The sequence below is a fragment of the Chaetodon auriga genome, chromosome 15, assembly GCF_051107435.1.
Source record: "Chaetodon auriga isolate fChaAug3 chromosome 15, fChaAug3.hap1, whole genome shotgun sequence".
NCBI classification, from domain to species: domain Eukaryota; kingdom Metazoa; phylum Chordata; class Actinopteri; order Chaetodontiformes; family Chaetodontidae; genus Chaetodon; species Chaetodon auriga.
Genome location: NC_135088.1, coordinates 3,715,683 through 3,949,101, shown reverse-complemented (window position 1 = coordinate 3,949,101; position 233,419 = coordinate 3,715,683). Strand labels below are relative to the sequence as shown.

At 44.2% G+C, this 233,419-nt stretch overlaps 6 protein-coding genes across 9 annotated transcripts; 5 read left to right on the top strand and 1 right to left on the bottom strand.

Annotated features, from left to right (window-relative positions):
* Positions 1–3,747: 3,747 nt before the first annotated feature.
* LOC143333229 (ubiquitin carboxyl-terminal hydrolase 2-like) lies at positions 3,748–14,029 on the top strand. The gene is made up of 12 exons (XM_076751227.1): positions 3,748–4,090; positions 8,483–8,530; positions 8,631–8,754; positions 10,085–10,196; positions 10,300–10,410; positions 10,855–10,919; positions 11,012–11,115; positions 11,227–11,307; positions 11,409–11,487; positions 12,667–12,774; positions 12,861–12,981; positions 13,240–14,029. The coding sequence occupies exons 1-12, from the start codon at positions 3,905–3,907 to the stop codon at positions 13,343–13,345; spliced, it is 1,245 nt and encodes a 414-aa protein (XP_076607342.1). The 5' UTR covers positions 3,748–3,904; the 3' UTR covers positions 13,346–14,029.
* Positions 14,030–30,468: 16,439 nt separating this feature from the next.
* On the top strand, positions 30,469–57,046 carry tlcd3a (TLC domain containing 3A). The gene is made up of 5 exons (XM_076750043.1): positions 30,469–30,777; positions 37,769–37,855; positions 40,524–40,743; positions 47,361–47,456; positions 49,328–57,046. The coding sequence occupies exons 1-5, from the start codon at positions 30,656–30,658 to the stop codon at positions 49,631–49,633; spliced, it is 831 nt and encodes a 276-aa protein (XP_076606158.1). The 5' UTR covers positions 30,469–30,655; the 3' UTR covers positions 49,634–57,046.
* Positions 57,047–58,703: 1,657 nt separating this feature from the next.
* Positions 58,704–67,576, top strand: LOC143332941 (uncharacterized). Its single transcript, XM_076750817.1, has 14 exons — positions 58,704–59,078; positions 59,218–60,119; positions 63,708–63,777; positions 63,860–63,994; positions 64,262–64,411; positions 64,515–64,673; positions 64,851–65,066; positions 65,175–65,312; positions 65,409–65,471; positions 65,609–65,666; positions 65,760–65,885; positions 65,989–66,103; positions 66,747–66,898; positions 66,999–67,576. Exons 2-14 carry the CDS (start codon positions 59,592–59,594, stop codon positions 67,123–67,125), a joined length of 2,037 nt encoding a protein of 678 aa, XP_076606932.1. The 5' UTR covers positions 58,704–59,078; positions 59,218–59,591; the 3' UTR covers positions 67,126–67,576.
* Positions 67,577–68,800: 1,224 nt separating this feature from the next.
* LOC143332975 (adapter molecule crk-like) lies at positions 68,801–78,244 on the top strand. 2 transcript variants are annotated; one of them, XR_013078246.1, is made up of 4 exons: positions 68,832–69,318; positions 71,131–71,732; positions 73,856–75,972; positions 76,007–78,244. XR_013078246.1 is itself a non-coding variant. In XM_076750868.1 (3 exons), the coding sequence occupies exons 1-3, from the start codon at positions 69,099–69,101 to the stop codon at positions 73,988–73,990; spliced, it is 957 nt and encodes a 318-aa protein (XP_076606983.1). In that variant the 5' UTR covers positions 68,801–69,098; the 3' UTR covers positions 73,991–78,244. The 2 variants fall into 2 exon arrangements, 1 of the variants encoding a protein (XP_076606983.1); XM_076750868.1 differs by having other exon boundaries at positions 68,801–69,318; positions 73,856–78,244.
* Positions 78,245–78,947: 703 nt separating this feature from the next.
* LOC143332536 (14-3-3 protein epsilon) lies at positions 78,948–92,680 on the top strand. The gene is made up of 6 exons (XM_076750109.1): positions 78,948–79,145; positions 84,825–85,024; positions 86,352–86,458; positions 87,769–87,975; positions 88,766–88,902; positions 91,539–92,680. The coding sequence occupies exons 1-6, from the start codon at positions 79,082–79,084 to the stop codon at positions 91,595–91,597; spliced, it is 774 nt and encodes a 257-aa protein (XP_076606224.1). The 5' UTR covers positions 78,948–79,081; the 3' UTR covers positions 91,598–92,680.
* A 3,321-nt stretch (positions 92,681–96,001) lies between these two features.
* Positions 96,002–187,709, bottom strand: gria4b (glutamate receptor, ionotropic, AMPA 4b). Of its 3 annotated transcripts, none has more exons than XM_076749924.1 (16): positions 187,304–187,709; positions 182,801–182,959; positions 144,107–144,346; positions 137,026–137,210; positions 134,276–134,329; positions 133,406–133,564; positions 129,707–129,874; positions 129,150–129,254; positions 127,528–127,638; positions 121,328–121,534; positions 117,719–118,092; positions 106,992–107,190; positions 106,039–106,286; positions 103,466–103,580; positions 100,577–100,714; positions 96,002–97,969 (listed from the first exon to the last, which is right to left on the bottom strand). In XM_076749924.1, the coding sequence occupies exons 1-16, from the start codon at positions 187,392–187,394 to the stop codon at positions 97,805–97,807; spliced, it is 2,718 nt and encodes a 905-aa protein (XP_076606039.1). In that variant the 5' UTR covers positions 187,395–187,709; the 3' UTR covers positions 96,002–97,804. The 3 variants fall into 3 exon arrangements, with proteins under 3 accessions (XP_076606039.1, XP_076606038.1, XP_076606040.1); XM_076749923.1 differs by lacking the exon at positions 103,466–103,580 and adding an exon at positions 102,673–102,787 and having other exon boundaries at positions 96,528–97,969; positions 187,304–187,679; XM_076749925.1 differs by lacking the exons at positions 96,002–97,969; positions 100,577–100,714; positions 103,466–103,580; ... (2 more) ...; positions 117,719–118,092; positions 121,328–121,534 and adding an exon at positions 126,293–126,414 and having other exon boundaries at positions 187,304–187,679.
* Positions 187,710–233,419: the final 45,710 nt, after the last annotated feature.

The window sequence follows — 233,419 nt, the reverse complement described above, 5'->3', positions numbered from 1 at the left end:
GACAGAAAGTAGGCTGGGCCGCGTTGATCAAACAGGCTGGACAGAAAATACACGATTACTGCTAATACTATGGTTACTGCGGTTACTCCTTTGCGAGTCTTCTGGCCTCATTAGGGACATGTAGGTGCACAGCTACAGTCTGCAGAGCTAAACACTCCAAAACATTGTGCAACAAATTTGACGACAGTGATGAGAAATCAGAACACAACGAGATCAGTGCAGCAAGAACGAAGCTGCAATCACAACTGTAGCATCGTGGCTAGCTTTGTTAGCAGCATGCTAATCATAAAAACGCTAAATTCTACCAAGTCACATGTTTTATTTTATTTTCTACTTTTAAAAGGAACAAATTAACAATAATTAACAACACCTGACAGAGGCTTTGCCCTGTTCTGATACAACACCTGCAGTAATACAAGAGTTTAGGCTAACAAACAACACACAGCTTGAGTTTTCAAGGCAACAACGTTCTCACACAACCAGTTAGCAATGTTGCTATCCCACACACACACACACACACACACACACACAGGGATCAACTCAGCCGTCCTCCAGAAGTTTCTATCACACTCGCTCCTAATCAGAGATGCTGTTATCAGCAGCAGTTTACAGCAGATTATGAAACCTCATTATGAAACTCGGCGAAACACAAAATCCAAAGTGGCTGCAGAGGACAAGCCGACTGAGTAAACACTGAAAATAAATTGTCATGATAAGATTTCACCGAATGTGTGAATGAATGTAGTGAAACACATTTAAAAAAATCTCCTGTTAGCAGCAGGTGTGAACGTGGTGTTGATACTGAAGACATGCTTACATGATGGGATGCTTTTGATCCTCCAGATAAAAACCTTCTCGGTCACGTTCTGTCTGCGCAGCGTTAGTTTTGATTATTTACATGTTCTTCAAGTGATCGGTCAGTATTGAAAACACTCTTCAAGGCTTCCCTTGGCCTGGTTTTCCTCCTTTGTGATTAACGTTGATCATGTTGTGTATCTATGGTTACAGAAGTTTATGGGTGTGTGTGTGTGTGGGGGTGTGTGTGTGTGTGTGTGTGTGTGTGTGTGTATCAGACGTTCTTTTATTTATCCGTTGATCGTTATCAGTTATTACGCCCACTAAACATTCGTTTCACTAAACAATTGTTGTAAAGGTTGTTTTCCTGCTGCCATCATTTCAGTTTTAAAGCTATTAAATGAGACATCTGTGTTTTCTAAAGCCAGAAAAGTGCAGAAAATTGGAATAATGGTCTGTCAGAACAAAGGCACCCAAACACTATTAAGAGTTGTAGGAAATGTACACAGAGCCGACAGGAGTAAAAGTAAAAGAGAGGCTACACAAGCGCTAACCCCACAGTCAGCTAGCCTTAGACAGCTACCATCTTGGCTAGCTTGGTTAGCATTATGCTAATCATGAAAATGCTAAATTCTGCCAAATCACGAATCATCAGTGACAAAACAGCCGCAGTAAAAGGAGCACAAAGGAAACAGGTAAAAGATGTGTGTTGGTCCTGCCACACGTGGATTTTTAGGCTAGTTTATCACATCAAAAGATCATCAGCAGCTAAGTTTACGTGATGTTTATTCATCTACATCTGGAACTTTTGGCTCTCCTCTAATTTTTTTTAACTTGCAATCAAATGAATTATTAATGCAAAACGGAGCGGGCAAAGATGGACACCCAGCACTCCCCCAGATGTTGAATTATTGTAAATATCCCCTGCGGGACAGTTTGCACTAAATGCAAAGAATCTCCTTTTAAAACACACAGAATATCTAACAAAACACATCTTCTCAATAAAACGGCAATACTTATGCATTCGAGTACATAGAAATGATGACGTTAATCGCTGTTCTGTTTGTCATGTTGCTGGTATTTGTGCATGATCCACTTGTCTTTGTGAAGGCAGTGACTCACTGTGCAGTTCATAGAAAAGGATTACCTGGGTTTGCTCAAACATGAATGCTTCTCCAGGTATTCCCTCACACCTGGGGGTGGAGGAGCAAAGTGGAAGTGACTGAAGGGATCGTCTTTGTTTCAGCGGAGAGTCAGTGTGAGTTCTGTCACAGTCATTTTCTCCGTCACTGACAACAACACCGACCTGAAAACTGTGTGTCAGATCATTTTTACTGCATGTATGTTCTCTTGTTATATAAGACGGCTTTCAGGGCTGATCATTAACAACAGTTCTTATCAGGGTGTGCAGCACATTGCTCTTATCTTAATCATATCAAGATTTATCCGTCCTAATTCAGCGAGTCTATAAATTTAGCTAAATGTCTTATTGTTTAGGTGAAAGCTTTATTGATATCATTTGTTAATGATTCATTTAAGTTTGTCTTCAGAACAGAGTTAAAACAAAAGGCCATGGAGGTCATTTACTGCCTGTCGTTATTATATTGATGTCAGCTGCATTGTGTGTGTTTTAATCTTTACTGATGTCGACATTACTGATGTTGGACATTTTCAAATCACACATCCTGGTTTTTAGTATTTTCTGTGAAAACATACAAACCTCGTCCTAATTTCCTGCATATTTTGGATCCAGTGTGGCTTCATGAGGGTCAAAATTATTACAGATTAGGAAAGTTTAAGCTGTGTCCAAAATAAAGCTCTTTCATCATGTGAAGACGAAGTAAGTTTGATAATAATATCAATATCTGAACAGCTCTCGTCCACACTTCAGTCCATCCTCCTCCAGGACCTTTGGTGTTGTTCAGCGCCATATTGTGTGTTGTCACCCCTCACCACATACATGGGTATAAAACCTGATTCATTAGCTGAGCGTGCTGCGGTACGTGACGTGAAAGCAATGTTCTCAGCCGTTTTAATGTTCTCTGTTATGGCTTAAAGATTAAAGGAAATGTAGAAGGTTCAAGGACCTTTACAAGGCAGCTATCAAGCTTCTTATCAGACTATCAGACCATTTCTGTGTCAAGTCAGAGCCACAGTCCAAAGACCAAAGTCAAGGTCAGCATGTCTCTGTGCTCGTTCTGAGGCTCTGAAAGTCCCGTAAAGCTGATGAGAGCTTTTACTTTCTGCCAGCAAACAAATCTTTTTCTGTAGTAATTCAGAAAAAATACAGTTTTAAAATTTCCTGTGCAGTAAAAGTGCAAACTGCAAAGGCTCACCTTGTTCTTTGCGCCATCTTGTTGAAAGTTGGGTGGGATTATAAAAAACACACCAATGATTACAATCACACGGTCCCTCAAAGAGCTTCTGATTCTCCATAATCGGCACATGTGCTGACTGAAGAGGTGAGTAAACTCAATGTTTTGGAGCTCTTTCAGTCTTTAGTTGCCCTTCTGGGTAATATTTTTTAAATATTGTGACAAAAAATATTCACTACATTATGTATTTAGTCTGAAAGGGCGATTATATCCAAGACTTTGTCACTGGAAACAACCAGAGACATTTCAAACCTTCAGTAAAAGTACCTCAAACCTAGTAAATAACTAATAGACTCATAGATTAAGTTACACGGCAGTATCTAAAGTTACCGGCTGTAACATTAAAGTGATAAACACATTCATCTAGAAATGATTATAATCCAATAAACATTTGTTATTCTGAAATGATCCATTCTGCTTAATGAGTACTTTTACTTTTGTCATGTTGCTTTTTCACAGCTTCTTTAAAGCACCAAGAGCAAAACTTCCCATAGTTGTTATATTTCCTACAGGCTTTGAAGGCAGCGTCCGTGCTGGCAGGGTGGGAGGGGACGTTCAGAGCACGCAGTAAAAATCCGACACGCGCCACCTCTTCGTGCTTTTTCAGCAGAGGAAGGTTACGTGCAGGTGCTGGACAGAGAGACTGACAGTCTGCAGGTGAACCAGTATCGACGGATTCTCACCTGATCACTGGACCATCGGGGGGATTTCACTGAGTCCCTCAGCCGCACTGGATGAAGCTTCGGACAGCCATCAGCAGCGCCAACATGCCGTCTCTGCGACACTCCTACACGGTGACAGTGCCGGAGCAACCGGCAGCTTTACCCTTAGAGGACTCCGAGCTGCGGCGGAAGGGTTCGGCGGTGTCCGGGTCCAAGCTGGTGTCCACATTCATGGGTCTGATCATCAACCAGGCCAAGGTGAGTCCACCGCCTCTGCAGCTCTGCTCTGTCTCACCTGTCCAGCACCGTTTTCACACAGAATGTCTTTTTGTGTTAAAGTACTAATACCTCACTGTGAAAATACTCTGTTACATGTAAAAGTCCTGCATTTAAAATCATACGTTAAAGTACAAAATATTAGCATATAAATATTCTTAATAAGTAAAAATAGGCTCATTATGCAAAAAGCCTTACAGCTGATAAAGGTGGGGCCAAGTTTGATTTCTTTATGTACTGCTGAGTAACTGAACCTATAATATATCATCATTTATTATGTGCTTTTATGTTTGCAGTAATAATCTCAATCTGTGAAGTAACCAAAGCTGCCAAATAAATGTAGCAGAGTAAAAAGTACAGAATACTCATATAATTACCTTAACATTGTACTTAAGTCCAGTACTTGAGTAAATGTACTTACATTCCATCAGAGGCCCTTTGTAAGTTCACATGTACTTGCATGTATTAAACTGTGTTTTTAGGGGGGCAAACATTAATAATATTAAATCACATTAATGGAATTTGGATGTTTTACTTTCAGAAAGGAGAAAAAAACTTCTTACACTTGTTTCAAAATGACATCAAAGATGTATTTCACACAAATACATTACAAACTTGGGTGACAGCTGTGCATGTTTCTGTTTTAAAGTTTGTTCAGTGCTCATGTTAGGTTTGAGGCCTGACGATCAAATATATATTTAACAACAACATGTCAGAACATCATGACGATACGCAGGTAAAAACAGACACCATGAGTCAGGCCATTGCGTTTATGCATGAAAATGTACCAAGAAGCAATCTTTAGATGTCTTCTCAGCATCTTATTCAGCTTTGACACCGTCTGGAAAGCCACAGAGAGCTTTGTGGAGGTCCAGGTCGGACCTTCAGCCTCTTATCAGGCCTGAAGTGGAGGTCTGAGCTGTAAACACACAGAAAAAAAGCAAGCAGGATCACAACACGGCTGCACAGTTCGAGTGTGACGTGAGTTGCATAATAGGAAAGGGCTCTGCTGATAAGGAATGTTCAGGCCTTGACGTTTGCATTGTGCGTTTTGTTAACACACAGCTGCCCACACAGGTTTGTGTCCATGCGGGTTTGAAGTGTGGATGAAGTAACCAGCTGCACTTCAAGGCTGCACTCAAGTCCATGTTGATACTGAAGGGGTGTTATTAGTGGACATCAGCGTCAGCACAGACAGAAATATCTACACAACCACTGGACAGGTTGCCATGAAATTTGGTAAAGACATTCATGGTGCCCAGAGGATTAGTCCTCATGACTTTGGTGCTCCTGTATTTTCCATTTGGCACCTCATCAGGCCATTTTTCTGGATTAATCAGTTTGGTATAAAAATGCCCTTAACAATAAGCCCAAAGTGGCGTCATCAAATATATTCAGTTTCCCGTCACATAAGACAAATAAAAGCAGCAGCTCCTCACAGATGAGATGCCAGGATCAGGGAAATTTGGCATTTATGCTTGAAAAATGACTTCAATGATTCAACAGCAGATCATCTGCGGCTCTGCCAATCAGCCTTCGTCAGTTTGTCCAATGTTTATTTTATGGCCAAATATCTGCAAACTGACCTTCCCATCAGCCTCGGCTGCACTGTGTTTTAATTAGCAAATGTTAGCATGCTAACATGCTAAACTAAGATGGTGAACAAGGTTAGCTTCAGAAAGAAAACAGCTTCCTAACATTTTGAACATGTTAGCATGCCGACATTAGCATTCATCTTAAGGCCTCACAGAGCTGTTAGCATGGCGGCCTTTGTCCTCTCTCCTCATGTAACTTTACTCACAGTGCATTTTGCATGAGCCAGTATTATTTACTCCACTTGGTGAGAGTACTAGTATTTCTACTTGAGTGTTCAGAGACCTTTCCCGGCCCTGCTGGCTGTAGCAGGGGTTTAGAGTTTATGCTGCTGAAGGAGGGGAGTGGCATAGCCGGCACCTCGTGTGTGCAGGACAAGAATCACATGTGATACGGCCTTAACCAGGAATGCATAGCTGCATTCAGGACATTACGTTCTCCAGCTCCGTCCTTCTCTCAGAAGTCAGGCCAGCCTTCTTGTTGTTGTTCAGAGCACCTGAACGCAGCACTTCCCCGTTTTTTGGACGAGTCTTTTAAATCACAAGCCGCCTGCTGAGCGTGGCGCCGGTCAGGATTCTCAGCAGTGCAGCAGATTGGGCCTCGCACCATATGGTCACCTTCAAATACTGCAGAGAAGAAGAGAAACACAAAGGGGAGAAGGAAAGCAGATTTCAGCCAAGAGGGCAGCTGGTAGCTTATATTGTCACAGGCCTATTTTCAGAGTTGGAAAGCTTTTGCAACATGAGGCACTAAACCTGACAGTCTTGATCGAGATAACAGCGCATTAGGACATGCAGTACCCACCAACATGTTCATATTTAATCAAGATGTCTTAATGTGAAGGGTCAGCAAATCGTTATCAACACCGTTTCTGCTCAGCTCTGCGCTCCAAGCCACACCTCGTATCACCGCGTCCGGCCACTGTAACGCAGGTAGAAACTGAGGCCGTGGAGTACAGGCAGCTGCTCAGTGTACAGTTGGTGTGCGTCCATGTTTGTGTCCTCATGGAAGCTTCGGTGTGTCGCTGCCTCGGTGCTGTAACTCCCACGTGCAGATCCTCGTCTGTCAGCAGAGGCGTCGATGCGTGACGGTGCCGACTCGCTCCGAGTCATCGTGTTACACTGTTACTATGCTCCCTCATTCAGGATGAGCCGCAGGTCAATGTGTCACCTGTTACTACTCAAATACTGGCATCGCTACAGGAAAAACAGCTCAGGAAGTATTTACCTGTCTGCCACCGTTACTCAACTTGACGCTCGGGGATGATCCTGATTAGGCCGGTGAAATTTAGACTGAGTTTTTTCTGCTTTGTTCTCACTTTCTGCAGTGCAAAGGCCTAAAACTCAGACCTGCCTCGTAGACTCAACCTGAACCCAGCTGGTTCAGGCCGATATCCAAACTGCTGCTGGGTGCATCATATGGAGAGAGACACATTTTCTTCTTGAATTACTCTTGAAAAAAACCCAAAACACATGCACACCTGAAGCTTTAGACGACAAAATGGCCCAAACCTGATGTTGGACCATGTTAAAGCAGCCCAGGAAGCATTTTTAACGATCTGCAGGTCAGAAGATGCTAAACTTAGTTTAAAGTGAAATATTTTTAGATTATCTGTGTTATAACAGCATTTAAGTGACTGTGTTTTCAGTGTGAAGTCGTTCCAATGGCGTGTTTCACTACATTTGGATCATGTTTACACATCTTTTCAAAGGCTTGATTCATGACTTTGTTGGCCTGAATGTTGTAAAAGCGAGCTGCTTGTGTCTCGATCTTAAAGTACCACCATCAGCAGACCTGTGGTGGCTTTCAGAACCCTGCATCTGTCTGACCCACAGTACCGGACGGTGGCACCAGACATGTCAAAAAACTGAACCAGCTGGTCCTCAGCTCGAGCAGTGATGTGAAACTCCTCACGTAAACTCGAGTCCACGTCGTGTCCTGCAGCTTCGCGGTAGAGCTTGTCTCTCGGGTCTGCATCACATGCTCGTGTGATGTCACCGCGGTGGCTGGTGGCTCGTCAGTGCAGGACAAGTCAGGACACTGTGTGCTGTTTGAACAAGGCGTGGAACAGTAGCTGACATCCACAGCACAGAGCTGCCAACAATGTGACCGTCTGATGCTACGCACTGAGTGAAAGCCATGCGGGCCGTCCAGGCTTATTCACACTTGAGGAATGTCACAGGGCTGCTATCACACAGAGAGTCATCACACTGACGCCATGCACAGGCTCATCTGTTGGGCTGCACTGACCAAGGAAACAGTAAATATCCATCACCTGCACTTTAGTTCATATGAACACCTCTAGACAATTGTGTCTCTGTAGCATCAGTTCATCTTAACGTATTAAATTCATATGATAATACACACATGACAGCAGCCCAGAGGAGCGTCAGCCTCTATAATTCATTTATGGTTTCAGGTTGGACTTTAAATGTGTTAAATTCACGTGATAAGTTTTGTTCAGAGGGACTCAAACACGGCTCGGCTCAAACATATGAAAATGATTAATGTCCTCACATTGACTCAATCATGAGCTGAAGAAAGAGGACTTCAAAAACTAAGCTGTAGCCCAACTCGACCCCGTTAATGACCCACAGTTGCACATATCGTGAAGACATTTTAGATCTTTCTTATTATTTGCTCCAATTTGGGGCCCAATGACCAAGTTTGCAGTATTGTTGTTGCAGCATTTGTGGTATAAATAAAGCGGTTCTTTCTCACGCTTTATCTGTTCAACTCATGCACAAGTGAACTAAATCTCCTCCCTTTCTGTTTGACTAGAACAAGAGTCCTCAAGGCCTGGTGGGACTGAGGAACCTGGGCAACACTGTGAGTGCCTCTACGTCACTTTGTGGTCTAATGCACAACACTGTGACCTCCATCTATCTGGATCTGCACTGTTGTGATTTTTGCTCTTTGTGGTTTCCAGTGTTTCATGAACTCAATCCTGCAGTGTCTGAGTAACACTCCCGAGCTGAGAGATTACTGCCTGAGAAACGTCCATCGCACAGACCTCAACAACAACTGCAGGACTAGCGCCGCCCTCATGGAAGGTAGACCAAGACTCCAGATCACGAGCAACACCGTAGACCTGTAGTGGTCAATGTTGGGTCACTTTATGGCTCAACAGTAGGTCACATATTGTCAGTGTTTATACACTTTAAACTACAACAACAGCTTTATATCACCCAAAACATCACTCTCATTGCACTCAGTCATTTATTTTCCCGACATTTATTTGAAGGATGTCTTTTCTGTCACTGCCTTCATGATCATTCTGTGTCCCTTCTTTCCTCATTTCCTCGCTGGAACACACTTTTTATTACTGCTATTCAGTGGGTTTAATTTCCATCTGATGTTATTCATTCACCTTATAAAAGATTGTGCTATGTGTTTTATAGCCCCCACAGCACCACAACAGGGTGTTTTTTCTAGGGCAGCTTCGGGCTGTGACCCAGATTATCAGCACAGTGAGGTTAAACCTGCAGGAAGACGTTCTGGGTTTGGCTGAAATAGGCTCAGTTAATCAATCCGGTGGTGAATCTGTGTCCGTTGGGTGATTGGGAGGCTCTGTTATGCTTGTTTGCTTCAGAGGTTCACGTTGGTAGAGTGCGCACACAAGGCCCAAACGCTGTCTGACTTCTTGACTCAAATAGCTGACAGCCATTATATTAAAGGAATAAGAGAGTTTTTAGACCCTCGATGCTTCTATTTTCATCTCTGGTTTCATCTTATTTTTACTATTATTATCAAATGGGTTTTATTCTCCATCATTAATTTTCTATCCGTGTTTTTATGCACATCCTGTCTTTTTATATGAAGCACTTTGAGCTGCGATTCTTTTATGAAAAATGCTCTTCAAATACATTTTATTATTATTTTGTTCTTATTGTTAGTGTCCTTTGTATCATGGTTTGCATAAATGCAAAATGTTCTCAAGTTCCACTTAGTAGCTGTTCCAGATCTTTCACCACATCGAGATAATAACTCCTCATCAGATCATGGAAACGACCCAGGCGTTATCACATGACCTACTTTGGACAAAGGTCATTATGTCACAGTCGTACGATTACACCTGAGCCAGTCCGATTCGTCGGTGTAGACCTTTAGGTGCAGTTAAAACTGGACTTCGAGCTGAGATTTGTCACACATGCCGATGATGAAGCCATTATTGACCTTTGATTACTTTATTATAAAAATCCAGGCGCTCAGGCAAGCGTAGAAGGCAGATTACTCTAGAAATGATGTCTGTGACTCTGAAAAATCCCCAAGAGGATCCAGTCTGTCGTCATTTTATCAGTAAAGGTTCAAGTGGAGGACTTTAAAATTAGCCTTCTTTAAATTTTCTCTTGTTGTTTCTCTTCCCTTCGCCTGCTGCCTCAGAGTTTGCAAAGCTGACTCAGAACCTGTGGACTTCGGTGAGCATTGAGGCCATCAGTCCCTCAGATTTCAAGAGCCAGATCCAGAGATATGCCCCCAAATTTGTGGGCTGCAAGTAAGTTTTCCCTCCTGCTTGTAAGCCACTTCATTCGGACTGGTTCAGAAATTACAGATGATTTGAGTAAATAAAATGAAGTACTAAGTTTGTGTCTCTGCAGTCAACAGGACGCCCAGGAGTTTCTGCGCTTCTTATTGGACGGTCTCCATAATGAGGTGAACAGAGTGACAGTCCGCCCTAAGGTGTCCATCGAGGACTTTGACCACCTCTCGTAAGTCCAGCACCACCAGCACCACCAGCACCACCAGCACCACCCATCACCTCTGCTCCTAATAAGTCACTCATAACCTGCTCTGTCACTGACACCTCGCACTGCCAAAATAAACTCTGCTGCGTGCCTGATTGGGCTGCAGTGCTCGAAAACATGGAAATAAACTGTGTACTTATTTCTAATTACTATGTAATTAATTACCTGCAAGCTTTTATAGTTGTATGTGCCCGTTTCTTCACATTTGAAGAGCTGATACCCAAATATGTTCAATGACAATAGAAGAGGAAGAAAGCACTTCATTGATTCGCTGACCTGGGCTTGAACCGGCCACCCTCGGATCTTTACAGCGTCTTAAAGTGGCAGAAAAGAGACACACACTTCAGTTTCATTCAATAAGACGTACGCTGGTTTGACTTGAGCTCTGCTGTTTGCTTTCATTCACAGGGATGATGAGAAAGGAAAGCGGATGTGGAATATGTACCTGGAGAGAGAAGACAGCAAAGTAGTTGGTAAGAGATTGACCATGACGGGCTGCATAACGACCTGAAACCGTCCTTGAGTTGTCCTCTGAAGTGTGACCGTCCACCTCTTGGTTCTGTAGATCTGTTTGTTGGACAGCTGAAGAGCTCTGTGACCTGCACCGTCTGTGGCTTCCGCTCCACCGTGTTTGATCCATTCTGGGATCTGTCCATACCTGTTGCACAGGTCAGACCACACGCACACACCTCAGAAAGGTTTATTTTGTAAAATAGTGTTGGAAAATAATAATAGTGTGAAGGAGGTTTCCTGTAGCTGTTTTCTGCTCTGTCTCCACAGAAGAGCTCGGGCGAAGTGACCCTCAAAGACTGCTTGAGACTCTTTACAAAAGAGGACGTGCTGGACGGAGAGGAGAGGCCGGTAAGAAGCCTCACACTGCGCGCCGTCCTCCACGTCTTTGTAAAGATGAAATATGAACTATACAGCAGCGTCTCACTGCCCGCTCTGTGTTTCCCTCTCAGACATGCAACAAATGCAAAGCCAGAAGGAAATGCACCAAAAGATTCAGCATCCAGAAGTTCCCTCAGATCCTCGTGCTTCGTATCCTTTCCTCTCAGAGTGTGATGGCAGACCTCCTGCTAGCATATTAGCGTACGCTAAGTCACTGATACACCAGAAATATGGATGATGTTGGTGTTGCTCAGTAAGCCAGTGTCCACTCCATTGCAGAAGCTGTACACATCTGATTTTTAATGCATATTATGGTGCACACGATGTGAGGACGTCTTCAGACAGAATCTGCTCTCATCAACCTCGATTCCAGCAGCAGCAGCTTTCTTCAGCAATAAAACTCTTATAAACCTATTGTACACTTCCTGCCCGGCACCAGATGGCAGGTAGAGACAGTTAAGCTTGGTTTAGGCTTCTGCGTCGCGGCGACGCCGTACCTACGCCGTCGACGCAGACCCCTACGCGGACCCTACGCCGTAGCCTGACGCGCACCTCCAAAGAATCCTGACTACGCGTCGCGTCGACGCGTAGTGACGTGAACGTCGAGGACTGTGATTGGTCCGTTCAGAACGTAATTTTCGGTTCAGTCGCAGCCCTATGGTCGCAGCACAACAACACCGCCATTTTCAAAGTTTCTGTGGTGAGAGCTACAAGAAAAACTGGACCAAGCCGAAGAAAGAATTATCGAGGAGGTACGCAAGTACGACCACCTCTACAACTGCTCTTCGCGGCAGCAAGAGCCCCCGAAACCATACAAAGACACAGCCGCACCCCCCTAGCGGCTTGGCGGTGAATTGCGGAGCAACGCGTTCCGTCGACGCAGAACTACGAATGCTCAGCGGCGACGCCGAAGCCTAAACCAAGCTTTAGCGATGAGCTTATGAGAAAAGGAACATAAAGGAGCTGAAGAGCCAGATGTTTCACTCAGGAGTCGATATTGGACTCAGATCCACCGGGTGTTCAGAAACGGGACTTCTATAGTCTAAAGTGTCTTCATGTTTGCTGGATGAGCAAAAATTCAACAATGACTTGTTCTGCTGCCCCCAAGTGGCCGAATGAAGCAATACAGCTTTAAATGCAAATTTCTTTATGAAACACATTTAAAAACAGATTAAAAGAAAGTGCTGTGGAGTAAATGTGACTAAATAATTCATTTATTTCCTCTGAAATAGAACATACATAGGACATAGAAATGCTGACAGTCTGACTGACAGTGGCGTGATGTTGTTTTGAACCTGTGTCGGCTCCTTGACTCCTCTCTCCTCTCAGACCTGAAGCGTTTCTCCGACTCAAACACTCGAGCCAGCAAACTCTCCACTTTCATCAACTTCCCCCTCAAAGAGCTGGACCTGCGGGAGTTTGCCTCCGAGAGCAGCGGTAAGCCTCAGCCGAGGACGACCCGCTGGATCTGATGAGCAAGGCCTGCGCTGGTGTTGACTCACAGTGTTTGTCTGTCCATGCAGAGCGTGCTGTGTATAACCTGTATGCAGTGTCCAACCACTCTGGAAACGCTTTGGGGGGCCATTACACCGCCTACTGCAGGAACCCGGCGCTGGGGGAGTGGTACAGCTACAACGACTCCAGGTACCATCATATTATCGTCGTGTTATCAGACTGGCAGAAAGCTATCAACTGCTCCTGCTGTTAGATGGAAATGACCTCATTCTGTATAAAGGTGCATCAGCTTGATGGCAAATTAAATGTGCTGATTGCATGTAAGCATGCAGGGCTGGGAGTGAGCACTGTGTGTCGTAATCTCTGTGGCCATATTTAATCAAAGAATTCGAGTCCTCTGTGGCGTTCAGTGTGATAAGTCCAGTGTGTCCTGTGTCGTCTGTGCAGGGTGAGCCCAGTGTCCTCCAGCCAAGTTCGCAGCAGCAACGCCTACGTCCTCTTCTACGAACTGGCCCCCTCCTCAAACAGCAAATATCAGACGTGCCGGCTGTAGAGGCTGCAGAGGGGTGATAAGCTGCCCCAGACTGCGCCTAAAAATGGAGTCAGACACTGTCTGCCGTGAGAGAGCTCCACCTGGTGGAGAGAGTGCTGCCATTACAGACTGTGAGCACAAAGACGAGTGGCTGTGAAAGGACACCCTGGGAGCGTCCTCTCGGTGTGTTTTTGAGGGGGAAGCGTGCTTGTGGAAGCACATTTGTGCTTCATGATCACAAGCTGAGCTCAGAAGTTCAGAAGTTGGTTGGAAGTCTCCAGAAGACGTTTTACAGCTGTGCCTCGACCTGACTCCAAACCCACTCGAGTGGATTCTTTATGCACTTTGAACCTGGAATATTAACCTGAAGGAGCCTTGAAAAATGCCTCACACACCAACTGCAAGATCTAGTTTATTGTATTTAACATAATGCCAGTAACTGAAAGTGCATACTGTATATGTCATTAACAAGGCCTTATGGGAATCCTCCCATGGAGATGGATGTTTTATGTCAAAGCACATTTTATTTTTGTACAGTATTTATGCACAGCACGGTGAATGTAACTGTACTGTGGGAACTCCAGACAAACCAAAGCAGCTGTGTAAAAATGCATCAACAATTCTTCTTCCAGCAATAATGTTGCTGACTTTGCATCTTAAGTCAGTTCAGATTCTATGAATGATTAAAATTCAATGTTAACTTGAGCTGCCACACGTGTCTCATTTCCATTTAACTCTTTTTAGCCGGCTGATTGAAGGTGAGGAACAGCTCAGGAGGGTCAGAGCAGTAATACATTTAATATTTTATATTTTGTTCACTGTCCAGTTAAACAGATTAAAGCGGCACCACACAGGGGCAGCAAACACAACCTCGGACATACTGTCACCTCATAAAAGACACGACAGCGGGAGCGTATGCTAAAAATTGATTTTCAGACTTTGACTGCTGTGCAGCTCTTTTTTGCATGTCTGTTTAAACCGGGTGTTTTACAGGTAAAGACGAGGCCACACTGATATTTTTAGCATCACTGAACAGGACTGTTTCCAGTAACACAAGTCAAAATATATTGAACGGCCACATGTGTTAATGTTAATGAAACTGATGGCTTATATTCATCAGAGAAAGCTGATCAGATAGAAAATAAGGCTAACGTGTTAAACTGCAGATTTTTTCTTTTTGAGGCTGATAACTGGGAAATATGATGACAGACATTCAAAGCTTCATTTGAAAACATCAACAGAAGCTTTGAAAGTGAAAAAAAAAACTGTGAATCAAAGCTTTTCACCTCTGTGGATGGACTGGAAGACTGAAACAACGAGCAAAAAGAGGCTAAATAAAGCCGAGGGAAACTGTAGCTGGGTGATTTTAATCCACTATCAATTAGTGCAGCGTTAGGTTGTAGCACTTGTAAGGCTTATTAAGGAATGTGGCAAACCCTGTTATTGATTTATTATTAGATAAAGATATGCAACCTGTGGATAATGTGATGAAGTAACAGCAGCTTCATAAAGGGACATAAAGCTGCTAACTGTGTAATAATAGTATTGACTGCCTTAACGGGTTTATTCATGCAGGATTAACAACACAAAAAAGGTAAAAATGTGTCTTTTCCCTTGTTAAGTGTGTTTCTGTACGACACACCAAGCAGAGGTCAGCGAGTGCGTCTGTGAACTTTCAGGTTAAATGAGCAGATTATGGTCAGATTGGATTTATGTTAGAAACACCTTTGACCCATTTAAAACAAGGCAGCCCAACAGTTTCACACTGCGGCCACCAGAGGGAGCTGTGTGCAGTGGTCAGGAGGTGTGTGTGTGTGTGTGTGTGTGTGTGTGTGTGTGGACCAGAGCTCATGTTTGTAAAAGCTGCTGTTTTATGGTCAGCAGCTCGACATGAATCCTCATCATCAGACAAACTGAGTGTCAGATACGTATTGTGTTGAACGAGCAGGATGATTTTCAGGTCAGACAGGAAACTCTCTCATGTCAGGTAGAAAACATCGAGATGCTCCCTGAAGTTTCAAAAGTGGCAACACGGGTTCTGTACATCCCATCAAACCAGTGCAGCAGTCAAACCCAGAGCCAAAGGTTTACTGGGAACACCACTCCCAGCATCCCTCTCTCCTGCCTCTGATTATCACTGAGCCTCTGAGCTTGTTAATGCCAGAGGGAAAAGACATGTGTGTGTGTGTGTGTGTGTGTGTGTGTGTGTGTGTGTGTGTGTGTATGTGTGTGTGTGTGTGTGTGTGTGTGTGTGTGTGTGTGTGTATGTGATTAGGTTTCCGGGGCTTAGACAGATGATCTGTTGGTGAGGAGGCCATTTTGACAGGAGTGGGGCCGATTGTTGTAACTGTGACACTCACTGAGTCGCCGTCGGCCCGCGGAGGGTTTACAGTCAGGGGGATCGGAGTCGCGTATGACAGCACATATGGCTGCTGTTTATCAGCTTATTATAAACCAAACCATCATCCAATCAGTTAAAGCAATTTAAAAATATGGTGCACTTTCACTGTGGATTTTTCTGCTGGCATACTGAGACTAAGACTCATAATAATCTCACTGTTTTCTTTTGATATCTCTCGATTATCAGTTTTCACTAATGTTTTTAGCTAGCGTCAGTGCTAACGAATAAACGCTTAATCTCAACAACTATCGGTTGGACTGCAAGGAACGTCTGTCCAAACGTTCCCAGACGATGAATCCTGCAGAAATGTGTGATCCACTGACTTCTCCTACAGCGCCACCGTGAGGTCGACATTTGTAATTTTAGGTAAAATGTCTCCTATACTTCTAAGATCCCCATTCTTCTTCTTCTTAATAATAATAATAATAATAATATACTTAGTATGTTGACAGTACACGCTTTTGGAGTTTCTGTAGAAGAAATGAAAGTACCTGTACCGTATTTCACCAACAGGAAATGATCAGACATACAGTAATAGACATAGACATTAAGATTTAAAAGCTTCAAAGAGCAAGAAAAGGTTTTTTATTTGATTTTTTTAGCTGAAAACTGTAGGACCAATGTCCAGAACTGTATGAGAGAGGAGTCAATGTAATTTTAACCGGACGATAGAACAAAGTATTATTGCCATCAGAATATTTTCATGTCTTAAAACGTGTGTTTGGGACAAAAGATGTGTTAAGATAAAAAAAAGACAGAGGAGACACGGATGGGGCCCATTCATTGTCTTGGCTGTATGGACACAATTAGAAATATGAATATATGGAATCATATAAAATGAGTTTCGGTGTGATTTTCATGTCTTTTTCATCCTTGCAGATTCACCCTGCCAGAACCGTCCCCTCCCCCAGCGTCCACACAGTTCCTCTGGCTCTCATGCGCACCATATGGGCGATCACACTGCTCGGGGTATTAACAGCCATTTGCCTGCATGGGAGCAGTGTTGTTTTCTGTCGCTGGTCGTGTTGACACTGCCATGGCTAATGACCGTACCATAAAACCGGGAGACCTCAGGAGGGCTGAAGTCCACGTTAAAGTGCAATCAAGACATTATGGGAGTTCGACCTGATGCTCATCTCTCTGGATGGCACAGCACTAATATTTGTCTTTGGTGGATGTTATGTAATGCAGACTCATATATTTGCATGATGTTGTTAAGCAACTTTAGCGTCATAGAGGTTTATCAACTGTCAGTAATGCAATTTAAGTAACCTGGTTTGACTCCTGGCTCTGTATTTTTTAATACCCAAACCACTGCCATTTTTTTCCCATCAGAGGCAGAAAAGGGCCAGTCATTCTGTATTTGAAATAGAGTTAATGACTGAAGTGATGAATGATCCTCTGCTAACTATTGATTTGGATCTCAGTGCAGCTTTTCGGTGCATAGATCATTGACAGGACATCCAGGACATAGACAGATATACTCCTGGACTGACTCTCGCACGGTTTAAGTCTTACTTATATGAAAGAACATGGTTTGTCTCCTTTAATCACACAATGTGAAACATGGAGTTCCTCAGGGCTCTGCTCTTGATCCTCTGCTTTTCTCTCTAAAATCCTGATAAAGCTGAGACCAGCTTCCTCTGCTGATGTCTTACTCTGTTGAGGCCTTTAAAATCCAAAGGCCTTGTACATGCTACCATTATCCTTCCAGTGGGTTGGTCTCAGTCTCAAAGGATCTTTGAATTCTCATACTCATAGTTGACATTTTGCAATGCGGATGAGAAAACTGTAAACTTTATGACTTCATCTATTTCATCTCTATAACTGTTTGTTTTCCCACAAGCATAAAAACGTTGAACCTGTGTTACTCTCTCTCCTTGTTTCCTGCCTAGTTTCTCCTCCTTGTCCTCTCCTTTCACTGTGCTGGACCAGCATCTGTCCTGGTTCCAGATGTTGAGGGTCTGGATCTTCGTCCTCCAGGACATTCAGCATGTCCTTTGGTCTCTCTCTCTCTCTCTCTCCCTCTGTGTGTCTTCCTCCCTCCTATCTGTTTGACTGGTGTGCTTGATCTTTGCCTCCTCTGTGTTTGTTTAATCTGGCCTATTTCCTGGTGGGGAGGTCATGTGGTTCAGGTCTTATCTGGTCAGCTGCATGTAGAAGTTGATTTGCTTTCTCCCGGATCCATATTTTATTTTAACTCTGCGACATAAATCTATCCGTCTGTCAGTCCTAGGATCCCTCCTCTGTTGCTCTGATCAATAAAATTGTTAATTGCCTTCAGTTACCACAAACTACAGCAGTTAATCAGTGTTTTTTGTACCAGCATGTTGAACCCAAAACAGACAATTGGACTCTTTATTACAAGTTATATTTTACCCAGTCCTGCCCCGTGGTTTATATCAGCTGTCACAAACTCCAGTCTCTCAAAAATTGATTATTTCAAGTTATAGTTCACCGGTCCCATAAATAAGCTGTTGCATGTTGAATATTAACTCAGCATCGAACGTTCGGCATAGCTACTTCTGTTTTCTCACTGATGCTAATTACTTTAAGCTCCACAAATGACTGTGACGGGAGACCTGGCTCAGCTCTAAGCGGAGATTTAGCTTCTTATATCTCATTAGTTTGATTTTACAACTTCAGGTACACCAGGTTTATCTGTCCTGACACAACTGTTTTCATTAGCAACGCTGGGATAAACTCACGATACACTACCTGTTCAGAACTTAGATTATTGAGCAAGCTAGTTTGAGTTTAGCTAAAGCTAGCGGGGACCAGCACAGAGCCAAAAGGAGAACGAATGGACCCTTTCAGGTGGGCAGCTAATTCATGTTACTGTTTTTGTTTTTGCTAGTAGCATGTTTGACTCACAGCCATGCTGTTAGCAAAAGCAAAATGGCTGTGTCACTTTCTGGGCTCCGATCAGTTGCCAGGAAACCAGTGGAGGCTCCAGGAAGTCACTGGTCTCAGTCAACAAATGTTCCAGCACAAAGTGGCAGCAAACATTTTTACACTTATTTTTTATTTTTTTTTGTACAGATTAAACAAAAAACATATAATGTGAGCTGGGAGCTTTAGCGGTGCTGCTAGGCCGTCGGCTTTTTTCAGTCTTTGTGCTAAGCTAAGCTAACAGGCTGCTTTCTTAGCCTTTAAGACTTAAAGGTGCATTCCTCGTCTTTTGGTTAGCCCTCGTCCTCCGTCTCCACTCCCTGCACCAAGATAACGTCCAGGACCACAATGAACCCTGATGTTGGCCCTCAAAGGTAAGACAAGCCCACCTCCCAATGTGTTGCAGTGATGAAGAATACTGGAATCAGTGACTGTTATGTGCTTTAGCTGATGGTAGTCTTTACTCAAACAGTAATAACATTACTGTAAAACATTAGTCTACTCAGTAGGTCATGACAAGCACAGGAAGTCGCTATTTTGGCCTAAAAGAGGCCTAAAGCGCTGCCTGGAGAATACAGTGCACAGGTAAGAAGCAATTACGCTTTAATCAATAAAAATACGACATAAATACGACTTGAGCAGATACATTATCATGAAGAGGAGCTACGAGCGTTAACTGTGAGACGCTTTTGATTTAACAGGAATGACCTTTAGCATTCAGGCTTTAGCATCATTTATGCTTATCTTATGAAAGAAGGAACAAAGCGCATTAATTAACATGAGCACTTGTAAAGTAAATTAGCTGATCTTCAGCTGCCGTCCCTGGCAGGTCGATGGCATATAAAACACATTAAAAGAAAATATACAAACGTACATAAGCACAGATAAAAAGTGAAATAATCACATAACTACGACAGCAGTGAATTAAAGCGACGAGCTGAGACCAGTTTGTCTTAAATTTAATGGAAAGTTTCAGTATCACATGGTGCAACCACTAATGACGCCGCTACCTCACCTCTTTTCCTCTTATGATACTGTAACTTCATTTCACTCATAAAACGAACAAACAGCTCAGTTTACAGGAAAGTTAATCAACACCTGGACTTCACCCACATATCCTGAGCTACCGGTAAATTCTAAAGATGCAGTAACACATGACAGAAGTCAGTAAAGGGAAAAGGTTGTTTATTAAATGTACACAGTGGTTTCAAAGCCGGTTGTCTCAGTGAAAAACAGACTCTGGGTTCAAAAGCCCAGTTCAAGATAATAATATATAATATATTAGTATGGAATATAATAAACAATCAACTAAAATTACTCTGCTTAAAAATAAAGTCTGTGTTAAGTTACAAAATTGTTTTCTGACACACACACACACACACACACACACACCCCATAGACTTCTACTGTTAAAAAAACCCTACTTATTATGAAATCTGGCTCATTATTGTTAAACCGAATCTACGCTACATATTTGTGATTTACACTCCTGGTGATTACATTCAACCCACGAGATGCTGAGTCTCCATTTCAAACTAAAAGCACTGTGTTTTATCTGATAATAAGTAAAAACATGAAAATATTGTAATATATTTTCGACCACCATGTTTTTTGATCAACTAAAGATTGCTTCCTCACCTACAGCCAATCAAACAGCAAAGTAGTCAAATTGACCTTTATGTCTTCCTCTTGGCCCATGACGTTACCCTCATATATACATATACATATATTGTTTTATTCTGATTGAATCCTTTCAGACAACGCAGCCGGACTCCTTCATTGTCCGGTTAACAGGGTCAGGATTTAATCTGCGTGACTCGAGGATGTTGTTCGAGCTCAGAATCCAGAACCTTTCATATCCCTGTTTGGTGATAACTGGTCTCAGATCCTCCCAGTGTACTTCAGTGCACCAAAGACACCACCACCTGAAGAAAAGGAGATGCATTTAAGGTTCCTCACGGGTGCAGTTTGGACCACTGTTACTGTGTGTTTCTCTTGGTAGGTTGATATCAGGTCAAATTCTTGTCAACAGGATGCTACCATATGTTATTTAGGAAAAGGAAAGAGGTGTTACGTAAAGGGTGTGCTTTTATTGTACTCACCAAGAGCAGCCACCCCAGCAATAGAGCCGATGGTAATGCCGGCTATTTCGCCTGCTGAAAACTGTGGCTCACTCTCCTCCTCAGACGGTGCGGTAGTGGCGTCTGGTTGTGCAGATGCAGTAGAGCCAGTTCCAGCAGATGTGGTGCCTGTGTCTGGTTGTGCAGATGCAGTAGAGCCAGTTCCAGCAGATGTGGTGCCTGTGTCTGGTTGTGCAGATGCAGTAGAGCCAGTTCCAGCAGATGTGGTGCCTGTGCCTGGTTGTGCAGATGCAGTAGAGCCAGTTCCAGAGGATGTGTCTGGAGGTGCCGTAGTTGATGTTACTCCAGACAGGGCTGTTGTGTCAGTCAGAGAGAAACAAGGAAAATGATTGAAGGAGAAGCGTTAAAATGTTTCACATACAGTATGATTAAAAATGTTTATCGACATTTCATTATATTTAGATCTAGATTCCACAAATGCAGGTAACAACTGCACACAAGCCCTGACTTCATCTCATCTTTTTTTTTTTTTTTGATGAACTCTTACTACAAGACTTTCAGTGCTTTCATCTATAAAATGTGTAAATGTTTTCTGCGAGTTCAGATGAAGTCTTTTAGTTCCTCATAATCAACAGTATTTATGGAGCAAATTTAGTGATAAAGACCAAATCTAATCTCCTAATCTTTGACCCAATCGCTTCATTAAAAAAACTCAACGTGACGACGACGAACCCTTTTAACAAATACTATCAACATTTATGACTCCGAACCTGTGACTTCCATCTGTCTGCGAAATGGACAGCACTCCTTCGAAATAATCATCATCGTGCCATCAAACGGAAGGTTAGCTAATGGTTAAGCTTAATGAAGCACAACATCTTAAAGTTAAAGGTTTGTGTTGCTTAGGCCAATAAAACATTCATGGTAAGGCTTCAACTTTTCATAAATTTGTACAATTTCATATTGAAACTACAAAGTTCTTCGTTATAATGTTCTGTAGGAAAAATAAAAGATAAAGGGACATGTCCAATTTTATTCCACCTAACCTCCACACATTTATTTGCCATTTCCTCTTCACAGTTTATTGCACCGCACACACTTTGGCTTCAGGACGTCAGGGTGATTTTTGAGGAAAAACCCTCAGTTGATAGTTTTCAATTCAATTCAATATTCCTTCATTTGTCCCGCGAGGGGAAATTCCAGATTACAGCAGCATCAGCAGAGCAGATTAATATAAGAAGTGCATGCAAATTAGAAACAACATCAGTATATATACAAAAGAGTGAGAATTTTAAATAAAAATAACAAGAAAGAAATTATAAAAAATTGTAAGAAATTTTTTGGGACTTGTTTTTAGAAATGTCATGTGTGCTTCCTTAAGATGACCAGTTTTTAGTTGTCTGGTATCATTTCCAATTAGAGGCAACATTGTACAAAATAATTTGGTCTCACTACTAATGTTTTGTTAATTATTTATAAGCACTGTTTGTCATTAACATGAACAAATGCTTTATTAATGTCTTCTTGTCTTCCACACATTGTTAGAAAGTGAGCAATCCATTAGGATTTACTAATGGATAAACACCAGCAGATAGGATTTTTAACAGCTTGGGAACAAATCTGTTCTAAATAAAGGCGTATAGCTGATTAGGAATCTTTTAAACAGGCTGTGGATGAACATGGATATCGTTTTTTTACCTATGCCAAGAAGGCAAAGAGTCAGCACAGGAAGATTCACTTTCATTGTCCTGGAGTGAAAAGTGAAAAACAGGAGAAAACCTTGGCGGATGCACTTTGGTTGGCGAGCTGAGCCTGCGCGAAACAGAAAAGCACAAACATACAGAGTCGATTAGTCTCTGTACGGGCAGACATGCAGAACGTTCTGGTTTCTTTCAATAAGGTGTGACTTCATTGAACTTCCCAGAAAACATTAGTTAAACCCACTTCTGCACATTGTCACGTCAAAAAAAACAAACTTGCTAACAAATAAAGAAAATAATAACAATAAATATACAGCAAAAAAGTACAGAACACTGAATCTGGTGTTATTATGGTTATATCTGAGGACAGATTCCTTGGACTTACAGCCATTTCTCATAAAAGATGTTTAATGTACATGATTATCCAAAGGTACGAAGATTACCTGCTCGTGAGATTTACCTTTGCTGCCAGATTATCTCTAACAGATTTGAGAAAATGTCACTCACCTGAGAAGCTGTCAGTGATGATCTGCTTTCCCCGAAGTCCTGAGAATACTCTCAAACACCTGCTTTTATGACTCCTTTATCACAAAATCCCATCATCTCCAGCCCTCCCATGTTTATGGGCATGCGTGTTGACGTTGTAATACATCACCACGGTTCACCCATGAACACAATGCATGTATTGATTTAAAAGGTTTATTAATGCTTACCACCGGGCTAAATTTGGGTTTTATGGCGCACTAACTGCTACACACCCAGTAGACATTGGTCAGGGAGTACATCTCTCTTTCTCTGATGCATGAGAGCAAGTGGAGGTAGGAGTGTGGGCTGCCTGATGGGAGGCTGGCTCCACTTCTTCAGCACCATCTTTAACAGGAAGAGAAATAATCAAAACCTAATGAAAAACCAATCCTGATGAAGCGTACCCTAACATCAAAACAGAGAGAAAAATGGCTGTCACACTTCTCAAACAGCTGAGTTTACCTTGACCTGACTGGAGCCTGTTGAGCCTGAATTATGACTCAGAAGCAAAAGCAGAAGTAGCATGATATTATTTTATGTAAAGTTGGGGTGGATGTTTGGCTCAGCAACAGTCAGTCAGGACAGTCAGTGTTAGATTCATTTAACAGCGAGCGCAGTCTTCGTGCAGCCCTCCCCAAAAAGCTTTTGAGCCTTAACCGAATCAAACCTTTACCAAAGAGGCAACGTGTCAGAACACAGTTCTCCATGTACCCCCCCCCCCCCCACCAAAAATGTATAAGAATACATGCAAGGCCTGAATTTACATAAACAAAGTGAACAGCTGCCAATTTTAACAAGTGAGCAACAAAACTCAGGTAATCAGTCCAGGTGATGGAGGCAGTCTGGTGTGTTCCCACGTGAGCTGAACTCTGATAATATCCTTGATGAATTAACTTTGAGCCCATTAGCAAACGTTTTCATGTGGTGAGATATGGTTTACCTTTTCCTTTGTGGCTCAGGTGTTGATTTTATCACAGCGCAGGTTGCATCAAGCATAATTATGATGCATTATTTCCTGATTTGGGGCTTAAAGCTTTTTTAGATGTCTCTGATGACCATGAACTATGCTTTGTTGTTTTATAGCTAACGATTCATTGCTGAATTTGCCAGTGAGCAATTACTTATCAGGGGAGGTCTGTAAATGTTTCATTTGACTACATGATGTTCCCATAACTTTAGCTATTATCAGTCCTGTCAACTATTGTCAGGCAGAAATAAAGGTTGTGGATTTCAACAATATTTATTTTACCTATTCTCAGTATTTTCAACCTTTCACCCTTTTTTTTGATTTTCTGTGGTGAGCATTTTGATTTGACTCGCCATGAGCCCTGTAAAATATGCCATGGTCGTCTCTGGACACTATTTGGAGACCAACAGTGAATAGACGAGAATGTTGGTCTGATGACATGATGGCCCATCTTCCTTTATAGTATCTTTGGGCGATTCCAGGAAGGCCCACAACGCAGAAACTGCACTGCCAGCAAAACCAGTTCAACGTGCAGGACGGTCGTCAGAGCGACTTTTGATTGAAGAGCTTTCCTGGAGTTTTGTTCACCCAAAAAGTTTTACGAAATGCATTTCATTTCAGGAAATAATGACTCGTTGAAATCTTTTTAATCAGGTGTGAATTAAAAAAGCACAAATGAAAGGAAATTCATTTATTTGAGCTCTCGTGTTAGCAAACATTTTCTGAGCAGTAGCATTCAATTATTGTATCTAAACTGACTAATTCAGCCTCTTGAGGCTCATAAAAGTCTCAAAGGGAGTTTTCTCAAAACCTGGACAAGTGAAACCAAAATGATCCGTTTGTGAATGTGTGTTTTATTTTAGCTAAACTGACACTTTCAACTCAGGCGAGTATTCAAATCACTCGTCAGCATCTGGTCAACCAAACTGCAAGTGGGTCTGGACCAGAGCAGTAGTCACATACTGTCACATTATTTCCAGCACTGTTTACTTGTTCTGTGCTTTGCTGGCATCTGTTGATATTTATTAGTGCCATGCACACGTGTTTTCAGCACGTGATTATGCACATGTTCGCAGCTGTAGGGATATATCTAATGGTTAAAAAATTAACAGAATACTAATGAGTAATAATGAATCTGACAATCATTAAAAAACTATAAGCGCGACAGACAGACACGGGCAGATGGCAGATGGCAGATGTTGGGACAGCAGAGCCTGCGTGGCCTTACTGTGGGCACAGAAAACTCACAGAGAAACCCTCATAGGAGCTAAACTGCTGTGGACCCCGCATGGGCTAACCCACGTGTGGCATTACTGTCGGTTTACCCACAGTAAACCCACATCTACCCACATGTTTGTTGTTGATTCTTTCAGGTGTCAATGCTGGAGAATAGCACAATCATGTCAGGAGAGGGAAGAAATGCTTCACATTAAAATCCATTCAAACGGCCAGCATCATGTACAGAAAAAAAATAACAAATAAAATACAAATGAAACTAATACAACAGTTTTAAACGGGGCCCAAATAACGAACGGCTCGACGAACTGGATCTTCACTCAGAAAAACCACCTCATGATGATCTGTCACGATGGGATTGATTTTTAATCGTTGAGTCAAACCATTAAGTGCTTCATAGGCTATTAGTAGAATTTTTAAGTTGTTATTGTATTGCACTGGGAGTCACTGAAGTGATTTAAGTACTGAAGTAATACCGTCAGCTGTCTGACTTGAGCTGAAGCCTAATGATTGTTTTCTTCCAGCAAAAGAGCTTTAACATAGTCTAACCTATGTGAAATAAACGCACCAGCTGCTTGGATCCATGAATCTTTTTAAGACGTACTTGTCGCGTTATTTAAATGTGCTCTTCAGTTCGGTTGACTTTACGATCTTGTTTACACAACTGAGATTACCTGATAAGGTGGAAATGTCACCGGTGTGTCATCAGAATAGAAATGATAAACGCAAAGTCGCAAAGCAGAAGCATAAACGAAACAAAAACAAATGTCCAAGGATTGACCCTTGTGGGACCCCTGACACACGTTTTGTTTCAGCAGATTTACCAGCAAATTCATCTCATACTGAGCTGGTCAGAGTGAGCTGGTCAGCATTCGAATGAAACCTGATCAGAGCATCCAGACTGTGATCAGGTTTAGGCAAACAAAGCAGTTTGGTTAAGGTTAGAAAAGACGGTGACTGCTGCTCATTTTTCTGTATTAAAACAGACCACGGTCTTTCCCTCATCAAGCCGGTGCCTGAACAGAACCATGAAAATGCTGTGGTCACTGTAGTGGATGGTGCATTCAGGCAGAAGACAAATGAAATACTTTAACAGTAAACATATGTTGAGTATCAGTAGTTCTGCCACTTGACAAACTTGACAACTTAAAAAATGATCTGCTGTTTCTAATTAGTTAAATATGAATGTAATTTCTAGAAGACTCACAAAACATCAGAGACTGATGAGTTGGAAAGTAACAAAGTATCAATTGCTTGTTTTATTTTCTTATTTAGTTGAAGAATTGTACTTAAGTACAGCTTGAGGTGCTTGTCCTTTGCCTGAGTTTTTCCTTTTCATGTATCAGACCTCTTCCGGCTGTAATGATTAGGATCAAGGCGTGTTTTGGATCACTGCTTTCAATAACAATAGATACTTTGCTCTGGTGATAAAATCCATTAGCAGCAACATAGCTGTCATTGCATTTTGTCTAATTGTGTTAAACATGACACTTGTGGGACAAGTCGAACTGAAAAAATGCTGATACCAAGAGGTGCAGGGGTGCAGTTTATTCAGCTTTTGACCCAAATACTTGATTAAGTTTGACTGTATGCAGTTTCATTCACCCACATTGTATTTGAATTACTTCTCCGTCACAGTAACTGTAGCCATGGTCATGTGGTGACTAAAACTGACATCACATTGGGCTTTTACAGGTTTATTACAGGTTGTGAGATGGCATTAGGTTTTATGTAAGTGTTTGATACTCTCTTTTATGATCAAGAGTGCAGAATCCACCATGCATGCAGACATATGTATCCAGGCCACTTTGCTAAAGCTTTTTACCAACTGACTCAATAATACTAATTTCAATATATATAGACAATATATATAGATGAATATGGACAAATCAGCAGCTTAGCACATAGCACGGTGTAGTCTGAATTTGGGTTACAATCTGGCCTGTGCAGTGTGGGTACAGTCTAACAGTTGGATGAATGAATGGGGTCATTCAGGACTGAAAGAGGTAAAATCGTTTCTTTTTCAGAGTATACCACACCTTCAAAAACCAATAAAAGTAGTTAAAGACAGTTAACTAGAACAAGGTGTGCGTGAAAGACTTAAATTACCCATGATGCAAAAAGAAACTGAACCCTGGCTCATATAAAATGGAACAGCAGTCCGGCCTGATTCCATGTTTCTTTACTCTTTAGATGATTGCTGAATTATCTTTGCACTTTGGATTTTCTGTCTCAGCTACCAGATATATGGCTGCCCTATATATCTGCCCTATATGTTACTGGAAATCATAGTGTTCCTTATTCCACTCACAGAGGAGCGAAGCACTCTAAACACATCTCAGATAAACTGATTCATGCCTTCATGTAAGTTGATTCAATTACTGTAACGTGCTATTTACTGGCCTCCAGAAACAACCCACTGAGAGCTCGTTCAAAACTCTGCAGCTCCACTAATAACCAGATCCAAGAGGATAGAGCACATTAGTCCAGTTTTAGCTGCTCTGCACTGACTTCCTGTAAGATTCAGGATTGATTTTAAGGTTTTGTCAAAGCTCTGGAACAAACTACCAACAGATATCAGAGAAGCAGCCTGCTAAATATTTTTAAAAGAAAGCTAAAAACTGATCACGTTAGCCTTTAACTAGCTTTGGCTTCCTGATGACAGGCCTGAAACAGCTACTCACTGCTGCTCTTCTTTATAAATGTTGTATTTTACCTTTATTTCCATCCTTATTCTGTGTTTTTTTTTAGTTAGTTTAGTTAATTCGTTTTCTATCCATGTTTTTATGTTCATTCTACGTCTCTTTATGAGAAACATTTGTGCTGCATTTCTTATATGATAGGTTCTACAGAAAAAAATGATGATGATTTAATGATGATTAACTAAGATCAGGCCTTTACACTTTTATCAGCCAAATCTTTTGAGTCTTGATCTGCCATCAGAACAGCCTGAAACAGTCTGTGGTCATGGTCGTGTCTGTGGACTCACTGACAGAATTCGCTCTTCTGTGCATTAAAGGATGAGTCACAGCAGTAGTAAAGAAACACGAAATATTCAGGAAAATTCCACTGATATGGATCCTGGAATTTGGTCCTGTTAATGACAGCTTATCAGAGGCAGCAGACGCACTTGTCCATATAGTGATTGTCATCTGTGAGTCATGGAAAATTGCAGCACGTCAAACTAGACCGAGATTTCTCTGATGTGAAACTTAAGTTTAGAAGAAGAAAACCTCAGTAATAAAGGCCCAGCCAACATGTCTTCACTTCACTGGTGCTGCCCGTGTTCATCGTGGAAACACGTTTTGGAGTCGTAGTTTATAATAAAACAGTTTAGTCACTGGGAATACGTCTAGTTTTGTTTGACTTCACAATTTAATTTCATTACGCGTAAATTTACTTTGTATGAGACGAAGGTTTGACATTGGAGTTTTGGACTGTTTGTCAGGCAAAAGAGTCAATTTGAAGACGTCAAACAAAGCTGTGACAGACATTTCTCACAATTTTCTGACCATGAAAAGCAGAAATTAACTGAGAAACCAAGAAAACACTTCAGATGGAGGGTGTAAGCACGTGATTGTTTGGTGACACGTAAACTCTCAAAACTTCTTTTGCCCTAAAATGGCAAAGAAAAAGATTTCTGTATCTTTAAGAGGGACCATGAACATGAAGCTTTGATGCCTTTGTCATTTTGGTCTTTATTGTGTTGACATTCTGCATACGTGCTACAGTATAGCATGAGTATAGTGTAGAATAATACAGTAAAGTAGAAAACCAGTATAATATAGTAGATACTAAATATAGTATAATATGTAACAGAATATATCGACATTACAATGTAAAAGAATTTGCTAAAATTACAGATTCTGATGTTTTTCTTGGGACGACGATCTCAAATGTTTCTATGTCTGACGTAAAGTGTCAGTTTAATCCGTATAATGACTAAACCATGAATGGCTTTCCATGTAATACACTTAATAGGTCTAATGTATATTAGCAATTTGGAAAATAACACTATTTTTAGACCATGCAAAAATGTCACACTGAGAATTGCACAGAAACCTGTGAAAGTATAAATTCAGCACCACTTTTTCATTTCACCAAATAACAGCAAACTTTATTTCTCTGTGCTCAGTGACATGATTCACGCAGGCAGTTTAAAATCTACTCTTCAGAGCAGGAGAACGCAGTAAACCTCATGTCCTGTCACAGCTATGAAGGATTATTTGGATCACGGTGAACCTTGATGCCAGACTCTCTTTAACAAGTGGCCATCAGACACTCCACAACAAAGCCAGTGAAGGCCGGGTCAGTTGACTTTACAGAGAGCTTTTACCTGACAGCTGATAGCACCACCTGATGGCTGATAGTCTCATTTAGCATGGATGAACTACAGATACAGAGGTGTTGATTCAACTCCATTTAGCCTCTTTTAGCAGCTAAAGAGGCAGATATTTTTCTCTTTGTTAAACCACAACGACTGCAAATAAATGTAGGTCTGTGTCTGCTGGACGTGGAAACAGGTAAATGCTTCCTGACACATCACCTGTAGGAACTTTATAAGGTGACAGTATCTCCATATTGTGTTTACAGCATGTTGTGCTGCCCCAAAGTGGCCATGAATGAATGAAAGACTACTAACTTGCAGCAGAGGCGACATTGTGGTGTTGCTTCTTTTACTCAGAGTAACTGAGTACATTAACTCAAGTACTGTACATAAGTGCAATTTTGAAGTAATCTTCTGACCCCTCAGTTTTGTCTTGTGGCCCTTTGGAGTATTCTTACCATGACTGTGAGACAGGTGGAGAAAGTATTCACAAAAACACAGCAATAATTAGAGAAAAGTCCAAAAAACACAAGTTAATCATGAAAATACCATGTTACAAGTAAAAGTCCTGCATTTAAAAAGTCACTAAAGCAAAGTTATAATCATGAAAATGTACTTAAAATACTGTGAAAGTACTGTCAAAAAGTGAAAGTACTGTCAAATAATTGAAGCAAAAGTACAATACTCACAAGTTAAGGACAAGTACCTCAAGTAGAGTACTTGATTAACTGTACTTAGTTACATTACGTACCGCTGCTGTTTATGTCCAGAAATAGTTTAACCAGAAAAGCATCACTTGGAATCACAATAACACAAATAGTTGTCCATCTGTTAAGTGAGCGGAGTAAAGTTTGGCCTTCAAAATAAAAGCGTATATTGCGTCTTTTGATTCTACCGCCTCTGCTTTGCGAAGCCTTTCACCGGAAGTTCTGCCCTCCTTCCGGCGCTGGAGCAGCGCTTTTATTTTGACATTCGCCCTACAAAGCTCGGTGTATTTCCTTGAATTTAACTCGGCAGTGGTGCTGCTGCTGAGCCTCAGCAGTGTATGTGTGAGCGTGTGTGTGTGGATGGCGGACTGTTCCCGGTGAAAAACACCGACCCCCGGCTTCACGAAAATGCCTCACCACCGCGTGTAAGCAGGCGAAACTCGCGGAGGGAGAGAGTCAGGTCCCCGGGCAGGTTTAGAGGAAAATTAAGGCAGGATGTTGCAAGTTTTAGCTTGTGGCGCCGTAGTTTTCCCCGGTCTCTTCTTCGCCTTCAGGAGGATCCTGCCGTGTGTGTTCAAACACTGGAGCGATGCCGACGTGGTGCTGGTCAGCGAGAGGTAAACCAGCTTCAATTCATCACTTTTCACGATTTAACCTGACAAATAGCACCTGGCTCCGAGCCTCGGTTGACCTCACGGTGTTAGCTCTAAGCTAGTAACGGTTATTTGCTCGTTCAGTTAGCTTAAAGTGCCGTTTTTTAATGTATCGCGATGACTGTTATTTACGTCGCATTAGCAATATGTTTGTTTTCTGTAATTGGTATTTTACGGTTTTAAGTTTATCATTACAAAATGGCTGCTGTAATCCCCAAAGAGTCTTTACAAGGGTGATTTAGAGCTATCACAGCAAAACTATGGGCCCCTGTAGAAATATAGAAACCCTGTAAGTCAGTGAAGCCTCAGTGAACCAAAGCGTAGTGCACTTCATAGACGTTCAGTCGTACTTGTGTATGAACATGATCTGCCTTTGAAAGACACCGTTATAATACTAACATGCATGTTGTCACGATGGTCCACATCCAGTAGTTTGGTCTGGGACATCATTAAAACCTTGCATCCACCAGGGGCCTTGTAACTGGTCCACACAGGAAGTGGCATGTTTGTTGGACGTGAACGAAGCAGAAGCTGATCTTGATCCATGTGCTCTTTTACATTCATGAGCAAACAAATCATAGCATTAGGTCTGCAGCCTCCCCCTCTGTGCCTCAACATCTCAGGGGTACTGAGCTGCGAAGTAGTAATAATTAATATAGTTTGTGCATGTGTGTGACGTGCCCTCATGTGCACAGTTCAGTCCAGTGCTCATTTATACGCTGTCACTCTTGCTAATCCTCCTCTGAGCTCCGGTCAGGGCCGACTGCTGAGTTAGCTATGCCCTGGAAAACACTGAACTCTACTCCTGAATGCAGCTTCCACCGCTTTACTAATGCTCATCTAACGGATAATGTTGTTCTCTCAAGCGTCCACGCCTCGGGGGATGTCACACTAAACCAGTCTTTACAGTTCTACTGTATCTGCTCTGCCACGCAGGTCACAAGCTTGGATCGTGTTAGCGCCTTTGATTTTAGTGGAACAGTTTCAGCAGATTCACCAGATTTCACGTTATTGAAGTCCCCGTGTAGCTGTTGAAATGTCCTGTATCTAATAAGAGACTGTGTGATTTTTCTTTCCTGTATGTTATTCTATTTAATCACTGAAAGCTTGCAGTATTTGGGGTTGAAGAGATGAGGATGTGGTGTGACTCTTACATAATGCTGGAGGACAGAATAAAACAACATTAAGCTGAGAAACTAGAAAGGGTCAAGCTCCTAAAACAGTGGATCCTACAATTCCCACAATGCAGTGCAATAGCATCCCTCATTAATCCCTCTTTGCATGGTGTAACACAGGCTTTCTGTTCGGAATTTGACCGCCACAAACAGCCAATGTACCAACTGAACATTAGCTGTAAGATAGCCAGCAATGAGTGTGTGTGTGTGTGTGTGTGTGTGTGTGTGTGTGTGTGTGTGTGTGTTCAGCCCAGCTCAACCCAGCCCGTAACTGACATCTGATTTCAGAAGTCAGCAGGAAGTCCACTTCTCTCTGTCTCCATTTTCCTCTCGTCTCTGCATGTTCATGCAGCAGATAAATAAAGAGCCGGATTAGCGTCACTGTTTTGCTCGACTGAAATATTTTAACTGAGCACAGGTTTTGTCTTTGCATCCATTCGTTGAATTTGCTTTAAAAGCCACATTCACAGGCCGAGTAGTGTGATGAGTGAACTTTTCTACGTGTGTAAAATTAGTGGAATGCGTCCTTTTCCAAGCTGCTCAAAGGCTGCATTTGTTTTTACAGCCATGATGTTTAAAGTAATACTGGTTAAACAGGATGCATGCAAAACCCCTTGCTTGCTTGTTAAACTGCAAGTGTATTCAAACGAGCAAGGCTTTCTTATCTCATCTGCTGCCTCGACGCTGTGTTCACTTCATATTGGATTAATCATAATGAGGGACATGCACAGGATTTTCTCCACGGCTCCTGTTGTTTCTGTTTGGAGTTTATCATCAGCTGAGGTTGATATTGTGGCCCATGTCAGCGCTGTGACCTTTAATGGAGTGAAATTCATTAGTATTACAAACAACAAATTGTTGATAAGAAGTGAGAATAATCCTCAGTCAGCACAGAAAAAGATAATCCACACACAGACTGCAACCAAAGCATTTTTCTCCATATTTGCATCTAGTTTGACATCACTGAGAAGTATGGTGAGCCGTGAGGCTGTAAAGCTCAAAACAGAATTGTTAAAAGGATTAAAAAAGCGAGAGCTTTGCTGTTCTCAGATACAAAAATCTAGATTTTGGCATGAGGGTGGCGATAAAGGAAAGGCCATGTTAGTGTTTATCATCTGTAAGGCTGCAGCTAGCAATTATTTGCATTACTGACTAATCTGTTTAAAAAAAGTTCAGTTTAATATCAGATAAAATAAAAGCAGCAAATTCTCTAAATTAAGAAGCTGTGACTGCACAACAGTTGGCCTTTGTGCTTCCAAAGTGTCCTAAACCATTAATCGAATATCAGAGTCGATTAATTTTTGACTAATTGTGTCAGCTGAAATCATCCAGTGGCTGTTTTCGGACATCCCAGACTAGTGTCAGCCTAAGATGCCCTTTGCACTTCCCCACTTCCCTTTATGTGTCCTGTGTGTCTGGAAGAGAGAGAAGTGGGTAATAAGAGTCAGCAGTGACGACCGTCATGACTGAAAGATGAATACTAGCACTGGCCACATTACTTGGTTGGCATGTGATCCTTAAGAAGCACCAATAATGCGAATATGAAATCAACAAAAAGGATCAGGTGTGGCCTTAACCTACTTCAAAGGAAAACACTTGACTTCCAAGAGATTATAATGCTCAGCATCACCCGGCACACGCTAAGCTTTAGAGTCTCGTGGCTACAGTTACCATATGCCTTTAAAGTTGTACACAGCAGTGCTCTTAATGGAAGGACTTTCAGATGGTTAAGAACTGCTTTCTGCCTTTCTGTATGCACTTCCTCTTCCCCTGTTTACTTGTATGGTGAGTCTCAAATGACCACCATCCAAACAACCATAGCTCTTATGAATATTACTGCAAGAACACAGTAAATTAGCTGTTAATTCTTCACTGTAACTCAGTAAATGTATGTGATGTGCACTAAGTATCAGTGTACAAAGTAGTATCAGTACACCTGAGGCTGTGGTGCAATGACACCATAATCTAAAGCATTAAATATTCACACAGAGTGGAATCAATGCTTTAAACAGTTTGTTTCTCAGAGGTAATATTTATCTTATCGCTGCTCTGAGCTGCATGAAGGAAGTGTGTTTTAATTGATTTAAAAGGATTGATTCCTTTCTAAAATATGTGGATTTTTCTTTCTATACTGACGTTTTTTTGCCTTATCATCATCATAAGGCAAGAGGCCAAAGTTCACCCACCGTTAAGGCTGCAACTAATGATCAGTTAAGATTACAAAATGTGAAAAAAGCTGATCAGAATTTCTCTAAATTTATAATGATATAAAGCAGATTTAGAAAGTTGTCCCATTTTGGGAAGCTTGAACCAGTTAGCATTTAAACAATTAATTGATTAACAAAACTACCAAGATAGTTTTCTGTTGATTGTCTGATTAACTGTTTATTTACAGCCACCAAAGTTTAAGGAACAGTACACTTAAGGATGTAGCTGCATCCATCTGTGCCATTGATGGGTGGAGAGAGAGAGAGCTCCTTCTTGCCATGAAATGCACTTTACCCTGTTTGCTCTTTTTGCCTCTGCTGTCACTTTTTCTTTTGCTCTGCTGCAGCACCAGTGGAACCACAAATTACGTAGCCCATTTGCTGGAGGAGCAAAAAAACAGCCCACCTCTCCTGACTGTCAGACACTGTGTGCGACCGAACATGAAAGAGCAAGTGGTCCGTGTAGAAGCAAACCGTCAGTAGGAAGACTTAGCGGTAGTGAAAGGGAAGCTGAGGTTGTTCGCCGGCCTGACACAGCAGGAAAAGAAAAGACAACATTGCCGAACAAGGCAGCGAGGCATTCTTCCCTTTTCCCCCTCCACACGCTCCTCACCCCGCCAACCTTTCACCAGCAGAGAGAAAGGGGGTTATTGCCGGACACACAATGAATGTGCTGTGTAAAATCTGGGTCTTGTGATCGAGTATGCGACCATACAGCCCTAGAAGGCAGCGAGGCGTGGGGGCAAAATGTGCCTGTGGGGGTAGGTAGTGTTTGTAGGCAAAGCAGGGAGAGAGAGAGAGGTCTTTTCCAGCTCAGGCCTGTCATTTGGTAGTTGCCGGTCATGTGGCCTTCGTCGCCTTGCCGATGCCAGTGTCATGGCCGCATTCCCATGGAGATTGGTGTGAGGTGGCAGCAGGTTTAAGCAGGAAACCACACAAATGCACTCTTTGTTTCTCAGCCTTGCCATTTGTAACCAACGCACTATAACTTGCTAAAAAAGAGAAAGAAGGCAGTCTTTCTTGGCCTTGTACAACTAGTCATTATTTACAACACGACTCAAAGCTGTTCTTGGGCCGGGGGAATTCACAGGTCCCCTCGCTTCCTACATACTGGGACTTGACCTGAGTCGCACTGGGTCCAAATGACATGCACTCTAATCTCTTCTGGTCAGGGTCCATTTATATTGGTTGAGTTTTGTGGCAATAGGTCCAATACCAGCGGGGATCCATGAGGATTTGCTGTCAGCTCCCATCATGTGGTGCATCATTGTCCTTACAGGGCAAAGATGTATTTTCTGAGGCAGGCAGGTGTTTGTGTTGTCCAGCTGTTTGTGTGGACAGTATTCAGGATCTAAGTATCAGATCTATTTCAGATCTTAAGGTCCCTTTTCAAATGGGACAAAAGGTTTGGAACCTCACGTGACAAACAGCTTACTGATCCTGACAGTGGAGGGGCAAGAAATGTAGAATTTGTCCTGAGGGTGGTCCTGGAAGAACTACCATGTGGCCGGTGAAATCGGAACATGCTCAGTGAATTTCAAGGCAATCTGTTGTGAGATATCATTTGTGCACTGTTGAACAAAGTAACTTGAACTGTAGCAGAGATTGAGCAGATTTTGATTACTACTTGTGTGACAATTTAAGGAAATTTGGTTATTCGTTTTCTAGATATTAGGGACAAGTGTCTGTCGAAGGTAAATTAGATTAGATACTTGTGACTTCTGACTTTAAACCCCATGATTCCTTCTACAATCCCCCTTTTTTGATCTAGAAAAGGGTAGTACAAGGAGTGTGGCACTATGGGGGTATTTATGCAAACATGATTTATTTCTGGTGGTAAAAATTGATAGTCCTCATCTGTTAAGTCCTGTCACAGTGCAGGATTAATCCTAAACAAGGCCTACAAAGCACAAGACAATGTATAAAATGAGAATTAGTTTTTCCTCTAGCCCACACAAGCCTCTCATCTGTAATGAGCAAGGCCTGAGTACTTGTCGCACTACATGCAATTTCACAAGGTAACCTGTGTTTGCCTCCATTCATTGCTGTAGGTGGTGATGAGTAGGTGGTGATGTAAACCAACCAGCATTTAAACGCAGTGGTGTGTTAAAGGGGCGACTGTCTCTTATGGCTGCTGTGAGTGTCGGGGAATGAATTACATGTTTTCTGATTTCAAAGCAGCTTACTGTCACTGCTGCCAAGTTGGAGAAGAGCCAGAGAGAGAGCTTGTTCTGAGCAAAAGCAGCCATTCATAGTTTGAACAAATTGGTGATGTAATCCAACGGCCTGTTTAAAATGGCCAAAAAGCAACTCTGTTGAACCAGTAGAGAAGAAAAATCTGCATCTCTAGCTCTATACTGGACATTCATCGAGTTTTTTTCAGTACAGCTACACAGCATCAGTCAGTAAGGTCATAAATTCATTACTTGTGAGTACATTCTTAAGGTGCGACGCCTGTGAATGTTGTGTATGCCTTACGCCACCTCGCACAGTGACACTTCAAATAGAGATGTACCAAGTTCTCCTATGTCACAGGTCTGTTTATAGACCAGGAAAGTCGAGGCCAAGCAGTGCTAATCCCATGATGGTGCACTCAACTTGTAGGTCTGACTGCTGGAGTCGTTCACCTGAAGGAACTCTTTTTGAAACCTTGACCTAGATTAATCAGGTTCTACCCTGCTATCAATCACATGGATTTTACAACAAATCTAATATCATTTCTTGGTTCGACCAATTTGGCAGGTTTGCCAAGTGATCTGACTTTCATTTAAAGGTCCAGTGTGTAAAATTTAGGCGGATTTGTTGGCAGAAATGGAACATAATATTCATGTTTTCATTAGTGTAAAATCACCTGAAAGTAAGAATTGTCGTGTTTTTGTTACCTTAGAATGAGCTCTTTATATCTACACAGGGAGCAGGTCTGCCATGTTTCTACAGTAGCCCAGAACGGATAAACCAAACACTTGGACTTGAGATGGCCTTTAACGTTTTTACATAGAAGTGAAGGCCATCATAGCCGCTAACTCCTACACACTGGTCCCTTAATATTAAATATCTGTTAGTTCATGTGGCTAATCTCTTACTCTTTGTACATTTCACTGAATTGTTATTCAACCAACAACTGTCCCCATGGATTCAGTATCCTTCAGTGGACTGGAGGTCGGAGAAAAAACACAAAATTTATTTTCCAGTGAATGTCATAACGTATAGATCAAGCTTTGTCCAATACAGGAATCCCCAACATTTACTGTCATGGGAAGGCGCAAAGCTACGGGTACATCCTGCGTTTTGTTTGTTTTCGAGGTTGAAAGGGAAGACGTGTAGACCAACAGTTTGTTGCAGTGCTAGGCTTCATCCTCTGAGAGTCGTGAATGCCTGAACAAAATTTCACGGTAATCCATCCAGCAGTTGTTGAGCTGTTTCATTTAAGGCCAAAGTGGTGGACTGACAGAGCAGCTATGGCTAGCACTGAGTCTGTCGCCGTCCAGATGTGATCAGTGAATGTCTTGGCTCAGTCACTTCATATGACCTTTCTCTCTTAATGTTTTTTTCATGTGTCTCTCTCTTCCTCAGACTGGTGTCCTCCATCCACGCCATCATGGCAACCACGGCAGGAGTCATCGTCGTGTCATCATGCCGGGGCAACATCATTAACGACAGGTTAGATTTTATGTCATTAATCCTGTTCATGAAACGGTGGCTGCTAGTGGTTACCCCTACACCTCTGACTCGCCTGATTTCTAGCTGGTGTTAGCATAGCATTAGCCTCTCCATGCTGTTTAGGAAAGTGTGACGCTAAGCTAATGCTAGGCATAATAATCCCACAGAGTCAGCGGCCAGACCCGGGCAGGCCCAGTTTCAGGCCGCTAATCTCCACCTCCCCTCCCCTCCACCCACAGGGCTTAATCCTCCACAGCGCTGCTCAGTTCTGCTGCCCTGTGACGTGCACAAGGCCTGGAGCTTATCAGACACATGCTCCACAGTCAGACCCATGAATACTCTAATACTCCATCACAATCTGTCACTTCTTTTAGCCTTCATTGCTGCAGTTGCAGTAACTTCACCAAGGTTTTGCAGAGCCGTGTTTTGTGCAGCTCCATCCTGATGGGTTGTGTGTTAGCATGAAGAATATTATTCCCCACGCTAACACATTTGATCACTGAACAGCCAAACTGATCAACATCCAGGGTCATAAAAAGCTGATGTAATCCTTCGAAGGAAAATTCTGGTTTATTACAACGGGGGCTTTTTTTATAGCAGAAATGTTTTTTTAAGGGATCCTTTAAATAAATTTTTTTAATTGTGAACAAAGATGTGCACCGAGCCAACGTTTTCCTGGTGAAAACTAAACTTTGACATCGTTTCAAAACTGCCTCAAACACACTGTCTCTTTGGCATGTCCGTGATGCAGTTCTTTCTTTCTTGCCAGCCGAGATACTGTAGGCTGATGTATCTATGATGAGCTAGTATTGGCTTGATCGATTCATCAGTCGAACCCTGACAATCACTTTTGGTTTCACTTTCAAATCAAGAGGTTTAGATAACTTAGACTGTTGGTTTATTTAAAACCTGTCTGATTGTCAGCTTGAGGTTCTCGCCTCATTGGCTTTGGTGAATATGTAATTTAAGGCAAAGGCATATTTATTTATATAGCACAATTATACCCTAAGGCAACCAGACGTACTTTACAGAGCACAGATCCAAAAGTACAAGAAAGAAATGATAAATCAATCAAAAGTGCACAGAAGGAAGACGATGAAATAAATCACAAATGAATTTGATTTAAAAGTAAAGGAATTAAAAGCAGTGGTAAACACGTTGGTCTTTAGCTTGGATCTGAAAGTAGTTAGCATCATCTCAAGTCTCATTTCTATTTTAGCAAACAGAAGTGACGCCTAAAGCTATAAAAACAAGCCCAAAGCCTTAATAGACTGGAATTATCCCTTCAAGGATGTAACCTCACATAACCTTCAGAAATACTCCACCTGCTCTACGTTCTTATGTTTTACAGAACGGCTCATTAGCGTTCAGTTTAGTTAAAATATTATTCCTGCTTCGACTCCTCTGGACAACTTTGAGCTCGTCCTGAAACAGTTGTGTGATCAGTTTAAAGGTGCAGCACAGAACAAGTGTACAGCACGTACCTGTATATGGGGAAGATCAGAGTGTTTCAGTGCTTACTAAAATAGTTTCTGTGTGTTTTCCATTGCCCTCAACACAACACGTCCAACACTGCAGAATGGACTCGTGCAGCCTTCGTTCTACCCTGATCTGCTTGTTGTGCCTTTCTGCCCCTAATCTCCATTCACTGACCTTAAGAGCTAAAGAACCCAGTCAGAGGTCAGAGGTCAGTAGCTCAGCTCTGCCCTGCAGCTTTACTCCAGTCTGTCCACATAATTAACCATCACCGTAATCGGCGCTCATTACTGCCGCAGCCGTCCAAGTTGTTTGTTATACTTTGCTTACATAAGCCTGCCTTAAAGCCTTTGCATGCTTATGTTAGAGAAGAGAGGCTTGTAGGTGAAATGAGTGTCTGTGTGTTTACTTCTACTGAAACTAAAGGTCAGTCAGTTCACCGTTAACTGCTGCCGAACACTGTGACAATTCTTCGTCATCAACCCTCACTCATCATCGACTGTGAGCTATTTGGCCCGTTTACCTTCATGTAACACTGATGGTGTTTATTCTCGCTCTGTCATTGTGGTTAAAATGAGAAGCAATGTTTTTATGCCTCCACGCCGGCGGCCTTATGGTTTGGGGTTGACCTTACGTAGGTCTGATTTCTCAGGGAATTTCTTCAAATTTGGCACAAATGTTCACTTGGACTCAAGGATGAACTGATGAGACTCAAGAATTCATTTGCTAATTATGACAAAATTTCACATAAATGTCTAATAGGATAAAATGATGAAGTGATAACATTTTGTATCCAAAGGTCAAAGTTCAGCTTCACTGTGACATTGTGATGTCGTGCAGAAACACTTTTCTGGCCATAATTCAGCACCATACCTCAGGAACAGACGGCAGACTGTGACCATATTTCACATTTGCTCAGATATTGTTCCTTGAAAGTCGTCACTGCGTGTATTAACTATAATTTGACCGTGAAACCATGTTGTTCGTCACAGACGTTCGTTTCATTCACGTCGATGTCCTGCCCCACTCTTATTGTTCAGTTTGTCACGTGGAGTAACTCACACTTGTTATTCGTGGACACTCCTGATGAGGATTTGATAGAGTTGCTTTGATGCAATGAATCTCTTCGCTAATGCAAACACGGTGAAATCGTTGTACATTATAATTAACATGATTGTTTTGTCTTCCTCAGGCACTGGCTGGCCACTTACTTTGTCATCTGGTACGGCGTGCCTTACATGACGTACGACATCTTCGCCATGTATCTCAGTCACTACTACCGCTTCCGCGTCAAAGGCCACGAGGACTACAAGCAGCATTCGCTGAGGACCGTGAACTCCTTCGTCCGCAGAGAGTTCCTGCTGGTGTTGCATCACATCGCCCTGCTCACCATCCTGCTACCTGTCACACTGGTGAGGAGGGCGGGGGGAGGGCGGGAGGGACTGACGCAGCAGTTACGAGGCTTTGTTGTTAATAGTCAAGGCCAGTAATTAAAAAACAAGGTAATGCAGGCGCCGCTGGTAGCAATGGATCACCGTCCTGCAGAGCCGGTGCTAAAACCATTAGCATCACAGATCACTATCTTTGTTTACACAACTGGCATGAATCTCAACATGTGACACCGGTTTTACAACATTTTATAGTTTAATATAGCTACTGTAAAATTAATATGTTTGAGTTGGAGTTTTTTAAAGCTGCTATAAAGCTTATTACTTCTGCATGCGCTGCGTGTTGTACGTGTCCAAAATGATTTTGATGATAGCAAGTGAAACATTTTAATTATTTGCATGATTTTAGAGCTGAAATCAATAGTTGACTAATCAATTACAGTTACTAAACTGATCTCCATTTTAATAATGATTGATTAAGCAGTTTTTCATGCAAAAGTAAGAAAAAATAACTTGTTCCAGCTTCTGAAATTTGAGTTTTTGCTGTTCTTTCACTTTTCCATGAGTTGAATATCTTTGGGTCAGGACCAAACAAGGAATTTTTATATGTCGTCTTTGGGAAATTACAATAGTTTTGTAGAGTTTATATTGTGTTTTCCACCTTTCGGGCAGTTATTGATCTCTGTTCATCTTCTATAGGCACAAAAATCAACTTGAAGAAAGTTGAAGGTCTCTTCTGATAAGTGAAGTCGTGTTCTTTTAGTACTGTCCACTGCCAGTAAAGCGTTCAGCGTGAGCTGTAATGTGCTGCACTGTTTTCAAATCAATCGTTGCTATAAGCTGCATCGCCTTGCATTGATTACTTAAGTGGCAGCTAAAAACTAGACCTGATGCTCATTGTCATGGATTACCTATCAAGTGATTCTCATGTCTCTGCCAGTCAAGTTTCAACCTGTACTGATATAAAAGAAAGACAGTTTCAATTAAAATGCTATACTTTGGAAGGTGGTTAGCAGTATGTCAAATGCACATATGAAGTACTTTAGTGTGTAAACATACTAATCCACCTGCTCCTCAAAACATCTATTGTCTCACTGTGGTATGTATTTAACTGTTTGCTGGCCACAGCCAGATTGTCTCAGTAACAGTGAGACACATGGTTTGAAGCTGCTTGTATCTTATTTATTGTAGTAATTAGAGATCTTCAGTACGTGTTCGGACTCGTCTTTAACACTGAACCGTCAAACTGAACTCAGTGTAATGAATCATCATTGTCGCTGAGCGAGTCAGTGGCTTTTTGAACCGGTGGTTGAAAGCATCATTATCATGTCAGCTGGGATTCACAGTGTGCTGCTTCCTGTTTAGAAGCTTGAAAGGCCACAAAAGCCACAGAAACAATCATGATGGGATAACTGGGCTATTAAAATTTAAACAGTGTTTGTACAGACCTACATTGTAATGAAGTGTACAAGAGCAGTTTGAGCCTGCAGCAGACTGAACTTAATACTGAACTGCAGAAGAATCGGCGCTAATGCTGAAGTTCACGGTCTGTTGTATGGACTGAGGTCAGTTTGAACAGCGAGGCCATCACTTCTCTTAGAAAAGTCAATAAACTACACAGTCGACGACTATCTTGATAGTAAGTTGTTGTGGTTTAATGGTACACAGAAGTCACAGTTCAGGCCTGGATTAGGAGTCAAGTTTGGAATAACAAGGTGAAAAAAACAAATGCTGAAGGATTTATTTCATTTATTATGAAAAGACAGTTGTACAAGTATACAAGCCTGACAAAATCCTCTGGCTGGGGACTGAGGTGAATTATGTTCATTATGGAAATAACAACATTTCAAACATTTCTGTAAGGCCGTAGGTCACAACAGGCCATAAAACTGAAAAGCATCTCCCCTGCCATGACATTGAAAATAGAAAATAAAAATCAAACTTGTGCATGAGGAGAGGTGTATAGTTTAGTTCGACCTTGGCCGTATTCAAACATTGAAAGCACCCGTGAATTTATGTATTGCACTGTATCAAGCCATAAAGTTAGCACGTTCTCGTGCCTTACAGTGGTGGAGCAACACCGACACAACAGTTCATTTAAGGCACACAGATGGGTCTTAAATGAACTTTGGTTCTGCATTACGTGCATCAATCTACATTCCGTGTAGTTTATGTGTGGCTGGTGCAACCTGCACCTTGACCCGTTACAGCCCTGTGACTTGATACCATAATCTGTCCTTTCTATTATGATGGAACGTCCTTTAAGACAGACTTTAGACTGTCAAAGGTTAATGAAATCACGATGTGACTCCTGAAGGTGGGGTGAAGGCGTCTGTATATACTTAAACAGCGTTTGAAGCCTGGCTGATCATACCAGCTTCATGCAGCCATTGGCCAGGTGTGCAGAGGTGCGAGGAAAGGCTCACAAAGATTGTCTGAAAGCATGCTCCATTACCTCTGTTTGAGCGATTAATCGTGTCCAGCTCCTCTCGAGGACAGAAGACTGATGAGCCAGTATGCATTTTATGACCAAATGCCAGTTCTTAAAAACTGAAGCATCAGTCAAACTCTAACCATGAAGTTCTCAGGTTTGTGTGGGACGATGAAAAACTTGGTTCAGTTTGGTCAATTCAAAGGAGTAACGAGTGTTCAGGCTTTGAGGGAGTAAATGGCAGGAAAGGACAGAGAACAGTGAGCCAGCAATTACTAATTAGTTCCTTTGAACAAACGACAGCGAATGATTCTTAATGGTTTTCTTTACATCCTTGAATTGTATGTTTTGTAAATGGAGAGATGCAATAAGAATGCACAGGAAGAGAGGCTGAAAGGTGCAGGTTGTTTTCTGCTGGGACACGAGATCTCAGTGTACATGAAAGAGTGAAAGCACGGAAAGAAATGTTTGAATGGGTGAATATTCAGTCAGATGTTAAACGAGGGCAAGAGAGGAAGCAGGAAATGAAAGAGGAGTGGACCACGATGACTTTCAGAGCAGTTATGACCAGCAAAGTCAAAGTCAGCAAAACTACTGAAGTGACAAACCTCAGTTCACTGCTAACACAGTTTGAGCAGTAAAGTGAATTCCCTCAAAATTATGCCGATCTGTTGATTATTTCCTTGATTAATCGATTATTTAGTCTATAAATTAACAGAAAATGGTGAAAAATATCAGTCAGTGTTCCCCAAAGCCCAAACTGACGTCCTGAAACCCAAACATACTCAGTTTACCGTCACAGAGGAGTGAGGAAACCAGAAAATATTTGCATTTAAGTTGCTGATAATTTTGCTGCAGCTCTGTTCAGGAGTTTGTTCCAGGCTGCTGGTCGAGCTTTTAGAGTTCACAGAAGCTTGGTACGTAGCCACTGTCTTTTCCAGGTAGTATCCCAGGTTAGCAGGCCAGGTGCAGTGGAAACCCGGCCCTTTGTTTGCAGTGGCAGTCAGTTGCAATATGAGATCACATTACCTTACATTATTCAGCTCCAGCTGCAGTCATCCTCTCTTTTCTCTAAACTCACCAGTCCTCCCTCTGTTCCTCCTCTTCTCTTCCCACACTCATCAGCTTTATGCCACTCTGGCTTGCCTGGCTAATACATGATTTGGCAGAGTTATCCAGCAAGTCATTAAAAGACACTGACGTTCAGGACGAGGAAAAGACCGAATGTTTAACTGTAGATGACGCAGATTAATTGATTATTTTTAACAACAGACTTTTTCTCTCACAAGGCCTTCTGACATGTCACAGTAGGGAAGTCATAGCTCTAAATAAAAACATTAATTGATAATCCCATTATCAGTTTAGATGTGCCAGTTTAAAGGTCCAAGTGTTGCACTTGCATGCTCACTCACTAGCCAAATCTATAAGGCTAATCTTAAGTGTATTTACAGCTACAAACAAGCTAAACTGGATGAGCTACATGGACAAATGCACTTAGTTAAAGCTAACGCTCTTCTGCAAAGTTTGCGTAGCCAAGAAGCAGCTTTCAACAACCTCATTCTGACAGAAACAGTGTCATACAGGCAGGTTTGTGGTGAGCGAGCTAACAGCTAAGGAGCTAAAACCTCTTTCAGATTATTGTGGGACCTGGTAACCAACAACATGAAATCACTGAGCTGCAAAGCCACAACCTGCTACTGAGAGCGGCTCTGTTCAGAGCTAAGCCTTTCAAAGACTCGGTTCAGAACTAAGACTTCAGCTCAAGCCGGTTCAGGGGGCCAGGGGGCCAAGGTCACCCTAAGGCCACCCTAATACACCTGCTGGCCCTCCCAAGTGAGCAGTCCCCTCCCACCCCACACCTGAAACATTTCTGTGTGCCACTGAGTGTGGCCCTCGAAGGTTCCCCACCTCTGACATACATGATAATAAACTGTATCAATATTAAAAAGTACATGATAATTATATGGTAAGTTGGCAAATGAGCCTGAAGTTTTAATTTCAGTTGAGCGTCTACCAACCCCCAAATTATGATCACTGTGCCTGCTATGATTTACTTTTATTGAGTCATGCTTGGACGCCAACTCAGTTTTTCAACTGTAAATTTGAACAAGTTATAGCTCTGGTTTCAGATCAGTACTCTGTACTGGCAGATACCACGAGGTACATATCAGAATCGGTACCAGGATAGAAAAAGGTGTATCAGTACATCCTCAGTCACAATGTTTGGACATGACCCAGCAAATGTGATTATGGCCAAGAATGTGTTCACAAGGTTTTTGGGCTTTAGAGAAAGACTGAGGCGCTCAGAGTTGGGATGGGTTGAGCGTCAGATCAGGATGTCTTTGGAGTCCTCCTTCTGTGGGCATTCTGGTCAAGTCAAACGAGGAGGGGACCTCGACACACTGACCTGGGAACGCCTCAGAATACCCCACATCGGGAGAACTGGGATATGACTGCAGTGGAGCTCTGTTGTAATTGGTTTGCTGTCACCTGCTCAACCTGCTCGTTATGCTGCAGCTCTATGTTTAGACAGGGTTTTAATAATGGTGCAATGTGTTGCATCAACACCTCGTCAAGATTACTGGGTTTTTCCAGGTGGACAGTGTGTGAAGTGTGAGGTTGATTTTATGTTCATGTCAACATTTTAGCCACTAGCTAACCACCGTACTCATGTTGTAAATGCATCTAAATTTAAAAACTATGCCTATTGTTCTCAGAGGCTGCAGACAAACAACAAGATTGAGCAGTGCATGAGAAGAGTGTGTCATGTCTCACAACTCAGGCCAGTTTAAAAAGGATGTAGAGACGTTTTCTATCAGGAATATCTCGCATCATAATTAAGTATGAAAACTGCCAAAGTGGCCATTTTTAAGAAGCCTTGTGTGGCAAACATAAGCCGCATTCAAGTCAACAGTTTTTCAGCATTGACAGGTAAAATACGTGCAGAGTACAGTTTAAATTACGCCTCTTCCAGAATCTAAAACATATGTCGACAAAGGTAACACATGGCAGGTGGGGGTGGGGTGAGGTAGCCAGGTAGTTCATTAGGCGTGGTGTAAAGTTCCTCTCTGTGGTCTCAGTCATGCTTTCATGGGCAGATGGCAAGGCCACGTCTGGAGCCGCTCATGCTTTATTCATCATCAGCGCACAGCAAGCTAGGCTACCAGACAGAGCCTGTCTTTTGTCTGGAGTCTCTTTATCCATCTAGCCTGACTCACCTATTCTAGGATGGCATCTCTAACTGCGCAGCACTGTGCCGCTGGTCAATATTTGAAAGCTTCATTCATTACTTATGTACAGGACATCTCTGGCCCAGTCCACCCCTCGCTGCCATCTTACCATCTTGAAGTTGTGGTAAAATAAGACATCAGCCTTTGTGGTTTTGGGACTGTAAAAAAAAACCTCGAGAGTTTCACACATGATTGAGTTTGGTGTTGATGAAGATTGTTCTTATGGATCTTGATACTCTGAAGTGCACTTCTGGACTGGACACCTCATACTGATGATAAAGGGTTTTCCAAATTAAAGGTTCACCAAAACTGAGGCCAAGCAGTGCAGCTTTCTGTTGCCTGTGTTTGAAAAACGCAACTGGAGCCTTTTTTGTGAACTGGTCTCTTGTTTGTTGGAGTTTTCAGGCGATCCTCCTCAACTCTTGAAGTTGGGAAATATCACACGACATTGTGTGAGAGACCCTAACATCTTATATTTCATATCACAGTCCAAATCATGTAGCATTAACTACTCGTACCAAACTTGTACATATGTAGATCTTGAAACTAGTGAAAGGGAGCTTTGATTTAGTTTTCTTTACTGTAGAGTAAGTTTTAGGTTTCACAGAGGACCAACAACCACGTGAGTCATGTCATGACCTTGTGTGAGTTTCAATGGAGAGTTTTAGCGTCACATGGTGGATGAAGCACTGTTTCAGAGGGCTTTGCACCATGAGATGTTCGATAGGATTGTTATTTGCTCAAACTGAGAGGTAAACATCTGTTTGATAGTTTGGCTAACAGCGTCTTGAGTCCAAATGTATCCGAGTAAACTTTTCCAACCTGGCGTGTTGAAACCTGATATTTTCCCACGTCTTCTGAAGCCTCTCTGAGCACTTTTCCAGCAAGACTGTCCCAGAAATTGTCCTTGAATGTCAGCTGTGTGTTTTCCCTTCCTTGTGTTTGTTTTCTCACTCTGTTTGTGCTCCGGTTGTCCACAGTTCTTCAGAAGGGACCAGGGGGATTTCTTCATCGGCTGTTTGTTTCTAACAGAGCTCAGCACACCCTTCGTCTCCCTGGGGAAGATACTTATTCAGGTGAGACGGCATGAACATGTGCATTCACCAGGCACGAACTGGGAAGTCGTTCATCTGCCAGGGACCATATGCTGTCACTTTTTATCTACAATTCCCAAAGCCAAAGGTTTTGGGACACTGAGTAAACATCACACGACTGGCCACCATTAGTTTGTCAGACAGGTCAACTACCATACAGCGTAGTTCAGCAATCATTTACTAAACAAGCAGCGATTGTCCAAGGCCTGTCAAGGTTTGCATTTCTACGAAAGCTGACATATCAGAGTCCTGCTATAGCTGGCAGCCAAACTCATTATCTTTCATAGCACTACATTCGCCAGTCTCATCTTAAATTTTTCTTTATCGTGCTTACAGGACTGACTGACTCTACGCTGCAATACAAGAGCAGTGTTGTTTCTCTATGTCCATGTTGTCCACACCATCAGCTGGTGAGGATGTTTACCGTTTGCCTCGGAAATACAGCTTCAGCCTTAGTCTTGTTATGTCATGGACTGTATGTAACCATCAAGTGCACATTTAAGTCAACAAGACACATTAAAAAGTCAACTGGAGACTGCATTTTAAACTGGAGCTAGCATTAACTTAATTAACCAGCTAGCTTCAGATGATAAAATCTGCATTTTTAGCTGACTAGCAGGCTGGAAATGAGCAGCTGCTGTCTGATCTGTCAACTCGTCTGAAGTCAGAGACTGATTGTTTCAAAAATGACTAAGAAGTGTTCAAACTGCCAACTTTCTCACTGTAAACTGTGCACCAATGGAAAGCTTTACAGGTGTGTGAGCCTGCCTTGTTTCCATGCATGCTGGCAATATTGTGTGTGTTTTCTGGGCCCACTGTGCTGTATTTGTTGTTGCAATCAAAATGGAAATTTGCAGCAGAAAACCAAATACTGGTAATGTGTCGTGAAGATCAACCTGTGCAAAATATACCATCTCAAAGTGGGAATATGTGCAAAGCAAGAGCTTGTTTTCGGGTCTGACATGATACTTTCATGGTAGAAACTAAAGCTTTGTAAGTGAAACCATCAAAGCAAATGATAGGAATACATCAGTGGTACGTCACATGTGACGTGACCTGAAGTCCTGTAGAACAGTGCTGTGACTCTCCCTGGGAAACAGAAAGTCATTCATCCTGTTTCTTTCACAGTTCCTGTTCAGGTGCAGTGTTTGCATCATCAAAAACCCGAGCATCTCCATTTCATTTGGATGTAGCTTGTCACTGTACCATCAATAATTAAGGTGCATCGCTCACCAGAAAAGAAAAACCTTCAGTCAGTCAGAAGTATTCAGCTCAGAAGCTACGCCACTGCTCGCCCTCCGCCCGTTAACCCGTCCACAGCAGTCCGTGCAGAGGGCATTTCATCCTGCTGTACACTCTGACAAGCACATGTGCTGTGCAGTCAGAGGCTGAAAAGCCATAATCTAAGGATAAAAGGGTCTCACTGTGTGTCCCAGTGAAGTCAGTGGACCGTGGGATTTCAGGTCTTTGCTGACATCTGGTGTCAGCAGAGAAAAGAGCAAAGCAAAGCTCCTCTGCTGGTCTGTCTTTAGAGACGCTGCCCTCCTTTGGACCAGATCAGCACTACCAGAACAGCATTCCTATTGATTCCTGTTGTGTCGACCAGGGCCCCACCCAGACTTTTACACCAACGATAAGAAGAAAATCATAGAATCACATATGAAGATGAAGCTGAACATGCTAACATTAGCATGCTAACATGCTGAAAGGTGTGTGCGTGTGGTTCTGGGCCTCTTTGCAGCTCCTCGTTCGTTAACACAGAGAAACAGATCTGGAGCTTGATCAGAACTTCTTTTTTATTTCACCGTGTCTTGAAGCTCCTTTAAAATCCTCTTTCTTGTCTCCTCCTCCAGCTCAGCCTCCAGGACTGCTGGCTGCACAAGGTCAACGGCTGCATGGTACTGCTCACCTTCTTCATGTGCCGCATCACCCTCTTCCCCTACATGTACTGGGTGTACGGTCAACACTACGGCATCCCGCTCTACAGCGTGCCCTTCCACCTGCCGCTGTCCGCCAACCTGGGCAGCCTGTGCATCCTGGCGCCGCAGCTCTACTGGTTCGTCCTGCTTTGCCGAAAGGGCTACCGCCTGTACCGGCGCAGCCGCACGCCCGACCCGTCTCCTGCGGCCGCTGTCACTGACAATTCTAAGGACGATTGATATCCAGTTCACGATTGCTCGCTCAAGCCGCACACTCAGCTACTAATGCAACTACTCCTGCAAGGGCACTAGTTTGACTTAACACATTTCAAACCCCACCATTGTACTGTAGTACACCAGGACTGCCTGCTCTCGTCCCACAACTCCTGGGCATTTTCCGAACACTTTAACTCCTCTGTTACAAATCTGCTGCCTAAGTGGACCTCTCCACTGATCCAATTCTACTACTGAAGTTTGATGATTTGGGTTTGTTTTTTTTGGAATTGGCTCTTGCCTGGATCTCGTTGAAGTGCTACACTGCGTCTGTTAACATTTACAACACTGAAGAAAGATGTTTGCTTCACCGGGAGAAAAACATGGAGGAGAAGCACCAGTGAGTGAAGACGAGCCTCCGTGGAGAGACATTATCTTATCTCTGACTCCTACTGTGTTTACAGCCTCTGCTGATTGGAAAGGTCTGTTACAGCGTGTGTGTGTGAGAGTAGCTGTCGCGACAGGTTGTATTTATTTTAATGGCTTCGCTGTAATGTGTCCAATCTATTCACTAATCACACTGACAAGAGGGATTAGGAATATTGGTGGGTGGTATGCAAATCCAGGCAGTATTAGCAGGAATAACTGTGAGGAATACACGTCACCTCATCCACATGTGAGAGCTAAAAACAGCTACGTTTTCTAAAATCCTGTAAATGTGATAGTTTCTGACTTCTCAGCCCCGTTCATGTGTTTGTAGTTTCCCGCGCAGCATGTCATCATGGCATCGGTTCGGGTGAAGCTCTGTATGCGTGCTGCGCCCCCACGGAGTAACGCTGCACTCGTGTTCTTGGGAAGCTGCGTTTTAACAAAGTTCAGCATTTTCAGGAATTTAGTTTGGCAATATCATCCAGTGTCGGAGTTGGAGAGCGGCGGCACCAACATGGGATTACCTCAGTTGTGGGAACCTTTTACTTTTTATGAAATGCATGGCATGAAACATCTCCATGCTGGATTTTTTTTTTAAATTTTAGCCTGATGCTACAAAGCTCAAAGAATCCCCTTCAGAAAAATGCAGAGCAGACTGCTCTCAGTGTCTCAATGATGATATAAAGCCATGATAGGATGAAATGTGGCCTTTGTCACAGGATACAGTGCATCTGGACTCACTTACAAAGTGCAAAGACAGAAGAAGTTCAGCTGTTGAATCTCTTCTAGCTCTGCAGCGTTTGCGTATGTGAGCTTTTAACCCACTTTCACAGAGCAGACGCTCCGTTAAGTTTCCTTCTGCTGACAGATTCATCCTCTGAACCCACGGTCCCCCTTTAGAAACACCATGATGCTAAGAGCAGAGCGGATGCAGGGCAGCTGGGGGACGTCACAGTCTGTGAGGGTCACTCGTGGTCAGACGTCGAGGCTGTCTGTGAGGAGGACGCGTGACGCCTCACGTGGGACAAACTCAGGGCCAAGGTCAGAGCAATAAGGTGAGCAGTGGCTCTTCAGGGCAAACTGAAACAGAGGGTCGAAATTTCTGAGCCGCAAAACATCAAGGCTGCGAGGGGGCGTATCTTTAGAGGAGGTGACATCCAGGAAGTGTTTTATATGCACGTGTGTGTACGCTGTCACACACGCCTGTATATACTTCATGTTTTTAGAGATTTACATCGTTTTAGTTTCATCACCAAGAAAGTAGTTTTAAAGCTTGAATCTATATTTAGACTTTGCAGTTAGACCTGAGAGGACCATTTTTTATCATGCAGAGCGATCATTGTTTGTTTGGACTCACAGTTGCATGAAGACGTTTATCTTAAAGACATTTATGAGAGAAAATTAACGCTTTTATTTCTTCATATCGAAGACGAAACAGAGGATATTATTTTGGTAAGAGTGAGGCTTCATCTGCCGTCTACACCCGGAGGTTAATTCAGCTCCTTGGATAATATTCTTGCTCGTTCGAGCTTTATAGTGAATTACAGATTAAATATGCATCAATGGCCTTTTTTTTTTATTTACATCCTGCAAATTCAATCTATGCAAAAGAGGCTGCTGCGGCGCATGTGTCCACACTGATGTCAGCTCATGTCACACGCCTCACCGCTGTGTTCATCCACATGTTTTGGGACCATTCATTTATTTCTACTGTGTTCTCCTCTGGGACTCACACCACAAACGCACCATCTCACCTCCCATTTCAAGTTGGAAATTCTTCGCCGGTCTTCCAAATTTACCTCACTGGTGTATTGATGAATTCAAGTTCAGAGTGTAATGATCATTTTTAACACTTTTCCAAGTTTACAGCTGCAGAGTTTGACAGTTTGAACAAGTCTGAATCAGTTTGAATGAAACTCACTCGCCTGATCCTCAGCTTTGTTTGGCTAACCGGCATGTTTGGTTTGGAATCCAGAATGTTTCCACGCGTTTCTTCCTCTGATGGTTTTGTGTCACGATTTCTTTCATTTCGCTAACAGTCACCATTCCAGACCGACTCAGGCCGCAGAGGCAGAGTGGGATGACGTGAGCGACGGTGTGTTTTGGTGCTCGTGATTCCACTTTTCGCTCACGTGAGGACGTTTGTGTCATTTCTTCTTTCAGAAGTTTCACAGACTTGTTTTTTGTCTGGTTTACTGACGGGATCAAAGTCATTTCTGTGAATTCTCGAATCGTTACAGATAAAACATCGAGGTTTTTACTTGTTTCAGGCTGCTTTAACACGTGGCCGCCCCGGCCTGTAGTGGGCTCTGTCGTGTCACCTGTTCCGGGGTCTCGCCGTCAGTTTCTGCGCTCGGTTGGTCGGAACAGTGCAGGGGACAGGTGATGAGCGTTCTCATTGGCTGAGGAGCAGCGTGAGGGCGAGGCAGTCAGGAGCGCTGAATGATGGGCTTGTTGGTCGGGTTTGGCTGCGGCCCAGCAGAGTGCAGGCCTCTTTGGTCCACTGCTGACCAGGCCTCTCCTTCTGGAAGCATCCCAGACTGTCTCACTCTTTAACTGTCCTGCCCTGTCCTCTCAGCCTCCTCCATCCACTTGTCTCCGGATATGTGGAGCTATAAATGAAGCAGTGGTTTCCTCTGGCCTCCTCTGACCCGCCGGGGGCTGAGCGATATGTTTCGGTCATGTCGTCCATCTTTGTCCACAGCCACTGGTTTGAGCTCATCTGCTCTGCGGTGACAGGAAGTTGCAGAGAGCGTTGCGTCAGCCCTCCCTCCTCTCTGCTGCCATCTGTCGTCAGGATTATCTGCTTGTCCACTCAGCAGTTTACATCCAGGACCAGCTGGGATTAGGAGCGCCAGGCGGGCATGTCCTGTGTCGCCTCCTGCCTTCACGTACATACATATCTCCGTTTGCAGCCGCCACTAAATACACTGAAAAAACTGGCAGTTTTAATGCTTTGGGATCAGTTTAATCTGGTGTTTTTAAAAAATGGTGCAGATTAGATTAACAGTCGTTAGAGACGACATTTATGCCGTCATGACACCCAACTTTTCCTTAACGCTGAAGTCGAGCCTGTTTGTGTCACTTCTTATTTGTTCAGAAACTCCGCTTCGTGCAGGTCCACCTGACAGAAACTCACATTTGACAGATAGTTATAGAAATATCTGTCACATTTGACAGATAAGAGTCACGAGAACTGTTGAAATTCAACCATTAAGATTTTAACAGCGGTCTCTTGGCTTAGCTCTGAAATCATGGAATAAACATAGAAAACATGACATTCCTCAGTAGATCATAGTCATCATTCTTTTGATTGCGGTATGAATTGGTCTGACCTGAAGCCCAGAGGCCGCCGCACCGACCCGACGACACTGTCCAGCCCTCGTTAGGTTCACAGCCAAGGGAAGACAAGCCACATTATTTCCATCTCGAGCATCTGGATCACTGTCTCATGCAGTCATGTTGCACATAAACAGCATCTGATCCAAAACCTGCCAGCGCTGACAGGTTGAAGGCACGCAGAGTACACGTATCTTAACAGGTGATAGATTCTTAATGTAGAAAGTCTTAAATTCATCCTCTTTGCTCAGGGTTTGATGAAGTTATGTGTGTGTGTATAGAGGTTTATTGTAAGAAGGTGAAACTGTGAGACTGAAGATGATCACATCTAGAACGGTATGCTGTTTCTTTTCTAGATGATGCTTTTCCTTAGATTTTTCTTCTATTTATGCTTTCAGACATGGCGTGTGAGACGTGAGCTTCTAAGGGTTGGTAAACCAAAGACTGTCTGGCACTTCAGTTAATCTCACTGTCGTGATAAGAAGCGAGATCCATTTGATTTTCACTCTTTTAGACGTGCTGTGGACGCCGTGACCCACTTCTCATTTAAAAACAAACTGCCCTCCAGTCTTATCCTCTTTCTCTGAGTCCCAGAGAGTCACCGACACGTTGGCTTTGTGATGGATGTTTCCTCTGAGGATGTAGTGGAAGAAATACAGATTTAGTAGCTGTTAATGTTGATTCTAGATTTAAATCTCCTGTTTGGGACGTTTTACTCTGTAATTTTAGCGCATTGGTTGTGAAACTACATAATCATACTGATAAACCTTTTGCTTTACCCATAACACATCAGAAAAACCCATAAAAATATGCTTTGTATTCCTTGTACTTGTATGTAAGGTTAGAATTGTTTGACTCTTGTTAAATGGGAACATGGACACCAGAATAACACCATGCTAACACTGTTAGCATAGGCCTACACTATCTGGGGCAATAGTTTTGTTATTGACAACACTATTCTGAGTGACAGTTCACTACATGCTAACACTTTAGCATCATGTTTATGTTGAGTGGGGGCAGAGGCCATGCTAACATTTCGTCTTACATTGTTGAATCATATCAAGCTGGAAGCTAAAGCTTAAGCGTCAGTGAGCTTTTTGCTAATGCTATTGTGAGTCAGACTTCACTCCATGCTAACATTTCACTTGCAGACATGCTAACATTTTATCTTTTGAGTGCTTGCAAGCCCATGCTAACACTTAATATCACACACTTATCCATGAGTCCATGCAAATGCTTTATCTTCCACTGTTTAGGTATAATAAGCTTACACATATCTCACGCTAGGCTTAATGCTAACATTTTAGCACAATTGTTGCATCTTGCTAACTTATTTTTTATTAAGAATACTCCGCTTGCTAACACTTTAGCACATAGTTTTATATCTTTACTGGTTGCAGACATGCTAACACATTATCTTTTGAGTGCTAACAAGCACCATACTAATGCTTAATATCACACAGTTACAAATCCATGCAAATGCTTGATCTTACACTGTTAAGATCAAGTTAGCATAAACTCCAGGATAACAATTTATGTTAGCACTTAATATCACACACACACACGTATCAAACACTAAGTGATAGTCAGCACAATGCTAATACGTTAGCATAGACCTAGCCTGCACCACATCGAGGCTCCTGTCACTGTTCTTTCAGTGTTACTGGAAACCAGTGGCATTCTCTGAGGCTAGCTTCTGTTCTTTAAAGCTAAATTCATTCAGTTCTGCTCCCATGAGATCTAGACAGCCCTCCTGTGTCAGATGTTGGATGCTAACACCTTATCAGAAAGGCTTTAAGAACAGATGAGGAAATGATAAACGAGACAGGATGTTCTTTATGGCTTCGAGTTGTTGTCAGTAATACTGAGCTGTAAGTGAAGAACACTACTTTGATCACGTTTCAGTCTAAAATGATGATATATCACCTGGAGGGGCTGCAAAGCGCACAATAATCAGCTGTGGTACTTTGGTGTCTGTGTTCCCATCTTTCCGAATGCTAACAGTATGAAGCTAACTCATATGCAGGTCATATTCATTTTCTGTGGATTGTTGACGTGAATGGGAACGATAACTCGCATGTGGGATCTCTTTGGCCCCAATGACACTTTCTGTGTGAGTTTGCTGCTTTGTATTCGCACATCGATTCAGGGTCGGCCCCTCTTTCCTGGGGAGTCCAGGATTTGGGCTGGGGGTGGGTGTCAGTCATTCCCGCTGACTTTCCAGACAGTGGGTTGTGATGAAGGCTGAATAAAGGTTTTAAAGTAAAGGTTGCGTTCACGTCATGTTGGATGTAAAGGAGAGCTGAAGGGCGGAGTAACTTTGACACGACGCCACATCAGCTGGGACGACTCAGTGATCCACTAAAAGACCAAAGACAATTTGACACGGCGACCCACAGAGTCACAGATCACCTTCTCATGCACAACCGTGAAGACAAAGACGTGACCGAATCTGACGTCAGTGATGATGTGGGCGCTCGCCGTCCGGTGGAACAGTGAAGTCGGTCCCTGAACCTCATTTCCCGTTAAATGTGTACGCAAAGCTATGATTGGCCGGGGTCCGTGGCGTGGTCTGCTTGCCTGAACAAAAGGCATCAATAACCTGATCCCTCATGCGTTTGTTTACACAGATGATCAGTGAGAATCACAGAATATAAGATCATCTGAAGTGATGTCTTTAAACCACCATCATCAGTTTTGTTGTTTCTTTCCTCTGACGTGATGTGAACGCACCTTTAGGTTCTGAAACGATCAGATTTGGGATGAGTTTGAAAAAACTGCATGCTGGGACTGATTTTTGATCTGTGGACAGTGAACCAAATTTGGTCTCCAGTGCCTTGTGAAAAATCTATTTGTGATACCCACAAAACTCGGTATGAAAGAGCTAAGTCGGCAGGCAGTGTTTACAGGTTGTGGCTGTATTTATCGTGTTTATCATCATCGTCATCTTATCCTGAAGAAGGTTTCAGTCATTTTGGTGTTCACAGCAATCATCCAGAAACGTCTTATTGTTTTAAAATTATCTTTCATATTTCAACTGGTTGAAGCTGTTTGAAGCAAATTGCTATGCATTTACCGCTGGAATGAGAATAAAAGTTGTCCTTTGATTCTGTTGAAGTTAAGGCCTTTATATTGATGCTTTGTAGTATTTCATATTCTGCAGCATTTAATCTATATTTTAAAATTATCAAGCGAAGCCCATAATGTTGTCTGTCTGAACGGATGTTCATCATTGGAGGCTGAAGCCCTTTACGAGTAGATTTATTGTAGTTTTGAATTTGTTTGCTGTGTTTCTGTTGTTTTAGACCTTTCATCTGTCAGTTTGGAGGATGTGTATGTTTTGCAGATTTTGGAGTTTAATCTTGACCTGCTGTTCATATCACTCACTGTTCTGCTTATGGGTGTGTAACTGACTTAAATGCAGCACCTTCACAACCTTTAACACTTCCTGCCCCACATTATTTTTGATAGCGTTCTAATTTTTCATACATATATATCAGATTTGATGCATCTGTCCTTTTTTGTAGCCTGACCTTTTTGAGAAAATCTGAGAAGAGACTGGATTGTTCTACGAAATAGCTTAAAGGTGTTGATTGAGGAATTATGTACTGTAGCTGCAACTTGTGAATTCAGAGCACCCCTTTAAAATTCAATAAATTTGATTTGATAGACTGTTTTGAACAAGTCTCTGTTTTGTTTTCCTTGTCTTGTTATCTGTAGAAGACAGTTTTGGGGGGGTTTTTGGCTTAAAATCTTCAATATTTCTCTGTAACATTAAATATTCATGTTTCACTTTCATGTAGCCTGATACTGTGTTACTGTTAGCTGATGGTGTTTTGCTGTTTTGGTTCACTCTCTCTGCTCTCACAGCATTGTTTGACCACTTTCTTTGGCAAAAAGTTCCAAAAAACTGCTGAACACTACTTGCCAAGCACCAGAGACACAAAGTTAGCAACTAGCTGGTGGACATAGTGGAACATTTAGCTGCTAAAGAGCTAAAATAAGTAAATATTGGAGAGTAAATATGTTCATCATGGGGGCAGAAACCGGACTCTCTCTCTAACTGCTGTGATGTAAATAACTAACTGATTGCTAATGAGGTCACATATCAACTTATAGATGATGTTGCGCTGCCCCCAAGTGGCCATTCAAGTCAGTCGTTGCAGGTTTAAAGGAATAGTATGAAATTTTAGGAACTGTTCATTTGTTTTCTTGCTGAGAGTTAAATGAGAAGATGGATGTACTCACTCTCATGTCTGCAGAATATGAAGCTCCTGCCAACAGATGTTATCCTAGCTTAGCATACTGACTGGAAACAGGCAGAAACAGCTAGCCTGGCTGGATCTGAGGCTAACAAAGTCCAGAAGGCACCAGAAATACATGAATGAATCACAGATGTGGGAAACCATTCAGAGACAGAACCTCAATTATGGTTTAATAATCCCAAGATATTGATCATGACAGGACAAATCGGATCTTGCAGGCTGATTATTTGCTGCAGTCATCACATAAATGTTAAGCATTGACAGAGGTCATAATCCTTTCCTTCATTTAAACCCAGGGCTCACATGCAGCTCCTCTCTTTGTTTCAGCACGTTCAGTGGCTTTGCTCGTCACGGTGCCTTCAGGTGATCCTTCAGCTGTAATGTGAAGTCATGGCCACTTAGAGGCGCTGCTGGCTCGATCTGACGTCTGAGGCCGAGCTGCTCGGCTGCTGGACTGAAGACTGTGTGAAAGACCTGTGTGGTGATGTCCTGAAGATCATCTGTGTATCTCTAACTGAAAGTCAGTGTAGGTGGGAAAAATCCAGCCTCTTCTTCATCAGCCTCTATAATAAGATGAAGAGCAATCAATGTCCCTCATGACAGGTGGCTGAGGAATTCTTTATGTTATTGGTTTATACATTCATCCATTTTTTATATATTTGTTTATTCTGAGATTGCCAACATGATGAGAAACCAAACGGAGGGAAGTCTTCAGTACTGGAAAATACTTTTTTTTTTTAGGTGTTTGGGCGAAATGTACGAACGGCCAAGAGACCTTAAGAAACCATGCAAATGGACAAAAAACAAGAAAAATGAAGACATGTCACTTAAAGACAGGAAACGCTGTGGGATGCTGGTGATCTAGTGCAACATCTAGTGGCTGGAAATCTCACATATAGACCTTTTAAGTAACAGCAAAGAGCATCCAAGAACATCAGGGGCCTTTTGGTTTTCAGATGGTTTTTAAAATCTCCAAATGACAGGACCTAAAATCATGACCTTGATGTGTTTGATCTCAACACTGGAGTGAATTTTTAGAGTAACTAAAATATTATCTTCCCTCCCGTGTTACTGATCAGGTCTTCCTCGTGTTTCAGTGAACTTGGCACTCGCTTTGAATAAAGCACAGAACGTCTTGATATCGACTCCCAACAAAGTGCAGTCACAGTGCAGAACCACAGTTTAACAAGCAGCAAAGAGAGACAAGAACATCTGAATAATCCTGGACCCTCCTCCCCATTTCATCTTTTCCCGCCCCTTTATGTCCCAAAATACAGAGGCGAACCTGTTGCCCCTAAGCTTAGCAGACACAGATAGCTCAGATAACACACTGTGCTGGGACAGCAGGGCTCGACATCCAGGAAACACATAGTCGACGCGCCACCAAAGAGGAAGACGGAACAACATCGCCTGCCACTTCAGCCCGATCCCTTTGAAAGGTTAGTTTGATCATTCCTCAGCTCTTGCATGCACGGAGAACCTGATCTGCCCGTCCAGTGCGTAATCTCTTTTCCCAAGATGACATTGTGCGTGAGTTTTCCGTGGCTTATAAATAACTATTACTCTTACTTTGACCAGATGAGAGGAGAGCACAAGAGAACGGGCACATTGAGAGAAGTCCTCCATGGAGCTTGATGGACTTCAGTGAGTTGCTGCCCAGGAGGGAATCTTCATGCAACCAGAGTCATCCTCTAAAATCCTTTTTGCATCTTCATCTTTGCTGGAAACGTGGTATGGGACAGCTCAGATATCTTTGAAGGTTTTCAGAAGGAAGGAATTAGTAGAAAAATCATTTGGTGACGAACTCAAACCCTTGATGTCATTTTAAGGAACCAGAGATTGAACTGGACAAGACAAGAAAGATAGAAGGTTTGGTTCCTGAGCTCCACACTGACCACCCCATTACTCATTCAACTTGAATTCCAGGGGTGGTGAGGGTCTCTAAAGAAGCCATGGATGTAGCCACAGAGAGCGTTCAGGAGGCGATGGTAAACCAGGCTCTGGTTCAGTTCCAGGCCACATTACAAGCTGCCGTCAGAGAGGTGCACGTGGACGTAAGCGCTTTCAAGCAGCGCATAGAGCAGAGGATCGAGGAGCTGTGCATTTCTAATGGACCCTTGGCCGGAGCTGTGACCAGGCTGCAGGAGGAGAACCTGCAACTAAGGGCGAAGTTGGAGGCCCTCAGCCGCCTGGTGGAGGGTCTCGCCGGGGTGAAGATCGAGAAGAGTCCTGCTGAAGTGAAGGGGAAGAACGTGGAGGAAAGTATAGAGAATGGACATGCACAGATACTGTCCAAGACCCAGGAAGACCAGAGAGGTCTGGTTAACTGTGGAAGATCAGAGAACATCCAGTCAAGTCAGTCCACTTCCACAAACCCTGATCCATCAGCATCAAGTGGAGGATCCGGCCATGCTGCTGCCACTCCCAGCAACACCCCAGCTCCACCTCCATGGAGAGCAAAGAGACATGCTGAGATTAACGTGAGTCCTCGTTCTGTCTTTCTACACATGCAGTTTACAGAATACGAATATTAAACCAAGAGGGATACCAACATTTGTCTTTGGTAGAATTCATCTATGTATGGATGGACAAGAGATGTAGGGTGCTGAGAAGCTGTACGCAAATCAGAATGGGTCACCAAAAAAATGATGCACCTGGTTTCAGCTGTGAAGGACTTCCCTCTAATTTCTGTTGGACTGGACAGAAACGTAAATAATGGGAAGATACTCATACAGTAAATATGCAGAGTAACAAGTCAGTATTATGCACCACTTAACTTGAGGATGCACAAAATTACTAATACAAATCTAGATCCCCAATATCAAGAGACACCAACTCATTATCTTCAGTTATCTTCTGTGTTGTCATTGATTCAGACTTCAGCTGTTCAGAGTTGTTCAGTGCTTGATCCCAACTTGTTAATTACTCAGAATTTTGGGAATCCAGGCCCTCAAGTTGGGTCAGGGTCCTTGCTGCAGTGGCCCGGGTTCGGTTCTGGTCTGGGGGCCTTTGCTGCATGTCACACCCTGTCTCCTGCCTTTCCCGTTACTCTTCAGCTGTTGCTATCAAATAAAGCAGAAGTGCTAAAAAAAAAAAACCTTTAAAAGGATATAAGGAAAGGGTAAACAGTAGAAAAATACTTCACTGCACGTATCTGATCAACCTTTAAATGCAGTTTCAGATTATTCCACCTTGCGTTGTGGCACATATTTAAAATAGCGTAAACTTTATTGCTGGACGTCCCTGCGATCTGTGCTGGCAGCCACACATTGTAATGGCCCCAAGTGAGATGCAGATGTATTTTTCACGTTGTTCGGATGTCAGCCTGAAAATAACCTCATGGTACTGCACATCTTGTATAGAACCCTTCCCAGCCGAGGAACCTCAGCAGCTCTATCTTTGTTTGTTTGGAGGAGGGGACTGTTGAGTCTTTGGCTCGGAACAGGCTCACCTGACTCTGTGGGTCATTTAGGTGTGGTTCACTGCATGATCCTTCCAAACGTCACTGCATCATCCACCCAGGAACCACCCTGTTCACTGGAACACTGCCGTACATCCAAACCATCAAAGATGCTTACGAACTGAGCTGAAGGGCCACCCAACTAGACTTTTAAGGTTCTGCAGTTGGTTTGTCCAATGTGTGTTTCTACACCTACACCTTTCTACGTCAGCTGCCATCAGTATTATCAGATGTTGTCATATGATTTCAGTTGCAGACCAAAGAAAAGAACATCTAGCATCATTAACCCTGATTATTCAAGTCCTTACATTACAGGGATTGTATCTGTACATTGACTGAAATTAATTTACGAACAGCTCCACCACCTCACTCACATTCTTACACACTGACAGCCTCCCCTCCCCCCAACTCAGCCCTCCTCTCATGACCCTCTTTTATAACAGCAGGTCCTCCAAAGGGCACATGTATTTTGGGGTCTGTGATTGGGTCTGACCTGCAGCTCTTTGGCTCTATGTCAACAGCGCTGCAGCTTCCGTCCTTACCTTAAACACACACTGTCTGCACACATGTCTGACAGGCACAGATGCAAGTCTAATGATCCTAATTAATAATCAATATCTGCTCTGCTAATAAAGTCCTGAAAGTGTAAGTCAGGGATGTAGAGAGTTACACTATGTACCTCTAACAGTGCCTACAGTACACCTATTGTGTAGTTTTATGACGTAACTCACACTCACACTCTGCAGGCAGATATATAAATAAACCTCGGTCCCTTAATCGCTCAGGAATCTTGCTTCCCAGCCAATCCGAGTCTCAGATCTCCAAATGGAAAGTTGAATTGCTTCTACGTCCCTGTCAGTAATACCCCCAGTCCACACGCTGAGAGGACAACCAGCTGTCCTGTCGAAACACACACCCTGCCTGCATTCCTGTCCGCTGAGATCACCTGGTCTCTCTCCACCTGTCGCACCACTCTGACGTACCACAGTTCAGCCCCTGCACCCAGATAGCCCTCTGATTCGTCACTTAATGCTCCATCATTTCCAAAGTTGACATCATCTTCCCTCAATATTTCTAAAAACTTCTAAAATGTAAAATCTGTTTTTGCATCCAAACTCTGCTTTTAGTTCTGTTTGGGCTCAACCAGCTCCTGAGAAACATCTGGCTCTAGCTGCTAAATGCTCCGTCATGTTCACCACCTAGTCGCTAGCTTTGTTTGTGCTAGCGTACAGTTGGTTTCGGATCTTTTGGATTGGAAATGAGATTGATGAGAACGGTGAGATTGAACCAAACCGTGAAGATCGCGGAAGATCACATCAACACGTTTTAGGCCAACACGTTGCCATGCTACGTCCAGGTGTGTTAGCTTGTCTCATCCAGTTACCTGGTTGGACGATGCAGTGTGTATCTTCTTCATGAACTGAATGGATTTTTAAATCTGAAAAGTGAAAACTGTGAGAACGTTTTAAGTAGCATAAAGTGTTATTTCCTCGTGGCCCCATAACGATCAGAATCATCCTCAGTGGTGCTAAAAATAATTTGGTGTTCATTTCTGGATTAATGGACGTCACCGTGTTTGTATGTTTGTGTGTTTCTAAGACACAGCCATGGTGATGTGGAGGTAAACCCAGCCGGGGGTGGAGGGGATAAGCAGGGTCAGACGGTGGAGCTACCGTGGAGCCCACAGATCACTGTGGTGTTAATCTCCCTGCCGACGACGAGCTGATGGACGGGCTGAAACGGTTCTGTCACGTGGATGCCAGACCGCTGCCTGTCTCTGGAAAGCAGAAAGCTCGGGGGGGGGGCAGACCGCCCAAGCTCCAGGCTGATATACTTAGGTGCTATTTGAACTGTTGAGGCTAACTCACTGGTTTCCAAAGCATCCATTTGGGCCTATATTGGGATGTAAGAAGAGTGGAGCGGAAACTCTTGCAAAGTGGCCGATTGCAAAATCTAAAATAGCCTCTCAGTGGGAACATGGGTTTGTTGGCTACAGCTGTCATTAGAGAAGATGTTTTCAGCTGTTAGCACGCGCACCCACACACACACACACACACACACACACACACACACACACAGATTTATCACAGATGAAAAAAGCCGAAAAATTAATTTTAGCTCTGCAGCGAGCAGCAGTCTGAAAGACAAAAGAACCGTCCTTGTTTGTTGTGAGCAAACGAGTATTGAACCTAGTTTGTTTCAGAGACACAGGCACAATCAGCTGCATGTCTTAAATAATCACCTAAACACTGAACTGTTCCCACAATGCACCTCTTTAAAAGTGAAAGCCCAGCCAGGAAGCATCAGAACCGCCACACAGAGCATCCTGGATCAATATGAACAGTAGCTCTGATTGATTATAATTCAAGGATTTTAACTTGCATGAATATGTAAACATATATGTACATATTCTTCTTCTTCTTCTTCTTCTTCTTCGTCTTCTTCTTCTTCTTCTTAGGTTAATCATATTGTTGCCTTGTCACATCGGCCCTCCATTACCTTGCTGTGTTCCTTTGAGGCTGTGAACGACCCTGCCGGTGTGGATGTCTTTTATTCGTGAAAGCTCGCTCACAGTGTGTGTTTTGTCCTTCTTGTCTTTCCTGAACAGGGCGCTGATGCAAAGGGAGAGAAAACTGTTTTCCATGTTGCCACAACGGCACAAGAGAATGGAAACTCAGGTATGCAGATGATCTGAGAGCGTCCTCACAGGTGACCTGACAGGCTGAACTCACCTTTGGCTGTTTGGTTATGTCTCCTCAGAGAGCTCATCGGTGGACTCCGTCCAGACTGAAGCTGTTTGTCAGTCCCACTGGCCCCTCACCTCCACCATGAAACCAGGCCCAGAGTCCTCTGCCAGAACTCCTCAGCCTGTCGTGGAAACCCCCGACACGCCCGGTCAGTTTTATTAAAACAGTTTTACTTTTGATGGCTTTATTAGTTTGACGCTCCACATGAGGACAATACGGCAGCAACTGATTGTAAACTTCCAAAGAGACGCTTCAGCACCATAAAATCAAGGGAGATTAGATTCCTTTATTACATATAATCCTAATTATTGTGTTTTGGGTTGAATCAACACATAAAAATAGTGATTGTTGATCCTCTGCCTTCACCGTCAATGACCGTTTTATTGATTAAACGAATGATCTTTTTGTCCTCCAGACCAGGATGGATCAGGTCTTCTGACCAGACCCCATCAGCCCCTCACCGCAGTGACAAAAGTGAGCTCTGAAGCTGCAGCTGCTCCCGCGTCAGCGCCCAAAGCAGCAAAAGAAACTCCGGTGAAATCAGCCGAGTCTCCTGATGAGTGTGGTGAGTGGATCTTTTTCTGCCTCCTCCTTCGTTCAGGTCGACAATCCGTCTACCTGGAGACTCGAACGCCGTTCATTCCACTTTGACGTCACTCTTTATTCAGATGAACTGCAGCCCCATCGGCCCGTCACTGCCATGATGACCAAACCCGGTCCAGAAGGTCTGAGTGCCACCAAAGCTGCCCAGCCTCCAGCAGCGGGTCCTAAAGCAGCCGCAACAGACGCTCCAACAGCAGAAGCAGGAGAATATCCCTTTTTACGAGGTCAGACACAAAGAAATGTTATTTTAACTTCGTTAAGTAACTGTTTTTCACATGCAAGTTCAGCTTTTCCTCACTTATATTTGCGTTATTTCATATTTCAGCTGCAAATTTTCAGCAGCCTTAAAGTTTTCATGAGAAGTTTGATTCTTTCCGGTTGTTCCGCCTTCACCTGTGCAGGTGTATCTGCAGCGAAGGAGCCGAGGTCTCAGGTGTCTCAGGAGCAGTCAGGCTCTGTATCCCAGGCTTTGGCTCATCTTCCTCTCACAGCTGTGACCAGAAACTGCTCTGAGACTTCTGCTGCACCCAAATCTGATCCGAGTCCTGCACCTGCACCGAATCCGTCCACGTCAGAGTCCCCGACAGTAAAGAGAGCAGAATACCCGTTCAGACGCGGTGAGCTCAACGCACGGTCTTATGTCTTAAATATACTAAAGGATCATCACAGTCAGACACCGTGAAGGTGTTGGAACATGAGCTTCATGTCGTTCTTCTCGTCATTAGAAGCCGCTCAGCCAAAGCCACACCTGCCTCTGTCGGCCATGACCACATGCAGCACTGAGTCTTCATCACCTGCAGCTCCGAGTCTGTCAGCATCACAAGAACCTGCAGTGAAACCCGGAGAGTATCCCTTTAAACGGGGTCAGTTCAGCCTGTCTCTCTGTTCCTCTTCACACGTTTTTAAAGATTTTTCTTAATTTTCTGCTTCTCAACATTCTCCACTTTGTCTCATTTCAGTCCCGGTTCTGAAGACTCCGAGTCCCAGTCTGAAGAGAAGTGTGAGCTTTCCTCAGCCTGCAGGTAACACAGACTAAAGCCTCATCAGGCCTGTTTGAGCAGATCAAATGAAACCTCCCTGGTCTGTAAGCACAAAGTGATTTTTCTTTTTATCTCTTTTTAAATCTCCTTTCATGTTTCTTCTTTTTCTGTTCCTACAGAAAAACTACTTCCCTCCAAATCAATCATCAAATCTGGTTTCTCACCAAGTTTGGACAAGTAAGACGGGTGTTCTGCAGCATGCAGCGAACTCACAGCTGACCTTTAGCAGCTCTGGTCCAAACGGCTTTCTATCTGTTGTTTTCTCTGCAGGAAGGTGAACAAAGCCGGCGGCGTCGAGTTTAAGCAGGATGTGATGAAATCACAAACGCTTCCACGCTCCAACGGCGCTCAGGCCAAGCGCGCCCTCTTTGAGAGGATGAACTCAGAGCCCACAAAGTGAGCGCACTTAAAATGTTTTCCATGTCGTCTTAATCCGTAACTTCAGCCCCAGATATCAGTGACACGCGGTCACACAGTGAGTTATGTTTCTCATGATTAGACCAAAGGACTCAAAGCTGAAGCTGAAGCGCTCGCAGAGTTTCGGGGTGTCGAGTGCCAGTGGAATAAAACAGATCCTGTTGGAGTGGTGCCGCTCAAAAACCATCGGCTATCAGGTACGATCAAACATTCTTTAATCAATGAAGTGATGTTATGTAACAGATGACGGACATTCTTTGACGTTCTTGTTCTGGAAGATGTATTTTTAGTGATTCAGTCGTCCGTTTAGTTGCTGTTTTATGGTTTTTGATCGTCTCACATAGTCGTCAGCAGCTTGTTGATGCTCAAATTCCCATTTTTTCTGGCACTAACGTGTGAAACAGCAGCTTTTCTAACCGTCCTGGAGCTTCTGATCACATCACACCATCATCAGCAGCAGATGTCCAGCTGTCACTGTCGAAATAGAGATTTTAACTTTTTCACTTCCACAACTGAGCAAACATAAAAGCATAGAACAGCTGTACTGAGCAGCTGCTGACGTCTTGAGCACGGACAGCCTGCAGCGGCTGCAGGAGGAAGCTCTGTGGTTATTTCTTTAGTCGCTTTTAAGAGTTTATTTTTCCAACAAGGCCTGAAAGGTCATTTCATCTACTGAACCAAGTTCACACCTGACAGTTCAGTGTTTGAAATACAGTTACTGACCAAAGAAAACACAAAAAGAGGCTTTGCTCTCATGCTGTAGATGACAGATCAATGAGGGAAACTAAATTTAAAAGCACATGAAGGATGTAACGGGAACTGTCATCACGTCTCTCTCAGAACATCGACATCCAGAACTTCTCGTCCAGCTGGAGTGACGGCTTGGCTTTCTGCGCTCTCGTCCATTCGTTCTTCCCTCTGGACTTTGACTACAACTCGCTGGACTCTGCAAACCGCAGACACAACCTGCAGCTGGCCTTCACCACCGCAGAGTAAGCCGGCTCCAGTGAGCAGACTGTGACTTTGGCTGAATGTGTAGTTAGAAATGCACTTCCTTTTCTGTTCCTTTCATCATTACCTTTTATGCTTCAGGGAGCAGGCCGACTGCCTCCGTCTGATCGAGGTGGAGGACATGTTGGAGATGGGGGACAAGCCAGACCCCATGTGTGTGTTTACATACGTTCAGTCCCTCTACAACCACCTGAAGAAGTTTGAGTAACTGTGCATCAGAGTGGACGGCAAAGCCTCCGTGAGACGAGTGAGCGAGTGAACTGATGGAGCCATGAACCAGACGAGCAAACCAATAGGAAACTGCTGCTGATCCAATCACAGACAAGCAGCTTTAAACTGTTTGTGTTATTGACCAGTGTCTCTGAGGAGTCCCAGCGTGCTGACACTGACTCTGAACATGCAGTTTCTCAGGTCGTGGGCTCAGATGTGTTTGGCTATGATGTTGCTGTGTTTAACAAAGGCAGGCTGTTTTTTTTCTGTCGCTCTTAAATCAATTAGAACGCTGTAATCACAGATGGAAGAATGAGCTGTCAGTTTAAGAATGATGACAGTCTGTAACAGCTGCTGTTGGTCAATCAGTGTTTGGAGAGATGACCACAGAGTTATGAACCAGCACAGAAAAGCTCCAGAGTCCTGCCTGAGTCCTTCATGTGGCAAAATAAAGCGATTTTCTAATATTTTTCATTGTTGGTGTGAATGTTTTACATTGTTGAGGTGAATTACAGAGCAGAGACAAATAAGGTCAATAGACTTATTTAAGTTAAGATATATTTAAGATTCAACAGATTATTTTTACACTTTAGTATTGGTACTCTTACTTGAGTAAAGGATGTGCATACTTCCACCGCTGCAAACTACTCTTGTCAAGAATAAACTTTAATGTTTGGCGTCTGTCGTTACTCCGCAAACATCTGTCTGACTAAATCTACTGGAAACTTCAACGAGAGATGCTGACATGTTTATGCAATGATGTGATTCTAAATATGAAGACGAAGAGGATGGTGTGGTGAACCAGGCCGTTCATCATCCACGAGCAACCCACAACCTGTCAGCGAAGTTATTAGAAGTATTCAAGAGTCCAAATCACTGACACACTGATACAGTAAAGAGAGGCTGTGATGGATGGATGGTTGGATGGTTGGACAGACAGTTTGATGGATGGATGGGTGGATGGATATTTTACCTATCTTTTTGGTCTTTTTTGCAGCCACCGTCAGAGATAAGTTCGTTAATGGAGTGTATGCTGCCATCTAGTGGAAGAATAAATGTAGTGCAAGAGGCCACTGACCTAAAATCTTTAATATTTCTTTATCTTTACTGTTTTAAGACCCCTCCCCATGTGTGCTGAGATTATGCAATAAGTCTAAGAGAGAGATGAGAGAGTGTTTAGCCATCGTTCAGCTTTCAGATGGAGGCCGAATACTACACATTAATGTCACATCGGTTGTAAACTTTACTTTAAACTGGGGCTGAAATCTCACAACTCACAACTTGACACTTCAATTGTTTTTTTGTTTTTTTTTGTTTTTTTTATGTCTTACGGTCAGAAAATGCAATGTGAGCAGTTGAAAATCCGATTAGGAGCAACTAAAACCTGCAGAAAAGTTTAATTATGGTGCGTTTATGGCCTCGGAGGAGATAGAACACAACCTGAGAAGTGTGTGCATTGAGTTTCCGCGTTCTTATGGGTTATTCCTGTGGACTTTAATTATTATCTGATGGCACAGTAAGAAATGAAAGGGGAGCTCGATAAATAACGGACAGCAGCTGTATAAAGTTCTGTGATCTAAAAGAAGTAGAGGAGTCGGTTTATCGTATTTACGATGTTTTCCAGGGTACGTGAACGCAGCGCTTCCCATTGACCAGCATCCCTTCCGGTAGATGAGGTCAACTTTTCCCCAGATCCGCCATTTCAGTCCTGGAGTTTCTTGTTGCACATTAGTTTTATATATTTTTTTAATTTAGTCATTTTAACGCTTGAGCTGTTGACTGTCGGCTCTTGTGGAGCTACAGAGGTTCCGTTAACTTAAACGTTTTGACGTTACTCGTGGAAGTGACCTAAACTCGCGGTGTTGTGCCGTTTATTCAGGAACAGCGTTAGTCAACCAAAGTTTTGTATGAGTTGCGGATAGGGAGAGGCGAAGGGGAAAGGCCTCAAGCCTCGGACAGGATTTCACAACCATGGCCGGTAATTTTGATGCCGAAGACCGTGCTAGCTGGTACTGGGGAAGGCTAAGCCGCCAGGAGGCAGTTTCTCTTTTACAGGGACAGAGACACGGCGTTTTCCTGGTGAGGGACTCAATCACCAGCCCTGGAGACTACGTGCTGTCCGTTTCAGAGAACTCCAAAGTGTCCCATTATATAATCAACAGCATCAGTAACAACCGGCAATCTGGCTCAGGTAACGTTGTGTTATTTGTCACCTGGCGAGGTGCTTGGCTGAGCTTGCTACACACGTTAACCCAACACTATCGTTACAATACGTATTTTCATTTTAATTCTCTTTTGCTAGGAGTCAGTGCCTCTCTCATGTCACGCCAAACTCCCCTTACAAATTGTGCAATTTAACGTTATCTTGATAAACTGGGAAAATCCTTGCCCTTATTCACTGACGTTTGAGTATTTCTTGTGTTTTCGGGTGGTACTCTTCGAGTCGGCAGATTTATATGATAATAATGATCACTCTTATGTTCAAAAATGAAAACTTTTACGTGTGGTTGACGCTACTCGCTACCGCCCTGTATTTGGGACCATGTAGCGTTAGCTAACTGGCTAGGTACTGTGTGTAGAGGAGAAGAGTCAGTCTGAAGTGGTAACACCAGTAACTGAAATTACATGTTGGTATTGAGGCTAATCGTCATGTGTTGGGTGTATCAGCCGAGCCTAACAATTAAAGGAAATCTTAAGTAACGTTAAAGCTAGTGTCCAAAATGTGTGCTTTTTGGTATAACAAAGTTAAGTGGGCTACCTTTTGAACGGACTTTGGTGTCTAGCTAGCTAATGATAGCTAGAACAACCAATCAGACTATTTATTCAACCACGGTAGTTGGGCTCATTTATGAATGTTTCCTGGCTGGGGGTTGAGGCGGTGTTTTGTCCATGTGTAGGCAGCAGGACGGAGGCTCAGCGGCCAGCGGCAGTGAGGTGGGCAGGGCTGCCGCCGCCGCCGCCGCTGCTGCAGGCACTGAATGGAACTGAATGGAACTGGGCAGGCTGGGCTGTCACAACTGGAGGATGACTGGCCAGATTGGCGTTTCAGGAATGTCTGTGATCCTGCCCTGTTGCTCGTACATAGCCCTGCTTCCAGGTCTGCTGCTGCTGCTGTGCTTGGAGCTCTTTGTCCTTTCTGGGCTTCTTTAGCACTGGATCATTTTTATCCGCCTCTCTGTAGTAAATCATCAATCGTTGGGTTATTATAGCGGACATATAATTATCCTAGTCTGCTAGAGAAAATCTGACAAATATCTCAAGTAATAATGGGCTTTTAAAATTTCTGTCAAGTACGTGGACGATTTGTAGGGACACAGCACACAGTTTTTGGGCTGTTCTTTGAACTAAAGTAAAATATGGAGCCAAAGTTTAGACAGCATCAAGCGCTGTGATGTGATGTGATGTGATGTGATGTGATGTGATGTGATGTGATGTGCATACCAGTGACATGAAACCTCCTGCATTTCTCTGCCTAAATCAAACCTACTCAAATATAACTGGAGTTATTGCCTGAACATGTTGGCTAAAAAATGTCCAGTGTTGCACAAAACGATGTGGGCTGAAGCCACTTCACGCTGTCCTGATAAGACCGAGTGATTCTATGGTGTAAATTTGTCAGCCTGTGGAGATTTTGCTGTTATATCCACTGAGTAAACTCTTCTTCACATCTCTGGTTGTGTTATCCTTTCATGGACGGTGTCTGTAAATCATACGCAGGTTTGCTTTGTGGCAGATTTGGATTTACGGGATTTTTGCATGAATGTGCTGAATTATCTGGATTTGTCCTGCTTTTAAATCACTGAATTATCCCAAAGCAGACACCTGGGTTATTATATTTCTAAATGAGTTCTCGTTTAGATTTAATCACATCAGTCTTATTTTGGATTGTACGCTGGAGCCTCGTTGCCCCTTTGATGCATTGGTGTCCTCAAACTTTGTTGATTGGTTTGATTTTCTTGTGTTTTACCTTCAGCAAACTAACAAAGTCACTTTCCTTCATCAGGTTTGGCTCCTCCTCGGTTTCGGATCGGGGATCAGGAGTTTGAGGCGCTGCCGGCCCTGCTAGAGTTCTATAAGATCCACTACCTGGACACCACCACGCTCATAGAGCCCATAAGCAAGGCCAAGCACACGGGATTCATCAGCTCCTCTGCTGGCGTCCCGCAGCAGCCCGAGGAGGCAGAGTTTGTGCGGGCGCTATTCGACTTCCCTGGCAACGATGAGGAGGACCTCCCCTTCCGCAAGGGCGACATCCTGCGCGTGCTGGAGAAGCCGGAGGAGCAGTGGTGGAACGCTGCTAACCAGGAGGGCCGAGCCGGAATGATCCCCGTGCCCTACGTGGAGAAGTACCGGCCCGCCTCGCCCACCGCTGCTGGCCTGGGTCCCCCTGCTGTAGGGACTGGACAGGGGGTGCAGGCTGGAGGGGTAGCGGGCAGCACAGACGGAACAGGGGCCCCTCAGGCCAACCCTCTGGGGGACCCAGGCCAGTACGCTCAGCCTGTGGTCAACGCCCAGCTCCCTAACCTACAGAACGGTCCCGTCTATGCCCGAGCCATTCAGAAGAGGGTGCCCAACGCCTACGACAAGACGGCGCTCGCTCTGGAGGTAGAGATTCCACCCAGCATTCATTTCCTCCAGGGCTGTCCTTCTGTTCACTGTTAACCTCTTTCTGTTTTCTTTTTCTGGGTCTCAGCTGAGGCGGCGTCGATTGTCCTCATTGTTAAAGGCTTACTCATGCATGTGAGCATACACACAAAGTGTCTTTACAAATGCAGGCTGACAGAGCACATGAAGACACTGCAGATGAGACGGCGCTGTAGAGAGACAGACACAGATCCTTGACACTGGCGTCTCTTTCTGTTCACATCGTGGCCCTCTGGATTAATGTGAGCGTTATATTGTACATTCATCACCACTGAAGTCCAGTGAAACAAGGCTCAGTTTCAGCTGTTTACTTGGAGCTCATAGATAAACAGTGTTCAGATCAGTAAACAAAACAACGTTAAAGGTTAATAAAGACAGTTTGACATCCATCCTGTTTAAAGCTGACGGTTAATGAGCTTAGCCTCCTAACTCACAGCTCAAAGGCTCTGTGGATTACAGCTGCTGAGACGCAGCTCATCGTTAGCCGTCATGTTGTTTAATTAAGAAACATGCTGACATGCTAACAGCTGTGATGTGGTTGTGTTGGTTTCCTCTCAGCGCTTCCTTCTATGAACTTGTGTCCATCAGTGATTCATTCAGAGCTACAGTGTGAAACCACAGAATCTAAAGCTGAAATCAGTGAAATCACTTTAAAGCTGATGTAAATGTGATCAGTCCTCACGGTCTACCTTTGGACCAGCGCCGATTAGGAACCATCTTTCCTCACAGCTCAGCTGTCGGTCGTTGGGGTTCGTGGTGTTTCTCCGTTGAGCTCGATTTATTTGAGTCTTCTAAAGAAACACAGGCGCCGCCGTTTTATTTGAGATAACAAGCGTGGAAGACGGCGTGTGTGTGCGCTTCTGTGTGAGATGAAGCAGACGAGGTGACATGACGCTGTTTATGAACCTCTGCTGCCGCCAAAGTATAGACTGTGAAACAGTGAAGTCAGGATTGACAGTGCTGCACATGACGCCTTCACTGAAGATAAGGACCAGCAATTATTGGGTGATTTCCAGCAGCTGTAGGTGTTATTTTGAATTTAAATCCTATTTAAAGTTTATAAAGCATCCTGTAAAAGTTTCATCTACTTGCTGTAATTTTTAGTTTCTAACATAAAAAACATGAACATTAAAACTTGACAATTAAAGCACCACAGCATCAGACGCCGCAGCGAGGACTCGCCTGCCGTCGTCTCCTGCAGACGTCTGAATTAACCCTTCAGCATTTCAGATTGGTCTGCTGCAATATTGTTCCCAGTTGGAGAAACGGTCGGCCAATAGGTCGTTTGTTGTCACGTGACAAATTGTTGAATTCAGACGGAGGGCAGGAAGTGAAAACTGCAATGGACGAGATGAAGGAAAGTTTTAGTTTCGATGAAATTATGAGAGAAGGGTTTAAACAGAAACATATGTTGAATGTGACCTACGTTATGAAGAAAAGCGATTTTTCACCTGAACATGTTCCCAGTTTAGCTGCTACTGAGGCAGCAGATAAAACAACTGGCTGCTCATTCAGACGTCGTTCTGCTTGAGAAAACAAATGAAGTCTGGAGCAAACACCTTTTCTGTTACCGGTATTCGATAAAAGCACCTTGTGCTGTCTTGGTTTGATCCATCTGAGTAACCGTAAGCAATGCGAAACATCTGCATTTTGAGCGTGTTATAGTGTTTCCTATGTAGACAATCACTTCCTGCCCTCCATCTGCAGTTTGCGCCTCAACAAAAGAGTGACGTGATGTCATGTGCAAACAGCCTATTATAGCTTTGCAGGCAGGATTCAGGGTGTGGATGTCAGAGCTCTGTGTGGATAGTGATGCCTGGAAGAAGGCTGCAGAAGCGTGACGCAGCTCTGCAGATCACTGTTAGTCTTAAATCTGTGTCTCTTTGATTGTAATGAAAAACGTCAGCAGCCGCTATCGCAGTGTCCATCCAGGCTGAGCGTGAACACTGACGTTGTTCCTGTGTGTCAGTCAAACTGGCTGCTGTTCGACTTGCATCAGCTGATCCTGCCGGTTGATGCGGAACAGAGAGAGAAAAGGTGTTTCTATCGTATCCACGCTGATCTTGTGTTTTGACATTCGACAGGTGGGAGACATGGTGAAAGTGACCAAGATCAACGTGAACGGCCAATGGGAGGGCGAGTGCAAGGGCAAACGAGGCCACTTCCCCTTCACCCACGTCCGACTGTTGGAACAACACCATCCGGACGACGAGAGCTGAGAAACAAACGCTCCCATCACCCCGACAGCGTCCAGCACATCCCTTCTCCCGCGGTCATTTCGTCATGCTCGGAAAGAAAAAGATTTCTACAAGCACACAGTTTCTGAACCAATGAGCTACACCGGTCAGGCCCTCCTGGCCCAGCCAATGAAAGACGTGCTGGGCGATCGTACCTAATGTCGTCATGAAGAGTTTACACTAAGGTCACACTGATATCGGTTCGCCTATAAACTGGCTGCCAGCTGGCCTCCTCCTCCTCCACTGCAGCCACATAAAAATCCTCCCATTAAATATGTCTTGTATTCAGATAGATAGCAGCATTTATTGTCTTAATATTTATGAATGCTACATTTTAAAGAAACATAGTTATCTTCTTACCAGCAATCACAACGGAAAATTCAGTTTCATCTCTGCATCAGTCCAGAGATGAGTATGTTTAGCTTAGCTTAGCTGCCTGAGTCCAGAGAGGAACATGACAATATCTCCTCAGCAGCTTTCTTTACCTGTATAATGTTAATTGAACAGAGGTAGAAAAGCTGTTTCTGGTGCTTCCACACTGTTTGGTTCTGTGGTTCAGTTCACTGCTGTGAGAGATGTTTAGACTGCGTGAAGAGTAGGATTTCAGTCTGTTTCCACTCAAACTCTGGTGTTAGTTTGTTTGATTGGTGTGAAAGCAAAGCAGACCAGCCTCTCGATTCTGTGATGATGTGAATTTTATCATGAATTCAGAAGTTAAACTGACACCAAATCCATCTGTTATCATGGTCTCCTCTAGAATACAGCTCAGTAAAGTTCTGCATGACCTGCTGATAGTCACTGAGATTTGATTCCTCCTCTTGGTTTATGTCTGTCTGTAGACTCATTGGTCGATACGCCCCTGTCCAAACAAAGTCTCAGATAATCAGATAGTGCTGTGGGCGGGACATCGAGCGAGACGACAGAATGGTTTTGTGTCTGGATCAGTTCAGGGTTGAGGTGCATCGGAGCCCGAGTGGCACATTTTTAGTGAATCTAGAGACAACATGCAGGTTTCCTTTCCCCCGTCGGTGAGCTCATTGGTCGGAGAGTAGGTAGAATTTCACTCAGCCAAGATTTTCGTTGGTTGACTGCAGCTCTACATTTGATGTCACCAGACCTGTCCCATCAGTGTTGTACCTGTCAGGTCACATCACTTCCTGCTGATGGCGTTTTACTCGTTTGTAATAAGTCAGCGTGAACAGGAAGTGGAGCCAGACTGGTTCAGACTGAATGAACCAAACTGCAGGTGTGAAATCGGATCACCTGGTGACGCTGCAGCAGAAGCTCGTTGCCCTAAACCAATCAGTTCTGAGGCGAATCAAAGGCTTTAGGAGACGTTGAGTGGAAAGGGATGAAATCAAACATCAGTTTGACACCGTTTTGATTCAGAGGGGCAGTTTGAGGCGCCAGAAACCGATATCAGTCGAGCCCTAGTCTACACACATCCAGCCCAGTATTGAAGTCTGCACCACACACACACACACACACACACACACACACAGAGCAGAGTCGACCTCCTCTTCTTCCTGCGCCGTCTGTGTATCTTCACCCACGTCATTTCATTCATGCACAGAAGGGAAAATATCGACTGCGCGCAGGAGACGAAACACTCGGCTTCTCTCACAGAATCATGAATCAGTGAGTTTTTGTAGAGCTGGACTGTGAAACGAGCAAAGACTTGTCCCGGTGACGCCGTCTCGTGGAGGAGGATGTTCCTCCTCGCCAAGACGACCCCGCCAACTTATTACATCCCACACTACCAACCAAGTCCTCTTTTTTTGTACTAAAAGTGGAAAATATTATGATAGAGTTGACTATATATACACACACCTTACATGCTAAATAGTGTAAACATTTTTCCTTCCTTTATATTTTACTTTTGTTACCAGAGACTCTACTTTTTATTTTATGTTCCTCTTTTGAAACACTATTCAGTGCCAACATGGACGACTTCAAATGCAGCAGTGTGAGAGAACAAAATCAGCCCCTTTCAAGGAGGAAGACGTTTCCCCTGAGGCTGCCTTAGAGGATGAGAGGAGAGAGGTTGACGGGTTTTATTTTTGTCCTCCAGCAGGCTTTTTATGACATCGTCGTTCGGAGATGCAGATAAAATCCACCCTGAAACACTATTATCACTGCTGTTTTTATGTGTAACTGGTGAAACAGACATTATGTCACTTTATGGCACGCCGTGACGGCCATTTTTCTGTAGGTTTATCAGCTTTTTCCACATTAATTACACATAAAGCTTTTCTAAACACTCATAAGCCGCTGAGCTTTATGTCAATATGAAAATAAACCGTTAAATGGTCTGTTAGTGTAGGAATTTCGCTCGTCTTACCTAATTTTCCAGCATCCTGCAGGCAGATGCCAGCTCGGGGTGTCCTTCACATGATCCCTGTTGTTACTCTGGTAACATAGTGAACACTAATTAGCTGCAGTAAACAGCCGTGAGACCGATGCTGCTCGTCAAGACCGTGGTCACAGTCTCCTGACTCACCTATTATAGCAAGCGAAGGTTGGGTTGCACCTTCTCCTCTCCCTTAAATGCAGCGGCTGCTTCTTGTATGCTAACAATGCTAAACAGAAGCGGGAGCATGCTGAGTGACAAACCCCAGCTGCACGTTGAAATATTTGTTGTCCTTCACGGGAGGATCTGCAGAGTTACATCCTCTCTACCTCATGTCTGCTGTTGGAAAAGATGAGGAGTGTTCGTAGGAACTTGCTGGCCTGAAGCCTAAGCCTCCATCAGCCAGTCAGTATTGTTTTTGATATTTTAAGATGAACAACACGCAGCCAAATAGTTTCCATAGCGCTCACATAAATACATTTTGTCTGCGCTTTCCAAATCAAGATGAACGGTGTGCAGGGGTCAGATGTATAAACAACGCCGATGCACAGAAATCATTAATGCGTCACTTCCTGCAGCGTCCAGAACATTGGTGAGAAGCTGTAGATCCGTCAGTGGAGCGTAGACCTGAACACCTTCTGTATGGATGCAGTGATTCCCGCCGCATGTTGTTGGAAAACGCAGCTGATATTTGGTGTAATTGTGGAGCAAACGGCTGTGAGTGTGTTCAGTTAAAGCCGACTGCGGGAGTAGAAATGAGGCCTGTGCACATTTTCACAACCAGATTTCTAAAACAGACGTGAAAGAGTTCAGAAGCATAATGTCTGTTTTCTGCATCTGACCCTGATATCCTGAAATACAGTCTGAGTTTACAGTGTTTTTTTTTAAATAGTGACATTTTCCCTCCATCTTTTGTTATTGAGACTCAAATTTGATGAAATTATTTTTTGTACGCCACATCAATGCCATATTTTTTATTATCCTGATATGTTTATTAAGAAATTTGAGCCACACCTGTGGGTCACATACAGCCCTGTGTATGTTAATAAACACATGCCCCATATTTCATGTTTGTTAAGGTGGAATATTTGAGCTCAGCAAAGCACACACAGCCGTTCATGTGCTGATTCGCTTCCACGGTTTTAAAGGCGATCTGGTATAACTGGATCCCAAAACGCAGCAGCATGTCACATATTGTTTTAGGAACTCTAAATTATCTGTCGTATACCTTGTGATGACAAACTTGCAGAAATCTGAACTGAAAATGCAAAATGTGATGTCGAGTGTCGTCATTGTTTTGCATCGGTCGGATCAAAAAGATGTTTGAATGGTGGTTGTTGCTTCTGTCTGTTCTGTCCTGGTATCACTTTATTTTTTTATTTTTTTCATCCTATTTTTCTATTTTTTCTACTTCCTTTATGCAAAGCGTTCAGCGGGTATTACATCCAGATGTGTGGCATTGAACTCTCACTAAGAGTTGAGAGAAAATATCCTCATTTCATGATTTCATCTGAGCTGCGGCACAGCAGCGAGTTGAAGACCAGTGAATACTTCAAACAGGTTTTAGAAGACACCACTGAAGATCCTACGATGTGCACCTTATCTCTACAGCTCGAGACGAAACACGTGAAGTCTCTTCATGCCAAATATTGCTGAAGTGTTCTTTTAGCTTTTCATAACAATCATCTGTTTTTCCTTTTGTGTCATTTCACCCCGACTTTGAAGAGGACCTGAACAAGCAAACATAGGATTTTTTTTTAAAGAGTACAATGTGTCCACGTGTTATGGAAATATATTATTTGAAGTTAAAATCAACCTTTTTTTTTATTTTCTGTAGCATGTAATGTGTTAATATACCTAGTCAATAAAAATGTACCAGATTGTAAGTTTGGCCTTTACATTACTGTCTCCAATTCTTCTGCAATGCTTTTACATTGAATTCTGTGGATTAAAATCAGCCATTCCTACACCGTGATAGTGATTAGTATATATACTTATATGTGTAAATAAGAAAATAAGCTTCTTGCAAGATAGGCTTATATTTGATAATTGTAATCTGCATTTTAATCATATTTATTGCAAAATGGAAAATACTGAGTAGTGTAAGTATAAAATAAAATTGAAAGATACATATATATATATATAAATATTTTGGCTTCACCTACACTAAGAAATGATAATTCAGGCATGTATGATTACTAATTTTTCACTTTACATCAATTTGATGGTTTATTTCAGCTTGATTTTGCTTACTGATGCAGCGTTTTTAGTAAAATATTACATCAGCTCAAACATACAAGAGGACCATATCATTGTGAAAATCTCAAGTTAAAATATCTAAATAAATGCTTTTCTGTGGTTTATATGTATGCCGAATGGAAGAGTTTTTAGATTTGAATAAAAATAGCTGCATCGTTGAGATGTTAGATGTATTTAGAGGTTATCTGATACTGGATTTGTCGATATTTGAATGGAGTTTAATGGGCTAATCTCACAGAGTGCCTTATTTTGGGACTTGGCACGAGGGCGTAGGCGGAGATGAAGACTGCTGCGTGGGTTTCCCGGATGGAGCAGCGACGCCATCTTTACGCCAGTGCTACCGGTGGGTCTTCGGTTCAGCGGAGCGACAGTGCTGTTGCTGATCCACCACCAGGAATCGCCGAGCAGCCGATAATCCTCCCTTTGCACCGGGACGCCGCGAACAGTCCCAGTACCCGAGCACCATGGCAGATAGAGACAACCAAGTATACCAGGCGAAACTCGCCGAACAAGCGGAGAGATATGACGGTAAGGCTCCGAATAAGTAAGTTAAACGGCCATTGTAGAACGCCTGGCCCCTCTTCCCCCTCTGTCTCCCTGCGCAGGGGGCTTGGAGACGCAGGTAAAGCTGTTCACATGGATTTGTTGGGCGAGAGACAAAATGGCGGAGATGTCTTCAGCAGAATGAATCAGTTAACGTTTAAATCGCCTTCGGTTTAGAGGGAAAGCGCGTTTTTTGCGGAATGAAACGCACGCTGTGTCGCGTGCCCCGCTGCCCAGATAACGTTTAGCTTGTTAGGCGCTGAGCTAAGCTACGATCCACTATCCTTCGTTAGCGGACACTAGCTATCCAGATTGCTAACTAGCTGGCTAGCCTTTCTTCAGCCCCGACACGCGTCACGCCGAACTCCATTCAGAAAAACAACGCTGCAGCAAATGTCCACACCCCACCAAACACGAGCTGAGCCTAAGCTGAATCTGCTGAATCTGATCCATCAATCGGAAGCTTCAGCAGAAAAATATATTCAAAAAAATGTGCCACAGTTAGTGCTAACGTACCGCCCCCACCAAGTGTTTTGATCAGTGAAGCTCCTTCCAGCCTGGCAGGCTAGTGAAAGCCAAACGAAACTTAAATTGGACTTAAGTTCTTAACTTCGTGTTGGGATCAAGCCGAATTTAAGAGTGGCGTTATCTTTTTTTTGAGCTACCTTTTAATAACTAGTTTAAGGTAATCAGTCTGTGCTGTCCCAGGTGAATTTGTGTGGCAATACAAAACAGCTTCTTCGTTAAAAGCTGTAAGATATGACTATTTCGCCCTGTTCTTTAAAACCAAGCTGGCATTCCGTCTGCTGCTTTTAATGAGGCCAACATCGCCCTGCGTGCTGGCCTGTGCATTGATTGATAGGTTTTTAACCAATGGCGCGCCGGACTAGGCGGGGCAGAGAGTATGGCTACTATGTGATTGGTGGCCGAGCAGCGAACTCAGCCAGAAGTTTAGCTTGAGCCAACATTTATTTCTGTGACTGGAAGACGTCTTACCAGTAGTTTATGGAGCTGTTCACTGGTAAAGGCACAGTACAGCTGGTTTACTCCCACAGTCAACACACATCTAGAACATCAGTTCCCTTTGCTTCATAGTTCCTTAGTGAATTTAGCTTCAGACGGCACAGACGTACTCCCATATTGTGTCTGTAAAACAGAAAAGCAGCTTGAGTGACATCAGAAAGTGCACCATAAATCTAATCAAACATTGTAGTGACGGCAGATACATGCCTGCATGCTGCCTTAACTGCTGGTGTGAGTCAAAGTCCAGTTTATGGAGGGGTCAAGTGAGCACAGCTGTTCACAACAGCAGAGCCTCAGCTCACTAATGTGAGGTAGAAGACGGCGGCCACGCATTGTGCTGCGTCAACTTATGCCCATAATGCACATTAGATAGTATGTAAGTAGGCTACTGGTGCAGTACTGGGGAACGGTATCTTGAAAGGAAAACCACTGCAGGTGTGATAATAGGAAGAAGATGAACAGTCTGAAGCCAAGTTTTCATTTTATAGTCGCTTTAACTCAAAGCACCTTTTCTCTCTTTGTCTGTCAGGATGTGATTATTTTCACTATTGATTCATTTATAGGGTGTTTTTTTTTTTCAAGTAATCATTTTGTCTGATAGTTTTTGAGAAAATAATGATAAATACCCTTAAGTCACCACAGCCCAAAGTTTTAAGGCTCCTGAGATCTTGTTCTAAGTAATAATCAGTGATTATTTTATATTTTTATGCTGCAACTTAGTGAACTGATGATGGTCACGAGCTACCTGGGTGGTGTAGATCGGTAGCTTAGCTGTGCTCATTAACTGAACAAATTTAACTTTTGGCAACGTTGGAGAAGGTTCTGCTCTGTCTGTAGACTCAGTCTGACGTAAATTATGGAATAGTTTCTCATCCTCAGTGACTGCTTTGTTTGCCTCGCAGCCTCTCCCCTTTTATATTGATGTGATAAAGGCATTGACAGTTAAAAGAAGCAGGCCAATAAGAGGTCAGCACATTGTGTTAACCTGTCGTCTCACACTTAAAGTTCTCACAGCTCCACTTTTATGGCCAAATATTAGTTCAATCACTGTTATTCATCAACAGCCCTATCGAGCACCAGTGTGGTCGTGTTGTGCTGTGGAGCTACACAGTCTTACCCCTCGTGTCCACCCGACATTGCTGCATTGTGTTTGGGCGGTGCTGTGGCTGCCGGTGTCAGTTTCAACCATTCTTTTCAGTGCGTCAACGAGGTGCACGTCAGTCATCGCTCTGTTCGGTGCTCTGGTCTCTACATGCTCCTGGTCTATTTTTAATGTGTATAATGACATTGATTTGTATACAACTGACATGAAATTATTGTATTTACTATCTCATTCTGGGAGTTAGTGATTGTATAAATAAAAACAGGTATTATTGCTTTTACATAATTTATGACTTCCAGTTGAAGAGACAGAAAGAGAAACACACAGTTCAGTTTGAAGGTAAACAGAGACGCCACAATCAAGGAGAAATGAACAGAATAACCCAAAAACTGGTTACAGAAGAACAATCTGCTTGAATTCATGTCATTTTTTAGGCTTTCAGTGGATACTGGAACCACAGTTAGGCTGTGTTCAGACCAATGTGTAATGTTGCACATGCACCATAGGGGACATATTCAATGTTTGACATGACACGCATGCTGTCTTAGCTCTAAGCAGCAATGAAATGATGTCACAGTTACTGTTGCTCAATCGGATGCTTTTTATAGCATTCATTGCACAAAGCACAGCTTTGAAGACAGACTGTAATGCCCTTTGTAGCATCTCTCAAAGTTGGCGTCCAAATCAGGGCGGGAGTTGTGAAGTGGGAGGAGCTATTTTGGGCTCCACTGATTCCATTCATTTTTCCCATAGACCAAGTTACATGAGTCACAGTTGAAGCACTTCTACAGTGTGTCTCTGTGTGAAACTCTCTCAGTTAATAATCCACACAGTTCATTTACGGCTTTACAATTATGACTCCCAAGGTGCATTTCAACAACCATCCAATCACAGACCATAAAAATCTGTTGCATGTGCTGCTAACGGTGGGTGGGAGTTAAAGATAATGGTGTTTTGGAAACTGAAAGCTTAAATCAATGTATTTTTAGATTCTGGGTGTATTGTGGGTGAATTCTGGAGCGGGTTTTGTTCTACGACAAAGCATTTTAAATTTGCTGCTGCTCTGATTCGCGGAGGCTCATGGGTATTGTAGTATTAAGAGCCCTGAGCCATGATATCTCAGGAAACACAGCGTTGGCGGTGAAACACCTCTGGAACCACCCCCCCCCCCCCCCCAAAAGTCTTCTGAAGCCCAGTCAGTCTGGGTCTGGCTCGGTGGCCGTTGATCTGCAGCCTGTAATGCTGAGAAAATGTTGAAAAAGCACAGAGAGGTCATTCAGTTTGAGTGCAGGCCGGGCTGGAGGGTAAAGCGATCAAAGCAGCATAGTGCTCCTCCTGGCTCGAAACCATCAAGTATCGGGTTTCGCCAGCACGCTGCACAGAGAGCTGCGATTGGCCTCTGCAGATAACACCCTGTCTGAAGTGAAAAGCCAAGTGATTGACACGCTGCTCCTACGTCCAGGCTAGCATGGTTAGCATGTGAGGTTGTGACCAGTCTGCAGCCTGTGCATTTTCCCGCTAAGCATGAAAGTAGAATGTGTTGTTTCCGGTATTCTCTGGTTGATCCAGAAATGACACCACATATATTCTTTATATTCTGCACCTCTCCTCATTATTTCATTGAATAGCCCACAGACTGTATTGTGGCTGTTTTGTTAATCTCCAGAGAAACACTGTGCTGTGCTGATTAGCAGCTCCTTCAAAGCAGCGTCGAATCGCTTTCATTTCATCCCTGGACTCTATATTCAGTTTTCACACCACACCCTCCCGCATCACCTTGAAGATTTGAAATGTGCAAGACAGAAATCACATCTGATCTCGCTCGTCCTGCTGGTTCATTGTCCTGGCTCCGGTCCCGCTGTAGGTGTCCATAGGTGGACAATCTGCATTAGAGGAGCTTGTGCTCGGGCAGTTTCCCAGGCACTCCATTAACAAAATACTGAGGACGACAGAAACCTTTCAAGACTCCGCTCTGTGCTTTAAACTCTTTGTTAATGGAGGGAAGATGTGCTTATTTTCAATCAAGAAAATCAATTTATGAGCCTCTTTCCCCAAAAATGTTCGTAATTGTAACAGTGGAGACGGTTTTAGATATCAGCCCAACTCACGGGAACATATTTTCACATTTACCTGCAGTCGCATTGAGCCCTGCAGGTGGTTTTTGTTTCATTTGGCAGGTTTGGGACGTCAAACTCCAAACAGAGGTGATGGAACTTTGTTTGGCGTTGAAACATTTCTCTCCAGAAACAGCATCCCTGTTACTCTGAATAATCCACAGAATACACCTCCAGCAGCTTTCAAAGGAACAATGACTTCAGTAGAAATTAGCTCCAGTGAAACCAGTTCACCCAGTATGAACGTAAACACCCTTAAAAACTGAACGTCAGCACTGAAACATCGTACTCACGATGAGCTGCAGTAAAGCAAAAGCTGCTCTAATGCATTCGTTAAAAAACTTTGTGACTCATCAGACACACCAGGTCACCTTCAGTGGACTGTGGTGATTTAATAATCTACATAATGATGGCGTGTCAGTCGATCTGCAGGTGGTGAACACGGTCGACTGTTTGAAGTATCTGGAAACAGTTTGTCGGCCGTTTCTCCTTTCTGACCTAAACATGTGGCTTAAAGGCGCATTTTTAAGGATCATTTAAAGGTGTTTAAAAGGAAAGTATGTGCAGAATGACTCCTCGAGGCATGAGGCCGAGCGACTTTCTTCCTCATTTGCAAAGCGGTCTTCTTCCCTGTCATTTTTTTTGCTGCATATCCTGGCACATTAGCGCCACCTGCAGGTCAGCGGAACAGTATGTAACCAACATTTCTACTGAGTTTGAAAGTTCATTTAACAGTTGAAAGATAAACTTGTCTTTACTCTCCGATTGAGGTCCAGTTAGTCTGTTGGAAAGACTGGTGGATGTAGAGGGTGATGGTGGCTGGACAGCAGGCCAATGGTGAAGCGACCTGTCAGGTGGAACCGGCCAACCTGTTTCAGCCTAAACACAGACAGTGGAGATAAAAGGCCCAGTCGACCCGCAGAGTGGCTGCTCTTTGCTTGGCTGAGTGTTGGATTCAAAGGAAGTTTAAAGGTACATTAGGTCAGGGGTAAAGAGTTGCTTCACCCGTCAGAGGCTCAGGAGATTTATGACGGCACAGCCTGATACCGACTGAGACCTGACGATGGGTCAAAATGTCATTTAACACCAGGCCTGTGCTGCTGTGGGAATGCTCACCCGACGTTTGACACGTTTCACCATGTGTATTGATAAATGTTCTGTACCAGGCTTAAAAATAAACTCTGGACTCTGGCAGAGTCTTCACAGGGCCGGTGAACAACTTACCCAAACCTCATGTGACTGTATCGGTAATCTATAATAAGATGAAAACAGCTAATAATATCAGACATGCTGGTGTATTTATCAGGCTCTAAATGCAACGACTTAATGGTGCAGTGTTAAGGGGCTGTTTGTGCTGTGGGGTGGGGGGGGGGGGGGTCTCGACGAGCCCAAACCTTATATCATTTGTGTCCCTGTGTCTCTCAGAAATGGTGGAGTCGATGAAGAAGGTGGCCAGCATGGACGTGGAGCTGACGGTGGAGGAGAGGAACCTGCTGTCAGTAGCATATAAGAACGTGATCGGAGCCCGGAGAGCTTCCTGGAGGATAATCAGCAGCCTCGAACAGAAAGAAGAAAACAAAGGCGGAGAAGACAAACTAAAGATGATCCGAGAATACAGGAAAACGGTCAGACGCTGTCAGAAAGCCAAACAGCTTTTAGTGATTGGAAGCAGTGTGAGATTTTTCTGAATTTGGTTTGGATCATGAAAATTCATCATGTTTCTTTCTGAAAACAGTCTAAACAAACTTCTTCAGAGCCAAATGTTGAACCACACTTTACATAACCAATGCACATTATCTGCATGCTTTGTTTTTGACATGTTAATTCCTCCTTTTGTGAAAAGTTGATGAGAACCTGAAAGCTTTGAAAGGCTGCAGTCCATTTTCTGCCCAGTCAGACGCCAACTGAACATCTTCTGCTAAACTTGCTGCAATACACTGATTTGGTGGAAAGTTAGAGCCCCTCACAGATCGCCTTCCACTAGTTCATAGAGCAAATACAACTGATTTTTAACGCTCTCAGAGTCCTGTATGGCACTGTAGTGGTGCATCGACAGAGCTGATTTGAAGTTGCTTCCTACCTTTAGTTCGTGGAGGTGAGTTGATGCACTCTCAGGTAATCAGATTTTCATATCCAGTTGAAGAGATGCCAGAGATTCTTTACTCTTCTTGGTCGGGCTTTTCAAACTCTCCTCTGATTGGCGTCTCCACTTTGAGAGGAGTCGGTGTGATTTCACAGCCTCAACGCTTCTCTGAGTGAAATAATGAGGCAGGCAGAAACCGTCATCTTTAAATCAGGTTTCTGCTGCAGAGTTTCTGCTGGTGGAGTCTGTCTTCAGAGATCTGAGACTTTGAGCATTAAATGCCAAACTGTGGAAACTCATGAGGGCTGTTAGCGTTTGATGGCTCTGTCCTTTGTGTCCTCTGCCTCTAGATGTTGCATATCTGCAGTTGTGGACTTATTTAACATCTTATTTAGAAATAAAAGCAAATGTGACCAAAGTTACCAACTTTCTAAAATTCACCCAAAGTCACCACAAAGGCCTCGTCCAAAGAAAGAGCTGTTTTATTTGCAGAGGGCGTGTTGCCGTACAGTGATGTGAGAAATGTCTTATAGATGGCCGACGCTGACCTTTGACCTGAGTCGTTCAGTCTGTGTCTCTGTGACAAATGCGTCCACGGGGACGGACCCAGAAACTGCTCTGTGCGTCTCTGCTGCTGCGGGAATTTTGTTGTCGGTGCTTGAAACACAAATGTAGGAAGTGTTGGTGTTTTTTAGGCGAGTTACTGTCAGTCACAGCTCACACCGGAATGTGTTCACGTGTTTGACATGTTAAATCTGAGTTTCTTTGAATCTCAGCTCTGAGCAGCATTTCAGTGCTCAAAGGTGAATTTTGGTTTTGTGTGACCACACGGTCCATTGACGGCTGCGTTTGTGTGTTTTCGTCTGCAGGTTGAGAAAGAGCTGAAATCAATCTGCAATGACATTCTGGATGTACTGGACAAGCACCTCATCTTAGCTGCAACCACGGGAGAGTCCAAGGTTTTCTACTACAAAATGTATGTATGTGATGAATGTGTGTGCTTCTGTTGTAAATGTTCATGCTAATGACACAAACACTTTGAATTATTTTCATTTCTAGTCAGCGTCGTCTCATCAGGCTGGCATCAACCTGATTTTCTCGTTTGCTCACTGGGGTGTGGGACAGAATGGGTTTCCCCTTGTTCGATCAGAATGCAGATTGCTGCTCACCTCCTCTCCTCCTGCCAGTTAATTATTATTATAAGTCCGTGTCTGAGCCACTTCCTGTTAGACTTAGCGTGCAGTGGATCCGAAGTTGATCCCTAACCGAGTAATTAAATATCCCTGTTTGCTGATCGGCCCGGCTGTCCAGCGTTGAATCCAAAGCACAGCTGTGAGGTGCAGTTTGTGTCATTGCATTAATTATTTGACGGTTATGTCGTCATGTCGTGCATACAGAGGAGTGTTTAACTAAAGGTCAGGAGTGTTTTGTTCATTTTTAATCAGTTTTGCGCTCTGGTATTAATTATGCAGGTTTTGGCAGAATCAGAGTTGCTTTGAGTAAAACAGACTCTTGTCCCATTGAAAACGTCCATGCAGTGATGGTGATGCTGAGGAGGGAAAGCCGGCGCTCTTCGCTCGTCCTGCCCTCGGTCAGGCCTTCCACAGCTTACATACTCGCTGTCCTCCTGGAAAACGAATCTCTGCCACACAGATATGCCTGTGCCTGAAACAGTACCTGTCCTACATAAATAAGCAGATGATTCAAGTCAAGGCAGCAACTTTCAAACAGATGAAACATCACCAGCCACCATTGTCTGCACCGCTGTCTGCTGACAGAAGCTCTGCCATCACGCCGAGTTCAGACTTTGAATTCAGTCGCTTACTTTCAATCAGCAATGAAATGTTTGCTGATTGTTCCGACTTGGTTTACTCTAAACGCAGTCTGGAAGCTGCTGCACTGTCCCCTCAGGGCTGCAGTCGCCTTTTGATTGCACTTCTACTAAACACATCAGGAGTCTGTATTTACTTTGCTCATCTGAGCCGGAGATGCTGATCTGACTCTGAAAGTTCTTGATAAACAGAACTGCTCCTCAGCTGACTTCGCTTTGTTTCACCTCAATTAAACAGCTTCCTTTAAGAAATGGCATTTTAGCTGCTCTTCTTTTGTAAGTTAAAACACCAGCATGAGAGAAAAACCCACAGAGGCTCAGTGTTTTAATGGAATACGCTGCGACTGAGGAAACATTAACAAATGAATTCAGAAAAATGCAAATGTATGATCAGTGCTGTGGACTCTGTCGCTGTAATTCGTGTTTGTGCTGAACTTTGTCGTTCCTCTGCTCAGGAAGGGAGATTACCACAGGTACCTGGCAGAGTTTGCCACAGGCAACGACAGGAAGGAGGCAGCAGAGAACAGTTTGGTTGCATACAAAGCTGCTAGCGACATCGCCTTGATCGAACTCCCTCCAACACACCCCATTCGTCTGGGATTGGCCCTTAACTTTTCAGTTTTCTATTACGAAATCCTCAACTCGCCAGACCGTGCTTGCAGGTAGGTGTGATGGTTTTCTGTCTGTCTAACTGGTGTTTGGTGTGTTTTTGTTTAGTGAGCAGGTTGAATTGAGTGTTTCCAGTATAAAAAGTACATAAAATGTTAGAGAGTAAGAAAAACTCCACTCCAGACGCTCACCGAATGTGACGTTAAACACCTCAAATATGAGACATCCAAGGAAAAAGGTGCCGTGTGCTGCGCTTATTACTTCACTCTGCTCAACTTTTCATTTTAGTTGTTTTTTGTGGCATATTTCCTGTCATGAACACCTGTCGGCAGGTGAGAGAGAAAAGCTCACCCGGCGGCAGGAAAACACAGCCAGGCATTTTCTCTTCAGCTGAAAGGAGGAAGAATATTGGATTTTTGTTTTTTCTGCCCCTCAGAGGCTGAAAGTCCCCGGTGGGTCAGGAAAGGTCGGGTGCAGTTTGCCGTTTTTGTCCACTTGGGTAAATCACGTCCACATGCTGAAAGAAAAGCTTTTCCTTTTCAGATGTGCCTCAGATCCCACATGAAAAGAAAGTGTTCCAGCTGTTGGCCCGGGATGCTCGGGGATGTTGGCTAAATGACTCTCAGGAACCTGGCAACTTGAAAACAGTCCTGAAAGGGAACAGATTGTTAATTTCCCTCCTGGCACAAACCCTCGCTGCCTCTGCAGAGGAGCTGCGATCAGAATCCAAAGCAGCCCGTCAAAGGAGGAAATCCAGTGAAGACGAGCCGTGTACATTCGACCTGTGCGTGCTTCACCACCTGTTTACTGTGTGACCGTGTCCTCTTGTCTCCTCTCTGACAGGTTGGCGAAGGAAGCTTTTGACAATGCCATTGCAGAACTGGATACGCTGAGCGAGGAGAGCTATAAGGACTCAACACTTATCATGCAGTTGCTACGTGACAACTTGACACTATGGACCTCAGACGTGCAGGGAGACGGTGAGACCGCCTTTTCTTTCTTCTCACGGCTTCACTTACAGCCGCTCGAATAGCTGGCGGCCGTTAGTATTTTCTCGTTCATTCCTGGGTGATTCTGACTGGTGATTGGCTCCTTACTATCAGCTTCGTCACTTCCCTCTGACAGATCTTAAAGCCGATCTGCTCCTTTTAGACCCTCGCAGCCTTCGGTCGCTGCTCAGGACAAAAATCAAACTATGAGGAGTGATTGATTGTTTGCGAAGAAAGTTTCTGAAATATTCCTTGTGTGCTCAGACTAAAAGCATCGAGGAAGCTGCTAACTCTCCTCTAACCTTCCCCTCAGCTCGGTGGTTTCTCTCCCTCTCTGACTCACTCATCTCTAATGATCTCTCATCTCGTTCTTCTGTAGAGTCTTAAGGACAGCCCTCTTCCTTCACTCTTCCTCCATTAAACGAGTGTATTTTGTAAGTCCTTCCTCCTGTCTGGCTTCTCCACCTCCAGCTGTCTCTCCTGTCTCACCGCCCTGACATCCCTCACTAACCTCCTCACATGAAGTCCAGCCTTGTTGAATGTTTTGGTGTTGAGAGGAGATGATTTCCTCTCCTTTGCCCACAGCTCAGAGCTGCACTTATTTAAAATGTGTGTATCTATGATCGTTTTCACCTCTTCTTCACCTTTTTCTGCACGCGTGAACTTGAGTGCTGTGTGTTTTAAAGTCTGCAGGGTGTTCGCAAGTCTAAATCATGCCTGGCTGTGTTTACGTCTCACCAGGACAACAGCTTATACAATAATAGAGAGCACAGGTCCCGACTCGACTTCCCGGCGAGCTGCTGTGACTCAGTGTAATGTCTCACTGAGGTTTTCTTTTTTGAGCTGGAACCATTTTTTTAATTAAAAATCGTTCTTAAAACAGCAGCCAGATGTTCGTTTGAGCACTGGAGCAGGTTTCACATTCTGTAATCTGCCCTGTGATATGAAGTCTGTGTTCAGTTGGTCTGGAGTTAATACGAGGCTTCAGCTGATTGGTCTGAAACTGACTGCTGAGAGCTCTCATTCAGCGTACGTGAGGGCACCTGACTGTTGGTGGAAGTGTTTTTTTTTTTAATGACAGCCCTGCAAACCTGTTTAGCACTGATCTGGTGTCAGTCCACCGTGCTGGTGATAAATGGTGTTTGTAAAATGCTGCTAATAGCAGAAATTTTATACGGTGATGTTGCATCATTTGTTAATCGTTTCCACTTCCTGTCTGCACAAACGCAGCGACCCTCCCGACACGCTGTGTTTGTTTGAGCAAATATTCCAGAGTTTAGTTAGTTTAGTTCAGGCTGTCTTAGTCCTGGAGGTCCATGTTTCACTTCAGCCCCCTGTAAAAAAAAAAAAAAAAAAAAAAGGTAGCTCCACATTTAATTAGGAAATGTGAGCAGTAACACGAGTTAAGTTTTCCACCATGACGGATAAAGATTTGAATCCAGGGGTGATTTGAGACCTTGTGGACACCCTGCTCCTTCGCCGCTGAACACAGCTTATTGAAGTGTGATACAATGACAAGCTGCAGGAACGGCATGTGAGGCTGCCGCTCCATCTCCTGTGGCTTCCTCACATCCCAGTTAGCCGCGGTGCTAATGAGCGCTGTTACGGTTTCTATTTTAATCATGATGGATTCTCAAGCCTTTGTTATTTGTGCCTCTTAATTCTTCATTACACGGATGGCTGTGCTGTCTCTATGGTAACTTTTCTAAGCAACCAGTTGTACAGGCCCACAAGGCATTTTATCCCCTCAGTAAATCTGACCACGGCTTGTTGGGAAGGCGCTGTGGATTAACTCTTGCTCACTGGGCTGCATGTTGACACGATAAACACTGCAGAACACTTAAAATGTTGGACTTATTTGTAGCATGACTGACTGATCTCTGCTCCCAGCCGTGTCTGACAGAAAGATGGCTGCACGCTGAACTCACCACAACTTCAGTTTGACTCTTTAAAATGAGGATTTCTCACCGTAAACCTGTCAGCACCTCGTTATGGCCTCTGAACGCTGCATTATTTTGGCAGATGATGCACATGAAACTACAGTTTTGTGAGTTTGAATCTGACCGGAGGTGCTGCAGGTCACGTTTCTCCTCCTTTCTTTGCTGAGGAGCTTTTTGAACTCATTTCATTTTGTGTTTAGCAAACTGAAAACAGGCCTGGGATCAGTGTGAAACGGCACAGTCTTACAAACGATTCACATTTTATTAGATTTTTATGCTGTTAACTGATTCATGTGATGCAAAGACTTTGTGTTGTCTTGTTTTATGTTTGTGTGTTGTTGGCATTGCTGCAGCTAACAGTTAGCACTAACATGAAGTTTATCAAATGGTAACGATCACGTGGAGTTAAATACAAACACCAGCTTGTTAATGCAAAGCCAGGATGTTCATAACGTACAGCTTTATGTCCAAATTGAAATGCTCTTTGCATTGCATCATGGGAAATGTAGTGTTTTAGGAGATTGCCTCATATCAGGGACTAAAGTTCAGAATATTTGGGTCTTTGCTGCTTCAGATTCATTGTTTTAGCGCGTAAATGCTGATGATGATGATGATGATGGTGAACAGCAGGAGGAAGATGTTCAGCTGCAGCCTCCATGATTGTTGGTGCTTCTGTCGTTACTTCAGGTGAAGAACAGAACAAAGAAGCACTGCAGGATGCGGAGGAAGAGACCCAGCAAGACTGAGCAACACGAGACAAGCCCTCCTCCTCCTCCTCCTCCTCCTCCTCCTCTTCCTCCTCCCAGCACTAGCTCCTGTCCCCAGCCACAGTTTTCAGCTGGGTTTATACTGCAGCCCACACTCTTTCTCTACCTTTTCGTCCATTTCTTCCCGTCTGTCTCACCTTCTCTCCTCGTATGCACGCCATCTCCCAGCCCCCTCAGGGCCCCCTCGGGGTCTTCGTTTCCACTCTCCAGGGGTCCCACCTTCTTTTTGATGACTCATTTTGCAAGCCTGTACCCTTTAAGGTCCACGTCCTCTTTTACTGTTTTTATTTGCTTTACTTTGCTGTATCATCTGTTGCCAAGTACGCTCGCCTGTATTTGTAACACACATATGCAAAAGTTTATTTAAAGACAATACTTTGCTGTTCGACTTTATCCTGTGTATGTGTGTTCATGAACGGTATACTGTCCATGCTTCTGTCAGTCGGTTTTGAGTCATTTCAGTTTGCAAATTGAGGAAACATAGCAGCGATGGGAGGTTTAAAAGGGATGCGTTAAAGCTTTTAGGAAGAACTAAGTGCCCTCTTTACTTTGTGGTTACCAAACCTGCTCCTTCAACACATCAATAGGTCTTTTTTTAATGGCAAACAGCAGAATGTCCCCCGTCTCCAAGCATCACTCTGACCTCTATTCTTGTCCACTCTCGGACCAAGTATTGTGCTGCGAGGCTGTAGCGCTTTGCTAATGGCAGATAGTTAGGTAATGGCTTTTTAGCAGACAAACTGTGCGTGTGTGTGTGCGTGGGAGGGGAATGCTCAACACTCTTGATTGTAATGTAATGCAGTTTTGCATTGGCACTATATAAAAAAAAAAAGTTTGGGAAATAGAGGCCTGCTGTATCTTTACTCCCCTGACTCTTTCAGGTTTTCCTCGTCTCGACTCCGTCTCCTTCCTCTCATTTCCTCTCTTCCTTCTGTTCAGTATGTGTAACGTGAATCTGATTTGTACTACTGGATGTTCTCACCGGAGCCACAAGTACCATCTGTATTCTTACTGAAACACAGCATGGAATTAACATTAAACTTCAAATTGAAAAATGTTAAATTAACACGTCTGAGATGTTTTCTTTAAGTGGTTTGATGGATTTTAATATTAATGGGTGATTTTTGACCACTAGAGGGCAGTGCAGGCCACCAGGACAAAGAGTCCCAAGTTTAGTGCAGTGATTCTGCATTTATCCTGTTTTTTTTTCTTTAGTTTCTTTTATTGGCAGTGCTGTAGTAAAAGAACCAATACCATAATGTAAAAATACTCCATTAAAAGTAAAAGTGCTGCGTTCAGAATCCTATGACTGATATTATAAAAAACACTATTAATACTGGTGCGTTAAATATCAGATAACAGCAGCCTGAACTGCTGTGAAGAAGTGTACAAATACAATTACCTGTAACTTGTACTTAAACAGTACATGAGTAACTGTGCTTTCCACAGCTGGTTACTGGAATGATTCACTTTTTACCTCTAAGTATCTACAATTTAGTTTTTAACATTGTCCTCATGTAGACCTCAGTGATGATTTAATCTCCCTACCAGTCCAGCAAAAATGAGCCTAAAACACCTAAAATGAAAAGAGGTTTGAGCTCACTTACACAGTATTAAGCATATTTAAATATGTTAGCCTTATTAGCTGGAAAACACAAAGGGACCACAGCACGAAGCCTTACACTTGTCCAAACTCGTCCAAACTCAGTAAAAAAAATGCTAACAACTAACTCGAGACGGTCTCGGTTCGCTTGCAAGTGAACCCTGGTTCGGTTCGTATGCAGTGTGAAAGCTCACCGGACCAAACACGGGACCAAATGTACGTAGTGACGCTACACACAGTGCATCTAGGACAGAGGAAGTACAGCGCGCTCTGCAAACCAAAACAAACATGGCGAAAGGACAAACGGGGACAGGTGAAGAGCTCAAAACTCTCCTTGAAATATGGTCAGATGACCACATAAACCTACTTCTGACATCCACTCTCAAAAACAATGACATTTTTAAACAGTTTAGTGAGAAAATGGGGGGAATGGGTTTTAAACGAACGAACCTCACATAATGCTCCATGTTTAATGTTGTTTTTCCGGGCCGGGAGGGAGGGATTTCCCCTCCTACTTTGTCCAATCGACGAGCGCCCCTTTCAACCACGTGATGCTGCTCAGAAAGTTCGGTGTGAAAGCAGAGCCGAAACAAGTGATAAATGAAACAATGTTGCGACTTTCAGCTCCCCAATCGAACCGAGTCCGCTTGGTCAGGTGTGAAAACGACCTTACCGAATACTTTAATGTTTTCTCTGGAAAAAGCAATTGATTATATTTATGTACATAAGTATGTATGTATATTCTTTCAATTGAAATTTGCTCTCTGACGTCTCACAGTGGTCAGAATTTCATTGGCTATTAGAAATGTCAATCATCTGCAAAATCAATCTCCGCACAGTGGAAAAGAAGGAGGTCGCTCAGCTCAGACTGACTGCTTATTGGCTTTCTAGTTGCTAGGTTTCATACAGCAGAGGTGATTGGTCAAGTGAGGTCTCGTTTGAAACTCGAGACTCCATTGGACAGAAGATGGCGCTGTCTAGTACACATTTCCGGAAATTGAAACGGGAAACCGTAGGAGATAAGTATAAGATTAGCGCATTGCTGCTAATTTGAAAGAAGAAAATATCTTTTTGTGATTTATTTTCATGTTTTGGACTACATATTTTACTGCGGTGGATCTTCTGGACCTTTATCGATGTTTCCAGGTCGTTTTTGTCAGAGTTTTATCAACCTGTGGATCACAGAGAGACGAAATCGTTGAGTTGTTTTAATTTCACAAACAGCTGTTTGCCGTTGGTGTTTGCTATGCCTCCTGTCGTGGTTGTATCTTGAAATAATTTCGATTAATTGACTCACAACGATCTTATCTTTCTAACTGTGTATGAGCGTGAACATTAGCGTCGCGTTTGTGTCGCTAGACGGAAGAACAGACAACAGAAAACTTTTCCTCGGCCAGCAGGCGGACCTCAGGGTCAGTGAGGAGTTATAACTGTAAGGTTATTTAAAGCAGCAGGTTAATTTAAATGGATTTATCATCCGTGTGTTTCACTGAATGTGTCTCTGATGAAACCTCATCTTAAAACTGAGCGGGAAACCGGCTAACAGGAAGTAATGTGTAAAATGTTTGCCGTGCGTCTTGACGCCATCAGCACGTGATGTTGAGCGCTACAGCTGATTGGTCACAGGGACAACCCACGTGAGTGTTGCTCACGGCTGCGGCTCAGTGACTGGTTGAGTGTGTTGTTGCCGTTGTTATGGTTACTGTCGCCAGACAGAAAGATAAGACTTTATTGATCCCTTAACGGGGAAATTAAGTCGTTACAGCCAGAAAGTATCACAAAGAACGAAACCAGAGGCACAGAAGGGTCGAGATAAAAAGCATACAGGATAGAAAAACCACTGTGTGTATGTACATTTGTTTGTGAATTGTATGTTTTCTAATTAATTGCTGCTTTCTCAAACTCACTAAAATGATTATTCTTACTCTGTGTGCAGTTGATGGAATGTGAAAAGGTTTGATTGTAGGAGGATTTAATCATTTTCACGTGACATTGGGGCAGATGTGTAAACTTATAGTAATTTAAATAATTGTAACTTTATGTAGTGCAAATAAACATTAAAATATGCGGAAATAATGAACTGAAATCGACTTCAGAATAAAACCAAATGAATGATCGTCCTCTTCTGGTAGTGGCCCTGGTCTGTGCAGCTACATGTACTTTGTATTCCTGTATGAGCTTCGTGGTTTGACCTTCATCATGAAGGTGAACTGAAGGAGGGACACAAATCCTCTGCAGTGTTTAACATCTGCCAAGGTTAAAGCTGATTTTTCTTTACATCACTCATATTCTCTTCTCTTTCTGCTGGCTTAACCGTCATGTATTCACAGGTATTACTTCTTGGTATATGTATATATGTGTACATGTATCACCTTCATACAGTGGTGGAGTAAGGAGTACAATTAGAGTAAGATTTTACTAAAAAAATAAATAAAATAAAAAATACCACAGTGTACAAGTAAAAGCCCTCATTATACAGAATGACTCATTTCAAAGTATATAATTTGTCTTCATTATGATTATTTATACATTCATATGTACATTACTTTTACTATATGTACAGCTGGTTTTAAAGCTCCATTTTGACACGGGGACCGTCCTCAAGATATTTGTAAAATCTCCATTAATCAAATTATTACCAACTGTGACTCAGGAAATCTGAGGCTTTCGGTGGCCCCTGGAGGTGTCGGGCCCCAGGGAGTCATGAGGAGACCTGGGGCTAGTTGACATATTTTACTGTCAGGACATACACACGAACCAAAGAACGACACAGCACTTTGCTATTTGAAATTTCTTTTTACTTAAAAAAGATCAAAATAAAGATTTACAATTGAACCAAAATACGACGCCGTATTACACTTCAGCTCTAAAGACGGATGGCAGGACAAAAAGGCATGACCTGAAATATTTCAGCTGGTTTCTCCGCTGCAGACGTCCCCCGTCCGGCCACAGCATGTGCGCGGGGACCAGATGAGAACCGGAATTAACCAAAACATTAAGAACCAACAGCATCGCCGGCTGGTGTTGCTGAAGATGTGGCGTCTTGTGTCCTATTGCAGATTGTCCCTCAGTTTATGCAAAGGAGACGAGGACGCTGCAGTGGGTGAGACTGGAGCAAATACATGTCTGCTACAGCGTGTCCAGCCTCCCTGCAGGTTCCACAGTGTTTCAGTGAGGAAGGGCCCCAGTCACCGTTCAGCATACAAACAGCTCGGGATCCACGTCGTACCGGAAATAGCATAGACACTTCAAATAACATACAGCGAGAGAAATGGCATTTTTTTTCTTTTTTTTTTTTTTCAATTTCGCGTCCTCGCGTGGACACATAATGGTCTAAAAGATCTACCCAGATAGTACTTGACTGTCGACATTTAAAACCAGGAGACGGACAGTTTCTTTTTATTTTCTCCGTACAAAAAATAGATCAAAGAATGAGAAAAATAGTTCTATTCTGACGGCAGAAGCTTGGTTTCTAAAGCTCTGCTCGCGAGCTCTGTCCGGGTCTACGTCTGCACAGTGAGGGGCGTGGTTTAAGGGTTGGGGGTGGAGCTACTTAACATTCATCGTTGAATATATTAATGAATTTGTATGTTAACAGGTATCAGAATATTTGGGCAGTTGATACCCCTTCACATTTAGACTTTGAATATTCCTATATAGTACAGTTAAGTATTCAACACGTCACAGATTTTAACACTGCCGTCCACACGCCTCCTCCTTCAAGTGGCATCATCCTTTTCGTTATTGCGATGAATAAAATCTTTAAAGATGATTTACAAAAGAACTGTCTGTCTGTCTGTCCACTACAGTATCTGCTATGTACATCTGTTTAAAAAGCAAGCATGTGACCCAGTCGTCCCTATGTACAGCTAGATTCCTCAGTTTGTTTTTCACCGAATATACATATTTACTTATGTTCACAGTTTCCTATGTTTGCTCATATATTCAATATCAATAGATTTCATTTTCGTTATTATGAATACAAATCTTTTCCTTCGTATCTTCATGGCACTGAGCTGCAGCTCTCCCAGTGTCGCTCGTTGATATCTAGCGATTGTTGTCTCTTGAACGCTGCTCACGTCTGTGCAGCGAATACTGTCCAGTCTGAAAACAATCGATTGTGGTTCAGTTTTTGTCCGTTCACAGCGATCCAAAAAAAAAAAAAGCACAGTTTTGAGTTTCAAGTTTACAGTTTTCTGGTCTTCGTCGTTATCATATATCATGATATTATTCGCTGTCTTCCTCTCTGCTCCTCTTCCGTCACTGGAGCAGGAAAGCTTGAATTCCCGTGACCCTTTGATTCAAACGTTCGCTGTGTCACCACGCAAGTCAAGAGTCCAGATTGTTCTGCCTCTGGTTTCCACAGATTTCTGAGGGAAACCGTCGATCCTCAACAGGTCGTGAGCTCTAACAGTGGGATTGGTTGTTCGCGCCTCGCCTGTCGGTCCCGCCTCGCCCACTGGAGGTGGCCTGTTGGGTGTGTGAATCCTGTTTCTTTGTGATTAGTTTCTGGTTGTTTCGTGGGCGGTGTGATTATTGTTTTTCTTGCTATTGGAATAAGGCACTTGAGAGGTTTTTGGTTTTCACGGGAGCTCAGAGGAGACCAGGGCGAGGCCGGAGCTCTGGCGGAGGGGAGGCCCGGTGTGGACGGCCTTGGGACAGTCGGGCGTCAGCACCCGTCCGTTCTCCCCGACGCTGCCTGTGATGGACAGACGGGCCTTGTTCCTCATGGCTTCTGTAAATGTTAGCTGAGGACAGAACAGAGAGATGGGTTTGTGTACAGAGAAGATGAAAGCAAGAAAACTTGTATGCTTGCAGATTGGAGTTTTAGGATGGGCTCGTACCAAACGGGTTCAGAAATTATCCTCAATCAAGAGAAAACTTCCTGTAAAGTGGAACGTTTTTTAAAGAGACACAGCTAACATTTTAAAAATGAATGAGGGAAACCCTGTTTGTCCATGTTTTGATCCAGAATGAGGAAATGCTCAGAAAAACTACAGTTTTTTTGCTTTGTGCTTCAGTTCAGCAGATTTCAGCTGTTACTCTGCTGATTCTAACCTACGTAGAAAATAAAACCAAAGGTGTAGTAAACCTCGGTTTTCTGTTAAATCGATGTAACGTGGAGACGTCGCCACAAACATCCACTGAACACTGTCTGCTTATGAGTTCTGCTGAAGCCCAGTGAAAAAACACAAGGGATAAAACAAAGAGGAACGTTTTCGCTTTAGATGCCGCCTCAGGAAATGTGGCCTGGCTGTAATGATGCAGTCAAAGTAGTTAAAGCGTGACTTAAACTTGTGTGGCGTATTTACGTGTGGACCAGCGTCTTGTCGCCTGTCAGATTTGTTCTCTAAAGCCGGGCAGTCAGTCTGTCTTACACGAGTTTGATGGTCCATTTTCCCCCAAAACCTGTTAATGAGCCTGTTCTACCATCACTGGATTGGTATTTTACAGCTTGTGGTTCAAACTGTCGTCTTGAGACTGTTGTGAAGTGGAACTTCGCAGCAGAACAGACACCATCTTGTCTGTATCTCCGAGCCATCTGTGGCTCCATATTTTCCCTTGTTTCTTTTCAGTTTCCATTCAGAGTTGCACAAAGTCACTTCGCCTTTCTCTCTTTTGATCGTCTCGTTTGAATAAACTTAATCGGAACTGGAAATGGATAAAACCGACCCGGGGTTCAGCGTTTACGTTGAGCTCCATGTCGTGGTCGATCAGCCGATCCCTGCAGCGTGATTAAAACACAGATGAACAAAAACGCAGCGTCTGCCCAGTTTCACATGTTCATTGACCTCCATCTCCAAGAGCTAAAACTCCAATCTGCTTCAACATTATCTGTCAAACAGCAGCTGCACAAGTACACATTTATATACAGCCGTGTAGCAGAAAACACCTTTTATAGCCGTTCAGTACAGTATCAAGCCGGCCCCGTACTGCATGTAAATCCATCAGCGACAGAATTATTACACAGTGAGTGATAGTTGCAGGCCGTGGGACAGGGAAGCTGACTAAGCAACAGTCAAGCTAATGAAGAGTTTGTGCTGATGGGGGACACATAACCACGTTGGACAGATATACACCGAACGTGAAAAGATATTTGAAAGTCTAATGGTCAAGGACCTGAGGGAAATATCCGGAGAAAACAGCTCACATCAATAAAAACAGCTCGGCTCGAGGGACTCTTCACTCTGTTGACTTTAGCCTTACAATATATAGTGTTAAAACATGGCGTTATTATGTAGGGCTTCCTGTGTGCTCAGGGCCGGGCGCTCATTAAATTTGTCCTCTGGCTGTACACTGATGCTCTATTGTAAGTGACAGACGTGAGACAGTGACATCCCGGAGCTGCAGCATGTACTACTCCGGTTTAAGAGGTTCGCTGTGAGAGAAGAAGGGGCAGACTGGACATTAGATGGACCAATGTGCTGCAGCTTGATGAAATGTCCTCACAAGAGTAGACGTTTGTACAAGTAAGACGTTGGTCCTCATTTAACAGGCCTTTCCTACCTGCTCATGTGCTGCAGGTGTTAATGTTAAGAGCGGCGTGGTGACGTCTAATACATTTCTGAATGTATTTTAAGACTTCTTCTTCTGCCAATAAAACTACGTAATCTCACTGAATTTGTGTAAACTTACATCTTGATTCTCACATTTTATCCTCATGAACTCAAAAACACGACCTCCTGATCAAATTGCAGATTTTGATGAGGCCGATCAATCATCACATTTGTCAAGCACTTTCAGCCCTTTCGAATAACAGCATGAGTGTTATCTTCTCGCCGAGTTCAGAGTGAGTAATACGTTCTGGATTTTGGCAGGAAAATGGGTCACACGGTACGCTCGCTTGATAAATGAGGGCCAACGTCTGCAGCCACACAAGCTGCGAAGCGGTAGAGGCGACGTCATGTCTGAGGATGACTCATCGCTTCCTGTCACATTGAGAAAAAGCTCCAACGCAGACCAGGACGTCACATGACCACATAGTTAGCAGATAAGACAGAGAAGTGGGAAGCGCTTTGCCACTGGTCACGACAGTCACTCAGCACGGCGAAGCTAGCACGAGGATACGATGGGGTTCACTTACAGTCTCTGTGCAGGGAGCTAGTGAGGGGGCAGCAAAGGCTTGAGCGGACCCTCTACGAAAACCCCAACTACATCTTATCAGCGTCCCCATCGCTGCCGTACCCATTCAAACCCTCGCTAAACTCGGCTAAGTTGGGGACGCCGGGGCCGGGCCTCGGACTCTGGCTTTGGTTCTGGCTAGGCTCGGGGCTATGGCAGGGGCTGCCTGTCTGGCAGGGGTAGCAGTGGTGGTGGTGATGGTGGTAATGGGGGTGTTGGGACTGGGCCTCCACCTTCATTCTCTTGGCCTCGTTGCGCGACTTGTAGCAGAATTCAATGAGGGCCACCAGCATGGCCAGGCCCAGGCCCCCGACGAGGATGTAGAAGACCCCCGCCACGTTGCTCAGACTGAGGGCCTGGGACGACTTGTCCTGCAGCCGACGGGGAGGGGGACAAAAACACAAAGTGAGCTCTGGTTTTAGCAGAGGCAGCAGTTAGCATACAAACACACAACATTTATACACAAATAAGACAACAAGGAAAAATCTCACATCAACTTCACGTCGTGCACGCACACGCACACGCACACGCACACACACACACACACACACACTGATCATTTATCACTGCTCTGCCTGTGTCCTGTCTGCTGTCGCACAGCTGCCTGTCGCCATTGCTGGAAAAACAATCCTGCTAACAGCCTACAGACGAGTCCGTTCAACCAAATCACAAAAAGAGTTTTTCCTCTCTTTCCTCCGGCGCTGCAGATAGTTTTAGTTACGTGCACCACGGAGACTTTTGCCTCCACCTCAATGCAGCGGAGGTACTCGCAGCATTGAAAACTTCCTTTTCTTTCCAGAAACACGTTGTTTGGATGATCCACACTGTGGTCAGGTTTCATCTGAGGGCGCCTTTACACTGTGCGAGAACATCTTGGGTGAGTTTCCATCCACCTGTTTCTATGTGCACTTTTACTAAAAAACCTTATTGGAAACAGAAAATTCAAAAAGGCTTAGCTGATGGAAAAGTTGGTGCATCGATAAAAGCAAAAGAAATCAGGACGTGACTTAAACATCCACTGAAGCGTCCGACATCTTTACTGTGATGGTTTTAATTCATCTCAACAAACCAATGATCGCGTCATAGTGGATAGAAACGTGGATTCATTCTCATCTTCTTCTGCCCATTTTCTCATAATTTGGTTACGTTTTACCAGCCTGAGTCAGACTGATAATGTCGATCTCAGGCATGTTTTTTCCTGAACTTTAGTCAGAAGTGGCACTCGTGGGCTGGGCCAGGATTTAGCTGCAGACCAGCCGTTGGTGGACGTCTCTCACAGTGCGCTCTGCTGTCATTTTGGATGGATGACAAAACATTTTAGCACATTTCTCTTTGATTGTCAGCTTTCATCTCAGATAGCTCAGACTTGCACAGCGTAAAGTGGCCTCAAACCGGTTTCCACCGTAGAGACGATCCCTAAGAAAACTGCTGACTGCATCGTCTGTGGATCATCTGAAGCAACAAGGACACTGTTCCTGCAAAGAGATGTTTCTGTTGATATTTAAAAACCCAATTAAAATTATCTGCGCACTCTGCCTGGAGGTAAATGAGAAAATGTTTTTGTAACCAGGATGAACGATCCTTTTCATTTCCCTGCCTCTCAGTTCTGACACCCACCTTTTAACCCCCTTTATTCAAATGCATGCAGCTGATCTCTGAGCTCTGACTCCTGCTGCCATTTATCTCCCTCCGATAAATCACCTGCGTCCTTAAGGGGCGTTCAGCTTATTACCTCGACACAGAAAGACTGCCTGTCATGCATAGCCTCATTTGCAGGTGATAGTGTGTGTGTGTGTGTGTGTGTGTGTGTGTGTGTGTGTGTGTGTGTGTGTGTGTCCTGCACCTAAGGATCTGATTACGAGGACATGAACGATGTGGAAGCTGCATGCTGCTGTATTCTAGACGTGGCAGCTCTCTGCATGCTCCTGTGAGTCAACAACGTGGATCAGTCTCGAGTGTGCTCCTACAGCTGAGGCTTACAGCGGCGCTGACATCTAGGCGTGACACACAGTAACGTCTGAACATGCCCTGGGACCATCTCAGGTGACAACCAGTGTGAGTGTGAGCCTTCATCTGCGGTTGCAACACATAGCTTAGCTGCTGTAAAACTGTTAGCGCTGCACCATGCCTTGTTTCTGTCATGCTGTATCCCTCAGGCTACGCCTTAAGTCTCTACCTGCATGTCTGTCACTCGCTGTTTCTCAGAGTATTATGTGTGTGCGTCATATCAGCCAGTCTGCTGCAATAACACAACAGTTCTGCCTGCGTTAGAAAAGTGTGCATAGAGACAAAGAGGGGAGGGGAGGCTCCCGGGCTGGTGGAGACTGACCTTACTTCCCGAGTCCTTGGGTCCACACTCCCCTTTATCGTACCACCATTTGTTTTTCAGTTTGTCTAAGACTCCTGCTTCACTCAGTTTCAATACGGCAAGGTTTACAGGCGTTCTTCAAATCACGGGGGGCGGGGAGGGGTGGGGTGGGGAAAATAACATAAATAACATCATAGGACATGTTATTTTATGTTATTCAATCAGAAGAAGCCCAACAAGAGCAGCTCAGTACTCTTCACAAAGTGACGAAGCCGGGAAAGGGCCCCACTGACGCTACATGTCTCTTTGCTCGTTGGTGACAGGAGCCGTTGGCTGGGTCGGGTTTAATGGGAGATATTTTGGGGAGGGGGCAGAGCTAACAGACATATAAACGTGGGGCCCCCGGCTGCATCGCTTTCCTGGAACGGGCACATACTGCCGGGACCTTTCTTACAACAAGCACGGAGGCTAGTACTGTCGACCCAAAACTACTGGCCCAGAAAACGTACTTTACGCTTCACAGTACGCTTAGACCCCCAATATGGGACTCATGTCATATTCTGAGAGGCTTATTTTAAACAAGGTGCTTACGATGCTAACTGTCAGGGAACCTTTCAACAGTTTTGCGATCAATCGCTACAGAAGCAGTACAGCGAATATTTCTGCTTCGACAGTACTCGCTCTCCTCTCGACAGTGAACGTTTAAGCAGCGTAACTGCGACGATCGACCCGGCAGATGCTCCTGTTACCAACAAAACACATTTCACTTTTACCCGCATCAAGGTCACATGGGCATAGCGACATAGCGGCTAACCTTCTCGCCACCGCCTCCGCTGCCACACTCTCCTTTGTCGTACCACCACTTGTTTTTCAATTTGTCCAACAGGCCTTGCTCATTGAGTTTTAACACTGCCAGGTTAACTGCACTTCTTGAAAACGATAAAACATATTTGGTGAGAGGGGGTGAGTATGCTGTCCAATTTGGGAGGGAAGGAAGAGAGGGGGAGAGGGGAAGGGAGGAGTAGCAGTAAGAGAGGGACAAGGGTGGAAAAGTGCATTAATGCTCTAAACGGTTACATCCCAGGACCCGAAAACACACTGAGCGCAAATCTCTCCCTTTAAATGTGCTGTCTTTAGTAAAATAACATTAATATCACATACGCTTACACTAGTGTTAACCTGATATACAGTCCAGTACTTCTTTTTTAATTAAAAATCTAATAGCAGTTGATGTTACCTGTGTTTAAAATTAAGGAAATTGTACAAGATTGTTAACTTTATATGCAGATAACCATCATGTACACATTCAAAGTCTTTTATCAGGTCGCGTTTGTGAAACTAATTAGCTCAAAACTTAAAAAAGTCAGCTGTAGACTAAATCATGGAGATTTATAGTTAGCATTAGCTTATGCTAGCTAGCTACAGCTGATAAACTCTGCGGGCATCAGCCAACAAAGTCCACACTCGTCATCTAACGTTAGAAATTAAGGCAGTTTTCAGCCAAATCATGAAGTTTTTTTTTAGCATTAGCATTAGCCTACGCTGGCTAGCTACAGCCATCAGCCCACAGCGCCAGCTAGACGTGACAAGCCTGCTTTTGTTTCCTGTCATTTTCAAAAACCCTGAATTTATTTTCTGACATGTTGATGGAAGTATGCATGCAGATGTAAGTGTCACATTATGTTTTTCTACCCTAACAGGGTTACAAACACAGGAACACAGTACTTCATTGAATTTTGTTTTGTTTTGCGTGGAAATTGTTCGCTTTATAACATCAAATATTGGCGTAAAATGTTGGCAATCATCACCGTCAGTCCCAAAATATCTGCATCAGCCGGCGCTTTGAGAAGCAGACTCCTCGAAATAATTTGGACCTGTTTTACACATGTATATAGTGTATGTATGTCAGCCAATTCAGAGCTCACAGGATTTCTGAGCATTAAGCTGTTCTGGAAAATCTTGATTGACTTGCATAAAACGACTATGAAAAGCTGTTTAAAATAAGTGTGTATTTGAATTTCATGGGTTCTTTTGAAGGCTGCTGTAGTGATGTCTGAAGATGCAGAGGGAGAGATTTGCCTCGGCGTGCATTTTGATCCTTTTAATTCATTTGCATCATTATGAAAAATAAAGACAGTCAGAAATGGAGATGGATCAGAGACACAAAGCAACGCAGCTAATATTCAGTCTCAGCTGTTTGAGGAGCCACGTGAAATAACAGCCTTGACCAACAGTGGTGCCTTCTCCTCGCGTTGCTGGTGTGTTTCCTCGCTGATATCCGGACAAGTGACTGACAGAAGACGATAATCCCCGAAATAACAAGATGGAGGCCTGGAGGAGGGGACTACCGTGATCTGTCAGGGACTCTTCCTGGTCAAAGCAGTGGCTGAAAACAACCAGTAGCTGCTCTACTTCAGGCTTCACGGGCAGAGGAATTTACAGAAAACAACTAACAGGGTTGGATGCGGTGGCTGTGAGGAGTTGGCTGCTATGGGCACCTCCTCTCAAACACCTGAACCTGTGGCTGCTGTTTCCGGTGCATTCTCTAGTTGCACACGATCGGATGGTGGAGTATCTGTTTACGCTGCAGAGCTGCTTTCTCTAAAAACACGCTCTTCCTGGTAGTTTCTAACATGTCTTCACTCTCGAACCTCAACAGGAATAAATGAAAGTGCAAGCAATCATGGAGCTGTTCTCCACTGGTGTGCAGACGTGGACGCACACACACACAACTGTGAAGTTTTGCCTTTAGTATATTCATCCATTCCCTTCAGTGAGACCTTGCCGGCGGGCTTTGATCGATGAGCGTGTGGATTGAAAGTGCAACTCCCCACAGTAATGACACTGTATTCGGTGGCAGGTCTGTAAATTCCACTATGTGCAGGAGGCAGTGACAGAGTCTGGCAGAGTTACTCAGGGCTGAGCATTCAAATGGCTCCCAAAACACTATTTCAGTCATTTCGTTGAAAAGAAAGAGCGAGTCAACCATGAAGGAAAGCTGAAGTAGCATTAGTGAAATATCTCTACTAATTACACCTGTGTATAAAAATGCAAATGATCTAAATAAGACATTTTCAGATGAGTTCACTGCAGCCTGGAGCATGCCATCCCAAACAGCAAGCACGAGCACAAAGGTTTACCTGGCGTGGAGAGCTGCAAAGACAAAAAAGCAAATAACCACCCCTTCATCATCACCGTGACCCCCACGTGCATGCAACACACACACAGATGTCAAAGCCACGACCTCCGCTCTAAAGCAAACACAGAAAACGCCCCACCCACCCACAACGAGCAGTGGAGACAGATAGAGATAGAAAAGGCGGCACACCAGGGAAGGTGGAATACCATAACAACACGTGGAACATATTGTTACACTATTCCACCCACCTTAACTGTGAACCCTTGGGTGTAGCTACTCCGTAGCCTTTGGAGTCCAAGTTGCCTCCCACTTTCATTGTGTCGCACGGCTTGCGTTGCTCGGTGTATTCATTCATGGTGGACTCCAGCAGGAAGGCGTATTTCCCTTTGGACTTGCGGACCCGCGCCACGCCCTCGGCCGTGGTCTTGGTGAAGACCGTGGGCTCGGCCGACTTCATGTACCCCCACATCTTCTCGTAGACGGCGATTTTTGACCGCTGTGGGGTTTTAATGGAGGTTCAAGGGCAGATGTGGTGTGAGAGAAAGCAGATACAAACAACAGACAACTCCAGGTAGAGACAACATGGAGGATCAGTTCAAAAGATGCCATTGTTCTTATTGAGTGTACGCCATGCAACAAAACTGTCTTTGTATGACCTTCCATGTTTATTAGGACACCTCGAACATCTTCCTCATGTTGGGTTCTTTAAGGGTCAGTTCACTAAAATTGCTGCACTGGGATGCATCCATGCAGATCATTCTGGTTTTGTTGGTTCTGGTTTTTCTGTCCTGACATGTCTGAGGAGGAATGTAGCCTGTCTGATGTTTTTGATGTGTTACATGGACCTTTGACAGCTGTGTCTCAGAAATTATGTGCCAATAATTTACAACAGCAAATAAGTTTTTTAGTTAGAAATGTGATGAATAATTATTATTATTAACACATGTTATACTATATCCGCTCGTACCAACAAAATCACATGTCCCTGTCCCAAAAGCTCCGTTTCCTCTAAAATGTATTTTACAAAACGAATTAGGATGAACTAATCTTCAGTTCTAGGATTCGGGGTAGTCTTGGAGACCCTCTGAGCCCCTTTGTGTTCCTGTGTGTGATCGGCCTTTTCTCTGGTGTGTAAAAGATGTGAGGGCTGCTTGGGGTCCCCCACCTGTGTGAGAGCGGACCACTAACCCCAGTTACTCACCCTGAAGAACTCTTTGGTGGAGCCAGAGTCCAGAGTGCCGTAGGCGATGTCCGTCTGCTTGGCCAGATCCTCGGCGCTCTCGATGGGGGAAACCATCCTCTCCACAGTGAGGAAGGCAGCCAGGTTGGCCGTGTAGGACGAGATGATGATGAGAGTGAAGAACCACCACACTCCTCCCACGATTCGACCGGATAACGATCTTGGAGAGCAAAAGGAGGGAGGAGGAAGAGAGAGGAAGAACGTCGCGGGGACAGTTTGGGAGGATTATAAGGCAGAGGGAATGCAGAGGATGGACAAGATAAAAATAAGAGGAGCGGAGGGAGGAAATTGGCAGAAAATAGAGCCAGGAAAATGATTATTGGAGAGGTGTAGGAGGTGAAATAAGGGTGAGGAGGCGAGGAGGAAGAGGGATCAGTGGGGTAAGATAGAAAGACATAGAAAACAGTCAGTCAGTGTTGGAAAATACAGCTAGAGCAGACAAACAGAGGGAATGAGATGTGACTGTGTAAAGCATGGAAAGACCAAAATGCTAATGTGCCACCACAAGGTGGAGCTCCGACAACACTCAAGCCGGCCGGAGCTGTATTTACCCCTCATTAGTGCAGATTGCCTCATGAAAAAACCCCACATGCTCGTGTTGACCAGCTCTGATAAAGAGAAGGTTGGCTACCTCTGCCCCCGTCCCCCCCGCCTCCCCCTCTTTCTGTCTATTGGTGGGATGAAAAGAGCTGCCGGTCCCCCGGCCGGCGTGACGGCGGCACTGTTCTTTTCTTGTTTGTTCGCTCAGGGGAGACAGATAGCCCGCTGCTCAGGAGCAGCAGAAGGTCGTGAGGAGAATCTTAAACCATAAATGCTGCATTGAGGAGAACAAACAAGATCTCCCCTCGGTGCAAATCAAACAGCAGAGGATACAAAACCCTCCGGCCTCCTTGTCAGATGGAGAGAGAGAGATGGGGGTATGAGGAGGGGAGGAGAGAGGCATCTGCAACAGTCAGGCTTTTCTTGGCTGGTGTTTCCACTGTGTCTTATTGCAGTCTGGCTGTTTTCCATTGTCCCCAGTATACAGAGGGTCCTGTGTTCTCAGTGCATGTGCACAGAAAGGGGTGATAGCATCCTCTTCCTCACCTGATTCCACAGCCCAGTGCTGTGGCCAAACACTTGAAGGCGCCCTGAGTACCAGCATTGCTAAAGAAACATTTAGGGTACTTTATTCTAACAAATACGAGGGTTCTGCCACAGAACCGTCGGTCTGACCACAGAATGGGCGAGGAAACCTCCGTTTTCTCGCTCTGTACCGATGAAAGCGCCTGTAGCGGCTCAGGCGACTTCCAATAGAGAAGTGCTGCAGCAGAGCATGTCTCCTTCCACATACGCAGGAAGCTTTGCCCATGAAATAGACTTACTTGACGTATTAGCTCTGGATTTGAATACAAATGACTTCCCTCTCTTTTTCTCCCCACACTCCATTTTCCTTCTCCTTGAGACGATTGAGTGTTTCTGCGGCTTTCCAGCACAGAGAATTTAACTGTAAAATAATGACTGAAGGGGCGGAGGGTGTGCGCGATAAGATGCCTGGATGACTTCTATCCTCTCTCGTCTCTCTGCTGCTTTATTTCTACTCTATTTCCTTTTCCAACCTGCCAAAATCCCCTCATTCCCTCTATCAGATCGTCTGCATCTTTCTTGCTTCTTTCCACGCCAGCAGCAGTGGATTGTGGGAGTGTAATAATGGGACCAGAGGAGGAGTGTCTCTTTGCCTTCCCTCCATCCCTCTGTGCTGTGTGTTTGCTGGCTGATACCACTGACTTTGATCCACAGTGACACACTGCTGTGTCTTGATGGGCCTGCAGTAAACAGAGGGAGGGTGGGGGGGGGGATTAGCGCTGGGAGTTTGGCTAATTTTCAGGCCACGTTAGCGATTCCAGTGTTTTCATTTTTCTCTGAACATGCTAACGCCGTCTACATCAAATACATTATGATGATAAAGGCTCACAGGGGGGTCGATCTTTAGACTTTTATTTAATCCACCGCTCATTAGACGCAATTCATTTGAGATAATCCTTTAACAGAGTTAAGAGTTAAGTTCAGGGTCTGAGGTTTCTGGTTGACGTCAAATAGGTCGTCCGTATATATCTGCAATAATCTGTAGCTTCAGCCTGCCTCTGTTCAGCCTGTGGGAAGTGTTTTCGGTGTGCTGAATTGCTTTTTCTTCTTCTTTTATCAAGTTTTTCTGTAATCATTTAGCTCATTAAAGAAGTTCAGGGGCCCATCATCTAAATATGTAAGGAGGATGGTAGCCTCCTTTTGTTTCGTGACAGTGATTGGTCGGCTAGTTCTCTTCTCTCATTCATTCACTTTTCATGTGAACAACCAACAGCAGCACTCTGGATGTCTTACAGCAGAGTCTGAACCTTACGCACTGACTGCATGCGAAGCAGTACATGTGCATCCAGCGGCCTTTGGGCAACTAAAACTGTCCAGAAACTGAACTCTCATCCATCAGAAACCTCAAAAATGGAGTAGAAATGTTTGATGGCGCAGGAGTCGTTAAAGCCAGGGTTGTGTTTTTAGCTCTGAGGGCTGTGACGACCGTTGAAGATCGTCTCCAAGCGTGGTCATTGCACGTGTCTTTGTGCACGATGAAGCTCAGCAAAAAGAAACCTAAAAGTGCTCCACTGCAGTTGGATTTTGTGAACGTTGTTGGAAACGTTGGGGAGAACTTGACTCTAATGATGAATGAGCTCAGTTTTCCCACGAGTGGAGGAAGCAAGAAAAGCAGACGGGGGAAGTATTAGAAGAAATAAAGTGGAAACAAAACAGAAATTGGCTCCAGTGTTTCGTCGCTGCGGTCCAGGAAGCCTCAGGGTATAACGAAGACTAAATGTTAAAAAAAATAGAATAAAAAAAGAGAGAGAGAGAATAATTTCAGCAATTATGCAGCAATTAGTCAGCACTTTTCCCCCACTGCTTAACTCACTTAAATGAAATTGTATTTATTGAACAGGATAGAAGAGATCTGAAGAGGCTGGCACGGTCTACATGCTGGCTGGGTGGCATTTCTGCACTCCTCTGCAACAATTTCTCTAATTTATGTCCACATGTAAATGAGCTGAAGCAAAGACAGAACGGTTATTATCCTGCATGAGAGAGAGTCCGAGCCAGAAACATGCAGCTTGTCAATTTCTTCTATCAATTGACCTCAAAAAGCAAAAACTCATACTGCAAACTTAATTTAAAATGTTAGAGTTTTATATTACTCATCGCTTCCAGATATGCTAAACATGGGGGGACGAATTATGGGGGAAACATGGAAAAACGATGCACAAGACTTCTAGAGCATTTGATGCAACTGTGCAGGCACAGAAACAGTGACTTGGGTTTAAATATTTCACACAGTGTGAGCATCATACAGCTTCAAAGAAAGCTGGAACAAGCAGCATATAGAACATACTGTATATGATGCTGTCACACAGTGTGGAATAATGTTTATTTAGTCAGTCTGAAGCCAACAAAAGGGACATTTAAAGTGAAAATAATGTTGAGGAAGTGAAGAGAAAATCTCATCTCAGGGTTAAAACACAATATGGTTCACATTAATATCAGCGACCAATCAGAAAGTGTCTGTGGTCATGTGACGCGAGGAAGCGAACTTTAATTCTCCGCTTGTTTCTCTAATGTCCTTTGATGGGAGAGAAACGCTGAAATAAAAAGCTGCTGTCGGAGACGGCTGGGCGCAGAGTGGAGGCAGCGTTTCCACAGGATTTAAGGAACGTTTGTGGGACAGATAGAGAGAAATGGGGCGGCGACGTGAAGCGGAGGAGGTGATGAAGTGAAAGAGGTGGAGAGGGAGGTGACCTTGAGCAGAGCCTAAATAAATGAGGAGGTGCTAGTACGCTCCCAGGGTGATACCTGGGGCGAGGCCACGCGGTTTGACTTATTCATAGCAGACACACTGTCACTCCACATCCCTCCCTCCACTTCCTGTCCTCAGCTCCACCTCAGCTGCTGCTCTGATGTAAGACTTTAGAATCTGTGTGTTACTGTAAAGTCTCAAATAAAAGCCTGGATTCAAATACCAACCAGCACGCTGCGGTCGGGCACAGATCGCAGGCTGGTGTGGAACCAGCTGTGCTCTGGTAGCTCACATGGTAAATTCAGTATGATGTACATTTCGGTACAACAGCAGTCCTGTAACATTGCTGCTCTTATTAATAGAAATGCTCATTTCTTTCACATATTTTTCCAAATTGCTTCTTCTCTCCAATTCTTTTGATCATCGTTAAGCTACAGACAGCAAAACTCAGCTCTTCCGGTGGATTTTTCACATTAAAAGCCTGGTTGAAAATGGGGGCAGATTATGCCATTTGAGCTACTGGAAAAGCTTTTATTTTGAAATTTAGGAGGTGTTGAGTTTTGTCAGAAGAAATACTGCCGTCCTGAAGCAGATTAAAATGGGAGCAGGTCAGTAACACTGGGCTCTTTACTAAAATCTGATTAAATACACTCATAAAACTAAGACTAAAGGCTAAAGGATGCCTCAGGTATCAGTCTGTTTCAAATAAACACATCTGTGTTGAAATAAATAAAGGCCCCGGGCCACTATTTGAGAATTTACGCACCTAAACGCTTCATGATCCTTTGCTCTGAGATCGGCCTGCTCATATGGCAGCACTGGCTGCTGAGAGGGCCTATAGGTGATATACCATCAAAGCTAATCCAGGCTCTTTCATTGGATGCTCTGCAGAACCCATGGTTTATAATTGTAACAGATCATATCACACTATAACGCAAGTGTTTATTAATGTGTTCGTCAACAACTACAACTCTGCCCGTGGGCGCCGATGAGTCTAAACAGATGATAAATGACGATACTGTAAAACAGTTGTGATGATATAAAAATAGTTTCTGTCTTCACAGAGTGTATTTAGTTTATCATTAGGAGCCATGACGCAGTGTGCTTCTGCTTACTTCATTAATGTGATTTAGTTTCATGAACAAAACTTTCAGCAGTTCAGAATGAACACAGATATGGTGTTAAGACCCTCCGGATGCGCCGAGAGATAAAATGAGATGATTTCTACAGCAGGAAATGAGAAAAGTAAAAGTCTGTTACTGAACATTGTTTATTTTTCAAACTTTTCCTTCTTCTTTTCTTGAGAAATACTGTTTAAGTTTATCTCCCAAGGCCACTAAAAATGGTTCAAATGAGCATCACAAGCAAAAAAAAAGGTTGAACCGAGGCTACACAAACAAGAAATGTTTGTGTTTGATGGAAGCTACGTACTTAGCAATTGTTAACACAATCTAAAAGCAGGAAACACTAAATTGGCTCTTGACTTTGAAGCTGCAGACCGCAATTGTACACACAGATGCAATCAGAGCCTCGAGCAACGGCAATAATATGAAAGAGTGCTGCAACAAATCAACCGAGTGTAACGAAGGACAAGCACTGCTGACATAAGCAGCGAGCGACGCAGCAGAGCAGCAGCGTGTCAGCTGGATAACAAAGCTAATTGGCATTGAATTAATAGAATAATGAGAATCTTGCAGATAGACCTCTTGAAAGTCATTCCTCCTTTTCAAGCGCAGCTTTTGTTGGCCTAAACCCACGGCTCAAATTAAAAGTTACGCTTCATCTGTCGCCATCAGGAAATTTGCCATCAGTATGCGCTCACTCTGGGCTAATCAGGATTAATCAAGCCAATCGCTGCATTCTCATTAGCTCGCCAGAGAAGTGGCGACTGTGACTCAGCAGAAGAGACAAAGATAATCCATCTGAGGCAATGAGACGGAGGTGACTGACAACACCTGGAACGGCCATGACCAATCACAGCGTCCTGATATTTGTATTGATATTTTCTGGCTGGTGGTTCAGTGAAGTGACGCCCTGCCGTCTCAGGAGAAAACACCAGAATAACTTCTATCCATCTGGGACATGTAGTCAATTAAAAAGACTATCATGTCACCGTTTCATTTAAGCTCCCCTCTTCTCCTGTTTCCACTGAGACATTACCAATGGAGACCAGGATATTAATCACTGCCTTAATTATTATGGGCTGCCTTGAGGGAGCAGAAGGGGGTATTAACCCTTATTAAGAGAGAGGGAGGGGGGAGGAAGACGTTCTGTGCTCCTTCAGCGCTGCTTCTCCTGTTGGAGCTGCGTCATGAGTCAAAAACACCACAAACGAGACACAACGAGGCAAAGACAGTAGAGATACACTGTTTTTCAGTGGTGGAAGGAGTATTCAAACCCTTTACTGAAGTGAAAGCTGAAATACTACAGTGTGAAAATACTCCATCACAAGTAAAATTTCTGCTTTCAGAATTTCAAAAGTAAAAGTAAAACCTGTACTTAAATCTGTGCATAAAAACAGCTTTAGTTTAAATCTAATTCAATGTGAGATATTAGGTTTATTTTCATGGAAAAAAACTCTAAAATTACTAAAATATGTAATTTTAGTGAACAGAGATGAGTTTTAATCAGCGCTTGGAGAGGAACTTGAACTACTTCATATATTTTTGGTAGTTAGTGGATCATGTTTTATTAGCTCTTCACATATTTTGTGTGTAAAATCTTAATTAGAAAAGCAACTCATATAAAGCCTTCAGCTAATAAATGAATGTAGTGCTGTAAAAGGACAACATTCGCCACTGAAATGTCGTGAAGTGGAAGTATAAAGTAGTACTCAAGCAAAGTACCTCAAAACTAGAGCACTCTTCCATCCTGACTGTCTTTAGCTGTTTAGCGCTCTAGCAGAAGCTTATAGATCTAATTTGTGATCATTTCTGTGATCGTCTGTTGAAAAGTGACGTCTGACTCACGGCCCTCGTCTCCATCAGTCAGCTGGACGTCGTCCGCCCACACAGCGGTCGGGCTACATCCACGAAAAGCGACAAGCGTGAGACAGACGGAGCTCTGCAGGCTGCTGGACGAACACTTATGTGTTCACCTTTATCTTAACAGCATCACACGTCGAATACGCAGCATGTTGGAAGAGTTACTGGTTGCTGCACCAAACTGGACGCACGCTTATACATTAAACGTTTCCGCAATGTTTGTGTATTTGTAAAAAAAGAAATCTGAACTTTTCCAACAGTGAAGCTTCACAGGAATGACATCAGTACTTTGAAGCTCTGTGAAGACGCTCGGATTAGCAGATAATGCAGCTGTCGGCTTGTTCTACTCCGATGAGTTTGTTAGCTGGTGGCTAACAGGATGCAGTTCTGGTATTTTGCTTTATTTAGTGTCTTTTTTGGAAAATAAGATTGTTTTACTAACTGCCTGCTGACTTCCTTTTCTGATCCTGTTCTTGGACTGGATTACCTTCCAGTGAAAGGGCTCAGAGTCCTGTTCATGGTTTCACCTTGCTAGCTAGTTTGATGCTGCAGTGGATTCTTTTCCTCCCAGTGAATTTACGCAAGACAGCAAATTTGTTTTTTAAGTAGCTCGATTTAATTAATTTTTAAAAAGTCTTGATAACTTTGGGAATGAGGCAGACCCACAAGTGAACGTCACGTTATGGACGTCATTTCTGCTCATGAACAGGTGGCTTTGATCGCGTTTGTGTTAAGAGAGTGAATCCGACTTGAAACGCTCATATGAGCAAGTCAGAACAAAAACCTGCTCCTGTAAGTCCACCCTGGAGGTCTTACGTGATCGTTTCATGGTGGACGGACACAAAGCCTCCCAAAAGTTTCAGGCGGAGTTTCCACTGTGCAGCCAGCTCGCGGCTGCGACACATGAGCGAGCGCCGCTGCCCTCACCCCAAATTCGTCCCATTCACCTCTGGCCTCGTCACTCCCTCCACGCCGTCTAATCTCCCCTGTGTGAAGGGATTTGCATGTTGCCCTGTCAGGCTAAACTGTAGTGGAAGCGCTCCTGAGCTCCGGGGCTCTGTGCTGATGGATTGGGAGAGGCCCGTGGGATTAGCAGTGACAGGTGGAATGCAGCGGGGACCACAGCCAGAGACAGAGAGGGCTGAAATGTAGACTTTTCATTCTGATGCCGACATTGTCGAGCGGCTCTTAAGTCCTTATCTGCTGAACACAGGCAGAGATGTGGCGGGCAGGGGTGGGGATGGTGGTGGGTGGGGGTGGTCTGCACACATGTGGACAAAGCAAGTGCACTCCTTAAATGAGTGGCCTCTCAGTCACAGGCCCGCTATAGTCTCCTCTATAGGTTGCTTACGTGAGGCCGGCTATAATTGCGAAGGTGCTCTAATATACCTCGGGATCCTCCATCTTGTGTGTGTCTCTGTTCTCCTCTGGTGTGGGGGAGGCTGAAAGATACAGGCTGGTTTGGTCCTCCTTTCATCTCCTAAAATCTTACCAACTCTATTACAGCACAAGATCCATAAGGGCTTAAAGCAGATAAAAGAAGTATTATATGAACGACTTAAAATAACTATAAGAGCCATTTTAGCAGTATCTTAAAATAACCCAAACAGTTCATCTGCTGGAACTTTAAGCTTGACAAAGCCATTCAAACAGATAAGAGAGGCTTTACAGGAAATGAGAAACTCTTAAGAATCACAGGCTTTACCAGTCTATAGGATTCGCCATAACAGTAGATGTCAGCAGAGAGAATGCCGTGTGTGATGACGGACAGGAAGCCTGATCTTTGATTGAACACAAAGACAACCAGCCCTTACAGGCTGGAGAGGAAGCCCCCGTTTCTCCACCCTTACGCCAAAGTACGCCATGCTTACGAGACACCAGTCTGCTGGTCTGAAGCCGGAGGGATGCCGAGTTTGAGCCTCGTAATTTGGACAAAGGGAAGAGAAGTCGCAGACACGGTGAAAGACAACACCTGGACAGTGTGTTCTCAGCGAATCACAGCGGGGCCACGCAGCCACGGCCGCTAACGCAACCGGAGCTGGAACACACCGACACGAGGCGAAGCCACAACTGCCGGCTGACAGACACCGATACAACCTAATTCCCTTACAAGCAAACAACAGAGTGTATGCAAGTCAGACAGTGAGGAACAATATGACTGGAGGAGAGAAAGAGAGAGACAAGAAATCAATACCAGCAGAGACTCGCTGTCTCTTTCTCTCACTCACAAACACGCCACAAATACAGGAAACAAGCGTGACGCCGGTGTGCGCGTCCAGGTGGACACACAGCATGAGCAGCACACACTGCAGAGCAGCACGAGACAGACACACACCTCTTCACACCTGACACGTCTACGTTAGCGTCTGAACGACCGTCCGCATGCAGGTTACCCCGATACACAGCAGGTTATGTGCACTAACTTACCTAAACACTACAAACAGGCTAAAGTAAGCTGACGTACACATTGTCATCAGCGGCACATGAAAACCTCATATTTCCAAAATCATCAATAAATGAGAAACCAAGAAAATAGTTTTTAGTGTAGTTTGTTCCATTTAAAGGAATTATTGGAAAATTTCTTTATGAGAGTGAGATGAAAAATTTGGTATCACTGTCATGTTCATCAGTGTTTGTGGGGTAAGTAAAGAGCGAGGGCTGGGATGTGTTTAGCTTAGCTTAGCATAAAGACTCTGATGGTCCCAGACTTTTCCTCTAGCGCCACCACGAGGTTCTCATTTATGGTTTGGAGTTAGACATCTTGACAACGGCTGAATGGACTTCATCAGGTTTGGTACATTATTGCTATCAGGCTCAGCTGTGCTTTATGTTTAGTGCTAATAAGCTAATGTTAGCATGCTAACATGTGACACTACGATGGTGATACTGGTAAATGGCGTACCTATTAAACAACATGTTAGCATTTAGCTCGAACCACCTCTCATGTTCATTTTTGAGCTTTAGAGGAGTTGGTAGGCATTTCTTTGAACTTTGTACTGAGCCAGGCTAGCTGTTTCAACCTGCTTTCAGTCTTTATGCTAAGCTACGCTAACAGTACACAGCCTGCAGATCTGCAGTCAATCTGTCCATCTCACTCTGAGAAAGACAACAAGCTTGAACTTTTCCTTCATCTTCTGGATCGCATCATCTTCTTTACCAACACAGAATCACACAATTCAAGTGGCATCAGCAGTTTGACTAAATTATTACTCATTATGAGGTTTTCATGTCATTAAAGTAACATACTGAGCAAAGTAAGTCACATAACATTGTCATCCCACAGATTAACCTATAGGTGGCTACAGTGGAAACACATGTATAAATTAGAATTGCAGGTGGATTGTTGTTGAGGGCCAACAATGATCCACTTTAAAGTCAATAAGAAAACTCATAATGAGCAAGAACTGGAGGATTTTTCAAGTCTTTTTCCAGTGTTTTCATGCTTTTTGATGGAAGTTCCATCTTAAACCTGAACATCAGCTGTCACTCACACTGAGGACACACCGCACACCTGTTAGGAGTGGAACGTTTTAATAACCACACTCAATAACTATCAGTTGCAGACACTGATTTCATTAGTTTTCCTTCTTTTTCACTGTCTCAGGCTCGTCACAGGAGGGTCAAGACTTGTTCAGTTTTAGTTTGTGTCAATCAAACTTGTCTAAAATAATGACGATGGCCTGAAGTGGGCTGGAAGATGAGGGATTTAAGCCCACAACCCAATGGGACGTGATGGCACATCGTGATTATGACTGGCCTAAAAGTCATGAGGTGTGTCTCCAGCCTGAGGACAGAAAAGCTGATAAAGTGTCTGTGAGACTTTACGTCCAGAAACTGTCGTGCTTTTTGGACATTAAACACTGTGACGGTTAAGCAGAAGTGCGTCTTACCTGGGGGAGATGTCACAGCCCTGCTGCATGAAGGCTCCCAGGGAGAACCAGAGCGAGTTGAAGATACCAAATTCATTGGGGGGCTGGTCGCTTGGCGGACCGTCGGTGCCCTCCTCGGGCTCCTCGGTGTGCCATTCGTACGGGCTGAAGCGGCTGACCAGGAAGAGCACCACGCTCACGCCGATGTAGGCGAACACGATGCACATCCAGATCTCGTAGGCCAACGGGTCCAGGAAGGAGAACACCCCCGGTTTGGATTTTTGGGGCTTCTTGATCATGATGGAAATGCCCAACGACATGAAGGGCTTGGAGAAGTCGATCACCTCCTCCCGGACCAGCGTGATTGTCAAAGGGGCCACAGCGATTTCCGCTTTCTGTGGGGATTCGGATGGAAAGGAATTTGATTAGCCATCTGAATGAGCGCCTGAGAGAGCAATTCCGAGTCCAGACGATGACAGAAAAACAAATGCAAATGATGGATCATCTCTCTGAGCTGGGCCGTGCAATGATCAAACATCACTTAGTCACAGATATGACACGGCGACGGCTGATAGCCACCCAGCCATCGTAAACAAAACAACAACAATTACCCCTTTTCTTTTCTCCTCAGCTCATGTCACTGTATCTGAATTCCTCCCTCGACTGAGCAAATCTCAAAGCAATCAAGTTTAGAGGGCGGCTGAATACGTCTCAGAGTGATCAAGTTAAGACAGAGAGAGAGAGAGAAAAGAAATGGCAAAAGAAATTCCGAGGCCTTCTCCGAAGCCGAGAGGCTTAGCTGAAACTCCGGGAGAATCAGCACGGAGGATAAAATAATGTGTCAGGGAAATATGCTTACAGCACAGGAAGGCAAAAATGGGATACAGCCACCTCTGAGGTCTGCAGCTGTGGAAAAGTGCACACTGGCTTGCTGAAAATCCACAAACCAGATTACAGTTAGTGACTTAGCAACACTCGTGACCTTGTCTGCTCGGCTCGGGAGCAAAAGGGCTTAATATCAGCAAGAATTTAAAGTTTCACCACGACCATCAGACACTTAAGGAGGTTGGAAAAGGAGAAAACGGGAGCGAGGGAGAGAAAATGAAAGCGATTTAAGTTCTTTCATCCTCAGCAAAATGCACTAAGATGACAGCCTCGGGGCGTTTAGCGTGCGCTAAAATACATGGCAGGTTAAAAGGAGGCTGGGCTTTTTGTGCCGGCATTCGTGGGCTTTTGAGGGAGAACCGGGAGAAACGACTGGTCTCCCAGCAAAGTCAGACGGGAAAGTGCTGACAGCCTCCATGTCCTCAGATGTTCCCGTGAACGCTGTAGAAAAAGCTGCCAGCTTCCCTCCAGTCACACACTCTGCAGAGCAGCACCGGCGACACACACCGGTGCACAGCACACACTCAAACACAAACTCACACACATGCAGGTATTACTATATTTGTGAGGTCTTTCTGTCTGCATTGCTCATTCCCTCCCTCCTGGTCCCGACTTGGATGTTTATCCCAAATCTTGTTCTTATTTCTAATCTTAAATCCTTCACAGTTTTAACCAAAAATAACCTTGAATCTGTAATGTGGAATATTTATGTTTATTTTGCTTTTAACAATTACTGCAAAATCCTTTCAGGCTCATGCACTGGATCCCTGGACTGAATCCTGCACACTGTTAAGAACTTGATTTTGCAGGTTATTTTGGCCTTTAAACCTTCATCAGGTAAAATGTGTACAGGCCAGCAGCAGCAGCAGTTCCACATGCACACACACATGTGTTTGTATGACCAAAGCCCATGAAAAAAACACCACTTTTTAGCACCAGGCTGCATTTATGGCAAACCAACATTCACCATCTTGACTGCAGCGATCAAATGCTCGTTATAACTCATATTTAAAGCTAATGAGAGCGTTTGAGAGGCAGATAAATGGAGGCGATCAAAACACACGATATGTGGTCTGAGACTGAGAGCGTTTAAGCTAAAACCTGACAGCTGCACTTCCTGTCAGGAGCTTTATATTGAAGTGATGTTGCCCGTCATGTTTTCCTCTCAGAGCGTTTGGACCGGACGCGTTTCTGCTTGTTAAAGCGATGCAAATAGCAGCGAACACAGCAGCACTTTTTATTCCTGCGCTTTTGACCGACCTGGTTAGTCTTTACACCAGAAGCTCAGTGTACTGCTTGATCAGTCCTGACACATCCCGAACTGTGCGTCTCCTCGCGCTCGCTGCAGTCGACTTCACAGTGAATCACCGCAGCACCAAAGAGGAGCAGGCGAGAAAAATGCCACTTTGTGAAAATGCCACTGAGCTCATCGCAGAAAAAGGAGTAAAAAACTGCGCTTCTCCAACAAAGTGCTGTAGCTGCTCATATAAAATTTTTTTGCTTTGTTTATCAAACCTCTAATTCCACCTTAACTGAACCTAAATCCAGTTTCAGTTCAGGCTAAGCCACAAAACTTTGAGGGGTTTTCTTCGTGTTTCTGTCCTTGCGAGGCTGTTTTTGTCCTTGAAAACAAAAACAAGAGCTCACACACATTCTTGCCATGAAATCCCAACATCCTCCCAAACCACAGGCCTGCGTCCACTTTGATCCCACAGCAAGGTCAGCATCAGAGAGACACCTCAGCCCCACATCAGATCATCACCTCAGAGACTCCTTAACAAGCTCCACACCTCTGCTTTTCCTCTTTAACCCCTGCGAAAGCTCGGCTCTAACGCCCCGCTAATTCCCCTCTTCCTGCCAGAATTAATACCGCCAGAGACCGCGAGCCTGTTTACAACTTCATTTCAGAAGGGTTTAATTATCCACACAGCAGCCAAAACACAGGAGCTGCGATTCAGACAGAGATTAAGTCAAACTCTGCAGATAAAGAAACACTGTTTGTACTGAGACTTATTGTCCACTTGCACCTTCTGTAAAGGTTAAATTCTACACATAACAGGATATACAGACTGTTTTATATGTTACAGAAACTTTTTAACGAACCATAACTTATAGAATAGTGGAGCATTTCCCTCACTACTGTCAAACCTAGTGCACAGATGTTTCACAATAAAAGCCTTGCAGCAGGTTAATATAGCTCATGTGTTTCTTCATGATTATCACCCGGCCTTTATTAGTAACAGGCCATTATTTATTTGTGCTGCTACTTCGGTGCCTCCTTTTATTTGAGTATTTATGAGTTGAGTGAGTTGTTTCCATGTAGGAATTTGATCATTTTAACAGGGACAGATTCATTAAGTCCATATTTTTATGGCTTTTTTGTGATTATCACAAGGTCATCAGGATACGAAAAGAAGAACAAATTGTTCCATTTGATACGTCTTCTCTCAGCTGAATGAAAGAAGTTGAGTCTGATGACTAATTTCTGGCCATTTTCAGCTTTAAGAAAGCTGAAAAACACTTCTTCTGTCACAGGCTGCCGTGCAAATTAATTGTAAGTACTAACAGATTAGAAGAAGACACAGTATTGTCTCTAATTATCATCATGAATCTTACTGACAGCATCGAATTAGAGTCTGAATGAGATGAGTCAGCGCCGACGAGAAGCTCATTTCTGTCCAAAATAGTGCTTTAAGGAGCAGGAAGACGAACCACTTCCTGTCATCCAAAGAAAACAGTTCTTACCCCGTACACCAGCTCCCCGACCATGCCGTTCCAGATCTTCGTCTCCGGGTCCCTGGCGCCGTACTTTCCGTCGGGAACGATGGAGATTTTGTACTTGATGCCGATGTGTTTGGCGATCTCCGAGGCCAGGTCCACGCAGTAACCCTCGTACTGGTCGTTGCCCTCGTACATCTCCCAGTTCTTCTTAAGCATCACATAGGGACCCTCCTACACAAGGGACCATAACCAGTGAACCAAACCGTGAGACGGACAGACACGCAGACACGACGGCTCGACACGAACACCAACAAACAGGAAGACAAACAGGAAGTGTAGCTCATTAATACCAACCAGGGCTCAGGGTAAGGAGTGTTCCACCACTAGGAGCGCTATGGAGCAATGTTTTGATGGGCGGGCCCTGCAGTGTTTGTATCTCATGCGCGAGCATGCAGGTGATGAAGCAGTAAACATTCTCGCTGATGGCTTCATGCTTTTTCATCGATAGACACTTTGTGAGAAAGACTGCAAACTGCGAAACATGGACGCAAACAACGTACAGTCGGCTTGAAGTGTTTTAGAAGACAGGAAATAGATTTTTATTTGGCCTCAAGGATACACACAACATGTTTAGGTGAGAAACAATGTGAGCAGAAATTTGTCGGTTTACAAGAAAACTCCACAGAAAACATTTGATTTGTCGTAAAGCAGTTAAAATATTAAATATTGGCACATTTCCACCCAAATCGAGTTCACGCCACACGATCAACATTCAAAGGCCAAAGTCATTCAAACTGAATCTGAATTCAGTTGAGCTTCATAATGTAAAATCAGTCCTCTTAAAAACTTCATCTCTCACATGACAGAGTTTTAAGCTCAGCGATTGGACGCACTTTGGACTCATAGTTTACGTTTCTTCTTGTGTGTTTATGTACACAAACCAGATATTTTCTGAATCGGGAGAATTTCAGCTTTAAATGTAAAGACTTTAAAGTAACTTCACCCCAACTTCTGGCTTTTTCTGAAGCTAATTTCACGTGGAGAAATGGATGCATGTGTAATCATGATGACAGCCTCGTGCTGTACGTACGCAGCACGAGTTTAGGCAGGAAGGAAAAATCATCAAAGTGTTACTGTGGAAGCATGAAAGGAAGGAAAGTATGACTAAGCAGAAACCTAGGGAGACATAAAGCTGACGGGAGGTGAGGACTGAATGACTTAAAACCTAAAACAAGCCTGACTCGACTTGAACACTTAAAGGAATCAGGGGAAGCTTCGTCCGTCGGAGCGGCGGCAGGCTGCAGGTCACTGGATTTGCGATTTGAGCGTAAACCTCGTATGATTTCTGCGCTCGTATGTCCACACAAATTAGTTCAGTCATGGGCAGCAGCATTTTGCATATTGAGAGCCGAGCGGTCTCTTCCTGTTTTCCTGACATTGCCGTGGGCCAAAGAAAGGTAACCACGGAGTCCTCAGCGGGGAGAGGATGCAAACGGTCGGCTGAGCCTGCGGCACAGCAAAACGTCAATGTACAGAGTAACGATGCCAAGATTCAGTGGTTTCATGTCAAAATAAGGCGTCCCCAACCTGAAATATATGTTTGCTGTTCTAGAGACAACTCAACATAAACTGAGGTCTAAAGTTAGATTTTGACATTTTGACACATGTCTATAAAACAGATTAGGAACTACCTGAAGATGCTTCTTGTTTCAGATTATAATCTGCTTCAGGGGGCACATGAGCAAACAAATGTGCAACTTTTTAATTTATTTAAATTGCCACACAGTAAAACTGGGGCCTCTGGGGCCCCTGAGGGTCTGAAGGCTGCCCGTTTTTTTCTTTTGTTTGTGTTTAACATCAAAGTTTTCTTTCAAGTTCTAATCTGTTTTCATGAAATCAAACCCCTGTTTTTGATGTCGATGTATTTACATTTTGTAATTGCTGTAGTCCTTGTGGCGGAGTCCGCCACCTTGGATTCAGATTTCTTACATAAGCACAAGATATTCACAGCATTACTGTTCATAATTTTATTTATTTAAATCATTTATCAGCCTCACTGTTTATCAGAGCCATATTATTCTCTACTTCCTCTGTGTCACATTAAAAGCATTCAAATACGACTGTAGCAAAGCATGGTGCTTTTATTGTGAAGGAGTCACAGGAAACATGATGTGTTTGTCACCACGGTTAGTGTTCATTGGCAGCCGACAGACTTCTGGTAGTTGTAGTATTGAACCACACTTGATTACACTGTCACCAAATCAACCAAGACTGAAACGTAAACGGATCCAACTTTCAAAAATGGAAATCGTGCTACTCGTTTAATGAATCTCGACCGTTTTAATGACGAAGCCTTAATTTACGAGCTGATGTCTGCAGATGTTCTGGATGTGTATCAGAGGGACAGCAGCGCTAATCCGAGTGATTTGTGATGGCAGGGTTTATGACGGCGGCGGCCAGAGGAGCAGAGGGAGTGCTGGAGATAAAGGATGCAGTCAGGGCTTCTGGCGTGAGAAGAGAGCAGCGCTTCAGAGGTCTTCACAGCAAAGGCCAGCATGGCTGACAGGCTGGTCAATAATCCCAAACACACTGCTTCACTCGGCGCCTAATGAGACTAATTAACATGCCGTTAAAGGCACGCTCGCTCGCACACGCACACACATCAGAACTGTTGGGATGCCTAAATCTGCCTGTTTGCTTTGGTGTGTTTCGTGTCAAATAAACAATCTGCTGCACATTCTGTCTGAATGTGACCGACAATCAGCAGCGACGATGGCTCGTTTTGTGAAACAACTTCACCACAAAAACGTGGTTTTATGAAGCAAACACTCGTTTCTGGTCACCAGCAGCCACTCGAGGCACTAATCACATTTTCATTTGATTAAATGTGGTTGTGTGACATTGAAGAGAGGCAGATATTTACAAATGTCCACCGTCCTTTTCCACATGAAGTGCTCACGACATCACGGCCTTGTGGCGTTTCTCAGCTCCACCCGGAGCTTTAATGATGGCTGGTATTGTTAAAGCCGAGCCTCGAGCTCACGCAGCCTGCAGACCGGCAGTCTGCCTGCTGCTCACAGCAATAAAAAGACCAGAAATTAAAGAGATTTAAAATTAAACTCTAAAAACAACTAAAAATACTTTGTTTCCAAAAAAATGCTGCTAAGTTTTGTCTCTTTTTTAATATAATTTTTGCCAGATATGTTTTAAACATTCATTTTCCCACAAACATACAACATTCACATACCTACCCTAAACCTCTCTTACTTTTTTTAATCAGGTTAAACCAGAGTTGGATTTAGGAAATCATCTTTACTGCAAAATGTTTTGTAAATTGCTCATTTTAATCTGACGAACAACAGAATGTGATTTTTAGCATAACGAATGCACCAGACTTGAATTTTCATTCATAAAAATGCTACAAGAGTGAGAAGAAGCATGAAGGAGCATGAAGTCGAGCTGATCAGCACACTGATGTCTGCGTGTTAAATTATGAAGCCGAAACACTCAAATTGACTCCATGCAGATAAAATACAAACAAAAAACAAGCCCTGATTTGATTTTAGTGACATTTAAGCTCCAGTTTCATCCAGATAACGAAATCTGCCCTCCAGCAGATCGATGCTGTGCCAGGTTTAAGTAAAACGTCCGGGACACGCTGCCTACCAGGGCAGCACCTGAGCGTCAGTCAAACACATCAGTGTGTAGCTGAACGTAATGTTCAAGATAAAATCCAGTTCAACGCAGCTATCGGACTTCTAGCCCCCCCTTTGGACTGACCCATTGAAAAGCTGATGAAGCGTCTGTGCGCTGCTCTTTAGCTGTTAGCTGTTGTCAGATCGACTGTTATTATTGGTGAGAAAAGTCAGCGTAAAACTTAAAATATAACAAAAATATAGCCTCGGGTTTCAGGTTAGAGTCTCAAATTTGGCAGCACCTGGCAGGTTTGGTGGGGACCGGGTTTGGGTCTCGTCACATGAAAACAAGGACGTTGAGCAGAACTGAGGATACAACACTCAGCTAATCAGTGCGACACCAAACAGATCGATCGGGCCGTGGCTACGTCTTGGATTCTCTGAGCTCACGTTCATCGTCCATCTCCTATTTGTTAATTGCTTTAAAGTTAAAGAAGCCATGAAGGTATTTTTGACTGTCTGCAGTACGGTCAGATGACGGACTGATGCTGATTTCACCGCCGAGCGTACAGGACAAGGACGCGTCCAAACACTGAAACCAGAGGGCAACTAAAACCAGGGTCTTGGGACAAACTGCTCCTCAACTTCCTGAACCATGGCGGCAGCCCTGACTTAATAAGACAATGAGACGCTTCATTAAGTTTATGCTAACCAAACATCACTCTCACGAACGTTAAAAGCGGAGTGAAAGGCAGCCGTCACAATGTAACTGTAATATCATGCTGCATAAAAGCGTGATGGATATGAACTGGGATGATTATGAGAACATTAGTCTTTCTAAGGTGTTTTAAAGCTTGCAGGAAGCCCTCTGAGTGTGTGATGTACCGAACGCAGAGCAGGTAGTCGGAGAAGCGACAGAGTCACAGCAAACAGGAATTCACTTAAACATAATGTATATTCACATTCTGCCGGCGCCTCACTTCAGAGCTCAGGGTCCAAAGATCTTCGCAAAAATTACAGATTCAAACCAGGATGAGATTCAAGCTGTGATTGGCCACACAAACACACCGGGCATGACAATGTATGAGTCCAACACACACAAACAGGTGTAGTGGCAGCTTGTTTATGCTGGTAAACAGACACTGTGCTGTCAGGAGCTGGAGACCATTTCAGCCCCAGCGTCCGTCCGTCCGTCGTCCACGAGGACCGTCCTTAACAGAGACAGCGTCTTTTTCCCTCCATTTGCATTTCATTTTCCTCTCGAGGGGCTCCATTACGGCTCTGAGTGGCTCCATTTCTTGCTCAGTTTTCTGAATAGGGCGTCCATTAACGCAGGCGCCGCGTCCCTCCTCTCGAGTCTTTAGGCTTCATTTTGGCTCGGGTTGCTGTGTCCGTCACTCTGCCATTAAGGGCTTTCATATCCTGCTTGCGTCCAACTGGGGCTCAGTTTCTTAAAATGGGGTTCCGCATCAGGGGCTGAAAAGAGGGAGGATTGTGCTGAGCTGAGACTCTCCATTCCCACCTCCTTCCCTCCTCCACTCAGCTGCTACATGTACGCTCAACATCTGGCTGCTCAGCCATGTCAGAGTCACTGCTGCAGCCAGAGGTTCACATGCCATGCACAGGCCATTCATTTCAGTCATGTGTAAAATGCTTTGATTGGGACTCTTTTATCTGTGCAATGAGGACAAAAACGTCAGTGACGGCAGCTGCTTAACGAGCTGTTTGACTGCGTGTCGGGATGTTTATTGGTGCAATAAAAGAAAATCTAAGTGACGGTAGTTGATTCTGGAGTGGGATGACGGTTTATTGAAGTTTCTACTGGAGTAATAAAAAGAAAGTCCCTTTTTTAGGAGTCTCCCACTGATTTTATACTGGTGTAACGAAGCGTATGTGATCCCTGAACTGGTCAGTCATAGAACACAACAGAAGGACCTTCGTGGGTGAACAGCTGATATCTGAGCATTGCATGAGAGTGTGCATCTTCATCTGTCCTCCGCTGGATACTTCTACTAGAAATCCTTGGATATAATCAATGTTTGAGGAGTTATGTGTGATGAAAAGTTGGAGTTTTGGCTCCATAATCGGACCTTTGGGTGGAGATTATTTTCTCTTGTTGTCGCTCCTGTACTCTGGTCTACTGAGGCTGCTAATGGTGGATAATTGGCATCTCTACCCTTTCAGTGACGACAGAGAAGCTCTTCACTCTTTGCTCTAAAGGCTACTGATGATGTTTTACGCAGCTAGAAAGGTGTAGCTTCTACATTATGTCTGCATCAATGATAAAACACAGCATCAAACAGGAGCAAATACTCAGGAGTACAAGGTTCATCGGTGTAGAGGTGGAAATACTGAGAGTGATGTTCATACAGAGGAGAGGTGGTGAGGGAGAAGCAGGTTGTTGTGAATGCAGCTCCTCATGTTGGAGGTGTTGTGTGGTCTGCAGGAGCACCAGATAATAAAGTCTCCCGGCATTACAAATCGATATGACTGCATGCATGAGTGTGTGAGAGTGAGTGTGTGTGTGTGAGTGTGTGTGTGTGTGTGTGTGTGTGTGTGTGTGTTGCTGAGAACATGCCAGACTCTTACCATGATGGTGGTCACTACGACAGTGCGGTTCTCCATGCCAGAAGTGTCATTTGGAAGCAGCGGAGAGTCCTGGATCAGCACCAGTTTGTCTGCGTCGTTCCAGTAGCCGATCTGCAGGAAAAACTCAATCTGAGACTTCGTACGTGTCGATGTGAACGTCCTCATACACGACACAACGCTGCATCACGACCGTCATTATCATTTATCTTTTGTCTAAACAAGGACAAAATGTTTTTGTGTGTGGGAAACATGACGGTCGTGATGGTGATACAACATGAGAGCAGAGTACAGATGAGGAGGAAACTTCTTTAACTCTGGACTGTTCACATGTTTCTTTGTATTTTCCTCTTTAGCGTCTTTAGGTCTTTAGCGTCATCATGTGATCAGAGATCAAACAAAAGCTAACAAAAAGCTAACAAAGGCTAACAAACATTATCAGAAAGCTAATACAAGTGATCAAAAAGGAAACAATAATCCAGTAAGTGGACTCTTGAGGTGAGATTATGTTGTTCCCCTCTGAAAAATGTCCTAATTTTATGAGAATTAAGTCATGAAAGAAGAATAAAGGAAACACAACCGATCTCTGATACTTTTTTTTTGCACCAGGTTGTTCATGATGATCATTTTTGAACAGTAAGTTCTGGTTTAACACGCTGATGAAGACTATGAGGTGCTGCTGAAAGCTCTGGACTCATCACAGCATCAGGACGTCGTGAGCGCTAACGTCGATTTCCTTCGGCCTCGGCTGAAACGCCCTCGTGCAGAGTCCTGATCCGTGTCGTGCTGCTTCTTTCTGTCAGAAGCGATTTCATGTTCATCTGATTTTACTGTCGTCTTCCAGAAGTCCTTCAGGGTCGGACTGACGGACCGGAGCTGACAGCCGTGACGCGCTGCGGTCACAATATTAGCATCATCTGTGCGGGGAGTATCGCTTGCTGCGTGGTTTTCAATAAAAAGCCAATACCTATAAATACTCTGTCAAACTTAAGTATCGATCTTAGAATAGACGAGAGCTTTGACAGCAACCACAAGCGGCTATAAGTCAGCGAGACGGCGAGCGAGCCAGCTGGCTGCCGGTTGGCCGCTGCTGGTGGGAAGCCAGAGGGAGCGGAGAACTGTGATTGGCCGATAGCTCCCAGCGTGCTGGGGCATCAGGATGATTGAGGCACATGGAAAATGTAGGAGAGAGGCTGTGACACACACACCGTGTCCTGACAGGACCCTCGCTGTGCTGCAGGAAGACAGGCCAAAGCAGCTTTTGATTGATGGGAACTCCTCTCTGCTTCCTGCCTCCCCCTCCTCCTCCTCCTCCTCCTCCTCCTCCCTCCACCTTGATTGCTCTCCATTTCATTTCATCCTCTCACAAGTGCTCTCCTTCTCTTTTTCCCATTGTCCCTGAATCCACAGACATCCATCCTCTCGTACCAGACGCACAGACGCTGAAGCTTTTTTACAGCCTGCTCGATGACAATAAAAACGCTTCACTGCGTTCTGTGTCGTCTCAGGCCTCGGCTACTTCACATACCTAAATACTGAGTGAGTTAAAATATACAGAAAACATACAGACATGGACAAATATTCATCTGTAACACGTATGAAAGCAGCGTGGTGTGATGTTTTACCCGTCGGGGTCCATTATTCTTCAGCTCAAACACGTCCATTGTGTAGTTGACCCTGCGGCCATAGTGGTCAAACTGGACATTACCTGTTAATCCCTGCAACCGGACCTGCGCACACGCACGCACACACGCACGCACGCACGCACACACAGACACACACACACAGACACACACACACACACACACACACGCACGCACACACACACAGTGATAAATGGTGTTTATTCACTCCACAGAAAGCCTGAATAACTTCAGCGTATCAAGAACCATTCAGGTCAGTCTGCAATGAAACAGCTTTTTACAAGATGTTTTACAATGAAAAAAACAGTCGATAGAAGCAAAGAGAGAAAGAATGTTTTGACTTTATGATGCAGGCTGTTTGCAGACGGCACGGACTGCAGATGGAGGGCAGGAAGTGATTTTCTGCATAGGACGCTCTGAGAAAAATGCAAGAAATTGACGGAAAAATGCTGAAAAAACAAGGAGCTGAGTCGGATAACGGCCCTTCGTCTGAATTTAACACCATGTGACTGCAAACAACCAGCCTGCTCCTCGCTCACCTGTTTGAGAGTGCGCTCCATGTCGATGCCCTGGTTCCACGGGGCGGCCGGGTTGGCCAGACAGTCACCGGCGTTGCCCCGTCTGGAAATGTCCACCTTCTGCCTGCGCAGGTTCCTGAAGGCCTCGGCCATCACCATCACCCCGTCGTACGTCAGCGCTGAGGTGTACTGGGAGACGAGAGGAGGTGATCAGTCGTTGCTGTGCGTGGGTTCAGCTGAACAAGCTTATCACATGAAAACACTGCAGCGGAGTTACGGTTCAACTCTGCCTGTTTAGTTTATTAAAAGGACCGTTTGATTTGTAAATTCCAGTCTTTGTAACCTGGAGGCCGCCCTGCTGTTCTGTCTCTTTCAGGCATTTCCAGCGCGACAGGACACACACCAGAAAAAGGTATGAGGCCAATTAAGTGCTGATTTAGCTGGATGGGCTGAATATTCTGCAGTATTTGCTGGTCAGACGTGAGAAACTGTCCGCCTGTGAGAGCACGCTGAGTTTGTGCAGGGCCGAGCGGTACGTCATAACGGCCGGCTGCTGCAGAGAGGCAGCAGCTTCACTCTGCTCATTATTTTCTGCAAATGGAAAGGAGGAGAGGGAGGAGGGCAGAGCGTATTCCCCGCAGTGTAAGCCTCCCAATTTCCCCTAATCTATCCGTGACCTGAAGACTCCGCGTCGCCTCTGATTATTTGCGTCTGCAGAAATCGCTTTCTCCATCATGAGCCGTACATTTCCCTAAAACTCACCTCTGGCGTGGCAGAAAACTAATTGAGTGAATGACGAAAAGGCGGCAAGATGGAGAGAGAGAGCAGGGGAAGAAAGGGAAAAGGCGAGTGTTTTGTCCAGCCGGATAGCAGTCTGGCATTAATTATCCCGGCTAGCAGGAGTTCATTAACTTCGCCTCCGGCCGGGGGTGGCTCCTATTCATTAGCCCACTGCTCACCGTGACATTATGGCTCTCTACGGAGACTGCTGCACTCTATCCCCCCGTTACTCTGACAAGCTGCCCAAAGCAACACACACGCACGCAGTGCTCACACACACACACACACACACACACACACACACACACAATGGAGGTGCAGGATAAACTCACGACCAGTCAGGGTCTCCATCTTCACTGCTCAGACCGGACACGAACACAAGCCGAGAGGAGTTCAACCTGTCCAACCTGCTGACGCCTCCATGCATACTGTACATGTAGGATTCCAGCAGAAGTATAAATGTAATCCGTAATCTCGAGTAAGTCGACTTTCAACAACCTGTTCAGCTGCGTCAGTCTCATCCACGAGTGTCGCCGTGTTTGTGGCCATTAATCCGTCCTAATGTTTCATGAATATGGCTGGTTAGCGAGTTAGCTGTGTTGCAAGTTCGCGTCCCCTTTCTTAATCCAACCTACAGAGCTCTGATTGGTTGAATAAATGGTGATGTTTCAGAGGTCTGGAACCAGGCTACATAAAGTTTTTGGTTTTTGGAAGCAGCCAGAGACAGGCTGAAGGGCAGCATTTCAACAGGAGGCGCTAAAACGGCTGCTCCTTTGCTAACGTTAGCATGAAGGGACGAAGGAACTTCAAACTCTAAAAAACATTTTCAACCTGGTAAACGCACACAATCAACCCAACATGCTGCTGCAGACAATCCCTTCCTTCCTGAGGGAAAAAGAAGTGGAGTCCATACAGGATCAAACAATGGAGAGGGTGCTACGATGATCATGTGACTGATGAGGAAGCTGAGCTAGCATCTGTGCTAGCTAGCATCTCCACTGGCTCTGGTTTTACTGTTAGTGCACAAGAAACTTGAGCCTTGTTAGCAAAGTTAGCCAGAAAGCAGCCTGCAGATGTCTTCAGCTGTCCTCATCTGTCACATGACCCTCACTTTGAGGCCACCAGCTCCACCTGCCTCACCTGCACTCTGAGATCTGATCAATGCGAGCAGGAACAACAGAACAAGAAGGCTCATTAATACCAGGGGCGCCGGCCGAGGGTCTCCACGACTCTCCCCGTCACGTCAAAGCTCGCTGTCAAACATACGAGCAGGACTCTCTCGTTAGTTCACCGCCTGCAGGTTGTTGGCACTTTTAAACATGTGGCGTTAACATTTGTCTTTGCAGAGTGAGTAAACACGCTAGAACAAGGCCCGACTCACCGCCGGTGTTAATATATTAGAAGAAAGGAGGACTGACTGTGACTCAGGCTGTGGACAAACTTAATGGGGAGCAGAGTAATTTAGTCTGAGTGGATTTCCAGGAGAGAGAGCAATTTATCAAGAAATGGAGAGGGGGTAAACACACACACACACACACACACACACACACACACACACACACACACACACACACACACGCGCATGCATATAACACAACCGCACACACACATGCAAATAACACAAACACGCGCACACACACATCATATCATGTGATATCACCCCGTGGTGTAAACTTTTAATTTAAACAAACCCATCACACACACACACACACACACACACACACACACACACACACACACACACACACACTCAGTTTCCGCTCCACTGCAGCTGCCGTTTAAAACAGAAATCTTTGCTGGTGGGGGAAGGCGGTGCGTTTGCTGACCGCGTGGCGTGATGCCTTCTTGCCCCGGCGCCGTTTACGCTCGGTGGGCCCGAGGAGGACGTAAAGTGGGTCAGTCTGTCACGTCTCTGCAGAGGACAGCGGTGGACGAGGCGGAGCAGACTGCGGCTGAAGGTGATGACGGTCTTGTGTGTTCACGAATGTGTTTTATTATCGGCTTCGTCTTGGTCTCAGTCTGCTGCTTCTTATTAACCCATCGCAGCCCATCGATTACATCTCGCCTGTAACTTACGTGACTGCCCACCGTTCCTCAGCACACGCTCGCAGTTTTAGCTGCATTTCTCATCCTGTAGGTAACTTTGGGTTTCGGTTCATTCGCCGACTGTCTGAAAAGCTCAGTGTGGGATTTGACGGGTGGCTTTCTGATGCAGGAAGGACTAAAATCACATGATGCTTTTTAAAATGTTCCACCAGGAGAGTCTCTGCTCACAGCTGCAGCAGTGCTGCAAAGTGACTAGGTTACTGCAATACTGTTGTTACTGTACTGTTACTGTAATTTCTGCTACTTTATGTTATATATATATATTATCTACTGCATACTGGTTATGTTTCAGATTCAGATTTCACATAAATAAAACATGTAATAAGCTCATAAAAAGATGTGAGAAGTAGTTAAAACTTGCTCCACCTGAAGCAACAATAAAATACTGCTTACATATTCATCTAATAATGTCGTATATTAGTCACAGGGGACGTTTTACTGCAGAACGAGTACTTTTACTTTAAATACATTTTGCTGATGATGCCTTTGTACTTAATTAAGTTCTTGAATGCAGGACTTTTACTTGTAGTGAAGTATTTTTGTACTGTTGTATTAAACCTTCAGTGTGGAGCCTTTGTCTCCCCCTTCTGGCAGTGAGAGTAACTACACAGACTCTGTTTTGACACCATCGACTCCATCAGACTCTAAGCTTCTGCAGCCCCCTCCGTCACGGCTGGCTGACGTGAAACGCCTCACTGCTGGTGCTCCAGAGCAGAGATTTGATGCACTGGACGTTCATTTATCCTGAACAGCACCACTGAGCTCCCGCCCTAAACCACAGTAGGATGTTGTGCCACATCTGATGTGATTTCATGTGATTCTGACATTACGTACTTTGGGTGGGGCGTCCGAGCCCGGGTACTCCCGCTGATCCAGCTTGTTCCAGCGCTGCATCAGTTTGATGACCATGGGGTTGCTGAAGTCGACCAGCTGGAAGCCGGTAACGTTGGCACCGCCGTGCATGAAGCGCTCCAGGTTGATGTCCTTAAAACCCTTCAGGGGCAACGAGGACAGAGAGCGGTCATGGGCCGAGACACAAACGAGAAAAATACTGACAGCTGCAGAGCTGATGATTTGAGTTTCAGTGCATCGTTAGCTCGGGCTAGCTCTGAACTATTAAACTACAGTAGCTTAAACACATCTAAAGGATCTAAAACTGATCCAGGACCATCATACAGGGACATGAACATGTCCTCAATAGATTCAGGTCCCTGATCCTGTTTTCAACGTATTTTTCTGAGCAGTTGTTGAAGGACAGGTAACGTTTTTTCAAGTCCATCTTAATATAATGTCCACATGGACACTGTCCATACCGGCCTTTAAGAAATCCTTTTGTGACGTGATGCCAATAGAGACGGGGGACAAATCCACAGTCCTCGTTCTGTCATTTATAAAAAGGCACTTGGATTAAATTAATTTGAAGCTTCAGTAATCTGAGTAAGTCAAACCAAATCAACATTAGAGTCTTTTTGTGCAAAAATTAGCTTTTTTCACCACTTTGGTTTCATATCAGTGAATCTGATGCTCACACGTGTCGTTTATCCTCTGTAGCATCTGCTCCTACAGCCAGAAAGTCCTTTAAAGACACTGTCTGCACATCAATACCACATCACTGTTTGAACAAATGAGTGAAACAACAGAGGACGCAGAAAGCAAGAAGAAGAGACCAAACAAACAAAGAAGAAGAGCATCATTTCCTCTCACCAGGTTGGCCATGATGTAATGGTAGCCTTTGACATGTTTCCCCACGCTGACGATCTACGAGGAGGCGGAGCAGAGCTCAACGTTAATCCGACTGGATTACAGCATAGCATACGTTAATTACATTAAACCATGCATGTGACAGGCGAGCGTGCGCGTCCTGACGCGGTGCGACCGTCAGGTTTAATCCATAGAAGATCGGACGTCTGAACAAATGAACGGGCCATCGTGTCAGCATCTCACCGAGGAAGTAAACACTTTGAAAGACACAACTCACACACACACACACACACACACACACACACACACGCACAGAGCTGCATCTTAGTGATAAAAACTGATTCTGAAAGCTGACATCTGCTGCTAAATCCCACCGGACGTGCAGTTAATAAGGGCGTGAATTAAGATGAAAAAAGCTTTGAGTCTGAGAGAAAAGCTCGGATTGATATCAGTTCAGCTCCGCCGCTGTCGAGACCTGAGCATCAGGTGGTGAAACTCTGCCGCTGGTGGACTCTCACAGCTGCAATATGCAAGATTAAAATATGAAAAGACATCTATTATATCAGTCTGAATCACAACACGTAGCTGTAGGAGAGATTAGCATCCGTCCACGTCACCGAGAGGCTGGAAATAAGTCACTTTGCTCTTATTAAAGCGTCCCTTCAATGGGACTATTAAAGCAGCTTCAGTCAAAACTCTTAACAGTGACGTCTGTGAATTAGACTCAATTTGTTTACAGTTTCTTGATCTTAAAACTGAAAATAAAACAAAAAATCTGTAAAAAATCTTTGAAATCTACCAGCACAGAGCAGATACAAGTTGGCTGGTTTGATCCGTGACGGTACATAAAGATGGACGACATGACAGGAAGTGAAGACGAGTCATAAACCCCGCCCCCTCCATGTTGGCAGGCCAAACACGTCAAATACATTTCTAGCTAGTTCTTCTCATACTGATGCATGTTCGTTACTGATGCTGTAAAAAAAGCAGGTGTAACATCGTGATTGACAGCTGTGGTGGGTGGATGGGCGGGACCTCGATACTGCAGCTCCATCACCAAACCAAGATGGCAGCACCTCCATCTGGATGTTTTGGCTTCATTTTTGTCCAGCAGGAGGAAGCAGAGACGTGTCGTCCATCTTTACTTACAGTCACTGTTCGACGGCCTTCACGTGCGCACCACAGAAGAAGTCTGCTGGAGAACAGCGATGACTTGGAAAAGAGTTTCTCTCTCTCGCTGTCAGCTGCTTCCCTTCACTTTCATTAACCGTGTGCAGCCTTTAGGTTAATGTGCTGACATTTCATTTAGACCGGCGTCATGTTGAAATGTTACAGATGCGACTGCTTTGACTTTGAAGTGAAAGTGACTTTGTTGCTCATTCGCACATGAAACCTGCTGACACACGAGAAGACGTCTGAACGGGGCTCCGCCGCACCTGCTGGTGACTTTCAGTCAACTCATTTTAACTTTAAGCTAACACAGTCTTCGTGCCCTCCTTAGTTTTGCAGCTCTGGTACAGTTTGTACAACTTGCAAATGAGCTGCCAGCAAACGATATTCCATCTGCAAATGAAACCAGTTTGAATTCAGAGATTTCACACTCTGACATTCAAAGTAACATCTGGTTGCTTATGAGCCTTGATACGTACTGACCGTGCTGCTAATAAGCAGCTAATGAGGCCCAATTAGGTATTCAAGTCCTCGCCCTGGATCAGGAGAGTTTGGCGAGATGTAAATATGAACAGGATGACAGTTGGCACGAATACAAGCTAAAATAGATGTTCAGAAACTCTGAGCGGCGAGCATCTTCACGAGCTGGAGACAGAGCAGGAAGTCTGCAGCAGGACAAAGAGACACGTCTGCAAAGTAAACTGTTAGAGCTGTGACAGATGCCTGAGTGGAGATTTCCTGAATAATTGAACAATTACAGAGACACCAGTTGCCCCAGGGAAAGGTGGAGGGATGAAGAGGAGGAGGAGGAGGAGGAGGGTGCACCTCATATTCTGAGTGTGCTTATGCCAAATAACACCACCGGAGATCAGAACAGACTGTTAGCAAGTTGGAAACTTTCTAATTAGCACAAACACGCTCAAAAAACAGAGAAACAAACAGAGTGGAAAGTAAACTCAGCGTTTCAGGTGATGTTGCTGATCTAATAAAAAGAGTTTGGGATTTTAGGAAATGTCTCATTACTTTCCTCTTTTTCAAAAATAAGAAAATAAATATTCTCTCTGTCATCGCTCATCAAACCGCTGCCTCTGCATCATATTACTCTCCTGGAAAAACGCTGTGAAAGGATAAATCTGCTTACAACTTTTTGGTTTTCTTTCAGCTTCTCCGTCGTCTCCTTCAGTTCAGATAAGATTGTACTCATTAAGTTAATTGCTGAGATGGTGGAAACAGAGAAGCTGCCGTCAGTATGAAACCACGAGCGGTCTGACGACAGTTCAGCCTGATGACGTAAATCATGACGGTCGGTCAAAGCTGAAGCAGGAAGTTTGACTCTAAACTGCACTGAGATCAGCCTTGTTGCCTGTTTGAGCGTTTCCTCCACAGAAAGAGACGTTTGTAAGTCAGGAGACCTCAGACTGCAAAGAAGGAAGCTTTTTCTTTGTGTTTTTCATTAAAAAGCATGAAAATGTGACAAAAACCAGCAAGTGCACAGAAGCAAACCGTCAGCGTCTTCAGCCTCAGATAAACAAGGACGGCAAAGACAAGGACACAAAACCAGCTAAACGCCACGGTGGCATCACCTGTTCCAGCATGTTCTGCAGTCTCTCCGCCTCAAGGTCGATCACGAACTTCTTTTCCTGTCTCCGGTCCAGATCCTCCAGCAGTCGCCGGTAGCTGGCGTCGTTGAAGTTCTCCACGCAGATGGCGCTGACCTGCCAGTTGTTTTGTCCCGCCTTCTCCATGATGGCCTGCAGGATGGCGTAACCTGAGGGGGTGAGACAGGACGCATCAGAGGGGGGACAAAGACAACACAGGAACAGCTTAACAATACATGAGAACCTGAAATGAGTTTTGAGCTCCAACATCACACATGAAACTAATGCTTATTGATCGATTCGAAGAGCCAATACCCCCCAAGGATTCTGTTTATGTTTGCAGGGGCGGGGCTTGTGGACAGGCAAGCCAGGCAGTTGGAGCCCCAACTTAGTGATGAGCTAACAAACCGGTCAGCATAAAAAGTGTTTTTTTGGATTCTCAGCTGCAGTTGAATTATTGGAAAGTGTTTCTTTAAGGAAACCTGTCTTTCTCTTGCTAGCGAGCGCTCTTCTTCTTCTCCTCCTTCTGCTTCTTCTTCGTTTCTCGGTTCGTTATCGCCACCAGCTGTGTTTGCATGAAACCAACAGCAGAGACGCGTGTGTGTCGCCTGAGTCCTCGTGCTGGTGTGATGGGACTCGCTCATCAAAACATTGTTTCATGGCGCTTTAAAAACTCAGCAGGGTTCCTTTAACACTGAGATTTTACTACGTTTTCATGATCTTCCAAAGATCTGCTGCGTCCATGTGAATGAGAAGTGTTGCGTCTTCCCGTAAGAGTCAATGTGTGTGATTTGGATCCAGATTTAGATGTTTTAAACATTTTCTACTGTTACATCAAGTGTCCCTGAATGCTTTTAGTTTCATCTTGTCCCAGTCGATCCAGGCTTTTGGTCCGGTTGGGGAAACCGGCTCGGATGTAACACCAGACTCCGGAGGAGGGTGGGGGGTGGAGAGTGGGTGGGGGAGGGGGCTCGCTGTCAGGTTTGTGTATAAAGAAGATGAGTGTCAGAGAGGAAACCAGGGAGCTGTGAGGGCGGCTGTTCTCCAGCAGGAACAGATGTCCCCCTTAAACGGCCCCTCCTGGTGGCCATCACAATCTGGCAACCCGTCTCCCTTTGCTTCCAATTAGTGGATTAACCTGTGCTCTGGCAACCCGGTTCCCTCTCCACCTCCTCCATCCCCTCCCAGCCCCTTGCTCCCCATTAGAGGGATGTCTGGGCCAGGAGGGACTGCTGGGTGAGACAACACACAAATGGAAAGACACATACACACACACACACACACGTGTATCATCCCAGACTGTCCTCAGTTACTCCTGAAGGAAGACCTGGTTCAAGACAGGTGTTTCTGGAGCCTCCACAACTTTCCCAGTCTTTATTGCTCCTGTCCCAAGCGTGTTGCTGTCGCCTCATGTTTACCACCTCATTCTGTTATAGCCTGGTGTGTCTGCATGCTAACATTTGCTAATTAGCACTAAACAAAGCACCACCTTTATCTAAATTCAGGTGTAGATATCTGTGGCAGCTTTCATCGATCCATCCAACAGCCCACTGAGAAGTTTCAGCCAATCGGCTCCTCCTGTTGACTCGGCTGCTGTTTACCTGTTTTCTCTGGGCCTTCTCTGAACAAGCTGCGGTTTCCATCTGTGAGTTGGATTTTAGGTCTGAAGCTGTTGAGCAGCAGAACTGTTTGTTAACTGATCTGAGTCCATGTTCACACTGTACATCTGTTTTTTTTCTCCAAGGAGGAAAACCCAGAGCAGGAAACGACTGAGGCAGCTTTGAAGACATCCAGAGCCTGCAGCTCCCCTGGTGTGAACACACCTTATTTACTTACCTTACTTTACTTTGTGGCGTCTGTGTCTACCTGCCCAGGGACTGCAGGATGACAGCACCTGGAAGCTAAATCTGATTCAAAGCTTGAAATGAAGGTTTTTGTTCATGGTGCCTGACAAATAAAGGTAATACAAAGGACGGAGTGTGTGCAGGCCACAGACCAACAGGCCGAACACGACTCCCTGCGGTAGCTGCAGCTTCTCGGCTGCTATTGACTGTATTGACTGGAGTTGCTTCAGCTACAAATGAGCAGCTGTTCTGGCTCGCTGTTAGTGTGGAACCATTGACTTCTACACCTGCATCCGCCTGGTCTGAGGTGTGAGGGATGGTGTGACGTATAAAATAACAAAGGTTGGAGGTGGAATGATGATATCTGTTCCTGAATCAGTTTCAGACGGCTTAAAATCAACATTTTTAACGTCACTTCCTGAATGTTGAAACAACTTTTCTCAGGAGATGAGGATTTAAAAACGTAAACTCTGCAGCCATGCAAGCAGCTCTGTGACGCTCAGGCACAGCAGAGCGATGACGACCTACGACCTCCAACAATATGACTCTTCCACTTTCACCTGCTTTATTTCTTCATTGTCAGACCTTGTCACCGTGAACGTAAACGGAGTGAAACAAACTGAATAAAGGCTTCCAGACAATGAGACAACGCTGCAATAACAGCACGCATAGACAGCAGCGAATTTAGCAGATTAGCCGATTAGCTCGCTAGTGATAACTGCAGCTCAGCTACGCGACTCTGTAGCTTTGCACATTGTGACAGTCTCTCAACATTAGAGCCCTTAGAAGACGTAAAAAGTCGAGTCATTTATTAGCTTTGTTGGGCTTTCAAACCCATCACACTGTCTTCTTCAGCAGCTGGAGTTTCCTCAGCTGTGACTGAAATCAACCTGCTGATCTGTAAACTGACAGGTGTTATGATTTCATCTGTTAACGACATTTTTATGACTTCAATTTGACCAAAAGCTCTGAATTATTTAAAAAAAAATCAAAAAGACTAGAACTGAATCAGCATCAGGAGTCAGAGCTGACACATTACAGCAGCTGGAGCGAGCTGCTTGTGCAGCGTGTAGAAATATGACATCCCATCATGCCCCTTTGTGCACACAGCGCAGGAAAGCGCGGCGGCGTCAGTCGGGGCGAGCAAAGCGTGCAGAGGGCCGGCTGATTACCAGCTGATAAATGTGCCGCCCCGGGCCGTATGTGCAGCAGCAGCCAGCCGCAATCAGCATCAGCATCGGAGACTCGGCCACGGGCGGCTGAGGTCGGACTGGTGTGAGCGCTTTGTGCTGATTGGAGCAGAGCTCGATGGAAGCGCAGTGAGGAAGAGGAGGACAGGAAGTGCACATCTGGGTTCACGTGTGTGATTTCTGCCTCCCTGTTGTCCCGTCTTCACCCTCCGATGTGATGAAACTGTCTGCTGAGCCTCCATCCTTCCTCCTCCCTCCTCCTCACTGAGTCCTGCTCTCCAGAGACGCTCATACCTTTAAAAACAGCCATTCATCACGACCTGAACACTCCACTGCCAGTCCATCTGCAGCAGGAACATAGTCTCCTCTGCTCCCTTATTTCCTCTTTGACTCATGCCTTCGCCTCCTCGGTCCTCACCTCATTTTTCATTTCTTTTCTTCTTCTACTCTTTTATTTTCTTGTTTTTCCTCTCCTCCATTTCATCTCCCATCCTCTTGTCTCCTCTACTCTTGAGTCCTCTTCTTCTTTCCTCCATCCTTATTTCATCTTTCTATTCCTTCACTTGTCATTTCCTCTATCATTCCCTCTCCTCTTGTTTCCTGTCCTCTTATTTCCTCTGCTCCTGTTTCCTCCAATCTCTTTTCCTTTCCTTTTCTCTCCCTCATTTCAACTCCCTTGCTTGTGTTTCCTCTTGAAACCTTCCCTCTCCTTTTGTCCCTCCTTATTTCCTCCCCTTGCCTTTCATACTCTTTGTTACCTGCCTTCTTCTTTCCTCTCCTCTCCTCTTGTCACCTCCTTCCTTGTCTCCTCTCTCCTGAATCAAATTTCCTGGATTTGTTTGATATTTCATTCTATTTGTATTAACTTTATTAGTGTGAGTGTGTGTATGTATTTACGGGAACTCTAGGAAGGCTAATAGGAACAGCACGCACGCACGCACGCACGCACGCACGCACGCACGCACGCACGCACGCACGCACGCACACTGCTACAGTATCTGTGGTGCTTTGATGCAGGGAATCAGACTGGCGCCCATTGACTGAGCTCAGCCATGCGTGGGCTGATTCTACATTATAGTCAATACTGGATGAATGCCTGGCCCCGTGTGTGAAAAAATCCTCAGGCCAAAGTGCTGCAGCCTGCACCCAAAAGCCTTCTGAAAAGCACTCGCATGCGCACACACAACGCTAATGCATGCACATACAGTCCGGCGCTGCTGACGTGCACTCGCACACTCTCTTATTTGAGATTTTAAAACATGGAAGCCTGCCTGAGTACTCCGCTCTGCTCCTTCATGGACAGAGGCAGTAAAAAGTCGTGCAGTAACAGTGATTCTCCATTTAGCTTTTGCAGCCCGTTGCGGACAGAACGCCTCATGACTTTGAGGATTGTGAGAAATGCTTGTGCAGAAATTTGCTTTCATGCTGTGCCAGGCAGCAAAACAGATTTCCAGTGATCAGCGAAAGCTGGTGGGCAAAATAAAGCAGTAAGGGACACTAAAGGAAAGGAGGAATATCACATTAATAAAGAGGAAAGACGGATTGTGGAGGAGGACGACGACTGAAAGACTGCCTGTAAGTACTGAAAGAAAAACAGCATAAAGGATCCCAATAAAAAGGTTTATCCAGTGTGGAATAAACAGCAGCACTGACGAATAAAACTCCAGGTCATCAGCACATTTCCTTCAACAGCAGCCCCCCCCCCCCCCCACAGTGAGCCAGCCCTGTTTTTCATATCTGCTGTATCTCCTGTGTCATATCCCTGACAGCCGGCGTTTCCCACTGTTAGCATGACAGCGGCTTCAGCAGAGCGTCGGAGCCCAAACATCAGCCATCAGTCGGCGAAAATAAGTTTCTGCAGACGGATTTCAGCACCGTGGACAGAGCCATCAGGAGAGCTGTCACCACAAAACAATCAGACAAACAGAATGATTCTGATGAATCTGAAACCTGAACTGTAAGAAACACGTGACTCCACACAGATGTGACACAGTTGAGCTTCAGGTCGTCTCCACAGGACGAAGCCTTCGCCTCAATATCAGGTTTACGAGACTCAGCTGGATTTGTGACACTTCTTCTTATTCATGATCAAACCTTAAAGAGGTTTCTGGTCATTGAATGTCAAGTCCAATTTTCTCCATTTTGCGTTTGTGGAAGGAACAAGACCCTCGTCTGCCGGTCAGATACAGTAACAGGGCCTGCAGCAGGTCGGACAACGTGCTGCTGACGCCACTTTTAAAGGTGTTTCTGCAGAGTTTGAGACGCCCGTCGGTCATCTGGAACAGACGTGCTCGTGTTTCTATAAACATATTGCTGCACATCAGCTCTGACAGGCCTGCAGGCGTCACATGTCAATGCACCAGCCTCTCATTTGATTGGCTGCAGATGTTTTATCCCCATTCAAGCTGTAGGAAGCACCTGCCCAACCAGATTTTTGATATCTGGATTGTTTAGATTTCTAGTGGCCAAATTCACCACAAGAGCACAAATGACTGACATGAAATCTCTAAATGAAGATACAGCATTGACTCTAATACAAAGTGGGAGATTACTGAGCTACAAAAACTGATTTAATGAAGTTTTAAAATAATCCCCAGAGGAGAATATGTCAACCTGCATGTGCAGCAGAAAGCACATCATGTCTCCAGCACTTGAAATAATCATTACAGTCACTTTTGAATTAGCAGGAGACTAAAGTGTTGAGATATCACATCATAACATCACCACGGTCTAATGCTGATCCAGAATCAGCTGTGATAACAGACCCAGGCTTCAGGCAACAGGTCGAGTGTCCTCAGACGGTCTGCAGCCTCAAAGAAGCTTTGTTGTGTTTTTGGAGAACTCTTGATCAGATACGAGTCGGTTTTGCTGAGAGGAGAGGAGGCTTTTACCCAGTCAAGCGTGTCCGACCTGAGATAAGAGGAAAAGAGTCTGGGAATGAGTCTGAAGGGGGGGCGTCCTGATACGGTCCTGACTCTGAAGCCCCCCTCCAGCCCATCTCTCATTCACTGACACAGCAGCGCAGAGCGGGAATGAAAAGCCCTGACTACCTTCTGGAAAATGTATGAAAGCGAGATGTGGAGATGTGATCCAGGCAGTAGCCCATATCCATTCTGTCTTGTAATGGAAATGTGACATGGGGGGGTGGGGGGGCTGTCTGTGAGGGTGCGTGAGGCAGAAAAAATGAAGCGGGAAAGAAAAAAGAAACAGAAACACACGGATGAGAGGACTTCAGGTGGGAATCGAGTCGGCGAGAGGATCGACGCTAACGTGTAACAGCAGAGACGCTGTGGCCGAAGGACAGCGTGTGACCGCCTGCTGACGGTCTCTGCTGCTGTCAACGAAAACACAGTGTGATGATGTCATGAAGCAGCACGGGATCATGGGAGTTGTTGTCCTCAGTGTTAAATAATGCTGATGAAAGTCTGTCTGACTGTTCCGACGAGGTAACGTATAAAGTTTTATTCACGTTCGCTGACTCTGTCTCTGAAGTACCATCTGATGTTTCTCATGACGCCACTGACAGGCGATCGAATCAAATGCACCGCTACCTCGACCTGTTTGAAGTACACAACTCAACAATAGCAGCAGCAGACGGCTGCATCCACCGTGTGAGAAGGAAAGTTACTGTTAAAGTACCCAGCTTATCTTATCTTATCTTATCTTAAATAACATAGGTCTTGTCCTTTTTATGCATTTAATGTGGAAACGTTTCATTTTGTGCATTAAATATACATTTTCAGTGGGAGCAGGTTAATTAAATTCATTACAAAAACTAAAGATAAACTTTTTTTCAGTTATATGGAAAAATTAACTAAACTGTTCAAAATGGATATATTTAATTACAGATAACAGCTGAGAGAGGAGCAGTCAGTAGACTCGTTCTAGCTGTAGCTAAAGCGAGCTGCGGCTATCTCGCCACGTCCATTTTGTCGTTTTCTTGGAAGTAATTACAGTACAGGCGCACACATGCTGCCACTGTTACATCATCCTCCTAAAGGTGATATACACGCGTCCACCCTCAGCTCTCACCTCGGTCGGTGTCGTACAGGAAGACGAACTTGTTCCAGTCGTAGTGGTCGAGGAGGGACAGGAGAGCCCCCCGGATGGACGGCCGGAGCTGCAGGGTGAACTGGCTCTCGCCCTCGGTGGGGAAGCTGGGCGTGATGAGGGAGATGTGCAGGGCGCTGCAGAAGGACGTCAACGTGTGGACCGAGCGCTTGTCGTACAGGCCGAAGATGGCGAAGACACCGCGGGAGTACTGGGAGCAAACTGTGGAGGAACACAACAACAAACATCATTAATAAAGAAGAGGATAGAAGGTTTTCACCTCGACCCACAAAGACTCAAAAGCACCTTTTATTTCTTTCTAGTCGGTTATACAGTCAGTATGATCCACATCCCTCCAGGCACGAATGAAACTTAAAGCTACACTGATCTATTTGTGGCCACTTGGGGGCAGCAGAGCAAGCTGTCAACACCACATCTGACATATAAGCACCTTAAAGAGCTAACAGTTTTTGCAGAGCTGAGAGGAACTGCCCAGCGGCGTCATTTGAGCCACTGTTTATATAAAGAAATATCAAAGCATCTTTAAACATGATGCATTTTTAAAATCTTAATTCATTATTCTCAAATCAGACATCCACACACTTCTACAACAAAAGGCTGCGAATCAGTTAACTCTTGTTTTATTAAGCACATTTCTCCCATGGTAATTTCATTGTGTAGGAGCAAAACAAAACAGGAAAAACATCAACAACACACACAATGAGGGCTCATCTCCAGAGAAACATCTTCTAAATGCTACAAATCTTGGCACAACACCAGAAAACTAATCCATGAAGTGACGCTTCCAGCTTGTGATGAATAGAAGAAGAACTGGGTCGTTAACGTGAGCAGTGATAGCCGTCATTTTTGACAAATGCACCTGAGCAGATGATGAAGATAAAAGTACGCTCAGTGTTTGAATGACAAGTGACGGCGGGAAAATACGGAGCAAAAATCACCCCAGCGATGAATACTGTACTTGGCACCATGACTGGAGACAAAATAACAAACCATTATCGCGCTGATTACCACTTTAAATCCTTTCAAGAGAACCGCTGAATGCAGTAAACAGAGATCAAAACCAAACGCATCCGTTTCCTCTCGTGCTTTCATCTCAAAAGCTGTTCTCTTCCCTCATTTAAACAGCAACAACAGTACCAACATTTCCTCGCGGCGCGCTGAATCTTCCCCTCGTTGTTGTGTAGATATATTCTAGAGGACGTTCCCCATTAACAAAACACATCGCATTCATGCCGCGCTGCTCCACGGCATCAAACAGCACAAACTCAACCTGCATCTATTGTCTCTTATTGGTCAGACTTTGAATTAAATGGAAATTCTGCATTATCATAAAGTCTACACGAGCTCTGCTGTGCACACATACGCAGCGTGTGCTGCTTAAGGAGATCTGCTCATTATAGAAAGGTTTGGCTGTCTACAAGAGCCGCGCTATAATTGCCCACTTTTTACACACAACAAGAGAAAGGGAAGATAATGAGCATCCTCTGCCAGTTTCCGGGTACGAGGAGAATCAGAGCGAGCGGCAAACTGAAGGAAGAGCTCAAGATGTTCCTCTTGTTAAAGGGAAACGGGGGGTGGGGAGGCTGCTTTACTGACAAACCCATTGTTTCCATGCAGAGTGCAGCACTTTGCTGTAGAGGCTGCTGTGATCTGCCTGCAGCCTCCTCCCTCGGTGAGACAAACAAGACAACAGTCAGAGAGACGGCGAGGAAAGCCACGCGTCTCCTGTTGTACACACAATTAAGGAACATGGAGGTGCCGGGAAGGAGAAACACGGCAGTCAGGACTGTGCTGTTGTTGGGCTTGTTGTGATATCACAGCTGAAGTTTGCTTTTCCTCGTGTCAGGACTCGTTTAGAGTCGGCCTCAGTGTTGGTGAGGAGATCTTACAGCAAATATGCTGCCGTCATGCATCTGAAGAATTAAACGTGACTGGAAAAACACCGTCTTTATCTCAGATAATGAACTCACATCCTTCCTCACAGTGGAAGTTCATGATGCATTTAAAGTTCCAGCTTCCCCTCCGGTCAAAAATGTACTTTGCTTATCGTTGCTTCAGCTGGATGTTTGACCTTCGCTGTGCAGAGCGATGTTTGACTGGAAGACTTTTCACCATTGTCTGCTGAAGGGGAAAGTTTCTCTCTGCTCACACTGACTCTCACTCGTCCGGAAGTCAGTCGTGGTCCAACATGCAACTTTTAACAGGTGTGATGTAGAAAGTTCACTGCAGACGCATTTACCTGCAGCAGCGACACCTGGACCTGAACAAACAAGCTGAGGATGTGGAACGGTTCTTCTGATCAATAAGCAGCAGTCTAGCAGCTGTCGAATGTGGTCATGCAGAATAAGGCATTAAAAAGTGCTTCATAATGACCAATAAAGAGCCAATATGCCTGTAATGTTCTGATTGGTTACTGCACAGATAGGGGGCGCCGTCATGGAAAACAGAAATATGAAACAGACATTTCTCTGTTTGGGTTCTAGTTTTCTCTCCTAAGAGAGGACAGGACCAGGATGGACCACCGCATTATCCTAAAGTATGATTGGCTGTCTGTCCAGGGAGAGGCGGGCCTTCGTTTGAACCAGCCGCTGTTTTCTTCTGTTTGCAGCCTGCTGATGGAGGTACAGTTCATTTTTAAAGACTTGAAGAATAAAGTGTGGAAGCTTTATGGAAAGACTCTTAATATAAGGACGAGAGATGATGAATTAAAGCTTTTCTGATGTGTGTGCGCGTGCACACGCATGTACTGACTCCCTGAACACCACAGTAACATTTACTGTAAGTGTGTGTGTGCGTGTGTGTGCGTGCGTGTCCATATTGAGGGATGAAGGCTCACAGGATTCGTGGTAGAGAGAGCATCCACTCAACCAAGAAAGGAGTCCAGAGGTTGGAAAATCCACAAAGCCCACTGATGTCCCCTCAAGGGATGGGATGGCATCAACACACACACGCACACACACGAACACACACTTCTCTGAGTCCTCGTACGCACACACCCTCGCTCTTGATGCGTGCTGTTCAGCAGAAACACCAGTTTTGATTAACAACATATTAACGAGCACGTGAAGTCGCCCGCTGGTCTGAGATCAAAGCTCACTCCGACTCTGTCTCCCTCTGCTGAGTTTGTCTCTAACTGCCGCTTGTTTCATGTCATCAGAGTTTCATTATCAAAGCTGATAATTCATCAAAAACAAGACTAATATTCCCACGATAACCAATAATAATGTATTTCAACTGTTGCCAGCGTGCCTTTAAATAATGTGTCACATCGTGTTACAGGATTCACTTTGTGGTAAATATCAAACTGCTGCCTCTCCAGCCTGGACACAGTCAGACAAACAGGACTGATTTTACTGAACAGGAAGTACAGTGGCGCTGCTGATATTTCCAGTTTAAACGGAAAAATAAAAGCCAGAGGAGGAGGAAGTACTCAAATCTGTAAAGCTAATGGAGTACTCAGTACAAGTACCTCATTACTCTAAGTAACTCTAACTTCGCACTAAAAGAAAAATCTTCTCAACACCAAAAAGTTCTGAAATCATCATCAAATCATCAGTGCTTGGAAGTCCTGAAGCAGCCGTCCGATTGGCTGGAAGATGCCATGAAGGTTTTGGCTGTGTGTTGAGTCCAGCTCTGAGGAAACAAAGGATGCCTTCAAGGTCGCAGTGAAGCACAGTGAGGAGCTGCCAGAGAGGCCGTCGGCGGACAGAGCAGCGACGAGCTACAGCAGAAGCCAAATGGCAGATGATGAGTGCTGTTGGTGTCGTTAAAACAGACTGCCTCGGCGACGAAGAAGGGATCCATCAGGACCAGGAGCAGCGAGCAGCTTGGCCCGCGTCGGCCCACCGCTGAGTTTGTTCCCTGATGAAGATGAGGATCTGCGCTTACTGTGAAGAATGTGGTGTCTGCAGGGCAAATCTCTGCCACTTTGCACAGTTTTACAAGAGAACGCTGAAATAATGGAGTCAAAGTTTTATGGAAGTCTGTTTGTTTAAAGCACGATGGGGAAATCAGTTTCCATGTGGGGGAGTGAGAAACTGGCTGCCGTGTCAGAGGATTATCTGCCTGCGGGAGGAATGAAGTCGTAACTGTAACCACGAGTCGACGTCTGCCTAAACATCCTACGTTCAGGGTCCACCTTTAACTTCTTATCGCTCATCTTTGCCCTCGGCTGCTGTGCGACACGCCTCTCACACTCGACGTACTGATGTAGCCTGCTGTGCTAGCTGTGACGTTAGCTAGCATTATCATCTTTAACCACCAGAAGTCAGTGTTTGCACAGCCAGAAGTGCGATGTATGAACCAGAACTGTGGGCTAATTATTGTCAGGGTCCAGAACAACATGCAGGCACTAAAGTTACAGTTTAATATAAAAGATAAAGTTTATTATCATTAACCATGAACTCCACACTGAGTCCTTTCAGAGTAAAGGTCTTGTAATGACGACTCAGATAATTCTCAAACTAAGACTTTGCATTAAGAAACAACATCAAACCCATGTTTCTGCCTCACCCACAACCTTGAAAACCTTGAAATCAGATTTTATTGATAAACTGCTCCTCTGATGAGCGAATATGGACTTTCTGTGGAGACACCATTATGGTACTGCACAAAACAATCTCCAGCTCATGATTATCATAAACAAACAGCCATCAGTACTCTAAAATCAATAAGACAATGACCAAAGCATTGATCGGTCCATTAAAACAATCTGTTTCCACAAACCTTACAGAGGTTTCATGTTTCTCAAGCGCATCCCAGAGGACTCGTATCATGTCTGATGAGTCAACAGCGAAGTTAGAGACTAGCTGAACGTTTATTATCCTCAGGAGGTGGTGGAGATCAAACAGAGCAAAAAGCAGAGTGAATTCTGGACTTCCATTCATTCGACTCCATGTGGATGCTAATGCTGTTTCATGTGTAAACAGGTGACTGTTTGCTAACACGTTCACAAACTCTATAACGTTGTGTGAGCAGCTCGTTCTGTCGCCTCCAAGTGGTCAAACAGAAAATCAATTGATGCAGTTCACACATCTGTGACATCTGCTGCTTAAACACAGCAGCTGATTGGCTGATGATGTGACGGATAAAGTCCAGCTACTGGCTGATTTCATAGACTTGCCTGAACTTTGGCCCGATGGACCTCTAGAGTGACTTAATGAGTAATATAAACATCAGGCGCAGACGTCACTGGACTTTTGTCTGTGTAGATTAAATTAATTCATACAGGATCAACAATGCCAAGTCAAAGTGAGGCGTCTCTGCTGGGACGCAGGAGGGTTTAGTCGATAACACTCAGAGAGTTAAAGTGTGTCGAGACGCCTGACGTCACGCTGCTCTTCAGGTGGAGTTTTATAATTACTTAAATGAAGCGAGTACAGTATGATATTTGTGAAAAATGAGAAATTTTTAATGGGAAAATGTGAAATGCATAATTAAATATGTGCAACTGACTGGATCTAATGGGGAAAAATACTTGATATTAATAAGAAATAGATACTGATGAAATATTTAACTCATTTAACTCTTTAGCTACACACTCTGCTGCCTGTTAGCGACGGCCGCAGCTTCTGGGAAAACCCATTTTTCCGCACCTGAAAAAATGTCAGAAAAATGTCAAAGTGAAGTCTGAGATGTGACACGTCCCACATGTGTTCTGAGACACAAAGCGTCACAGACAGTCCCGAGCAGGATCGCTGCAGAGCAAAGAGACAGCAGAGGCCAATAGAAGCGATCCATCAGAGTCAAGCTGTATCAAGCAGAGTTTGCTCCGTGTGACCTAGTCGTGATGTGACAGCAGTCGTACTGACAGCGAGTGGGCGGCCGCCAGTGACAGGCCGGCCTCCTGGACTGGTCCATTTAGTCCCACACCAGCAGTGACCCTGAAACTGCATCCGCTGGCCTCACACTCCACTGCACAAACAGGTCAGAGCGCGCACACACCGACTGCAGCTCGCTCTGATCAATGGGCCAGAAGGTGTGTGTGTGACACACTAACAGAGCAATGCAACACGAGCTCTGCTGTCGTTTTACATAACCCGTCTGAAAGAATCATCTCTTCCAGCAAAAAAATCAACCCCGTGTGAGTGAATCTGAAGAGCGTCTTCTGTCTGAATCATCCGGAGCTTAACAAACCCTCAAGCTGAGCTAAGCTAAGCTAAGCTAGGCTACGCTAAGGTGAGGTGAGGTACAGTAAGCTTTCCCAGTCTGGTCCCAGTGATGAGCAGCTAAACTGCTTTGTCATCAGGGCTCTGTGTAATTCAGGGGACGGTTGGATGCGGTCTAGTGCCAGTGACACACTTTCCCCTCGCTCCCCCAGGTGTCAGGCCCCGCCCACAGCAGAGGGCGGTCTGATGATGGCGGCCCCCGACCTCTGCCCCGTCAATACATCGACCGCACTGCACACAGCAAACCTCCATTATTTACCACTCTTTTCAGAGCTGAAGCCCACTGCTGCGGAGCGGCTCCACCGAACTCTGAGTAAAATCACTCATTAAATTCATTACATTTCAGGGAAAAAGTGCAATAATGAATAACAGGACATTTAACCTGCATTATTTACGGCGTCTTGGACTTTTCCTCCTGTAACTCCTGAAGATCCATCAGCTGTTCAAACCCTGTGCTAAATCATGTTTGTTAATCACTAAAGCTGCACCTGTATGCACCTGTGTTACTTACTTTCTAATAAGAAGATCCACATGAGTCACCCTGAAGCACTGCACAGCCGAGACAGTGACTGACTTGCTTGTGCGACGGTTCATCAACTCACAAAGAAGCAAGCAACATAAATGGAGGTCTTTTATGAAAAAGGATGGAGGGGACGAGCACGAAGCCCCTTTGGGTCCGTAATAGTTTCTCTGAGGTGAAAATCAATGCGGACCTCTGTCTGAGCGGTCCAGATGAAAAGAAGCCATCACCACTTTACCGACCGCACACAGGCAGCCATTTTGAAAAGGTATCAAGCTGGATTTTCTCCATTCTTTAATTCAACACCTCCACTGATGCGACGACTGTCAGACACAGCGTCCTGTAGCGGCTTCACTGAGGCTAACGTTTCCTTTATTTAAAGGTTAATTACTTGGTTGAACTGGATCCCATTCTGTCAGCTGGATGACAAACTGCTCAACATCACTGCAGCCGAGCCACAAAAGCAAAACTGCCTCATATTTACGCTTAAATCAATGACTTCCAGAGAGGTGTCCACCTTTATCACCTTTAAACTGGTGGCGTCCCAGTGGGAACAATTAACTGTTTTGTGACCAAACAGCTGCAAAAACTAACAACGTCTCCATCAGCTTTGTTTTTGGTGCTAATTAGCAAATTATACTGTGTAGCAGACGAGGAGTGCACCTCCCAGGAACTGCGTTTGCAGAACTGCTACTCATGTCCACTGCTTTACTTGGTAAAACACAGCTTTACCTTTCACAGGAAGTTCTATTGGAAAAAGAAAAAAAAAACCAAAACATAAAAAGACGTGTTTTTACGAAGTAAAGAGAAATAAAACACGAGAATCTGCCATTCAAAGTTAAGATGATGACCAGGGCAAACGTTTCTTCTGTAGCATCTTCATGATGTTAGCATCTTTCCGTTAGCGTGCAGCCCTGCTAGTCTCTGCAGCCGCTGCTGGTTTGACCCTTACAGGCACCCAGAAACCACCACCAACCCGACATAAGGCTGCACAATCCCTTAAATCTGCACAATCCCTTAAATCTGAGGTAAATAATGTTTTAATCTGCATCAAAACACACACACACATATACAGTAGTTAATAAGAAAATACCAAAATTAATCAAAAATTAAGAAATCCCATTAAAAAAAACAGGATCTGCAACATTCTTGATGGTGTTTCTCGGTCCATTGCATGACTTTCCCCCGAATATCCTGCTCACAACAAACAAACAAACAAACAAACAAACAAACAAACAAACAAACAAACAAACCGACCGCTGGGACAGAAAACAGAACTGACCCCAGAACAGCCTCCACTGACCAGCTGTACACTGAGTCTGTGTTACAGTCACAGGTAACAGAGCAGCACAGACAGGCAGCTGAAAAATGATGCTACAACACACACACACACACACACACACACACACACACACACACACACACACACACACACACACACACCTTCATTCAGCTAAACCTGGCACCAAACTGCATACTGCTGCCTCCTTTTATGTGTGTGTGTGTGTGTGTGTGTGTGTGTGTGTGTGTGTGTCAGACTGAATAAGGCGTTTGTGCCATGTGCTTGTGTGCATTCAAGTGCATGTTGCATGCATGTACGGGTTTGTGCGCATGACTTTCCTTTGGCATCTCTCTCACACACACACACGCCTGCACGCGCACGCGCACACGCACACACACACACACACACACACACACACACACAGAAAGCGAGTCCCACTGGACATCACTGCAGCACATTCCCACATAATGCATGAGCGCCACTGACACACTCACTTACACACACATGTACACACACATGTAGTGTGCAGCGCTGTACTCTGTCTGCTTGATTTTATCTCCCACCATGCCCTGGGTTAAAGAGTGGTGGTGCAGGGCAGCAGGGAGGAATGATGAAGCTCTGCACATCATTTACACACTCCTCCTCCTCCTCCTCCTCCTCCTCCTCCCCCTCCTCCCCCCCAACCCTATCATACAATCAGGCCGAGGTTGAATACCGAAAGAATAGAGGTAGCCGTGTGTGTGTGTGTGTGCATACACAGAGGAAGCTGGTTAAACCCAGAGCGTCACAACGACTGGACGCACCAGAATCTGATGAAATGTGTTCAAATCTCATTGTTCTGCCGAAGCACCTTTTATTCTGTGTCCAATCAGAAGGACAAACCTGGACGTCTATTTCTGGACGTCTGCGTGGAGTCTACTCAGAAAGCCTCATTACAGCCCTGCAGTAGATAAACAGAATCAAACAAACGGCATCATGCGCGCCACATCAGAAGCTGTCAGATCAGGATATTGGTAAAACGATGGTGCATATTGGCGACATGCTTAAAATCACACAATCAGAAAGTGGAGCTGCACAATTTCACTAAGTGCATCCTGCAGCCTGAGGACTCCGCTGTCGTTCCCCCGGTGGGAAAACGGACATGACAGATGGGTAAAATACAGCTATGATCAGCCAAACAGCAGCCACCAGATCTGCTGCTGACCCATGACTTCCCATTTACCCCAACCCACAAAAATAACAGCTAATGATGTAGCAGGGATCCTGAGCGGGACTGTCAGGAGGCACAAAACGCTCCAAACTGTGAATATTTTAAGTGCAACCACCGAGGGATGAGTGAACTAAACTCCTCGTAAATCCTTTACCACTTAGCATCCATAAAACATGAGCTAAGGCGAGACGGAGAGGGGAGAAGTTACTGGGAGATAATGGATAACAGCCAATCAAACTGGCCACGCTCGCTGCTCCCGCAGAGGAAGAACTGATGGTGAAACACCTTGAGAGGGACATTTGATCTGTCACAGGGAGAACAGCACACAGGTGTAAATCACAGAATTAACGACGGCTGAATTCCATTTAGCTGCTTCGTCTTCGGGCTCCTGGTGTTGTTCACGCTGAACGGAGCCATCGCTAATGTCGTTAGTAACACCTGTGCTTTCCCCATCAGGACAGGTGAAAACATCCGCTGAGAAAAAGGCCGACAGTCATATCGCTTCTGCTTTTATGTCCGACTAGGAGACGAGTTCCTGCAGCTAACAGGGATTAAAAGATACGATAAGGTTAGAGAGGAATAAAGGACGACAGCAGGGCAAACTAAAAACGCCATTTTGGGCCTTCGCCTGGCTTGTGGCGGACGTCGCAGTGCGCTGGATTGAATTAACTTGTATATCACGTCCCTGTAAATGTGAAAGGAAATCAATAGGAATATGAACGCTGCTTCTTTTACGGCGTCTGTTCTGTAACCACTTGTTTCACGTGCCTGAGGGACGAGGTCAGTCTCTCTGGGCTCACTTACTGAAGCGCATCCGACAGTTTGGATGCTAATTTTACCGTTTCTCTTCCAAAGAAGCTAATCTGGAGGTTTGTTACTCACATAAAAACCCAACATGTTGATGAGAAAACAATACGATCATCAGAGGACACTGTTACCAGTCCAAGATGAGATAAACCGGAGCTTGGTCTCCACCAGCTCCTGTGAGGGAGCTGTTTGACCGTTTAGTGACAAAACACGTCCCCCAGCTAGCTCTTAACTCCATCTGTCTGCTGATTTGGAGCTTTTTGGCTAAAAATGAGGCAGTAAGAGTGAAACAAAACTGTGAAGAAGTATCTGACGGAGTTCAGGAGATGTTGAGTGTGAAGGAATTTTAATCTCTGCAGTCGCTGAATTAACATGCAAAGTAAACTGACAGATTTTTTTTTTTTTTTTTAAGGAAACCACATTTCAGCAGAGGAGGGTTTGATGGACAGATGGCTGCCAAATATTGACAAAGTGTGAAAAACAGACTATTATGTACTGCGCCATGAGCCGGTGTCCCGCCGAGCGTTCACACAAATTAACATCTCCGCTCGGGAACAGTCACATTAAAGAGTGAACACGCTTCACGACTGTCAGCCGAAGCACCAGATCTCTGATTTGGAGAGCTGGACTGAAAATGAGCTGAAAAGGCTGTTTTTATAGATGTACGCAAGTTTAAGCTGCCGTCTCGTCTTTAAAGAGGAATTCTCCTTTATTATAACAACGGCTCTTATTCTTGTAGGTCAGGCCATCATCCCTAACAGCGATAATAACATTTTACTCACTAAGTTAATTGCTGATGAGTGTTGGGTTGGGATCGTTGAGAAAAGGTCGCTTATTTTTGGGAGCGTTGCCATTTTGAGGTTCATCCATCACTAAAGGCCATCGTTTATTGTTTTAAGGCGGCGAGTGAAGCTTCTTTCCTCCCTGAGAGAATCTCTGCTTATCCTTTTCTACATTTCACTCGTTCTTCTTCCCCTTCATCATCACCTCCAGCAGAACAGAATGAAACAGGAGTGTGTGTGTGTGTGTGTGTGTGTGTGTGTGTTGTTTCCAGCCTCACCTGAAGATGTCCTCTCTCGCCCCTCTTTCTTCATAGAAATAAATAAACTTGAACTACGATGCCAAATGGGGTCCAACCCGCACATGAAGGAGCACGCTCAAAACACACACACACACACACACACACACACACACACACACACACACACACACACACACACACACACACACCAAGACCCACATAAATACCCACATGTGAGCATGTCAGCGAGAAAACCAATAAGCTGCAGGACGGCACCCCCGACGATCACAGCGCTGCTGCTTCATATCTGCACGGCCTGATTTACAGCAGCTGCTGACATTTCTATGCTCCACAGGTGACTTGGCCAATATAGTTCATCCAATACAGACATCAGCAGCGCCAAACAGCAGCTCCTGTACTGTGTGCTGCTCATAAATACACAGGAAAATACACCTTTCTGAAGTATTTTAAAGGTGCTGGATGATTTAAGTGAACTCAGATGCTTTGCTAATAGGTGGACCGCAATTTCTCATTTAAATCCACTTAATAACTAAATGTTTACACAATTAAAACATATAAATACTTAAAATCATGATGTTTTGCTATGTTTTCATGTAAATATGACTACAAAATGAATTTGAGAGAGAATACTTCAAACAAAACCCTCAAAGGACGTTTCAAATTTACTGTTAACCTCAAAGCCTTCCAGAGAAAACGGTTAATTTTGTCCACAGTGGACATTCATCACCTGTCGGCAGGAACAGGAAGTGTCCTTTATGGCACATCTGCAGTCCAGAGGTTTTCAAACTGTGAGCAGGGACAGGCATTTGCATCAGACTTTGTGCTCGCCTGAGTCATAGCTCACACACAGACATGTTGGACATATTTTTAGATCCAGTGTGACTTACACTTCCCGAGGATATCATTATCTCCGTGTCTGTTTCTAATTAACCGTCCATGAGTTTGTTTAGAAATCACGGGAAAACATTCGTTCATTATGTTTGAGAATCGTCACGTTTTTGAGTTTCTTCAGTGTCTAAATAATCCGGTGGCAGTTGTCAAACTGCAAACAGGAGCCGCTAACAGCTAAGTCGCTAACTTTGAATGGTGGCAGTGTGTCAAAATGTAAAGAAATGTAGGCAACAAAGTAAAAGTCAAGCTGTAGCCCCCAGCGAGCTAACTGACACATATTGGATGGACTGCCATGAAATGCAAAGGATGAAGCTGTGTGACGTTTCCTCTGCCAGGAGGTCAAAATGTCCAGTGAAACATCTCATCATCTACCAGATGTATTAGCTCATGATGAATCTTTGTGACTTCATACCCTGGCTGCTGATCTACAGCCAACACAAAGATTGTGGGTCAGATTTAATCCATAACCTCTGGATATGTCACGAAATCTGGCATCTGCAGCTACGTTACAGCGAAATTTCACTTTATCCCGACTGTTTTCAAATGTTAGCATGCTTATGCTAAACCAAGATGGCACAAAAAGCCCCACTGAGCCTCCAGTCACTAGCCTGGGTGTAGACTGTTGTTATAATTCATCTCCTCTCATACTCTCTCAGGGAAAATGGAAAATCCAAAAGAAGCCCAAAGCTATGCAGAGACAGCAAAACATTCAGAAAACATCTGTAAACCTGGTTTCATGTATCCACTCGTGAGCTCAGTGGCTTCATTCATCTCAACCACACTGGCTGGAAATATCACAGCTAGCTGCTAGCAGTAGGTCACATTTACTGACCTGATGCTCTCTATAGTTAACCAATGAATGTGAGCGCACGAGTGACTGTGAGTGACCATGAATGACATCTGTAAGTGAACAATCACACTGCACAGCAGCAGCTTGCCTGCAGTAGGAACAATACGACTAGAAGAGCGTCGTTAACGTCACACATCAGCAGCACAAATGTCACCGCGGATGCTGACGGTGGGAACAATGAGGGAAAGCAGCTGAGTGAACAAAGACGACACAACAGCTGATACCAGGTGGTGTGAGTGTGTGTGTTTGTGTGGACATACACTCTGTGTGTGTGAACAGTTGAGAGGAAGTGAACTTTTTTTCCCACAATTTATTTAATCATTGTCCAATCATGAGGTCATTTTAATAAAAGAAATGCGTCAAGGAGCGGTCAGCGCCAGATGTGATGTGAAGTAATGCCGTATCTAGGATCTTCTGCGTTATCATGGCATCCATCGGTGGAGGATGGGGCTCTCTTAGCATGTTAGCTAATAGTTTATGACTCACTGGATGGTCAGAAAGCACAGCCTGGGCCTGAGGGAAGAGCTGCACCACGAGGCCTCCACCTGCTCAGCTCAGTCAGGTGGCTGCGGGTCGGCTGTCGGCCCCGGGGAGCAGCTCGGAGCTGCGCCACGGAGCGCGGGCTAGCTGCCCACAGAGGAATATTATCGCTGATAGGATCTGTTTTAGGTCATAGGAGCGCACACATGAGCAGACACACATGTGCGCACACACACTGAGACATCATGGGAAAGGGCATCCAGGAAGAGGAAGCACACTAGTTGAAGAAACACTCTGCTTCAGTGATTTTTGAGACAGTGTATCCACCCACACACACATATACACACAGACAGACAGACACACACACACACACACAGACACACCAACACGCATGCACACATGTACACACTAACAAGAGCCGGGAGATTCTCGGTCTGAGGACAACAGTTCTTTTTCGGCTGATGCTGTCAGATCCTCTCATCCTCAAAGATGCATGGAACTCAGTGGGAACACACACACACACACACACACACACACACACACACGCACACGCACACATACACACATACACACACACTGGGTCTTCCTCAAACTCTGTTTAAAAAGCCACAGAGTAAACAGTCTGAGAATAAAGATTTAGGCAAACAAACAGATGAATATTCATGGCGTGCATTGTGTGTGTGCATGTGTGTGTGTGCGTGTGTGTGTGCGTGCGTGCGTGTGGGGTGAAGGGAGGTAAATCAGAGCCATGAGTCAGAAAAAGGAGGGACAGGGGGAGGAGAGGGTTCAGGGAGGACGGGACATGCAGCGAGGGCAGTACAGACAGTGATATCTGAGCAGCCACAACACAGCAGAGCTGAGACGCACTCGTCGCCTCCCTCCATCGCTGCAGCTCCCAGCCCTCCTCGCTCCATGATTCAACCCTCCTCCTCACTTCGACTGCGTCACACTTCCATTCATGACGGTTTTGGTCTTGTTAATCCACCCAGGTGGCTCCTTTTATTTCCTTTTAAAGAATTAATGGTGCCTTGATCTCAGAAGGTAACGACAAACAGTGCTGATGTCCTTCCATGATTCAGTCTATCTGATGGCAAGAAGACACATATGGTCCCCAGAGGACGACTCCTAGACTTTAAGGCCAAGGGCTTGATCAGGTCAAAATTTCCCCTTGATCAACACTTAATAAATATTGAAACTCACAGATCACATTCATGCTCCCCAGAGGAAGAACCCTTCTCTCTCTTTAGAAATCGATAACGTTCATTCTGGTCCCACCTTCAGGATAAAGCTTTGATAAACCCCCTTTTATGCTACCTGTGCAGCAACGTTAGCGGCTAGCTGGTGAAAGCAGTGGAACATTTACCTGGTGGAGGTGGTGGAGACCAAAACAGAGCAAAAAAAAAAGAAAAGTATATTCATTACGTGACCAGAGACACAAGTCCAAATGCATGATGATGTTGCTCTGATGTGTAAACGGCAGCACGAAGCAACAACATGTCAGATATTTAGCTTTCAGTTTGTTCTGCTGCCTCCAAAGCGGCTAAAGAAATGCCAAAAATCAATTAATAAAACATTAAAAACACACCAGTTTATGATCAACACAAAAGCCCCGCAGCTCTGACGACACATTAAAAACAGACTTCAGTGCGAAAAACATCCGAACATCATCAGTTTCACTGATGTCAGATTTAATCCAGGCCTGTTGTATTGGACTGCATTAGACTGCGCAGGTGCATTTAAACTGCTTACCGCCATTGGAACGATCAATATTCAGTATCACCTGAGAGATGCCAAACAACGTCATGCATTAAAAAACAAGGCGTTTCATCTTTGTGCCTGTGAACGTGGACCAGACCCACCACTGTTGTCACACAGCTGACATGTTCTGTCCTGCCGCTACCTTGCACTAACCGCCGTAGAGATATTTGTCCTATTTTTAGAAAACGCTGAAAGCAGCTCAGACAAGCAGAAAATATCAAAAAGCACACCAATATATTTGCAGAGTTATCCGGCGAGGGGATGGGAGTGGGGGGAGGAGGAGGAGGGCAGGCAGAACTTAGAGTAAGCGTCAACTCGGATGGCCAGGGAACGCCGGGAGGAGCTTCCATCTCTCTGCTGCCTTTTATCAAGACGAAGAAAAGAGGAGAAAATGCTGCAGCGGCTTTATGCAAATTCTGTATATTTCAGTCACGTATGTAAATCTGCAGGAGTGCGTATGGATTTACATCACAGCTAATAACGAGCTACGCAGTGAGAAAAACCAGTACATTCCAGTAACAAAGCCATCATCCCATCATGACAACAGTAACAGCCCCGCCGCTGCCAGCTGAGTGCTGAACGTGTGCTTGTACCACACCATGCAATCCCATCATTTCCCAGTTACTATTTTTATATCAGCTTATGTCAAACAGACTGAAAACTGGCATTAAATGTTTGATTTTCACTCAGTCCCACACGACTTTAAACTAGACCAAATCAAAGAGGAAACATGTAAAAACCTAAGAAATATCTGTTTGTATTCGACAGCAGCGCGACAGAAACGCATTAAAAAAGTGAACGTGCACAAGAAGTGATTAATTTAGTAATGAGATGCTTTCACCCTTGGGTGGTGAACATAGAAGGTCACGGGGTGGATGAAAAAGACGTCAACCAACAACGACCTTCAGGCGGTGCTGCACACACACACACACACACACACACACACACACACACACACACACACACACATTAATAAATGCCAGTGTGTGTGTGTGTGTGTGTGCATGGGAGACGGAGACACACAGACATGATGAGGAGGATGGGAGGAAGCAGGAAATATAAAAAGCCTCTTCAGTTGAAACAAATGGAGCTCTGGGCGCACTCGACTCAGTGTTACATGATCTTAGCTTCGTGTGTTAGCATGCTAACGTTCAATTTGATAACATGCTAATAAACACGAAGCAGGAAGTATCGTCGCTGTGTCTCAGTAGCAGCTCTTCCTGGGGTCTAAATAAGGACACACAGCTCAACACCACCACCGGGTGCAGCTGAGGCTGATGGGATGTCATCAGCTGCTGGACAACACAACAAGTATTATTGAGTAAATAAACTATAGTTGGGTTTCCACCCAAATGTAGCACAATTTACAATCAGATCTGGTAAAAACTGCACAAGAAAATGCAAATTAATGCGCATTTCTGCTGCTAATCAGCATTAAACACAAAGTAGAGCAGAGGCCGATGGGATTGTCACTACTTACTGAACAATATAACAGGTATTATTGAACAAATTGAAGGTTTACACCCAAACGTAGCACAAATTCTAATCAAATTTTGAGGAAAAACTTCATAAGAAAAAGCAAATTAATGCACATTTCCAGTGCTAATTAGCTCTAAACACAAAGTAGAGCCGAGGCTGATGGGATGTCTTTAGTTTTCCTGGTATTTGCATAAAGTAAACAAAAAGTACTGGACTAATTGAAACGATGACGCTAGATTAAAAGTCACCAAAAGTTCAATTTATCCTGAAGGGGAAACAAATTGAATCCACGCTCGTTGAGATACGATCAGAGTCGACCAGCTCACATGTCTGGAATCAAGCCGCTCACGTGACTTGAAAATTTAACGAGCTTTAATTTACATGAGGCTGAAAAAAACGGTGATGTTTATTTTACTGATGCTAACGATAGCTCATAATTGTGACTGCATCATTTCACAAATGACACGGTGATTGAACCACGGCTGATTTTGAATGAAACATCAACAATCAGCTCCAATTATCCGTCTGACCCCACGAGATGAACAAGCCTGAGAGGTTAAAGGAGAACCAGAGAGACAGAGAGGAAGAGACGACGACAACAAGCCACATTAGGGAGCGAGCGAGAAGCAGAATGAATGAGGAGCAGAGAGAGAGAGAGAGAGAGAGGAGAGGCAGCGGTGATTGAGTGGCGGTGCTTGGAAAGCATGCCTCCATTTAAACCCCGCCACAACTTGCAACCAGATGGGAGGGTTAATGAGAAGAGAGTCATGCCTGAACACGACGCCGCGGTGCTGGGCTGCACCAACAGGGAGCACTGAAAGTCCCTACAGGGAGTGTGCATGTGTGTGTGCGTGTGCGCAGGGTTTACAGTATGTGATGTGTGTGATAAAGGATTGAAGGTTGATGCTAAAAACTGCATCACTGGCAAACACCATCTGGGTGTTCAGAGGAGCGTGGACACCCAATCTCTTTCACACATAAACACACAGAGGAACGCTGTTACCAGGTCTTTAAGAGTAATTGCTGGAAGAGGGGAGACTTTCCCCATTTTCTCAGCCCTTCCTGGGGTTTAAACCACCAACTGTCACGCAGCTCAATCGCACTCCCACCTTCACTGTGGTGAAGTATGCGCTGAATGTAAAGTAAAACAGCATGCATTATGAAAGCCATGAATAATCCAGACCCCGTGTCGCATTTACACGCCTCACGACACAACAAGGATTGTTTTCTCAGTCCAAATTGCTGCATGATCCAAAAGTGAGCCCTCGCTTTGAAAAGGACAGGATGGACAGTGTCCTGACGCCATCACGTTTTTTTTTTGTTTTTGTTTTTTTTTGATTGTACGCAATGCACAAACTTTGATCTGACGGACAAACACAAGCTTTAAAATGATTCAGACCTTCATCATTTCCCCTCCCTGCATGTCTTAGCCAGGCAGTGGGCTGTGGGCGAACGCTGTTTTTCCTTACATTTAGCATTAGCGCAGAGTGTCGTGATGCATTAGCTACCAGCAGCTTTTGTTTGCACTGTAACCATGAACAACAACTTTGAACTGTGAAGAAAAAGTCCAAATTCGATGACTAGGAGGTAAAATCTTCAGGGACAAGTTGTGCAGAGGTAAAATCTTTGATGCTTTACGGCTTCCTGGAAATTTATGTAATTTCTGCTGACGCGCGCTGTTGGGACGGGACATCATGACACTGTGAAGGACCATTTATTCAGCTAATGAGACATGAGGTTTTGTTTACACCTATCGTGCAGCATAAGGTCACCATTACAAGTAACACCATCCATAATCACTGTGCCGCTCTGAGCTGCCTCCACTGTTCCATATTCAACCTTTCCTACACGATGCTGAGTCAGGACAGACGAGGTGTCCTTTGTTTTCATGCTGCTGGGTTTTTATCTGTGTGTCAATCTAAATCCTCTCTTAGAAAACATGATTAGTGGGTTTTAGTCCAAATCAAGCGATAAATTATGAAATATCACACAGATCTGCTGCACAGAAAGTTGGTACCTGTAAGGACAACTTCACTGCTGGACAGGCTATCAGAAACACTCGTCTTTGTACCTGAGGGGGGGGCACCTGGTAAGATGTCACCTCCCTTCCTCGTGGGAATATCTGGCTCAGCTCCAGACCAGATACTGTATCTACCTCCACTCTGTGTTTCCTGTCTTCCTCGTTTTCTGCAGCTCTCTCCCCTCCCTGATGACTGAACATGTCTGCTCCCAGCAGCCTTTTCCTTTCTTTGCTCTGTGTTTGTTCTGCTCCTAATGTAGTCTCCTTCTCGCTGTGGAGAGGAGATGACACGGTGGTGGGTAACTCTGCTCCTTTGCTCTCTCGCCTCCTTCTGCTGCTGTTACACTTCAGTAAAGCTCAGTACAGTCAAGTGCTTCAGCCGGTGTGTTTAATTGCTTTTCACTTCCAAGAAGCTTCCCTGCTGGCCCGCACCGAGAAATTCATACATCAGATGATTGGGGTGAGACTCATAAAGTGCTACTGTGGTATTTAATTTGGGACAAGATCCTGCTCTGCACTTTGACAAAAATAATCCACATCTGGAGCTTGATGACCCTGAACTGATGCCCAGTGACCAGAGTGTGACCAGCTAACGATGATGTGACAGTGACTGCCATTACACACAATGACGACCCACCTCGTGTCCAAATGGAAACAATATGATGACGTCAAGGTGTTAAATTAAGCAAAGATCCATCTGCAATTAATTTTTTTTAAATCGCTGCTTAAAACTGTGTAGCTGCAAACTCCAACAAGGATGCAATCAAGCACCTCCCACCACCCGCTGCTGGTCAGAAAAGAGCGGCACATTTTCTAAACTGTTCACAATGTGGAAGCACAGTTTGGCGTTCGATGACCAATCATCAAAAACAATGGCTGCAGACTGTAAGTGCAGTTCAATGTGCCGCACACTGCGAGACGGCCCTGCGTGTTTATCAGGCCACCGGCGTTCGATCACGCTCGTCACCCTTCACGCTCCAGGATACTCCAGGAGATCCGTCTTTATTGGTATGTGCTGTGGAGGACAGCTGGACCTCTTCAGTCCCATATAAATCTCCATCTGCGGCAGACAGCGGCGACTCTGACCTCATTATTGCTGGTAACAAGCGTTATCAACACCATTTGGGCTCAGGATTTATCTACTCCAGCCACACAGCCAGACGAAGCTCAGGCAGCGCTGACGCTGGTGGCCGCAGATGCTTGAATGTTTTCACCGCAGACTTCAGACCAGCGAAACTGATGAGGTTCAATGAAAAACAGAAGCTTGTTTTTTAAAAACTGTGAAAGTGGAAAATCGGAGGACTGAGATTTACATGTATGTTACATCATCTTTAGCCGTGCTAGCAGCCAGCGGTGGGTCGAGAACTGAAAATCTTTACTCAAGTAAAAATACAATTACTCCCATAAAAAACGTGCGCAAGTAAAATAAAAATTAGCATTTGGCAAAGAATAAAAGTACTTGGTCAATAAAATCCTGAAAGTAGAAGTTACTTTGTGTTTTTATACTGTTCACAAGTCATTTTAATGCACCTCCAAGTCCAAGTCTCAAGTCTTTTTGCATTAAACAACTGAACATCAGCATGTTAGCATTGTCACTGTTAGCATGTTAGCCTCTCGCAGCTGCTAGCATGGCTGTAGACTCTTGATTTACTGTCATTTTCTTATCTTTGCTTTGTAAAACACATTCAGAGCCGTTTACTGTGCTGTTACACGACATGTGACATGACTTGAAGTACAAAGGGAAGTAAGGGCGAGCCTGACACCATGTGACACCAACCTGAGCTCACCTGCAGTATTTAGTGTTGGTGTCACCAATATATCTGCAGCCCTGCTATTAACCTCTGGGTGGCCACGCTGCATTACTGTGTCACTGTGACTCAGCCGGCCATAATTTCTGCGTTTTCCTTCCTGCAGTTGCACACAGACGTTTCAGTTCAGCTCAAAACGGGGGTAAAATCTTCCATAAGCTCTGGCAGGTGAGCCGTTAATTTTGGCTGAAGGAGAGCTCTTCACACTCTCAGCTCATGGCTCCATCACCTGCTCTCTGTGCTTTCATCAGCACAGGATTTCTTTATGTTTATGCAAACTGGCATTAATGATAATGTATCTGTCCAGAGGGATAATTTCAAAATAAGGGTCATCTTGACAATTTGAAGCAATTTCAAATGTAAAACTGCTATCAGAGTTTATTTTGGTCCTTCTCTTGTTTCACTTTTAAGTCAAGACGTTACACTAAAACTGTCTTGACTCGATGTTGTCGTCTTGACTTACTTAGTTTGAACGGCTGCGTTTTGCACAAAAGGCTCCTCAAATCCAGATCAAAGGGAGGCGTAGTTTGGTGAAAACCTCACAGCTTCTTCAGCACAGTGAACACAGAGGAGATGATAATGTCTTGCTCTCGTTCGGGGCAACAACCAATGAGAAATGAATCCAAAATGAAAGGAGGAAGTGGGACAGAGGACGAGAAACATCCTGCAGCTTGACCACTGAGTGAGGAGGAAACAGGCGTGTTCACAGAGCATCATGTCTGAGTGCAAACCCCCGTGGAGAGGAGAGTGCTGGTGGAAGGTTTGGGCAGCATGTCTTCAGCGTCACTGCAGTTCAGGTGCAGTTTTCAGCTAACAGCAGCCCTTCAGAGGTGTGACGCACCTGAGAGCTGTCACAGAAACCGAGTCAGACGAGATGGCTGTCGGTGTGGATGTCAATAATTCAAAATGCGGCTGTTTATTTGTTTGTTCTGCTCTGCTGTTCACTCACTTGCAGCGCGGTGTGAAAGGGCACATGAGCATATGTACACACGTTAACCTGCATAAACGCATTTTGCTAATCCTGTTCGACTGCATCTGCTGCTTTTTACTTTACAGTAACTCATACACACCGTCCTGTTTTTTTTTCTGCTGCTGTAACAACAAATTTCCCTGCAGAGATCATTAAAGTTTCCTCATTTTTCTTAAGGTCTCAGAATAAACAGAAGCTGCTGCAAGAGGAGGACACCTGACTGGATTTGGTCCAACGTTCAGCGAGTTTTGTGCAGAAACAACACAACTCTGTTCCCCCTCTGCGACCCATCCACGTCAATGAGACGCCCGGCGTGTGTGTGTGCAGGTGTGTGTGTTTACATTTTATATTAGACTGGTGTCAAAGCACATCAGAAATCTCTGCTGCCTCCTTCTTCTATCCCAGGAGCACACCTCCTCCTTCCACTCACTCTCTCCCTCCTTCTCCTCCTCCTCCTCCTCCTCCTCTCTGCCTCTGTGCCGATTATCTTTCAGTCCCATCAGTCGCCCAAACAAACACCAACTTCTATCTGAATCATCTAACGAGGCTACACGTGAGCAGGGTCAGGCTGGGGAGTAACAGAAAACATGGAACACGGAGTTATTCGGTAACCATAAACCTTTAACCTTGTGCACACATTACAATACTTCACTTCATCTCACGACACACAAAACCACAGCTAATCTCACAGATGCTAATTCATTATGACGGCCTCTAGTGAAAACGTCTTTCAGTGGGTGAAAATTTCACCATATTTTATCTTTAAAGCAGAAAAAATGAACAACATCTCGGTACAAGCAGGCTTGTCTCTCCAGCTGTGATGTGAAAATGTCACATCCAAGGACTCGACATCTAATTAAATTAACATTTAAAGGTAATTGCAACCACGAACATTAGCTACAGTAAAATCCAGTTAGCATGAGCTAGCTGGCTAACCTGCTAATGCTACTTGTGCCACTGCTGCTACTGAACAAAATGATGGGACTGTATGTGGTGATGCTGCTTAATGTGATGGTTTTTGAGTGAAGACCAGAATAAGTTCATGGCAGTTTACTTACATTTGGTGCAGATGTTCATGTTCCCCTGAGGATGAACTGTAATCCCTTAACCTTTAATCGAGGACTAATGACAATCCCCCATTGGCTTTGCACTAACCGGCAGATGTTTGCATGCTAACGCAGGTGTGGCTCTTGGCTTTTGCAACACGTCCTCATACCTCAACGACTGACTATGCTGATAACTATTCAGAGAAGCATTTCTGTTAAATTTGACATGTTAAAAACATATAGAAGTGATGTCAGAGCGGACAAAAATATGACAATAGCTTCCAGGTTGACAAATAACCAAATTTCCCTTCAAGTGTCCTTAAATGTGAACAGGAAGGTTGACAATCAGACGCACAGGAACAAGACAAACACGCAGCTTCAAACAGCTTTTATCCGATGCCGTCATGCTTCTTTTGTCGGACGGGGTCTTACGTAATGCAGGTTTAAGACACTTTGGATGTTCTTCAGCAGGAGGAGCATCATCTGGCCTGTCTGCCTCATTAACCCACCCTCAGCTCCCCATGGAGACAGGAAATAACACTGGGAGGAGGCCTGGATGCATGGAGAGGTATGAATGATGGGTGTGTGTGTGTGTGTGTGTGTGTGTGTGTGTGTGTGTGTGTGTGTGTGTGTGTGTGTTTGGGGGACAGACAGAAAAATGGGGCAACAGTGATGACGAACAGAGGGAGGAGCAAGAGGAGGAGAGCTATGTATGTATCTATGATCATCATTAGAGACAGATACAAAGCTGCTTTCGCTGGGCAATGAATATGAGCAACTGTGCAACAGGCAAGACAGACGAAGGTCAGCGACGAAGCATCTGATTGGAAGAAATAACAGATACTGAAGAATCAGTGCAGCTGAGCCTTCGCTTCAGAGGTTTTCATAGTCGTATTTGCAGTCTATGATCGCCTCTCTGTGCAGTATCTTATGGTTGGAGGTCCGTCTGTCTAATTGTACCAATGCACAAAGATTTTTATGAAAACTGATGTCCTGGACCTGAACAGCACACAGCAGGAGGCGCACGCTCAGTCTGACATGACAGCAGATGTCAGATGACACTACATGTCTGTCTTGTCTCTTTATTACAAAGGCAACACTGTGTGCTAGAAATTACGTTTATGTATCACCAAATTATTGCATTATGATCACAGCCAGCCTTTTTTTTTTATTATTAATGAAGAGGGTTGCGGGGAGAAGGTGGTCGGGGTGGTTAGTAAACACCAGAGACCAGGACTCACATCCTGAGTCCCATGTGGTTCAGTTCAAAAACACTTCAGCCTGCAGACAGATCACGGTTTCATTTAAATGTTAATAATTGTGCTTTGTGATTCAAGCAGCTGCAGATTTTTCCTGTATGACACCAAACCTACAGACCTGAACCAAGTGCAGCAAGAACCTGCACTTTTTTAATAGTTTTATAAATTAAAGCAGATTTTTCAAAATGGAAAAAAATGAAATAAGTTGTAATGAACATTTTACGCGATCAGGATCTTTGTGACAGTTACTACATTAACTAACAGCAGCCGCAGATGTCGCCACATTAACCAGGACTGAAATCTTCACCATTTCAAATCTTTTTCCACTAAACTCTCATAATACAGATGTTGACTTCTGCACAAACAAGCAGTAAAATCATCTTGAAAACTGCTTCACACCACTTAGTCTCAAATTAGTTGATGTCGAGCTTGGCTGGATTTCAAACTAATATACAGTTTTTGGGGGGTTTTTGCCAATAAGTGCCAAGTTTTCCCCGTTCAGGTTAAATCAGTAAGAGGCCAACCCCCCACACACATCAAAAGAACTCTGTAGTTTTCACATTTAATACCTGCATCGCCTCCTGAATGTGGTTGAAGAGTTGATTTACTGTTAAAGCTTAATGAAAAAAACCCGTCTTCGCTGCTGTGGCATCTTCTGACACATTCGTCCTGAACATTTTAAATCTCAGCGTTGCATAACTAAATTATTTCTCACCTTGTTCCTCCTGACAGCTGACAACAAAATCTGAATTTTCCAAACAACTGCTGCTGGCAGTCTTAGAGAGCAGCAGTGCAGCAGGGACCAGGTATTCCTGCATGGATGTGCTTATTTCACTCATCCTGCTCAGTGCTGGAAGCCTTGGATGTCGGGAGCGTTTGCTTCTGCTCATGAAGGCTCCTCTATCTCCCTCTTTCTATCTGCAACCATTTGCATTTTCAGTCTTACTGCTGACAATATGACGAATCAAAGTCGAACACGCTTTCCGTTTCTCTCTCTCCCTCCATCTGTCCCTTTATCCCCTCTCCCTTTTCACCTCCATCTCTTTTCAAAGAATCAAACATCTCAGCGGTCCCAGTCATGAGGCGTCGGGGGGGATTTTTTTCTCTCTGAGCCATTAACGTGCATCATCATGCAGTCTGCTCCCACAGGATCGGCGAGTCAGCGGATTGACTCTGAGAGCAGAGGAGGGGGTTCAAGATCTGCAGTCAGGATTCACGGACGATTCATTATCATTGCCGGGGTGCGGCGGGTCAGGGAGGGGGGCCGCGTGTCGTGGTGGGCTGTGGGACCGCTATTCGATAATATCTGTTTTGATTCTCTGACTGAGCTGAAGTGAGGAGCAGGGAAATGTCAAGGGCATCGCATAAACAAGGCGCTTCCCCGCTCGCTCTCCAAATCCACTGCAAGCTGTCTCACAGAATAAGCCTTTCTGTCAGCTGTGAGAATGAGCATCTGTGTGCAGAAGGAAGGAAGAAAATCTAATCAGAGCTGTGAGATTTTTTTTTTTTTTTATCTTTACAGTTAATAACCAGAAGCAACATTATACCACTGTAAAAAACGCTTAGCGTGAAATGCTCTCTGCTGCTCTAAAGCTACTCCTGCTAGCACCACTGTTACCATAATGTGGTTTCAAGTTCTTCATTATTATTACTAACATTTGAGCAAACCCGTTGGTTTTATCTTAGAGTGAAGTCATGTGCACAGGCATACTCATGTTTTGTCTACAGGCGTGGTGAAACGAGGGGTCTTAAGGAGGCTTTGACCCCTCATCGTATTTTTGAGGCTAATGCTAAACTGCTGTTTCAGGACCATGGACAGCTGTTTCTACGCGCCTCCTCCTGCAGGTTTTAACAAAGAATTCCACCTCCGAACTCAGAAAATGAGGAGAAACCGTGCTGCAAAAAGTATTTCTTCTAAATTATTACGCAGAAAATTGTAAAATGCATTGGAGGAAGAAGACGCCACACTACAAAGCTAACTCTGTTTCAGGTTTACAACAGAAAAGGCTCCGAAGATGAGCATTAAGTATTTATTTATCTATTTATTATAGCAAATGCACTTCATATTAACGTCCAGCAGCACATCCTAAACTTTTCTACAAAACAGCCTCCTGGACTGTCTCCAATGCAGCAGATACGATCATATGATAAAATAAACATAACATCAGACTTCGTTGCTGCTTTATGGAGGTGAGAACGACTCCTCTGATTGGACTCAGCTTGTTCGGCTCAGTTTAAAGATTCATAAACACTGACTCCATCGTCCTTTATGGTTTCTGTCTGAGCTAAGTGAGGAGGAGGAGCAGCATCGCTCAAATGCTCTTCAGTACGTACAGGAAGTGAACACATCACCACTGACGGCCGGATGTCAGTCCACGTCTTCCATTCAGTCCAGTACAAAACCAGCCTGTAAAAGCACTGAACTCAAGGTCGACAGCTGGTTTACAACAGATTCTGACTGTTTCTGAGGCCTTCGTTGGCTTTTAAAGAGGAAGAACAGCTAAGAAATGCTGCTCTCACTCAGCAGACTGAGCGATGAGGATTCAGCTCATAAAGATTCATCTATACATGAGCTGAAAACAGTGAATAACACTGATCATCTCACTACAACGCAGCGCTCTGCTGGGAAACCTTGGGTCCTGGCATTCACGTGGATGCCACTTCGATGCTCCATCCACAAAAACCCCTCACAGCAACAGCTCTTTGCAATGGCCTCCCCCAGCAGAATAATGCACCCAGGAAGCGCCCGAGGAGCACGACAATGAGCTCAAGAAGCCGACCTGGCCTCCAGATTCTCCAGATTCTGATCCAATGAGCATCTGCGGGACAAGCCTGATCTATGGAGGCCTCACCTCTCAACCCGCAGGACTCAAAGGATCCGCCGCCATCAGCACAGGACGTCCCCTGAGGCCTCGCCTCGACGGGTCAGAGCTGCTCTGGCAGCACAATAATAGGCAGGTGGTTTTCTTGTAATTCTTAGGAGGTCACCCTCGTTGTGTGTGGAACATAGAAGAACCATGTTGTTTTTTTAAGTCCTTATTTTACCACAAAGAGCAGCAGAGCTTCTGTTTCTTCCCCCATTTTTAAGCACTCGCACTGTGAGCATCCTGAGCTCAATAACAGTCATCAAACCCATCATTTCAGTGATTTTCTGCAGTTATTAAGCAGCCATTCATGACTGCAGAAATGCTCAACTTCTCCTAATCAGCTCATCCACTCGCTCCCTCTGTCCACCGACCAATGAGGGGTGTGTGTGGCGTGATAAAAGCGCAATAATTCGCCAATCATGGTGCAATCAGGGGCTCTTCTCTGGTCGCCTGCTGGAGAGCTGAAGCGCTAAGACCATCCAACCCACAGCTCTGCCAAGCGCACACACACACACACACACACACACACACACACACACACACACACACACACACACACACACGCACACGCACACACACACACACACACACACAGTGGTGCACAGAGGCTGAATGGCTCACAGATAACTGATAACTAGTAATGATCCATTCTAATAATAGTCTCGTCATTAGATGGAGCAGTAGTAGCAGAGGGTGAAGGGTCAGTGTTTGTGTGTGTTTGTGTGTGTGGTCCTGTGGTTTTCATCACTGACTGTACACTATGTCTGCCTATAGAGACGTATGTGTTTGCTAACGTCGGGCAGCAGACTGTGAAGGGTGCAGGAGTGTAAGCTTATTGTCCAACTGAATCAATACTGACTGTTAGTAACATGGATGGTTGAAATGTGTTACAGCACCGTCACAGCACGGCCTCGTTTCTGAAGGAGGAAATGTAGTGCGACACAGCAGTATATTATACTATAGAAGTACATAACATACATACTACAGCATCGGCATGTTCTACTGTGCTATGAAATGAGATCCTTTATTATATTTAGACTGTATTTCTATATCAATACAGACAAACACTACGCGTCATTACTTAATCATATTATACTGTATATCAGTTTGATGACGTACTGAACGCCACATCTGTCACTTTTGCCTTTTATTTCTGCCACTACTTATTTATTTTTTACTTTCTCCATTTATCTGCACTTATTTCTGTACAATTTCCGTATGAGGCTCAATGAGGGTTTACCTCATCGTACATTTTTACTAATAGGTCTCTGTTTTCGCTTATATATGTGTGAATGTACATTATGTACAGGATCAGGATCAGCCCAGATTGAGACAAACCATGTGTCCCCCCTCCATCTTTTTTTCATTCAAGGAGGAGGGGTGAAAGGTCAAGAGGTCATCATAGCTGTAGGGTCAGGTTGCGACTCATTCCCTCCTGAGGCCTTTCACCGTTTGACCTCTAACTAATGAACATGGCGGCTAATGAACAGCAAAGTCCTCGAAGGGTTTCTCAATCAAAGCACCTCACTGCAAATCCGGCGGCCATTAAAGCAGAACTGCTAATTGTTTGGTCACGCCTCCTCATTTACCGAGAGGACTTCTTCTTCATCTGTCTTCACGGCGTCCGCAGCGGCGCTGAGGTTCCTCATCCGTCTGCGTTAGCTTTTCCATCAGAGCTTCTTGTGTCATTTGGAAAGTAATTTAGGCTCCTAATGCTTAATTGGCTCATTAACATACAGTGAAAAACTGTGTTATACAGTAGTGAGTCATCATAGTTTCATTATTCATTTCCGTAACAGATCTGCTGTGATTGACTTCTAAAAGACAGAGGGTGCATGCAGTGTAGGTGGGACTAACACTAATATTGTAGAGAATCTGGTCTACTTGAGAAAAACAGCCTCTTTATCTTTAGTGATGATGGTCACAACATGCAAACTGCTGCAGGATAACATAATGCTAAAGGCTGCATTATTGGCTGAAGCTGAAAACAAAACATCTTAACTGTTAACTGCATATTTACACACACAGATCAACAGTCATGTTCGTGGCAAATTCAGCAGCTCATCGCTAACTGTGCTAAAAACAGCTGCTGGAAACAAGGTTGAAGAGGTTGAAGGATGCTAACATGGCCACCACGACTATGCTACCACGCTGATGTTTAGCAGATATAACGTTTGTCATGCTCACCATAGCACGTTAGCGTGCTAGTACATGCTAATTAGCAGTTAATTCCAGCTGATGCTGATGGTGGCGCTGCAGGAGAAGTCAGGGCTTATCCTGCGGGGACCACGGATGCTTGTACAAAATGTCACGGCGATCTCTCGGCGGTTGTCGATATGTTTTCCAGCGTGGAGCGGAGTGCTGGACTGACCCACTGAGTGACCGACATTGCCGTCCCTGGAGCCAGGCTGCACAGATGAAGCAGCCGGGCTGACATCATGGCTGACACTCACTGAACACGTAAACAAACATGTTCAAAAAGGAGACTTTAAATCTGGTTTCTGAAGAATTGTGACCATGTGTGTTTGACATATGGGTCCATATACTGTTAGCAGAATTTCACTGACCATCAAAGGTTCCATAAAGGTTTCAGCCTGAGTTTCTAGTAAAGGTATTGATTAATGCAGCTTTAGGGCATCATCATCACTAGGCGACCTGACTGGACCTGGACCACAAGCAGGAAACACCAAACATGACTGTAGCCTGATAATAAGAGTATCTTCAGTGATCAGACTCAGTTACGTTGAGTTTGCTAACATTAGCCGCCAGGAGCTACTGTCATACCACACCGCTGAGGCTGCAGCAGCAAAATCCTTGAATGTATTGAACTGAAATGAGCAAAGGTGTGTTTTCCATCTCATGAATTCAACTTTTCATCTGTAAGAGAATGAATGAGCCACTTCTTCTTCTTGCTTTAGATGTGAGGAAAATAACTTCTTTAGAGTACGATGAAGAGGGCAGAGGCACAAATGCTCATTTCACAACATCGTCACGAGGACCCATACATGTACTTTTCTTGATTTCAGCCTCCTTTTAATCCTTTTATCAGGATGATTTTTGAGCCTCATCTGCGCATTGTTGTCTTTTCTGCTTGATCTACATACCAAAGGAATATTTTGCAGCTTGAAATCTGAGGATCGCAGCGCTGCGTCTACTTCCTGTCATCTGAAAAATGTGACGGCGGCTCATGCGTGTAGTACGTATGAGTATGTGTGTGAGCTCTGACAGCATCCTCCAGCGTGTGAGAACAGCTCCCCTGGCCCGAGTGTGTTCCTGTTAAAACCCATCTGTGAATTCACACGACTTATTCACTGCGATCTGAGAGCAGACCTGCTGCTATCCGCCTCCCACTCCCCTCTCCGCCTCTGTCAGTCTCTTAAAATATTCCGGGCATCTCTGTCTCGCAAAGCAATTCTCTTCAATCCGTTAGGCTTTCATTAGCGTTAATGTTGCATGAACATGTTGATATTAGCGGCTGACTGACACGGTTGTTTGAAGGTCGGCGTGGACTGAGCCCCATTATGTTCTGCGTAGCTTAATGTCGCTTTTTCCATTTTTGTGTGAAAAAATAAGCTTATTTAAGGGCAGAAAAAACCTCTCTGAACCAGACTGGCTTGACTTATTATTCATGATTTCATTGGGTTAATTCCTAGAGAGTTTAGAGATCACCTGACCTTCCCAGGTGAAGCTGCCATGTTGAATCTCGCCACAAAGTAAACAGATTATAGCACAATCTACACTTTAATCTACACTCGTCTCTGCAGAGTTCCGCAAATAAAATCTAGTTCATTTTTCTAAGAAACACTTAAAAAACTAAATAACAGGTGAAGGAAAGGTCTTGCACAGAATTCCTCCCACGCTCTGAGGTGATTTAAGTCCACCCTGTCTTAATGCTGCACTTGTTTACTTAAATCATGAAGTTTTTACCCAATTCTGTTTCCTGTGGCTTCATCTCCCTCTGCAGCGATGCAAAGTGATGCATTAAATATCAAACAGCAGCTCAAAGATGCTAAAATTTGAACAGAAGTTTCTAAATGATTAACACAAAGTAGCTGGCATGACTTCCTGTCCTAGTTTGGAGAAAATCCATCCCAACATCCTCATATCCAAAAATAGATTTCTAATTGAGTAAGGAGCTGGCGAGGCTGCTTCGCACCCCTGGTGGCTTCTGAACGTTCAGTCGTCGCCTTCAAACGGCAGAGGGTGGCGTGAAATGCTGTCGTCTACCTTCGCTCTGTCCACCGTCGCCTGCTGACACACTGCAGCCAGCCGAGAAAGTCGGGACTTATTCTACATGCAGAGTGATTGACAGGCGGTTTAACAAGACGTGTTTCTGGAAGACTGAAAAGCATCGGAGGCTGTTCGTGCACAACCTTCAGTCTTCATGAAACTTTATGTAACGAGAAGAATAATGTATGTGACCACAGGACCGGTATTTCCTGCCTGATCACCAACCAATTTCAAATTAAAACAAGATCTAAGTCTGGAGAGAAGGAAGAACACAGTCTGACCCCTTCAGATTAAAAGTGGGTGCATAAGAAATAAAAGGACCCTTCCTTTGTTTGGTCTGATATGAACAGCAGAAGAAGAAGCTAGACGTTGATGAGTAACTGCCATCACTGAATCACTTTGGTAACTTTATGACTTGTGTACTGTCTCACTGTGTTTCAGCAGCATCGCTGCTCCAGAGGCCATTTTAAATATTTAAATTCTGTGCTTTGACTTTCATCTCGACGGTCCAAATGAATTTTCAGGTGCTTTTCCTCTCAAACACTGAACACGCGGCTGTATGAGGAGCCTGTTCTTCACTCAAGTATTTCCATTTTGTACTACTTTATACTTCAATTAGAAAGTGTAGTTCTACAAGTTCAGAGGGAGAAACTTTTTACTCCATTGCATCCAGTCAATTTATAAAATATGATGCATTTTCTTTAGATTAAACTGCTCAAAAGTGAATGAAACAGTTCAGATTAGCTCCACTCACAGGAACCGTTATAGCATTATGCTACTTATATGCATCAGTATTAACAATCCAGACACGATGCTGTAACATTCACAGCTGCATTTTTCTGCATAATGACTACTTTTGATTACTTTTGAACAGTAATAAAATATTTTAATAACACTTTAATAGAAGTAACATGTAAATGCAGCCCTTCTGCTTCTGATACAGCAGCGGCTGCTGGAAGCTTCACTTCATGTTCGTGGTCAAACTCTGCCCCTTGTTTGGATCAATGCTTCATTTATTGAAAAAAAAAAGTTTCTCTGTGGGGAAAAAACAGACATATCCTTTATTTCTATCAGCTGTTTTTTGTCTTTGCAGAACTTTTGTGTTTAAAACGTTGAAGCCAACGATGATCGTCAGACCGACGATGGAGTCCATGAATCAAACAGCATCTGAAGGATCAATTTAACGGTTAACTGTTGCTCAGTGCAAGTTGTCTTCCTCAACCTTCCTCCACAAACGCACACATGCACACACACACGCACGCACCTCTGGGGGACACTTACATAAGCAGTACACAGATCGGGAGGGGGAGGTGGAGCGGGAAAGACGGGGAGGAGACCGAGTTGAATGAGAGGAAATCAACACTGAAGAGATTCTCCAGGTTAAAATCTCTGTATTCTGGCCGGCGCGCAGGGCCGCACACTGTTCCTCTCACTGCAAAGTCAACGTCCCTGCATTTTGCCCGCCACACTCGCGGTGATGCAGGGGCCACTCTTCATCAAAATGTCTTGACTAAATTTAGCAGCGCTGCACCGTCACACAATTCAGGTGATAAACGCTGATGCAGCTGAACGCGGAAAAGTCATCATGTACTTGGTGAAGACTCTGGTCTACATGAGCCGGGTTACGTCCGTCATCACGCCTACATCTTACCTTTCACCGCGCTAATGAATCCCTGCTTGTAAAAATCTTTTTTTCCCATCACCTCCTCTCCCTCTTCCCCTCTACATCTCCTCACCCCTACATCCTCCATCTTCCTCCCTGCTTCGCCACATTAATCTCTCATTAGCAGCCCCCTCCCCCCTTTCTCTCCATCCTTTGTTTCTTCTAATACCATTACACACACAAGTATACATCGCCGAGAGGTCTGTATATGTTCATCAGAGGGATCCTCAGACAAACGGGGGCCTCGGCCTGCCATTTAAAGGCAGCGCTACAGAGCAGAGGAGCCCCTCTGAATGGAGCCCATGGAGGGGAGATAATAGACTTAAATAGAGCCAACATGCTGCCCAGCTGGATTGTTTGCGTGCACACACACACAAACACATGAAACACAAGCGCTTTTACTGGAGGACAGACAAGGAAGGCGCTTGTTGACGTGCGAGCGGTGGAGGAAGTGCAGGGTCTCCGGTGCCACATGAGTGCATACAGGAGCACAGTCTGCTCGCGATCTGGATCTGGAGTGAGTCAGAGCGCCACGCTGAAAATAAATGACTCAATGCAGATTAAGATGTCACCGTTTCAATGAAGGCGAAGGCAGGGGCAGCATGTAGGAGGTCAAATTAACCGCTTCCCACCCCCACACGCCTTTTAAAACCTTTGTGCGGCTGTGTGGTTAAGAGGTTACCACGAAACACACAACAAGGATCAGCAGGATGAATGAAGTGCAGATGAAAAGGTTGCACACACCGCTGAGGACTCTGCACCTGCTCAGGGGCATATTGATTAGATTTGTATTTGGTTTTCTTCGTGGTCGTGGTTGCAGTCTATCCATAGTCTGTGTATAATAAAGGCATTGAGATCTAACACCTTCACCCAAACTGGGAGCCTTGATCACATGCAGCTCTCTAAAATCCTTCTCTCACCCGTTTGAGGCACATTTTATTAAATTTCAAACTCTAATCGCTCTGCTGTTCGCTGCCTGATGAGATTCTCACCTTTCCCCCTCACACTGGCTCTCCAGTGCTTTTTGGTAGATTGTCTCATTCATCAACACGCCTGTAAAGTCATTAAAAGACAGTAGGTCATTGGCTTGAATGCTCAGCAGCAACTGGACTGACGTCACACACTGCAACATCCAACAGTTTAAAGGAAATCTACGCTTCGCATCGGTTACGATGACGTCGTATTGACTCATTTTCATAAACAGTGAGACCTCTGAGGCAACAAACACGACCAGATCAGAGTGGTTGTATGCCAAACTCTAGTTTTTATTTAATTTAATTAACAAATCTGGAGGCTGGACAAAGCTCAAGGAGAGTGTATCTGATGCCAAAGACCTTCCATGAGCAGAGCCAGCTCAGGCAGTAAAGCTGCAGTAAAGCTGCAGGAGAGTCAGCTAGCAAACATTAAATTATCATGTGAGGCATTTGATATACTGGTCAAGCATGAGCTTCCTAACTGGAACAACAGCTGCAGAAGAAACAGAACTTACAGCTTACACGTTCACACTGTTATCATCCTGTAACTTTGACATTCACTCTGGGTGAAGATGAAGTTTTAGTCTGAACCTCACAGCGACGCTAACAATGAGATGTTGAAAGAGTTAAACACGAGGATGAGAATAAGCTCGCAGCTCATTCAGTCTGTAAACACTGCTGCACGCTGCAGCTCAGAGCTCGTCATCAGCTCGTCATCAGATGTAGAAAGAGAGGATTCCAATAACAAACTGCCCCCTTAAAGCTGATCTTCTGGGTGGAGTTTCACTGCTGTCTCAGTCTGTCACCAACAAAGAAGACGTCCAATTATTCCCGTCACGTATCCTCCTCATTTTCACTCCACTTCAATGTGGAGAATCTGAGCTTAGAGAATTACCCTGCAAAGTATTGTTGAGGTGAAATCTCCTCAGCGAGGCATTTTCTCAAGTGTATCACCTGTATTGTGCTGAAAATAGACGGGACATCCCTCGTTCTTAAGTATCACAGGAGGAGCGCGGTCACGCTGCCTCGATTTTCTGCCTTTTCTCCACTTTGATTCGGGACGTTTCACCAACTCGCCGCCTGCGCACACACACTCTGCCCCGGTCACAATCACCTGGACGTTCCCATTGACTTTCAGCCTGAGCTCCCAGAGGACACGCTCGCGTCCGAGGGACGAACGAAGTCATCCAAGTTCAAGGACTGACTGTCCTGAACTGCAGCACATTACCAACGGTGGCACCTTGACAGCAAGGCAGGGATCCATGAAACGATCATCCTGCTGGCTCGGTGCTCCACAATAAACCAGGCAGTCTGTTGTTTTGGCATTTTACTTCCGGCCTTTCCACGTATGTGAGAGACGGGGATTTTCTATCTTAATACCAGTTTATAGAAAATAAGCACAGACTGAAATCTGCTTCCAGCGTGCATGCATGCCTCACTCTGAGACGTCGCTTCAGCCTCGGTGAAACGTGTCGTAAGCGATGCATCGTGCAGCATTTGTAGGCTGCAACAGTAAATATTAAACCCCCCACAACTGATGTTCCTCCAGTCAGCTCGAGGCCAACAGGAACAACTGTGTCACTCTCCGACCGCTTTCAAACCGCAGCAGGATGCAGCTTCTCAAAAAGTCTGATTAGAAAAACAACGCTGCATTAATCCCGTCTGTGGCACTCAGGTCCGAAACCGTTTGACCCTCCTGAAGACGTAAACCTTTAAAAACAGGTCACAAACATGCACCTTCATTCTTTAAAAAAAGGCTCAGTGATTCGGCTTCCTAACAGCTGGACAGCTGCACTTTTTAGGAATCAACAAGCAGGAGTATGACGTGTGTTTGCTGGGGTCTATTTTCAGTGGCGGATTAATAAACATTTGGTGCTCTGGTGAGAATTGACTCAAAATGAATTACAGTGTGTGTTAATGAAGGAACATGTCACCCAGCGCAGCGTGACTCACTGATGAGGCTCCACGACACAATCGGCCTGTGAGGACGATCATTCCATTGTTGGGTTTCATGGATTTATTGACAATAACAAACAATATAAATCATCATTAGTCATATCCTGTAACGTCACTGCGTCTGCAGTGAAAAGGATTTAAGCATTTCCTGTGCGGTTATCAAGAAAAGGCCTATTTTTAAAAACCTGGAAACACTGGAGGTATTCAGTGAGCAGCGATGAAGAGGCTGTAACCTTCCTCACGGTAATACCCGAAACAAACATAAAGAAACATTTCCATCACATCTTCGACACCACCTGCCTCATAATCAGAATATCTATAAACGTATAATATGCTGGAATATTTGCTTTGTGAAAGACAAACAAACCTCAAAGGTCCATTTGTTGGCAGGAGCCCAATTTGCCCCCACAGAGCTGAGCACCATAAATAAATCCTGAGCCAGTGGGAGACCCTGAATACCACCGCTGCGACACGGAGAAACAAATGTCTGGACCAGTGACTCATTAGTTAATGGTAATTATACCGAGGCGACGCAATTAACTCCATACTGATGCATTATTTTGCTGTACGAAGTCTGAAATGATCAACAAAATAAAACGTTATTAGAGGCTTTTAATCAGATGCCAGTAACACCAGTAACACCAGTGTGAGTAATATAGAGACCGTACAGTGAATCGAACAAATGAACAGAATTCATCAGAGTGTCTGGGTCTCCTGAATGATTATCAATGGCGATGGGAACATACAACATTTGTCCCCGTCCTCCCACCAATTATCCCCATCAGCCTCCCTGACAGCGGCACTCCGAGCCGCTGAATGGCCTAATCTCTGCTCACAAATTAGCTCCTTCTCTCATCTTCGCTTCCCAAATGTACGCTATGCCCTTAAACGTCACATGGTATCGCTGCCTATTCATAACCATTATCTCAGGGCCGCTGACAATGGAGCGAAACAGGGGCCGAGGAAGAAAAAGGGAAATGCTGGCAAATGCAAAAGTGGGGGTGAAAACAAGCGATGCGGTTCGATCTCAGATTCCCCGCTGGCCCTGAGCTATCAGAGCCATTGACTGGCTCATGTAATTCTGCTCTGATTTGGCTCAGCCAATCAATGCGCTGCAGACTCACTTCCTGTGACTGTGCAGCCATTAGAGTCGAGGTGAAAAATCCCATAGTTTCTTCTGTTCCTGGAAATATACAGTTTACACCACTCACGCCTCCCCTGCAGGACCACCGCTGCTCTCCTCGTATCGCGGCGGTCATTGAGAGCCGTTTCCTGTCGCCTCATTTCACAGCTCGTATTGACCGAGCGGACACAAAACGTCTGTTTCCAGGATGGTGTAACCTTGAAGGCTCAACACAAACAAAGGATGCTGAAGTATAGATGTTTGAGATTTTACAACCCTGGTTTCTTTGCAAATAATAAAGAAGTTTTAAGCAGCTCATAAAAAAAGATACTCGAGCACTTAGTAGTAGTTTAGCTGTGGATCATTATGGTTGTCTATAGATTTCCTTTAAGTAAGCAAACAAAGTGTAAGACCACATTAACTTTATGCATATGCTGCAACTGTCAGCTGTGTATTTGCATATCCACAGAATATATCACCCTGAAACTGTTTTAATTACTCATTTTATATTCTATTCTTGTGCTCATAACCTACTTTGCGGCTTTTCCTGCCTTATTCTATCTGCTGCTCATTTGAGACCAATGCAGCTTCGCCCGCTGTAACTCCATCTTAGAGGTCACACGGATAAATCGGCGTTAGTTATGAAAGTTATGAAACCGAATGCTGACGTCAGCATGTCTTCAAGGCTTCCAATGAGAGAGACCAGAGAAAAGCAAATATAATGCTGCAGAAGACGCAGAGGCAAAGATGAAGGTGAAGTGGACGAAGTAAAATCAGGGGAAAAGACACTTCTTATAGCGCTGCTTATAACATCACAGAACCTGCCTGAAAACCATCACATTTTTAAGATTTCCTCAGGGTTAAGTAATCCGCCGATAGCTGTCTTTAGGTCCATACGCACACTGCAAACAGGAGGTGCTAACAGCTAACTTAGCATACGTTTAATCGAGCTAATTTAGCAAAAATGTTTGGAAGCAGGAGAAAATACTTTTAAAAAGACTAACTCTTCAAGTCTGATCATAGAGTGAGAACTTATCTGAAATCTGTCTCACACACACACACACACACACACACACACACACACACAGATTACCTAACAAACATAACAGCACTTCATTCTCTGCTTAATTTAGCCATTGATTTTCTAACACCAGATCAGACCGTAGATAGTACAAGACATCAGGCTCCAGTGTTTTATGGTCTTTGTGGGAACCCCCACCCCCTGCCGCCCGCACACACACACACACACACACACACACACACACACACACACACACACACACACACACACACACACAGAAAGGAAAGAAAGAGGACGTTTCCCCCGGGATCATCACTAAAAAATCACTGTTAGAGATGTAACCATGGCAGAGTGTGTGATTGTTGTTTGTGTGTTTACAGCTGCTGTCCCCTTCAGCGAGTGCAGCTTCGCTCAGATCAGATGTGAACCAGCAGACACTCAGACACAGCTGTACTGGCACACCGTCTCTCACACACACACACACACACACACACACACACACACACACACACACACACACACAGAGCTGTTTTAGCAGCAGGATCGAAGCACACAAAACCCAAATATGTGTCATTTACAACAAACATTTCCACCCTTTTCATTCGAGATGACACCAGTTATAATACAATCACATTACTGGCTTGTTACCTTATTTTTGTCATTACCTAAACTTCCAGCACCAATAACACTGATCCTATTTTTACCAGAAGAACAATATTCTCACTCGTCTTCATAAAGCCGCTGAAAATAGGTCCAACAGGGAAACAAACACAAGCAGTGTGATGATCTGACAGGCTGTAAATAAGCCAAAGGTTTGGCTGGTTGTCTAAGCTTTACCTGGGAAGGTAAAGGTGAGTGAGCCTGTGTTTGTCTGTAATCTGCCATCATTGCACAGCTGAGGCAGGATGTCAGTCTGTAACCTGTGATGATGTTTCCAACAAACTGCTTCTCTTCCACACAAGTTTAACTGACCTGGATGTTTGTTTAAAACAGCAGTTAAAGAAATAGTTCAACATTTTGGAATAAATGTGTTTGTTTCTTACTGAAAATAAGACAAAAAGATCGATCTTGAACTCACGCCTGTGCTCTCAGAGCAGAGTCTGGATGTGATTAGTCTAGCTTAGCACAAAGGCTGGAAGAAGGGGGAAACCACTAGCCCCGCTGTCCTGTTTCACGGGGATCATAAACCCCTCGGTGCACAAACACAGCATGAAGTCATGTGACGGACTTACAGGCGTTGGTGACGGCGAAGCTGTTGGCCGTCTCGATGTTGTCCACGTGAGGCACCAGGTTGAACGGGGCTTCCGAGGCGTTCGGGCTGGTGTTGTGCAGGAAGATCGCCAAACGAAAGGCAGTGTACTCCTGATCAGTGTTTCTGATGAACAGACCGCCTGAACAGAGGGGGAGGAACAAAGGTCAGAGGAGGAGCATGAGGAGAAAAAAAAGCACCAGAGGATAATCCACAATGTCACCACAGACACTTCAGCTACTGCAGATGGGCAAAAGGCATCTACGAGTGTTTTCTGATCTGACATTCTGTGCACTCGTCTGGTCTCTCACGGCAGGATTTCTATTGGCAGGACGACTCTGAATCAGCTGATGTGTAAACACGCTTCCTGGCTGTCGTCAGGGGATCAATCAGTCTTGTCCTGTCCTGCAAAATGCTAACGCAAGCATGCTAATATGCCCACCCAAGTTCAAAAAGCTGAGCACGTTAGCATGGCAACATGTGCTAATTAGCAGGAAACACAGAGTGCAGGTGAGGATGATGGCATTAATCAAAGGATTGGACAAACTGAGCTTTTGACCTGATGATGGCGCCAGCTGAAAAGTCAGGGGGTCAAACAACTCATGACATCCTGTGGGGACCGTCAGCATCAGCACCGAATGTCAACCTGCTGCACTGGAGGCAAAGTCAGGCGATGCAGCCTCTGAGAACAATGAACCAGACTGTGCTGCTCACCAAACTCAGCCGGATTCATCCTCTGTGGACCATGAACGCCTCTGCCAAATCTCATCGCCATCCATCCTCTAGTTACTGAGATATTTCAGTCTGGAAAATCTCCAACTTTACACCTGTGATGCTAACGTGGCTACAAACTCCCTGTCAGCTGAGCGCCTGCTGTTTTTTCTTGTGAGAGGTTTAAAAAGCTTTTACTAAACGTTTAATGGGGTTTAACAGACTCTTTCAGCAGAGAGGAGCCTCCATCATGTTAAAGGTGACCGCAACTGGCTGGACAATATATGACATGTAATAAAAGGCTAATATTGGTTTAGTAAATCACTTTGCCAATAACCCATCGCTGACAGTCCAGTGTTAACCCAACGGTACAGCAACTCATGAGTCCACTAAGCTTTGTGACAATGGCGGACACAGTTTGATTAGCATGTAAATCAGCTTTGTTTCACATTAATGCGAGCAGAAAAAGTGATATATTACTCATCAAATATCCTTCAGGATCAGCGCTGCTTTTTATTCAGTGGAGCAGCTCCAGTGTCAAGAATCAGATGAGACTGTGAGCTCTGGCTTTATTTATCTTTTTTACATCACAGCCTCGTTCATAGACGGAGATCCTGGCTTCGCTGTTCATGGTTGTGCAAATGTCAGCGGTGTTTTAGGTTAGCAGGAGTTTGTTTCACATTTAAAATCTAACTTCAGGCTGTATTTCCTGGGATGAGAGTGTATAAATGTCATTTAAAGCAGAATGCCAGCGTGTTCTTTTTATGGCTGACCTCCTTAAAAGGTAAACTTCAGAATATTTTACTCCTTTATGATGCTCACTCATGTAAATCCCTTCCATATTTTTGCATAATGGCAGCACTGGCTCAAAAAGCACTGGAGCTGTTTTGATTTTCATATCATTTCCACTGTGCTGCCTTCATGTCCCATTGACTCACACGTTCTACCAAATGCTCACAGGAAGTGTTGATTCCTGATTTACAAAAAATAAAAAAAGAATGGCGTTATAACATCTTGATTATTTTTGCTAACGATCATTGTCCGTGACACGTTTCAGTATCTTCACTGCTAATTAAAACAGGATAGAAATCAAGCTTTGACCCAAATCCCATTTATTCAGCTGTGACTTTCCCTCCTGCTGGATGACACAAAATGAGATTCAGTACAACAGGACACACTGGAGGGCCATGCTTTGAAGTTTCATGAATGCCATATGGTTTCCCAAAAACAACACTCTTGTGGCTCCAAAGACTGTTTGTTTTTGACCCCATTTCCAGCTGGTATTCTACCTGGATGATGACATCTGGATCGCAGCCTTTGAATTCACACCTGATACTTGAAGTGTTCTGGTTTTCTCAGCTCTGTTCGCATTGTGACCAAACCTCCGTATGAGGAGCTGGCCGACTTGTCAGCCGTCTGAAGTCGAGGGAAATAATCCAGGATTCTCTCGATGGGACGCTTAGATGCACAAGGTGAGAGTCACATGACAGATGGAAACAGCCAATGATATCTACAGGCTGCTTCCCGACAGCCTCGCTCACTGGGCTAATGTTACTAACTATAAGACGGTAATGAGAGCCAGTGGAGGAGCATGCTAAGACACTACTAGCTCAGGTACCCCTGTTGGTCATGTGACCCCTGTCTTGCACATCCTATTGGCCCCTTGAGAGTCTCATGTGATGCTGCTGCATGGGCTTTTTTTTACCCTTTGCAGAGGAAGACTAGCTTTCTGACAAGCAGCTTGAGGCAGCAGGAAGAGGTGAACCTTTCAACGTATGGGGTGATTTTTTTCTTGTGATTGTAGTGACACAGTTCAGCATCCATTCACACCTGACTGAGCTCCATTCTGCGTGCATTTACACCTGCATTAATGTGTTATGTAGATCTTAACCAGGTGCAGGTCGCATGTTAATGTCAGGTGTGTGTGTGGTGAACCGGTGTCAACACCAGGTTCACCTCAGTGAAGAGTCGCCCACACACAGCCAGGCCACTCAGGTGATGTTAGGATCTCCTTCAGGGACCTTTAGTGTCACTGGGAACATCGATGTTCAAAGTCCTGGTTCACTTCGAAGGTTGTTTTGAGTTTTGCAAACATAAAGAATCTGGATAATTTTTAGGATTATTCTGAGAATATCTCTTTATTTTCTTTGGATGTGATGGCTCGATGTCCCCTCTGCCCTCCATGTAACGCACGCTGGGACACTTAAAACAGGACAGTGGAGCAAAAGAATAAATGAAGAAAGCAGGCTCTAAACACTCCGGATCCGCCTCACATGTACCGCCGGTGTCAGGACTCCTGTGGCAGATGTGCAGCGTGTTTGCCATGACTGTAATTGTGCCCTCGTTCCTGTGCTGCGTGCATGTGTACACAGCAAATTTCCCTCTGCTAATAAGTGTTGATTTTTCAGTGGCAATTATTTGAAACTGACGAGTGTTGACTGGAGAGACGTTTGCCCTCTCTGAGAGCCGACTGAGAGTTTGTGGTTTCTGCACAAAACTGTAAAATGTTGAGTGAAGCCTGGTGGGTGAGGAGACACTGGTGCATTGTGGACACTCCCAGAGGTCAGTCACAGGGCTGACATGGGAAATATAACCACACGGCTGGAGCAGCAACACTTTTTGCAAGAGAAGTATGAGTTATAATATGAGGAAACTGTCTGAAATCGCTTCGTCTTCAAATTCACCAACGGTCCTTTTGCTTAAATCAGCAGCACATATTTCTTGAATGTTTAGCACAAGCAGCCGTTCCACGGATGCAGGTTTAAACCCCCACCAGCTCAAGTGTCCTCCGTTCCAGGGGTGCTGTTCTGCAACAGACCCTGACCTCTGACCTCCCTGGGGGGGCCGGGATTCCAGTATCACGTTGATATAAAAGGACAAGGAGAATCATTTGAACAGCTTGTCATTTTCCATCAGCCTGACTGCTCCTGATGTGCCTCAGCTCCGCTCCAGCAGGGGTGCAGCGGAGGGTCAAACCACAGAAAGTCCGCTCGAGCAAATGTTTCACCGCAGAAGGTTTTAACACCTTCACCGGGCTTTAAGAAAGCAGTTCAGCTCGAAAAGCACCAACGGCAGTTTTCCCAATAATTGATTTTTCAGGAAGGTTGTGATGATCAACAACTGGAGGTCACAGTCTGCCCTTCTTTTCATCCCCTGCCTTTAAATCAACCCAGTCAATCTGCCTGCTGCTGAAATGAAAACCACGAATCCATCATCTTTATTTCCTCCCATGACAAACACTGTTAAGTAGTTCAATGCAAACATGGAGATGTTTGAAACAGACTGGAGGGCAGAGAAATCGGTGGAGCTGGGAGGCCTGTGGGACCGTGGCAGAGGGTGATTGCAGCGCCAGGACCGGGGTCTGCGAGTGTTAACAGCAGTCAATGCACAGGCAGCCTGCATAGGGAATACACACACACACACACACACACACACACACGCGCGCACACACACACACACACACACACACACACTTTGCTGCTCTGATCTGCTGCAGTGGCGGAGCGCACTGGGATACACACTCCAGCCTGCAGATACAAAGCGCATTAGGTGTGTGTGCGTGTGTGTGTGTGTGTGTGTGTGTGTGTTCAACATGCACAGCATCAACAGAGAAAAGAAGCCCGTGTGCGTGCGTGCAGAGAGGAGAAAGAAAAGGCTGCGGAGAAATCAACAATCTCCACTTTGAGTAGTGCTGAGGTGTTAAACGGCGGCGCACAGGACGTTCATTCACATGATTCATCCTCCGCTTAGAATTAACATCAAGGCTCACACTTACCGATCTGAACGCTGCTCGGGAAAGCACCCATTGTCAGTCCCCAAAAGCCAGAGAACATCAACAGAAAGCAGTCGCCAGAAGAAATCCTCATTTTGTTTCGGTTATAAACTGATGAGAGACATCGAGCAGGTTTAATTAACACCCCCGGGGCAAAGGCAACATCACAGGGTACCAAAAGCAAAGAGATGGAAAAAAATCAGATGGCCGTTAAATATCCATGTCTGCTCTGGAAGCCTTTTTCTTCATATCCCCCCGCAGAGCCGCTCGTTTGCACCGTCAAACTGCGTCCGTCCGTCCGGCGCTGGAGATTTTGCGCACAACAGCACCAGGATGGGGGGTGGGTGAGGGGGGAGCATCAGCCAGCGGCGGCCAGTGCGTCTGGATGCGGCTCAACTCACATCACAGCAATAACACACATGCGCCTTTTACCCGACCGGGGCAGGCAGGAGGGGCGTCAGTCGGTCCGCGCAGCGCCGAGCGGCGGAAAAAGTCCCCGCAGCTCATTTAACACCAAAACTTCCAGAGCCGCTGAGGCGAGAGGAGGCTGCACCGCGGATCTGTGCGGTGACTGATGGCTGACAGCAGCTCGCTCCTTTTTCCTCAGTGTGACAAATGCTTACAGATAGAGGAATGAATGTAAAGTCCAACATCAGCCCTGCTCTCAAATATCCATCTTCACGCTCAAACCATCGTGCATCAGCCTGTAAAGGTGCCATTTAAAACGCATCCATCGCCTCAATTAATGGGATTATAATGAACAAGCTACAATCTATAGTGTTTGTTGTCTGGGAACTATCTTTCTTTCGCAGCATTAAAATGGCTTCACACTGCGTTATTCAGCCTAATCTTTCACTGTAATAGCAGGGTGCCTTGTGTCATTAGGTTCCAAGTACATGTATAGAACAACTACCCCAGCAGATAAATTCATAAACAGAGCAGGCCTGACTTATCGCTTCACCGGTCACTGTGATAAATGGTTAAATGTGGGAAATACATGCAAAAAGTTATTAAAGGAAGCGCTTCTCCAAACTTGGGCTTCAGCCTCATTATGTATCTGCTCAGAAAGGTTTGAGAAATGTTCCCTGCAGCATGGTGTTTCAACATTTCTGCCAGAACATGAATATGAACATAAATGTGCAGCGTCAAAGGTCGTTAATGTGTCACCTGTGGTCAACACTGAAGGTGTCTCAAGCTGCAGCTCCTCTAATGGCCACTAGAGGCCGGGTCACCTCTGCAAAGACTAATGAAGGAAAAAAAATACAATTTATTAGGTACACCTATCAAAAGCTAATGTAGACTAATTCAGCAGGAAGCACACCATCAGGAAGGCTGGAATATTGTGTTTTTGTTAAAACCACAGACGATGCTGCTGAAATGCACTGCTTGACTGATGTTTCTGTTAATTTGTCCATCCCAATGAAGGTAGGCTAAAAAAACAGAAACACCCCTCTGTGCCAGAAAAACACCTGTATGATTAGCATGAAGCTAGAGCCAGGAGACGGTTAGCTTAGCTTAGCATTAAGACTGCAAAACAAGGGGAAACTGCTAGCCTAGCTCCCAAAATGCTGCTCTACTTCTTCAAGCTGATGGTTTAAAACTCAAACTTCAACAACAGCAGATAATTTAAGCGGCATCACTTCAGTTCATCTCCAGAAATGCCATTAAAAGACGGTCATTTGGACGTTTGTGCTGCTTCCTCTGGGCAGAAATGAAAACCAACACATTAAGGAGGGGTGGGCTCGTCTCCTCGGCGCGAGGAGTCGGAATCACAGGAGACACTGAAGCTGCAGTCAGCTCAGGTTTTGCTGATTTTGAGGTTCGTAGCTGCCTCAGGTAGACCTCCTTGAAAATGAGTAATTAGAAGTGTGAGACACGGCTGGAAGCAGCACAGGAAGTTGATTTTGCTGCTTACGATCAGTCGACCATCAGCACCGGAGCTCGCTGGAAATCTGAAAACACACAGCTTCTGTTCAAAAGCACACGAGGAAAAAATGTGCTTAAAATTCAGCCAAGACAAGCTGCTGTCTTTAAGAAAATGACTGGAGGCCTAAACACCGAGCCCTGAACACAATTAGAGGAAACCTTGAAACAGAAAAACACCTTTTAGAAGGTAAATCAACTCTGATTGACAAAGTGCAGGAAATTTCAGCGTCTCTTGTCTCTGTGGGTTAAAACTCTGAAGCAGATTGCACTTCTGGATAATCTAATTTCACAAAATTATATTTCTGTGGCATTCACAGCCAACCGGCGCCCAGCAGCGCCTTGAGTTGAGGTTATTTTGTTGTACATTCTGCTCCCAAGGTCAAGAACAGGCCTCCACGCTCATGTTTTTTTTTCTGTATCCAGTTAGATTTCACAGCTGTAAAGGTTTGATTTCCCCACAGAGATCAATAAAGATTCATTTTATTTACACTCTTTGAGAAAATGCTGCTGACGCTTCGAGAAACACGTCTGATTCCGGTGAACAGGCTCATCAGTCTGTCAGCGCTCCATCATAAAGCCATTATTAATGCAGTTCTCCAGCATATATTTCATATTTAACAAAAACAACGGTTTCAGGCTGATTTTTGCTGCCACACAGCAGAAAGTTGCTCAGACTGTCAGGCAGATCACTCGCTTCCTAATTGCGGCTCTTAGGATTCACATCATATGTTCATCTCTCTGAAAAATATTTACTTTGGTGGCACTTAAGCATGAAGAGCAAAAAGCAGCAGTTTGTTTCTGCTGGTTTGGGGCTGCAGAATAAAAAACAGCAGAGCGACTCAGTTCACCTCCAGTGGAGATTAAATGTCTGCGCTCAGCTTCCACAGCTCTGCTTTTCATTGGCCACCTGAACACGAATCCCATTAAAGCACACGCCTGTCAGTCTGTGGAGAGACTGTACGCTGTTTGTTTCATTATATTTACATCAAATTTTCATCTTCTTGTCTGTAAAATAAGAGCTCTGTTTATTTTTTTTACCACCTCTGCTCAGTTTTGTTCTTGTTTTTTTACCTTCAGTATGTTTATTTCTATCAACCTGGAAACTGAAACGGTGTCAAACACTGAAAAATCTGCATGTATGATTCTGATAATGACGAGAGGAGCAAACCTCTGATCCAGCGTGTTAAAATTAATCATGCTGCCTCATTAAAACAAACACTAACGATTAGTCTCGAGACCATTGCTGAAGATTCTGTCCATAACACTGATGTTCTGGGAGGATCTGGTGTCTGAACGGCGGCTCTGTGGAGCTGACCGTGGTGCTGAAGGTCTCTCGGTTACTGTACGAGGCTGAAACAGCGTTTAAGAAAACGCTCAGCGACATCTCTGAAGCTCGCTAATCAACAGCTCATATTTCATTCATTCAATCTGAACACAAACAGTCATTCTGTCCACAATCACTGAAGAGCAACACAAAAATCAAATCCATTCAACTTCCTGGATTCACCTGTCACGCACAGTTACACCTGTACACTGCAGACAATCATCCAGACACTCTCACGTTCACACATTTGTCTAACTGGACCTCTTTACATTTCATCTGTTCAGTTTCTTGAGATTTGGGCCACATTTCCTATGAACTCCGTCGCTTCCTGTTACACCCTCCTGCCTCTGATGCCTTGGCTGGAACAAATGAAGATAAGTTTTACCTGCTTCTTTTCTGAAAAACCCTGAAATCGTTCAGTCATCCTGCAGCACAGACAGACTGCAGATGCCACAGTTACCTCTGATATTCCACAGTAATCAACCACTGAAGGAATATGTAGGATGAATGGAAAACGCCTGAAGGCAACAATACATTGCATTAAATGTCTCCTACAATAAGAAATCTTTCAAGTGTAAATGTCGAGGTGTGTCGCTTGCCCAGATGTTAGCGAGATCTACCTTTGCATGAAGAAAGGTATCATCAGTACTGTGCATGAGCTGAAACTGTAACGATCAAGACCAACTTAGATGCACGTTGATAAAAAGACGGAGGCCTCACACCTGCTTGACTAACCATGAACGCCTTGTCTGCTTCTCTTGGTGGCTGTAACATCGTCAGCGCCCACTTTGAAGGTCAGCAATGATTAAAGAGCCCTAATAAAGGAACTTTAAGAACATGTTACATCGTGTGATGGATTACTTTTTCCAGGCCTGATTCATGTCCCTTTCATACTGCACCAAAATCAAAAGCCCATTAAAAACGTCAAAAAGTGAGAAACACACAGTTGTCGGATGATGAATGGCAGTAATGTGCCGAAAACATCAAATCAGAGATTCATGTTGACTATTTTTATCATAACTGCACGTTTCTGTATGTTCACTTCGCATCTGTTGAAGGCAGCGCTGTGATAAACCGTAAATCCATGGTTTTAAATACACATCCAGCATCATATATCACACAGCTCCAGACCGACCAGTATCCAGTTTATGGAAGCGCAGTTTTTCCACCTCACATAGATGTGACATCAGTGTGATGTATGTCAGGCGTTTGCATCAGTCTCACTGGCAGTTAGTCTTTTACATTCACTTCATTGTTTTTCCTCCTCTTTTACCGCAGTGACACATCAAGAGGTGTTCAGTAAAGGCGGCCGCGTTCACGCTCACACTGAGCAGTGTTAGCGGGACTATCACCACATGTCATTTAGCTTTAGATCTTAGAGGTTCTGGTGTCTTTACTACACAAAATTAGTCCTGATGCACGCTGCAAGATGCATGAGGCTAACGGGCTAAACACGCAACGTGGACGGCTGAAACGAAGGCAGCCGAGGCCGACGAGGCAGCAGAAAGACATGTCTGTGAAATTAAGGAGAACAGCTGAAGGATGAATTCAGAAACCCAACGAAGCGAGCAGCCACCACCACCACCGCCGCCGCTGCTGCTGCTGCTGTGGAGGCTTCTTCAGAAGAAGAAGAAGAAATCACCTCAAAGCAGGAGCTAACTGAAACACTGTGCTGTCAGCTCTGTGTGCACAAACACTGCACTTAAGTTCAGTATGGGTACTTCCACTTTCTGCTACTGTTTTCAGTAAATGTCTCGTGCAAGCGTGCCCCCAGTCGTCCATTTCAGCCGTAGCGTTAGCATCCCTCAGCAGATAAACAGGCTGCACTACCAGCCGGCAGCGAACACTTTCACCACTGTTTCATCTGCTGTCTGAAGCTCCAGCTGACGTTATCCAGCTGCTCTCTGTTTTCTCAGACGGCCAAAAACCCCAAATCCAGCTCACTGGCTGCACCTTCAGCACACTGACTATAAACTAACTCTGGACGTAGCAAAAATCAGCCAAACAGATTGTATCTGATAACTGTGCGAACACGTTTCTAACTTTGAGAAACGTCTGTTAACCCGACATGAAACTTAAGAAACATGTGCAGCTGTCTAAGTTCTATCCAGAGGGTGAGTTTCTGTTTTCTCAGAGTAGTGACCATCACATGCACAAAGTGTTCAAAGCGTCCAAAATCTCAGTCTACTGCCGACTGTAAACTACTGAGTGTCTGCGAGTGAATGGAGAGAGTTCAGACACGTTCTGGTCTTTTTAATCTGGATCATCTTTAGGAGCTGAGACCACAGTTTGTTTCGAGCTGTATGAAAGTTTGTTTGTGAACAGTCTGGAATCTGAGGCGCCGCAGAGTGACTGGATCACGCCTCTAAATGGCTCAGTATGCTAAAGTGGACTTCAGAGGAGCTGCTCTGATGCTGCTGCTGCTGCTGCTCTGCCTCACTGCTCCCAGTGGACGAGGGTCTGCATCTGACCGACTTTATGAATGAGGTGGGTGTGTGTGTGTGTGTGTGTGTGTGTGTGTGTGTGTGTGTGTGTGTGTGTGTGAGATGGATCTCTGCCATCACTCTGGAGTTGAACAGATGGGGAGACTGCAGTAGGTTTTTCCTGCTCACATCAGGGGTGACTGAGAGTGTTGTTCAACCGCTGTTAGGGAATCCCGTACACACACACACCGACGTCCTCAACATGCGTGTGTGTGTTTGTCTTTTTAGGCTTGTGTGTGTGTTTGTAAAAAAGAAAAAAAATAAATCAAGTTTGCGGCTCGACGGGATTCATCCACCCTCCTTTCAGTGGACTTGAGAATTCAATTTCCAGCTCTTGACACTCGTTTTTTCTAAGCTGGTTTGAAAAGTATAAAAATGCTTCTGACAATTTCCAGTGAAAATAAAAGAAAACAGAGACGGCAAAAGAAAAGGCCAAAAAATATATATATCACTCCAGCAGCAGCTCTCTTCTCCATGTGTAAAGCCTCCTTTCAGCAAAACCAGTGAGGAGTGTGAATGGGACTTCAGAGACTGTCTGTGCACATTAAAGCCCTCAGATGAAGCGAGCACAGTGGAACATCTGATAGCTGCGATCAGACCCTCGAAAAGTCACTGAAAGTTAATTTAATGAGGCTGAACTGGACAGTTTGGACTTTAATTTGGGAGAAAATGGAGGTTGGAGGTCGTCTTTCATGGAGTCACGTTACACAGACTGTTTAAAGACGAAGGTGAAGTCATTAACAGCTCCTCCCGACGTGACGGACATGATTCAGGTCACACATCCATCACATGACGCATCTTTGCTCTGGCTGATTGAAGCTTTGTAATCTTACTACAAACTTCGGATTTAAAAGTACGACAGGCTAACAGACAGTTTTCAGGCAGACGCAGAGACAGAAAACAATCAGCTTTGTTAAAACTAGGCAGAGGAACACCAGGAAACACCTAAAGTGCATCTGTAATGGCAGAGTATCTGCAGCTCCTATCATGAAGCTCCTTTACTGCTTTCGGGATTTGAGCAGGTGCTTTCTTCTTCAGGCCCGGGCGCCGGGGTCCTCCCTCCGGCTGCCGGCTGGCAAACAGCCCTGCCAGGAGCGAGGAGACCATCGCAGGTGGTCTCCCCCTGCTGGTTTGATGCCTGCCTCCTCTTTCTCATTTTCACTAGCTCCTCTTTCCTCTTGATGAGGCCATTTGGTGATGAAACGATGCATTTCTATCACGCTGCTAACGTTCCAAAGCGAGCAATTTGCTTAAGTAAATACATCTTACATGATGTGAAGTCACCCAGGTGATTCCAGCGCATTGGAGGCTTCTGTGGTAAATGGAGCCGCTAATGGTCCGAATCAACCGGAGAGAATATGAGGAACAGCAGACAAATCAGAGCGGATTGTGTTTGTGAAGCCTCTGGGAAATCATCACTTATGAAATTAACAGAAAGAATTTAAAGCTGAGCAAAATGAAAGCAGGACGACACTAAACACTGTTAAATCCAACCTCTGCTATCCTGAAGTGATGAGAGGCCTGAAGCAAGGCACCAGTCCTCTCTGCGTCTGCAGAAACATTAGAATCAGAATCAGTCTGTGTTCACATACAAGGGGTTTGACTCTGGATCAAGCTGCTCTCGGTGCACACGGCTCCACAAACAATTCACAGGCAGAAACAGACCTGAAGTCGAAAAGCTGCACGTCTCCCGACTGACAGGGAAACATGCAGGAAGGCTGCAGTGAACACCTCCACCTGCAGCCTGACACACACCTGCACCTCCGCCTGCTGCAGCTCAACACATTCAGCTACATCAGCGACGGCGTGCACATTCAGGCGCCTCTTCATCAGCAGACACAGCACATCCATCCTGTTCACACCTTTGTACTTTTACTTGAGCAAGAGTTTGAATGCAGACGTATCTTAACAGAGTATTTTTATACTGTATTACTGCTACTTTTGAGTGTTTCATGCATCACTGATAAAAACCCTGAAACTTCTGGGTGCACAACAAACTTTTGGATATTTTCTTCTGAATAATGATTTTTTTTTTAACAATACTATCTGTGGACGTTCCCATTCATCATGTAAGACTTTTTGTACGAAATATCCGAGTCAATGTACTTGTATACAGTAATGACAGCAGAGGCAGTAATTGTACTCTGGGGAAACTCTTTTTTCTGACTTTTTCTGGTTGAAATCCAGTTTCTTGTTTTGCATGCAGTCATTTTCCTCAGCAGGACCAGCACAGACGATATTGTGCATTATGAGAATATTACAGGATGCTCTCCTGCTCTTTCCTCACATTATGATGTAATTTCATCGGTGTGTGTCTGTTATTTTGGCATTATAACACACTCCTGGGCATGTGCAACATGTGGCAACATTTCTCATTAATACAATTTTTGTGTCCAGCTGCCAAACAGCATTAATATTTCTTTTCAAATGTCTGCATGTGTGTGTGAACTGAAGCCTGGTTGCTGTTGCCTGGCGGCGAGCTGTCACTCAAGGCGACCGTGCTCACAATTATGCAAAACTTTAAGCTTTAATATAATTTAAATGAGCAAATTGTTGTTCCTCTTCCTCCTCGTCAGGAATGTAATACAGCTTTAGCTCTCAACAAATGTGCTGTTAGGGACAAACTGAATCTGTTGGTTGTTGGTTTAAATGTGACCTCGGTATGTGAACGGCACTAAAACAAAGCCGACTTCATGTTACAGATATTAATCTTACAGAGTCGCACACAGACTCTTTAGTTCATCACTATGCATCCTGCAGACAGAAGATCTTAAGATTCAAGGCCGTGGAAACACTACCACCTTTGTCCACAGGGGTCACCAAAACCAACACTAAGATGTAGGATTTCGTGATGAATCAGGATGTTGAAATTTTGACCTGATGTGGCACCAAATGAGAATTCAGTCATTATAATTCATCCTGAGCAGAACATGAATTTGACGACAATTCATCCAAAAATGCCAGACTCATGGTGCAGGAAAAAAGCGCCACCATGAACGTTTGTACACAAACTTTATGGAGATCCATAAAACAGCTGTTAAGATATTTCAGTCTGGACCTACAGGAGCTGCTAACATGGTAAAAAATGACTGCTGATCAGAAGTTAATTCGAAAAACTCCCTTTTTACGCATCAAATGACAGATGTGGTGACTATACACACACACACACACACAACCCCCCCCCCCAGCTATAAATAAGTGATTAACCTGTGGCTGAAGCTGCACTGTACCAGGTGCCTCCCTCGCAGCCTTTAACACGAGCGTCACCAGGTTAAATCTAAAACCGACTCTGCTGGACGGCTTCACGGCCCGATCAGCAGGAGGCAGCTGCTGGTCTGGAAACAGCAGAGAAAGCTCTCAGAGTTTTTGGTTGACTAAAAAAGGACTTCAGACATATTAATTCTCATCGGTGAAGCCGGAGATGCGGAGACAGAGGGAGGTCGAGAGGAAACGTGATGTTAAATTCATAAAGTGCTACACAAACCATCCTTTGTAGCTGAGTTTGTGCAGCAGCAGCAGTGATCACCCCCTGCATGAAATTCAATTTCCACTGGAGGAACCTTCATTAAACATTTATCCCTTCCAACACTTTGAGGCATTTTTGATTGCTTTGACCAAATTTACTTAAGATTTGTGTCTTGGGATGAATAAAAAGCTGCAATTTGGGAGGGTTATGAAATTATTTTCCAGGCGTCTCGCTCTCATTAGGCTGATTATCGTCAGGAGTTTTGTTCCACACGTTTGTGGTTTGTGTATTGAGATTTGTTTTTTGTTTTTTTTTTACACACTCTCTGCTCTGTTAATTGTTCCAGAGTGATTCAGATTTGTAAAACAACAAAACATTTAAATTGTCCCAAAGGGATCAAAACCTGCTGATTTCACATTCGTATGAGCAGGTTTTCGTGTCTCTTTTGACTGACATCACGTTTACCTGAACGCTACTTAATTTAGGGGTTTATTACTGTCACTGAGTGAGATGTGAGAGTCATTCATGAAGCTTCCTGCACTTGTAATGTTTCCACATTAAAATGCCTAAAAACGATGAGATCTATCGTACAGACTGTGTTCAGTTCTGTCCTTCAATTGTCCTTGAAGCTTCAATCTCATGACCTACTGCACACACAAACCACACGCACAGCAGACTGTGAGTAAAAATTAAAGTATAGAATTTAAAATCAGCAGATCCTCCAGATTAAACCTATTCGTTCCGATGATAAACACTTGTTTAATGGCTTTAAAGACACAACGTTGACTGTCGGTTTGAACCAAACAGCAGCGTCTCACGTTAAAGTCTGATGTTTGGTGATGTCACCTGACTTCCTCCTTTGTTTGTGCCATAATTATTAGAATATCTTTAGTATTCACGTCTATCCTTTAACTCCTTTATTGTCCCAAAGCATCTCTCCTCTCACAGACTGTAACTTCTAAAATTAGGGCAGATTATTGGCTCGCTCTGATCAGTTTCTGACTCTCAGATTGGTCGAGTTTTGGGCTTTGGTCTCCTCCTTTTTTCACTCTTAAGCAAATCAGAGCAAATATATCTTAATCTTAACCAAATGCCTTCAGCTGCCTCAACCGTCCTCTAACCCGAATGCGTCCCTGTGACAGAGGAGTAACATATAATCCAGTTTATTCAAGGCCACATTATCCAGTTTGTAGTGAAGACACATGATTTGTGTCCCACAGTTCTCGCTCTCGGGGAATAAAGAAGCAAAGGTGAAGAGGACGACCGCTTCCTTTCTTCTAATTTAATTGACCTCATCCCGCTGCTGTATGTGATAATAAATATCAGACACCATCGTACCCGCCGTGCCGCCATCCAGATTACAAAACGAGGCTTCATTTTAACTAACAGAGACACCGTAACTGCGTGAGACCCCATCTGAATTGCCAATTGCCTTGCTTTGTACATGGTGTGGGATGCATGTGACTAGTCATGCAAGATATTAGTCATGCGACCTGAAATGGGGATCTAGACCACCGCTCAGGCGATGACTCGGTAGCGTCACCAATCGCTGTGAATGGGGTCCTGTGGGCATCGCTCCACGGTGTATCAAGGAGGCTTACATAAGCCCACTTCCACTAGAGACGGCTTTACCTCCAGAGCAAAGAGAGGGACAAAGAGCACAGAAGGAATTCATTTGTGTCTCCTCCACATAAATAACCCACGAGTGGATCAAATGTCAAATTAAACGGCTGAGGTCTGGCGAAGGCGCATTATTGATTTCCACAGCCAGGCGGTAAATGGGGGGGAAATAAGGAAAGAATTAAAGAGTGAGGGTGATTTGACTGCGCCGGTCCCAGATAATAATCAGCCGTCGCACCAGGGCAAGCAAACGCAGGGCGGGAGGGGGGAGAAGAGTGAGGAAAATGAAGGAAATAGAAAGCGACAAGAAAAGACAGAGGAGATACGAGGCCCTACAGCAAGCCCCGAGAAAAGCTCACTGAGGCAAGGTCTGACTCACAGGGGAGCAGTGACTTCAGCCTCCACATCAGAGCCAGCAGACCCTCACCCCCCTTCACCCGGTCCAGCCCGGATTTCTAAAGATCTGTGTCACAGGTGCAACAAGTCCTCCCCATCAGGCAAGAAAAGCCTTTGTTCCACATCTGTGCAAGCGACCGACCCACCTTCAGCTGGTAAACATCACTAAAAAAAACTAAAAACACAAGCAGGAAACCTGCCGTTCATTTGACCCCGATGAGTCACATTTATCCCGAATTATCCTCAGTTCTGGGGTCACCATGAACGCACCTGTAGGCAGGAAACAGCGCGTTCACCTCACATAAATCAAAACTGAACGATTTTCATCACACAAATGCTTTCTGACGACCCATGGAAGCCTTCGAGGCAACACATGTTATTTGTGTATCCACATAAAAACCAAACATTTGGGACAGTAAGCCTGTGATGGCTCGCAAAAAACTGTTTTATGTGCTGTGTTTTTTCATGTATTTGAGCCCATATTTAAAAGATATAACAACTGCAACAATGGCAGCATCCTGCAGTGAACACAGGACACTACTGACAGCTCCACGAAGCCGACCCGCCTGTCGGGGGCTATGATGAAGTGTTCCTGAGGACCATGTGACAGGGCTGAGGGGACGTTTGGGTTCCCCTGCTGCACAACAGGAAGACAAATGTCCCTGTGCAGAGATCCACAATCATCACATCCTCATTTTACATTATGGCTGGATTAACGCTGCTACTGGTATTTAAAGGCTTATATCATATATGAAGCTGGAGACAGCAGGCGGTTAGCTTAGCATGAACACTGGAAACTGAGGAAAACGCTTGATTGAAGTTATAATAACCAAGATTTAATGTGTTAATTAGTGAGTTGTCCAGGCAGATTCTTCATTTCTGTCTTTGGGACTGAGCCAGGCTAACTGTTTCCCTCTGTGTTCAGTGTTTGCGCTAAGCTAAGCTAACCTGTCTCCTGAGTCCGTGCAGGTAAGGAGCAGGTCGTATTTGTTCCCTCATAATAAAAATGGTGGCACTAAATTTAAATTTGAATAGTTTCCACCCACTTTTCAAACTGCGGGTTGGTCTGTTGTGTGTGTGTCAGGTGGTCTTAGCCTGCTGCTGCGTTCAGTAAGACAATCCATCCTGTGCACGTCCTTCATCCTCTATGATCCTACAGAACACGAGAGGCAGCCGGTGATAACATACATCCCCATGCAAGGACCCCTCGGTCCCGCCCGGGAGCACGTCCTGACAGCAGATCCATCATCTGCATGACTTTAAAACATTTTCAACATGGATTTAAGCTCCTGCCTCTAACCATCAACTCGCTCGGGCAGTAATTCCCATGAAGTGAACGCAGCATTATTCTTATTTAACGCTGCCTTCTGCAGAGACTCACAGCAGCTCGCAGCCCTGCAACTGAACTCGACCAACAAATTCCTGCTTCAAGGGGACAGCTGGAAAAACAGGTTTTTCTGTGTGGGTCCTTTGTTGATTCCACTCAGGAATTCCCACAATGCTAGTTGAATTTGTCGGCAATAAAGGCTAATGAATAACGCCGCCCTTAAGGGAATCTTTGCAAGGATATAACCACAAAAACACGACCCTCATAGATTTACACACCTTCATACAGTAAGAGCACGTTACTGCAGCTTTCCAGCAATAAAGTGCTGTGTATTATCTTGTAATGTGGGCATCAAGCAGCTCTTATTAGAAAAGCATTGAGGAAAAATCTTCATCTGATTCTTTTCATTTTGATGTGCTGCAGTGAAAAAGGTCTCTGGATGAAAACAAGACTAACAGTCTAAATCCCCCAGAGTGGTGCAGTGATACACTGCAGCCCTCAAAATGAAAGCGTGACATGGTTTGGTTTTAGAGAGGGAAAGTTTGTCCCTGAGTGTGGGACTGGATTAAAGACAACGAGACGGTTCAATCAATGTTCAACATGAGCTTCTCATGTAAAGATGTCTGACCTGAGGGTGGGCAGGGTGTCCTAACTGACCCAGCAAATCAGGCCCATTTCAGACTGATAGTAACACTAAAGTGAAGGTGTAGCAGGTCACCGAAAAAACCAGCGCTCAGGTAATTAAAAGATGCTTTTCCCCACATGTGGACTGGTATTTATAGAAGAAGAATAATAAATAAAAGTTACGTGAGAGATGTAACCTTCCAGTAAAACATTGTTTAGGTTGTTTGCCTCTTTCCCTGATTGTGTTATTATTCTGCAGCCTGCACAGCATTTTGCAAAATGTCACTTGGAGGTGCATTTGTAAAATTAATTTTAACTTATTTATTATTCAGTTTATTTTTCAGGGACAGTGCATATCCATAAACATTACTGTAAATAAGTCAGAATTAGCCAAGAGGCTATTTTTTCACATTAAAGCCACCATTTCCCCCTAAAGTCTGTTTCAGCGTGAGTTCAATAGATCATTAATCATCGCTCTGACTAATAATGACGTCATGGAGGCCATTTTTTAAACAGGCTGTGGCTAAACTGCACTTTTTTTTCTTTGCCAGTCTCACGGGCGATGTGCAAGCTCATATTTAAGGAGCAAGGATACAGCATTTTCTCTTGACTAGCAGCAAATCAGCACCGAGTTCATTTGATTTGGGAATTCATTAAAAGTGCTGCAGTGGAAGTTCGACACGTCAGCTGCAGCACAGGTGCGTTCTGCTTGTCAAGCAGCAAACTGCTGCTACCAGCTACCTTCAAGTAAGCAGCGAAAAGCCCAAACAGCATTCGGCTCTCAGAAAAGATGAATAAGCACTCTGTTTTTAATCTTTAACAAGTGGCCCCGGTTGACACAGCAGGGCGCCCTCAGAGGCGCACGTTAAACGATTTTAATGGAGACAGCTTTGTGGGTTCATTTAAACGCACCTCCTCAGGTAGCATTCTGTGACTTCTTCGGCTGATGCTTACCCATCTTCATTGTCAGTGGAGATGGGTGGAGTTCAGAAGCTCCTGCAGGAGGCAGGTGAGTAATATAATAATCCTAATAAAAGATGCTCTTAGATAACGATTCTCTTATTGATCTGTGCCTTCCCAAAGAGCCCACAGGCACAACGAGCTCAAAGACTGAACCTGTTTACGCCTGCAGGCCACACAGCGAGAACTGAAATCAATTAGTGCACCGCAGAGAATATGTTTCATAGTGAGACTGCAGCAGGAGCGGTGCAGCCGTGTGAGAGACGTTTGTATGTTTCTTTAGTGTCAGGCTGACAGTTTCCTATAGCCAGCAGCCATCTCTCACTGTGCAGACCAAGTGGAACCCATCGCTGCAGCACTCTGCCTTCATACCCCCAGGATGGTGTATACATATATTATTTGTGCAAGTGTGTGTGTGTATGTGTGTGTGTATGTGTGTGTGCGCGTGTGAATGAGTGAAGCCATATGTGAAGGCTTGTGTTCTGCTCTGTGTTATTTGTAATCTCGGTGGCTGCTCCAGGCTGGATTACTCTGTGTTGTAAGTAGAAAACAGTCCTGGTGTTTTATGATAAATACCCTTTTCTTGCCGCCAACCTCCCCATAACACACACACACACACACACACACACACACACACACACACACACACATATAGTTAGCTCTCAACCAGGTTGGCCTTCTCTCTGATCTCACACACATGACATTTTCTGCGGTGAAATTCATTTGTTTTCCGCAGCAGTGCAGCCCCGATTCCCATCAACCCGCACGTGCTCGTCTACCGAGGGCTGCAGGGCAGTGAAATCTGAGGCTGGCCTTCAAGCAGGAAGGCCACACAGTTATTTAGCTTTAAACCAGCCATTTAGACCAAAGAAATGCAAAAGAAACAAATGCAAAGGGCTGTGTTGGTGATGGCACGCTGCTTTGGATAAAATGAGACAATGAAATGAGAACCAAGAAGGTCGGTTTGCATAAGAGATTCATGAATGTGAAGGATTTTACAAGTAACCACAATCAGTTTAACAGGAGAATTAATGCATTCATGTTCAAGTAATCCACCAGGAGTAATGCCATGCACACATTCAGATGGCCTGACCACATTATCACAGTAAGTTCAGTCAGTTTTTACTGTTTTGTGCTGAGCTTTATCACACAGTGTTCATAAAGTGAAATTAAGCTAAAGCTGCACACCCTCAAAGCCTTAAAGGACATGAAACGAAGAAGGAAAAACAAAGGAAAAAGCAGCGCTCGAGTTCATTGTGCTTTCTCTTTCACGGCCTATAAATATGACGTTTTATGATTTACGCACAGGTGCAATAAAAGTTAAAGTCATGAAAACAGAACTGAGGCTCAAACCTTCTTAAAAGTGAAGATCGATGCTCACTCCCTATTACATATGATGGTACAGACAGGAAATGCTTAGCTTAGCTTAGCTTAGCTTAGGTTAGCTTAAAGCCTTGAAGCAATACATCCACCACAAGTCTAATTAACACATTTTTATGAGGTTTTATGAGGGGTTGTGACTATTTCTTGGCCGGGCGCAGTGACTTCCTGAAGTCTGACTCTCAGTAAGAAAACCAGGAAGTGTATTTCTAAAATTGTTAAACTATTCCTTTTAATCAAAATATTGCAGTATTCACTGACACGTCGGTACGTATTAGCATATAACCTGCCTCTGCTCTTCGGTCATGCCACCTTTAAACCCCACGGCGGCCATGTTCGACAGACAGGTACGTCTTCCCATCAGCAGGTTCATTGGAAAACTTGTGCTTCTTTGGCGGATAATGACCTTTGAAGGCAGCTGTCACCCAGATGAAAAGCTGTGTGGACAATGAGTTAGCGGAGTTAAAGCCATAATTAAATACCGACCAGCAGAGCTCAGCTTCTAGCGCATCAGCATGAGCGCTTTCAAACTGAGATGCTTCAAAGGTTTAGATCGTTTCTGGACTCTTAGCACCCGTCTGATTTTGTCTTTTTGTCCCTGTGGTCCCCCTGATGACGTGAACTCGTCTGCTGCATAACAGTTCCAGGATGAACCCAAATTTTGAGGCAGAAAATTGGAGTTTTTATTATTACTCCAAATAATCCGGCCCTATTCAAGCGTCTCCCTGCTGACCTTGATGTGCGGTAAATAACCCGAGGCAGTCCAAGTGCACAGAAACATTTAAGTCAAGTCAAATGAGTCTCAGGATACGAAGAATTAAAACAAAATGCAGCTTTTGTCCAGGGACATATTGAGTCACCAAAGCCTGGAGCTCTGCCTTCAGACAAACTCTCCCACCTCTCACACATACTGTACGACTCGGCAGCTCGTCACTGATCTACTGCTTCCCTGATCCCCACCCCCACCCTCGGCTGATAGCTTCACTTTCTGTGGCGACTGGAGGCTCCTTGAAGCATGAATCAGGAGGAGGGCGAGTCCTTCCTGCTCAGTCTCCTCACTGTTTTCCTTCTCCTCATCGCGCTTTCTTTTCCATCTTTTGCTCATCTCATGAATATAAAATGCGGACTGCCTGCAATGCGCTCGGTTGCTGCCGCTGCAGAAGGTCTTAACCATTAGTGGGAATAATCCAGCGCTGTGAACTGTGCTCTGACTGGCAGAGGTTGGCTGTAAAGAATGAAAGCCACCATCATCGGCTGTTGGGCTGAGAGTGACTCACCGAGCATGAGTCATTATGTGCTGTAGATGGTTTGACCTATAAAAACTAGTGACTTTTGTAAATAGGTTAACCTATTTGTATGCTCCCACCTGTCCTCGCGTCCCTGGAGTCATCATTGTGACAGCGCTGAACTTACACCCGAGGTTAGGTTTGTCACTGACGCTCATCATCTTTAAATATGAGCATCTTCAGCCACAGTAGCAGCAGAGGATGACAGCAGGACAGGCTGAAATATCTCAACTACTGCATGGATTACCCTCATATTTGCTAGATATTCACGGTCCCCAGAGGATGCCTCCATCAGTCAGAAACCATCAGTTCACCTGTGCAGTTTTTAATAAAATGTATTGATAACTGCTGGATGGATTACCATGAAACTTAATGCCCCTCAATGAATCATTATAAGATTGGTGACTTTTTATTAGGCGCCATCAACAGATCAATATTCTTGTTGCTTTGGTTTATGAATACCTTAAAAAGATATTGACATCCCAACAGCCTCAGTTACACTCTGCTTAGTGCTAATTACCAAATGCTAACATGCTGAAATAAGATGATGAACACAGTAAAGATCATGGCAGCTAAAGTCAGCATGCTAACAGCATGACTTGTCATTGTGAGCATGTTAGCTGATGAAGCTAACATTTACCTCAAAGCAAAGCTGTGAATTAGCATAGAAGCGCAGAGCTGCTAGCATGCCTGCAGGCTCTTATAAAGGGCAACACACAGGCAGCATATGACACACATCAAAACACCTGCAGCAGCACACACACAGGTGTCGTGCATGAACAGTAGCCCACACATCACGTCGATTTACTCCACAGGGTCACTGCATCCCGGCTACGACCGCCTCCTCTGTCTGTATTAAACGTATGTGCTGCTGCCGTCCTTTGATACGACACCCCACCGTGAGGTCTGTGTGTTCCTCTGTGCAGATGTTTTCTTATATTAAAATGCATAATGCCCAAAATAATATTGATTTTCTTCAATATATTGATTTTTGCATTGGTCTCACGGTATCAGTTGAGCTTTATAAAACACCTTTTCTTCGCCTGACTGTCAGCTTTCACAAATACTGTGAGGCAGCAAACAGAAGCTGAATTAAAGCGTCCGAGTTTCCTCCAACTGTCTGTCACTGACACGTCTTTCTGTTTGTGATGTCAAACGACGATAAAACAGTGACAGTCTCAGAAAGTTAAATCAAATTAGAGCGTGTGGCCATGTTTGTGAGAGTATATCTTTACTGGCAGATGCAGTCAAAATAGGTGAAGACTGACTTTAACCTCAGGTTTAACCTGAGATGGCAGCGAAACTGTTTGATAATCATAATAAATCATTTTAGTCATTTCCGTTATTTAATGATAACGTAACTCGTTCTATTCCTCCAGAACTTTTTATATTATTCAAAGCCAGTATGAGCAAACAGCTGCTCCGACCTGCAGACTTTTATCTTGATGTTTAGAGCTGAGTGAAAAGCAGCCACAGAGATTTAAAGCTCTGCAGACAGATCACTGCAGACGACGAGGCTCCACTCTTCTTCTTCTCTGTCTTCTCTGTGTGTGAGAGCGCCAAGAGGTCGACCTGCATCCATCAGTATCTTCCACAGGGTGTGAATGATCACCGCCGATTCTGCCAAAATCACTAGAAGCAGGAGGAGGAGGAGGAGGGAGAGGAGGGGGGAGGTGAAGAGGGGAGACAGGACTCCCCTGTGTGGGCTCATTCAATCCTCACATATGTCCAGGTGCTCCACGCGTTCATGGCGGTTTTCTCCCGTTAACACAAACTCACACACACTCCCAGAGCGCTCTGAACACACACTTCCCCTGTGACGCTTTCCTTTCTGCTGACAGAACAAATGGCGGCGCTGGTGTGATTAAAGCTGCTGTCACAGGGTTTTCATCAGAGGCCTCTCCCTCCTCTCTCTCTGCCCTTTTTTAATTTCTCAGCTCTATCATGCAGCTGCATCGCTGGGGGCTCGGCGGCCTCCGGGACAACATGGAGGATCTGAAAGGGACAGAAGCCGGTGGCGGCCGCGGTGTGAGCTGAGGGAAGGGAAACTGAGGTTATGAGAGGTGTAGATCAGGGTGTGTGTGGAGACAGCGCTTTAATGTGGTGATAACTCTGGTGCATTATGATTTGTGCCATAAAACATCACTTTTAAAGAATAATTTCAGTTCATTGCCAACTTTAACTTCGGTCTGGGGGGAACAAGGTGCAGCACGACATCGCCACAGGTCCGACAGGGCGTGAAAAAATGTCCTCATATCGGACCTCCACCTTCCTTTCCCTCCATCGTTATCACCGTGCTACATCGTCGTCTTTCCATTTTATGGCACCTCTGCTTCTTTAATGCTTAAGGCTTCTATTAATCCCTGTTTGCACAGGAAATCTGAGAGTTCACACAATGATTGTAGGTCAAAGTGAATCACGACATCTGCAAATTGTGATGGATGTTAATAACGGTAATAATTTTACTCTTCGCTTCAACTTTGCCACATCATCATCTGAATACTCTGTGAGATGTGGAGCTGCACTGACTGTAAAGCCCCCTCAGGAAAATGCTAACACCAGCAGGCCAAAATGCTGTTTTAGCAGGTATGATGTTTTAGCATGTTAGCATGCTAACATTTGCTAATAAGAACTAAACACAAAGCACAGCTGAGACTGATGAGAACGTCATTAATAGCAGTAAAATGAAATTGATGGATGATCACCAGAGGCAGGCGACCAGAAACATCTGTATAATATTTCATGCTGTCACATCTGATCGAGGCTGCAGTGCTGGACCGACTCCGCAGCCATCGCTGGCATCCCTGGAGCCACGCTACGAGATGAGCTAACATCTCGAAGGATCTAAATTGAATAGCATTAGTTGCATTTGCTGCCAGAAAGAGGTCGTTTTAGGACTCTGACCACAATCCAGAATGAGAAGAAGTCGTTACTGAGCAGGACAAGGTTTGGTTTTCTGCTGTCTTCTTGCTGGACGCATGATGGGAAACGATACCAAAAGTCATTTTAACACAGTTCAGTCATGATGATGTAAGCATTAAATGATGATAGCTCATAAATCTATGAGAAAATAAATGTACAAAATAACACGAATACCTGCAATTCAATTCATTAACACCATAAATAAGATGAATATTATAACAAACATACTGTTGATCGTGTCGCTCCTGTGGTGGATGATATAGTAAGATTCCTCCTATTTTGTCCAACTTCTGCATCTACAGTGATGCAAATGAGCAAAAAATCCAAATCATGGTGCAGCCGTCCTTTTGAAAGACGGCTACACTTTTATGTGGGTTACACTATGAATTTGACGCCATAAATATATTTGCCAGCTTGAACAGGCTGTTCAGCCGTATTACGCTCCACTACAGCGTATCCTTGAATTACATCTATTTCACAGCAAAATATTATGAAGCATATCTGCCAGTTCTGCACAAACAGAAGCAGGTATCATTATTCTTACAAGGAAAGCAATATGTTTCCTCAAAGAACGAGGTACAACACTGCTGTGGTCAATAGATTAGATTGTACGACAGGCTGGCTGTATTGCATGATGAATTGTTTCTCATTACATTTCCAGTTTAGGTTTATCGGAGTTGTTAGTCCCATTACACAGAGCTGAGCTGCACACCGCTGAGCGCCACACAATGGTAGACGGGAGCTGGATTCTGAATGCGGAGAAAAATAATGTCGCTTCATTTAATTATTCAAATGCTGCTTTTACTATTTGTGCTTGCCCATTCGACTAATATTGACTAATAGCACTTTACAGGACACAAGTGGAAAAAATGTGCTGTGAGGCTGCAGCTGAAATGTTCAGGGTTGGGGTCCCAGAGGTGCTCGGCCTGAGTGAGGGTGGGGTGCTTTATATCCACAGCATAAAGTGAACACTTTAAATGTTTTATATGTGTTATTTCCTGCAGCAGTGAATATTAATTTCAGTAGCTGACAGGAAACAACTAAAACCCAGACAACGGCCGTATAATTCTAATGAATTGGTCTACGTGAGAAGAGCCTCTGTAATCACAGGTCTCATGTTTAACACTACCATCAGCAGAGACAGCCTGATAATTAAATCAATAACAGATACAACAACAGTTAATACTGTAACTCCAGCTCTGTGTTAGAAGGCTGAGCTAATGATGGGGCACGACAGGCTGAGCCCCCATCTGCATGTGCACCATGAGCATTTGTACTGTATCTGCCTGCTTAATGAGCCCTTGTGACGGATGCTTCACAGCGGCGGCGCTACTCTTCATCAGCCGGTCGTCACTTACAATTAATGCATTCAAAGTTAATGTCATCAAAAACATCCGTCTGAAACAAACAACTTCACGCCTGCTCAGTGTTACAACGCAGGTATTTATGCTTTTTTAAAAACTGAAACAATAGGATGGGACAGTTTGGTAAGTCCTTCAAATTAAAGGAAATACATCATTTGTCCTCCAGAAGAAGACATAGCAGCGTCTCATTCTCCTATTGCCACGATTTGTTAGAACCATCTCAGCATCCATAACTGTTGAAAGATAAATCATTTGATGGTGCAGCAGCGCAGTGGTTCAGCTGGTTAGGTTGAGGGAAAGATCACGGTTTGGGTTAAGGTAACTACTTTGTTAAGATAAGGGAGCTTCTGCCGTCATGGTCAGAGTAATAACCACCACTGTCGCTCAGTAGCAACATCACTTCCTGCTTTGCTCCTAAAATCACTACAGCAGCTTGAACATAGCATGCATGGTTTGAGGGGCACTCGGTTAAAGGACTGATGCTGTTCTTATTAGAACAGCCTGTTTCAGCGGTAAAGACCAATAGCATCACACGCTGTGTTGTGTCTCACCAGGTTTAACAGACCAATAACTAACTGTGGTTTCCAACGCTGCCAAAGCTTTGAAAAATGCACTAAAGGATCTCATGGAGAGCTGCCATTTAAAGACAAACCCCCTCCTCAGACAGCTTTGGGTACAATAGGAGCTACATGAGTATCACTGTGTTTCATAAAGCTTTATAGAGGGTGGATGCTGGTAACTACACCCCCCGCTGTGACACAACACAACACAAAGCTGCACAGCAGTAAGAAAAAGCCACCGAGCTCCTCCACCTTTTGTCACAACACTCCGTGACACGAGACTGACTGACTGCTGCACAACAGGTCATCTGGATCCAGCACAACCTGCCCCTCCCCGACCATCCTCCAGGCTGCACTTTGTGACGGCAGCACAGCTGACACATGCAGATCAGTGCCAACACTCTCACAAAAGGAGGCAGGAGAGTCCTAATGGCTTCAGACAGTCAGGAAGGATCCACCACGCAACAGCAACACGACACAGATCGACAGGACTGAGCTGAGATCTGCCTTTAAAACAACATCCTACCGACACAGCACAGTCGTCCCTCCTCACTTTAAAATAGAGGAAAAATCAGCAGTATGGAACAATGTTGCTCCAGTGCCGATCTGTCCCCTGCTGCAGAGTCACTGAGGGAGCTAAGATACCTGTAAAAGTACAGTTTCCCTCACTGCGGTTTGTGTTTGTCACACAGCGAGACGTGTCAGCAGCCATCAGGAAGTCCAAACAAAGTGCGTTCACAGCAGCGTCATGAACGCTTTAGAAGAAAAACTGTGTTCACCGATTCGTACCTTTAACTGCATCTCGTCTCTCAGTAACAACCGGCCTTTCACTCGGCCTTCAAACAGACGTTTTAAACACTTTTGCCTTTAGACGTGGACGGAGGACTTTGTTTCGCTGAAGCACGCAGAGACCTTAAAGCTCTGTTTGAGGAGAAAACTGCTCCACCAACGCCAGCCGGCACGGGTCGTCCTCAGAGGACTAACATGCAAAAGCTGGCTGAATAAGCTCATATAAGTCTGTTAGAGGACAAAGTGTGTGAAATGCTGGACTGTGGCTCTGAGCCAAAAGGCTCTGCATCATCTCCTCATTTCCAGGTGCAAAGACTTGACTGATCCACTGTTATTTTCTAAATCACTACGCTGCCAGTGAAGGGTAGGACACTCAGCAGGTCCTCTGCCAGCACACCGTCCACTCCAGCAGGCTGAAATGACCACCACTTCCTCAGATAGCGATACAATAGCTGACGCCCTCCAGAAGTGATCGGTCTGTCCTACCCACCTTGACTTTTAGTGGAGCCATATATCAGTCTGACATCGCAGATGGAGGCATTGGACAAACACTCCTCTCTAACTTCTCACCTAGAAGCTTCTTGTCCACAGAAGCCCTCAATTCAGAGGAAATCAAGTGATCGAGTGCTTCGCTTCAGCCTGAGCTTACTGTGCTGCAGAGACTGGAAGCCAAAAAAAATTATAAAGTGTAAAGGACAGACAGGTAGAACTGCAGGAGACACTGCCGAGCGGACAGAGGACAGACAGATCCACGGCGACGTGTCTTCCTCTCATCTGCAGACAGACAGGACTGCGTGGGCTGCCGCTATTTATGCCAGATGATTAACCCTTCGACCACAACCAGATTTGAAATTAATTAGCCTAATTAATTGCTTTATAGTCTGTGTAATTATGTTTATTTAGTGTTGCCTCACAGAGGCGACGAGAGCGAATTTAAAGATGAAACATTAAAAACTGGCATTGAATGAATTGGACATTATCAACGGTTTTCCATTTCTCATGACGGCACCACTGTCTTCTGTTCTCCTCTTGGAGTCTTTTCATCTGTTTGGTTGTAAATGCACTGATGCTCAGTGAGGAAAGTAACTAAGTACATTTACTCCAATAATGTCCTGTACTTGTTACTTAGCCACATAGTCAAAATTAGCTCCACCTCGACCAAATACACGAGCAAAATGCTGCTTAAACATGACTGTATGAGTACCAATAATCTGTGGTGATGGAGTATTTTTACAGTGCAGTATCTGAAGTGAAGAATCTGAATACTTCCTCCACCACAGCTGCTGCTCTGAGTCAGATCTCAGCCAGGTTAACTACATAAACTTAACAAATAAAAAGATCTCAAGTCTAAATCAACACAGTTAATTAGCAAAAATCAATGAGAAATACCTAACTAGCTCATTATGGTTTTAATAATGCACAGTGAGACAATTAAATATTAACCAGTATTTATTAAGTGCTTATTTATTGAGTGTGCAAGAAGCAACTGCATGAATTTTTAAATAGGACTTCAGCGCTACAGGAACAGAAGAAACGTGTTTTTCAGGGATATTTCAGTTCTTTAAAGCCGCCGCCATAATGGCTGCTTAACATACTAACACACACTCCCTTTAACACACGTGCAGCAGAGAGGGAACGATGCAAAGAGAATATGATAAACATCTGTATGACTTCTGAGACCGAAGCGTCCACGAGAGGCGACACTTGAATCTAAACGGCACAACTGTGAAAAGAGAGGAAGGTCTGTTGCAGCGTAAATATACAAGCACAGTAAGTCGTCGCTGCTGTGGCAAGATTCAGCAATAACGAGTTCATCTTTGTGCAGAGCTGGAGTCTGAACATGATTAACCTAGCTTAGCATAAAGAGTGGAAACAAGGGGAAACAGCTAGCTCAAACAACGATGCCGTGCTAGCTCCTCTCTGAGGCTGCAGGCCACTTAGACACAGCTGTGCTAAATGCTACATCAGCATAATGTTTACCATGTTCACCATCTTAGCTTAGCCTGATTAGCGTGCTAAGATCTGCTAAGTAGACCTTAGCGCTACGTACAGCTGAGGCTAATCGGACTTGTCATCAGGTTTCATTAAGTTTGCTTGAATATTGTAAATATTAACCTTAGTGGTAGTGTTAGAAGTTAAAACTCTTCCAGCTTCATGTAATTTAAATGCTGCATCAGTGGCTCTTCGTCATGAAGGAAGTTTTGAGTGAATATTCATCTTTTTTTAACGCAGTGTTGAAGCGAACTGAAGAGTGGAAAGCAGCAACCAGTTGGGAACCAACTGAAGAGGAGTCGGAGCTTCAGTTATTCACTCGACTACAAATATTTGACTATTAATAGAAAATGGCAGCATGCCATTCCTGTCACAACTGCTCTGTTCAGAGTCTTTAAGTCTGTCATCTGCAACCTCTTTTACTCCCCCCACAGCCCCTTACCCCCGTGCGCACAGCCGGTGTGCAATTGGTCGATCTGTGCCGAGCCCTGGTGTGATTGGTGGATGCGACACCGGGCCCAGATGATCTCAGTGACACCTGCGTTTCACACAAGACGGCGGGGAAACACACAAACACAGCACGATGGCCATTAATTATGAAGGGTTCGGCACGGATACACACATCTCATCGACGCCACGCTATCAGTGCATCCCAGTTGGCTCTCATGGCCCTAAAAATAACTTGGGGAACAAAAATGCTTCACATGTGAAAGTTCACATCACCATTCTTGGAAAATGATCCGTCTTTGTCTTCGTGAGGCTGAGCAGATGAAACAAACGCGGTGAACTAAAGCACCTCCACGCTGCTCATTTTGTGCCGATACATAATTGTTCCGCAGTATTTCTTTCAAAACAGGGCCAAGACTCCAGTGAATGCCTGCAAGACACCAAGCTTGAGTTTATGCAGCTCGTGCCATAAATAGAAACATGCCACCCCCTGTAGGCTAAAATTCATCCCCACCCCTTTAAATTCAAGGCTGGCCTAATCCCTTAGCTGAGCTGAGAGTTGCACAGCGCTGAAATCTCACTGGAAGGAGCGCAATGGCGAATGCTTTGATCCTCCATGACAACAGCTACTAAATGGAGCCCGTGAAGTGTGGCACGCGGCCCGTGCTGCCTGCTTTCTACACACGACGTCGACCTGGCTGAATTTATCGTATTTGTCTCTGCATTGCTGGGTCTGGACTGCTTGAGCTGTTTGGGTGTCCTCCAGTATGCACCCGCCTTATAGCCGTTTGACTTTGTGCGTACTGTGAAAGGAGAGATAATGCGCATTAGCCTGTGTGTATGAACACACAATTAGATCCACTATTTAACAGCAGACAGACAGGCCAAACTGTGGCTAATCGCCCTACTTCACACTGAGAGCATATTTTATGAGCTTCAGTATGCAGAGACGTAAACAATGTCAGACTCGATCGATCAAACGGAGGCTAAATTGGCTAAAAAGGTGCAAAGGTGGTGAACTGAAGTGATGCTGAAAACCTCCAAAAAGCTTCAACTGAACACGTTACAGTCCTGTCACTGAAATCCTGTCCTTCAGTCAGTTATCCCCTCAGCTTAACGAAGAAGCCAGAGTTCAGAGTTAATAATAATAATAATAATAATAATAAACTTTATTTTTATTGCACCTTTCACACAGGAAGCAGCTCAGAGCACTTCACAAGAGAGAAACCACATGTGAGTGTTTTACAAAGAAAAAAAAAAAAGAGGTAAAATGAATGTAAAATAACACGGAGACTAAGACCCACTGGACAATGACAATAAGGATGACACTAAAGATAAGGATGGAGCATCAAACCACAGTGCAAAATAATAAAATATAGGTTAAAATAGATCACATTAAAAGCATAAAATTATGTAAAACATTTTAAAAAGTGCATTGGGCAAAGCACAAAAGTTAAACCTGCAATAACTGCTTCCTCTCATAGACATAGCATCTCCTCATAGCAGTCAAACTGATCAGGGATCAGATATTGACTTCTGAAGGGCCACATGTGCTGAATTCGCTGCAGCTTTCCGACTTTTCTCACAGCGACTGACTGACGAGCAGATGCTGCGAGCTCGACGCCTCGTTTGTTCTCCTGGAGGGAACAAAGCAAACGTCTCATCTCAAACATCTGGCTGCAATCCCACCGCCGACTTCTGAAGTGCTTTCGAAGCATCCTGAGACGTTCTTGGATGTGTTTAACACTTTTTTTAATATGAAGTGACTGAGTTGTGTCTTCGTGGATCCACATTCTTCATATATGTTTTCCCTCTGTTGTCATTCTGCCACATCGTATTTGTTCTATTCTTACTTCTGTTTACTCTGTACATCATCATCCCGTCCTGACTTCATCTGTTGCTCTTCCTGACGTTTCTTCCTTTGTTCCCATTAAAGGTTTTCAGGGGAGTTTTCCCTCGAGATTATAAAGCCCTTTGAGGCAAATTTGTGATTTAGGATTTTGAGTTCTGACTTGACAAACGTTGCCTGAAGCGGTGCGTTTTAGTCACAACAGAGCGAGGCTTATGGCTGCTATGAATAGAACAATGCGGTATACAAATCACGCCGGCGTTGCTTTGGCTCCGTTTGATCGCAGCTGAAATGTTTTCCTTTTCTTCCTCTTTCTGTGTTTTAAACAAAAACCTCCGATTTGACAATGACTAAGCACTCCAGTCGTATTAATGGTATTATTATGGAGAGTTGATTCACTGAATGCAGTCTATGTAATCATGTTGGTAAGAAACAATTACAGCCAAAGAAAATTAACTGCACGTGCAGTTACTGCATGAATCACTGTCCTCCAAAATAACAGCTGGTGCACATCAATAAGCTCTGGTAACGCTAATGGTAGTGCTCTTAATTATCATTAATGCAAACTCTGAGACGATCCATCTGTATTTGGCAGCATGTTCAGGTGTCATATGTTAATACATGAGCTGCTGCTTATTCACTGTTTGTCACCTCCTGCACAAACATCAGCTTCTTCCTCGCTGAAGTCAGCTCACACCGTCGTCTCCACTGTGACACCGTCAGCAGAGCAGGCTGGGAAAAGCTGACTCGCCATGACTTTTAGCAATAAAGTAAATATTTCTCCTTTAAAACGTTCCTGCTTTTAAACCAGCGCACCTGTTATGAGCTGAAGCTGTGGTTAGCATGCCCGGTTTGGTCGCAAGGCCAGTTTATGCTTAGCGAGCTTCACAAATGTTACACATAAAAGGTCAGTTTACTCATCGTGAGCAGCAGCGCTCGGCCTGTGAAAACAGTTGGACTGTATAATGTCCTCTGCGGCTCTGGAGGAGAGGATAATGTCCTCAGGACTGGACTTCAAGGCTTGGAGACGACCAAATTCTAACAAAGAGCCTACATTAGAAACTGGTTTGTGAAAGACATTTTCCAGCCAGACAGGCTCTAACAAACAGATGCTAGTGGTTTGCATTATGGGAAATGTAGGATCAGCGTGAGCAGCAGAGGTGGAGGATATCTCCACCATCATTATTCATTTATTCTTATTGGATTGAGCAGAATCTGCAAAGGGATTAAAAACTAAAGCTCTCATGTCAATGAAGTGCGATATTTGAAATGTAGCTGTGTAGCAGAAAAAGGAAATACTTCAAGTACAAGTACCCCAAAACTGTACGCACAGTAGTACTTAAGTAAATGAACTTAGTTACTTTCTACCTCTGCTTCCCCGTAAAACTCAGAATAAACTACACCATCCTGTTGATTACCCATCAGCCTCTGCATGACCTTCATCCACCCCCCGCTCCAAAGGCGACTGTGTCTTTGCTGTTTTAGCTTCAACCTTCTGGAATCATCTTCCTCATCAATCAGATTTGCTGAATCTATAAGCGAATGATTTCATAATCCTCATCACGGCCTTTGTTCTGGCTCGTTTGTTCTGGTTTGTCTCTCTTTGTGCTGTTTTATATATTTTTTATATTCTTCGAGCGTGTGTGAAGCACTTTGTAACCGTGTGTTTTAAAATGAGCTGTATGAATAAAGCTTTACTTCCCCGCTGAACAGTGAGATGTGCCGTTTCTTTGTATGTATGTGACTTTTTTTTTCCTTCAATGTGAAAAATCTGTCCATCTGGTACATAATAAATCTTGCAGACCTTAATCTAGATTGCCTTGCAGTCATCAGAGCACACTTCTCACCCCTCCAGTTTGAGAACCACTATGTTCAAGGATAAATGCTTTTACATAAAAAAAAAAAAAATGCATCGCATGTAAAGCTTGTTTTCATCTCAAATCATACGTTTATCAAATGAAGTTAAATTTCAGCAGCAAAAATACTACCTTTTTTTTTTTACTTGTAGTTCGAGCTGCAGTTGTTCTTTTGTTGATTTGAAACAGATATCTGGTGCATATTTTAATACATTTGTCCAACAGTGTTTTCCTTGTACTGAAATTCGCACTCTGAATGATATCAAACATGGCGGCTGCATAAACAAGCAAAACTGACAGGTTTGAAACTTAAATGTTTTGTTCAAGATCAACATGAGTGAGCATAGTTTCCATAAGGACAACCTTCAGCTGACAGACTGCTGGATCAACGCTCTGACTCTGCGACTACGAAAACTGGCCACTAATACAGAGACGCTGACACGGGCTTTAGCATGAACGCTTCCCCATCGCTGTGCTGTCACAGACTCTAACGTGAGCACTTCATCTCATCTCCAGTCATCTCCACCCACACCCTCAAACCAATGTGACGGGAGGGGAAGCAGAGAGGCAGATATGGAGTCTTGGTGTCAAGTGGTCGTCAGCTCCTTATCCAGCCGAACGTCCTCGGCTTCACAGAGCAGCTCCTCTCAATCCGCCCTGCGTGTTTGCTCATATATATTACAGCTTGTGTTCACAGATCGCTGGGCTGTGTTATATATTAAATATTAAGCATTCAGCTATCATGCGAGATGTGTTCGGCCCCGGCAGAAACACTTTGAGCCTTCAAAATTCATTTGAATTAAAATACACTCAGTGTAATGATATACACTGCAGCAAACACGGGTATCGTAGCTCAGGCTGAATGCATTAGCGGGCAGATGGATAGATACTGACTAGAGTATCTGACTGTAGCACTTAAAGCTGGTGTAATTTCATGTTATGTTATGTAATATGTAATATCCAACAGCACAGAGAAGACTGAACGTTATCACCCATCAGCTCTGTTTATGGAGATCATCGGGCATTTGGGCAAAAGCTTTGCAGATATTTCTTCCTCGGCAGATGAAAGTCAAGCTAAGATCAGACCAACGCCGCTCAGAAAACGCTGATTAATGTTTGGATGATCCATAGTGGCACTGCACGGTTGCATTCAGACACATTACACTGATTGGCTTGACGGGGGCGTTATTATTAAAGATCCATTTTGAAACCTTCAGAGGCCATAAGCGCTGCACAGCATGATGGTTTTGATGGCACTTGGGAGGACGCCTACAAAGATTTAACACAAGGAGCGGATGGATCATTTGTCAGGGATGAGATGTCTCATTTGCTTGGTGAGTGGCGGAGTGAGTCCCTGTAATGGTCCCATCCAGACGAGAGAAATCTGAACATCACTTCTTGCCATTTCTTTGTTTCTTTGGGTGCTAGCTCAAATTTTTTTTAGTGACCAGACACATTTAACAATCTGCATAATTATCTCTCAATTATAAAGACACAGAAGGCGCTTTAATTACGCGTCACAAGAAATAAAACATTCTAGATATGACACAACACACAATGACTGCAGCTGTGCAAGCAAAACAGAAGAAAACCGACTTAAAGCGTAAAAAATTGCTACGCAACGTGATGCGAGCATCACATGGTCTTTGTAGGCAGCTGAACTGATTAAAATAGAAGCACTGATGACAAAAGACCAGACGTAAGATTGTGCAGCATCCAGTGGTTCTGTGTAACAAATGCTAATGTCGGCGTGCTAACATGCTCATAATGAAAATGCTAACATGTTTAGCCAGTATAAAGTTTAGCATGTGAGAATGCTAATGTTTGCTATTAGTACTGATTTCCAGGTATTTAATAATAAACCAAAGTATTGGATAAATACAGATATTGATCTGTTAATGATGCTCAAAGAAACGTCAGGGTTCATCCTCTGCTTTATGAACACTTCATGGTAATCCATCCAAAATATTAATAATAACAACAACCTGCAGGCAGCGTAGAGATGAAGTCAATCACACACCGTCGGTAGGATTCATCCTCTGGGAACAATGAATGTCTTTAACAGTTCCTGAGTTATCTCACAGACTGACGCTGCCTCTCCTCATGATGGAAAAAAATGTTTAAATCTGCAGAGCTTTTGGTGGTTTAGTCATTTATATCGTTCTGTTCAGAAAGTCCTCTGACATTAAACTAAATCAAACAAATTTCACTGCCTGTGAAAACTCCACTAGAACCATGTGCCAAGAACCATCTTTCTCTGTTTTAGTGCTTCCTGGAGGGAAGCCAAGTGAAGAGGTTCTTTAAAAACCGCACTGCACTGTGGGGATTTTTGTGGGCATAATATACTTAAACCACGTGCCTGAGGATGCTCAGTCATGCTGAGCGTTTTATCACAACATATCACAGCTCAAAACGTGCTTCCCTAAACAGCCAAAAGTCCGGCCAGCCAGAAATCCTGTCTGTAAGCGCCGGACGGCGTCCTCCGCCTTTTCCTTCATGACCACAACCACGCAGTGTGACAACAAGTGAAGCCTCAATTACACGAGCAAGGTGAGAGACCGAGGCAGACTCATCCATCACGGCGCAGAGGCGAGCCAGTCTGAATTGGCAGCTGTCTCCTCCGCCGCTCTGAAGACTCGGGAGGCTTGTTTGAAATTACGATGCAAAGCCGGCCTCGCTGCCAAGTTTTCAATGACACCCACATCTGTTACGAGCGCAGACAGAGCTCTTTTTTTAACCTCGCCGCTGACAAGCAAATCAAGCTATCAGCAAACCTCGTCCTGTTTTTTAAAGATAATATGCGTTTTATGTAACATCTGTGTTCATGAAAATCAAGGTTTTAACCTCGCTGACATGTCCGACATGGCGTTTTTAATGAGCTACATGACACGTTACGAGTGAAATGAGCAGTCGAAGCCACGCCTGAGCAGTTCTACCTTGGAACGGCAGTGGACCAATGACAGCCAGAGTTCATACGTCACATTCCTCAGGAACCAATCCCATCATTGTACAACGTGGGGCTTTCTGAGGGGGGTCAGAGGAGAAGTCAGGTGCAGCTACGAATCAGTATTTTGCAAGTTTTTGGTTGCAAAGTTGCAGAAAGAGAAACGTTGAGCCCTGCAGTGTGCTGATGATGTTAGCCACCGTTAGCCTGAACGTCACATGATGGTTCACGTCAGGCGCTGATGAGACCTCACACGGCTTTCATGAAGGAAGCACGTCATAAACATCCTCATTGGCTGCTGGTGTTGCATTAAGAAGGCAAGCCTCAGTAATTCAGACGGCACAGGGAGAAGTTCTCCTTCAGGGCTTTCTGCCAGAAAGCGTCGTTTGTGTGTTTGATGAGTCGAAGCTGTGCAGGTGGGCTCGAGCTGCAGGTGAGCGGTGAAGGGGTGGGTGGAGACAGACGGGACTGTTTGGATCCTCGCATACTAAATGAAGGCAGAGGTGTCGAGTTACATCTAAGCCTTTTAAAAGCATGAAGGTTTTTTTTTTTTCATGGAAAAAACTAAATATGTAAGTTTGATGAGCAGAGATGAGTTTTGGGGATTAATCAAAGTCAGGAGAGGAACTTTAAGAAACTTTAGGGGGAAACTACTGAAAGTATTGAAAAGCTTTTAACTTATGACCTTTGTCCTTTTGTCAGTGTAAAATAACAATTATATTAATAAAGTTCAGACCTACTTTAAGGTCTTTGCATCAGTTGATTTTGGCCCCTTGAATGCAGAAAAACAAAATAACGGACACAAAGCAGTGACATGTTGTTGCCTTATGAAGTCGTTAAAGCTAACACGTTAGCACAGAAGCAACATTATCACGACTCTCATGGAGTCAAATATTCACAAACATCTGCATCTTCAGCTCCTTCAGCAGCGTTACATCCACGTTCATATCCTGTTCTGTTATGTTTGAAAGCTGCTGGGAAGCAAACAGCAAATGTTCAATAAAGCCAAAACAATGAGGCAAAAAGCTCAATGATGAAGGCCTTCATCACACATTCATGACGCATCTTCCTCTGCGTTTAGACCTCACCTTCACATGCAAACAATGCTTTAAGTCACTAAAATGGCGATTAAGTGCTGATATTTCCATGTATCCGTGCGCACATGTGAAACAGACCATCCCTATTGAGCATTTGAATTTATTTTTGCATCCCTGAGGCCTAAATCTCTGTGACTTATCGCGCCAGAAACACATTTCACACATACCGTAAACATCCGATTTCATATTAAAAACAGATTTCATCATATGTGGCAGGGATTTACCTCATTATATTCTGCTGGTTGAACCTCACACAGCAGATTCCTGAAGTTCAGAACTCCCCAAAACATATTTAAATTCATTTCCAAGTGAGAAAAAGAGTTTGAACAAAAAGCTTCTGAGCAGAAACTTTCTGCCTTTAACTTTTAATTAATTTGAATGAGGATCCATATTGTAATGCATGAATAGTGCCAATTAAAAAGACTAAATTCTCTATCAGCATATGCAATTAACAATAATGCTGTGTAATTGTTTGGTTTCAATTCTCATTGCTCCACATCCAAAACAGAGCTTGGATTTGCAGCCTCTGGGTTTCTTAATGACCACAGGAAGTTTAATATTAATGTGTCCGGGGATGTGAGAGCAGTTTCCAATTTTGTTTCTGGGCTTCAAAGTCCTGTTCAGAATATCTTCAGTCGGGTTCAGTGATGAGATTCGACAGCGTTTTTTAAGACAGGCTGTTTTAAAAGCATCTGGTGGAAAAACTCCGTTGTGGACGGAGCTGAACTCGGCTTTGACCTCAGCGCTCTGTGTGTTATTAAATGACTGTCACAGAGTCCCATACGCACCCATTAGGAGGAAATCCTAAAAGTTTGCTTTATCTTTAATGGTATTTTTGGGATTCAACAGATGTCTGCTGTCTGTCCAGAGAGATAAAATGGCTGCCCTGGGCAAAACCAGCGGACCTTCCAGTGAGCGCAGGGCGACACCAGTTTTGATTTTATCATTCCAGCGCAGAATGTGAGATATGAAAGCACCTTTGAAACACAACCTGCGACCTGATGACAGGTGAGAATGAGATTTGTGTGAGAAACGCTGTTCGACTGAATCACTGAGAAATGTGTGGAGAGCTGAGGTCACAGCGGAGTCAGAGTCAGAGCAGCATAAAAAAAAAAAACACCTTGAACTACAGCAAATACTTATAGCCAGTATTTGAATAAAAGTTGAAGGATGATTCTGGGATATTAACTCAACAACTGTAGTTACTGAGATCTAGAGACGCAACAATACCACAAAAGTGATTATTTAAACACTTTAATTTTAGCTCAAACTGACAGATCACAGCTGAAATGTTCCTTAAAATCCCTCATTGCTCAGGAAAACGGCACAACTGCAGCAAGTGCATCTGAATGCTGAAGTCAAAGTTATTAAGTGCTCAATGTAAAAATTGAAACTGAGCTCATAAAAACAACAGTTTTCCTTCAATTACGGCCGTTTGGTAAAAGTTGAACCAGGAAGTCAGTTTGCAAAGTGTGGCGGATGTTTAGCACGTTAGCGGTTTGGGTAACGCTCACTCACTGCTCACTCACTGCTCACCTTCATTCAAACAACAAGGCTTTTATTACTGATAGAAACGATGGTCAGACCTACGAAAGTGAGACTCAAGCTGTAATTAACCAGAATTATCCTTTAAACCAGAGTGAAAATCATTAATTCTGACTGGTTCATTGACACTTCACAGTCGCTTTGCCCATCTGTGCAGTACCATTCATGAAATAATAGAAACAAAGTGCATCTCAGAGCCGACAGGTTGAGCCAAAACGATGGTTTTCAGCTGCGTCTCCTCACTGTGAGAGCAGAGAGAGTCAGAGTGTTTCTGAATGATGGAGACGGAGAGGACTCCAGCGCAGCATATGGCTTTGTTTAGAGACCGCCTTTTTTGTTTGAAATGGCCAGACGGAGAGATGCAACCCTGAAAACAAAGCCAAGTCCTCCGAGGCAAACCAACGGGAAATGTGGGTCAGCGCAAATAAAGTGCAATGTGGAGGAGAGCAGCACGTAAGATTCATAATGACCGATATATGCCCCCCCCCCCCATATGCATCTTTTTTTTCCAGTAATAAACATGTTTCCAGCTCCATCATTACTTCCTTCATTTTAAATCCCAGCCTCATTTTCCAGCCATGATTGGGAAAAATCTTCACGTGAAATCGTCGTATCTGTGGCAGTAATTGCCCTGGCAGCCAACAGATGTGCTTTAAAGTGCTAATGCAGAAGTGGAGAGGGCTGAGTCGTTACATGAGGGATGTGAGCTGGAGTCAGCACATCCAGCCCGATAACAAGCCCGCTGCAAAGTCACTTAAAAGTCAATCAGTGTTGTTTAGGGAAACTTTGACAACTTCAAATGAGCGGCGGGAGAGGCTCATTCTGTGCCAGGAAGAGGAGCTTTTCCAGGTAATGATGTGCTGGCTCTGCTGCTGATCTCAAGTCAGGTTCCAGCTCATTTTAAAGGCGAGTAAAGAGGAAGAAGGGGGACACTTTGGCACATGGAATAACACACCTTCTGCTCGAGGCACCCAACCTTTCCAAGACGCCCCGGAGAGTCGGTCTTTTGAAGCTTTTATATCGGTATCGAAAGGTGCCCTCAGCCATCCATCATCCCGGTCAGTCACGGGCTAAACCTCAAACCGGGTTATTTATAGACCGTCCGACTTAAGCGCCGCATGCATCTAAACCTGTATTGATCCCCGGCCAGGAGAAACACAAGCCCCCGCGTTAATGATCAGCCAGTGAAAAAAGGCCTGGTGGTGTCCAACTGTGTGTACTGAGAGGATTTTATACAATGCAAATAAGCAACATATGGACATCCAAACAAACAACCTGTATTTCCCTCACTAAGACGAGCCCACTCTTGCCTCGACGCCACCTCTCCATGTTAAAGCTGAGCATCTCGTTCTCTGCGGTGGCCTCCAGCACAGAGCAGAAATGCATCATGGTTAATTAAGACTGGTGACAGGGGAACATCTTGTGGCTGAAAGACGCAGGTGGACGATAAAGAAAAAGCTTTGCCAAGCCGAATGGATCCGCTCGCGTGCGTTTATCACATGTTCTGTAGTTAAAGCTGACGGGAATCACAAAAACACTCTGAATGAGACACACACCCCCCCAGGTCGAAAATCTGGTGTCAATATGGGCTCTGATGGGAGGGTGATAAATAAAAAGTCTAAAAAGCGACCAAAAGTCAAGTGAGCTCTCATTCATTCGTTCATTCATTCATCCATTTTCCTTTAAAAGTCTCATTTGTGAGATTAAAATCTTTTTCTGTCACACACTGCCAAAGGAAATACACAACATGCAGGTAAGGTGCAGACAAAGTCCCATTAAGGTGAATGAACAGGTATGATTTTGCAAAACCTCGAGGAAAAAAACAACCTCAACTCTCACAAGATTCATTTTTACACCACAAGAGTCGATACTGTAAAGAATTCACTGAGCCCGACCAACACAACAAACTCTGGCAAACCCTCAGATGATCACATGACTCCCAGAACCTTTAATAACTCAAAGCTAACGCAGAAGTGGAGAAGGCTAAGTCTAGGGAGCACTTGTCCCGTTCAGGTGGAGGCCTGCACCCTTCAGGTAATCACTGTGTAGCTCCAATGAGCATCTACAGGCTGATTTTAGGCCCAGCAGCACTTTGAGCTAAATGCTAATGTCAGCATGCTAACACACTCACACTGTCAATGCTAACATGCTGATGTTTACCACACTTAGCATTCATCAAGTGTCATGTTTACACGGTTATGTTAAATGGTTATCAAGTGTAAGAGAGGGACACTCTCGCTTTAGACACACAGAAACCTTCATCCTATGAATAAGAACAGTTTTCATCATCACACAGAAGAAACCACAGCAAACCGCCAGCACTGAACACACACAGCTTAGAGAAGCCGGTCGGCCATTTTACTCAGCATACAAGTTTCACATTGGAGCTGCAGCCGAACACAAGCACCTGACACAACACGGCACGTGGTAATAATTAAATCAGCCTCACCTGTTGGCACAGAGGTGAAGCTTTGGTCTTGCTGAACGTGGCTGCTGGTGGTAAGTTCCAACAGAGACCAGGATGAAGAAGGTGAGGAGGAAAAAACTTGAGGAAACCAGGAAGCCATTTTCCCTCCAAAACACTGAAGAACAGACAAACTAAATTTCCTATAGCCCCGCCCCCAAAACCACAGTCACATATATACTGTGAGAGCCCGCCTTCCCAGTTTAAACTGGCCAATCAGGTTGGGAGTCTGGAAAACACACCTGAAAAGTAAAATAAATAAAAAAATAAATAAAGATTATATATAATATTAGTCTTTTAAACTGCCCATAACTTCAGTGCCTTACAAAACTTCTTCTTAAACATGTTTTCTTTAGTATTCATAAGTATTATCAGCAGCTGTGTTGAGGTGGCTAAATTACTTAAAGCTTCTGATTTCATTATACTAGTAGGTTTAATTCCCATTCTGCAGGTATGTTTAAGTGACAGATAGTTTTTGATGATAATGCACAAAATGTTGGACTAGAAAGTAAGTAAAGGTCAAGTCAGGGTATGACACAGGACCCGGTCTTCAGACCATAGCTAAATAAATCAGGATTTCATCTTCACATGTTTGTCTGTGTACAATTTTCCAGTCAGTTTTAAACATTTATTATATCTGGGTCGATTCATTTCTCTGAGTCGCACCACAAAGCAAAACTTGTCACTGATAAATTCATGATCTTAGCTTTTGAGAAATATTACAGACCTACAGTAAAAAAAGACCATAACAGTTGTGGCAAAACGTGGGCTCATTTATTTTAGTTTTCAGTCTGAAGATAAGCTCTATGAATGATTTATGGAGGTGTATTTTTCTGGCAAACCTCCAGGTGAACATTGACATAAAAATAGTCATATTTTTTTTTACACATTGCAATTATTTGAACATTGGAGGTTATCACACATAATGTGACAATAATCTCCATTTTGACACACCTGCAGTGTGCTTTGTCAAAGTGAGCACAGGTTCAGCGAGGAGGCACAGGGATTGGTTGGTTCACCTGTGTCCTGGAACACCCCCTCTGTGCGCCACCAGGGGAGAAAACACAATGCAGCTCCCTCTGAGTTGACCCCACCATCAGGGCAATTTTTATTTTCCCATGGTTTAAGATCAGCTACTTGCTAAACTAGTTAGCATGCTAACACGCTAAACTAAAATGATGAACACGCTAAACATCATACCTGCTAACAATCAGCACGCTATCATGGTCTTTATGGCAATCAGCCTCACAGCAACGCTGGCATGACAGTGGACCTTTAGGCTTACTGATGCATAGGATGGTCAGTATTGGGAGAAAGTCGTACAAAACTACAGCCCGACTGACAAAGCATCAGTGTGTCAGCTGGCGGTCTCATCATCTTCTGTGCTCCTGCTCTTTATACTTGCAAGTGCATCACAGTTAGAGACACTTCTCCTTCACTTCTGCGTGAACGGAGCAGTCGTTTAATCAAACTCTCGGCTGCAGTCAGAGAGTATTTCCTGCAGTCGGAACAATCAATCTCTTCTTTCTCTCTGCCTCACACACCTCTGGTCAGCTGTTCTCTGCAGCAGAAAACACAAAGAAGCATCTCTCAGAGGACAACACAGACACAGGCTAATTAGCAGCTAATTAGCTCTTGGACAGAAAATGTTAACAGCATGTTTAACCATCACATTAGAGTAAAACCACACAAAGAGAAAAGCAGCTGACAGTAAGAGCCACATGGCGCCCGTTTGGAGTCGGTGCACATCGTCAGCCGCTTCACACCTCAGCCTGAAACTCATCCACTCTCCCTCCCCTCTCGACCCATGTCGAGGCTGGCAGAATTAATGACCACCTAAATTTATGAGGGAAAGTTATGAATAATGTTTACGTATTAATCATTCATGGTGGCCAGCCAAGCACACAGACTACTGCTCCCCTGAAAATTACAGGCTCACCTCGACAACATAAATTATCCATCAGATTTCAATCAGCCTTCTCGCCGCAGCTAGCCAAAGCCGAGCTATCTCTACAAAACACAGACTCATGCAAAGTCCGGCATCTCTGACCAGTGGGGAGCATGCAGTATTGATATATCGATCAATGCATCAGCTCATATGGTGAAGAAACAGCTATCAACTATGTTTTTGTTCCAGAATTAAGCTGCAGGCATAGAATATGGAAACAACACATCGCTATCCAATCAGATGCTCTGCTGCAGATGACAAATCTGATCTGCTATTAGAGCTAATGTTTCCCCAAATTAACCACATTTCCCACAAAACCCCCCACCCGCCTCCCCATCATCCCCTCCCTGGTGTTTCAGGCTTTACTGAAGAGATAAACATGTTGGAGGTGATTTTTCTATCTGTCTTTCACTCCTTCAATTATCTGTCCTTCCCAGAGACTCTGTACGCTTTCCTTTTGTTTACTGTGTCTCTACACTCTGCTGCACACTGTAGCTCTGAGGTAAATCCAGCCTCCTCTGACCTTCAGACCCAGCCAATACATCTCCCACCCTGCTACATATCACACACAAAATCATGTCCGTGATGTTTCCAGTGCTGCAGAGATATCCAGACATTTGGAGAAGAGCCGCGACATATTGCTCTGTTTCCTTTTAGTTGATAGTTTGGGAATAAAAACACGCTTTTGTAACAAGCATTATATGGTACTGCATTTTTATATATATGTATACTGTTTATTGCATGTTGTAAACAAGATCTGTTTTTGCTAAAGCACAGTGTGCTGCAAATGATCTTATCATAGACATGGATGTCATAAGTGTTTTGGGGCTTTTAAGTGAAACTTTCAAGTTAAACTGGGCTGAACTTTCCGTCAAAATGCATCATTGCATGATGAAACATAAAATGCATCAGAGCCTTTAACCATCAGGCTCCTCTGCTGTGGAAGCATCTTTCAGTCTCTGCGCTGGAGGCAGACGGCGTCTCTACAGAACTTCTGTTGTGATTTGTTGCTGTATAGATGAAACTGAATTGAAACTGAATCATTGGCTTGTCCTGTTCAATAACAGCAAGTCCAACAGCAGCAATATTTACATTCACAGGGAGGGTTTCTGCCTGAGTTTGAATTACAGCAAAGTAAATACAAATGATTGCAAAATGAAAAATTAAACATGAAAATCACAAATCAGAGCCAATGTACACTCTGCACATCACGAGGCTAAGGAGAGAAGCTGTCCTTGAACCAAAACCGTCGACTCAGCAATCCATAAGACGCAAGACGGCGAGTCCTTCTCAGGGTCAGTGTCACTTTGTCTCACAGCTGACGGCATTAACCCGGCAGTGATTACCTTTTGTTTCCCAGCAGCATCTCAAACACACCACCTCGCCTCGCTCTCTGAATTTGATGATGTGGTTTCCCCTCCAGCATCAAAGGCGTAGCCACGGGGATGGATTTCAGGTTTGGGTCTGAAACCAAAATAATTGGTGTTCGATATTCTCAGCATGAGAAACAGGTGGAGACTGAGGCTGCAGTGGTGTTACGAGGTATGCAGGTTTTAGTCTTACTCGTGTGTGTGTGTGTGTGTGTGTGTGTGTGTCAGTGGTGGAAGAAGTGTTCAGCTCCTTTGCTTTATAAGAGAAGCAGAAACAAATTTTATATTCAAAACTTACAAAACGACAGAATCATGTATTATGTAATCAGATTATTATCTCGAACAACTTGGAAGCAGCTCTTCAGTGCTGAAGCTCGTCGAGACCGCACTCATTTTAACATCCTTATATGCTGTCTTATATGACTCGATTAATCCAAAAAAAACCTAAAATATTTCCCTCTGAAACATCGTGAAAAAGTATGTATAAGTACAAGTAGATGCTTAAATGGAGTAGTTTACATATAAGAAGTAGCGTAGAAATACACAACTGAAGGACAAGTAACAAGTACATCCATGATTCCAAAACATCAATAAAAACAGAATGTGATTCATGCTCCCTCCACCTTCTTCTTCAGCTTCATCATTTCATCGTCCTCATCAGTCAGCAGAGTCATCAGCCACCAGTGTCTGGACTCCATGGGGGGGGGGGGTCTATCCTGCTGCTTCTCAGGGTGATGTCCCTCGATCACAAAGATCTCCCTGTGGAGTCTGAGCGCCAAAGACTTTCTGATAAGTCTTAATTATCACATATCATCTGTCATAGTCAACAATTATCTTTACTTCACTGACTTTACTCCTGATTGAACTGTATTTGCTTCATGCATGCTGTATATTAATGTGCGTGTGTGTGTGTGTTTGTGTGTGTGTTGAGAGCATCAGGTGAATTCATTCCTGCCTCTGACTCTGTCTCACATATTGTTTCTGCATCTCTTAGCAAATATTGGCTCACAGCAGAGAGGTGTGAAGGAGTGTGTGGGGTCGAGAAGCCACGTTTTCCTTCTCAAACATACGCTCGAGTGGAAATAAAATATGTAAATGTCTCGCTTGTGCTTATGTGTGGGAGGGTGTGTCGCTTGCATAATAAACAAAGTTTGGATTCAGAAATGTTCCCTCTCGTCGGAGACTTCTGGGTAATTATATCTACTGTCAGAGGAAGGAAAAACGAGGGACATCTGAATCATCACCTGAGTGGACCTCAGAGGGAGAGGGAAGTCAAAAGGACAAGAGAAGAAGACTGGGTGGAAAATCCTCGCACTCTTTATGTTACTGGTCCAGCGAGAAAGCGGCAGAAAGCCAGCACAATAATTAGTTTCACAGGAGCTGTGTGTTTAAGAACGATAAGCGTTGCTTTGGGTGAAGAGGAGTCAGCAGATGAGTGTAGCTGCTTGTTATCTGTGCAGAGCAGAGGGAGAGCAGCTCACCGCTGTAATAACTTTGAGAGACAGAGGTGAGCGGGGATGCTGGAAGCAGCCGATGATAAAAACCAAGTTGAGATCTGGATCTGATGCACACGTTCCTGCAAACACTGCTTTTAATTTCCATCAGAACATTCGTAATGACTCTGAAAGCTGTTTATGTTAATGACCGCATGCCTGTGTTGGCCTTTTAAAAGTCATTGTGCTCACACAGCCGGCAGCTTCCATCATCTGCTGCAGTCCCACAAGAACACACACACACATGCACACACACACACACACACACACACACACACAGAGCTGCAGAGAAACACCAGACCGCTGTCAGCATGTCAGCTTTGGTTCTGGTGCTCACACAAGTTAGCATCATCGATACACGCCACAATCATTATTCATGGTGCGCTGCAGCTGCAGAGCTGCTCGTGATGCAGCGCGTGTCAGGACGCGCCTGTCAAGTAAGCTTGACCACCGTATGATGGGAGGAAGAGGAGCATGAGAGGGAAAGCTGAAGTGGCTGCTGGGAAATTGGTCCGAGCTGCATGTTAAGATGATTTTCAAAGAAGTCATTCAACAGCAGTGAAGGACTGATGTGGCTGATGGACAGATATTTAGCTTCTTGGCTTTTTAACGTTGAGAAACGTGTGAATGTTGGATTCAGAAGTGCAGGTTAGTTTAAACAAAACTCGTCTGGAGCTCAAACTCTCGATATCCAAGCTATGATCTAATTGTGTATTGATTTCTTTTTTGCTGTTGATCAGCAGCTCAGTTGCTGTTTCTCATCCTGCAGAAGAAAACAGCTTTTTGCTGCATAATGGACACAAATCACACCGCTGAAAATCAAATGATGGATTGATTGATTTAGTGAAAATCTGATCCGGATCAGAATCAGCTTTATTCATTTTCACGTTCAAGAATTTTATGCATTCTATGGTATCTATTTAAACCGATATTTTATTCTGTGGTTTTGTGCACTTTATTTTCATCCTTTTTATCATTATCTAGTGGATTTTGTTCATTTTACATTCATCTTTAATCTGTTTTTATGTCCGTTCTGTCTTTGCTCTGTGAAACGCTCACTTGGTTCATGTGATTGCTCTCATTGAAGCACTTTGCAGTATTATTTAAATAAAAAGAGGTATGCAGTGTTTAAAATGAACAAGAATGTGTGAAATATTGACCTTGTCGACAGTATAAAGTATTAAAGATGCACAGTGTGCAGAAATAATCCAGAATCTGTGCATTAATGTAAAGCATTGAGTGTGAAGAGGACACTTTACGTTGATGTAATGTGTCGCGTCCGTGAAGCGAGATGAGGCTCAGCGTCGGTGGGGGCTGGGCCTCCATGTGAGGCTGCAGTCTGGAACAAACTGTTCTTGTGGCGTGAGGTCTTGATGGGCCGCGGCTTCCTGCTGGATGGGAGCGTTTCTGCTGTCATTTGATTTCATTACATGACAAAAAGTAAAGCTAAATCTGGTGTAAAGTGTCTCCTAAATGTAATTAAACTTTAACACAACATGGTGATGTGAGAGTTGACAATATTTAATCTCCATAATAACAAAAGCTAGAAGTCATCAAAAACACACAGATATAGCTACAATATCAGAGCTGGTCAGTGTTTGGCGGGTATCTGTCCTGCTGCAGCGAGGGAGCCTTGACTAAGATGAGCGACCACAGCGTCCATTAGGTGAGGAGGCGGTCAATCATCCAGAGACAGAGGTCGCGCCTCAGTGTAGGGTTTGACCAGCGCTGATCCAGGACCGTCAAATATCACGGTCCATCATCCATCAACCGGACGTCTCAGTCATTCAACTGCTGGCAAACATGTGGGAAGAAGAACGTCGGACAAAACAACATCAGACAAGGAACTTATTCTTCACAATATTCATGACATGCTAACAACTTAATCTTTACTGTTTTATGCTAACAGGAAGTGATACATGTAATGTTCATCAAACTGATCCTGGAACATCACTGCAGCTTCAACTTCAATGCAAACTTTCTTTCAAATATATTCTACATTATCTTTGTTTTTAAAGATCATTCCTGAACTGTTTCACCACCATCCACAGCCCGTCATGCATCGCCTTGTGGGAGGACAGCATGCATCAGCAGCATGACTCGACCGTCTGAGGCGTGCATGCTGTCTGCTTTGAGGACGCTTCATTTTGCCTCTTTTCCATCGTGAACACACTGCGCTCAGTGCTGCTCCTAGTGGCTAAAGGCTGTATTACATTAATATTTCAGATTGAGGCTGAAAACCAGAGCAAAGTCATTGAACACTTGCATTAGCTTGAATTGTTTCAATTATGTTTTACTTTCATTTATTATCCTATTATTTTAAATCTTAAGTAATTATTTTATACCGCTTTGATCTGGTGCTGTATTTCTTGCCCAGTGGAAGAAATCCTGCTGCATTTTTAATTTTTTATGGTTTATATTGACTTCACTTTACACCCAACGAATCTTGTTTTTCCCACCTTATAAGTAAGTAAGAACATTTCCACCATCCAGTGAGTTTTTATTTACAACATTTCTTCCCGTAATTAACTTTATAGGACACTAAGTCAGTGAAATGCAAGTCTACCCTGGATCAGAGCTACATTTTACCCTTGCTTGGAGGTAGGAAGGAGCTGCAGGCTGGCGCCAGAGTCTTAAACTGGACATAAGCTGCAGGGAGTCAGTGATCAGGGAAGCAGAGTGGTGAGCGGTGAGCCTGGGGAGGCTGCAGCATTTAATTGCAGTTTTTAAAGCCTCAAAAACAGCATTAAGAGCATCCTGGGACTCTAAAGTAAAGATGGAATAATTAAATACATTAAGGTGTTTTAAGTCTGTTGACTACAATCCCTCAACACCACAACAAAAGTAAATATCTCACTTAGTGGGTTCAGAGAAGGACATCCACCATATCAGAGGTGATACACTGACCTTTTCTCATAACTGTCACATAGAACTTAAAGTTTGACAAAAAAGTAGAAATGTGCCCTCGTCTCATTGTTTACTTCAGACTGTGCTTCTATCTGAGCATCTTTGACTCCTAGACCGGCTAAATCTTTGAAAAATAAATGAGAAAAGATGACAATGCAGACAGTGTGTGACAAAGCCTGCCATTTGGTCCTTTGTCATCTGGACAAGCCTGTCGAGCAGGGCTCAGGAGGTTCGATTTGAAAGCTTTTCTTTGGAGCCAGTCACCTTGTCACAGCTATTCTTCTCAGTGGCAGAAGGTAAAAGGGCACCCAGCAGGTGTTAGCAGGCTACACATTCCTTCTGTGTGTTCACAGATACACTGGCTTTCTAAGAACTAAAGAATGCATGGAGAATCGATATTTACAAAACTGTTGTTACAGTAACTGGTTTCAAATCAGCTTCAAACTATTTCTGCAGATTATTTCTCTCTTTCCCATCTTTGCTTTATTTACTCGAATGGCCTGTTTCCTGCACTGCTAAGCTGTTATGCACTAATGCAAGTGTATGAAAACATGTCCTGAAAACTTTCCTTAAATAGGAAATGATGCATATATAATCATCCCGCACCCAGTCTGAAGGAAGAATACTTTTTCATTGCACTGGCTTCAGAATTTCATGCGGCTGTACGGACGCACATCGGCGCTTTGAGCTAATGCTAATGTCAGCACGCTAACACGCTCACACTGGAAATGTCAACACTGATGCTGAGCAGGTTTTACCAAAGCTACCGATTCAGATTGCTAATTAGTACAAATTAATTACATATCAGGCCTGCAACTCAGACTGATGGGAGTGTTTGGAGGTTGGATGTCAACCTCATGGTGGTGCTAGAAGAAAGGTCAAGGTATCCCTAAACTCATTAGGATACATCGTCCTGGAAGCATAAATATCTGCACTTCATGACGGTCCATCACATAGCTGCTGGTATAGTTCAGTCTGGACTAAAGTGTTGGAGCAGCCAACATTCCTTCAGCCACGTCGGAACATGGCCGAAAAGCAGCATACCTGAGTCAAATTTCAGGACCAAACCTCGTGCCTGCTGTCACTTTCATTCACTTAACGTTGGCCAACAGTGCAACAAACAGTAAAACACATTTCAGCTCTGAGTGTTATTTCCTTTATGCTGTTTCCCACTAAGCAAGCATGTATCTATTAATCACAGTGATGGATTACGTCTTCAGTGTTTCTGTTTGAGCTCTGCTCCACAGACCAGACTCATGTTCATGAAAGCAATTTGCTTCCTGCCTTTTATTCAATTTAAATCTATAATGAGTGTCTGATTGAACAAGCAGCAGCTTGTTATCCAATCAGGGACCTGGACTGCCTTCTCGGTGCTGTCTGCACACTAACGGGCAGTTTAGACTGAGCCTTAAAGGTGTAATATGCAACACTTCTGCAGCAAAGTGTCTAAAAACAACTCAAGCTGTTACATAGTGGTTGCATTGTGAGGCATAGTTAGTGCGTTTCATTGGGTCGCCTGTTGATAGCATCATATCTCTTTTCCCCTCTAATTACTCTAACATCCAGGGAAACCGAGAGCGATGAAGTCAGCCAACTTGTTTAAATGTAAAACGAATAAAACTTATTTCATCCTGAGTCACTTCAGGATAGACACCAGCTCGTGGGAGCGAGCTGACCCACAGCAGAGCAGGTGGAGGAGGAGGTGGATGCCTCTGAACTCACTGTAATTCACTACCACTCTTGTAAATGGCTCATCAGGAGCGCAGCCACCATGTGCAGC

Bases quoted from the DNA above. Each gene is read 5' to 3' on its own strand.
- LOC143333229 (XM_076751227.1), top strand. From the start codon at position 3,905: ATGAAGCTTCGGACAGCCATCAGCAGCGCCAACATGCCGTCTCTGCGA. The intron at 10,920-11,011 runs GTAAGAGATTGA...TTGGTTCTGTAG, and splicing joins AGAAGACAGCAAAGTAGTTG to ATCTGTTTGTTGGACAGCTG. The intron at 11,116-11,226 runs GTCAGACCACAC...CTGTCTCCACAG, and splicing joins TGTCCATACCTGTTGCACAG to AAGAGCTCGGGCGAAGTGAC.
- tlcd3a (XM_076750043.1), top strand. From the start codon at position 30,656: ATGTTGCAAGTTTTAGCTTGTGGCGCCGTAGTTTTCCCCGGTCTCTTC. The intron at 37,856-40,523 runs GTTAGATTTTAT...TGTCTTCCTCAG, and splicing joins GGCAACATCATTAACGACAG to GCACTGGCTGGCCACTTACT. The intron at 47,457-49,327 runs GTGAGACGGCAT...CTCCTCCTCCAG, and splicing joins TGGGGAAGATACTTATTCAG to CTCAGCCTCCAGGACTGCTG.
- LOC143332941 (XM_076750817.1), top strand. From the start codon at position 59,592: ATGGATGTAGCCACAGAGAGCGTTCAGGAGGCGATGGTAAACCAGGCT. The intron at 65,313-65,408 runs GTCAGTTCAGCC...GTCTCATTTCAG, and splicing joins AGAGTATCCCTTTAAACGGG to TCCCGGTTCTGAAGACTCCG. The intron at 66,104-66,746 runs GTACGATCAAAC...CGTCTCTCTCAG, and splicing joins CAAAAACCATCGGCTATCAG to AACATCGACATCCAGAACTT.
- LOC143332975 (XM_076750868.1), top strand. From the start codon at position 69,099: ATGGCCGGTAATTTTGATGCCGAAGACCGTGCTAGCTGGTACTGGGGA. The intron at 69,319-71,130 runs GTAACGTTGTGT...TTCCTTCATCAG, and splicing joins CAACCGGCAATCTGGCTCAG to GTTTGGCTCCTCCTCGGTTT. The intron at 71,733-73,855 runs GTAGAGATTCCA...GACATTCGACAG, and splicing joins AGACGGCGCTCGCTCTGGAG to GTGGGAGACATGGTGAAAGT.
- LOC143332536 (XM_076750109.1), top strand. From the start codon at position 79,082: ATGGCAGATAGAGACAACCAAGTATACCAGGCGAAACTCGCCGAACAA. The intron at 87,976-88,765 runs GTAGGTGTGATG...CCTCTCTGACAG, and splicing joins TCGCCAGACCGTGCTTGCAG to GTTGGCGAAGGAAGCTTTTG. The intron at 88,903-91,538 runs GTGAGACCGCCT...TCGTTACTTCAG, and splicing joins CTCAGACGTGCAGGGAGACG to GTGAAGAACAGAACAAAGAA.
- gria4b (XM_076749924.1), bottom strand. From the start codon at position 187,394: ATGAGGATTTCTTCTGGCGACTGCTTTCTGTTGATGTTCTCTGGCTTT. The intron at 129,255-129,706 runs GTGAGCGAGGAG...GCGTGTGCGCAG, and splicing joins TGGAGCGCACTCTCAAACAG to GTCCGGTTGCAGGGATTAAC. The intron at 103,581-106,038 runs GTGGGTGGAATA...ATCGTTTTCAAG, and splicing joins CCCAAGGGTTCACAGTTAAG to AAGTGCAGTTAACCTGGCAG.